This window comes from Bufo bufo, chromosome 3 (genome assembly GCF_905171765.1).
Source record: "Bufo bufo chromosome 3, aBufBuf1.1, whole genome shotgun sequence".
Classification (NCBI taxonomy): Eukaryota; Metazoa; Chordata; class Amphibia; order Anura; family Bufonidae; genus Bufo; species Bufo bufo.
In genome coordinates this window covers 300,303,830-300,538,442 of record NC_053391.1, presented here as the reverse complement: position 1 = coordinate 300,538,442, position 234,613 = coordinate 300,303,830, and the positions used below count along the sequence as shown (strand labels likewise).

At 44.7% G+C, this 234,613-nt stretch overlaps 1 protein-coding gene across 1 annotated transcript; it reads right to left on the bottom strand.

Moving 5' to 3' along the window:
* Positions 1-24,681: 24,681 nt before the first annotated feature.
* Positions 24,682-178,871, bottom strand: IPO9 (importin 9). The gene is made up of 24 exons (XM_040424209.1): positions 178,626-178,871; positions 178,487-178,548; positions 165,702-165,788; positions 165,403-165,604; positions 139,181-139,269; positions 138,725-138,811; positions 137,606-137,725; positions 121,985-122,085; positions 121,801-121,859; positions 118,986-119,134; positions 118,801-118,899; positions 118,614-118,720; positions 107,375-107,514; positions 99,657-99,816; positions 99,350-99,576; positions 98,139-98,287; positions 76,767-76,895; positions 73,688-73,963; positions 72,613-72,779; positions 71,930-72,063; positions 42,903-43,028; positions 33,435-33,527; positions 32,364-32,440; positions 24,682-25,872 (listed from the first exon to the last, which is right to left on the bottom strand). Exons 1-24 carry the CDS (start codon positions 178,774-178,776, stop codon positions 25,762-25,764), a joined length of 3,102 nt encoding a protein of 1,033 aa, XP_040280143.1. The 5' UTR covers positions 178,777-178,871; the 3' UTR covers positions 24,682-25,761.
* Positions 178,872-234,613: the final 55,742 nt, after the last annotated feature.

The following is a 234,613-nucleotide window of genomic DNA, read 5'->3' as shown; positions in this document are numbered from 1 at the left end:
TTGTGGAACAGAGGTACCCTTGGACAAAATCCCAAAAACCTCCATGTTTAGCAACTTGCTTTTATAATCCGCTCCCCTGGTTGGGGGGGGGGGGGTTAACCCTTTCCAGGCCTTGTACCTGGAAATCTGTTGTATTGCCCTGATGAACTGCAGCATAATGGAGACTAACTGCTGATACATTCCTGGTTCTGGTAAGGAGTATGTCTGACAGGTGTCTGCGGATTCTTATCTTCAGGCTGTTAGTTGTACAGCCAACATACTGTAGGTGGCAGATAGATAATAACAAATGCCATCTAAAGTTTTCTATTTTCAGTGATGTATCCACCATACCTTTTTTAGATTTCACCCTTACGGGAGACACTATTGCCAACACTGTGTCTTCCTCCACATATTGCAAGGATATTGCTCGTAATACAACCTTATTTGCAACCTCATGCCACCCTCCACATGTTATACATAAGGGTACTTTCACACTAGCATTTTTTCTTTTGCGGCATAGAGTTCCGTCACAGGGGCTCTATACCGGAAAAGAACTGATCAGGCATATCCCCATGCATTCTGAATGGAGAGTAATCCGTTCAGGATGTCTTCAGTTCAGTCGTTTTGACTGATTAGGCAAACTGTTTTATCGCTGGCAAAAAAAACTGAAGACTTGCCTGAATGCTGGATCCGGCATTTTTTCCCATAGGAATGTATTAGTGCCGGATCCGCACTCCAAAATGGTATCAATAAAAACTACCCGCAATAAAGTTTATCCCGCAATAAATGAGCCACCACACAGCTCAGTAGATATAACTATAAAAAAGTTATGGGGGTCAGAAAATGGTGATTTAAAAAAAAAAATGTATATAATAATTTTTTTTCAAAGTTAAAATGTATTTTTACACTATTTAGACCTATAAACCTATACATATGTGGTATCGTACTGACCCATGGAATGAAGGGCACAGGTTTGCTGCAAATGGAACGCCATGGGAACAAAATCCATAAAATGGTGCAGGAATTCCACCCCATTTGGAACTTTTTTCCTGCTTCCCACTATATTGTATGCCATATTAAATGGTACTTGTCCCGCAAAAAATAAGCCCTCACACAGCTATGTGAATGGAAAAATAAAGTTATGGCTTAAGGAAGATAGGGAAGAAAAATTAAAACGAAAAAAACTCTGGTATCCTAACGGTTAAAGGGGTTATCCCTTGATTAATGTGAACATTGAAAATCAGACATCCTATAGTACATGACAATATCTTTCTAACTAGGCTAGGACCAGCCTGGTACCTCACATGGATCCAGAGATCTCTCCATTCATTGCTCTGCAAGCTAATGAGTGTCGTTTCTGCGAAGGTTTCTCCCTATTAGCTCAGGGAGGCAGTTGAAGGACTGAGCATGTGCTCAAAAAAAATGTAATAAAAAAAGAACAAAGAGCAAATGGCGCTATACAGATACATTTTATTGAATAACTGTGGTTATACAATTTTTTTTAATTACATGCAATTACAAAAATACTCAGGATCCGGGTGCTGGCTTGAAAACTGTATATTTTTGTGGGACAACCCCCCTTTTAAAGGGTATCTAACTGACCTGTTGCATGTGCACTTGGCAGCTGAAGGCATCTGTGTTGGTCCCAGGTTCATACAGTAGGGGTGGAAACATCATACTTTGAGCATGCTCTTCTGCAAAGGGGACAGGACGACTGCACCGTATTGAAGGCCAACAACCTCAGTAAGAGCATTGAAGATGGGTTGTAACTGGATATTCCAGCATGACAATGACCTGAAACACACAGCCAGGGCAACTAAGGAGGGGCTCCGTAAGAAGCATTTCAAGGTCCTGCAGTGGCCTAGCCAGTCTCCAGACCTGAACCCAATCGAAAATCTTTATAGGGAGCTGAAACTCAATGCAGCCCAGCGACAGCCCCAAAACTTGAAAGATCTGGAGAAGATGTGTATGGAGGAGTGTGTGCAGTCTGACCTCTGTAATGGCAAACAAAGGTTTCTGTACTATTTAGTTCTGTTTTTCTACTGTATTAAATATCTAATGCAATAAAATGCTAATTTTTGAATTATTAAAATGTGATTTTCTGGATTCGTTTTTTTTAGATTCTGTCTCACAGCAGAAGTGTACCCATGATAAAAATTACAGACCTCTCCATTCTTTGTAGGTGGGAAAACTTGCAAAATCACCAGTGTATCAAACATGTATTTTTCCCATTGTATGTGCCAGCATTGCTGAGAAAAATGATGTTTTAATAAATGCTTATGAGCCTCTAGAAGCAATGGGGGAATTGACATTACACCTAGACACTCCACTCTCCTCTGCACTTTGATTGACAGGGCCAGATAGGCGTGATCACTTTTACACTGCCTGGCCCTGTCAATCAAAGTGCATAGGTCACAGCAGTTGCGCAGAGAGCTGAGACTCTAGGTGTAAGGGTAACGCCCCCGTTGCTCCTAGAAGCTCATATACGGTTTGGTCCATAAATATTGGGACATCGCCACAATTCTAACATTTTTGGCTCTATACACCACCAAAATGGATTTGAAATGAAACGAACAGGACTGTGGAGTCGGAGGCAATTTTGGGTACCTGGAGTCGGAAAAAAATGAACCGACTCAGACTAGATTTAAATTGGAATAAAAAAAGCAAGTTTAAATGTCCCAATTCACAAAAAAAAAAGTCATAATTAATTACCGTATTTTTCGCCCTATAAGACGCACCTAGGTTTTTGAGGAGGAAAATAAGAAAAAAAATTTTTTTTAACCAAAAGGTGTGCTTTTGAACTAATAGTGGTCTGTGGATGGCACTGTTATGGGGGCATCTGTGGATGGCACTGTTATGGGGGATCATTGTGGGGGCATCTGTGAATGACACATATATAGCATCTTATCTTATGTGTCATCCACAGATCCACTTGTATAAGTGAAGGGAATGGATAGTCAATAGCTCAAGACTGAAGCTGTAAACCATTTGAAAAACTGCTGTCATTCAGCTAAGGCTATAAAAACTTATAAACTCAGATTGTTAGCTTAAACTTTAAACATGACTATGGGATTCTACTAGGGAAATCATGTTTTAAAATAAATGCCCCTTCCTAGATCCTCCCACTGCCCTATCTTCAGCAGAAGATCAGCACACAAAGGAGAAGGCAGCAGCTTCCTAGCCAGTAGTTCTGTGGTAATGACATGTATGTTGCCTTTCTTTCCTTCAAAGGAATGTATAAAATACATTCGCATATTAAATACAGAGGAGTCATTATCCCAATTACAATGAGCAGATAAAAGGTCCAGAGTTAATTTCAAGTGTGCTATTTGCATTTGGAATCTGTTGCTGTCAACTCTCAAGATGAGATCCAAAGAGCTGTCACTATCAGTGAAGCAAGCCATCATTAGGCTGAAAAAACTAAACAAACCCATCAGAAAGATAGCAAAAACATTAGGCGTGGCGAAAACAACAGTTTGGAACATTCTTAAAAAAGAAGTAACGCACAGGTGAGCTCAGCAACACCAAAATACCCGGAAGACCACGGAAAACAACTGTGGTGGATGACCGAAGAATTCTTTCCCTGGTGAAGAAAACGCCCTTCACAACGGTTGGCCAGATCAAGAACACTCTCCAGGAGGTTGGTGTATGTGTGTCAAACAATCAAGAGAAGACTTCAGAGTGAATACAGAGGGTTCACCACAAGATGTAAACCATTGGTGAGCCTCAAAAACAGGAAGGCCAGATTAGAGTTTGCCAAACGACATCTAAAAAAGCCTTCACAGTTCTGGAACAACATCCTATGGACAGATGAGACCAAGATCAACTTGTACCAGAGTGATGGGAAGAGAAGAGTATGGAGAAGGAAAGGAACTGCTCATGATCCTAAGCATACCACCTCATCAGTGAAGCATGGTGGTGGTAGAGTCATGGTGTGGGCCTGTATGGCTACCAATGGAACTGGTTCTCTTGTATTTATTGATGATGTGACTGCTGACAAAAGCAGCAGGATGAATTCTGAAGTGTTTCGGGCAATATTATCTGCTCATATTCAGCCAAATGCTTCATAACTCATTGCATGGCAATTCACAGTGCAAATGGACAATGACCCAAAGCATACTGCAAAAGCAACCAAAGAGTTTAAGGGAAAGAAGTGAAATGCTATGCAATAGCCAAGTCAATCACTTGACCTGAATCAGATTGATGCATTTCACTTGCTGAAGACAAAATGCGCCAAGAACAAGCAGGAACTGAAGACAGTTGCAGTAGACGCCTGGCAGAGCATCACCAGGGATGAAACCCAGTGTCTGGTGATGTCTATGCGTTCCATACTTCAGGCTGTAATTGACTGCAAAGGATCTGCAACCAAGTATTTAACCACTTCAGCCCCCAGTGCTTAAACACCCTGAAAGACCAGGCCACTTTTTACACTTCTGACCTACACTACTTTCACCGTTTATTGCTCGGTCATGCAACTTACCACCCAAATGAATTTTACCTCCTTTTCTTCTCACTAATAGAGCTTTCATTTGGTGGTATTTCTTTGCTGCTGACATTTTTACTTTTTTTGTTATTAATCGAAATTTAACGATTTTTTTGCAAAAAAATGACATTTTTCACTTTCAGTTGTAAAATTTTGCAAAAAAAACGAGATCCATAGAGAAATTTTGCTCTAAATTTATAGTTCTACATGTCTTTGATAAAAAAAAAATGTTTGGGTAAAAAAAAAATGGTTTGGGTAAAAGTTATAGCGTTTACAAACTATGGTACAAAAATGTGAATTTCTGCTTTTTGCAGCAGCTCTGACTTTCTGAGCACCTGTCATGTTTCCTGAGGTTCTACAATGCCCAGACAGTACAAACACCCCACAAATGACCCCATTTCGGAAAGTACACACCCTAAGGTATTCGCTGATGGGCATAGTGAGTTCATAGAACTTTTTATTTTTTGTCACAAGTTAGCGGAAAATGATGATTTTTTTTTTTCTTTTCTTACAAAGTCTCATATTCCACTAACTTGTGACAAAAAATAAAAACTTCTATGAACTCACTATGCCCATCACGAAATACCTTGGGGTCTCTTCTTTCCAAAATGGGGTCACTTGTGGGGTAGTTATACTGCCCTGGCATTCTAGGGGCCCAAATGTGTGGTAAGGAGTTTGAAATCAAATTCTGTAAAAAATGACCTGTGAAATCCGAAAGGTGCTCTTTGGAATATGGGCCCCTTTGCCCACCTAGGCTGCAAAAAAGTGTCACACATCTGGTATCTCCGTACTCAGGAGAAGGTGGGGAATGTGTTTTGGGGTGTCTTTTTACATATACCCATGCTGGGTGAGATAAATATCTTGGTCAAATGCCAACTTTGTATAAAAAAATGGGAAAAGTTGTCTTTTGCCAAGATATTTCTCTCACCCAGCATGGGTATATGTAAAATGACACCCCAAAACACATTCCCCACCTTCTCCTGAGTACGGAGATACCAGATGTGTGACACTTTTTTGCAGCCTAGGTGGGCAAAGGGGCCCACATTCCAAAGAGCACCTTTCGGATTTCACAGGTCATTTTTTACAGAATTTGATTTCAAACTCCTTACCACACATTTGGGCCCCTAGAATGCCAGGGCAGTATAACTACCCCACAAATGACCCCATTTTGGAAAGAAGACACCCCAAGGTATTCGCTGATGGGCATAGTGAGTTCATGGAAGTTTTTATTTTTCCCCTCCCCCACGACAGCACCTTAGAGAGATGGCTCCGCCCCAGGACAGGAAACCTGCAGCATAAAAAGGTGGAGCCGCTCTCCCACCTCAGTGAGGTTTCCTGTCCTGGTACGGGAGCCTGCAGTTGTCGTCCTGACCTGGAAGTCCCGGTAGATGCCGGAGGGTTGGAGGCGGCTTGTTTACCTGTCCGATCATCCCCACAGGCGTCGGGGGCAGGATACCGGTGAGAAGATCCCGGGTCACAAGGGCAGAAGGTGCTGGTCCCTCAGACGAGGAGGACCGCACCAACGGATCTAGGGTGGCCAGAAGGCCCCAGTATTGCTGCAAACCAGCCAGGACGCCACCGGATGTAGACGCTGGTGGGTGGCGTCTGGACAGGAAGTGCCATGCGTTCCACGGCCGTGCGCTTCCGGTCAGGTGACCGGAAGTTCGGCTGCCCGGCAGTTTTAAAACCTACTACATACAGGTATGAGGGTGCTGGAGTTATTGGACGCCGTTGTCTGTTTTCGGTGTGCCTGAAGTGGACCAAGTTCCTGGGCTATCTTGGCGTGGAGAGGTTTGCAGTAACTATGTATCTCTCAGGTGAGAGGAATTCTTGGTGGCAGTAGATAACCTGGGCAATATTTTTGCAGGTTACCTTTCATTATGGATGAAGAAGGGAGATCTGAATGTGCAGATATTGAAATCTTGCCGCCGGTATTGTGAGTCCTATTCTCGCTCCTTTCAGGGTCTAGGCTGTTACTTAGATTGGGTATATTCCATTTTTCTTAGACGGTGCCTAAGAAGGTGGCGACAAAGAAAAAGAACAAGGAATGCCCTATCTGCAAGTGCTCGCTGTCTTCTACTTATGCTAAGAAGCTCTGTCAGCAGTGCATTGAGAAGACAGTGGCCGAGGAGACTCCGAGTCTTCTAAAAGACATTAAGTCTATTATGTCCGAAGTCAAAAATTCCTTGAAAGCCGGTAGGAAGAGAAGAAGAGAAGTGAGACAGGAGTCCGACGTGGAATCGGAAGATAGTGGCTCTCTCTCCGGGGATGAGGACTCTAATGATTCCTTCTCTTCGGAGGATGACACCAAAGAAGGAAAGTTCCTTTTTCCGGCAGAAGATACGGACAAATTGTTAAAGGTTATCCGATCTACCCTGGAATTGGAAGATACCAGAGAAAATAGATCTGTAGAGGATGTTGTGTTTGGGGGACTTAGGGAAAAGAAGCGTAGGTGTTTCCCTGTCCATAAATCGGTCGCAGCTGTGATAGAAAAAGAATGGAAAAAACCGGATAAAAAACCGTTTATTTCTAAAACCTTTAAGCGGAAGTACCCCTTTGAGGAAGAGGCATCTACATCTTGGGACAGGGCCCCGAAGCTGGATGTAGCCATTTCCAAAATTTCTAAAAAATCCTCTCTGCCCTTTGAGGACATGGGTTTCTTGAGGGATCCCTTAGATAAAAGAATAGATTCTGCCCTTAAGAATTCATGGGAATCTTCTGCGGCGGCTTTCAGGCCTAGTATAGCCGCCACAGTGGTTGCGAGATCTATGTCACTGTGGTTGGATAGGCTACAGGGGCAGATTAGGGATAAATGCCCTAGAGAGCAATTGTTGGCATCTATGCCCACTTTCCAGAAGGCCGCGGACTTCATTGCAGATGCCGCAGTGGACTCGGTGAGGCTGGAAGCGAGAGCCGCATCCCTTTCCAATTCCGCGCGACGTGCTTTGTGGCTTAAGAATTGGAAAGGGGGGGATATGCCGTCCAAGCTGAGATTGTGTAGCATTCCCTGTGATGGCCAGTTCCTTTTTGGGTCTGAACTTGACTCCTTACTCGAAAAAGCGGCAGATAGAAAGAAAAAGTTTCCCCAAGAATCTTTCACTCAATTTAAGCAATATAGACGGCCCTTTCGGAACCCGAGTGGATTTCAGAATAAAAAGCAGACGGGGGACAGAGAGCAGGGAGCAAGGCCTAGATCAGGAAGTAAGGGCTTTTTGTTTAGATCAGCCGCAGCTCGTGGGGGAAAACAAGGAAAGCAATGACGCCATGATCCCAGTAGGAGGAAGATTAAGATTCTTTCTTCCTGCTTGGGAAAAGATGGCGGGCAGATGGTTGATAGGTCTTCTGCGGGAAGGTCTAAGGTTAGAATTTTTGAGATACCCCGCAGAAAAATTTGTGATTTCAAAGTTTTCTATCATTATGCTGCAAGAAATAAAAAAACTAATAAACAAGAAAGTGTTACTTCCTGTCCCAGAGTCAGAGATAGGGAGAGGTTTTTATTCCACCCTGTTTCTAGTGAAGAAACCAGATGGGTCATACCGGACTATAATAAACCTCAAATACCTGAACAAATTCCTGAAAGCCAGGAAATTCAAGATGGAAACCATCAGGTCAGCAATATTTCTTTTATCTCCGGGTTGTCATATGGCGGTTCTGGATTTAAAAGATGCGTACCATCATATTCCGATTCATCCAGATCACCAGAGATTCCTCCGGGTGGCTGTAAGAACCGAAACTGGGCTTCTTCATTACCAGTTCCAGGCACTCCCCTTTGGCCTTTCCATGGCACCTCGAATCTTTACGAAGGTAGTGGCGGAGATGGCCTCCTTCATCAGGAAGGAGAACATCACATTTCTGCCTTACTTGGACGACTTTCTGGTGGTGGCCCAAACTCAAGCGGAGTGTGTCTGGGCTCTGAATCGGGTGATGGAGGTACTTCAGTCCCTGGGGTGGCTTTTGAATACCCAGAAGTCCAGGATGGAGCCATCATCAAGCCAGGTTTTCTTGGGTCTGGTTTTAAATTCCAGGCTGGAGAAAACTTTCCTCACAGAGGAGAAGGTAGCCAGGATTCAGGGAGTAGTTCGGCGGGTTCAGTCAGGAGGAACCCTGTCTATAAGGAAAGCTATGTCCCTGTTAGGAGTCTTAACATCCTGCATGCCAGCAGTCCAGTGGGCGCAGCGACACTCTCGCCAGTTACAGGGAGAGATTTTGGCTGCCGCAAGGCGAGCAGGGACGTCTCTGGAGTCAGTTATAAGTTTGTCCGACGTAACTCTTTCATCCCTAAATTGGTGGAAAGAAGAAGAGAATCTGACTCAGGGACTTCCCTGGTCCTTTCCGGAACCGGTAGTTGTGACTACGGACGCCAGCCCCTGGGGATGGGGGGCTCACGTGGAGGATCAGATCTTTCAGGGAGAGTGGTCCCAGGGTCAGAAGCTGTTCTCGTCAAATCGAAAGGAGCTGAGAGCTGTTTTGTTGGCCTTGAGGGCAGTTCTTCCTATGATACAGAACAGACATGTGAGGGTGATGTCCGACAATCGGACAGTGGTCTCATATCTCAATCGTCAGGGAGGAACCAGGTCAGATTCCTTACAGAAGGAGACAAGATGGATTTTCGAGGAAATAGAGGAGAAAGTGCTTCATCTCTCGGCCATTCATATTCGAGGGGTCGAGAATTTTCAGGCAGACTTCCTGAGTCGCCACAGGCTACGTCAGGGGGAGTGGTCACTAAGTCCAAAGATATTCTCCCAGATAGTAGATTTATGGGGTCTGCCTTCGGTAGACATGTTTGCCACAAGGGAGAACAGAAAGGTGCTGGAATTCTTCTCCCTCAGTCCAAAAGAGTGCCCATCTGGGGTGGACGCCTTCCTCCAGAGATGGGACTTCCCGCTAGGTTATGCCTTTCCCCCGCTACAAATGATTCCGTTAGTGATAAGGAAGGTCAGATACGAAAGGGCGAGAGTGATTCTGATAGCTCCCTTCTGGCCGAAAAGGGCGTGGTTTTCCCTGTTGAGGGCCATGTCGGTTTCGGATCCATGGATCCTGCCGGGAATTCCGGACCTATTGTCACAGGGTCCGGTATTCCACCCGGAGGTAGAGTCTCTGCATCTTTCGGCGTGGAATTTGAGAGGTCATTTTTAGCCAGTCAGGGATTCTCTAAGGAGGTCATTTCCACTCTGATGAAAAGTAGAAAGGAGGTGACGAATATTATTTATGCACGGGTATGGAGGAAGTTCCTATCCTTTATAGGCACAGAAAGTGTTTCCTGGCCATTAGAATTTTCAGTGGTTCAGGTGTTGGATTTTCTACAGAGGGGATTGTCCCTAGGGTTGGCAAAAAGTACATTAAAAGTGCAGGTGTCAGCTTTATCGGTCTTAGGGAGAAGGAGTTTAGCCATGGACCCTTGGATTGTTAGGTTTTTCAAGGCAGTAGATAGGATTACGCCAGTAGCAGGCCCTAGATTTCCTCCTTGGGACCTTAACTTGGTGTTAAATGCCCTAACTAAACATCCCTTTGAACCTCTAGTCTCTTGCTCAATTAAAGTGCTTTCCCTTAAACTAGTTTTGCTGGTAGCCTTAACGTCAGCCAGAAGGGTTGGGGAGATTCAGGCCCTCTCCATTAACCCCCCTTTCATGTCCATCAGAGAAGACAGGGTAGTTCTCAGACCAGATCCCGCCTTTATGCCGAAGGTTCCTTCTAGGACTAATAGGGCTCAGGAGGTAGCTCTTCCGGCTTTCTTTTCAGAACCAAAGGATGACAGAGAGAAGGAGATGCATTCCCTCGATGTCAGGAGGTGTATTTTGCAGTACCTGGAGGTGACTAAGGACTGGAGGAAGTCTTCTGCCTTATTTGTTCTGTTCGGCGGGGCTAGGAAAGGTAATACTGCCTCTAAGGCATCTATTGCCCGCTGGATCAGAGAAGCTATATCCTTGGCGTATTCAGTATCCGGTGTGTCTCCCCCTATTTCTGTGAGGGCTCACTCCACGAGGGCGGTGTCCACTTCTTGGGCTGAGAGGGCCAGCGTATCCATTGAACAGATCTGTCGGGCTGCCACCTGGTCTTCTCCGTCCACTTTCTATAAACACTATAGGCTTCAACTTGACTCTATTTCTGACCTTCTCTTTGGTACAAAAGTCTTGAGTACTGTTTCCCACCCTGAGGCTGATCTCTGAAATCTCTCTCTAAGGTGCTGTCGTGGGGGAGGGGAAAAATGATGATTACACTTACCGGTAATCGGATTTTCCTGACCCCACGACAGCACCTCTTTATTCCCTCCCTGTTGGTGTAAGTCTGTGTGTTCACGGGTGTTGCAAAAAAAAAAAAAAAAAGAAGAATGTTAAACTGAACTAACGTAAGGGGGAGTCCCTCTCATGCTCTGGAAACTCACTGAGGTGGGAGAGCGGCTCCACCTTTTTATGCTGCAGGTTTCCTGTCCTGGGGCGGAGCCATCTCTCTAAGGTGCTATCGTGGGGTCAGGAAAATCCGATTACCGGTAAGTGTAATCATCATTTTTTGTCACAAGTTAGTGGAATATGAGACTTTGTATGAAAAAAAAAAAAAAAAAAAAAAATCATCATTTTCCACTAACTTGTGACAAAAAATAAAAAATTCTAGGAACTTGCCATGCCCCTCACGGAATACCTTGGGGTGTCTTCTTTCCAAAATGGGGTCACTTGTGGGGTAGTTATACTGCCCTGGCATTTTCCAGGGGCCCTAATGTGTGGTAAGTAGGTAAATGACCTGTGAAATCCTAAAGGTGCTCTTTGGAATATGGGCCCCTTTGCCCACCTAGGCTGCAAAAAAGTGTCACACATGTGGTATCGCCGTATTCAGGAGAAGTTGGGGAATGTGTTTTGGGGTGTCATTTTACATATACCCTTGCTGGGTGAGAGAAATATCTTGGCAAAAGACAACTTTTCCCATTTTTTTATACAAAGTTGGCATTTGACCAAGATATTTCTCTCACCCAGCATGGGTATATGTAAAATGACACCCCAAAACACATTCCCCAACTTCTCCTGAGTACGGCGATACCAGATGTGTGACACTTTTTTGCAGCCTAGATGCGCAAAGGTGCCCAAATTCCTTTTAGGGGGCATTTTTAGACATTTGGATACCAGACTTCTTCTCACGCTTTGGGGCCCCTAGAATGCCAGGGCAGTATAAATACCCCACATGTGACCCCATTTTGGAAATAAGACACCCCAAGGTATTCAATGAGGGGCATGGCGAGTTCATAGAAATTTTTTTTTTTTGGCACAAGTTAGCGGAAATTGATATTTTTAATTTTTTTCTCACAAAGTCTCCCGTTCCGCTAACTTGGGACAAAAATTTCAATCTTTCATGGACTCAATATGCCCCTCACGGAATACCTGGGGGTGTCTTCTTTCCGAAATGGGGTCACATGTGGGGTATTTATACTGCCCTGGCATTCTAGGGGCCCTAAAGCGTGAGAAGAAGTCTGGAATATAAATGTCTAAAAAATTTTACGCATTTGGATTCCGTGAGGGGTATGGTGAGTTCATGTGAGATTTTATTTTTTGACACAAGTTAGTGGAATATGAGACTTTGTAAGAAAAAAAATAATAAATTCCGCTAACTTGGGCCAAAAAAATGTCTGAATGGAGCCTTACAGAGGGTGATCAATGACAGGGGAGTGATCAATGACAGGGGGGGTGATCAATGACAGGGGGAGCGATTAATGACAGGGGGGGTGATCAATGACAGGGGGGGTGATCAATGACAGGGGGGGGGGTGATCAATGACAGGGAGGGTGATCAATGACAGGGGGGGGTGATCAATGACAGGGGGGGTGATCAATGACAGGGGGGTGATCAGGGAGTCTATATGGGGTGATCACCACAGTCATTGATCATGCCCCTGTAAGGCTTCATTCAGACGTCCGGATGCGTTTTGCGGATCCGATCCATCTATCAGTGCATCCGTAAAAATCATGCGGACATCTGAATGGAGCTTTACAGGGGGGTGATCAGGGAGTCTATATGGGGTGATCACCACAGTCATTGATCATGCCCCTGTAAGGCTTCATTCAGACGTCCGGATGCGTTTTGCGGATCCGATCCATCTATCAGTGCATCCGTAAAAATCATGCGGACATCTGAATGGAGCTTTACAGGGGGGTAATCAATGACAGGGGGGTGATCACCACAGTCATTGATCATGCCCCTGTAAGGCTTCATTCAGACGTCCGGATGCGTTTTGCAGATCGGATCCATCTATCAGTGCATACGTAAAAATCATGCGGACATCTGAATGGAGCTTTACAGGGGGGTGATCAGGGAGTCTATATGGGGTGATCACCACAGTCATTGATCATGCCCCTGTAAGGCTTCATTCAGACGTCCGGATGCGTTTTGCGGATCGGATCCATCTATCAGTGCATACGTAAAAATCATGCGGACATCTGAATGGAGCTTTACAGGGGGGTGATCAGGGAGTCTATATGGGGTGATCACCACAGTCATTGATCATGCCCCTGTAAGGCTTCATTCAGACGTCCGGATGCGTTTTGCGGATCGGATCCATCTATCAGTGCATCCGTAAAAATCATGCGGACATCTGAATGAAGCTTTACAGGGGGGTAATCAATGACAGGGGGGTGATCAGGGAGTCTATATGGGGTGATCACCACAGTCATTGATCATGCGCCTGTAAGGCTTCATTCAGACGTCCGGTTGCATTTTGCGGATCCGATCCATCTATCAGTGGATCCGTAAAAATCATGCGGACGTCTGAATGGAGCTTTACAGGGGGTTGATCAATGACAGGGGGGGGTAATCAATGACAGGGGGGTGATCAGGGAGTCTATATGGGGTGATCAGGGGCTAATAAGGGGTTAATAAGTGACCGGGGGGAGGGGGGGGGGTGTAGTGTAGTGTAGTGGTGCTTGGTGCTACTTTACTGAGCTACCTGTGTCCTCTGGTGGTCGATCCAAACAAAGGGGACCACCAGAGGACCAGGTAGCAGGTATATTAGACGCTGTTATCAAAACAGCGTCTAATATACCTGTTAGGGGTTAAAAAAAACACATCTCCAGCCTGCCAGCGAACGATCGCCGCTGGCAGGCTGGAGATCAACTCTCTTACCTTCCGTTCCTGTGAGCCCGCGCGCCTGTGTGCGCGCGTTCACAGGAAATCTCGGCCATCGCGAGATGACGCATATATGCGTGACTCTGCGCAGGGCTGCCACCTCCGGAACGCGATCCTGCGTTAGGCGGTCCGGAGGTGGTTAAAAGGGAAAGTTTGATTTCTGATTATTATTCTGTCCCATTACTTTTGGTCCCTTAACAAGTGGGAGGCACATATGCAAACTGTTATAATTCCTACACTGTTCACCTGATTTGGATGTAAATACCCTCAAATTAAAGCTGACAGTCTGCAGTTAAAGCACATTTTGTTTGTTTCATTTCAAAACCATTGTGGTGGTGTTGGAGCAAAAAATGTTAGAATTGTGTTGATGTCCCAATATTTATGGACCAGACTGTACATATATTAAAACTTTTAATAAAAAAAAATTCTGCAATGCACCCACATATGAATATGGGACCAACACATCCCTTCAGCTGCCACGGCTCTCATGCAACAGATCAGAAAGTTTGATCTTCTCAGGTGACAGGTGGAGAGAGAAGCATCATTGTATGGCAGAAGGTGCCGTCATCCGGGCTTTACCTTGTGCAAGTAAAGCCTCATTCACACGTTCGTGCTCAAATCCGTGAGCAGGTAGTCAGTGATGCATCCATTAAGGAATCGTGTTGGGTCCGTGTGTCCGTTTTTTGCGGTCAGTGTTGCATCCGTGTTTCACTGACACTGAACAGCTGAAAAATTATTTTCAAAGAATCTCTTCTTAATGATTCGTAAAACACAGATGGAACACGGATGGCATCCGTGGTTTTCACCGACCCATAGACTATAATGGGCGTGATGGATCCGTAAAGATAGACAAAATAGAGCATGCATCCGTGCTAAAAACACATCCATGGACCATACTAAAACACTGATGTGTGAATATACACATTAAAATGAATGGGGACGTGTGGTATCCATGGAGAACACATACAGCACACATCCGTGAAACAGACATGTGAATGAGGTTTAAGTCTGTTTATGGAGCCTGCTCTAGTGGAGGTGTGGGAGTAACTTCAAGGCATTAGCGGAAACTGAACACTCAGGACATCCCTCCTGTCTGTTTGCCCGATCCCACTACCTGAGTGTCTTGACTTTGGCAAGCAATGTCAGCAGGTGTCCTAAGGTGGGGCAGCTCACGTGCTGCCTGTATTCTGTAGGCAAGGCCCCTCTGACATCTCAGGTACATTAAATGCAGTCGTGGAAATTCTGGGGCCAACTTCAAAGGTGAAAGTTGCCCCCTGGAAGCTAGCTGCAAGTAGGAAAGCTATGTCTTAATGGACTTTTTTCTGCACATGTTCTCTCTCTGGCTGATTTACAGTGACACGTCCAGCAGACCTAAACTGGCACAAAAGCTGCATACTATTAGATGTGGCATTCGTTGAGTTAAAGACCTGAAAAGTATGCTTCAAGGATTTGTAAAAAAGTGCATAGAGGAAGTTCCTTCTTTGAGAGAAGAAATGAAAGGTCTCGTTTGTTAAAAGATTCACGCGGCTGTGGTGGAATCTCTCATATGTTTGGTCTACTTCTAAACACAGAAAGAAGATCTACTCCCACCTCTTCCTCTGATTTCCAAGCATCTTTTTTGGAATCTGATGACTCATCGAATGAGGACTCGAAATATAAAAATATTTATTTTAGTCTGCGGATACTAAGGAATGGTTAAAAGCTGTACATGCCGCTATGGAGTGGCCTTGAAGGGTGAAAAGCATGTAATTTCACTGCATTCTTTAATTAGACATAAGCAGAGAACTCCTTATGGAAGCGAAGTGCTAGGCAGAACTTCTGCCTGCCCACTCCTCTCTAAAGCTTGGCACTCACATCGATGCTCCTGCCAGTATGGTGCTCACTGCAGCGCATACTGTAGAAGTCAGAATATATACACTGCATATACAGCTGTAGTGAAAAGCACTATAGAAAGGCTAGAACTTTGGGGGGCCTGTTTTGCTAGTAAAACAAAATCAATAAAAGTTACAAAATTATTTTTAGGACATTTGTAAGAGTTTTAAAAAACTTAATAAAAGTTTAGGAAGACTTTAAAAAAGTCTTAAAATTAGATGTCAGCAGCATATATGCTTTCACTTTATGTACATTGTTGTGGGCCACTTCCTGTTGACATTTTGCCCCGGCGCTCACCAGGCGTCTGTAAGCTCAGCTTGGCGCTACTCCTTCCCCTCCCTTCTGGTAGGTTTCAGGTGTCAGTCATCAGCAAGCCACACCCCCTTTCATTTCCAGTCTTCCCTGGGAGGAGCTGCAGTGATCCTCTGTCTCCATGCCTGTCCCCTACTGGAAAATGAATAAAGTGTCTGTGTTGTTTCAAGTGCATCTCTGAAACATCACAAGCATTGCCCTCTTCATCTCTCCACCTTTTATTCTATTACCTCTCATATTAGATAGAGAGATTATATATATATATATATATCTATATATCTATCAAAACACCCATATATTTTGATATTGTACTTCAGATATCTGGAATACATGTCTATGTATGCCAATATTTATACACAGTCACCTGTATCAATCTGTATGGAGGGTGAGCTAGAGATGTGTGGATGGACTGATTGACATTCATATATAGTTATATTTTTGAAGATTATGAGACTGCCGAAGGTTGCTGATCCCTGTTACAGACAATCAAAAATATTGGGACAAACAATATTGTAAAAACAAATCTTGTTTACCATTTAATCCTTAGGGAGTTCTTGTGTCTCACAAAGCCAAAAAGCCTGTTAATGTTTTGTTTTAGATTCCCACCTCTTACTAGCGGGTTAAAGGGGTTGTCTCATCTGAGACAATGGGGGCATACAGCAAGGATTGTCCGATAGATGCTGGGGGACACACCTACATCAAGAATGGAGCAGGCCAAAGTATTGGCTGGAGGACTCCGGTCCGGCCACCACCAAGCACTATCCCCAAACCACGCATGACCGGCCACCACTCCCATTCACTTCTATAGCCCCGACGGAGATAGCTGAGCCAGCGCTCAGCTATTTTTTGGCGGCCCCATAGAAATAGAGGGAAGCTGCGCATGTGCTCTCTGCCACTTTTAGGGCTCCATTTAGGGACCCGCACCTGTCAGACAATGGGGGCATATCCTAGCGATATGCCCCTATTGTCTGAGATGGGGAAAAAGAGATTTTTGTAAAACTTACCAGTAAAATCTCTCTCGCTCTTCATTGGGGGACACAGGGACCGTGGGTATAGCTATGTCCTCTAGGAGGCGTTGACACTATGTAGCAGCTGTTATCCCCTCCCCTGGCAGCTATACCCCCTCCAGCCTGAAGAGAGAGCTTCAGTTTGTGCACAAGCAGTAGGAGAAGCAAGCCAACCAACGAAAAAACGTGAAACACCAACCATGCCAAGGACCAAACAGGGTTCTAACCAGCAACCACCACAACTGTGGCCAAACAACAATACTGGGTGGGTGCTGTGTCTCCCAATGAAGAGCGAGAGAGATTTTACTGGAAAGTTTTACAAAAAAACTCATTTTCTCGCCCATGTTCATTGGGGGACACAGGAACTGTGGGACGTCCAAAAGCAGTCCACAGGGAGGGAAAAAACCACAGACCCATGGAAGCAAGCGTCCCTGCAGGCATCTAATAAACTGCCGCAGTTTCCGCCGATGTATAAGTATGCACCTGATAAAATTTTGTGAATGTGTGTAAGGAGGACCAAGTAGCCGCCCTACACAACTGCGCAGCCAAAGCAGGATTTCTCCGAGCCCATGAGCCGTGACACCTAAGGGCAGAACCTTGCTCGGGCGCGGTATGCAGCCCGAATCCAACATGCAATTGCCACCTTGGAGGCCGCCAATCCCTAGAGCGCTGAGAGGACTAAATTCAGATACCAAGGCGGTAAAGGATGGTACGGAGGAACCATATGTGCTACTCCCTGAAGGAAGGTTCTTACAGGCCCCAGAGGGCACTGGAAAAGGATAAAAAGCGCCGACACCTGACCCTTCAAAGAACTAAGGGCCAGACCAAAGTCCAACCCTGATTGTAGAAAGGACAGGACCGTGGGGAGAAAAAAAAAGTAAGTGGGGGAATGTTCCGGCTTTCACAGAAACCCACGAAGGACCTCCAGGTCCTGTAATAGATCCTGGACGATGCAGGCTTCCTGGCCTGAATCATAGTGCGGATGACATCTGCCGAAAACACTCTTCGCGTCAGAATGGCGGTTTCAATAGCCACACCATCAAACGAAGAGACCTTAAATGCTGATGGAAGACCGGTCCCTGTGAAAGAAGGTAGTCTCTCCTAGAAGGAGAACAAAGGTCGGCGTACCACGCACGACAGGGCCAATCCGGGGTGACTAGGATCGTCGTAATGCCCTCCATTCTGATTTTCCATAGAACCCTGGGTAGGAGGGGGAAACACAAAGGAGGTAGAACCACTGCCAATGGGAGATCAGGGCGTCCATGCCGCAAGCTTCCGGATCTCTTGCTCGAGAGAGGAAGGTGGGAAGTTTCCAATTGAGTCTTGAGGCCATCAAATCCACGACCGGGCAACACCAACGTAGACAGATCGCCTCGAACACCTCCGGGTACAGGGACCACTCGCCCGGATCAATTATCATCCTGCTGAGGAAGTCCGCAGTCCAGTTCTCCACACCTGGTAGGTGGATTGCTGAAATTGCTGGTACGTGGGCCTCGGCCCACCGTAAGATTGTGGCAGATTCCTGCATCACCGCGAAGCTGTGTGTTCCCCCCTCTGGTGGTTGATGTACGCCACTGCCATGGCGTTGTCCGACTGTACTCTGACCGGGCGACCCCTCAGGAGATGGGTCCAGTGCCGTAGGGATAGAAGAATAACCTGAGCTCCAGGACATTGATCGGAAGCTTGGACTCCGACCGAGACCATGTGCCTTGGACTGTTCTGGGAGGGAACACTCCTCCTGAACCTTGCAGACTGGCGTCGATGGTAACAACCGTCCAGGATATTGGAAGGAAGGACCTTCCCAGAACTGGAACTGGCAGCCACCAACAGAGAGACGACCTCACTTGAGGACAGAGGCAGATGGGATAGTCCAGACTCTCGGACGATATGTCCCAGGAGGACAGGGTCTCTCTCTGGAACGTGCGAGAGTGGAACTGGTCAAAGGGAATCGCCTCGAAACAGGCGACCATCTTCCCTAACGTCCTCATGCAGAGGCAAATGGACGGAAGCCTGCAGTTGAGAAGAACCCTCACCGAGCTGAGTAAGGCCAGTCGCTTGTCCGGAGGAAGGCGAACTTGTGCCGCTTCCGTGTCCAGAAGCATACCCAAAAGAGAAAAATCATGTGACCACATGGCGTCACCACCAAACGCACGCCCAGAATAAAAAAGACCAATCAGGAGCGAGATCCCACCCCCGCCCCAAAAATCATCATACAGAAGCCTGTCCAATGAAAGACAACACTAGGGACCATTACGTCATTGCAAGACCGGCCCACCGGCATCACTGATAGGCCGGGTTCTACCACATCACCTAGATCCCGCCCCACTGACGTCACCCCGATGCCGGACCAATCAGGGAAACCTCCGCCCAGGGTACGTCACCAGGAGGAGTAAAAAACAGAAGAATAGTACAGCCCACAAGGCGAAACGATTGGCCACCTGAACTCGAGGGGAGTGTCAGTATCCTAGCAACCATGCAAACTTTCACGCCCCCAACCTCCTCCCCACCCATGTGACTCGCACACATTGCGCTCAAACTGAGTGCATATAATAACTGGAAGTATCTTGTTTTAAATGTAATAATTTTTATTGTCCTGAAGAAGGGGGATGTTCTGCCCCCGAAACGCGTAGACCTTTAATAAAAGATTACCTTTAATGGTACCTTTTAGAGTAATGAGCTTTTTTCCTGCATCAGCGCCACCAAGAATGGTCTGAAATTTTTTCCACTTTCCTGTACAGAAGCATACCCAGAAAGACCAGTTGACTGGAGGGAGTCAGAGATGATTTCTGAAGATTGACCAGCCACACGAAACGTGCAAGGGCTTCCAGCATGATCTTTACGCTGCTCGACGCCTGAGCGAAAGAGGGAGCCTTGATGAGGATGTCGTCCAGATAAGGCATAAGGAAGATGCCTGTGGAACGGAGCAGGGCAAGAAGAGGAGCCAGAATTTTTGTAAAGACCCGAGGCACAGTCGCCAGCCCGAACGGAAGGGCGACAAACTGGTAATGATGGTCTCCAATTGCAAACCTCAGGAAGCAATGACGACTCCGCGCGATGGGGATGTGAAGGTATGCGTCCTGGATATCTACGGCCGAAATGAATTCCCCCGTTCTAGAGAAGCAATTACGGAACAAAGGGATTCCATCCGAAACCGCTGGAGACGGAGGAACCTGTTCAGCAGTTTGAGGTCCAGGATTGGACGCACAGAGCCCTCCTTTTTGGGGACCACAAAAAGGTTGGGAGTAGAGCCCCTTGAACCTCTCTGCTGGTGGAACAGTAGAGATGACTCCTCGGTCCAGGAGGGACTAAATGGTCTGGGAGAAGGCGGCTGCCCGCTCGGCGTCCTGTGGAGGACGGGATTGAAAAAACCTGTATGGGGGAGGGACGAGAACTTGATCACGTATCCTGAGGATACAATCTTGAGTGCTCAAGCGTCAGACGTGGGTCCGTCAGACATCCTGGAAGAGGCGGCACCCCACCCTGTTGGGTGGGGGCGCACCTAAAGGCTGAGGATTGCTTAGCCGCAGAAGGTCGAGCAGCCTGAGTCCTGGGACGCCAGGATGGCTGTGCCCGAAAGGACAGCTTTTTGCACGGATCCTGGGAAGTAAACCCGCCCCCACCCCTGCGGAAGAGCTCGCTGCAGGGCAGGAACTAGCGAATTGACGAAAGGGCCTACCACGTGAGGAACCTGACCTAGCGTGAGAGGCACGCTTTGCTCTAGGTTGTGGGAGATGGGTGATCTTACCTCCCGTGGCCAAGGAAATCATTTCGTCCAGCCGGGTTCCAAAGAGACATGCCCTGGCAAAGGGAAGTCCGGTTAGAGAACGCTTGCAAGTCGCGTCCGCTGCCCACACCTTCAGCCAGAGCTCGCGGCGTAAGGTGATTGCAAACACTGAAGAGCGCGCAATAAGGGCGCCTGCGTCCAAGGACGCTTCGCAGAGGAACTTCCCCACCTGGGTGATCAGCTGTGCCAAGGATCAGAGATCCTGAGCAGGGACCTCAGATGCCAGGTCCTGGTCCAGCTGGCTGCGCCACTCAGAGAATGCCTTTGCCACCCACGCGGAGGCGAACACGGGCCTAAGGGCTGACCCTGTAGCTGCAAAGAGGGACTTCGTCAAGGATTCCATCCGACGGTCTTCAGGGGTCTGAAGGGAGGATCCATCGGCTACAGGAATAGCCGTATTTTTGGCTAGCCGTGCCACTGGTGGGTCAACCTTAGGAGGGGATGCCCACATGGACACAATCCGTGGGAATGAATATAAAACATCCAGCTTTTTAGGGGTGGGGGGGGTGGGGGGGGGGGGGTCACCCGAGCAAGAAGCTCTGAAGGGTGCATCCGAGGAAGGTGCAGCCTGCGCTGGTGGCAGATTCTCAACCAAGCGACCCACTATAGATAGGTTTTCTACCGCCTGCGCCTGAGAGAGGGTTCTGGCCCAATCCAGCAAATCAGATGCCAGAGGAGAAGGCAGCAGTACGGGCTAAAGGCTGGCCTGCCTGGGCGCCATAAGTGCAGAGCGAATCTGGTTGCCTGCAAGGGAATTTTGCCTGACACATGGAGCAGGTATAATGGACAGCTATGGGCAGCTTAGGATGAGCACCCGCGGGATCAGACATGATGGTTACCCAGGGAAAAGACACACTGGAGGCTGGAGAGGGTACAGTGACCTGAGGAGAGGAGACAACAGTTCCTACCAGAACCAGGAGCGAGCGCTACCTAGTGTCAACGCCTACCAGAACCAGGAGCGAGCGCTACCTAGTGTCAACGCCTCCTAGAGGACATAGCTATACCCACGGTTCCTGTGTCCCCCAATGAATATGGGCGAGGAACCCCTTTAACTCTCACTACCGACACAAGTTAAACCAGAAATATTTCCTCCATGCTTCTCTGTAAAGTGAATAGCCTTAAGATGTCTGACAGGTGTCTACTATCCCTAACATTCAAGCTGCCTGTAGTGCAGCCTACATACATATCATATCCAGCACGATTTACACGAAATTAAATAAACATGACTGGTATTACAGATGATGTATCATTTTATTTGGTTCCATAACGTCACAATAGGTATGTATTTTGTAACCACATTTAAATGATCCCAGATGCCTGAGCCATGTAGCAGTGTGAACAGGAGTACTAGGAAAAAGACTAGGTGGCAAAGTAGTTAATATGGGTGCTTTTATTTAGAAACATATCTACATCCATGTTCTAACACCCTGGAATATTCAGCCTCCTGAATGGGAAAATATTAATGTATAATTTTGTTAATGCTAGTATATTCTAGGGAAAATGATACAGAAATAAGCATTAGTGTCCTTTCTAAATGTAAATGTCCTATATGCTACAAGTGGCAGAAAACAAAGGGCTGCCCCTTCTTGTGGCTTATAACTCAGTATAACTGGTCTCCCGGAACTTCCTGGGTCACGTGCCCTACATTGTGCATGTGATCCAGGCCTGGCTACAACCAATACCGGTTGCACCTGCGTTGCCAGGCATGGATCATGTGCACATGAACCAGGAAGTGCTGGGAGCTTAACTGCGATAGTTGTAAGCTAAATGAAGGGGAGACAAAAAAAATAAAATAAAAAATTATAAACCCCTTTAAGACCCAGTCATTATTAATAAAAGTTTTGTATAGCTGTAATCGTACTGATCCAGAGTATAGTTATCGTTATTAATGCCACAAAGTGAATGTCTCAATTTACAGCTTAAATTTTGTAACACAAAGTGGTGCCATTAAAAAACTGCAACCTGTCCTGCATAAAACAAGCCTTCATACAGTTACATAAAAAAACAAAAAACACAACAACAACAGGTATAGCTCTTGGAATGCAACAATTGTTTAGTTACCAAGACCCTACTACATGCATATAGGGGGAAGGGGTTAAGAGAATTCATTGTTCTGCTGCTTTTAAAAAGGTCATGTATATGAGCACTAGGGATGAGAGATTCCCATAAAACTTTGTTAGAATACTGTACAGAGCAAGCAGATTTTGTTGCATGGCCATCTGGTAATAAATGTCTTTTTTTTTATATATCGCAACGTTCCAATAGCCGTAACCTACAAATGTGTCTCAGTTAATATAACCATATGTAGCTTGCTTTGTGTGGGATGGGATGTAGTTTTCATTGGTACCATTTTGGGTTACATGGGACTAAGGCTACTTTCACACTAGTGGATCCATCATGGATCTGCAAAAACGCTTCAGTTACAATAATACAACCGCATGCATCAGTCATGAAAGAATCCGGTTATATCTTCTATAGCCATGACGGATCAGTCTTGAAGACCATTGAAAATCAATGGAGGATGGATCAGTTTTCTATTGTGCCAGATTGTGTCAGAAAACGGAGCCGTCCCCATTGACTTACATTGTGTGTCAGGACAGATCTGTTTGGCAACATTTCGTCAAGCGGACAGCAAAATGCTGCAGACAGCATTTTCGTGCCCGCCTCCAGAGTGAAATGGAGACTGAACTGATGCATTCTAAGCAGATCCTTTTCCATTCAGAATGCATTAGGGCAAAACTGATCCGTTTTGGACCGCTTGTGAGAGCCCATGACGGATCTCAGAAACGGAAAGCTAAAACGCCAATGTGAAAGTAGACTTACCGATTAACATTTATTTTTGTGCAGGGGAAATAGGAAAAAAATATAAATAAATTCAATTCAGTTGGTATTTTTTGGGCGTTTTTCAATGTTATCCAAGGGGCAGTTTAAATAACCTTATCTTTATATCTTTATTATACGGGTTGTAGCAAACAGCAATATGTTTTTGGGGTTTTTTTGTACCAATTTTACAAAATAAAAATACTTTTTATGGAAAAAAAACAGTTTTTATTCCCATTAGTGGACATAACTATTAAAATACAATGGAAAACTTTGTATACAAAGGGGCAAAGCATCAGTACCACGTGACTAAGTTTGTGAGGTAGGAGCGATAATGACAGAGGGAGCCCCTAACTTCTAACTGTCGCATTGCAAGTGGCATATACGTGTTTAAGGGGCCAGGATTAGCATCATCTCTGATCGTGGCCATCACAGCTGTTCCCTGGTTTCAGGAGCTGTAAGGTCATTAGTCCGTTAAGTCCCTGGCACCCGCCATTACAAAAAAAAAAAGTACAGAAATACATAGGGGATTTAGCAAGGACGTCTATGACTCCTGTACAAGTGTTATTGTGTGCCAAAAATTGAGCCAGTGCTCAGTAGTTGAAGAATGCACAAGAGAAGATAGTTTGCACTTACAGGAAAAAAAAAAAAAAAATCCTATATATAGGAATCCATTGAGAGAGCTGAAATGCCGCATTCATTGCTTTTGGGTGTAATAAATTCCACCTTATTTTCATCACAAGACCGGAGTGCTGCCCTCTTTTCATCATTTCTAGTTAACTGTTCCTGGTCCGGGAATTATTGCAGGATTTGCACCTGGCATACCTATAGAGTGCACATTATACACACACACACGGTATAAAGAAAACCTAGAGTTAAAATACAAAGCCTTTTTTTCCTGGAGAAAGGTCACGCTCAAGGAATGAGAAGGAAAAACCCATGCGTCTTATTTAAAGGACTCCTGCAAAAAATGTTATTCTCTGACCTGCTAAAAAGGCACATGATGTAATCTGTAGTGAATGTGGTCTTCTCACCAGTGACTGTATGTGTGTCATTTGACCAACTCCCTGATCTCCAACTGACACAGGACAGGAAGTCAGTTATGTCTCTATTCACTCCTATGAGACTGAGGCTCCCATAGGAATACATAGAGAAACTGACTTCCTCTCCACACACAGGATCCTGTGGTATTTGGAGTCTGATTGCTGGTCACATGACACAGCTGAGAAGCAGAAGGGAGAGGATAACTCACAAAGACAGTCACTGGTAAGAAGACCACATTCACTACAGATTACATCATGTACCAGATTACATCATGTAAACATAGCTACAGTGGAATGGAAATTAATCAATAATCAAAGTAGTTTACCTGTCACAGGCTGTTTATTTCATCAGCCTATGTAACACTGTTCCAAATATAAGTTTTGCTTGGCAAACACTTAGACATGTCTTTGTTAATAGTACAGAATATGTCTGAGACCTTACATGATATAAATTATTTATATATTTTATTTTTCTTGACGGACGTAGGAGAAAACACATCATATGTCTTCAGATGCACTGATTTGTTTGTAAACTGATATGCATATACCGGCACATGATTAAAGAGTACCTCCTTCATGAAGTGCCTTTGCTGTTTCTCGGTTGCTATTTAGCAAGTCCTTAAATTGGGGATGATTAGCATAACATATTTCACTGCTCAGACTGGTTTAAAAACCTTCAGAAATATGGATCCCTTTTTGCAAATATTTTAAGAAATCTATAACAAAGAAAACCAAAGGATCCAGCTAAATCCTCAGTGACCTGATTTTCTTACTGCGCTCTTACAGACAGTACATTATTCTATAGCAGCACAAAAAGACCTGGCTACTGTGGTTTGCTCCTTCCCCTTAACACACTTTCCAGCCTGAGAGCAGGTGACTAGACCCAAAGGGCAGAAGTTGACTTGCCACTCAGCAGCATTTCGCCCTTTAACATTAATAATACTATGCATTATAGTACAAGGCACCATGTACTTTTCAAATATTACTATGGTAGAAAAATGTATTACCGACGGGAGACGTACTAGAACCATAGTGCTAAATGTTGTGGACTGTGTTGCTGGTTACCATTGACCTCAGTTTAATGTCACACTGTACAATTCATGAGAGAGTTGAGACTACAGCTACTCACTGCCGGGCTTCTTACCACTCAGTTTGCCACATTAACCCTATTATCTGTTTTATGTTGATGGGAATATAGGAGTCTCTCCAAATCTGAAACAAAAATAAAAAATAGACGACATCTACAGGGTTCCACCCCTCGAAACAGAGGGGGTCAGTTTCTCAGCTTGTACAACCAGCAATCGGGCCTGGCAGTAAGTGCTTGATTGGGATTTCTCATTTGCTGAATGCTGATCTCTCATATACCAATGGACTGAAGGATTCGACGTTCATTGTCATTCAAAAGATTAGAGAAAGCAGAGTAACAAGGTTGCTGGGCAAACTGTTGCAGAAATTCTGTCAGGTATGTCTAAAAAGTAAGAGCAGGAAAAAAAAAAATGGAGACAATGATTAACATAGAAAACTATGCCCCTAGCAGTCATGGTGTAAATATCTAGTCTCAACGTTAATGCAAACCAGTCACCTTAAAAATGCAGTCTATTATTGGTAGCCTGCTAAAGAGCAGGAAGAGCTGAGCAGATTACATAGCTAGTACGGTTAAAAAATGATAGAAGTCTATCAAGTTCAACCAGGGAATGGGAGAGCATGCAAGTTAGGGTCCACTCACACGACTGCATGCGTTCTGCACACAGCAAATCATGGATCTACAAAATATGAACACCGGCTATGTATAATGCAGTGCAGATCCACTGACTTCCGTGGGATTCTGGGTTGGTGCAGCATCTTGCAGATCACGGATCCATTGAAGTCAATGGGTCCACACCACGATGCGCACAGGTGGTGTCTGTTTTGCAGATCTGTGGTTTGCAGTCCGCAAAATGGACATGGTCCATGAACGGACCTTAAAGGGAAGCAGAGTGAGGGACCAGAATTCTACCCTTTTTCCTAAGCATTGTTATTTAATTGTCAGATGCTGCTTCTTATTGAAATGAATGGGAGGCTGTTTTGAGGAGTTTTTGGAGCGGATTTGAAGCTGATTTTAGGGCAGAACGCATAAAATCAGCACCATATATTCAGTGTGAACTGCCCTAAGAATTCAACTAAGCCTTCCTTAACCCCTTAGTGACCACCAGTACACCTTTTTACGGTGGCCCAACTCTCACATGAGAGCCACGCTCCTGCTCTAACAGCCCAGACCAGCAGGAGTGCCGCTCCAGGCTTTTTTTTACCACTTTACATGTTGAAGGCAATGGCGCCCATCGCATGTAAGAGGTGTCAGAGGGAGTGGAATCCCTCTGTCTCCGATGTGTGTAAAGGCTGGGGCCTGGTATAGACCCAAAGCCTCCCTAGAGAGTTTTTCCAGCAGCACAGACATAAAAATGCAATTCTCTAAAGCAGGTGTACACAACTTCCGGCACTCGTTGTGAAACTACAACTCCCAGCATGCATAATTGCTCTGCTTTTATCAGAACTCCCATAGAAATGAATAGAGCATGCTGGGAATTGTAGTTTCACAACAGCTGGAGTGCCGAAGGTTGCTGACACCTGGTCTAAAGGAATAGTGCATTGAATTTTAAAAGCAATCTAAATATTGCCTGATAATAGTCCCCCTGGATTATTAAGTGGTTAAAAAATGCCCTACGGTTAAACAAATTCATTGTCTCCACCGAAAGAAATTTAACAAGTGATCAAAAAGCGTCATTTACCCCCAAATTATACTAATGAAAACTACAAGTAGTCCCACAAAAATCAAGCCCTCACACAACTCCCTAGAAAGGGAAGAGAAAAAAAAAAAGTTATGGGTCTTGGGAAGCAGCGATGCAAAAAAAAAAAAAAGGAGTTTTATTGCACAAAAGTAGTAAAACGTAAAAGAAACTATATGTGTTTGGTATCGCAGTAATCGTAATGACCCTAAGATTAAAGATAATCTGTTATTCATACAAAAAAAAAAAAAAAATTTTAATAGTTTGGACTTTTCGGACGTGGCGATATGTGATATTTTTATTTATTTGTTTATATATTTTATATGTAATTTATACTTAATATTTTGGTGTTTTTTTTTTTTCTTTTTATTTAATAACGATTTCCCCCCTTAGGGGCTAGAACCTGGGATTTTTTTCATCCCTTGTCCTATTCACCCTAATAGAGCTCTATCAGGGTGAATAGAACTTCACACTCTCCCTGCTGCCTGTGCATAGTACACAGCACCAGGGAGCTGACTATGGCAGCCAGGGCTTTAGAAGTGTCTGGGCTGCCATGGTAACTGATCGGAGCCCCAGGATTACACTGCTGGGGCTCCGATCAGAAGCTGCCACTGCACCACCAATGAAGAGGTGGTGAGCGGACCCTCTGGCCACTGCCACCAATGATTTTAATACTGAGGGGGGTTGAGGGGGGGACAGGCTGTTGCGCCACCAATGATTCTAATACTGGGGGGAGGGGGGGCGCACTCCACCACCAAAGATAATTAACCTTTAATACAGGAGGCAGGTACAGGCGTTAACTGCTGCTGATCGCAGCTCCCTGTCAGAGGCAGGGTGCCAGCTATGCGATTCTGCTGCCAGCACCCGCTTCCTGTATTAAAAGTTAAAGACGACCTTTTGTGGGTTGGACTTAGTTAAGTTAGCAGGACATGTAGAGCGGCGCCCAGGGATCTCCCTGCACCTACTATTATTCCTGGGAACTGCTCCGTTCGCCTGCTGTGCCCCAGTTACAGTCTCCTGCTCCGTATGCTAATTACTACTATCGGAGCGATGGGGAGGAGACATCAGCTTCTCTAGTGGGCGTTCGTTCTCTCTGAGCTGCGCTGCGATTGGACAGTGCTACAGCCAGGGAGAAGGAACGCCCACTAGAGAAGCCGATGTTTTCTCCCCATCGCTCCGATAGTAGTAATTAGCACATGGAGCAGGAGACTGTAACTGGGGCACAGCGGGCGAACGGAGCGGCACCCAGGAATAATAGTAGGTGCAGGGAGATCCCTGGGCACCGCTCTACATGCAGCGCAGGCCAGTATCGAAAAAAAATGGAAATGCCGGTATCGAATCGATACCGGGACAAAAGTATCGATTGGGTATCGAAATTTCGATACCCGCCGCAACAACCCTACCTCATACATCTTTGTCTATGGAAATTTTAAAAATCTATGGCTGTTAGAAAATGGAGATGCGAATAATAAAAAAAAAAAGGTTTATATTTATTTTTAAGTAGTAAAATAAAATGCTGTACAAGTTTGATATCGCCGTAATTGTATTAACCCGCAGAATAAGGATGTTAGTGCAACAGTGAAGGTCGTAATGTAAAAAAAAAAATAACAAAAAATAACTGTGGCGGAATTTTTTTTTCTCAATTTCTCATTTTTTTTTTTTTCTGTTTTCCAATGCAAGGCATGCTAAATGATGCCATTAAAACATACAACACAAAAAATAAGCCCTCATATGGCTATGTGAGCAGAAAGTTAAAAAGGTAATGGCTCTTAGGCCTCATGCACACGACCGTTGTTGTGTTCCGTGTCCGTTCAGTTTTTTGTGATTTTCTGCGGACCCATTGACTTTCAATGGGCCCGTTGAAAACTCGGCTAATGCACCGTTTGTCATCTGTGTCCGTGAGCCGTGGTTCCAGTCCGTCAAAAAAATCTAACTTGTCTATTTTTTTTTCACGGAAAACGGTTCGCGGACCCATTCAAGTCAATGGGACCCTGAAAAAACGCGGAGGCACACAAGATTGTCATCCGGGTCCACGTGTCCATTTTTTTTCCGATCATTTGCATGGCAAACTTGACTTAGACTTTTTTTTTTTTCTCTTCATGTCTGGTGATCCTCCAAAAATAAAGGAAGACACACGGAAACAAAAACGGAAATGGATCATGGAACAACGGAACCCCGTTTTGCGGAACGGAACACAACAACGGTCGTGTGCATGAGGCCTTAGATTGTGGGGAGTAAAAAGTGAAAATGATAATGGTCTTGAAGGTATTAATGATCAAGCGTGTTTTTTCCCTTACTTTCTTAAAGTCACCTTCTAAGAGCTATAGCTTTTATTTTTCAGTCTATGTAGACGTATGAGGACTTGTTTTTGCAGGACAAGTTGTAGTTTTAAGTGGTGCTATTTTGGGGTACACATAACTTACTGATTAACTTAACTCTTTCTAGGAGGGATATAGGGGGGAGAAAATAGAAAAAAATAAAAATAAAATCTGCAATACTGCCACTGAGTTTTTACATAAGTAGTTTTGCGGCTTTCATTTTTGGGCATAAATATAACTTTATTCTCTGGGTAAGTTCAATTCCAGAAATACCAAATACATAGGGGGTCATTTACAAATATGCCTATATTAGGGGTATTTCTGGCTTAGATTATGGCACAAAGGTCCGTTGCACCGCAATCTGCAACTTTTCCCCACTCATGCCAGGTCTAGAAAAGTAGGTGTGGAAGGGTATGGATCGACAGGCCCATCTCATTTACCATTTTCTACGCCTGGTTTAGGCATAGAAAATGGTCTAAATGTAAGACAGCTAGGAAGCGGTCTTACATTAAGGCCTCATGCACACGACCGTTGTGTGCACCCGTGGCCGTTGTTCCGTTTCCCGTGATTTTCTGCGGACCCATTGACTTTCAATGGGTCCGTTGAAAACTCTGAAAATGCACCGTTTATCATCCGCGGCCGTGATAGGTGTATCCTGTCCTATTTTTTTGACGAACAACGGTTCATGGACCCATTCAAGTCAATGGGTCCGTGAAAAAACACGGATGCACACAAGATTGGCATCCGTGTCCGTAGGCTACTTTCATACAGACGGATCCGAAGATCCGTCTGCATGAAAGCTTTTTCAGAGCTGAGTTTTCACTTCGTGAAAACTCAAATCCGACAGTATATTCTAACAGAGGCGTTCCCATAGTGATGAGGATGCTTCTAGTTAGAATATACTACGAACTGTGTACATGACTGCCCCCTGCTGCCTGGCAGCACCCGATCTCTTACAGGGGGCTGTGATCCGCACAATTAACCCCTCAGGTGCTGCACCTGAAGAGGTTAATTGTGCGTATCATAACCCCCTGTAAGAGATCAGGGGCTGCCAGGCAGCATGGGGCAGACCCCCCTCCCTCCCCAGTTTTAAATTCATTCGTGGCCAGTGCGGCCCCCCCCCCCCCCCCCCCTCTATTGTTTTATTATCATTGGTGGCCAGTGTGCGGCCTTCCCCCCTCCCCGATCATTGGTGGCAGCGGAGAGTTCCGATCGGAGTCCCAGTTTAATCGATGGGGCTCCGATCGGTAACCATGGCACACTGGCCACCAATGAAAATACAATAGAGGGAGGGAGGTGGGGCCGCACACTGGCCACCAATGATAATATAATAGAGGGAGGGAGGGGAGGGGCCGCACACTGGCCACCAATGATAATCCAATAGAGGGAGGGGGGGCCGCACACTGGCCACCAATGATATTCAAACTGGGGAGGGAGTTAGATATTCAAACAGGTGCGGCACCTGAGGGGTTAATTGTGCTGATCACAGCCCCCTGTAAGAGATCGGGTGCTGCCAGGCAGCAGTCATATACACAGTTCGTAGTATATTCTAACTTGAAGTGTCCCCATCACTATGGGAACGCCTCTGTGTTCGAATATACTGTCGGATACGAGTTTCACGATCTAACTCAAATCCGATGGTATATTCTAATATAGAGGCATTCCCATGGTGATGGGGACGCTTCAAGTTAAAATATACCATCGGATTGGAGAAAACTCTGATCCTATGGTATATTAACTCCTGACTTTACATTGAAAGTCAATGGGGGACGGATCAGTTTGCAATTGCACCATATTGTGTCAAGGTCAAACGGATCCGTCCCCATTGACTTGCATTGTAAGTCAGGATGGATCCGTTTGGCTCCGCACGGCCAGGCGGACACCAAAAATACATTTTTTTTCATGTCCGTGGATCCTCCAAAAATCAAGGAAGACCCACGGACGAAAAAACGGTCACGGATCACGGACCAACGGAACCCCGTTTTGCGGACCGTGAAAAAATACTGTCGTGTGCATGAGGCCTTAGAAGCGGGGCTGGATCCGCAGAAGTTATGTAGAAGTCAGCGCCTCTACATAACTTCAGCTATAGGGGATATTAAAACCAGAGTCAAAAACACCAATCTTAATAAATTACCTCAATATAATTTTAGTACATACATTTTACTACTTTTACATAGTTTTTAATACATATGTTTTACTACTTTTGCAGAAAAAAACTTTTTTTTTAGGAAAGTGTTTTTGCATCACCGCATCTCAAGACAAATTTTTTATTTTCCTTTCTATAGAACTGTTAGATTTTTTTTTTCCCATTGAAAAGCATGTTATCAGCGGAAAAGGATGCATTTCTTTACTTGGAAATTTTTTAATTCAGTCTTTTTTTTTTTTTTACTATATTTAATCGACCCAGAAGGGGACTAAAAAGGCAAACTTTTGATCGCACTACTATTCCTGTAGTGAAATGTATTTTATTGTAATCACAATACCGACATTTCCCAGCAGGCTGCGCCAGAGAGGTGCAGTTTGCTGGGAAACATTGGAGGCAGGACTTGGGCCAATCTCATTTGTGGGGTGCCAATGGCAGAGGAAGTTAGCTCCCTCTGTAACAGCTTACATGCTGCATAAGGTCTAAGGTCCCTTAAGTGACCGACGTAAAAAGGCGTATTGGTGGTGACTATGGGGATAACAAACTAAATAATGATTTTGTTGTGGTATCACATTATAACACACTTGTTTTGGAAAAAATAAAATAAAAAATTAAGTATAAAAGAAAAAGTTATCTTCAGAATGGGCATTCAAAAAGGTAAAAGTTTGCTGCGGATATTTACAAATTTGTAGGCCTCTATCGTGAAAAGGTTAGTAACTAACTGGACAACACTTACTTGCAGATCAATTTGGTATAGTGGGTCCTTCAGTACATCAGGATCGTCCTCTTCATCATCTTCATAATAATCTTCATCTGTCGAGCAATCGTAAATACAACATTAATTCAGCATATAACTGTTAAAAAGGCTCTTGGGATATCTATCAGGAAACACTGGATTGTGACTTTGCTACATTCAATATATTAAGAAAATAAACATTCAATAAGAAAAAATAAAATATCTGCCTACATTTCAGCATTACTGTGAAGACTGGGGTATAGTCAGCAGAACAATTTTATTTGTAGAGTGTGGAAGATTTAATCTACGATGACAACCCTATTGTACTATTAGGTTGGAATCACACATGCATTTTTGTAGCCAGACACAGGAGTTGACATGCCACACAAAGGGCCAGATTTATCATTACCCTGACAGCTCACTCCACTTTCACTTATGGCTAAAGTCAGTTTTAGCCAAGTCAGATTTATGATCGGCCCTTTAAGACTGTAATAAATGTGGTTTGACGGTAGCAGTTTATCCGTCAGTAAGCAGCTTTACAAAAGTCGCACGTCTTTACGAAAAAGTTGCATGTTCTATTAAAAAGTCGCATAAAATAAGCATGGTCCTCACTGGAGTGAAATTGCACATTTTTTTGCGACTTTTTAAATAGTCGCAATAGTAAATCTGTCTAGAGATTCATTTACATAAGAAAACACGCCCACTTTAAGAAAACTGGCGAGCATAGTGCAGAGCAGAAAAAAGTTGCAAATTTTTGCTCAGTTTTAGCGATTGCGCAAATATTTGTGACTTTTTCACTCCATTATTCTGACTTGAAGTAATGATAAATCTGGCTCAATGTTTCAAACTTTTTCAATACATTATATGGAACAATATGGTGCCATTAAAACATTTTATTTATACATCATCTTGTATTTATACAACCGTTTATTACCATCACTTCTCAATGCAGAAGATTGGCTTCCTGAGACCACAATGGGACACCGATCACATACTAATGGCATAGGATGCTATACTATCACTAATATGTATTCTTTTTGATCATAAATAACCAGTTAGAGAAATAGTTACCATATTTATTGCCAGAAATTATGTCGGATAAAAGCTGTCCAGCCAAACCTTCATCATCATCATCCTCATCTTCCCACATATCACTGGTATCATCTGAAGTGAAAAAAATACAAATACATAGTAAAGACATTATTAAAGAGGTTGGCCACAAAGAGGCGATTTGCCTGGCCTCCACCAGCAGCCATCTTATAGACAAGACTTCAGTGTGGACAGCACAAAAGACTTTGTAAACAAGGGGGAATAACAAGAAATACAGAAAATGGTGCAGAATTTTAACAAAGGCTATATTAGTAAGTGCCATATAATCATCTTACAAACCCATCGGTCAATAAAAGAGTCGTTAACACTTTCTGGTTAAGGAGACAAAATGGTTATAGGAGGAGGAAGACCGTATAATGCTAGCAATAAGTACTTGTGCTAGTAATCATGAACAATAAACTTCATTCTAGGAGTTGTGCATCTCAGGCTCTTCTTGGGTTGGACTTTTAGAAACCCAACCAGAATGTTTATTCATGTTTTTCAACATTATGGGGCAGATGTACTACCGTATTTTTCACTTTATAAGACGCACTTTCCTCCCCTAAAAGTCTTATAAAGTGAATACTAGTGAGCGCTTCAATTATGGCATTATAGAAGCGCTCACTAATATGCATTAAGTGGCGGGAGCGGGGACGAAGCGCTGCAAGCGCTTCCGATACTCACCCTCCCCGGTCTTCTTGCTAGGGCCCGCGCTCCACTGTCCTGACCCCGTACAGGGTCAGGACATAGTGCGCACACTATGACCTGACGCTGCACGCAGTCAGATGACAGTGCAGCGCGGGCTGGAGAAAACAGGAGAGCGTGACGTTGGACCCGGTGCAGAGCCACAGCACAGGAGATGTAAGAGAAGTTTTTTATTTGTCTGATTGGGGTCTGAAAGAAAAGGGCTGTTCTGAGGTCTGGTGGAAATATGACACGGAGGGCTGATATGGGGGTCTGATGTGATGTCCTGATAGTTATGGGGGTCTGATGAAAAATATTTTTTTCTTATTTTTCCTCCTCTAAAATCTGGGGTGTGTATTATCATCGGGTGCATGTTATAAAATGAAAAGTACGGTAATCTTATAAATAGCATAAACTTAGGCTGACTTCTATGCACCAAATGTATCAACACAGTCCCTGATGCGGGATGATAAATGTGGTGCAAGACTAGACACTACTGTCTGACTTGGAGATTATCTGGTAATATCTTCTGATATTGATGACCTATCCTGATCGGTGGGGGGTCCGACACCCCACCGATCAGCTGTTATGAGAGGCTGGGCACTAACTGAGCGCAGCAGCCTCTACCTAGGCCATGTGACTTCACAGAACATCATTCACATGACGTAGTTGCAGATTAGCCCCATTGAAGTAAATTGGCCTGTGCTGCTATACTATGTACAGCACTGTACTAAAAAGCTGAAAGGAGCTGACTGCACTCCCCAGAGCTCCGGGAAGCGTGGTGGCTCCCTGAAAAATCTGAAGACAGGTCATCATTAGAGATGAGGACTCCCCTGCATAACGGAAACGGGACGGATCCGTTATGCAGCCCATAGAATTCTATTATGACGGAATGAATAATGGAATGCCTTTAACCACCTCAGCCCCCAGTGCTTAAACACCCTGAAAGACCAGGCCACTTTTTACACTTCTGACCTACACTACTTTCACCGTTTATTGCTCGGTCATGCAACTTACCACCCAAATGAATTTTACCTCCTTTTCTTCTCACTAATAGAGCTTTCATTTGGTGGTATTTCATTGCTGCTGACATTTTTACTTTTTTTGTTATTAATCGAAATTTAACGATTTTTTTGCAAAAAAAATGACATTTTTCACTTTCAGTTGTAAAATTTTGCAAAAAAAAACGAGATCCATATAGAAATTTTGCTCTAAATTTATTGTTCTACATGTCTTTGATAAAAAAAAATGTTTGGGTAAAAAAAAAATGGTTTGGGTAAAAGTTATAGCGTTTACAAACTATGGTACAAAAATGTGAATTTCCGCTTTTTGAAGCAGCTCTGACTTTCTGAGCACCTGTCATGTTTCCTGAGGTTCTACAATGCCCAGACAGTACAAACACCCCACAAATGACCCCATTTCGGAAAGTACACACCCTAAGGTATTCGCTGATGGGCATAGTGAGTTCATAGAACTTTTTATTTTTTGTCACAAGTTAGCGGAAAATGATGATTTTTTTTTTTTTTTTCTTACAAAGTCTCATATTCCACTAACTTGTGACAAAAAATAAAAAGTTCTATGAACTCACTATGCCCATCAGCGAATACCTTGGGGTCTCTTCTTTCCAAAATGGGGTCACTTGTGGGGTAGTTATACTGCCCTGGCATTCTAGGGGCCCAAATGTGTGGTAAGGAGTTTGAAATCAAATTCTGTAATAAAATGACGAGTGAAATCCGAAAGGTGCTCTTTGGAATATGGGCCCCTTTGCCCACCTAGGCTGCAAAAAAGTGTCACACATCTGGTATCTCTGTATTCAGGAGAAGTTGAGCAATGTGTTTTGGGGTGTCTTTTTACATATACCCATGCTGGGTGAGATAAATATCTTGGTCAAATGCCAACTTTGTATAAAAAAAATGGGAAAAGTTGTCTTTTGCCAAGATATTTCTCTCACCCAGCATGGGTATATGTAAAATGACACCCCAAAACACATTCCCCAACTTCTCCTGAGTACGGAGATACAAGATGTGTGACACTTTTTTGCAGCCTAGGTGGGCAAAGGGGCCCATATTCCAAAGAGCACCTTTCGGATTTCACAGGTCATTTTTTACAGAATTTGATTTCAAACTCCTTACCACACATTTGGGCCCCTAGAATGCCAGGGCAGTATAACTACCCCACAAGTGACCCCATTTTGGAAAGAAGAGACCCCAAGGTATTCGCTGATGGGCATAGTGAGTTCATGGAAGTTTTTATTTTTTGTCACAAGTTAGTGGAATATGAGACTTTGTATGAAAAATAAAAAAAAATAAAAAAAATAAAAATCCGCATTTTCCACTAACTTGTGACAAAAAATAAAAAAATTCTAGGAACTCGCCATGCCCCTCACGGAATACCTTGGGGTGTCTTCTTTCCAAAATGGGGTCACTTGTGGGGTAGTTATACTGCCCTGGCATTTTCCAGGGGCCCAAATGTGTGGTAAGTAGGTAAATGACCTGTGAAATCCTAAAGGTGCTCTTTGGAATATGGGCCCCTTTGCCCACCTAGGCTGCAAAAAAGTGTCACACATGTGGTATCTCCGTACTCAGGAGAAGGTGGGGAATGTGTTTTGGAGTGTCATTTTACATATACCCTTGCTGCGTGAGAGAAATATCTTGGCAAAAGACAACTTTTCCCATTTTTTTATACAAAGTTGGCATTTGACCAAGATATTTATCTCACCCAGCATGGGTATATGTAAAATGACACCCCAAAACACATTCCCCAACTTCTCCTGAGTACGGCGATACCAGATGTGTGACACTTTTTTGCAGCCTAGATGCGCAAAGGTGCCCAAATTCCTTTTAGGAGGGCATTTTTAGACATTTGGATACCAGACTTCTTCTCACGCTTTGGGGCCCCTAGAATGCCAGGGCAGTATAAATACCCCACATGTGACCCCATTTTGGAAAGAAGACACCCCAAGGTATTCAATGAGGGGCATGGCGAGTTCATAGAAATTATTTTTTTTTGGCACAAGTTAGCGGAAATTGATATTTTTAATTTTTTTCTCACAAAGTCTCCCGTTCCGCTAACTTGGGACAAAAATTTCAATCTTTCATGGACTCAATATGCCCCTCATGGAATACCTGGGGGTGTCTTCTTTCCGAAATGGGGTCACATGTGGGGTATTTATACTGCCCTGGCATTCTAGGGGCCCTAAAGCGTGAGAAGAAGTCTGGAATATAAATGTCTAAAAAATTTTACGCATTTGGATTCCGTGAGGGGTATGGGGAGTTCATGTGAGATTTTATTTTTTGACACAAGTTAGTGGAATATGAGACTTTGTAAGAAAAAAAAAAAAAAAATTCTGCTAACTTGGGCCAAAAAAATGTCTGAATGGAGCCTTACAGAGGGGTGATCAATGACAGGGGGGGTGATCAATGACAGGGGGAGTGATCAATGACAGGGGGAGTGATCAATGACAGGGGGAGTGATCAGGGAGTCTATATGGGGTGATCACCACAGTCATTGATCACGCCCGTGTAAGGCTTCATTCAGACGTCCGGATGCGTTTTGCGGATCCGATCCATCTATCAGTGGATCCGTAAAAATCATGCGGACGTCTGAATGGAGCTTTACAGGGGGTTGATCAATGACAGGGGGGTAATCAATGACAGGGGGGGTGATCAGGGAGTCTATATGGGGTGATAACCACAGTCATTGATCATGCCCCTGTAAGGCTTCATTCAGACGTCCGGATGCGTTTTGCGGATCCGATCCATCTATCAGCTGATCCGTAAAAATCATGCGGACGTCTGAATGGAGCTTTACAGGGGGTTGATCAATGACAGGGGGGTAATCAATGACAGGGGGGTGATCAGGGAGTCTATATGGGGTGATCAGGGGCTAATAAGGGGTTAATAAGTGACCGGGGGGGGGGGGGGGGGTGTGTAGTGTAGTGTAGTGGTGCTACTTTACTGAGCTACCTGTGTCCTCTGGTGGTCGATCCAAACAAAGGGGACCACCAGGTAGCAGGTATATTAGACGCTGTTATCAAAACAGCGTCTAATATACCTGTTAGGAGTTAAAAAAAAACACATCTCCAGCCTGCCAGCGAACGATCGCCGCTGGCAGGCTGGAGATCAACTCTCTTACCTTCCGTTCCTGTTAGTGTGCGCGCGTTCACAGGAAATCTCGCGTCTCGCGAGAGGACGCGCCGGCGCGTCCACCCAGAAGAGCAGGGCCGCCGCAAAGACGCAATCCTGCGTACGGCGGTCCTGAGGAGGTTAAAGGAATACATGCAGAAGGAGAAAAATACTGAACCTTTTAGATGGCGCTGTCAGCAGGAATCAGATAGCAGGTAGGTATTGATAAATATATAGGTGAACAGGGCACTCAAGGATAGCTGCGACCGTGTATTTAAGGCAAAGATGAGCTTTATTGATAATATAAATATATTTGATGCATATAACAATCAAGAATGCAGTAGAATAAATAGGTTTTTAACAAATAAATATAATGAATATTCGACAGAGCAAAGGCTATTATTCGATTAATCAGCAAATATTCAATAGTCCAATATTGTAAATCTTGGATCCAATGATTGTGAACATCCAAAGACTTGTTTGCAATAAGTCTATTCGTTTTTTACTTTCATATTGAGACAACAGTCATATGCTTTGCAGTTATTCAAATAGTCGCGGCGGCGTCCCGCCAAAGCGACGTGAATGGCAGCAACTCACTGCTGAAAAGCTTGCAAGCGAATTAAGTCCATTACCTTTGTATCGACCAAGTGTTCGTCCGAAATAATCACAAGAGCCTTCAAGTGTACTTACTCCCAGGATCTGCCTTTAGATATTTGTAGCAGTATTCAATCAGGAGATTAAAGCCGGCTCTCTGTTCGGTTATGGTCGATTTAATGGTAAGGTAGGTTTTTCAGTACAAAGATGGGGTGTAGCACCAGACGCGTTTCGGGGTCCAACCCCTTCCTCAGTGGTAACACAGGCTGGGGAATTAACTTTACAGCCAAATACAATAGAAGCCAGATCGATTTTTTGGATATAATTATCTCCACCGGAAACAACAAATTGGTCACTAAAACATATTTCAAATCCATAGATACAAATAGCTACATCAATTTTTCAAGTTTCCATAACAAAAAATGGTTGGAAAACATCCCATACAGCCAATATAAACGGATTCGACGAAACTGCACCCTAGATAGCGATTTTAAAAATCAGGCAAAAATCCTGGAAAAAAGGTTTATCGAAAAAGGCTACCCGAGGAAGCTTATAAAAAATGCCTACGGTAGAACCACTACAGACACACAGGAAACCTGCCTACAGACCAAAATAAGACAAGGGATACAGACAGAAATGAATACAAATTTTGGCACACAGTTCAACACATCTAACAATAACATACGCACAATCCTTTCCAAATATTGGTATATTTTACTACAGGATCCATACCTCGCCAAACATTTACCCCCCAAACCTAGAATGATTTATAGGAGAGCCCCGACAATTAAGAACCTCCTCGCCCCTAGCAAGCCAAAACAACACAAAAAAGCCACTACAGTTGGTCCACCCCTACCCCTGAAAAAAATAGGTAGCTACAAATGTGGAAAAAGTCGGTGCCTATGTTGTAAGGTAATAACCAATAAATGTACACATTTCTCATCAAATAAAAATGGGACCACTTTTGCGATAAAGCATTACCTAACATGCCAATCCAGTTATGTAATCTATTTAATCGAGTGTAGCTGCGGCCTTCAATATGTAGGCCGCACCACTCAGGAGCTACACTGCAGGCTAAACCAGCATAGACACTATCCAAAAACTCTACCTAAAACATAGCCTCTCCAGACATTGTGCCTCTACATCAGAAGGAAAAAATCATCCAATCAAGATTACACCAATAGACTACATACCAGAAAACCCATACAATCGTTTTAGTACTCTGCAGCGACGAGAAGTCTACTGGATGTATCAATTAGATACCCTTGCGCCACAGGGATTAAATTAAATAAATGAGACCATCTTTTAGCTCAACCCCTTCCTTCCTTTTTTTTTTTCTTGTCTTGTCCTACTGCGCAAGTGCAAACACTACCTTTATGCAATATATACTGGCAGGTCAACAACACTGCTTAAATACCTTGTTATTTTACACACATGAAACTGTGTCCATGATAAAAATGGATACAGTCCCAAAAAAAGTAACAATACAATCATCACATGATATGGATACTCTTGATTCTTAGATCTCAGGAGGATATTTGTCTTGGTATTTCCTCTACCCGCATCCCCTATCAATATGAGAAACTAAATAAAATAAAACAACATTTACATATAAAATAATACAAAAGGAAAACAAAATAAACATCTGCAAACTCCCATTACACCCGTCATATTGGGGTACTCCAAAGATATGCAATAAGGCAAGGAATGCACCTAAAAAAAGACCACACAGTAATTTTTACACTGTATAACTGTATACACCCCTACCCCCTACCTTTTGGTCTTATTTATTATTATTATTATTATTATTATTATTAATTTTATCTTTATCCCTATTTTAGTATTTATTGTGATCATCAATCATCCCCTATATACTAGTTGCCAATCATCTAATACTTCTCCTGCCAACCTGCCGTACCATTCTGAATACAAAACAAAATAAACCACCATGCTTTACACTACCGCTGCCGGCTCCTGACAAAAAAGCAGGAGTATGAGATCCACTCACGAAAACATCCCACAACATGGTCATTCCGACCACTCCACCTCTGTCATTTCCCAATGTATACTAGAATATAACCACGTATTTGCTGTATAGGAAAAAGCTACATATTCTACTAGCAAATAGGTCTGTATAGAATTAAACTCTAGAAGACGGGTTCCTCATTGTCTAACACACACGCCCACCGCCCGCCCCATTCTCCACCTCTGTTGTCTCTTACGCGCCTTTTTTGTGTTTAAATAATCGCTACATGTGAATGCCTCTTTATGCTGTATATTGTCCTGATGAAGGGGGCTCTCCGCCCCTGAAACGCGTAGACTGAAAATAAAAAGCATTGTATTTATCAATACCTACCTGCTATCCGATTCCTGCTGACAGCACCATCTAAAAGGTTCAGTATTTTTCAACTTCTGCACGGATATCTCTACCCGACGAATGCTTTCACAAGCACGGGCTGGAACCCAGGCAATGAGGGGCATATTGAGTCCATGAAAGATTGAAATTTTTGTCCCAAGTTAGCAGAAAGGGAGACTTTGTGAGAAAAAAAAAAATAAAAAATCAATTTCCGCTAACTTGTGGCAAAAAAAAAAAAAAAATTCTATGAACTCGCCATGCCCCTCATTGAATACCTTGGGGTGTCTTCTTTCCAAAATGGGGTCACATGTGGGGTATTTATACTGCCCTGGCATTTTAGGGGCCCTAAAGCGTGAGAAGAAGTCTGGGATCCAAATGTCTAAAAATGCCCTCCTAAAAGGAAAGTGGGCCCTTTGCGCATCTAGGCTGCAAAAGAGTGTCACACATCTGGTATCGCCGTACTCAGGAGAAGTTGGGCAATGTGTTTTGGGGTGTCATTTTACATATACCCATGCTGGGTGAGAGAAATATCTCGGTCAAATGCAAACTTTGTATAAAATAATGGGAAAAGTTGTCTTTTGCCGAGATATTTATCTCACCCAGCATGGGTATATGTAAAATGACACCCCAAAACACATTGCCCAACTTCTCCTGAGTACGGCAATACCACATGTGTGACACTTTTTTGCAGCCTAGGTGGGCAAAGGGGCCCACATTCCAAAGAGCACCTTTCGGATTTCACCGGCCATTTTTTACAGATTTTGATTTCAAACTACTTCTCACACATTTGGGCCCCTAAAATGCCAGGGCAGTATAACTACTACACAAGTGACCCCATTTTGGAAAGAAGACACCCCAAGGTATTTCGTGATGGGCATAGTGAGTTCATGGAAGTTTTTATTTTTTGTCACAAGTTAGTGGAATATGAGACTTTGAGAAAAAAAAAAAAATAATAATCATTTTCCGCTAACTTGTGACAAAAAATAAAAAGTTCTATGAACTCACTATGCCCATCAGCGAATACCTTAGGGTGTCTACTTTCCGAAATGGGGTCATTTGTGGGGTGTTTGTACTGTCTGGGCATTGTAGAACCTCAGGAAACATGACAGGTGCTCAGAAAGTCAGAGCTGCTTCAAAAAGCGGAAATTCAAATTTTTGTACCATAGTTTGTAAACGCTATAACTTTTACCCAAACCATTTCTTTTTTATCAAAGACATGTAGAACAATAAATTTAGAGAAAAATTTATATATGGATGTCGTTTTTTTTTTTTGCAAAATTTGACAACTGAAAGTAAAAAATGTCATTTGTTTTGCAAAAAAAATCGTTAGATTTCGATTAATAACAAAAAAAGTAAAAATGTCAGCAGCAATGAAATACCACCAAATGAAAGCTCTATTAGTGAGAAGAAAAGGAGGTAAAATTCATTTGGGTGGTAAGTTGCATGACTGAGCAATAAATGGTGAAAGTAGTGTAGTGCAGAAGTGTAAAAAGTGGTCTGGTCATTAAGGGTGTTTAAGCTAGGGGAGCTGAGGTGGTTAATACACTAGACACTGGCTGTAGTTTGTCCTACTTTACTATAAATTCATTAAGAAAGTCATTAAGGACAATATTCAAGTCTCCCAAAAAAGTGGTGGTGGTACAATTTTTTTGCCTATTGTTTGGATATAAGAAGCAAAATGCTTTAACTTACCGTTACCTTGGGCCCATTCCTCTTCTACATTTCTGGTTGCATTGGCTTCAATTACACTTGACAATTCGTTAATTATCAATTTGTAAATCTTAATCAATAAAGGTATGGTTGTAAAGCGTTGAGGATCTTAAAGAAAAAAACAGTAAAAATAATTCAATAAAGATAAATAAAAATTAGATATTAATTGGGGTTTGATCATTAAAATGATTGCCACTTTAAATGGGTTCTGTAGCTTTATCTCACTGAGGATCATTTGGAAAGGTCATCAGCATCTGATCGGCTTTCTCGCTGCTTCCCACAGGCCAGTGACGGCATGAATTTTACTGGCCTGGGTGAATCTCAGCCCCATTCACTTCAATGGGGCTAAGCTGCACCCAAGCCACGTGACATAGTAGTGATGTCACTGGCCTGCGGGAAACCATGAGAAGGCCGCTGCACTACTGCAAGTGCCTTCTCAAACAGCTGATCGGCGGGGGTCCCAAGTGTCAAACCTCCGCCGATCAGATGCTGATGACCTATCCAAATGATAGATCATAATTAGAGATGAGCGAATTTCATATTTTGAAACTCGTTTGCGCTTCGTTTGGTGGTAAAAGCAGAATTGTGTTATGGATTCTGTTACCACAGACCATAACGCAATTATATGACTGAAAGTCTTTAGATGCATTCCGTTATTTATTCTGTCATAATGGAAGTCTATGGCCTGCATAAAGGATCTGTCCCGTTTCTGTTATGCAGGGGGAGTCCTCTCCTACATAACGGAAACAGGACGGATCCGTTATGCAGCCCATAGACTTCTATTATGATGGAATGAATAAAGGAATGCATTAAGTTAGGCATTCCATCATAGAATTGCGTTATGGTCCGTGGTAACGGAATCCATAACGCAATTCACCTTTTACCACCAAACAAAGCGTGAACGAATTTCATAACATGAAGTTGGTTTATCCCTAATCATAATCATAATAAACCAAAGAGGTTCTATATCTTTTTCTAACATTCTTCCACACAAAAACAGTACCTTTATAGCATCGAACACAGAATATATTAGACTTAATCATGAGCGCACTCTGTTCATCAGAGAAGCACTGCTACCCCACCCGTTTCACTAGTGACTGAAGGCTGCTATGTACATAATCTGATACACAGCAGCTAGTCAGTAACGGTAGCACTCCCCTCATGAATTGTGTTTGGTGATACTGACCAAATGCTGTTTGGCCTATTAGAACAGCAAGCAGGTCCAAACAATATACAGGGATTTTTTTTTTTATCCCCTTCAGGTTCTTGCCATTTTCTGTTTTTTTACTACCTGCCTTTAACTTATTTTTCCTTTGGGGGGGGGGGGTGGAGAGAATTCTGACAGTTTCATGGATTTCATTTTACAGCATTCCCCATGCGTTAAAACTGACTTGTTACTATCATACTACAAATCAGTAAGATTAGAGTGATGCCACATTTTTTGTTTTTCTTGCATTTAAAAATTGGGGGGGGGGGGGGAGAATTAATTTGGAAAAAGTATTTTTTTTCTTTGCATTGCCATATTCTGAACCCCATAGCTTTTTTTTATGGCTGTCTACAAAGCTGTAAGAGGGCTCATTTTTTGTGGGGTAATCTATAGTTTTTATTGATACAATTTTGTAGTGTGTATAACTTTGTGATCACTTTTTGTTCAATTTTTTTTTAGATGAAGCGACGTAAAATGGAGTCGATCGTATAGATTTTGTTTCTCGTTACAACTGAATGGAAATGATACATTTATATTATAACTAGCAGAAGTACCCGGCTTCACACGGGTATATTTTATCTATTTCATTTAATGTTTGTGTGTCGTTAAAGATATCGACAGCATCCCCCAAAACAATGACCTCTTCAGCACCCCTCCTCCTTAACAGTGAACTCCACAGTCCCCCACCCCTCAACACTGACAAACCCCCACCTTAAAATGGGACCTCCTCAGCAGCCCAGCCCTTTAAGGGCTCATTCACACGACCGTGGTTAGGTTCCGCATCAGAGCCGCATCTGTTTGCTGTCCGCATACGTTGCTCCGTTCCGTGGCCCCGCAAAAATCATGAGTCTGGTCCTATTCTTGTCAGTTTTGCGGACAAAAATAGGCATTTCTATAAAGGGCCGTCCGTTACGTTAGGCAAATTGAAGAAGGCACAGGTGCTGCATCTGTGTTTAGTGGATGCGCAATTTGCAGATCGCAAAACACAGCAAGGTCGTGTGAAGAAGCCCCAAGAGTGAATTTCACAGCACCCCAATCCCTTGAAAGTGACCTCCTCAGAGGCCAGTCCCCTTAACAGTGACCTCCACTGTTCCCTGCCCCCTTAACAGAAACCTCCACAGTACCCCGCTCCCTTAACAGTGACCTCCACAGTACCCCGCTCCCTTAACAGTGACCTCCACAGCGCCCTGCACCTTTAATGCTAGGGCAACAATGACATGTAATGCGCAACATTTTGTCTCTTCAATTGTTATAATGATAAACTATGGTGTCACACTGCGACACAACAGTCGCAAAAAAATCCATCCAAGATGGATTTTTCTGCGACTGTCACATCGCAGCATGTTGCAGTGCAACACCATAGACTATCATCAATGTCACGAGACACATGTAGCAGTATAGTTGTGCCCTGTGTGTCGTGCGACTTATTGTCGTCGTGTAGCCCTACCCTAAAGATGACCTACAGCAGTGAAGAAAAATAGCTGGGTTGTTATGGAAACCTGGAATAAAACTATGTGGAGACTAAGGGCCTGCGAGTTTCTATTAGCTGATAAGGGACATGTGAAAGTGTATATGGCAGTTGGGATATGAGTGAAAGACTTGCAGGCTTTATTGGCTAATGCAGGTCATTTTATGGGAATCTCTCAGGAATGGAACGTCCTAGAGAACAGAGACCTGGTCTAAAACCTTCCCGGGCACCTGATGTACCAAATTTGATAAAGATCGGTCCAGTTGTTTAGTCGCGCATAAAGAACAGACAGACGAACATATACACTCACCTAAAGAATTATTAGGAACACCATACTAATACGGTGTTGGACCCCCTTTTGCCTTCAGAACTGCCTTAATTCTACGTGGCATTGATTCAACAAGGTGCTGATAGCATTCTTTAGAAATGTTGGCCCATATTGATAGGATAGCATCTTGCAGTTGGAGATTTGAGGGATGCACATCCAGGGCACGAAGCTCCCGTTCCACCACATCCCAAAGATGCTCTATTGGGTTGAGATCTGGTGACTGTGGGGGCCATTTTAGTACAGTGAACTCATTGTCATGTTCAAAAAACCAATTTGAAATGATTCGAGCTTTGTGACATGGTGCATTATCCTGCTGGAAGTAGCCATCAGAGGATAGATACATATTCTCATTCTGTTTACGCCAAATTCGGACTCTACCATTTGAATGTCTCAACAGAAATCGAGACACATCAGACCAGGCAACATTTTTCTAGTCTTCAACAGTCCAATTTTGGTGAGCTCGTGCAAATTGTAGCCACTTTTTCCTATTTGTAATGGAGATGAGTGGTACCCGGTGGGGTCTTCTGCTGTTGTAGCCCATCTGCCTCAAGGTTGTGCGTGTTGTGGCTTCACAAATGCTTTGCTGCATACCTCGGTTGTAACGAGTGGTTATTTTAGTCAACGTTTCTCTTCTATCAGCTTGAATCAGTCGGCCCATTCTCCTCTGACCTCTAGCATCCACAAGCCATTTTCGCCCACAGGACTGCCGCATACTGGATGTTTTTCCCTTTTCACACCATTCTTTGTAAACCCTAGAAATGGTTGTGTGTGAAAATCCCAGTAACTGAGCAGATTGTGAAATACTCAGACCGGCCCGTCTGGCACCAACAACCATGCCACGCTCAAAATTGCTTAAATCACCTTTCTTTCCCATTCTGACATTCAGTTTGGAGTTCAGGAGATTGTCTTGACCAGGACCACACCCCTAAATGCATTGAAGCAACTGCCATGTGAATGGTTGACTAGATAATTGCATTAATGAGAAATAGAACAGGTGTTCCTAATAATTCTTTAGGTGAGTGTATATACACAGTTGCAAGAAAAAGTATGTGAACCCTTTAGAATGATAGGGATTTTTGCACAAATTGGTCATAAAATGTGATCTGATCTTTATCTAAGTCACAAAAATAGACAAATCACAGTCTGCTTAAACTAATAACACACAAAGAATTAAATGCTACCATATTTTTATTGCACACACCATGTAAACATTCACAGTGCAGATAGAAAAAGTATGTGAACCCCTAGACTAAAACTCTTCAAGAGCTAATTGGAGTGAGGTGTCAGCCAACTGGAGTCCAATCAATGAGATGAGAATGGAGGTGTTGGTTACAGCTGCCCTGCCCTATAAAAAAAAAACACACACCAGTTCTGGGTTTGCTTTCCACAAGAAGACCTACGATTAAGAATTGTTGACTTGCATAAAGCTGGAAAGGGTTATAAGAGCATTTCCAAAAGCCTTGCTGTTCATCAGTCCACGGTAAGATAAACGGTCTATAAATGGAGAAAGTTCAGCACTGCTGCTACTCATCCCTAGGAGTGGCTGTCCTGTAAAGATGACTGCAAGAGCACAGTGCAGACTGCTCAATGAGGTGAAGAATCCTAGAGTGTCAGCTAAAGACTTACAAAAGTCTCTGGCATATGCTAACATCCCTGTTAGCGAATCTACGATATGTAAAACACTAAACAAGAATAGATTTCATAGCAGGATACCACAGAGGAAGCCACTGCTGTCCAAAAAAAAAAAACATTGCTGCACGTCTACAGTTTGCACAAGAGCACCTGGATGTTCCACAGCAGTATTGGCAAAATATTCTGTGGACAGATGAAACCAAAGTTGAGTTGTTTGGAAGAAACACACAACACTATGTGTGGAGAAAAAGAGGCACAGCACACCAACATCAAAACATCATCCCAACTGTGAAGTATGGTGGTGGGAACATCATGGTTTGGGGCTGCTTTGCTGCGTCAGGGCCTGGACGGATTGCTATCAAAGGAAAAATAAATTCCCAAGTTTATCAAGACATTTTGCAGGAGAACTTAAGGCCATCTGTCCACCAGCTGAAGCTCAACAGAAGATGGGTGTTGCAACAGGACAACGACCCAAAGCATAGAAGTAAATCAACAACAGAATGGCTTAAACAGAAGAAAATACGCCTTCTGGAGTGGCCCAGTCAGAGTCCTGACCTCAACCCGATTGAGATGCTGTGGCATGACCTCAAGAAAGGGATTCAGACTAGACATCCCAAGAATATTGCTGAAAGAGGAATGGTCAAGAATTACTCCTGACTATTGTGCACGTCTGATCTGCTACTACAGGAAACGTTTGGTTGAAGTTATTGCTGCCAAAGAAGGTTCAATCAGTTATTAAAACCAAGGGTTCACATACTTTTTCCACCTGCACTGTGAATGTTTACATGGTGTGTTCAATAAAAACATGGTAACATTTAATTATGTGTGTGTGTTATTATTATTTTAAAGGATAACTGTCATTTTTTTTTTTTTTTGGAGTATTGGATTGTGGTGATTAATATCACCTTGGTGACCCGATTTCAACTTTTCACTGTGTATTCAATTACCCCTTAATTCCACATTTTTGTTCCCTGTACTGCCTACTTTTACCTGTGCTTAAAATAGGGTTGCTAGGCATGGTCCGTCTATTCATTGATAGACGGAGCACGCAGCGTGCAGGGTCACATTACTGACAGCCAGGGACTGTAAGTAAATAATTAAAGCCAGGTCCTCCCCAGCAGCTGATAACAGTGCCTGGGCTGTGTGCACTTCTACCTGTCCCTGCGCTTGGCAGACGCTCCCTCACTCAGCAGAGCTGGAGAATGCAGAGTTGAAGCAGCGCACAACAGGGAAGGGAGCTCTCATCTGCTCAGTGTATAAATGAAAGCAACATGTGGTAAGAGGACCCCTTTGTGCTGCAGGAGATTAACCCTTTAGGGGAAAGGGCTCTGGTTACTGACACTTTTGGGGGCTATTGTTACTGGCTAGTGAGGGCAGGCGGGTTTAGCCTCAGTGTGAGGGCAGTGGCGGTCATCTTAACTGAATAGTGAAATTGCAGTTTTATGCAGACTGGTTGCTAAGGGCTGAATCTTATTAAATACGGGGTAAGTCAGTCTAATAGTAACTGATTCTGGAATATCATGTTATTAGTAAAATTAGAGTCTAAGGCCTCTTTCACACGGGCGTTGCGGGAAAAGGTGCGGGTGCGTTGCGGAACATGCGCGATTTTTCCACGCGAGTGCAAAACATTGTAATGCGTTTTGCACTCCTGTGAAGAAGTTCGGGTTTGGGTACCAAACATGCCGATTTTTCTCACGTAAGTTCGGGATAGGTGCTGGGTAGATTGTATTATATTCCCTTATAACATGGTTATAAGGGAAAATAATAGCATTCTTAATACAGAATGCATAGTACAATAGCGCTGGAGGGGTTAAAAAAAAAATTAAACTCACCTTAATCCACTTGCTCGCGCAGCCCGGCTTCTCTTCTGTCTTCCTTTTTGCTGTGTGCAGGAAAAGAACCTGTGGTGACGTCACTCCGGTCATCACATGGGCCATCACATGATCCATCACCATGATAAAAGATCATGTGACGGACCATGTGATGACTGGAGTGACGTCACCACAGGGCCTTTTCCTGCACACAGCAAAAAAGACAGAACAGAAGCCGGGCTGCGCGAGCAAGTGGATTAAGGCGAGTTAAATTTTATCTTATTTTTTTAACCCCTCCAGCCCTATTTTACTATGCATTCTGCATTCAGAATGCTATTATTTTCCCTTATAACCATGTTATAAGGGGAAATAATGATCGGGTCCCCATCCCGATCGTCACCTAGCAACAGTGCATGAAAATCGCACTAGCTTGCGATTTTCACGCAACCCCATTCATTTCTATGGGGCCTGCGTTACGTGAAAAACGCACAAAGAGGAGCATGCTGCGATTTTCACGCAACGCACAAGTGATGTGTGAAAATCACCGCTCGTGTGCACAGCCCCATAGAAATGAATGGGTCAGGATCCAGTGCGGGTGCAATGTGTTCACCTCACGCATCGCATCCGCACGGAATACTCACCCATGTGAAAGGGGCCTAAAGATGACAGTTATCCTTTAAGCAGACTGTGATTGTCTGTTGTTGTGACTTAAATGAAGATTAAATTTTAGGACCAATTTGTGCAGAAATCCATCATTCCAAAGGGTTCACATACTTTTTCTTTCAACTGTGTAATATATATATATATATATAAAAGCAGAAGGACTCTGCTTTGCACGGGTATATTTCATCTATTTCATAGAGAGAGAGAGAGAGAGAGAGAGAGAGAGAGAGAGAGAGAGAGAGAGAGAGAGAGAGAGAGAGAGAGAGAGAGAGAGAGAGAGAGAGAGAGAGAGAATGAATGAGTGTGAGTGTGTGTGTGTGTGTGTGTGTGTCAGTAAAAGATACAGTATCCCTCATAACTAACCTCTACAGCACCCCACCCCTTTAACCGTGAACTCCAGTCCACCACCCCTTAACACTCCACCCCCACCCCCCAAGTTCCCCGCCACTTTAAAATGGGACCTCCACAGCAGCCCATCCCCTTAACCCCTTAAAGACTTAGGACGTATCGGTACGGCATGGATCCCGAGTCCTTAAGGACCCATGACGTACCGGTACGTCATAACTTGAAATCTGTATTCCGGCGCCCGAGGGGTTAATCGGAACGGGATTTCGGCTGAAATCATTCAGCCGGCATCCCGTAACAATGCAGGGGGGGGTCATTTGGACCCCCAACATCGGCGATCGCAGAAAACCGCAGGTCAATTCAGACCTGCGGTTTGCTGCGCTTTGTGCAGTTTCTGATCCCCGCGGGCCCTGACCGCGGGGATCAGAAGCTTTAGTGTCCCTAAAATATATATTTTACACCCCCCCCTGCACCCCTGCATGATTTTTTGCCGGCGGGTGGTGCAGGGGGGGGGAGTTGTGGGCGGTGGGGGCGGTGCGGGAGGCGGGCGGTGCGGCAGGCGGGATCGCGATCCCCCGCCCGCCTCCCCTTGTATAATCGTTTGTCTCTAGTGGGTATACCAGGGTGCCAGCACATTGCTGGCACCCTGGTATAAACGGCTGACATCGATGATGCGATGTCAGCCGTTTAACCCTTTCCATACAGCGGTCCGTACGGACCGCTGTATGGAAAAAGTTAACAGTAAGAGGGAGCTCCCTCCCTCTCCCATCGGGGGGCTGCTGTGCCTTTGCAGCCCCCCGATGGAGAGGGAGAGAGCCCCCAGACAGCCCCCCTCAGCCCTGTGCTTACCCTTCCCCGTCTGCGAAGTTCTGACAACTACTGAGCAGACGGGGAAGGTTCCCATGGCAACAGGACGCCTCTCAGGCGTCCTGCCGTCCATGGTGCTGAACAGATCTGTGCTAAAGGCAGAGATCTGTTCAGACAAAGTGTAAGTAAAATACAGTACTGTACAATATATATTGTTCTGTACTGTATTATACAGACATCAGACCCACTGGATCTTCAAGAACCAAGTGGGTCTGGGTCAAAAAAAAAGTGAAAAAAAAGTGAAAAAAAAAGTAAAAATCCAAAAACACATTTATCACTGATTAAAAATGAAAAAAAATAAAATTCCCTACACATGTTTGGTATCGCCGCGTCCGTAACGACCTGATCTATAAAACGATCATGTTACTTTCCCCGCACGGTGAACGCCATAAAAATAAAAAAATAAAAACTATTAGGAAATTGAAATTTTGCCCACCTTACTTCCCAAAAAAGGTAATAAAAGTGATCAAAAAAGTCGCATGTACGCCAAAATAGTACCAATCAAACAGTCATCTCATCCCGCAAAAATCATACCCTACCCAAGATAATCGCCCAAAAACTGAAAAAACTATGGCTCTTAGACTATGGAAACACTAAAACATGATTCTTTTGGTTTCAAAAATGAAATCATTGTGTAAAACTTAAATAAATAAATAGTATACATATTAGGTATTGCCGCGTCCGTATCGACCGGCTCTATAAAAATATCACATGACCTAACCCCTCAGGTGACCACCGTAAAAAAATAAAAATAAAAACGGTGTAAAAAAAGCCATTTTTTGTCATCTTACGTCACAAAAAGTGTAATAGCAAGTGATCAAAAAGTCATATGCACCCCAAAATAGTGCCACTCAAACCGTCATCTCATCCCGCAAAAAATGAGACCCTACTTAAGATAATCGCCCAAAAACTGAAAAAACTATGGCTCTTAGACTATGGAGACACTAAAACATTTTTTTTGTTTTAAAAATGAAATCATTGTGTAAAACTTACATAAATAAAAAAAATTTTATACATATTAGGTATCGCCGCGTCCGTGACAACCTGCTCTATAAAATTACCACATGATCTAACCTGTCAGATGAATGTTGTAAATAACAAAAAAAAAAAACGTGCCAAAAAATCTATTTCTTGTTACCTTGCCGCACAAAAAAGTGTAATATAGAGCAACCAAAAATCATATGTACCCTAAACTAGTACCAACAAAACTGCCACCCTATCCCGTAGTTTCTAAAATGGGGTCACTTTTTTGGAGTTTCTACTCTAGGGGTGCATCAGGGGGGCTTCAAATGGGACATGGTGTCAAAAAAACCAGTCCAGCAAAATCTGCCTTCCAAAAACTGTATGGCATTCCTTTCCTTCTGCGCCCTGCCGTGTGCCCGTACAGCGGTTTACGACCACATATGGGGTGTTTCTGTAAACTACAGAATCAGGGCCATAAATAATGAGTTTTGTTTGGCTGTTAACCCTTGCTTTGTAACTGGAAAAAAAATATTAAAATGGAAAATCTGCCAAAAAAGTGAAATTTTGAAATTGTATCTCTATTTTCCATTAAATCTTGTGCAACACCTAAAGGGTTAACAAAGTTTGTAAAATCTGTTTTGAATACCTTGAGGGGTGTAGTTTCTTAGATGGGGTCACTTTTATGGAGTTTCTACTCTAGGGGTGCATCAGGGGGGCTTCAAATGGGACATGGTGTCAAAAAAACAGTCCAGCAAAATCTGGCTTCCAAAAACCATACGGCGCACCTTTCACTCTGCGCCCCGCTGTGTGCCCGTACAGTAGTTTACAGTCACATATGGGGTGTTTCTGTAAACGGCAGAGTCAGGGCAATAAAGATACAGTCTTGTTTGGCTGTTAACCCTTGCTTTGTTAGTGGAAAAAATGGGTTAAAATGGAAAATTAGGCAAAAAAAAGAAATTCGCTAATTTCATCCCCATTTGCCAATAACTCTTGTGCAACACCTAAAGTGTTAACGAAGTTTGTAAAATCAGTTTTGAATACCTTGAGGGGTGTAGTTTATAGAATGGGGTCATTTTTGGGCGGTTTCTATTATGTAAGCCTCGCAAAGTGACTTCAGACCTGTAGTGGTCCCTAAAAATTGGGTTTTTTTACATTTCTGAAAAATTTCAAGATTTGCTTCTAAACTTCTAAGCCTTATAACATCCCCAAAAAATAAAATATCAATCCCAAAATGCTACAAACATGAAGTAGACATATGGGGAATGTAAAGTAATCACAATTTTTGGGGGTATTACTATGTATTACTGAAGTAGAGAAACTGAAAGTTTGAAATTTGCTAATTTTTCAAAATTTTTGGTAAATATGGTATTTTTTTATGCAAAAAAAATAACTTTTTTGACCCAATTTTAGCAGTGTCATGAAGTACAATATGTGACGAAAAAACAATCTCAGAACGGCCTGGATAAGTCAATGCGTTTTAAAGTTATGAGCACTTAAAGTGACACTGGTCAGATTTGCAAAAAATGGCCAAGTCCTTAAGGTGAAATAGGGCTGAGTCCTTAAGGGGTTAAAGGGAAACTGTCACCTGGATTTTGGGTATAGAGCTGAGGACATGGGTTGCTAGATGGCCACTAGCACATCCGCAATACAGAGTCCCCATTGATCTCGGTGCTTTTATTGTGTAAAAAAACGGATTTGATACATATGGAAATTAACATAAGAGTCACATCTTACTTGTGTGACCGGAGAAAAGTCATATTTTCAAGCTCTGACTCATCTCAGGTTAATTTGCATAAGTATCAAATCGTTTTTTATACACAATAAAAGCACACAGAGCTATGGGGACTGGTTATTGCGGATGTGCTAGCGGCGATCTAGCAACCCATGTACTCAGCTCTATACCCAAAATCTCGGTGACAGGTTCCCTTTAACTTTGACCTTCACAGCAGCCCGCCCATTTAACAGTGAGTTTTCACAGAACCCTACTCCCTTGACAGTGACCTCCTCAGGGGCCCGGCCCCTTAACAGTGATCTCCACAGCGCCCTGCCCCTTTAATGCTAGGGCTACACGACTACATGTGTCGCGTTACATGTTGCTGTGTGTATGGCAGTTGGGATTTGAAGAGAAGACTTGCAGGCTTGTATTGAGTAATGCAGGTCATTTTTTGGAAATATTTTAGGAACGGTACGTCCGAGAGCGCGGAGACCCGGTATAGAACCTTCGCGGACACCTGATGTACCTGTGTGCCAAATTTGGTTCAGTCGTTTTTTGCCGGTGGTAACGTGTTGCTGTTATGGTATGTGGTGGCAGTGTCACGGCCTTTCCTGTGTGAGGGCCAACTGAGAACGGAACGAGGGGACACACCAACACAAGCAACGATTCAACAACAATGGCAACACCTGTTACCCAGAAACGCGCCGTTAACAGTAATTCCCCTTTCACCCTACCTCCGGAGGATAAGCATGTGCACCAGAAAATGGCAGGCGACACATTCTGAGCCCTCTTTCGAAGGCAACAACAGACAGGGGAAAATATCAATCATCCATGCAGATCACAACATCAAACCGACCAGAGATGGAACACCAGACATGACATAAAAAGCTAAACACCAAAATAAACCACACCAAACATCATAAGAGGTGAGGTGAGGAGGGGAAAGGAGACTTGGGGTCCATTCACACATCCGTGTGCGTTTTGCTGATCCACAAAACACAGACACTAGCAATGTGCATTCCGCAATTTGCGGACCGCACATCGTCGACACTAAATAGAAAATGCCTAATCTTGTCCTCAATTGCGGACAAGAATAGGACATGTTCTATTTTTTTTCGGGAACGGAATTGCAGACCCGGAAGTGCGGGTCCGCATTTCCAGATCTGGGCAGCACATCATGAATGGGTTCGCAATTCTGTTCTGCAAAATGCAGAACAGAATTGCGGACGTGTGAATGGACCCCAAGGAAGACAAACGATGTCCAACTAGGATGCCCTCACACAGGAAGCTGGAACATCCAGACAAGGAGCATAACTCCAGCACACACCAAGGCTGGAGTACAACTGACTCCTGGCCAAAGGCCACAGGTATAAGAAGCACCTAGTGACCACACCCAATCAGGGGGTTAACCCTTACAGCACCAGACAGGGGAAGGCTACAACTTAAAGGTGAAATGCACACACCAGTCACCACGTTGCCACCGGCAACAGTATGCGTGGCAACCATGTCACGGCGCACACAGCCAAAGCCGAGACACTGCCACCACATGCCATAACAGCAACACGTTACCACCGGCAACCGCAAGCATGGCACAAGTGTCACGACGCACACAGCAAAGGCCGTGACAGTTTGTGTGTCGTTAAGATAAAATCGACAGTATCCCCCATAACAGTGACCTCTACAGCACCCAGCCCCACTGTCTGCTTAGCTGTGCATCTAATCCTGTGTGATACTATCTACTGAGCTGTGTATCCAATATCCTATCCTGTGTGATACCGCCTCCAGAGCTGTGTATCTAATCCTATCCCGTGTAATACGGTCTACTGAGCTGTGTATCTAATCCTATTCTGTATGATAATGTCTGCTGAGCTGTGTATCTAATATCCTATCCTGTGTGATACTTCCTGTTGAGCTGTGTATGTCGTCCTGTAGCCCTAGCCAAAAGCGGACCTACAGCAGTGAATTAAAATGGCTGGGTTGTTATGGAAACCGGGAGTAAAACTTGTGTATGTGAAGACTAAGGGCCTGCGAGCTTCTATTGGCTGATAAGGGACATGTGACTGTTTGCATGGCAGTTGGGGGCTTGTATTGGCTAATGCAGGTCATTTGTTGGGAATTTCTCAAACTGTACATCCTAGAGAGCTGAGACCCGGTCTAAAACCTTCCCGGACACCTGATGTACCTGTGTGCCAAATTTGATAACGAAAAGTCCAGTAGTTTGGTCGCGCATAAAGAACAGACAAACGTCCAGACAAACTCATTTTTTATATATCTATAAGAGATAGTACAGGCATTTTGTGCTGATGCTTAAGATTTTTGTTATTATTGTTTATTGGAAGAGAGGGGTTATTTAACCACCTCAGCCCCCCTAGCTTAAACACCCTTAATGACCAGGCCACTTTTTACACTTCTGACCTACAGTACTTTCACCGTTTATTGCTCGGTCATGCAACTTACCACCCAAATGAATTTTACCTCCTTTTCTTCTCACTAATAGAGCTTTCATTTGGTGGTATTTCATTGCTGCTGACATTTTTACTTTTTTTGTTATTAATCGAAATTTAACGATTTTTTTGCAAAAAAAATGACATTTTTCACATTCAGTTGTAAAATTTTGCAAAAAAAAACGACATCCATATATAAATTTTTCTCTAAATTTATTGTTCTACATGTCTTTGATAAAAAAAAAATGGTTTGGGTAAAAGTTATAGCGTTTACAAACTATGGTACAAAAATGTGAATTTCCGCTTTTTGAAGCAGCTCTGACTTTCTGAGCACCTGTCATGTTTCCTGAGGTTCTACAATGGCCAGACAGTACAAACACCCCACAAATGACCCCATTTCGGAAAGTAGACACCCTAAGGTATTCGCTGATGGGCATAGTGAGTTCAAAGAACTTTTTATTTTTTGTCACAAGTTAGCGGAAAATTATGATTTTTATTTTTTTCTTACAAAGTCTCATATTCCACTAACTTGTGACAAAAAATAAAAACTTCGATGAACTCACTTTGCCCATCAGCGAATACCTTGGGGTGTCTTCTTTCCAAAATGGGGTCACTTGTGGGGTAGTTATACTGCCCTGGCATTCTAGGGGCCCTAATGTGTGGTAAGTAGTTTGAAATCAAAATCTGTAAAAAATGGCCGGTGAAATCCGAAAGGTGCTCTTTGGAATAGTCAGGAGAAGTTGGGCAATGTGTTTTGGGGTGTCATTTTACATATACCCATGCTGGGTGAGACTTTGTGAGAAAAAAAAAAATAATAAAAAATCAATTTCCGCTAACTTGTGCCAAAAAAAAAAAAAAAAAAATTCTATGAACTCGCCATGCCCCTCATTGAATACCTTGGGGTGTCTTCTTTCCAAAATGGGGTCACATGTGGGGTATTTATACTGCCCTGGCATTTTAGGGGCCCTAAAGCGTGAGAAGAAGTCTGGGATCCAAATGTCTAAAAATGCCCTCCTAAAAGGAAAGTGGGCCCTTTGCGCATCTAGGCTGCAAAAGAGTGTCACACATCTGGTATCGCCGTACTCAGGAGAAGTTGGGCAATGTGTTTTGGGGTGTCATTTTACATATACCCATGCTGGGTGAGAGAAATATCTCGGTCAAATGCAAACTTTGTATAAAATAATGGGAAAAGTTGTCTTTTGCCGAGATATTTATCTCACCCAGCATGGGTATATGTAAAATGACACCCCAAAACACATTGCCCAACTTCTCCTGAGTACGGCAATACCACATGTGTGACACTTTTTTGCAGCCTAGGTGGGCAAAGGGGCCCACATTCCAAAGAGCACCTTTCGGATTTCACCGGCCATTTTTTACAGATTTTGATTTCAAACCACTTCTCACGCATTCGGGCCCCTAAAATGCCAGGGCAGTATAACTACCCAACAAGTGACCCCATTTTGGAAAGAAGACACCCCAAGGTATTTCGTGATGGGCATAGTGAGTTCATAGAAGTTTTTATTTTTTGTCACAAGTTAGTGGAATGAGACTTTGTAAGAAAAAAAAAAAAAAAATCATAATTTTCCGCTAACTTGTGACAAAAAATAAAAAATTCTAGGAACTCGCCATGCCCCTCACGGAATACCTTGGGGTGTCTTCTTTCCAAAATGGGGTCACTTGTGGGGTAGTTATACTGCCCTGGCATTCTAGGGGCCCTAATGTGTGGTAAGTAGGTAAATGACCTGTGAAATCCTAAAGGTGCTCTTTGGAATGTGGGCCCCTTTGCCCACCTAGGCTGCAAAAAAGTGTCACACATGTGGTATCGCCGTATTCAGGAGAAGTTGGGCAATGTGTTTTGGGGTGTCTTTTTACATATACTCATGCTGGGTGAGAGAAATATCTCGGCAAAAGACAACTTTTCCCATTTTTTATACAAAGTTGGCATTTGACCAAGATATTTATCTCACCCAGCATGGGTATATGTAAAATGACACCCCAAAACACATTGCCCAACTTCTCCTGAGTACGGCGATACCAGATGTGACACTTTTTTGCAGCCTAGATGCGCAAATGGGCCCACATTCCCTTTATGAGGGCATTTTTAGACATTTGGATCCCAGACTTCTTCTCACACTTTAGGGCCCCTAAAATGTCAGGGCAGTATAAATACCCCACATGTGACCCCATTTTGGAAAGAAGACACCCCAAGGTATTCAATGAGGGGCATGGAGAGTTCCTAGAATTTTTATTTTTTTGGCACAAGTTAGTGGAAATTGATTTTTTATTTTTTTTTCTCACAAAGTCTCCCTTTCCGCTAACTTGGGACAAAAATTTCAATCTTTCATGGACTCAATATGCCCCTCACAGAATACCTTCGGGTGTCTTCTTTCCGAAATGGGGTCACATGTGGGGTATTTATACTGCACTGGCATTCTAGGGGCCCTAAAGCGTGAGAAGAAGTCTGGAATATAAATGTCTAAAAATTTTTACGCATTTGGATCCTGTGAGGGGTATGGTGAGTTCATGTGAGATTTTATTTTTGACACAAGTTAGTGGAATATGAGACTTTGTAAGAAAAAAAAATAATAATAATTCCGCTAACTTGGGCCAAAAAAAAAATGTCTGAATGGAGCCTTACAGGGGGGTGATCAGGGAGTCTATATGGGGTGATCATTCCCCCCCCTATCATTGATCACCCCCCTATAAGGCTCCATTCAGATGTCCGTATGTGTTTTGCGGATCCGATCCATGTATCCTCCGTGGATCCGTAAAAAACATACGGACATCTGAATGGAGCCTTACAGGGGGGTGATCAATGACAGGGGGGTGATCAGGGAGTGTATATGGGGTGATCAGGGGTTAATAAGTGACCGGGGGGGGGGGGGGGGGGGTATAGTGTAGTGGTGTTTGGTGCTACATATTGCTGAGCTACCCGTGTCCTCTGGTGGTCGATCCAAGCAAAAGGGACCACCAGAGGACCAGGTAGCAGGTATATTAGACGCTGTTATCAAAACAGCGTCTAATATACCTGTTAGGGGTTAAAAAAAAAATCGCATCTCCAGCCTGCCAGCGAACGATCGCCGCTGGCAGGCTGGAGATCCACTCGCTTAGCTTTCGATCCTGTGAACGCGCGCGCCAGTGCGCGTTCACAGGAAATCTCGCGTCTCGCGAGATGACGCATAGATGCGTGACTGTACGCAGGGCTGCCGCCTCCGGAACGCGATCTTGCGTTAGGCGGTTAAATTTTATTTTTTTATTTTTTTACTTCTTTTACGCTTTTATAAAGTCTCCTGAGGGGACTACAACATGCCATCATTAGATCGCTTGTCCCACAGACTTCAATGATTTATCATTGCAGCCTATGGGAGTTGCAGTATGTTCCGATGGACCCCTGCCACCTGAAAACCCCCATAGAAACTAGGGCTGTAGTATCCTCTGATAATTCAGAGGGACAGAGGCTACTACAAGGAATAAACGGCTCCCCTGATCGCCACACGGGAAGCCTTCATTCATCTATGTAAATAGAAAAAAAAAAAAAAAGGCATAAACTGTGTTCAAAAAGGGCAATAAAAGTACAGGTACAGACCTGACCATGTTATTGGAGGTCTCCTATAACTAAAATATACCAGTATGTAACTTAAAAATGCTGTAGTTTTACTGAAATAATCTCTATATAGATATATACAGTAGCTCTCTCTCTCTCTCTCTATATATATATATATACTGTATATTTTTTTTATGCAAGTCACATGTGAAAAGAGTCCAAGAGTGCAAGTACTGCGTCTCTGTTTTTCCTGCTCATTGCCCTCTGCTGTTGTGAGCGAGTTCTCAGCGGCTCTGAGCCCAGGCTTGAGTGTTTAAGTACGCCACCAATATATTCACAGGAGTCTACGTCAAGCCTGCGTGAACTTAGCTAGCTTGCTTGCGCACTGAGCCGCTGAGAAATTGCTCACAGCGGCAGAGAACAATGAGCAGGCCAGGCATAATGCGGTACTTTTATTTGACATGATAGGAATTTGAACATCTATCAAACGCTTAGGGGTGAGAAGGGGGCGCAGCAAGCTTGACTTCAGGACAGAAAGCCACTGCCCCCTTGACTTCAAAAACCTGACGCAGGCAGGAGAATAAAAGTGTTTCTTGCCATTAGGTGCATCTGACACCAAGGACAAAACCAACTATGGAAAGAAGCTACAGACCTCTATAAGGTAATGCTGGCCATTTACTATGCGTTTTATATGCGACAGGTTCCCTTTAATATAGCACATACTAAATGATGGGTATAATATATACGATACTATAAAATAGAAAGTAGTAATGAAGCATTCCCCCCCCCCCCCCGCTCCCCCCACACACACACACACACACCAGAAAGCTCACATATCAACTAAAGCCTGTATAAGGCTCCACTCACACGTCCGCAATTCCGTTCCGCATTTTGTGGACCCATTCATTCTATCATTTCAGATCCGGAAATGTGGACCCGCATTTCAGGGTCCGCAATTCCGATCCCGAAAAAAATAGAACATGTCCTATTCTTGTTCGCAATTAGAGATAAGGAGGCTCGGCTCCTCAGCACTCCCTCAGTGCGCCTGCGCCAATGACGTCACCGAAAGAGAAGACGTCATCGGCGCAGGCGCACTGAGGGAGTGCTGAGGAGGCGAGCCTCCTTATTTCAGAGCGCCTGCGCCGAATCAACACAGTCGCGCAATTTTTAAAGTGCCGTCAGGGCTGGCCGGAGGAGGAGATCGCGGCTCGCCCTGTCAATCAACAAGAGGAGGGGGCGGTTTTCTGCGGCTGCTACCAGCAAGTAGACGCCCTACTTGCTGGTAGAAAGGTAATTAGCATATCATAAAAGTAAGTTTTTTGCAAAATCTACTGAACGAAAATTATTAACATAAGGTATAGCAATATTGCAGGATAGGGATTATAAGTACACAAAAAAAAATAAAAAATCTGTTTAGTGGGGTGACAGAAGCCCTTTAACCCCTTAAGGACCGGGCTCATTTTCACCTTAAGGACCAGGCCATTTTTTGGAAATCTGACCAGTGTCACTTTAAGTGCTAATAACTTTAAAATGCTTTGACTTATCCAGGCCATTCTGAGATTGTTTTTTCGTCACATATTGTACTTCATGACACTGGTAAAATGAAGTCAAAAAAATTATTTTTTTTGCACAAAAAAATACCTAATTTACCAAAAATTTGGAAAAATTTGCAAATTTCAAAGTTTCAGTTTCTCTACTTCTGTAATACATAGTAATACCCCAAAAAATTGTGATGACTTTACATTCCCCATATGTCTACTTCATGCTTGAATTGTTTTGGGAATGATATTTTATTTTTTGGGGATGTTATAAGGCTTAGAAGTTTAGAAGCAAATCTTGAAATTTTTCCGAAATTTACAAAAACTCAATTTTTAGGGAACAGTTCAGGTTTGAAGTCACTTTGCGAGGCTTACATAATAGAAACCACCCAAAAATGACCCCATCTAAGAAACTACACCCCTCAAGGTATTCAAAACTGATTTTGCATACATTGTTAACCCTTTAGGTGTTGCACAAGAGTTATTGGCAAATGGGGAGGAAATTTGAGAATTTGATTTTTTTTGTCTAATTTTTCATTTTAACCCATTTTTTCCACTAACAAAGCAAGGGTTAACAGCCAAACAAGACTGTATCTTTATTGCCCTGACTCTGCTGTTTACAGAAACACCCAATATGTGGCCGTAAACTACTGTACGGCCTCACAGCGGGGCGTAGAGTGAAAGGTGCGCCGTATGGTTTTTGGAGGGCTGATTTTTATGGACTGGTTTATTTACACCATGTCCCATTTGAAGCCCCCTGATGCACCCCTAGAGGAGAAACTCCCTAAAAGTGACCCCATCTAAGAAACTACACCCCTCAAGGTATTCAAAACTGATTTTACATACGTCGTTAACACTTTAGGTGTTGCACAACAGTTATTGGCAAATGGAGATGAAATTTGAGAATTTCATTTTTTTGCCTAATTTTCAATTTTAACCCATTTTTTTCACTAACAAAGCAAGGGTTAACAGCCAAACAAAACTGTATCTTTATTGCCCTGACTCTGCCGTTCACAGAAACACCCCAAATGTGGCTGTAAACTACTGTACGGCCACACAGCGGGGCGTAGAGTGAAAGGTGCGCCGACTGTTTTTTTGACACCATGTCCCATTTGAAGCCCCCCTGATGCACCCCTAGAGTAGAAACTCCAGAAAAGTGACCCCATTTTAGAAACTACGGGATAGGGTGGCAGTATTGTTGGTACTAGTTTAGGGTACATATGATTTTTGGTTGCTCTATATTACACTTTTTGTGCGGCAAGGTAACAAGAATTAGCTTTTTTGGCACCTTTTTTTTTTTTGTTATTTACAACATTCATCTGACAGGTTAGATCATGTGGTAATTTCATAGAGCAGGTTGTCACGGACGCGGCGATACCTAATATGTATTACATTTTTTTAATTTATGTAAGTTTTACCCAATGATTTCATTTTTAAAACAAAAAAAAGTTTTAGTGTCTCCATAGTCTAAGAGTCATAGTTTTTTCAGTTTTTGGGCGATTATCTTAAGTAGGGTCTCATTTTTTGCGGGAGGAGATGACGGTTTGATTGGCACTATTTTGGGGTGCATATGACTTTTTGATCGCTTGCTATTACACTTTTTGCGATGTAAGATGACAAAAAATTGCTTTTTTTACACAGTTTTTTTTTTTTTTTTTTTACGGTGGTCACCTGAGGGGTTAGGTCATGTGATATTTTTATAGAGTCGGTCGATACGGACGCGGCAATACCTAATATGTGTACTTTTTTTTTATTTATGTAAGTTTTACACAATGATTTCATTTTTGAAACAAAAAAAATTATGTTTTAGTGTCTCCATAGTCTAAGAGCCATAGTTTTTTCAGTTTTTGGGTGATTATCTTAAGTAGGGTCTCATTTTTTGCGGGATGAGATGACGGTTTGATTGCTACAATTTTGGCGTACATACGACTTTTTTGATCACTTTTATTACCTTTTTTTGGGAAGTAAGGTGAGCAAAATTTCAATTTCATCATAGTTTATTTTTTATTTTTATGGCGTTCACTGTTCGGGTAAAGTAACATGACCGTTTTATAGATCAGGTCGTTACGGACGCGGCGATACCAAACATGTGTAGGGAATGTTATTTTTTTAATTTTTAATCAGTGATAAATGTGTTTTTTACTTTTTTTTCACTTTTTTTCACTTTTTTTTTTACCCAGATCCACTTGGTTCTTGAAGATCCAGTGGGTCTGATGTCTGTATAATACAGTACAGTACAATATATATTGTTCTGTACTGTATTTTACTTACACTGAACAGATCTATGCTTTCAGCACAGATCTGTTCAGCACCATGGACAGCAGGACGCCTGAGAGGCGTCCTGTTGCCATGGGAACCTTCCCCGTCTGCTCAGAACTGCGCAGACGGGGAAGGGTAAGGATGGGATCTGGCGGGGGGCTCTCTGGGGGCTCTCTCCCTCCCCATCGGGGGGCTGCAAAGGCACAGCAGCCCCCCGATCGGAGAGGGAGGGAGCTCCCTCTTACTGTTAACTTTTTCCATACAGCGGTCCGTACGGACCGCTGTATGGAAAGGGTTAAACGGCTGACATCGCATCACCGATGTCAGCCGTTTATACCAGGGTGCCAGCAATGTGCTGGCACCCTGGTATACCCACTCTACACCAACGATTATTCAATGGGAGGCGGGCGGGGGATCGCGATCCCGCCTGCCGCACCGCCCGCCTCCCGCAACACCCCCCCTGCACCTCCCACCGGGCTAAAATCATTCAGAGGTGCAGGGGGGGGTGATAAAAATATATTTTCGGCACACTAAAGTTTCTGATCGCCGCGGTCAGGGACCGCAGCGATCAGAAACAGCAGAAAGCGCAACAAACCACAGGTCTGAATTGACCTGCGGTTTGTTGCGATCGCGGACATGGGGGGGTCACGGGACCCCCCCGCGCATTTAGCCGAGGTGCCTGCTCAATGATTTGAGCAGGCACCTTGTTCCGATCACAGCCGGCCGGGCGGCAGTGATCGGAACAACACATGACGTACCGGTACGTCATGTGTCCTTAAGGACTCGGGAAACATGCCGTACCCATACGTCATGTGTCCTTAAGGGGTTAAGTAGCATATGGGTTAGAGTCCTTGAAGCCTGGAAAGGCCATGGCTGCAAAATCACAGCATAGTATCCTATGAAGCAAACAAGAGGGTGCAGATAAAACATTAAGATGCTCTAAACCAGGGCTCGACAAATCCCAGGCGCCAGGTCGCCATGGCGATCAGGAATTTTGTCCTGGCGCCTGGGTATTTGCCCCTGCTTGAAAATAGGTCCAGCACACCAGCAGCCGGGCGCAGTAGCACTTTAGGTTTAGAGTAGACGTAGCGTTTTGGTGTCAGTCTGATGAAACTGAGCCAAATGGATCCTTCTTGGCACACAATGTAAGTCAATGGGGACGGATCTGTTTTCACTGACACAATCTGGCACAATAGAAAATCCAACAGTGTTCAAGACAGATCCGTCTTGGCTATGTTAAATATAATACAAACGGATCTGGTTGAATTATCTGAACGGATCCGTCCATGACGTATCCGCACAAAACGCTAGTGTAAAAGTAGCCTTAGAAAGGAGAGAGTTGGTGGACTTTGGAACACCTTGTACAGTCCTTAACCCTTTCATGACCAAGGGTCATTGATGCCCCAATGTCCAGGTCAAAATTTTCAAATCTGACATGCGTCACTTTATGTGGTAATAGCTTTGGAACACTTTTACTTATCCATGCCATTCTGAGATTGTTTTCTCGTAACACATTGTACTTCATGACAGTCATATATTTGAGTCAATATATTTCACCTTTATTTATGAAAAAATCCCAAATTTACCAAAAATTTGGAAAAATTCACAATTTTCCAAATTTCAATTTCTCTGCTTCTAAAACAGAAAGTCATACCTAATAAAATATTTATTACTTAACATTCCCCATATGTCTACTTTATGTTGGCATCATTTTGGAAATGTCATTTTATTATTTTAGGACGTTAGAAGGCTTAGAAGTTTAGAAGCAATTCTTACAATTTTTAAGAAAATTTCCAAAACCCACCTTTTAAGGACCAGTTCAGGTCTGAAGTCACTTTATGGTGCTTACATAGTGGAAACCCCCATAAATGACCCCATTGTAGAAACTACACCCCTCAAATTACTCAAAACTGATTTTAAAAACTTTGTTAACCCTTTAGGCGTTCCACAAGAATTAAAGGAAAATGGAGATGAAATTTAAAAATTTCACATTTTTGGCAGATTTTCCATTTTTATAATTTTTTTTTCTTTAACACATTGAGAGTTAACAGCCAAACAAAACTCATAATTTATTACCCTGATTCCGCGGTTTACAGAAACACCCCACATGTGGTCGTAAACTGCTGTACGGGCACACGGCAGGGCGCAGAAGGAAAGGAATGCCATACGGTTTTTGGAAGGCAGATTTTGCTGGATTGGTTTTCTGAACGCCATATGTTTTTTATTTTTGTGCCGATCGTCTTGTGCAGGGGCTCGTTTTTTGCAGAAAGTGTTGAGGTTTTTATTGGTACCATTTTTGGGTACATAGGATTTTTTGATCATTCATTATTACACTTTATGGGGCAAGGTGACCCAAAAATTGGCTGTTTTGGAACAGTTTTCATTTATTTATTTTTACAGTGTTCATCTGAAAAGTTAGGTCATGTGATAGTTTTATAGAGAAGATCGTTACGGACGTGGCAATACCTAATATGTATATTTTTTCTTATTTATTTAAGTTTTACACAATAATAGCATTTTTGAAACCCAAAAAATGATGTTTTAGTGTCTCTATAGTCTGAGAGCCATAGCTTTTTTTATTTTTTGGGCGATTGTCTTAAATAGGTTATCATTTTTTGCGGGACGAGGTGACTGTTTGATTGGTACTATTTTGGGGGTCATAAGCCTTTTTGATCGCTTGCTGTTGGACATTTTGTGATGTAAGGAGACAAAAATATCTTTTTTGGCACTGTTTTTTTTATTTTATTTTTATGGTGTTTATCTGACGGGGTCTATCATGTGATATATTTATAGAGATGGTCGTTACGGACGCGGCGACACCTAATATGTGTATTTTATTTATTTTTTTCATTTTTTTTATAGGAAAAGGCAATTTCTTTTTTCTAATTTACATTTTTATTTATTTATTTATTTTTACTTTTATTATTTTCACTATTTTTTTTATCAGTTCCCTCTTGGATCTTGAAGATCCAGTGGGGCTGATAGTTGTACTATACTTTGCAATGCTCTTGCATTCCAAAGTATAGTACTTCCAGATTGCCTGTAGGTGGCAGCACTGGACGCCTTTGCCATGGCAACCGGACGCTTTTGCAAAGCGTCCGGTTGCCATGGCAACCATCGGGTGCTGCAATCACAGCGCTGCAGCCCCGATGGTGGAGAGAGGGAGCTCCCTCCCTCTGTTAACCCCATGGATGCCGCAACCGCGGCATCTATAGGGGTTACAGGAGAGTGTCAGCATAGAGCTGACACTCTCTGCTGATGGCGGCGGCTCAGTAATTGAGCCGCCGCCATCGCACACAGCAGGGGGATGGGGGGGGGGCAGCGCTGGAAAGGGAGGGGGGGGGTCGGGAGGCTGCCCACAATATCGAGGATATCGAGGGAGGCTGGGGCAGGAGGGGCGGCTTGAAAATTAATGCAGGGGGCGGGGAGGGAGCGGACCGCATGCCATCCGAGCAGGAGAGGGGCACAGATCAGCAGAGCACAGATGGGGGGGCACAGATCGGCATTAAGGGCTTGGAGGGGCACAGATCGGGGGGCATGAGTTACACTATCTGCTTTCAGGCTTTGATCTGCAGAGCGCAGATCAGAGCCTGAAACCGGCACTTTAACACTGCCGCGATCCGATTGGTTAGTCTGCACAGACTAACCAATCGGATCGATTGCCGGCAAGGGGCCACTCTGATTGGCCCCTTGCCGGCATTACTAGACTGTATGCTGTCCGTGACAGCACCAGGGCAGGGGCAGAAGCTTAAATCCAAGCGCTTTGCAGCGCTTGGATTAAAGAGCTGCCAGAACGTTTATATACGTGGTAGCTGCACGGGGCATGTGCAGCTATCACGTATATATACAGATTGCAGACGTGAAGGGGTTAACATTAAATGCCTATTAGGTGATTTTAGCATTCTGCTTTTAACTTGGTTGTGGAGGTACCAGTGACATTCCGGCACTTTATTACTGTGGATGCAAATATCCAGTAAATATAATAAAAGGAAAAAACAAAACGAGCGGCACTCACCGTTGATAGGCAGGAAACTTTATTCCATGGCAGGAGGGGGGGTGCAAGGGTTGCAGATACAGCAGCAAGTAAGCGACAGCCGTTTCGCGCGTGTATGCGCTTCTTCTGGCTTTCCAACACTGAAGAGGTCACGGCACCTTCTTATAGTGCACAGGAAGCCGCATCATCGCAGTAATTTGCTTAATTACTAAGTAATCAACACCTGGCCTCTCAAGAGGGAGGGCAGGGATTTCAGTCAGGCGGGACCTCTTCAATGATGTAAGGTGCATATGTGAACATACATAAACCAATAAGAACAAATCAAAATACGAAAATACAATAAGAGTGGTTCATTACAAAAATACGCTCATATCTATTTTTTCATTTAGTCCCAGCGGACCCAATGCATCCGTGCGTAGGATCCATATAGTTTCTCTTCTCAGAAGCTCCCTTTCTCTGTCACCACCTCTTTCAGTGCGGTTAACTACTTCAAGGCCGGCAAAAGTCAGCACATTGGGATTTCCACTATGTGCCCTGTTCACATGATCTATTAACCGCGGAACACCCTTTCCTGTTTTTAAGGAGTTTAGGTGTTCTCCAGCTATCACCCAAGCACAGTAAAACAATCAGTGCCGTATGGCCAATTCAGAAGACTTGCGTGTATAAATACCACCTCAATGAGTTATGATAAACAGGCGCAGGATCTGCGCGCTAGGCTGAGACGTAGAGGGTATCCCCCAGACTTGTTGAATCAAGCTATGACAAAAGCGTACATCAGACAGAAGTAAGGGAGGGTAAACCCTCAATAAAAGGGCCCCCACCCTTCGCCTTTTCCTTTAAATTCAGTCCTATGGCCGATAAGATAAAACAGGTCATAAAGAAAAATTGGAGTATCCTAGTGAGGGACGATTCCCTAAAACAATTGAAAGATATGAAACCAGTGATAGCGTTTAGAAGATGCCATACTATACGCGATCAAGTGGTAACTAGCCATTTCAGAAAAAAACGTCTCACATGGCTGTCTGAACAGAGACCAAAAGGGAATAGGAGTTGCAGAAGCTGTTCCTTCTGCAGCTTCAATTGAGTGTATTTTTGTAATGAACCACTCTTATTGTATTTTCGTATTTTGATTTGTTCTTATTGGTTTATGTATGTTCACATATGCACCTTACATCATTGAAGAGGTCCCGCCTGACTGAAATCCCTGCCCTCCCTCTTGAGAGGCCAGGTGTTGATTACTTAGTAATTAGGCAAATTACTGCGATGATGCGGCTTCCTGTGCACTATAAGAAGGTGACGTTACCTCTTCAGTGTTGGAAAGCCAGAAGAAGCGCATACACGCGCGAAACAGCTGTCGCTTACTTGCTGCTGTATCTGCAACCCTTGCACCCCCCTCCTGCCATGGAATAAAGTTACCTGCCTATCAACGGTGAGTGCCGCTCGTTTTGTTCTCTTTTTCCTTTTATTATATATGCTCACTGCAGCTACAAGCTGAGCACCTCCGTGAGGCACCACTCCTCGGCAGTCGCATCCTGACAATTTTAGGTTTGGTGTAGTGCCACTGGTTATCTGCTCTACATTTTACACAAATATCCAGTAAGGCAGACATGTTGAGAAGGAACATCACAGCTTGCTCTCCAACTAAAAGCTCATCTGCCAGACCACATCTCCCCCTCTTCTTTCTGTATTACATCAGTTAGCAGGGGTTGGGTGGACCTATACTATCCATGTACAGATGAATGCTATGGAAAGCTGCAAAAACACAACATTTCAGCGAACTGTAGGTCCAAGTGAGTAAAACCTTCAAAAAGTAACAGTATACTAGAAAACACGGTTTCTGGTAAACAGGATCAAATGAGAACCATCACAACAGCTTACATATAACAACTTACTACAAACACAAACCACAGTGCCACTTACAGAGCTAAAGCAAGATAACAGTGCACTGTGACATACAGGCGGCACTCCAGGAGCAGAAGACATGTTCATGCAGCAGATACATAACCCTGTATATACATACAGTATAGGGTCCCACTGATGCTGTGAGCCAACTACGAGGTAAAAACCACTCTATACTGTGGTGCAGGACAGGGAAGATGCTGTCCTGCTTATCCTGCAGCTCAGGTGCTCCTGTCGGGGTATAAGAAGCAGATAGTAAAAACATATCTCCTTCCAGGGCATTGGAAGAAGCCGAAAGGGGAATCCCTAGTGGGCTGGAGACTGTGTGCCGAATGTCGTTTTTATGAATTATACAATTTGCATTGTTAAATCAATGAACAAGTCAATATAATAAAGCAATCTGTTAAAGGGGTTTTCTCATTGTCTTATAGGTGAGGGTCCCACACCTATATCGAGAACTGAGCCCCGAAAAGGAAGGAGAGTGCACTGCGCATGCGCAGCCCAACTCCATTCATTTCTATGGGGCCGCCAATAATAGCAGAGCACTGGCTCGGCTATTGCTGTCTGCCCCATAGAAATGAATGGGAGCATGGGCCGCGCATGCACGGCATGCTCCCATTCACTTCTATGGAAAAGGCGAGGATTAGCCCTTGGTGGTGCAAGTCACACAATTTCTAGTGCTGGTTCAGAATGTGGAGATGGACTCCATGTAGTGATGGTCCTCTGATCTGTGGATTGTGAAATATTAGACTGCATTGAGCGGTAAATCTCAAAATGCTTGTGTATGCTTATCTGTGTGCAGAACGTCCAGTGTATTGTATGAGATGCTGCTTCACGCTGCTCTCCCTCCAGAGTGCTTGTCTATACTTTGCGAGTGTGCAGAATATCCAGTGTAACCCATTAAAAGCAGCTTTATGCTGGTAAGAGCTAAAAGGTAGAAATCACATAGTTGGTGGACAGCAATTCTAGGTCTCCGATCTACTAACTGCTGCCCTTGGTATGAAGAAACTCATACCCTTCGTCTCTGCCATAGGCATGATGGGAAATGCAAGCAGGAACCAAGAGGGTGGCAGATATTTCACAAATGGAATAAAGACTAAAACAGGTGTTCACAAAGTATACACAAGAGCATCTACATTATTATTTTGTAGCTTATATAGGCAAACTTTATTTGCTGGAGTGTTTCTTTAACTGTAAAAATCCTATTCAGTCTTCAGACAGCCTGAAAGCTCATTTTTTCCCGTTGTCTATCCAGCTTCAAATAATCTTCACTCATGCTACCTTTTATAGGAACTGTGGGGGTCATTTATGAATAGATACAGGTGAAACTCAAAAAATTAGAATATCGTGCAAAGTCCATTTATTTCAGCAATGCAAATTAAAAGGAATTGCATTAATGCAGCTTAAAATTAGCATTTTGTGAAAATGTTCAATATTCTAGGCTCAAAGTGTCACACTGTAGTCAGCTAATTGCTCAGGGGGTATGGATTAAAGGGGACCTCAAAATTGTGACTTTGGGGTTTCATAAGCTATAATCATCCAAAGTATAACAAATAAAGGCTTGAAATATCTCGCTTTGCATGTAATGAGTCTATCTCATATGTTAGTTTCACCTTTTAAGTTGCATTACTGATATAAATCAGCTTTGCAAAATATTCAAATAAATTTTTCGAGTTTCACCTGTAAATGTCTCATTCCTGCCACTTATGCCAATTTTTTTAATTATTATTTTTAACTGGCGGTCTGGCCAGTCTTGTTTATCATTTTCTACACCTATTTTTGGTATAATTTTTTTTTTATCTAAACCTATGCCAGCAAGGGAGCTAGCGGGAATTTAGGCTGGCGATGGATGTGTCTCAGTTATGCAGAGGCCTCTACATAACTTAGGCGCCTGGACAGGGTTATTAAGATTGCCGTCTAAAATGTCCCCATTTATGTCTAACAGCAGGTCTGAAAGTTTACCAGGCACAGACAAACTCACAGAATGAGGCCTAATGCACATAAGCATATTTTTGGTCCACATACGATCTGCATTTTTTCAGGTTGAGATGTGGATTAATTTATATGGGACAGCAAAAATGTGGGCAGCACACAAATGTCAATAGTGTATTGTTTGCAAAACCAACACAAAAATGCAAATTATAGAGCATGTGGAATAAGCAATTCTACTATCGGACCCGTGAAAATTGCGGCACGTACATGGCCGGTATTCATATTTTGCAGATCTGCGGTTTGCAGAGTGCAAAATCCATACGGTCGTGTGCATGAGGTTTAAGAAAACCACCAAACTTCCAAACCAAATAATAAATATAAAAATATATAAATTAACTCACTTCTGGATGTCTTTGATCTAGTGCGGATACCTTCTTGCATATCAAATATTTCATCTCCTTTTACTTTGATATCTTGAAGTCTCTTGTCATCCATAGTAATACCATACTGAAGAATTTTGCAAAGAGCTACTGAGCTGTGGAGTAAGGTGAGCAAAAAAATAAGTTGAGAACAATTCAAGGACAAAACGATGGCTAAGCAAACTTTTAGGTTTGTTAAATTGACTTGTTTATTACATCTGAGGGGACTTGAAAATGAACCAGCTTTTGAAATTCTAGTTCCCTTTATTACAAATACTTCCACACTATTAGATGGGTAGCAGTACATGTGCATTTTCACACAGATTCCACCTTTTGCACTACAAAAGGTTGAAATCCAGAATAAAACCATAGAAACTGAGATAGAGCTAAAACCACACCAATATTCGGTTTTACCGAAGGAATACAAATTAGTTGCTGCACTGTTCAAAAGATTTTGCAGATAACTAGAAGCTATTACACTGCAAATTGTAAAATCTGTTACAAGCATTAATGTTTAGTTTTTTTGCGGGAATGAGGTTTTGAAAACCCCATTCACAACCAATGCAACAAGTGAGCCACATCTGAAGGAGGCCTTACAAGTTATGCCATATTCATAACAATTATGATCATTTACAATATTAAAGAACTATCGACTAACGCATTACCTGACTTTGCCTTCATACTGCCCATAGAACAAATGCTGTCGACTCATCCACTCTGACATGACAAACTCTAGAGCTGGTTTACCAGTAGGGCCAGGAAGACTGCAAAGGAATTCAAGCAATGGCTCCAACTGAGAGTTTGCAAGGTGTGCAAAAACCATGATCAAGGACTAAGGAAGTGAAAAAAAAAAGCAAAAAAGCGTCAGCATACTACTGGATGAAAACCTGAAATAGAACCTGCCATTATTAAAACGCAGTTTAATCTGCCAGCAGCATGGTATAGCACAGGAAGATCTGCACAGAGTGATGTATGGGAAATGATTCTGCAAGAACATAAAATGGTTTTATGGATATATATTATTTTTTTTTACTGATGACCTATCCTCTGGATAGGTCATCAGTATCTGATCGGTTGGGGTCCAACACCTGGGATGGCCCTGCCATCAGCTGTTTTGAGAAGGCAGCGGCGCTCATATGAGCGCCACTGCCTTCTCGCAGCTCACTAAGCACAGCACTGTACGTTGTATAATGGCTGTGCTTAGTATTGCAGTTCAGTCCCATTTACTTGAATGGGACTGAGCTGCTCCTAGGCCATGTGATCGATGAACGTGTTGTCACTGGCCTAGGAAAGCCAGACAGAAGACCACAGAGCTTACAGGAGCTCCACTGCCTTGTCAAACAGCTGATCGGTGGGAGTCCTGGGTCTCCCACCAATCAGATAATGGTGACCTATCCAGAGAACAGGTCATCAGTATAAAAATCTTGGAAAATCCCTTTAAGTTCCTGCTCATTCTAGGCTTTGAAGTCAAGGAGGCGGTCCTATCTGTGATTGAACGCTTCCCACCTCTGACTACCTATCGAGAGAGAGAGCTGTCAATCACTGACAGGACTGCTTCTTTCACTTCAAAGCCCAAAAGAAGCAGGAAGTTAATTACATGTTTGGTATAATCATTTCCTATAGACATGTATATCAATCTGCTCAGCTCCTCCTGCTCTATATTATGTTGCTGGCAGATCATACTGCATTTTCATGATGATAGGTTCACTTTAATTGATCTTTGTGTCTCTGTAGCAATACCTGCATGACACTGAGAGTCTCTGCTTGCTGCATCTTGCTGAGAATTGCTCTCAAAATCTGGTCCAAATTTTCACCCAACTCACGACCAGCCTTAGAAATAAGAGTAGATACAAGACGCCCCACAAATGTCGCTGTGAATTCAGACGTTCGAGGGTCCAGAAGCTGGCTAACTACTTGCATGACATACCAAAGACCACTGTGTCCTTGATCATCCTGCCACTGTGCAATTTGCTCCAGTGCAACCGAAACATAGGCACGAAGAGACTCGCCACCATTCTGGAAACAAAATACAAAACACAAAACGTTCAAGAGCCGACTATAAAAAGGATATGCACATTTCTTTCACTTTGTTAGAATGGACTATTTTTTAGAGCAAATTACACTGATTGAAACCTACGCTGTGTATTCATTTTGCTTGCCTGGGCCAAAGACATAGAAGACCTGTGCAGAGGTAAGTGTACAAGGAAAGAATAGATAAGATTTGGCAATCACCTATTTTGAATGATCGATCCGGTCTCATCTATACACAGAGATGATATCTCCTTATCATTACAGGCAGGATTACAATTTATAACTGCGGAAAAGTGATCTGTACAGACCAAGAAGTGGCCCGTGCGAAAACTGCAGGATTTTATGGTTTTGTTTAAATATAGACAGTGATGTGGAAAATTAAAAATAAATCAAAAATTCTTTAAAAATATGTTAAACATAAAAACATGATTTAAGTAATAGGTCATTTGCTGTTGACATATTCCCTTTAGTTTAAGCAATGCAACAAGACAATGAACCAAAGTAAATCAACTAAAGAATAGTGGAAAAGGAAGATTTGTGTTATGGAATGGCCAAGTAAGAGTCCTGAACTAAACCCTATCGAGAAGTTGTGGCAGACCTGAAGAAATCCAAGAAATATTCATGAAATGAAACATTTGCAAAGAGAAACAATCCAAAATTTCTTCAGTCTTGAGCAAATCTTATATACAGCTACAAGAAACCTTTGGTGGACCCGATTGCTGTTGAAAGGGTTGTACAAGTTATTAAAGTTAAAGGGTCACTTTTTTTCTAAGCACTGTGGACATTTACTCCAGATGCAAAATACATTAACCCCTTAATGACCAATGATGTACTGTGTACGTCATGATGAGGTGTTAGTTATCATATCATAACGTACACAGTACATCATGAGATCAAAGTGTCACCGCAAGTATAGTTGCGGTGACACCGGCAACTAAACGGGTGTCACCGACGGCTCACCTGTCCGAGCACCTGGCAGGGGACCAATCAGTGCTGTCCCTGCTTTTGGAGCGCTGACACTGGTCAGTCAAATCTGACTGACCAATTGCAGCATCGAGAAGCGCAGCTCCAATCTCCTCAGCGAGTTTTGAGGAGATTGGGGCCGCGCCGTCAGGGAGTCCATGTAGCCCCGATCCCCCAGCAGCAGCAGATGGTGGCCATTTAACCTCTTCCATGCTGTAGTCCAAGCATGTCAAACTCAAAGGCTAACATGGGCCAAAAAAAAATAAAATTAAAGTTTATGTGGGCCGCATCAAAAAAAAAAAAATTTTTTTACAATATAATGCAGACGGATCCGTTCTGAACGGATCCACCGTCTGCATTATATGAGCGGATCCGTCTCAGACGGATCCGCTCTGAACGCAAGTGTGAAAGTAGCCTTAGGGGCAAGAACCTGGGATCTTTCATCCCTTGTCCTATTCAGCTCTATTAGGGTGAATAGGACTTCACACTGTCCCTGCTGCTCTGTGCCTTGTGCACACAGCATCAGGGATGTTACCATGGCAACCAGGGCTTCTGTAGCGTCCTGGCTGCCATGGTAACTGATCGGAGCCCCAGGCTTACACAGCTGGGGCTCCGATCAGAAGCTGCCACTGCACCACCAATGAGGGGGAGGGGAGAGGTCCCTGTGGCCACTGCCACCAATGATTTTAATACTGGGGGGGGGTTGAGGGGCTGGCGCACTGTGCCACCAATGATTTTAATGGGATGGGGGGTTGAGGGGGGCACACTGCACCACCAATGATAAATTTCCCCTTTATACAGGAGGCTGGTACTGGCAGATCAGCAGTTAACCCCTCAGGTGCGGCACCTAAGGGGTTAACTGCCTCTGATCGCAGCTCCCTGTCAGCGGCAGGGTGCCGGCAATGCGATTCTGCTGCCGGCACCCGCCTCCTGTATTGTGTTAAAGACTGACTCTTACTATCAGGCCACACAGAGCGGCGCCCAGCGATGTCTCAGCACTCACCATTAGTTCTGTTCGCCGCTCCGTTCGCCTGCAGTGCTCCATTACTGTCTCCTCTCCTGCTCCACATGCTGCTGATTACTATCGGAGCGATGGGAGGAGACATCAGCTTCACTAGTGGGCGTTCCTTCTCCCTGCGCTGCGATTGGACAGCGCTACAGCCAGGAAGAAGGAACGCCCACTAGTGAAGCTGATGTCTCCTCCCATCGCTCCGATAGTAATCAGCAGCATGTGGAGCAGGAGAGGAGACAGTAATGGGGCACTGCGGGCGAACAGAGCGGCGCCCAGGACTAATGGTGAGTGCTGAGACATCGCTGGGCGCCGCTCTGTGTGGGAAATGGGAATAGTCCTATCATTGGTGGCTCAGTGCGCCCGCCCCTCCTCCCCCCCTCTCTTCTCATTGGTGGCAGCGGCAGCAGCACAGGGGGGAGGGAGGACCGCTTCCTTCTCCCCGTGCTGCTGAGAGAACATGAGCGCGCCGATAGCAGCGCTCATGTTCAGAGATACTAGACTGCCGGGCCGCAAAGATATTCATTGCGGGCCGCATGCGGCCCGCGGGCCGCATGTTTGACACCCATGCTGTAGTCCATAGGGAAGGAGTTAAACGGGGAGGGAGCTTCTGCCAGAGGCCATTAACCCTTTGTGAAAGAACTACTCAATATTTTTTAACAAAGGCCAATCGAAAAAAAATTAAACAAAAATGAGCAACATGCAAAAAAAAAATAATAACATTTGCACATACATGTACATAGCCTTTAAATTGTGTTTCTCTATAATTTACATAAAAGACAAAATCAAAACATGCCACTTAAACATTAAAAGTACCTGCATGATTGTATTGTCATCTGTACGCAGGGTACACTGAGCGACTGCAGGAAAAGCTTGACAGATAAGAAGTTCTGAAAGAGGTGGTTTTGTGTTCCTCACAACTGTGGTCAAAATATCAATTGAGGTCTGTAACAATAAATTGCAGATTGCAGTAAGCATGCTTAAACACCATGGTATAGTACTTAAAAAGGCACAAAACACTGCTTGACCAAAAATAAAAAAGAAATAAAAAAAACCTGTAGTTTACTGCCTCGGTGCTTAAAAGGACATCTGTCAGCAGATTTGTACCTATGAAACTGGCTGACCTGTTGTATGTGCGACTGGCAGCAGAAGGCATCTGTGTTGGTCCCATGTTCGTATGTGCCCGCATTACTGAGAAATATGTTTTACTATATGCAAATGAGCATCTAGGAGCAACAGGTACATTGCCGTTATTCCTAGGGGCTCAGCTCTCTGCAACTGCCGCACCCGCTGCACTTTGCTTGGCAGGGTCAGGCAGGCGTGATCATGTTTACATTGCCTGGCCCTGCGCAGAGGGAACTGAACCGCTAGATCAGGACCAACAGCACTGCCCCATTGATCTCCATTTGCATATATTAAAACTTATAAACATGGGACCAACACAGATGTCGTCAGCTGCCAAGTGCACACATGCAACAGCTCAGCGAGTTTCACAGGTACAAATCTTCTGACAGATGTCCTTTAAAAATCAGTTTACTCCTATAAGTATGCTATTCTGCGGCATCTCTCGAAGCTTCTGGGTTCCAAGTCAATCTGTGACAGTGCCTTGCTTGTCTGCTGTTGTCTTATATTATAGAGCGCCCTTTAAGTCTACTCCAGCACCAAGGCCCAGGTACAAATGGTACCTGGAATTACTGCTGAGAAACACTGGAATTAAGACAGCTCCCTATCCAGACCTTTAAAGAACAGTAAAGCAAAAGGAGAGGAGGAGCAGTGATTTTAGATCGAGTAGAATACAAAGGAGGTGGAATACTCATCGCTATGCCCCGGAAAGCAATGCGGCTCCCTCATCTAGAGTCCACTTTATAGCTAATTAGTCCTCCTGATCATCCAAGTCCCAGTGGATTTACGTAGGGAAATTTCGTTCAGATCCAACCAACGTGTAACATCTTCCGGCGAGTCGAATAAATGGACCGTTCCTCCGGCAAATTCTTCTTACACAGGCGTCTTAACATCCAGAAATTTTGCTCGGCGCCTCTGTACTTCCGTTGAGAAGTCAGGAAATATGGAGACCTTGTGACCATTAATAAGTAGATCCGAGTGATCTCTTGCTTTATGGCAGATAGTGTGCCTATCTTGAAAGTGCAGAATTCTGAGCAATGTCGGTCTGGACGGTGCCCCCCGCGGCAGATGGAATGGCACCCCGTGCGATCTTTCAATTGCAAATAGTGGAGATAGATAATCTTGTCCAAATTTAGCTTTAACCCTTCCTCGAAGAACTGAGCAGCGTTAACCCCTTCCACTTTTTCTAGCACTCCCAAACATAGGTTATTATCGTGCGATTTGTTCTCCAAATCTTCAGTTTTGTTTATGAGAACAGTAATGTTGTGTATTACTTTGGCCAGGTTGCGTTTAACAGGGGGTACTTGATCTTCCAAAAGGCTCACTCTTTCTTCTACTCCAGCAACCCTTTCATTTACTTTTCTTATGTCTTGTCTGTAGGGAACCCATAGATGTATTAAGGGTCATTAAGGCAGAGCTGCATTGTTGTACTGCCATGAATATATCTTTGGTGGTGGGCTCTGGTTCATGTGCCAGCTCAGGGGGAGGGACCTTCAATTGCAGTATAGATTGGGTAGCAGACACTTTAGGGACCCTCCCCTTCACCTGCTCCCACGTCTGCCATGCGGGATCCACCATCTTGCTTGGTGCCCTCCCGCCAGGTGTAATCAGTGGGAGAGCTCACCTCCCACCTGTTCGTCCTCCTCAGCGATTTCTTCACGTCCCCAGGGCCTTCCTCTGCAGGGGGAACACAGGCGAATTGCTCCAGGCGAGCCGCCACATCCGCCGCCCTGGACGAGGCGGCAGCCCCATTTTGTTTTTCCAGCGTTGCTCCCGGTCCCTCCCTCTCTTTCTTTCTTTGTTGTGCGGGTCATGCCCGAATGTGGACTCAGGAAGGCTGCCCGCACGTCTCCACTACCTCTCGGATGAGCAGGAGACAGCAGTCGCAGGATGGCAAAGCATTTCAGCAGGTACTGCTCAGGAATACGAGTCTCCCTACATTGCCGGCCAGGCCACACCCCTCAAATGAACAAAGTAATATCACCCAAAGTTAGAACCCACGGCCAGAGGCCAGGTCTGTCAGTCCCTCAAGTATATCACCATTAGTTGTAGCTTCCTCAGGGCCCCCCTATTCTCAAGTTAGAATAATGAGATTTTTGTGCACTCACCTGTAAAATCTCTATCTCGCTTGATTCATTGGGGGACACAGGACCGTGGGTATAGCTGGCTGCTGCCACTAGGAGGCGACACTAGGCTGAAAACGGTTAGCTCCTCCCCTGCAGGCTATACCCCCTCCAGCCTGGAGAGAGCATTTGAGTTTGTGCTCCAGCAGTAGGAGAGACCGAACCAAACACAAGGTCCCAACAGACAAAACAGGAACCCCACTTGCCTCACAACAATATGTGGGTGGGTGCTGTGTCCCCCAATGAATCAAGCGAGAGAGATTTTACAGGTGAGTTCACAAAAAACTAATTTTCTCGCTCATATCATTGGGGGACACAGGACCGTGGGACATCCTAAAGCAGTCCCCGGGGAGGGAAACAAAATTCTCCCAAACCAACTCTCTATGGAAGTCCCTGAACTGCGGCCTGCAGAACCCTGCGGCCGAGAGAAGCATCCGCCGAGGCCAATGAATGCACCCGGTAAAATTTAGTAAAGGTGTGTAGAGAGGACCAAGTCGCTGCTTTACACAACTGAGACTCAGAAGCGTGGTGGAGGTGTGCCCAAGAAGCCCCGACCGCTCTGGTAGAGTGAGCCGTAATCCCGGGTGGAGGAACCTTGTCCCTGGAACGATAGGCCTCGGCAATGGCCGAGCGAATCCACCGAGCAATAGTCACCTTTGAAGCTGCCAAACCTTTACGAGGGCCTTCCCTGATAACGAACAGAGCGTCAGTGCGTCTAAAGGGGGCCACCACCGACAGATAGATCTTCAAGGCCCGTACTACATCCAGACGATGGAGGGAGACCTCCCGCGGATGAGAAGGCTGAAGGCAAAACAAGGGCAAAACAATGTCCTCATTCACGTGAAAGGCAGAAACAACCTTTGGTAAAAAAGATGGCACTGGACGAAGAACCACCTTATCTTGGTAAAACACCAAAAAGGGTTCCTTGTAGAAGAGAGCTGCCAGTTCCGAAACCCGTCGAATAGAGGTAATGGCCACTAAAAAGGCCACTTTCCAGGAAAGTAGACGGAAGGAAACTTCACTCAGAGGTTCGAACGGCGCTGTCTAGAGTGCACCGAGAACCAGGTTCAGGTACCAAGAATGTAATGGGGGCCGATATGGGGGAACGGTATGAGCTACTCCTGGCAAGAAAGTCTTGACCGGACCTAGGACGGCTAGAGAACGTTGGAAAAAAATGGACAGGGCCAAGACCTGCCCTTTGAGGGAACTGAGAGCCATGCCAAGGTCCAATACCGACTGAAGGAACGCTAGAACCGTCGGAAGGGAAAAAAGCCTGGGAGGAAGAGCTCGTTCCTCGCAGAAACGCAAGAAGGATTTCCAGGTCCGGTAGTAAATCCTAGAAGAGGAAGGTTCCCTGGCCCTAATCATGGTTCGAATGACCGCATTAGAAAAACCTCTGCGTTTCAACAGAAAGGTTTCAGCCACACCGTTAAACGTAGCGTATCTAAACTCTGATGGAAGACTGGGCCCTGGGAGAGTAGATTGGTTCTGATTGGCAGAGGGCACGGAGCATCTCCTAGCAGAAGAATGAGTTCTGAGTACCAAGCTCGTCGAGGCCAGTCTGGGGCGATCAGGATCGTCTTGATGCCTTCCTTCCCGATTCTGCGTAGGATCCGAGTTAGAAGTGGTAACGGTGGGAACACGTAAAGAAACGTGAAGCTGTCCCAAGGCGCCACGAGAGCGTCCACGCCATGTGCTGCTGGATCCCTTGCGCGAGAGAGGAAGCACGGGAGCTTGTGATTGAACCTGGACGCCATCAAGACCACTTCTGGACGTCCCCACCTGAGACAGATAGCCCCGAACACCTCCGGATGGAGGGACCACTCCCCCGGGTCCACTGTTGTCCGGCTGAGAAAATCTGCCGTCCAGTTGTTCACTCCCGGGATGAAGACTGCCGAAATCATCGGAACATGGGACTCCGCCCACTGCAAAATCTTCGCAGACTCCTGCATCACCAGAAGGCTGCGAGTCCCTCCTTGGTGGTTGATGTAGGCCACAGCTGTGGCATTGTCCGACTGCACCCTGATCGGACAACCCTGCAGAAGTGGAGTCCAATGGACAAGGGAGAGATAAATGACCCGGAGTTCCAGTATGTTGATGGGAAGTTTGGACTCCGATGGAGACCAAACACCCTGGACCGTCCGTGTGGCGAGAACTCCGCCCCAACCGCGAAGGCTGGCGTCTGTTGTAATGATCGTCTATATCACTGGAAGGAAGGATTTCCCCGCCAACAGATGCGCAGACTCTGTCTACCAACCGAGGGCGGTACGCGTTTGGAGGGACAGCCGGATCCGGCGATCCAGAGAATCCGGGGATTTGTCCCAAGATGACAAAATGGCTCGTTGAAAGCATCACGTGTGAAATTGAGCGAAGGGAATGGCCTCGAAGGAGGCCACCATCATGCCCAGCACCCGCATGCAATTGCGGATAGAATTATTGCGGCATTGGAGTAAAATGCGTATAGATCTCTGAATGTCCACGCTCTTGTCCAATGGCAGGCGTACCACGGCTGCACCTGAGTCTAGTATCATCCCCAGAAACTTGATTTGTGTGGTGGGAGATCAGCAGGATTTCCGCCGATTGACTATCCACCCGAAGCGGGACAGGGTGCTCAAAGTGATCTGAAGACTCTCCTCGCATTGGGAGACTGTAGATGCTTTGATCAAGATATAGTCTAGATACTGGAGGAGAGTGATGCCCCTGGAGCGCAGGAGACCCAGGAGGGGGGCAAGCACCTTTGTGAACACTCTCGGAGCTGTCGCTAAGCCGAATGGCAGGGCGACAAACTGGTAGTGACATGAATGAATGGCAAAACGAAGAAAACGTTGATGAGCGGGTGCGATGGGAACGTGTAAGTAGGCGTCTTGGATGTCTATCGATACCATGAGTTCTCCCTGTACCAAAGAGGCAATCACGGAGCGGAGTGACTCCATCTTGAACCGTTGAATGCGGAGGAAGCGATTCACTATCTTGAGGTCCAGCACTGGGCGAACATCGCCTTCCTTTTTGGGTACTACGAAAAGGTTTGAATAGAAACTCGTAAACTTTTCGTGGAAGGGGACCGGAATTATCACGCCCCATATGAGAAGGGACTGGACTGCTTGGAAGAAAGCAGCCGCCCGACCTGGATCCTTGGGTGGCTGGGATAGATTTGAATTCTATCTTGTATCCTGATGTCACTACCTCTCGTGGCCAAGCGTCCGATATACGAGTTCGCCACATTTCCTGAAAAAGAAGGAGACGACCCCCCACCTGTAAGGGCGGGGCAGCACCTTCATGCTGAGGGCTGTTTCCTGGGAGCGGAACGAGGCTGTTGCGCTCGCAGACGCCATGCTGGCTGGGGTTTGAAGGATGGGCCTTTTCGCTGGTCCTGATTAGGTGGCCTAGATGCAGGTGAGGCCGCCGGACGTGTGCCCGCAAACCTACGAAAGGACCGATAACGGGAAGATGTGACCCTAGGATGAAAGGAACGTTTCGCCTTAGGTTGCGGTAAATGGGTGCTTTTTTCCCCCTGTTGCTTCCGAAATAATATCATCTAGCCGGGTACCAAAGAGTCGAGACCCGGCAAAGGGAAGTCTTGAAAGAGAACGTTTGGAGGATGAATCCGCTGACCAGACTAAGCCACAGTTCTCGGCGGATAGATACAGCGAGAGCCCAAGGAACGGGCGACCATCGTCCCCGCGTCCAGAGCCGCTTCGCAGAGGTACTTTCCTGCCTGCGAAATTTGTACCGCCAAGGCTGGGATTCCGCCGGAGGAAGATTGGTCACAAGGTTTTGGTTCAAACGGAGGGCCCACTCCGAAACCGCCTTGGCTACCCATGACGATGCGAAGATCGGGCATAAGGCTGAACCACTGGCTGCAAAGACCGACTTCGATAGCGAGTCAATGCGCCAATCTACTGGGTCCTGGAGAGAGGAGCCATCCGCCACCGGAATAGTCGTGTTCTTTGCGAGGCGAGCGACCGGTGGGTCTACCTTCGGAGGTGAGGCCCATTTTTCCACACAATCAGTTGGAAAAGGGTAGAGCAAGTCTAACCGCTTTGGGACAATGAAGCGCAAACCTGGCTGGTCCCAAGCCTTTGCGACTTAGGGGTCTGCTTTGTACGCAAAAACGACACTCCCTGGTGGCTAGTGGAGGGGAGTTCCTCCTAAAATTGGAAAGTGTCCCGGATAGCTGAAATCAGACTATCTACCATAGACGCAATCTGGGAAGACTGCTCTAGGTCCATCTCCGTATCTGAATCCGCAATCTCACCAGTGCGTCACCTAAAATGGAGGACGTCTGAGATCGGGAAACGGGAGGGGGAGGGGATGCAGAGGCATCAGAAGAGGAATGACGACCTGATCTGGGACGCTTGCCCAGTCAGGTTCTCCACAGCCAGAGGGGTCTTGAACGCCTGTGGGTTGTGACAATATGGATGGATGGCTCTGTGGGGCCGCCTGACATGCAGAGCATAGAGAGAGTGACTGGCCACGAGGGAATTTAACAGAACATGAAGTGCAGGCATAATAAGTGGTTCTGCAGGGTGCCTGGGGAGGGGTCTTGGCTGGGTCTGACATTGTGTGGCCTCTCTATGCTGGAGGGGGGTAGCGATCTCCTACCATTAGAAGTCCCAGGTCCTGTGTCCTTGTGGCAAGGGAGCGCTGGAGAGATCTTCCGGAGTGCCGCGGTGGGAAAATAGGCTCCGCCCCCACACGCAGGAAAATAGGGTCGTGTGAGGAAACGGCCGGGAAGAAGCCACGCCCCCGGTCGCATGCTAGGAGCCGCCATGAGACGGGAAGGGGTTAATATAGCGCCGAACATGTGTAGTAGCAGAGCTACTGCAGCCGCGATGCTGCCGACATTAACCCCAGCAGTGCCGTACCGCCGCCGCTAAGGATCTGAGGACACAGGAGGGAGATTGCTACACAGCAGACAGGGGTGAGGAGCTAAGGGAGGGAGAGAGGGGAGTAATACTCACCTGTCTTCTGTGGACTTCGCCCTTAGATGTCGTCCCAGCAGGGCGACCCAACGACCGCTGGCAGAAGGCATCAGGGGTCCGGGCAGTATAGGGCTGGTGAGTAGGTGGCCCTATTGCTGGTAGGAAGCAGGGGAGCGAGGCTGCCCTGGTCAACTTGTCTTCTTGGGGGGACAACAGACACCGGCTAGCCTTCCAGGGAGACAGACGCCATGCTAATCTGTGCCCCATGAACCTAATAAAATAAAAAATATAAATAAAATTCCCAAAAGAGCCACCCTGCTAAGCAGGGAGGTCTGCCTCCTACGACACTAAGCTAAAAACTGAAATGCTCTCTACAGGCTGGAGGGGGTATAGCCTGCAGCGGAGGAGCTAACCGTTTTCAACCTAGTGTCGCCTCCTAGTGGCAGCAGCAAGCTATACCCAAGGTCCTGTGTCCCCCAATGATATGAGCGAGAAATTATGTTTTAAGGTATGGCATTCATTTTAGTCAGAAGAACTAGGCTGACAGAGGACTCTAATTCCCGTTAAGTGATTATGTTAAAGGATTTTACTACTGATGGCCCATCTGCAGGATAGGACCATCATTGTCTGACAGGTGGGCGTCCGACACCCAGAATCCCACCGTCCAGAGCAGCTCAGACACCAGAACTACACAGCTTCATCCACTGTTTAGTGGAGGGAGCTAGTTTTGCTGCGCTGCTCCTATTCACGTAAATGGGAGCAAAGATGCATTAACCAGCTCCATACACTATACAATGGATGGACTTGTATAATTTCAATGCCAGAGCTACTATGGAACAGTGGAAAGGCAGGGTTGAAAGGTGTTGGCCTATCGTCAGGATCGGACATCAGTATCACATAGGCAAGGGTCCATCAGTTGTATTAGTAGTGTTTGGTATATTCCTATTTTTTTTATTTATTTAACATATGCAGCATTGAATGTAGACATATGTGGCATGTATGAACTCTTTACATATTTGTTTTTATTTATCTACTAGCAGAAGGACCCGCACGGGTATATTTCATCTATTTAATTTAATGTTTGTGTGTCGTTAAAAATAGACAGTATCGGCGTGGCCTGGACGTCTGCAGAGATGGCAGCGTGATCCCTGAGCTCCGCTGCTCTTGCCGCTAAAGCAGGCCGATTCAGCTAGCAGAGACGCGTCACATGGGGAAAAAGTTACCCCTAAAGAAGCCCACTACCCATCCGTCCTCCCGAGGGGAAGGAACACTGGACAAGTACCTTACTCGCGGCTCCCAGCTTCAGTCCTCCCAGGGCGGCCTTCTCCAGCGGTCAGCAGCAGGCGCCATTACAGTCCAGACGGCCCCTGAATCTTCGGCCACAACAGGTGAGCGCAACAGCAGGGAACTTTCCCTTTGCCCCCTGGCTGTGAAATTTATACCGGAGCGGCCCACAGACACCCCTGACCTAGGCCTGGGGCCCCCTAGCTGGCTACAGGGCTCCCAGGGCATATACGCTAACATGCCGCCTAAAATGGCGCCTAAACAAGCTAAACAGCCTGCGGCTACACCGGCACGCCGTCGTGAGTGGGGAGACAGCTCTGAAGTTGAAGCAGACACAGCTTCTACCACTTTACACCCCCCTGATGAAATAAATGTGTGGAGCCAACGTTCAGTGTCTGGGGATGAGAATGGGGATGAGCCCCCTTGTGCCTCCCAAGATATGAAGTCTTTACAGCAAGCAATACAGCAGATGCCCACAAAAGAAGACTTTAAAGTAATGGTAGCCGGGGTACATGATGCCTTTAAAGCTGAAATTTCCTGTTTGAGAGTGGACTTTCAACAAATGTCTGCCCGAGTGGATCAGATTGAAACGGAGCATGATGACACCAGAAGATACGTGTCTAAATTACAGTCTATCATAGCCACTCAATCCCAAGCTATTAAAGAAAATACTAATCATCTGGAAGATTTAGACAACAGAGGACGCCGTAATAATATACGGGTTAGGGGTCTGCTAGAATCGGAGTCTGATGAAGATTTGGACATTATATTGAACGAACTGTTTAATTTGATTTTAGCGCCTCAAACACCACTAACCATCAAACTGGATAGAGCCCACAGAGCGCTTAGGCCGAAAAATACTGCGTCACAGCCACGAGACGTGATTTGTTGTTTGCATGACTTCCGCCTGAAAGAATCCATCATGGCCAAGGCGCGTACCTTACGTACGATTTCTTTTAAAGGCTCAAGCGTTCACCTGTACCAGGACTTATCTTGGATGACCCTACAGAAAAGGAGAAGCCTTCAACCTCTATTAGCATGTTTGAAAGATCTCAAAATCCCATATCGTTGGGGCTTCCCCTTCGCTTTGATTGCTACGAAAAATGGCAAGACCTCTATATTACGCACACATGCGGACTTGTCCCGTTTTTGTTCCTCTTTGGGTCTTAGCACTCCGGCCCTTGATAATTGGGAGATTCCAGACCCTCCTTCAGCTCCAGCTCCACTATGGCACACAGTCCAGCGAAAAAGAAACCGACCTCCATCTCAACCGGGAGCATATGGATCTCCCCTACGTGACGCGCCTCCTTGAAAGCTTATATTTAAGGGATTGAATCCCTCTGAGGCCTTCAGTTAACTAATTTTTTGAGCAGCAGCTCTTACAATTGGTACAATTGTTTTCATTGCATTGTTTTTCTCTTTTATTTGATCTTTCTTATCTCAGATATTCTCTGAGTTACCATTCTGGCCTTGCCTGCTATGGTGTTCAGTCAGGTCCCTACCAACAGGACTCTATTTGTTGCCCTCTCTCTATCCCTCACTCTAGATTTTGAGGTGGGACAGACGTGGGCTTTACTGTTTGTTTTTGCTCACATTATATTGAGTCTTGACTGGGTGATTACACCCATTGTTCGGAATTGTATACCATGTTCTTTGTTATATATGTTGTCTTTTGTCTCCCCCTTTTCCCCAATGTTTCTTCCTTTCAGGTTCCTTATTGCTGGTATATTGAGACAGATTTCAGTATATGGAGATGGATGTTCGTTAGGGGACGCCACTCTGGTCATTGGCAAGTACTGTTACACCACATACACTCATGATTAAATGCATTTCCTTGAACGTTAAGGGACTCAACTCTAATGCAAAACGACGCCTAGCTCTCACTGAGTGTAAATCTCACAGAGCAGACGTTGTTTTCCTGCAGGAGACACATTTTGATAGAGAGGGCTCCTTTAAGTTTGCGGCTAGATCCTACCCACGAATATATTCAGCTAGTGCTGATACAAAAACTGCTGGAGTTGCTATCCTTTTATCTACTACATGTCCTGTACAAGTGGAATCTGCGCAGATTGATGATCATGGTAGATATGTAATACTCCAGGCCTCTCTCCATGGTGCTCCATTTATTTTATGCAATATTTATGCCCCAAATTCAAACCAGATTCCATTCCTGAAAAAGGTCTTCCGAGAATTGGAAAAATATCTACCGGCAGCGCTTGTTATAGGCGGAGATTTTAATGTCGCTTTTTCAGAGCATTGGGATAGACTGACACTCGGAGAGGCGACACCATCTAGAGCCCAGCGAAAATTATCTCGTTTTTTTAGAAAACTCATTAGACAATATGCCCTATATGATTTGTGGAGGGTCAATAATCCATCGGCTAGGACGTATTCGTTTTATTCTCACCCTCACAGAACTCATACTCGCATAGATTATTTCTTTGGGAATGCACCTGCCCTTAGGATGCTAACAGATGCGGAATTGGGAAATATCACGTGGTCAGACCACGCGCCAATCTCGGTCACGTTTAACCCAAAGAATGCTCGTACTAGGATATGCCACTGGCGACTTAATGAATCTTTATTAACTAAATTACCGACTAGACAGGAACTGGGAAGTTCCTTGGAGGAATATTTTGCTTTTAATCAACCCACGGCCCCGTCTGTAGCTATATTGTGGGAGGCGCATAAAGCCGTTTTCAGAGGCAAATGTATTAGTGTAAGCACTAGATTGAAAAGAGACTATAATCTCCGATATAATAACACCCTTGCCCAATTAAAACAGTTAGAAACCCGTTTGGGGACTCATCGCTCTTGTCACTTATTACGGCGTATAGTACTTCTCCGTGCTCGTCTGCGGGAAATGGCCTTTGAAAAAACTGGCAAACTCTTATTATATTCACGCCAACGGTTTTATATGTGGGGGAATAAATCACATACTATTTTAGCTCGCCAGCTGCGAGAGTCAACCACGACTAGTGCTCCAATGTCTCTGAGAATGAACAGTGGAGACATGATATATGACCCCAAAGCGATACTTGATCAATTTCAGCAATACTATGCTTCCTTATATTCTCTTACACCACAGGCACCCTCTGACCCAGTCGACCGCCAAGCACTATTTGACTCTTTTTTGGCTCAAAGTAATATACCCAAACTATCACCAGAGGCAGGGTCTGCACTTAATGCTCAGATCACAGCTGAGGAGATTCAGGGTGTGATTTCCAAATTACCTAATGGCAAGTCACCTGGACCAGATGGGTTGCCCTATTCTTATTATAAGACTTTCTCATCTCTCCTTACACCCCATCTATATACACTTTTTAACTCATTTCTACAAGGCTCAGCTATACCAGAGACCATGCTGCATTCCCATATAACGCTCATTCCAAAACCGGGAAGAGACCCTCTAGATTGCGCAAATTACCGCCCTATTGCTCTTCTAAACTCGGATTTAAAAATATTCACCAAGATATTGGCAGATAGGTTGGCATATTGGCTCCCGCGACTGATACACGCGGATCAAGTTGGCTTTGTGAGGGGCCGACAGGGTGGGGATAACACGAGAAGACTTATTAATCTGATAGATATTGTCAATAGGAAACATCAACAGGCTCTATTATTGAGTTTAGACGCTGAAAAAGCGTTTGATCGCTTAAGCTGGCCGTTTATGTTTTCCACCCTGCGGGCCTTTGGATTCTCTGGTCCCTTTATCTCAGCCCTCAACTCGTTATATAGTCATCCTACAGCGACAATTAAATTACCATATGCAAATTCAGCTCCTTTCCCGATAAAAAACGGCACCAGACAGGGATGCCCGCTCTCTCCTCTCCTGTTTGTGCTTTGCATTGAACCCTTAGCCGCAGCAATTAGGTCCCACCCAGATATTCATGGAATCATGGTTAACCAAGTAGAATATAAGATATCATTATTTGCGGACGATGTTTTGCTTACCTTATCAGACCCACATATTACTTTGCCCAACTTATTTAACATGTTGACACTGTATAGTCGACTCTCCGGATATAAGATCAATTCCTCGAAAACAGAAGCCCTTCCCCTAAACTTACCAGTAGATGTATTAGCTCCGTTAAGATCTAACTACCGCTTTCATTGGCAAGATGCTACCCTACGTTATCTAGGAGTGAATCTAGCAGCAACATATTCTTCCACATATTCCCATAATTTCCCTGCCCTTTTTCGAGAGCTTAAACGTTTGATGGCTAAATGGATGTCTCTCCCCATATCCATGTTTGGCCGCATAGCGGCAGTTAAAATGTCCATTTTGCCAAAATTACTCTATTTATTTGAGACCCTCCCGGTACATGTACCGAGGACGGAATTACGAGCATTACAGGCTGGTATATTTAAATTCATATGGAATGGGAAGAGACATAGGATAGCAAGTAGTACCCTTGTAACCCTGAAATCTCAAGGGGGGTTAGCAGTTCCAGACATTACCAAATACTACTGGGCCACACATCTTAGACGGATACCAGCATGGTCTAAACTTTATGCCTATTCCAGGTGGATGGAAATTGAAAAATTATGGATTGCCCCGATACATCCTAACTCTTTGTTATGGTCCCCAATATCACACACTCAATTACCAGAGCTATTAGGACCAATGCTGCATACATATAAAATATGGCAGCATTGTAAACACCGCTTCTCCTTGGTCTCTGGGAAGTCCTCCATGACATCTTTTCTGTTTACACCGCTTTTTGATGCGGGATCTCAAATCTCTTTTTTTAAACCTTGGTTTTCAAAGAAGATATTTAGGTTTGCGGATATGATCGACTATAGAACGTTACAATTACTTTCACTAGATGAGCTTAGAAGTTCTAGGTCACTTACGGAAGTCACTGAATATCAATACATGCAGATACAACATTTGTTCACTACACTGTTTCATTCAAAACAGGTATCTATCCCCACGTCTTTTGAGAAGACATGTAAACTTTCGGAGTCTACTGGAGGTCTTATATCTGAAATATATGTGCTCCTCTCCTCCCCGGCCCCTACAACGTCGGTGCGTCATCTATATATGTCTAAGTGGGAATTGCTCTTGCACCGTTCTATTTCAATAGAGGAATGGAGGATAATTTGGCAAAGAGCTGCGATGACATCAACGTGTGCTATACATAGAGAAAATACTTACAAAATAATGATGTTTTGGTACCACACCCCCCAGTTATTGCATAAGTTTAACCCTGATATTTCGGACCGCTGCTGGAGATGTAACGCGGAGGTGGGTTCACATATCCATATTTTTTGGGAATGCCAGATTTTAAATCCATTCTGGAGTATGGTACAAGAAATTCTACACAGTTTGTTTGAAATAAGATTTCCATTAGACCCTTACATATACTTATTAAATGTTCCACACATACCTTTGAAGAAGCATTTATTAAAGCTAATGTTATATGTCCTGACTGCGGCTAGACGTCTGTTGGCAAGATTCTGGAAAAGAGTAGATTGCCCGTCACGGGTTGAACTCATAAAAAGTATACTGGAAGTGAGACGTCTCGAACATATGTCGGCTACAATGCTTGCTTCGGTTGACAAATTTGACCGGATTTGGAAACAGTGGGACTTGGTGTTTGACGTCTCATGTTGATCTACTCCATACCTTACCTTACCCATCCTAACCCTAGTGTGTCGAGTCTTGTCATTCCCCTATGTGTGTCTGAATCCTTCATATAGTAAACTTTATATAGCTTTACATGATCAAACACCATGTATGTACTTCTTTAAAACTACTTAATGTGGAGATATGCATACACGAAAATAAGATGTATGCTAATTTTCTCTCTACTGTTCAAATGACTTCAATTGTATCTTTATATGAGAAATAATGTACACCAAAGTCATGTTTTCTTTTATGTATGTACATGTTTATTCTTGGAAAAATCGTCAATAAAAAGACAATTGATAAAAAAAAAATAGACAGTATCGGGGGCGGAGCCTAGCGGCGCATGGAGTAGGACGCACGCCGCACTAGCTCCGGCAAGAATCCTGACTAAAATACCTACAACGGTGGAGATATTCTTTAAAAACAGCCGTAGGAGCGGGGGACATAGCCAGCAAGCGGTCCGGTGCTAAGAAAAATCATTATGCCTGCAAAGAGAGGCAAAACGCCGAGCCGGCAGGACAGGGAGGCAAGATCCCAAGATGGCGCTGAGGAGGAAGAGTGGCCTGACCTGAGGGCGGCGGTGAGTCAGGGAGCGGCAGCGCGGCTAGAGCGCTTCGCTCACAAGTCACACCAGTCCCCCAGTCATGTATGGGGAGAAGGAGAGGGCACCATGGCACAAGTGGAGGAAGGCTTAGGAGAGCAAGATGGCCCCTGTAATGACGACCAGCAATCCCCAGTTCAGCATGAGGGGGGGGCGAGTGCTAGCCTGTGCAGCATTGAGAAGTGTCTGCCAGTGATCAATGCCCCTGAGCCCACCTTGAAAAAGATGTGATGGCAGCTATTGCTAGCTGCAACGCCACCCTCCAGAACATGAATATTATTATTGGAAGTCTAAAAGCGGACATGTCCATTATCCGTCATGACCTGCATAAAGTGGCTGAACGCACCTCAGAAGTAGAGAGGAGGGTCTCGGATCTGGAAGATGGGGCTGTTACCCTACAGAGAGAGAGCCGGGCTGCGTCAAAGGATATAGCGGCGCTCTATGCTAAAACCGACGACTTAGAAAACCGCTCTCGCCGCAATAATATAAGGCTGGTGGGCATTCCTGAGAAATCTGAGGGCCCAGAGGCTACTGATTTTATTGAAAAATGGCTTGCGGAAAAATTCCGTGATAGAGGACTCTCTGCACTTTACGCTGTGGAACGAGCACATAGGGTCCCCACCAGGCCTTTGCCGCCAGGACGTCCGCCACGTCCAATACTGGCTAAAATCCTGCACTATCGAGACAGAGACACTATACTGAGGGCTGCAAGATCTCATCCTGATTTAAAAATCAATGGTGTTCAGGTGTCTCTGTTCCCTGACTATTCGTCGGATGTACAGAAAAAAAGAGCTCGCTTTGTGGAGATTAAACGGAGGCTGAGAGATTTGCAAGTACAGTACTCCATGATGTTCCCGGCCAGGCTCAGGGTAGCGGCGTTTGGATCCGCGGTGTTCTTTGAGGACTCGGACGCTGCGGTCAAGTGGCTGGATCAAAATGAGCGTCGCCTTAGGATTCCATCAACAGACACCTGAGACTGTTGGACATTCCTGCTCCTGATTGAAGTTCTGATGTCCACTGGACCGTCCACCCACCGTTGTGGACATTTTCTTTTTTCTTTAGCCGGTTGCTAAAGAAATTTTGTGGGTAGAGCATACGCCCGAGGTTGCTCCCCACCTTCCTAATGTGCCTGCGTACGGTATCGTGCTGGATGCTGTGCTGCTTCAGGCGCTGTTGGGCCTGGTTCACAATGTTGGCCCCAAGTTCATTACTGAAGCTAATTATGCTGCATATGTTCATTGCCTGGGTAGGGATAGTTGGGTGGGGGGAGGGAGGGGGGATGGGATTAGCGGGGGTTATTATCGTCAAAGGTGCTAATGATGGCAATTCTAAAATGCTGAAACGTACAGTCCTGGTATATTTTGTCCGGGGGGGAAAAAAGGAAGAGATGGGAATCTGTAATCTGGTATTTAACATTGTTTTTCCCTGCGGCTGCTGGGAGGTGGAAAGTTGTAGATCTCAAATGTACTTTTATCTATGTATGCATTCTTATGGGACCTGCTACGAGAATACTTAGCTGGAATGTGAGGGGAATGGCGGATGCTACCAAGAGACACGGTCTGTTCCGTTACCTATCTAGATATCAGCCGGCAATAATATGCTTGCAAGAAACGCATATGACCAAACAATCTATACATGTCATGCAAAAGCCGTGGTTGGGTTATTCGGTGCACTCAGTCTTCTCCTCGCATTCCAGGGGGGTTAGTATCCTAGTTCATAAGAATATCATATTTGAATGCCTGAGGGTATGTGTGGATGAAGAGGGAAGGTTTAAAGGAATGCATTGTGTGGTCCAAGGGATGAGAATGGTGTTAGCGACAATTTATATACCCCCACCATTTTCCTCGGTACCTTTAAGGAAGCTTATAGAATTCATGGCAGAATTTTCTGAACTTCCAATGTTAATAGTGGGAGATTTTAATAATGTACTTGACAGTTCGCTTGATAGATGCCAGATCACACCTAGTGGTAGTAGTACGGGTGAAACCTCGTTTGCAAGAATACTGAGGGAAGTAGGTCTGATGGATGTATGGAGAGAGACCCACCCCCTGGACAGGAAGTACTCGTGTTTCTCCTCGACATATGGCTCCCTGTCGCGTATAGATCTGGGTCTGGAAAATGCTCATATGTTCCCGTTTGTACAGACCTCAGAGTATCTTTCTAGGACCCTATCTGACCATTCCTTATTTAGCATCACCCTTGATATATCTGTGACAGCCAGGCCGGGGGTTAGATACTGGCGACTAAATGCCTTTTGGTTAAAACTAATGGGTGATCCGTCCGATATGCTTCAATCCCTTAGGGAATATTTTTGTATAAATGAAGGGACTGCGTCTCCGTTAGTCGTCTGGGAAGCGATGAAGGCCTTCCTCAGAGGATCCTTTATTAAAACAGTCAGTCGGATTAAATCTAAATCTAGAGAGCTTGATCGGCAGAAACATGATAATATGAAGATAGCGGAGGAAGCTTTTGTGTTAAATCCTTCTATCATGACAAGTAATACCTTAAAGACTAGGCAGGAGGAGTTGAGGTGTCACCTTTTGGAGGTAGCAGAGAGGAAACGACTGTTTTACAAGCAGCAATTTTTTACTGAAGGTGAGAGTGTAGGCCATATGCTCTCTGTTATTGCAAAAGAGCAGCAAGGATCACAATGTATATCTGGCCTGTTAGATGCTGGCGGCGTCCTCAGGCGCGATACTGATAACATTTTGAATATACTGAATTATTTTTATTCCTCTCTGTATGCTTCCAAGGTGACATGCTCGGATGAAGAGATTGACACCTTTTTGGCCACATTAGATCTTCCTAAGCTTTCCAGGGAAGACAGTATGCGGTTAGAGGAGCCGATTGAATTAGAAGAATTGAGGGCGGCATTAGCTGCTATGGCTAATGACAAGGCTCCGGGTTTGGATGGGCTTCCGGCGGAAGTATATAAGTCCTTTGCGGAAGTGTTGCTCCCGGAACTTCTGAAGGTATTCAATTGTTCCAAGGAGAGGGGGGAGCTACCTCCGTCTATGCAGGAGGCGGTAATAGTAGTCATTCCTAAGCCGGACAAGGATCACTCTCTCCCTGACTCATATAGACCGATATCGTTACTCTCCACTGATGTTAAGTTGCTTGCAAAGGTCTTGGCCACGCGTCTGTCTAAGGTGATTTTGTCTATCATACACTCTGACCAGACTGGCTTCATGCCTCAGAAATCAACGTCAATTAATATTAGAAGTGTGTTTGCCAGTATTCAACTTCCAGCTGATAATGTTGGAGATAGAGCTATCCTTTCTTTGGATGCGGCCAAGGCCTTTGACAGCATTGAGTGGCGATTCTTGTGGAGAGTTATGGCGTATATGGGATTTGGAGATGAGTATATATCCTGGGTCCGGGTGCTATACTCTAAACCCGAAGCATGTATCAGGGCAAATGGAGGGGTGTCCCCCAAGTTCTGTCTGGGCCGGGGTACTAGACAGGGGTGCCCGTTGTCGCCTCTGCTATTTGCAGTTGCGATTGAGCCATTAGCCGCGGCAATTTGTAAATCAATGGACATCCGGGGATTCCAATATGGGACAGTTAATAATAAAGTGGCGATGTATGCAGATGACACCTTGCTTTTTCTGGGAGATACTGGTCCATCGTTGGAAGCGGCTATGAAAATCATTGATTGCTTCGGGGATCTGTCGGGTCTGACTATTAACTGGAGTAAGTCGGCGATTATGCTGCTTGACGGGCAAGTGCAATCATAGACAGTGCGAGACAGAAATATTCCATGTGTAGCGACCTTTAAGTATTTGGGTATCCATATATCTCCGAGAATCCGAGACTTTGGGCGCCTTAACTTTGACCCGTTGGTTATCAAATTTCGTAATAAGACTAAGGCATGGTGTAAACTATATCTGTCGGTGGCGGGAAGAGCTAATCTCATTAAAATGGTGTTGATGCCCCAGCTACTCTATGTTCTACATAACTCCCCGGGTCTGGCTGTCAAAATCCAAATTTGTTCCCATCAATGCTACTTTCAGGGAGCTCATATGGCGGAAGGGCCAACCGAGAATTAAGCTTGAAACGTTGCAATATCCTAAAATAGAAGGGGGCCTTGCAGTGCCAAACCCCTGGGTGTACTTCCTGGCTGCACAATGCCAACATTTTAAGGGGTGGATGGAACTAGAGTCGAGTGAGATGTCGTGTCAGTTGTTTAAACATTGCCTGTCCTCTAATGACCTACTGCTGATCCTTGAGACTAGGGGGGCTGGAAAGAATGGTCCGATGGGCGATCTGGGACACTTGATGCAGTCCGTATGGAATAAGGTCAAGCTCCTGAGGGGGGTTTTCGGCAATACGGAATACACTCCACTGTGGGGCAATCCTGTGCTGCCGGAATTCCTCTCCCTGTCTGAGTTTGGGGCATGGAAAAGGAAGGGTATTCTGAGGTTGGGACATCTTTTGGAGGAAAAGAAGTTCATGTCATTTGCCAGATTTCAAGAGAAGTATGAGCTGCCTAAAACGCACTTTTATAAGTACCTTCAGGTGAGACATGCATACAACTCCACATTTAAAGGTACGACTATGGTGGCTGGGAGAGATGCTGCATTGCACCAGATTCTGTCCAGGGGGGCGAGGAGAGGTATGATTTCCTGTATATACAAGCTGTTGCTTGATAAGTTTCTAATGTCACATCCGCTTACAGCTAAAAGTAAATGGGAGAATGATGTTGGCGAATTAACTGATGACCAATGGTCTGACATACTGGAGGCGATACCTCTCTCTTCCTTGAGTGAAGGACGTAAACTCTCACAGCTGTTTATTGTCCATAGGGTCTACAAAACACCGTTTTTTTTGTTCCGTATAGGGTTCAGACCTACGGATGAGTGTCCAAGATGCTCTGTGGTGTCTGCAGATTTGTTGCATATGATGTGGACGTGCGAGAGGTTAGGGAGATACTGGGAGTTGGTACGTCAGACAATACAGGAAGTTTACAAAGTACAAATACCCTCTGATCCGAAAGTGTGTGTGTTAGGATATGTCTCTGAATTGGCCACTGGGCAGGTGCATAAAATAGCTATAGGGAGAATGTTATATGTCGCCAGGAAGTTAACAGCCCTACATTGGATACAGACGGCTCCGCCAATCCTAGGCGAATTCCAAAGTGCGGTTGACAAAATGCCGAGTTATGAACGCATGGTGTACCAGAAGCGTGGATGCCCAGCGAAATTTGAAAAATTGTGGGATCCATGGCTGTCGTTTCGACGTCTGAATAGAAATGTTTAACAATGTGCCTTTGTATTTTGTAGGTTAGGGTGGGGTGGGATGGGGAGGTTGGATTGAAACTGGATTAATACACATAGTTTGGTGTCCTTTTTGTTATTAGTCCTATGGACAATATGTCTCTATGTCATCCTTGTATGTATTGTGAAAAAACGTGTATTTACACTGTAAAATGTTTAATAAAAAGGATCTGATTTAAAAAAAAAAAAAAAATAGACAGTATCCCCCATAACAGTGACCCCTACAGCATCCCACCCCCTTAACAGTGAACTCGACCCACACCCCTTAACACTGACCCCCCACAGTGCCCCGCTTCCTTAAAATTTGACTACCACAGCATCTCACCCCCCTTAACTTTAACCTTCACAGCAGCCCGCCCCTTTAAGAGTGACCTCCACAACATCCCACCTGCCCCCCCCCCCCCCAACAACAAAGACCTTCACAGCGGCCTACCCCATTAACCCCCTCACACCTCCCCGACCCTTTAACGGTGACTTCCACAGCACCCCATCCTCTTAACAGTGACCTCCGCAGTGCTCATCCCCTTAACAGTGACCTCCACAGCGCCAGCCCCTTTATTTGACTTACATCACCATCTACAACAACAACATTGGCTAAGCGTTGCAAATGAAATATTAACTCACACATAAGCTGTCTTATACTAAGAATGTCCTTTGTTGCCTGTAGCAACCAATCAGAGCTCATTAAGGACCTCCAGCAAAATAGAAGCGGAGCTGTGATTGGTTGCTATATGCAACCTGATGAATATCCAGGCTGCCACAACAGCCAACGGCTCCTGTAGTTTGGCGGTTAGGTAACTAAGTGTATTTTTCGGCAAATAATTGGAAAGCGCGGGGTGACCAAAATTTGGTGATTTCTAAATGAGACAGTGTGGATTCCTTTAGCGGGTGGACATACACTCAGCTTTATATATCAGATTTTACTTTCATAAGGACTCTAAGCGTCACATTTGAATTTTCATCCAATTTCTGCTTATAATCACCATTGCAAAGTTCCATGTGTTACAATGACAGGCTGCTCTGCTCATCTTAATTGGCAGCTTGGACCTGTCTACAGCTGCCTTCTCCCCAGCAGGTCCGCTCTGTCCCTCTTACTGTACCTGTACTTTTTCAAGAACTTAAATCATGGGGCATGAAGGAGTTGTCTGCTAGGTTTAGTGTTCATTATAAGATCAAAATCAAAAGCCACGTGCTTAAAAAAAAAAAAAAAAAAAAAAACACTTACGGCACAGAGACCACTTGGAATTTTCTCAGGAGGAGCCTGCATTATGCTAACAAGAGTTGGAATGAGTCGCATTTGCATGGCACTCTGGCAGCCCTCTATCTGAGCCAGTTCTTTAAAAATGTCTTGTGCCAAAGATGCAACAACAGGATCTATAATAAACAAACAAAAAAGCAATACCATAATATATTTCTCTTGCTTATGCAACAGCTACAAACTATCAGAAATCACTGTACCACTGTGATGAGATATATATATATGTTAAATAAGTCACCAATTTTCTAAGTAAATATATTTCTAAAGGTGCTATTGACATGAAATTCTCACAAGAGATCGGTAACAACCCAACCAATCCACACATGCAAAGAAATCAAACCATAGATGTCCATAAATTAAGTTATGTATAATAATGAGAAATTACTCAGGGAAAAAGTATTGAACGTGCTTACTGCAATTTATTTAATACTTCATACAAAGCCATTGCTGGTGATGACAGCTTCAAGACGCCTCCTGCATGGAGAAACTAGTCTCATGCAGTCAGGTGTGATTTTGGTCCATTCTCCCACACAAACACTGTTCAAATCCTGAAGGTTCTGTGGGCTCCTTCTGTGAACTCTGAGCTTTAGTTCCTTCCGTAGAAATTCTATTGGATTCAGGTCACGTGATTGGCTGGGCCATTCTAGCAGCTTTTTTTTCTTCCTCTGAAACCAATTTAGAATTTCCTTGGCTGTGTGCTTGGGATCATCATCATCATGCTGGTAGATGACAGCAGATTTTTATCAAGAATGTCTTGGTACATTTGACCAGTCATCCTTCCACCAATCATCACGAGATGCATCTTGGTAATGAGACACATTTTTATAGGCCATCAGTTGAACCAGCTGATAACACCAGCAGAAAGTGAAGTTATCACTTTCCATGGCTTTTTGCACCTCTCCAAGTGTTCAATACTCCTGCTCCCCCCGCTTCTCATTATTATACATAATTTATGGACGTCAATGATTTGATTTCTTTGCCTGTGTGGATTAGATGAATTGTTACAGACATCTGGTGAGAATTTCATGTCAATAGCACCTTTAGAAATATATACAGAACACTTAGAAAATTGGTGACATGCCCAATGCTTATTTCATCCGCTGTATTATAATATAATTATATTAAAAGTTCTATGTATAGATGTTAATTCATTTTCCCCCAAAAAGAGCAAGACTTACCATTGCTGTACTTGAGGAAGATGGCAATGGTAAAAGGACAGATCTTAGATTCCGAATTGGCAGTAAATACTGGATCCACACTGCAGACAATGCACAGAGTTTCCATGACTAAATTCAACACTTCTGAAGTGAACTGTGCTGCAAGGTGTATAAGTCCGTCAACCACACTGGGTAGAAAGGGTTGAAGAACATGGGTGCTTTCCGAGATCTTGAGCTGATCACAATACCTGACACAAACACACAAAACAAACATGAGTGGGAAAAAAACCTGGAGGGTTGGAAATGGTACAAGGAAAATGAAACGTACCCCCATATAGCTCTGACAGCAGAAATGCGCACGGATGGTGGCTGATTATCGTGAAGTCCACTCACTGTTGCCTGGAGAAACTGCTGTATCAATTCAGGAGACATAGCAGCTGTGAATCGACTTGCTGCCCAGAGAGAGCGGCCAAGTAGGAAGGGTGAAACTATTTGAGAAAGGATATTTAAAATGTCAGGTTCAAGCTCTACACAAACACCTAAGGCACCAATTCTTGCTGTGACATCAGGCTGCATCCCCTTAAAGGGCATCTGTCAGCAGATTTGCACCTATGACATTGGCTGACCTGTTGCATGTGCACTTGGCAGCTGAAGACATCTGTGCTGGTCCCATCTTCATATGTTCCCAGGTTACTAATAAAAATGAAAAGGAGTCTCTAGGAGCAATCAAAGTAGATTGGGCATGGCAGTTGCAGACAGAGCTAAGCCTCTAGGTGTAAGGCCTCTTTCACACTTGCGTTGTCCGGATCCGTCGTGCACTCCATTTGCCGGAAGTGCCCGCCGGATCCGTAACACCGCAAGTAAACAAAGCATTTGAAGACTGATCCGTCTTCAAAATGCGTTCAGTGTTACTATGGCACCCAGGACGCTATTAAAGTCCTGTTTGCCATAGTAGTAGTGGGGAGCAGTATACTTACAGTCCGTGCGGCTCCCGGGGCGCTCCAGAATGACGTCAGAGCGCCCCATGCGCATGGATGACGTGATCCATGCGATCGCGTCATCCATGCGCGTGGGGCGCCCTGAAGTCACTCTGAAGCGCCCGGGAGCCGCACGGACGGTAAGTATACTGCTTCCCCGCTCCCCACTACACTTTACCATGGCAAACAGGACTTTAGTGTCCTGGCAGCCATGGTAACCATTCAGAAAAAGCTAAACGTTGGATCCGGTAATGCGCCGAATCGACGTTTAGCTTAAGGCCGGATCCGGATTAATGTCTTTCAATGGGCATTAATTCCGGATCCGGCCTTGCGGCAAGTGTTCAGGATTTTTGACCGGAGCAAAAAGCGCAGCATGCTGTGGTATTTTCTCCGGCCAAAAAAACGTTCCATTCCGGAACTGAAGACATCCTGATGCATCCTGAACGGATTTCTCTCCATTCAGAATGCATGGGGATAATCCTGATCAGGATTCTTCCGGCATAGAGCCCCGACGACGGAACTCTATGCCGGAAGACAATAACGCAAGTGTGAAAGAGCCCTTACACAAACACCCTGTTGCTCTTAGAGGCTCCTGGTAGGCCTGGGAGCCTTCACAAGGTTTCAGGCTGACATAGCAACTGTTTGGAAGCCTCGAAATTTGCCGTGGAGAGTCCACGGGAGTCCCCTCCTTCTGTCTAACCACTCAGGTGATTCAGAGTTATCCCTGACCCTGTTCATTTGTGCATATGACTGATATCGGTCACATAGCATGAAGGGGTTGGCCACTATTACTAGCTGCACAACACTGTACTGTATCCTGACACATCGTCAGGTCATAGTGCACGTAAGGGCAATTTTAACTGTGCACCATCTGCTGTGCACTACATCCCTTAATACATTGAGGGCTACAGTTTACAAAATGGGGTCACTTCTCAGGTTCCATTTATTATTTCACCCCAGAGTCTCTTATCAACATAAGATGTATAAATGACAACATTGGGCGTCAAATGTACATGGTGCAGTTTTACTCCTGAGCCCTGTTGTATGTTCAAGCAAAATATCAGGGGTACATGTAGGGTGTTTCTAAAACCAGAAAGCACTGTATAATAAAAATGCTTTCTTTCTTTCTCAAACTGGCATATGCTGGACACAACATACTGGGCACTAAAATGGCATATCTGTAAAAATTGCAATTTTCACTTTGCACCATCTGCTGTTAATTCATTTTTACAGAACACCTCTAGGGTAAAAAAAATAAAAAAAATAGATTTTTTTGGTGCTTACCTGTAAAATCCTTTCATTGGGGGACACAGAAGACCATGGGTATAGCTGCTGCCACTAGGAGGTGACACAAAGCTAAATGTTAGTTCCTCAGCTCAGCTATACCCCTCCTGCAGACACTGAGCTAATCAGTTTGTATGAAGGCAGTAGGAGCAACCAGGAGAAGCCAACAAAGAAAAAGAGCCGATTATGGGTCAGAACCAGGAACAGGTTGGACCCATCAGTAAGAGCCAGCAATGTACTTACTAGGAGAGAGCTGTGTCCCCCAATGAACTCTGCAATTAAAGGATTTTACAGGTAAGCACAAAACAATTACTTAGCAGAAATTGGATTTCCCATAGCCTCCACAATGGAACAGGAGGAAGATTCCGCCTCCTGAGGACAGGAAACAAAGCGGAAGCCCCAATAAAAAGACACCTCCTCCTACCTGCTCCAGTTAATGACAGAAGACCAAGAATGCTTCAAACTATACATTTACATTATAATGAAAATCTTATAATATAAATCAAAGTACTTCTAGTCAGTCAAGTATAGTACAAAATAACAAATTCTGTCATGACATTTTAGGCCAGGGGTGTCCAAACTTTTTTCGAGGAGGGCCAGATTTGATAAAGTGAACATGTGCGAGGGCCGACCATTTTGCCCAACATTCTTTGAACCATTAAAATTACATGCAAATTAACTATTTTATGCAAATTTTATTCCGCCCATACTATACTAAAGGCAGAATAAAGTAGAGACAGGCGAGTTTATTTCAGCGATCTGTCATTTATAAGTTAAAAGGAAGTGGTTGCCGAGAACCAATATCACAATCATTGCAGACTGGGCCTGGAAAAGAGTCACGGCCACCTGAGAAGAGTCCTGGTTATTCATGAATTCCTTCTCTCCCGCCCACCTGCTGATGACTGACAGTGTTCTACCTAGTTTTCTCCCTTTCTCTCTAGGAGAGAACTGCCAAACATCAGCAGATGGGTGAGAGAGCAGGATATTATCAATAACCAGGACTCTTCTCAGTTGGATTTGACTCTTTTCAAGGCCTGGGCTGCAATGATTATGATGCTGGTTCTCAGCAACCACTTACTTTTAGCTCATGAGTGACACACCGCTGACATCAGCATTTCTGTCATAAATTTATGCTGCCCTGAGTGAGATTAGCATCAAGTTGATGACAGGTTCCCTTTAACTGAGATTTTACAATGTATTCATCTCAACTGAAAAAAATCTTGCCTGCACTAATGTGAAGGGTGAAACTGAGATCTGGACTGCAGCAGATAGGCTAGATCTGGTTCAAAGGCTGTGGTTTTGATGCGCAAAATATCACGCAAGTAAGAGTCACTTAGTCTTGTCCGCATGCGATTCTTGTTAAGGTTCATAACGGAGAATGTCTTCTCACACAAATATGTTGAGCCAAACAAGCTCAGCATTTTCTTTGCCAATGTTTGAATCTCTTTAAAACGGCTCTTATCCAGTTGGCTGTAAAATTTCACAAGAGAGCTGTTGGTGCCGACTGCGTAACTCACTGTCACAATGCAGGTCAATGAGCTCGAGCTGCAGCTGATCTGGAGCATTGTCGGGGGTCAGAGAATGGAGAGGAGAAAAGGCTGATCTCCTTTTCAATAGCTGCAAAATCTTGAAAGAGCCGTCTAAACTCCCCAGCAAGAGATACGATGTCTGCTGCATACCTGCTCGTTTGCACACTGATATCATCCTGTGGAAAACTGTTCATTATTTCCTGTAACGCTGAAAAATGAATGGTATTGGGCGATGTTTGTGACAAATGCTTTTGGAAAAGTTGCAGCTTTGTTCCAAAGGCTTTGAGGTGTGAATAAAGCTGGTTCACCGCTGCATCTTTGCCCTGAAGACTCGTGTTCAGTACATTCAGATGCTTTGTTATGTTGACTAGAAACCCTAAATCAGCCAGCCAAATAGGATGAGATAGTTCTCGCATCGGTTGTCCCTTTGTTTCCAAGAATTCTCCAATTTCTTTTCTGAGAGAGTAGAAACGCTGCAGTGCAGACCCTTGACTGAGCCATCTTACATCGTTATGATATAAAACATCTTCGTATTCAGCCTGGATATCCAGTAGAAACTGTTTAAACTGGCGGTGACACAGGGCTCTAGAGCGAATAAAATTAATGGTCTTTAACACCAGCCATGGCAGGTGCCCCATCAGTAATTATCCCAGTAACTTTGTTCCAAGGCAGTTTCATGTCATCTATGGCAGAACTAACAAACAAATAAATCTGTTCCTCTTGTTTGGTCCTTTAGGCTCTGGAGGTCAAGTAGCTCTTCAGTCACATTCATTTCATCATCCACCCCTCTCAGAAAAATCAGCAACTGAGCTGTGTCGGAGAGGTCCGTGCTTTCATCACAGGCTATTGAAAAGAAGTCAAAATCAACTCCTTTTGACGTTAACTGTCTCTTAATATCTGATGAAATTTCTTCTACTCTCCATGCTACAGTGTTACGAGCCAGGCAAATTTTGGAAAACTCTGATTTCTTCTCGGGACAGATATTCCGCACCATTTTCATAACGCATTCTTTAATAAAGTCACCCTCAGCAAAACATTTGCAATTTTTAGCAATTAACGTTGCTACCTCATAGCTAGCCCTTGTGGCATTTTCATTTGACTCACGGGCTCTTGTAAAAAAAAAAAAAAAAATCGCTGTTGTGACATTAAAACAGCTTGAAGTTGCTTCACCTTGTCACTGCGGTCGCGCCCTGTTAGCTTGACGTATGTGCTGTGTCTCGACTGGTAGTGTCTCTTGACATTAAATTCCTTATTAACAGCCACAGTCTCTTGGCATATTAGACAAACACAGTGATTCCGTATTTCAGTGAAAAAATATTCCACTTTCCACCTGTCCTGGAAGCGGCTGAAAACTTTTGGGAAGAAGCATGGATTGGAACATGGTAATATGCATCTTCCAAGTCCAAGTTTGCAATCCAGCAATCCTGGAAAAGGAGATTAAGAGTTGATTTTATCGTCTCCATACAAAGTTTTTTGTAGACCAGAGATTTGTTTTATTTTTTTAGATTTAAAATCACTCTAAATGTTCCATTGGGTTTCTTCAGCAAGAATAGAGAGGAATAAAATCCTTTGCCCCTCTCTGTTTTGGGAACCGGGCAAACTATCCCTTTGTCCAAGAGGGAGTAAACTAACTCCAAAGCATTTCTTCTTTCTGGATTTTTGGGACAAGCTGTCTGGGGAAAAAAAAAAATCTGATGGATGAGAAAGAAAATGGATTCCGTCTGGAATTCCTATCACACCTTAGATCCATTTGTTCGGAGAAATGAACCTCCAGAGATCTGGCATCATTCTTGTCCTGGGGCTTGAACAAAAAAAAAAAAAAAAAAAAAAAAGATCTTTTAGGAAATTTCTCCCCGTCTGTCACTCTGCCTACTCCTTTTTCTTTTAAAACTGGCCTGGTATTTACTAAAAAAGGAAGTTTTCTGAGGAACCGGGAAACCACTCTTCTTATCCGAGGCCCTCTCTAAGATGTCATCCAGCGAGGAACCAAACAACCTAGAACCCTCACACGGAAAAGAGGAAAGTCTAGACTTAGAACCCCGATTCCCCTTCCATGATTTAAGCCAGATAGCCCATCTAGCTGCGTTAGACATGGCAGCTGTTCTGGCAGAAAAACGGATCACATCAGTAGAGGCGTCCTCCAGGAAGTCTGCGGCTTTAGAAAAGGTAGGGAGGGAAGATAGTAATTCCTCTCTAGGTCTTTTGTCCTTAATATGCGACTCCAGCTGATCTAACCATAGCCTTAAGGACCTTAAGACCCAAGAGGTGGCAATGGCCGGCCTAAGACTTGAAGCAGACACCCAAGCACGTCTAAGATAGACGTCTGCTTTTTTATCGAACGGATCTCCTAAGCAGCCCAAGTCAACAAATATAAGATTATTATTTTTACAGAAATAGGAATGAAAAAATTTTCTAATCAGGATTTTTCCATTCTTTTTTGATAAGAGCTTTCATATTTTTATGAATGGGGAAAAATATGCCTTTTAGGGCCAAGACCCTCAAAAACCTGGTCAGCAATAGATTTAGGTAAAGTTTGGTATCTTCTGGTGGAAAAAGAGCCCTCCACGCTGAATCCTCATCTGAAGAGAAGAAATCATCTGATGAGGCCTGGCCGGATTCTCTATCCTCGTCCTCCCCAGAAAAATCTGAATCAGAGTCCTTATAATAGGTAGACCTTTCTGGAGATCTTGGGCGAATTCCGACCGAGTGATTTATTTAACTTCTGACCGTACCAAGGCCTTAATATTTCTGGATAAGCTGTGAGACTCTTCCATAACAAACTTATCTATACATGCTTGACATAGAGGTTTAATATAAGAGGCTGCTAAAGCTACTCTACATCATCCACAGTCTTTAGGTTTAGTCTTTCCGGGTGATTTCTTTGGTGTTTTTGCTACCTATAACAATAAAGCAAAAACACCCAAAATTAAGTAGTAGAGTCAAGCTTCCCCACTCCTCAGGACCAATACCAGGCTTGTGGGCCTCGAGGGCTCCAGGGGGTCAGTGCGTCCTGCATCACCTGGTTCCGACATGCTGGTGAAAACCCAGATCCTGCACAGCACTGTGTGCACACAAGGCTGGCTGAATTCTCCTGCGGACAATTTATAAAACGCGCTTTGGCTCCTTTTAACCCTAGGCCCAAAAACGCCTAATCCAAAGCAAGAGGATGCCCACACCTCTTCTGGCCCGGGGCCCGGAAATTACATCATTGAGCCAGAATGGGCCATCCCGGTGAGCATGCGCAGAACGCCAGAGAAACACGCGCTGCCATCTTGTAATGAACACGGTCACAGCGGCTCCCCATGAGGCTTGGGAGGAGGCAAAGCAGGCTCGTGCAGCGGCTCCCCCAAGAGACTGACGCTGCCAGGGATAGGTCCCTTTACGGTGTAGTAGAGCCGGAACTCCCCAGCCTCCCGAGGTGAGAACCAAGCAACGGTAGGAGCCAGTGCTCCTCAGGTACCTCTTATCCGGAGGTGTGGTGGGGGGTGTGAACCATTTTATCTCTTCAGTTTTCCTGTCCTTGATGGGAGGTCCTAGTCGCATGGGTGCAGTCATGGGTGAGGGGAAAAATGAAAAAAAGCTAGCAAAGGAGTCAATGTGGACAATCACAATACATTAGGCACAAATCTTTCCATGATTCTTTTTCTCTGTATGTTCCACTGGCTTATAAACACTGATGCAACACAGTATACTGTTCAAACACTGTGTGAAAGTATTGTGCATCTTTCGTCTGGATTATTGGTGGGGTGGAGCTACCTGCATTCATTTCCTGCTGACTTCCTTAGAAGGCCATTTTGGTGCCATTACACGAATAAAGATTGTGTCAGTTCAGGAAAAAAAAATGGGTTTTTCAGGCACATTGCAAAAAAAATATAAATATATAAATAAAATATAAAAAAATCACAGAAGAACACTCAACATCTCCTGCCAACAATCAGTGAAAAACACATTGCATCAGTATTCAGTTTTTCACACAAGCCGCATTCACTTCTAAGGGTCCAGGTCTGAGTGAAAAATGGAGCATATAGAACATGCTGTGATTTTTCCTGAGCGCAGAGATGGATGTGTGAAAGCTCATGTACACAGACCTATTAAAAAGAATGAGTCAGGATTCAGTCCGGATGCTATTCGTTCACAACATGCATCGCATCCAGACGGAAAATTTGCCCGTGTGAAATAGCCTTTACACTATCCTAAGAAAAGGTCATCAATAAGGAAGTCCTGGTAAACCCCTTTAATTTATCTGATAAACATACCTGAAAGGTTGAGATCTGAAAGAATAACTCCAGTCAAAAATCCAGGCATATCAAACTGGACTCTTCCACTCTGAACGCCCTCGGTAAGAATAGACTTCACTGAACCCAAGGCCAGCATACATGCTTCATGTATCTTCCACCTAAACAAACATAATAATGGATTACTTTCAGTCGGATTGAAAAGGGGCCTAAATATTAGATTTTTGTACTTACCGTAAAATCCATTTCTCGTTCAATGCATTGGAGGACACAGTACAATGGGTATATGCCCAGCTACCACTAGGAGGCACTAGACATTAAAAAGGTTGGCTCTGCCCAGGTGGACTATACCCTCTCCACAGCACTAGGTTATTCAGTTTGTACCAAAAGCAGTAGGAGAGAGAAACAAAAGGCGAAGAACCAACATGTCCTGGACCGGGAAATGAAAAGAGAACAGCCCGGTGACAGGGAGAGAAAGTAAAAACAGAGGGTGGGATCTGTGTCCCCCAATGCATTGAATGAGAAACTGATTTTACGGTAAGTACAAAAATCTAATTTTCTCGTTAATGGCATTGGGGGACACCGTACCATGGGACGTCCAAAAGTAGTCCTCGAGGGTGGGATTGAAATCTCATGCAAAAAGAAGGGTGCACAGATGCAGAAGAAACATGTGACCCTACAGAACTAGGAGAAACCCTAGTCAACTTCACCCAAGGTGGGAAAAAAAACGCTAGAGGATAAGGAGCAGGGTCAGATGTCCTGCACGAGAACCAAGAGTTGACCAAAAATGCACTAGAGAGAGCCTGAGGAAGGATCTAGAAGAACCAGGGCTACCCCTGAGGAAACAGGAGAGAAGCACAGCAACATCTGTTGGTAACGACCTAGCTCTCTGCATATGGAAGGACGCAAGTTGAAGCACTGGGGGCTAAACGCTTGAGAGAAACTAAACAAGACTCACAAGGGAAAGGAGCGAGCCTCCTTTTACAGCAAGGAAAGGGGGGGGGGGAGGAGGGAACCCCTTCCTGCCAGAGAAAAACAAGCAGTCAACCCCCGGGAGAGGGGGGTCCTAGGAAATAGTCAGGAGAAGGGAACGTAAAGACCTGCTTCACCTATATAGGAAGCGAGGAACAAGCCTCTGACAGACATAATATCGCTATGAAATGTAAGACCAGAGATATCCCTGGCCACATAAAGGCACGGGGAAAAAAGGAACCAGTCGCAGGTCTTGGAAATACAAGCGGAGACCCACTGGAATGAGAGATATTGGAGGAGAAGGAGAGGATTCCAAACAGCCTAATGAAAAACAGTTCTCCAAACGAGGGAAAGCTCCGTCCCAAAAGTGACCAATACAATGTAAACTGCAAACCATAGCACTAAACAACTAGGTACCAGGAACTAGACTTGGGGGGGATGGAGAGATGTTAGAATCTCAAGAGGGCAACAAGCCTATGAGGACCCAAAAGGCAAAAAGGCCAAACCGGGCCCAAAGAAACAGCTGTCAGACAGAACCTGTGCGGTCATAACATTGGCCATGGGTGACCAACCATTCCAAGTGTAGTTACCAGCCAACTGTATAACACTGTCCCAGAAAGGGCAAGTACTTCAGCCTGGGTTTGGTAAAAGAAACGCCCGACATCCATATGTCAGAGAGGATGCAGAAGTCTGCAGGGAAAGCCGGGAGAGACTACACTGACATGTAGAAACCAGCTACCAGCAGAGCACAGTGAAACCCCCAGGGAAAGGGGAAGGAACTGATAGGTGCATACAACGGCCAGGCCCAAAGGAACAACCCTTCTGTCATGTAGCACAACTAATCAGAAAATATAAGGGAGTACAAAGAACACCCGGACCAAGGCAGAACTACGGAACCAAGTCCGATACTAGAGTAAGCAGCGAAAAAGTTCACCCGCCGGCAGGAATGAGGCATTCACTAGTCCTGTCACAGTCATATCGGAGAGGACGTCCAGCGAAGGCATTTGTCTTTGACCACCTAGAGTCTGAACGGTAGAGGACATCCAGCGCTGACCCGAAACTGCAGTAGCGGCTGGTACTCACAACGCTGCCTCCAGTGGTGATCCCTGTACTGTGCCATGTAACTCTGTAATAACAACGCGAGTACTCCATCATGAAATAGGGTAACGCGGCTGTGCAGCATGCAGTAGTACTTTATAGGGTTGACAAAGAACAATCCTAGCATATCAGTCAACAACTTGTCTGGTGCATAACAGGACTGGGAAGTCTTGTTAAATAGTGCGTCAGGCAATGAGGAAAAATCATTCCTAGTACAAAGACAAAGAGAAGAATAGAGGTCCTGGTTCAGGAGGAACTGTACCTGGTGTCAGATCTGAACAGGCCAGCCATATACTGAAACTAACAAAGCAATTCTACTCCGCCCAGGAGAGGGGGGGGGGGGGGGGGGGAGACATGGATACCAGGGATGCCATGTAGGCTTGAAGCAGAAAAGAGCGATGAATACAGCATCAGGAGATGGAAACATCACTCCAGGTGAATGGGGGACCACATGATAGCCTATCAGAGCCTGGGAAGGGAGGGATACGCCCAGTAATGCAGTATCCGTATGGGCCGTAGATTGCAGTATCTGCAAGAGCTATGCCTTATTGGTACAAATACTCTGCCTATAATAGGAGTAATGTGGCTGCATGGCAAGAGTGGAACATAGCTACAACATTGGAAATGCTACAGTATTTGGAGACTGTGCAGGTACTCTACGATTAGGGGAGAATACGGCTGTGTGGTGCAGACTTAAAACCAGACAGGTGTAATGGGTACAGCATCTGGAGATGGCACAGGAACTCCACTAAAGAGGGGAGCGATGCCTGCGTAGTGCGCACTAGAACCAGAGAGGTGCAATGGCTACAGGAAATCTGGAGATGGTACAGATACTCTACCTCTAAAGGGAGCAATGTGGCTGCTTGGTGCCCCCAAACCCAGACATAAGTAATGGTAACAGCCCCTGGAGATGGAGCACCACAGGACCAGACAGGAGTACTGACTGCAGCATCTGGAGATGGTACAGGTACTCTACCTATGAAGGGAGCAATGTGACTGCTTGGTGCACACTAGAACAGATAGGTGCAAGAGCTACGGCAATTGAAGATGGCCTCTATACTCGCCTGGAGGGGGAGAATATGGCTGTATAGTGTACTGTAATGGCTACAGGCACTCACTCCGGAGAACCAGGGCTCCCTCTGTATATATGGTTGCGTGTCGCACGCTAGCACCAGAATGGCTGTTTTGGCTGCAGTGCCTGGCGGGAACACTCTCCAACTAGGAGGGTGTGTTGAACATAGCCCCTGGTACAGTGAAATAGGTGCAGTGCTGGGTACAGCATTTGGCAGTGGTACAAGTAACCCCCAGTTAAGGGGAAGGCGTACGTACCTGGGACATCACGTAGGTGTGATGGCATACTAAACACTTGGCGGGCTGACTTACCAGTGTGCAGCCAGGGGAGCATCATCCAAAAGTCCACTAGAGGGGATACCAACCCTGGAGAGGTTCATCAGTGGACATTTGTCTTTAACCACCCAGAGGAATTTGTATGGTGGAAGACCGCCTGATGCTCTGTTACCGAGCGAGAGAATCTGAGCAGAGGTGACCCCTGAGGCAGCAGATTGAATGGCAGGGAAGGATTTGTCACCAGCCACAGACCTGTCCTGGGAGGGACCCAAGGATGCAGAGGATAGATGTGACAACCCGAGGTCATCTGCAGGACCTAGTAGAGGGCAGAGGTGGCCGCAATTTTGGGCAGGCAATCTGTGCCGGGATTCTGCCATAGATTTGGAGAGTCGGACAGGATTCCCTATCGCTTAGGACAGGCCCAGTCAGGAGAGACCGACACAGAAGTTGGTCAGGGTGACATGAGAGGTCTGGGGAGCTACCACTCACAAACGGGGACAGGCAGACTGCGTAAGTGGTGTCTGTATGACCTGTGCACGGACGTCACTGCAGTCAACACCCAGAGCAGACATTACTAGAGGCTAGGTTACCTCATGGGGTTAATAATTATATGTATACAACATAAATACTGGACCTATTTTTTTTTTGTCCGAAGGGCCCCCCGGTCTGCCACGATAAGCCCCGCCCACCTCACTCCTTCCCGGCTCATAAATCGAGGCACCGGCTTCTGGGCCTGCTAGGCCGTGCTCGTCCCACCCCCTCCTAGGTTTCCCAGGCTTCCTCAATGGCCCCTCCTGGCTCCTGGGAGGGGCTATCCTCTCTACCTATCCTGGCCAAGCGCAGGCTTTCTGTTGTTGGGGCCCTCCCTCTGCCTTGAAGAAGAAGAAGATGCCTCTATCTTGTTGGCATCTCTCCTGCAACCTCCCTGGTCCCTTCTGCAGCTGCTGCAGCGCCTCTTCGGGAGACAACACCTGGGGTCTGGTAGGTCAGCCTCTGGAGATTTTTTTATTTTATTTATTTTTTTCCTTTTCCCAGCCTTCCTGAGTCCCCTCCAGTGATCGTGTTTCTATGGCAGTCGGACTGGTCTGAGGTGACCGGACTGGTCACCTCAGACCAGTCCGACTGCCAGAGAAACACGATGGAGGCTAGACTAAAACTGAATAACCTAGTGCTGTGGAGAGGGTATAGCCGACCTGGGCGGAGCCAACTTTTTTGATGTCTAGTGCCTCTTAGTGGTAGCTGGGCATATACCCATGGTACTGTGTCCCCCAATGCCATTAACGAGAAATTATATTTTCAATTAGTTTTCAACAGAAAGTTAAAGATATTTATGAATGATAAGTGCTCCTGTCTGTACTCGACACTCCCTACACATCTATATTGCTAAGGCCTCTTTCAGACTTGCGTTGTCCGGATCCGTCGTGAACTCCATTTGCCGGAAGTGCCCGCCGGATCCATAACACCGCAAGTGAACTGAAAGCATTTGAAGATGGATCCGTCTTCAAAATGCGTTCAGTGTTACTATGGCACCCAGGACGCTATTAAAGTCCTGGCTGCCATAGGAGTAGTGGGGAGCAGTATACTTACAGTCCGTGCGGCTCCCAGGGCGCTCCAGAATGACGTCAGAGCGCCCCATGCGCATGGATGACGTGATCCATGCGATCAAGTCATCCATGCGCGTGGGGTGCCCTGACGTCACTCTGAAGCGCCCCGGGAGCCGCACGGACTGTAAGTATACTGCTCCCCCGCTCCCCACTACACTTTACCATGGCAAACAGGACTTTAGTGTCCTGGCAGCCATGGTAACCATTCAGAAAAAGCTAAACGTCGGATCCGGTAATGCGCCGAAACGACGTTTAGCTTAAGGCCGGATCCGGATTAATGCCTTTCAATGGGCATTAATTCTGGATCCGGCCTTGCGGCAAGGGTTCAGGATTTTTGACCGGAGCAAAAAGCGCAGCATGCTGCAGTATTTTCTCCGGCCAAAAAACGTTCCGTTCCGGAACTGAAGACATCCTGAACGGATTTCTCTCCATTCAGAATGCATGGGGATAATCCTGATCAGGATTCTTCCGGCATAGAGCCCCGACGACGGAACTCTATGCCGGAACAGAACAACGCTAGTGTGAAAGAGCCCTTAAGATGACAAAATTAAGGGGCTGTCTTGGGCGAGTTCACATCACGTTTTATACCTCAGTTTGACGTATACGTTAGAAAAAAAAAATTTATAAAAAAAATAAAGCACAGCAAGTTCTTGTATCCTGCACAGTCCGGTACTTTTTTTATTTTATTTACAATGAAAAAAAAAAAAAAAAAAAAAAGGGTATACTTTTACAATGGAACTCTATGGTTAATGGATGCAGCTCTATGGCATCCGTTTAATGTATACATTAAAAGGATGGAAAAAACGTGATGCGAATTTACCCTTACAAGGACAATTCCTTTTCACATGACCCATTAGGCTACCTCACGCGAATATTTGTGTGTTTTCTCACCAAATCCGCCTCTGAATGGTCAGCACGAAATGCTAGGGCTACGTTGTGACATATAGTGGAACATGAAGATCACAATGTCGCACTGAGACATCGCATCTAATGATCGTTAATGGTGTTGTGATGTGAAGTGAGCAATACTGCAACAGTCACAAAAAATCTAACACAGGATTTTGCCATTATAGATAACAATGAAAGTCGCACACGACTGACTTGCATGGAACTTCTCTGCAATTTGGTTGTGTTTCTACAGCCAAATCACAGTTGTATAATCGCACAACAGCAAGTTGCACAAATGTTTGTGCGCTGTAAATTGCAATTCTCCAGATAAACGCGAAGGCCCAGATTTACTCCTTTTTGCTGAATCTTTTACCGTTCATAGTAAAGCTAGTTAGCGATGATCTGGAGGTGTACAAGTACTGCAGATTACCCAATGAATGAGCAAAACACTTGTTCATCGGGTAATTGGATCTTAAGTCAAGCACAAAAATCCTTGTTTCCTGACAGCAGATTGTACTGTGTAAACACGATGTGCTGCCGGGAAACTACGAGTCTATATGGGGAAGAGCGATGGTATTAGCGATCACTCCTCCCCATACTCTGGAGGAGATTGCTGCATTTACATGTACCAGTCTCCTCCGCTAGCGATCAGCTGATTGTTGGGCAGGAACGCTTCCTTCCTGGCAATCTGCTTGTACATCATCCGGTGCAAAGGGACCTTAAGGCTTGGTGGATTTTCTTTGTGCACTACTGCTTAGGTTCTAAACTGTTCTCCAATTAAAGGGCTTCTACCACCAGAAATACTGTTATGTAGCTGACTGATATTGGTGATGCGCTAATGTCAGCACTACATAACAGTGTTCTTTTTACATTACTCCCTGCAGCCGTTCTGATAAAATAAGCACTTTTATAATATGCTAATGAGCCTCTAGTTGCTATGTGGGCGTAGAATCAGCACCTAGAGGCTCCGTCTACTCCCCCTGTATCCCGACCAGGTCCCCTGTTCTGCCCGCCCCGCTCCTCTTGATTGATGTCACGGTTCGCAGCATCGCTCATGAAATCCCGCGGCTGCCCCGTTCACTTCTGTCTTCGGCGCAGTGAGTGAATTATGCGCTCCTGGTGCCGGATTCCTCACTGCGCCGACTACGTCACAGTGAGGAAGCCGGCATCAGGAGAGCGGCCTTCACTCACTGCGCCGAAGACAGAAGTGAACGGCGCAGCCGCGGAATTTCGTCAACGATGCGGTGGACCTTGGCATCAATCAAGAGGAGCTGGGCGGGCAGAACAGGGGACCTGGGCAGGATAAAGGGTGAGTAGACGGAGCCTCTAGGTGCTGATTTTACACCCACATAGCACCTAGAGGCTCATTAGCATATAATAAAAGTGCTTTTTTAACAAAAACGGCTGCAGGGGCTAATGTTAGAAACATACTGTTATGTAGTGCTGACAATGGCGCATCGCTAATGTCAGTCAGCTACATAACAGTATTTCTGGTGGTAGAAGCCCTTTAAAAAGGGAAAAAGTTAAAATTTGCGTTCCATGGACAATGATGCTAAGAATGAGTGTTCTGTGCAATGTTTGCATGCCTTGAACAGCCATTTGAGGGCAAATATATCCAAAAATGCTGAGCACTTGGAAGTTTAGGTTCATTGAGCAGACACTGGTTGTGGCCAATAAAAATGGAGGTGGGTGGAGAAGGGCAAGATCAGGACCCAAAAGTCAGTGGCTGGGTAATAGAAGAGGTAGATGAAAAATTAACAGGTAGGCTAGTTCTGAGGTAGCATACCCTAGTAAATCTCTTTGCATGGCTGAGCTATTTCACCTAGCAACCAGGAGGAGGACTGCTGAAGGAAGGATGGGAGGAGGAGTGCAGCAGGGGTCAAACAAATGGTGCTGGAGAAGATCTAGCAGCCATGATATACATTGGTACCAATGAAAGTCAGTAGTAGATTGAAGGGTCTTAAAAATTATTTTAGGAAACTAGGAGACAGGCTCAAGATCAAGACCTTCAAAGTGGTGTTTTCAGAAATACCTTAGGTACCTTGAGCATCATTAGAAAGACGGTGCTAGTTTACAGAGTTAACTAAGTCACTTAGACACTGTTGTAGGAAGGAAGGGATTGCCTTCACTGCCAGCTACAGGATCTACAGTAGGCATAGGCTGTACCACAATGGGAGGTGTGCAGCTGTGTTGGGGGAAAGAATAGTGAAATGGAAGGAGATGCTTTTAATCGAGGATCAGGGGAAAGGGAGGGTGGTCATACAAAAATAAAGGCAGATAGTGATATATACAGGAGGGTTTAGTGGGGATTTATAGGGGGCTGAGGCTAGCAAGGAAAGTAGGGAGGTGACTAGGATTACAAGTACACCCAAGAACAACACAGCTGTTAATTTGTGGAAATAAACCAGTGATTCCAATGAAATCTTACCCTTTTATAAATTCTTCATAAGGCCATATCATAAATGAGATTCAGTTTTGGGCTTCATACACTATAAAGGTTATACAAAGCTATAAATGGTTCAGAGATAAGCAACCAGATTATTAATTTATTATTATGAGACTTAAAATATTGAGCTTGTTGAGTTGTGGGGGCGGGGACACGGACAAAAAACCAAAATACATGTGAATATAATGATGATGTATGTAAGTGATAATATTAGAGCGAAAGGATACGTTTATTCGGAGGAAAACAATTGAAAGGAGGCTTTACTACCTGTTGGGCTTTCTCTAGCCTGGATACAGGATAGGATACGGAGAGACATGGAGGCAAAGGTTCTGTATGGTATTGTGCAGCACATTTGCCCACAGATGTGGCAGCTGGGCATGTAGATCCTGCACACTCGTAGGATGCTGAAGCTGGCCCATAATTGCTCAATTGGTGATAGATCTGGCAAACCAGCATTAAGGCTCACGCGCACGACCATATGTATTTTGAAAGCCATGACAGATGACACACAGATGACATCCGTAATGCATCCTTTTTTTTTGCGGATCCATTTTAACAATACCTGTTCTTGTCCGCAAAACGGACAAGAATAGGACATGTTGTATTTTTTTGCGGAACGGACATGTGGACATATGGAAACTGAATGCACACGGAGTCATTTACAATTTTTTTGCTGACACACTAAAGTGAATACTTCCGCATATGGTCCGCAAAAAAATAAATAAAAAATGAATTGACACAAAGAAAATACGTTTGTGTGCATGAGGCCTTATCCTGCTGAAAAATGCCAGCTGGAAGCTCTGCCATGAGAGATGTGTGGACACAGAATGTCCAGCACATATCGCTGAAGTGTTAGCATAAGGCAGGATTGAATTGTTCGACAAAATGCCTCCATACATGAACCCGACCGTCGTGAGATCCGATGATAGGGTTCCAGTCCGTAGTAATCCAGGTTTCTCGTTCACTCCACTGCAAACAAAGACAGCAGTGGCTGGCTGCCAATGGCAGTACATGAAATGGGCGCAGACACCAAATTTCCTTCTGCTAAGTGCCTGGAAATGGTAGAGACAGAGAAAGGGGTGTGTAATGAAGGTGCCACCTGTGTCTGGATGGTAGACCACAAAACTGTGGGAGCTGTGCGTGCTCGGCAGCAGATGAAAGATTCTGCTGGTCTGCCAGGGCCATCTGGAGCCTGTTAATGGTGTATGCATATCCCCACATAGCCTCTGTTCCTAACAACTCCTAACAGTAGGGTCAGAATGGCATAGATGGCAGGCAATTTATCGAAATAAACATTCTGCTTCCCTCAATGCAAGAATGCACCTCCTTCTGAAAGCCTGTCAACTGGGCAAAATGTCTTTAGTATGTTTTAGAGGCATGTCTAGCAGTCAACGATCTCTAACCAAGATGTACACTGCCCAAAAGAAGCCTCAGACCATTTTTTATAGGCAAGCAGGTGAAGTACTTTCACATCCTTTTGTGCTAAGACCCATTGTCTAAATAGATCAAATCTGTAATTATTTACAAATGTGCCTGAGACATAACTGCATTTTTTTGTCAATAGGTGTACATGTATGGTCAAAAAGAATTTGTTAAAAGGACTTCAAAAACGACCACACACATTCTTGTGTGTGTCATGAGGAAGGGAGAGTTAGTTATCAATACAGGACAGGATTATTTAGAGTCCATTCACATGTCCGCAAATGGGTCTGCAATATTGGGAACGGGTGTGGACCCATTCATTCTCAATGGAGCAGGAATGGATGCAGGAGAGCACAACATGTGCTCTCCGCATCCACATTTCCGGAGTGTGGACCCGCACTTCCGGGCCGCGGCTCCGCAAAAAAATAGAACATGTCTTATTCTTGTCCGCAATAGCTCTATGGGGGGTGCCAGCCCCCCATAAGTGTTGGATGCTCATCTAATCACAAATGACATTGAGGGTTTTAATTTAACAATTAACGCTGTATAATTAATCTATAAAAAGGTTGATCTTGATGGACCTGTCTTTTTTCAACCTAAGGGCTCATGTGCCGGCCATCTGTGGACGCGGAGCCACACTGCAAATAAGAAGTGCATGCTATCAGATTTTCAGCATTTTTTATTTACATTTGTTCTTCATGATATCTTTGGTTTGTGCTCAGGCATGTTGCCAACTATTCTAGGTCGTGGTTTTTCATTAGTTACGAAAACAGACAAGTACATTATCGTATCCACACGTGTCTTTTTTTTCATCTCCAACACTACAAGTTTTTATCTGTAAGTTGACATATATTACTAACCCACCAACAGTACTTTAGCAGGGTAATTTGTTACACCCTAACTCAGTTGCATTCATACATTTTGAACCTTTTCATTATTGGAATCTGGTCACATCTAACTCCTTGCACTCTGTCTCTCCCCTGTGACTGACTACATGTGAACTACAGGATGACATCACCTAGCAAATCCATCCTGGCAGCTCTTAGGCCCCTCCCCTCATCACACTCCTTTGTATATCTCTGTAATATGTTGAAGATATGCCTCCTATCTAAAAGGTCCAGGAGTGAAGATATAAAGTAGGTGAGTGTCTCCAGTCATGAGCTGTAGTTTTATAAACCTCTTGATTCACAATGGCTGTCAGTACTATCTGTGTGCGCTGACTCTCCAGTGTAGTTCTACTGAATGCAGCTTCACACTGGTGTCCTTGCCACTTGCATGTAAGAACTGACATGTGAGAGGGAAATGACAGGAAAGAGGGCAGACAGGCAGAAGCTGCAGAACACATTAAAATATATAATGGGAAATGTATCATGAGGAGTATATTTGAAGTCTGTTTTACTCGAGTCTGTGTTGGCATAATTTATGCCACATTTAACAAATTTTGCATGTTTACCACTCCTACAGTATTCTATAACCAGCTTACCAGTGCTCTACACCTTGATTCTTTATTTGTTCAGCCTCCTGGAAGTGACGAGTGGCAGCAGCAGCAAGTGCAACTGCACTTTCATTCTGGAACTCACTAGAAACTGCCTAGAGAAAAATAATAATGAGGATATGTAAATGGTGAAAGACGACTGTTCGAGAATTGCACGCCTGTGGTATTCACTCACCAGTAAAAGATCCTGAGCTGCTATCCGGACAGTGTAAGAAAAGGTGTCGTCGTCTTCATCCTCAACAAACTGCTGCGGATTAGCGGTCCACACCTTTATCTATTGGTAAAATAAATAGGTGGAAACACTGTAGTCATTTCATCTCAAGATATCCACACATTCATTTCATGTCTTAAGCCTCTTACCTGCTCTTCCGTGATCTGCATGTAAAGGATAATATAATAAATCAGTTCAGGCAGAGCTTTCTTCACAGTTCCTTTGAACTTGTTCTCCAGCAATGTGTGCACAAATTCAAATATACTAAATACCAGGTTCTCAAAACCTAAGACTTCACCTGTCAAAATGGGAGGCAGGAATTACTATTCAAAATACATGGTCAAAGGCAAAAGAGTAAGGCTAAATCTTCTTAAGTAAGGGTGGGAAGAAAATTTAGATTTTTTTTAAACAACATTTTTAAAGACAGGACAAACATATGCCTATACAGCAGAACTGAAAATTGCTAAATTCAATAGAAATACCTAAGGGAGCAACAGTGCCTGAGAAAAAACAAACAGCTGAAGCGCTGTCTGCCACGTCATACAAAGTCAAAACACAAACCAGGTATTCATTAGCAACATCCCAAAATTCTCAACGCTGCCTGACTTGCAAAGTTTAAAGAAGTTTCCAGCTTTTTAGAAAAATTGCCTTCCAGCAAATGTATGGATAAAGCAGGTCACTGCTCATCTGAATCTGACTAAGGGACTAATATATGGGGAACCAACCACACTGACAGTGGGGGAGAGCAGGCCTCACTGGTTTTAACTGACCGAGGGCTGCCCTCCCCTACCATTGTCCGCTATACATTGGTGCCCCATATAATATAATATTGGTCACTACCACAATAACAAAAATCAGAGCTCAAACCCATGCACCAATCACAGAAAGCTGGTTTCCCAACATAACAATCCCTAATTCCCCCCAGCAAAACCTGTTCAGGCTCACCATCGCCCAGCTGCCCCTCCCCTCCAAGAATCCCAGTCAGGCTTAGGCTACTTTCACACTAGCGTTCAGAGCGGATCCGTCTGGGGTCTGCCCAGACGGATCCGCTCATATAATGCAGACTTTGGATCCGTTCAGAACGGATCCGTCTGCATTATATTGTAGGAAAAATTCTAAGTGTGAAAATAGCTTTAGACGGATCCGTCCAGACTTTACATTGAAAGTCAATGGGGGACGGATCTGTTTGAAAATTGAGCCATATTGTGTCAAATTCAAACGGATCCGTCCCCATTGACTTACATTGTAAGTCTGAACGGATCCGATTGCCTCCGCACGGCCAGGCGGACAGCCGAACGCTGCAAGCAGCGTTCAGGTGTCCGCTTGCAGAGTGGAGGCTGAACGGTGCCAGACTGATGCATTCTGAGCGGATCCGCATCCACTCAGAATGCATTAGGGCAGTACGGATGCGTTAGGGGCCGCTTGGGAGCCCCTTCAAACGGAGCTCACAAGCGGAGCCCCGAACGCTAGTGTGAAAGTAGCCTAAGTAATCCGAAAGTTTGCTTCTCATTAATCCCGCCAGCAATTAAATCCAGACTCACTATCCCCCCTATCCCCAAAGTAGTCAGAAAGTTTGATCCTCATCCCACCCCCAATTACATGTAGGTTCACATCCACGTTCCCCTATTTCACCATCCTCCCCCCAACTAGTCACCATGTTCGTTCCCCCATTTTCCCAAGTTAATCAATCAATCATTCTCTCCCCACCCCTGAACTAGTCACATGCTCAATAGGATTTCAGCATGACCTTGTGTGGAGAGAGGAGGATGAGCAGCTAAATCAATTATGGGGTCTGGTCAGGTGTTCAAATTGATTTTTGGATCTGTCTGGGGCGTTAATTCAGTTTGGATTTGTGTTGGGGGTTATAATTGATTAAGGGAACTGCTCCAGGGTGTGAATTAATTTAGGGGACTTCGCCCACTTGCAAACTAGTCATAGTGCTCATTCCCCCATCCCAAAAAAACTAGTCACAGATCTCATTCCCCCATTTCACCATCCTCCCCAAACTACTTAGGCTACTTTGACACCTGCATTTGGTGCGGATCCGTCTGGTATCTGCACAGACGGATCCGCACCTATAATGCAAACGCTTGGATCCGTTCACATTACCATGAACAAAAAAAAAAAAAAAAAAAAGATTTTTTTTTTTTTTGTCCATGATAATGCAAACGGATCCGTTTTGACTTTACATTGAAAGTCAATGGGGGACGGATCCGTTTGAAAATTGAGCCATACTGTGTCAACTTCAAACGGATCCGTCCCCATTGACTTACATTGTAAGTCTGGACGGATCCGTTTGCCTCCGCACGGCCAGGCGGACACCCCAACGCTGCAAGCTGCGTTCAGGTGTCCCCCTGCTGAGCGGAGCAGAGGACAAACGGTGCCAGACTGATGCATTCTGAGCGGATCCGCATCCACTCAGAATGCATTGGGGCTGGACGGATCTGTTCGGGGCCGCTTGTGAGAGCCTTCAAACGGAACTCACAAGCGGAGCCCCGAACGCTAGTGTGAAAGTAGCCTTACCATGCTCGTTCCCCCATTTCAGCATCCTTCCCCCAGCTAGTCACAGTGCTCATTCCTCTACTTCCCCTTCCTGCCCTCACCCCAAAGTAGTCAAACAGCTTGTTTCCCTATATCCCCAAGCTCACCATGCTCTCCACATCCCCAGTCCATTCACGTACCTTTCTGTGGCAAGGTAGCAGAGTCCCTCACTCTGCTATCATTCCTCTGTGCAGGCCAGGGTGGGGAGCGGGCCTATCAGACACGTCCTGTGTGACGCGTCTGAAAGTTATATTTCATTAAGATACAGCATGTCGGCAGGGCAAGTAACAAATGGCGACAAGACTAAAAAGCCTTGCCGTCAATTGGTGACAGCTGCCACAGGTTGACAACCCCTGATCTAGCATTTCCTGCAAAAGTGGAGAAACTGCTCTGCAGCTTGTAGAATTTTATAAGAAAGCATACCATCTGAATCCACAGGATCCTCTATCTCTTCTGTATCATTTACTTCAGTCCGAACATAAGTGCACAGTTAATTAAGGAAATTACTCAAATGTAAGATAGATCAATAGACAGAGAACCTCATGGGTGAACTTCATATGCAGGTATGTAACTGACAGGTCAAGTTTTAGGAATAATCATAGGATATAAAGCTGCACTCTCAGTCAATGTATTCCATACAATAGGTAGAATCTGCTGCATTGAGGAAACCATGTGCTTAGGGAAGTTCTTAACCAGTGCAGTGACAGCCTGGAAACAATAAGAACAAAGCAACGTTAATTTACTGCAAAACAACATGACAAGAAATACAAAAAAATATATATTCATGTCTTTACCTAATGAAAACCTACACAGTAGATTCAAGATAACTAATTCTTTGTTCACATTGGCATTATTCACTTTCCATCAAGGGCTCCAGTATTTTTAATGAAAAGAATAGCTTAGGGTACTTTCACACTTGCGTTGAAGTTTTCCGGTATTGAGTGATGTCCTCGAGGCTCAATACCGGAAAAAAACTGATCAGTTTTATCCTGCATTGTGAATGGAAAGCAACCCGTTCAGTATGCATCAGTTCAGTCCCTCAAGTTTTTTTATGGCCGTAGAAAATACCGCAGCATGCTGCAGTTCTCTCTCCGGCCAAAAATCCTGATCACTTACAGGAATGCCGGATCCGGCATTAATTTCCATTGAAATGCATTAATGCCGGCACCAAGTGTTCTGGCAAAAGGGATCCGGTTTTGCTGTCTGTGCATGCGAAAAAAAGAAATACCGGATCCGTTTTTCAGGATGACAACCAGAAAGACTGATCTGTTATTGCAATGCATTTGCGAGGCGGATCCGAATCAGATCCGGCAGGCAGTTCCGGCGACTGAACTGCCTGCCGGAATCCTCTGCCGCAAGTGTAAAAGTACCCTTAGTCTGCAGCAATTCTCTTACAAATAAAAAATATATACTGAACACCACATGGGCCCTTCCATAAATCAACCTGGTACCTGGCAGAATGATCTACAAGCTATTTGAAAATGTCTGCCATGCTTCAATAATGAATAAAACCAATGTAGCAAGTGTGAATATAGTCTAATGCGTATTAATATAGTTGCAATATCCCATATTCCACTGGATAGGTGATCAGTATCTGATCAGCGGGGGTCTAACACCCAGGACCCCCGCTGATCAGCTGTTTGAGAAGGCAGCGGTGCTCACAGTAGCACCGTGGCCTTCTCACATCTTTTTCCAGGCCAGACAATACGTTCAGTGGTCACATGGACTAGGCACAGCTCAACCCCATAGTGAATGAGGCAGAGAGCGATACGAAGCACAGCTGCTATACAATGTGCTTTCCAAGCTGCGAGAAGTCTACGGCATTCACAGAAGCACTGGTGCATTCTCAAACAGCTGATTGACGGGGGTCCAGGACATCAGACCCCCACCAATCAGATACTAATGACCTAACCAGAGGATAAGATATCAGTATAAAAATATTGGAAAATCCTTTTAAAGGAGTTTTCTCACATCAGCAAATAGTGTTTACCACATGGATAAAGTTAATACAAGGCACTTACTCATGTACTGTAACTGTCCATATTGTCTCCTTTGCTGGCTTAACTCATTTTTCCATCACATTATACACTGCTCACATCCAGGGGTTACATACACTGCTGCAGCGCAGATATGAGGTGTCCAGGATGAGGGATGCTGCACATGCGTGCCTAAGCACGCTCCCACAGTCCAGGCAGGTGCTGTTTACTATAGTGTCTAAGCATGGCCACCACTGCAGGATTGTATTTCTAGTGTGGACAAAACCCCTGGATAAGAACAGTGTATAATGTGATGGAAAAATGTATCCAGCCAGCAAAGGAAATATAATCACATTACATTAGAATGTGCCTAACATTAAAAGGTGTTGCCCCACAAAAAAACATTCTGCAGTTTTCAAACCAGCACCTGGATCTGAACTTTTGTAATTACATGTAATTTAATATTTAGTCTAACCACCAAGTTAAGCAATAAAGAGTATCTGTATGAAGCCTCTGGATCCATGTGAGGTACAGGGTTGCTTCTAGCTGTTACAAAGAGATTGTCGTGTAATATATGATTTTTTTTTTACTTTGTAGGGGTTTTCCAATTAGATTATACTATCTGATTGGTGGGGGTCCAACACCCCCGCGGCCTTCGCACAGCTTCTCCTAGGCCATTGACAACACGTTCATCGATCATGTGGCCTAGGCGCAGCTCAGCCCCATTCAATTAAACGGGACTGAGCGTGATACCGAGCAAAGTGCCGTACATTGTAAAGCAGCTGTGCTTGGTATTATGCTCAGCCTCTTGGGAGCGCCAGTGCCTCCTCAAAACAGCTGATTGCGAGGGTCCCTGGTGTCGGACACCCACCAATCAGATAATGATAACCTATCCTGAGAATAGGTAATCCGTTAGAAAATCCTGAAGAAAAAAAAAAATAATAATTTTAATCATGGGTTAACAGCTTTAACTGATCCACATGATCAATACCGTTTGCCAAGTTAGTTTTTGCTATATATTACACCTGGTGCACAAATAGGAACCACAAACAAACCCAGGGAGGGAATAAGGAAGGGTGATGTCGTGGGGTCTGGAAAATCTGATTACTAGTAAGTGTAATCATCATATTTCTCTTCCCCCACAAAAGCACCACAGAGAGATTACAGAGAATACTCCTTCCTTATGAGGGGGCCACCATTTGCAGAACCTTAGTACCAAACAGAAGGTCAGAGGTAGAATTTAGCTGAAGTCGATAGTGCCTGTAGAAGGAGAGGACCACATGGCTGCCCTACAAATCTGTTCAATAGAGACATTCGATCTTTCCGCCCAAGAGATGGATATTGCTAGAGATAGAGATATTGCTAGAGATAGAGATAGAGATATTGCTAGAGAGAGAGATAGAGATAGAGATATTGCTAGAGAGAGAGATAGAGATATTGCTAGAGAGAGATAGAGATATTGCTAGAGAGAGAGAGAGAGATAGAGATATTGCTAGAGAGAGAGAGAGAGAGAGAGATATTGCTAGAGAGAGAGAGATAGAGATATTGCTAGAGAGAGAGATAGAGATATTGCTAGAGAGAGAGATAGAGATATTGCTAGAGAGAGAGATAGAGATATTGCTAGAGAGAGAGATAGAGATATTGCTAGAGAGAGAGATAGAGATATTGCTAGAGAGATAGAGAGATTGATAGAGAGATAGAGAGATATATATTTCAGAAGAGGTATAAGCCAGGGAGATGACTGCTCTAATCCACCTGGCCAGAGAACTCTTGGATGCCACCTTACCCCTATTTATGCCTGAAAAAAAAGGACAAATAGCGCAGAGGATCTCCTCCAATCCTTGCATCTAGATAATGCAATAGGCATCTCCTCACATCTAGGCAGTGAAAACCTCTTTTCCTGATCTTTCGGATCGTCAAAAAAGGTCGGGAGCATCATCTCCTGAAGTCTATTAGATCTTGAAGAAACTTTAAGTAAAAAGGCAAGAACTGAACAGAAAGTTAAAAGGGTCAAAAGGAGGTTTAGTCAGAGAATTAAGAACTAAATTCAAATCCCATGGAGCCACACTGCCTTAAAGAACCTAATTACCCAGGGATCACCTGCAAAATTTTTACCAAAAAGGGCAGAGATTGACAAAACCTGCACTTTAAGAGTGCTTTTAGCTAACCCCAAGGCCAACCCCTTTTGAAGGAATTCCAAGACCTGAAAGACTGATGTCTCTGCTGGTAAGGAATCTGACCTGATGCCTGAGAAATCAAGGAACTTTCTCCAAATTCTCGCATAAATTGACACAGTGACAAGCTTTCCTACTTTTTAGGCTGAATGCACAAGGCAGTGTTCCGCGGCTGAGAGCGAGGAGGAGGAGGATGATCCTGTCCCGAGGCAAGGCAAGAGCTACAGGAACCTGTGACCGATCGTGGCAAGCAGCAGACCTTACAGGACCCCAGTGGGGCCTGAGGAGCCGCCTTGGATGACTTTTGGGGGGGCCCCCGGGTTTTGGCATGATGGCGACAATCCCAGAACGGTCAGGGTCTACCACCGTTGCAGCAAGCAGACGGTTAACAAAAAACTGTCCTACCGCGACCTGTGAGGAGCAGCCACGAGTGGAGAAGCGCTGAGGCAAAGCGGAAGCGCCGGAGCTGAAGAAATAGGCTCCGCCCACCAGTCGCGTCACAAATCGCGCGAAACCAGCGCGCGCGGGAAGTATGAAAAAACTATTGCATCCGAAAATGTCCACCAGCGGGTCTGCAGGGGTTAACTGCCCGCCCGGTCCGAGCGGAGGAGAACTGAGCGGCGCAGGTAGCATTCCGCTGCGAGCGGAAGACGACGAAGTTGCCACTGCCTCAAGACAGGAATCCCTTCCCCTCTCAACAACGCTTACCCAGGCAGGCCCCAAGTGTCACACAGAGACAGAGGGAGGGAGGGAGGGAGGGAGGGGGGGGGGGGTCTGCAGGAGAGCCGCATATACTTATCTGCGTCCTGCAGTCTTGACCCTCTGCTCCACACCAGCGGGGTTCACCTCTTCAGTCAGCTGGCACAAGGACTGGCAGTGATCTGGATAGAGGGCTGGAGTAGGTGACCCTGGATCTGGTAGGCTGCCGGAGCTGCAGGTCGAGCCCGGTTCCACTTATCTTCTGGGGAGGGGGGGGGGGGGGGGGGGGGGGGGGGTTTGGAGGTAGCCGGGGACGTCATTTCGACCCCGGCGCTCGCTCCACTGAGAGACCAGGGCATTCCCATGCTGCCCTGCGTCCTCTGTTGAGAAAAAAAAAAAAAACAGGAGTAGAAAGTCTACAGGGACAACCCTGCAGGAGCAGAAATGTCACCTCTTATCCGACACTAAGCAAAAACAGAGGTCCTCCTGTTGGAGCCTGGGGGTATAGCCCGTGGAGGAGGAGCTTTCTTTATTTGCATAGTGTTTCCTCCTAGAAGTGGCCTAGGCTATACCCATGGTCTGTGTCCCCCAATGGAATGGGCGAGAAAGTTAGATTCTGTGAGCACTTTAGAATCTGTAATTTTGCCTGGACCCGAGAATTTTTTTTTATTCTGTCTCTTGACAACTTAATCTAAGAGGAGACCCAGAAACAGTGACGAAACTTCAGTATAACTTGATTTTTTCCAATTTATTATCCATCCTAAACTTCTAATTTCCATCACCTTCTGTACTGTCATCCCACATTTCTTCCGTGAGTATGCTATAATCAGAAAGTAGTCTAGATAAGGTAGGAACAGAAAGTCTTCTTTCCTTATAAATGAGGCTACTTCTGCCATCATCTCCATGAAAATCCGAGGAGCCATCGAAAGGCCGAACGGAAGGGCCTGAAACTGGAGGTGATGAATACAATCTCCGATGTTCACTGCGATCTTGAGAAACTGCTGATGTAGGGGGTGAATGGGGATGTGATAATAAGCATCTTTTAGGTCTAAGATTGCCATGAAACAGTTAGGGAATAGAAGATGGACCGCTGATTTTATAATTTCCATCTTGAACTTCCTTAAAAGGTGTTTGTTTAGTTGCTTTAAGTTTATAATCATGCAGAAAGAATTGTCTGGTTTCCTCACTAGGGAAGGAGGAGAGTAGAACCCCTTTTGTTCCTCTATTGGGACAGGGGTTAGAACCTGCTTTTTTTTTTTTTGCCTTTGTCACTACAAATCTCTAAGGAGGCTCTGCCTGAAATTCTAGCTGTAAGCCTTCTCCTACGATATTTTTCACCCTAATCCCTGCAATCTTTTCCTATGCGGGAAGGAAGAACTTTAGCCTCCCCCCACAGCACACCTGGCGTCATTGTTGGGACGGTTTTTTAGGATGGGAGGAGGACCCCCCAAACAAGAAGCTCCTACTTCCAACCCCCCTAGATGTGGAACCCTCGCTCTTGTCACTTCCTCTGCCTCTTCCTCGGAATCCAGACGATCTGGAAAAAGTGGTGGAGGGAAACCCCGCAAATTCCTTTTTCCTATCTACCGTTTTTTTCTAAAAGGGAGTCTATACCAGGACCAAATAAAAATTCTCCCTGTCAAGGGATGCTACATAACCTCTGTTTTGAGGACAACTCCCCTCCCTTCCAATTCGTTAACCAGAGATATCTCCGAGTGGAATTGGAAAGGGAGGATGCCTGCGCTAAAAGTTTGATAGAATCAACCAAAGCAGTGGTGCCCAAACATTTTTCGTCTGAGGGCCGCACTAGACTTGGTATAAATTACACGGGCCGGAACCAGGTAGCTTTGCCAGAAAGAAATGCAAATGCTGTGAGGGGGCACGTGTGAGCATTACTACTGTGAAGAGGGCACATATCTGGCATAACTACTGTGAGGGGGCTCATATCAGGGTATAACTACTGTGAGGAGGGCACATATCAGGGTATAACTACTGTGAGCTGTGAGGAGGGTACATATCAGGCCATAACTACTGTGAGGGGGCACGAGTGAGCATTACTACTGTGAGGAGGGCACATATCTGGGCATAACTACTGTGAGGGGGCATGTGTGAGCATTAAGTCTGTGAAGAGGGCACATATCTTGGCATTATTACTGTGAGGGGGCATGTGATGTATACGTGTGTGTAATGCAGTATGTGATGATCACACACTGCACTACATACATTACACACATGTATACATCACATACTGCGCTGTCACCTTCTTCTGCAGGTCTACCTTGATGTCTGGTCTTTAGGCTTCAGTCAGATCCTCCACCGCCATGCTTGCGCCGTGTGCCCGACACCACCAGGAGCTGGCCACTCCTCCTTTCAGCTCCCGCCGGCTTCTCCTACAGCAGGGCGCTCTATCGCTCCAGTGCCCGCCCAATCTTAACAATCAGGGGCGTAGCTAGAAATGACTGGGCCCCATAGCAAAAAAATAAAATAAATTATGGGCCCCCCCTCCCGGATCTCCCACCCCTTCCAGAGCTCCCACCCCAACATCCCCCTAAGTGTCGTCCACAGACCCGCCCCCCTCCTTCAGTGTCATCCACAGACCAGATCCCCCCTTCAGTGTCATCCACAGATCACCCCCCCTTCAGTGTCATTCACAGATCACCCCCCCTTCAGTGTCGTCCACAGATCACCCCCCCTTCAGTGTCGTCCACAGACCCGCCGCCCCCTCTTCAGTGTCGTCCACAGACCCGCCGCCCCCCCTTCAGTGTCGTCCACAGACCCGCCGCCCCCCCCTTCAGTGTCGTTCACAGACCCGCCGCCCCCCTTTCAGTGTCGTCCACAGATATCCCCCCCCCTTTCAGTGTCGTCCACAGATATCCCCCCCTTTCAGTGTCGTCCACAGATATCCCCCCCCCTTTCAGTGTCGTCCACAGATATCCCCCCCCTTTCAGTGTCGTCCACAGATATCCACCCCCTTTCAGTGTCGTCCACAGATATCCACCCCCTTTCAGTGTCGTCCACAGATATCCCCCCCCTTTCAGTGTCGTCCACAGATATCCCCCCTCCCTTTCAGTGTCGTCCACAGATATCCCTTCCCCAGTGTCATCCACAGATATCCCCCCTCGCCCCCCCCCCCACCCAGCGCCGCTGCCTAGATAATTTATTCACTGCACTTGCCTCTGTGAAATTGAAGAGAAGCGCCGTAATCTCGCACAGGCGCACTGGCAGAGGCCAGGACGACTGTGCATGCGCACTTCGATGCCTCTGCCAGTGCGCCTGTGCGAGATTACGGCGCAGGCACAGGCAGCATTGCTTTGCTGCCTCTGCCGTTCCCTGCACTGATAAAGTCCGGTCACTGCGCGGGCCGCATTTGGCCCGCGGGCCGTAGGTTGGGCATCACTGAACCAAAGCATCTGCTATAAAATCCACGGATTTCTAAATAGTAGGGAAGGAGGCTAGAATCTGCTCTCTAGGACACCTTTCTTTAATCTGACATTCTAACCATATAATCAAGGACCTAGCCGTAACCGTGGTTGCAATACAGGGCCTAAACGCGGAAGCAGCCACCTCCCATGTACCCTTCAGACAGAAATCAACTTTTTTGTCTAATGGGTCTCTTAAGACATCCCATGTCCCTAAAGGACAAGGAGGAATTTTTTTATATCTTAGAGATAGCAACATCAATTCTTTGCGCTTTATCCCATGAAGACGAAGGCTCTTCCTCGAACAGATATTTTCTTTTGAAACTATTAGGGTATAAGCTTTTTGTCTGGTTTCTTCCATTCTTTATTAATGAGGCTCAGTATATTTCTAGGTAAGGGAAAACATCTGTGTCTTCTTTCCTGAAGACTCTCAAACACAGAATCAACAATAGACTTATCTTTTGGATCTTCTAATTCTAGCGCAAAGCGAATCGCCTTTAACAATTTTTCCATATCTTCTACGGGAAATAAATTTCCCCTCACCCATGACGGCACCCCATGCGACCAGGGACCTCCCATCCGGGACAGGAAACCCGAGAAGATAAAAGGTTCACACCCCCACCAAGCACCAGTTAAGGTTTCCTGTCCTCCGGATGGGAAGTCTCTGGGAAGCTCACGTTGGATTTCACGTTGGTTCTCACCTACAGCCGGGGGGAGGCCCAGGTTCTTATCCGGTGGGTGGCCTCCCCCAGGTGGCGTCAGGCTCTCCGGGGCTGCTGCCTACAGTCTGGGCCTCTTCCCCCACATTCCGGCGCTGGCCTGAGGGAGCCGCTGTGGCCGTGTTCAGGCGGCTTCCCTCCTTGCTCCCGGGTTGCCTGTCTTCCTGTCGGCGTCGGAAGGGGCGTATGCGCATGCGCACGCCCCGACGCGGGGGGGCGGGGCTTGACCCGGAAGTTGGGTTAAGCGCCGATGTGTGCCCTGGTGCGTCTTTTAAAATATAAATGGGGCAGGGGGGGGGAACCCAGCCGGCTGATGTGGCACACAGTGTGGTGCTGAAGAAGCTCTTTGCGGTCAGCAAGATGTCAGAGCCTGCAGACGGACGCGCCGAACCCCTAGAACCCTCAAGGCCCGCGAGTCCGGTACCAGTCCTGAGGAGTGGGGGCTAAAGAAGGTGGTGAGATATATCCTTTTTTATTAATGGGGTGTTATCTGCTTGATTTGTGTAGGTGGCAAAGCCCCCCAAAAAAGCGGCCTCAAAGACGAAGCATAAGGAGTGTGCAGGATGTAAGGTCCCCCTAGCTTCCTCTTATTCTAAGCCGTTATGCTCCCCATGTATTGATAAGTTGGTGGCAGAGGAGTCACGGAGCCTTTCCAGGAATATGCGATCTTTAATAAGATCTGAAGTGAAAGCATCCCTAAAATCCTTAACTACGAATCGCACGCAGTCTCCAGGAAGATCTCCGGATATGAGGGATTCAGATATAGACCGTTCGGACGCGGAGGAAAGAGAAGCAGGCCAGTTACTCTCCGATGATAATACTTCGTCAGCAGAAGAAGAAACAGGGGGATCCCTTTTCTCGCCTGAAGATACCCAAAACCTCCTTAAAGCGGTCAGAGCGACGATGCAATTAGAAGAGGTGAAACAACCTAAATCAACAGCAGACGTTGCCTTTCAGGGGTTAGGTCCCAGAAAGCAGAGAGTTTTTTCCATTCATGAGAATGCGCAGGCATTAATTAAAAAGGAATGGAAGAATCCTGATAGGAAGTTTTTTATTCCAAGCTCTGTCAAAAGGAAATATCCCTTTGATGAAAAGGTAGCAGCCTGTTGGGACAAGGCCCCTATTGTTGATGCTCCGGTGGCAAAGATTGCCAAGAAGTCTGCTCTTCCGTTCGATGACCTGGGTAACCTATCTGATCCTCTGGATAAAAAAGCGGATTTTTATTTGAAGAAGGCCTGGGAATCATCCTCTACCTGCTTGAGGCCGGCGGTTGCAGCGTCATGGGTCTCTAGGTCACTACATATCTGGCTGGAACAGCTGGAACAGCATCTCAGTGAGAAGAAACCAAGAGAAGAAGTTTTGGCCTCTCTTCCCACCTTTTTTAAGGCTGTTGATTTTTTAGCCGATGCCTCCACAGATATAGTTAGGTTCTCAGCCAGATCATCCGCCTTATCCAATGCAGCTAGAAGAGCTATCTGGCTGAAGTCCTGGAAGGCGGATCAGGGTTCTAAGGCTAGGTTATGCGCTATCCCCTGTGAGGGTGACAGGCTCTTTGGGTCTCCCCTTGATGATATACTTGAAAAGGCCTCGGATAGGAAGAAGGGTTTTCCAGCTCCTCAACGCCCCCCCTTTTTTCGTAGATACCAAGGCAAAAGGCAAAGGGGTAGGCAGTATGATAAAAGGGAAAAGGATAGATTTCCTAAGAAATCCGGAGGTTTCCTCTTTAAACCCCAAGATCAAAGGCCCAAAGATAAGCAATGACGCCGAATCCCAGGTAGGGGGAAGGTTATCTCTCTTTCTCCCAGCCTGGAAAAACATAACCAAGAACGGCTGGATCCTGGGGGGGATTGGAGAGGGGTTCCGGCTGGAGCTTCTGACCCGTCCCCGGGACTCGTTCAGGCTAACAGATTACCCCAAGGATCTAGTCAAGAGACAGGCCTTAGAGTCAGAGGTCCTGCTGCTTCTGCAAAAAGGGGTGGTTGTCCCGGTTCCGCAGGCAGAGAGGGGCAGGGGTTTTTACTCTCCTCTTTTTTTAGTAAAAAAACCCAATGGATCTTTTCGGGTAATCCTGAACCTGAAGAAATTAAACAAATTCCTCAGCTACAAAAAATTCCGCATGTAGACCATAAGGTCGGCCATAGATCTACTATCAAAGAATTGCTGGATGGCGACTCTGGACTTAGAGGACGCGTACTACCACGTGCCAATACATGTGTCCTCCCAAAAATATTTGAGGACAGCAGTCTGGGTTCAGGGGGAATGTCTACACCTGCAATACAGAGCCCTCCCCTTTGGGGTTTCTCAAGCCCCCAGAATCTTCACAAAGGTGAATGCGGAAGTAGCCTCCTTCCTAAGATTGTCAGGGGTTCCGTTGCTGCCATACTTGGACGACTTCCTGTTTATTTCCCAGACCAAAGAGGGCTTGATTCAAAACATCGAGGTTTCCTGCGCCCTGTTAAAGAGCCTGGGCTGGAAAATAAATTGGAAGAAGTCTTGCCTAACTCCATCCCAGAGTTGTGTATTTTTAGGCATCCTTTTAGACTCCCGAGTAGAAAAGTCATTCCTCCCGTCCGCCAAGATATTCTCCATCAGAGAGCATGTTTTGGATCTTTTCAGATCCTACCTCTGCTCGTTCAGGAGGGCAATGGCAGTGCTGGGCCACCTGACAGCAACCTTTCCAGCGGTCCTATATGCACAGGCTCATACAAGGAAGCTACAGTCATGCATCCTGCGCCAATGGGACGGCTGCAAACAGTTGTTGGACCCGCTTTTCCACTTATCTGCAGAGGCGAGAGTGTCTCTTCTTTGGTGGACTGTGACAGAAAATCTCTCAGCAGGAGTACCATGGGCCTTTCGGGATCCCATTGTAATAACAACGGACGCCAGCCCGTGGGGCCCACTCGGAGAACAAGGGTTGGCAAGGGAGGTGGGATTTAAACACCAGGAAAGCCACCTCGAACCTCAAAGAACTGAAAGCAGTAGAGATGGCATTAAAAGCAATAGCTCCAGACATATCCTTCAGAAACATAGTTCTATACTCAGACAACTTGACTACAGTGGCATACATCAACCATCAAGGCGGAACAAGAGTACCTTCTCTGGCAATACTCTGTCACCAGATCTTTCAGCTGGCAGAGCAGAGACATCTATCTCTGTCGGCGGTCCACATAAAAGGGAAAGAAAACATAGTAGCCGATTTTCTGAGTCGCACCCAGCTAAAGCAGGGGGACTGGTGCCTAAACTCAGAAGTCTTCTCCCAGTTAACACAGAGGTTCGGCCTCCCTACGATCGACCTATTTGCCTCCAGAAAGAACAGGAAAGTGGAAAGGTTCTTCTCCATAAATCGTCTGGACGATCCAACAGCTTTAGACGGATTAGCACAGGACTGGACTCAGGAGGAGGGTTATGCCTTCCCTCCGTTTTCCCTGATCCCGCAGGTCCTGAAAAAAGTCCAGAGGGAGAAAGCACCGATTACCCTAGTGGCCCCAGTGTGGCCGAAAAGGTCCTGGTACTCCTGCCTCCTAGACCTAGCAATAACCCCCCCTTGGATTCTCCCCCCTCGGGAGGATCTATTATATCAAGGCCCGATCCTGCATCCCAGTCCAGGAATTCTGCATCTGGCAGCATGGAGGCTGAGAGGGAGATTTGGTTAGGTCGGGGTCTGTCCCAATCTGTAGTTTCCACCATTTTGGGAAGTAGGAAAGACACCACGGCCAGAAAATACAATAAGATCTGGGAAGTCTTTTCCTCCTTTTTAGGGATCAATCCTGACCCCTTTTCTCCTCCAGATGTCTCTAGGGTTCTAGATTTTTTACAAGCTGGCTTGGATAAGGGGCTTAGGGCTTCCACCCTAAGAGTACATGTGGCAGCCTTGAGTTACTTCTTCGATTCCCAGCTGGCCCTGCATCCTTGGGTTAAAAGGTTTCTGTCGGCAGCCTCCAGGATCCGCCCTTCGATAAGACCCTTGTCCCCTCCTTGGGACCTAAACACGATCTTGACGGCCCTGTCACAGAAACCTTTTGAGCCCCTGTCAGATTTGCCAATAGATATGCTCTCTTTTAAGATGTCCTTTTTACTGGCCATTACTTCAGCTAGGAGGATCTCAGAGATTCAGGCTTTCTCGGCTTTTCCTCCTTATACCCAGGTCTTGGATGACAAAGTTATCATTAGGCCTCTCCCGTCCTTCCAGCCAAAGGTGGTTTCGGACTTCCATAGAAGTCAGGATGTTGTCCTTCCATCTTTTTGCCCTAATCCCTCTAATAGTTTAGAAAGGGAGTATCATTGCCTGGACGTCAAAAGATGTCTACTTGCTTATTTAGAGTCTACCTCGGCCTGGAGGTTGGATGAAAACCTCCTTATTCAGTTTTGGGGTAGAAATAAGGGGCGGAAAGTGTCCACGGCGGTTATTGCTAGATGGGTTAAAAGGGCCATTTCCGAAGCCTATTTAGCGCAGGGTCTCTCGCCCCCTTCAGGGTTTGGAGCCCACTCCACTCGAGCGGTAGCTACGTTCTGGGCCGAGAAGGCGGATGCCTCCCTGGCCCAAATTTGTAGAGCAGCAACTTGGAGCTCTCAACATACCTTTTTAAAACATTACAGGCTCCAGCTTCACGCGGATTCCGCCTTTGGTAGGAAGGTGCTTCAGGCAGTTGTCCCCCCCCCTAATTTCTCATTAATAGTCTATCTCGCATGGGGTGCCGTCATGGGTGAGGGGAAAACAACATTGCTTACCGGTAATTGTTTTTCTCGATACCCATGACGGCACCCCCAAAATTTTCCCTTCCCTATAATAGAAGTATATTTAAAAAAAAAAAAAAAAAAAAAAGCCTTTAGTTGCTCCTTTATTAGGTTATATGCGGGGTAGCCCGCTACTTCCATATTGGTTTCTGAGAGTTTTCTCTCTTAATTATTGAAGAGATATAATGTACCGTATTGGATCTCTCTCTCTCTATTTTTCTTACGTGTATTCACCTCCGGAGTACTGTTTATTACTATCACTGGTGCTTGGTGGGGGTGTGAACCTTTTATCTTCTCAGGTTTCCTGTCCCGGATGAGAGGTCCCTGGTCGCATGGGGTGCCGTCATGGGTATCGAGAAAAACAATTACCGGTAAGCAATGTTTTTTCCCCTTCAGAAAAGGAGGATAAGGGAGATTCGTATGTCTCCAGCTGCGGTCCATCTAGTCTGCAAAATCTACTTCTGACAAGCAGTCAACCACTGATTTTTTCTGCCACTTACAAGACTTCAATGAACTTTTAACCACCGATTTAATGAGAGACCAGATATTCTTCAAAAAGCTAGGCGATTCCTCCGCCACTGTCTTTAAATGCACTGCTGGCAAAGCTATTTAGCATATAAAGAGGATAAGGGACACCCACATAATGCACATTCCTTATTCTTTCTCTTGGGCAAAAATTTTTTTAGGTCTTGCCTAAAATAAAGAAGCAGTCAAAATAGCAATTTAGTACCATAGTTGGGCACTTACTCACTCTTCCTCAATAAAATAATGGTACCGGCGCAAGGCTTTCCCCTTCTGCCGGATCAGGTCTCTTTGCTTCTTCCATCATATTTTAGATAATCTTTTAATAAAAAGATTGGCAATCAACATGTTTCCAGTATGGATGGAACATACCTTATATCTGACCCCACCAGGAAGACTGTATAACATACAGGGAAATGAGAAGGCAGGAATCCACAGGCAGGAGTAGCACGAGAGCACGCCAGCCCACCCTCTTTTACACCTTTCCCCCGGAAGGCCTTCGCCTGTGGAAAGCATGAATCGGCCCAAACCGGAAGGGAGTCACATGGAACGCACGGCCTTACCGGAAGTGACGTTCTCACTGCACGCCGCATCTCCTGTGCCACACGCTGGGAAAGGCCACTGGAATACAACTCCTTGATGCCGATCCGCGAGCGGTGGAATGAATCACCCCCCTGGGGCGACTTCCTCTTACTCCAGACACCGCGTGGCCTTACTCCCCTGGAGGGACCCAGGCACCTGCCGCAAGAACCAAGCAGAGGTTCCGGAGCTCCACTGGCTCCTAGGGTCCTGCCAGCCCAACCTATGGGCAATAGCCCCAGCAGGTATTTACCAACTAGTCCTCCAGAACCTTTCTGGGACTTCCAGACTAGAGGTACCTGAAAGAAAACTGCAGGTCTCCCACTCCAGGGACAGGAAACCACTGAGGTGGGAGAGAGGCTGCACCTTTTATTTTGTAGGTTTCCTGTCCCTGGGGGCAGATCCTCTCTCTCTCTCTCTCTCTCTCTTTCTGTGGTGCTGTCGTGGGCGAAGGGAAAAAATCCACAAGGTGAAAATAATCAATGCAATTTTGCCATAGTTTTGGGGGTGTTGTTTCTACAGCGTTCACTGCGTGCCAACACTAACATGTTACCTTAAATCTGCAGGTCAGAAGGGATACAAAGATAGCAAATTTATATAGGTTTTCTGTTGCTTTGTTACTTTCAACAAATTAATTTTATGAAGAAAATAATTTCCTTTGAGTAACCATTTTACAATGGCAGGCCTGAGAGCCTTTGTTAGGCCTAGGCAACTGATCAGCGCCTTGCAATTTTACAGCCGAAGCGCCAATCAAGGTCAGAAGGAGCCACTCCCTTTGACTAACTAATCAGATGTGGTGGACACTATTGGCTGCCACATCTTAGGGGTAAAGGACCATGATCACAGTCCACTGTGGATAAGTGTAGGACTCACAAGCCTGCCCCATACTCATTTGAGGTCATTATGCTGTAAACATACAGTATGTGTTGCCAGAGTCTGATTGCCTTAAAAAAAGAACTCCCGCAATTTTTTTTATCTTCTCTGACCTGCTAGACAGGTACACAATATAATCTGTAGTGAACGTAATCTTCTCGTCAGTGACTGCTATTGTGAGCTATCCTCTCCCTTCTAATTTTTAGCTGTCATGTGACCAACTCTGATCTCCAACTGACACAGGACAGTAAGTCAGTTACGTCTCTATTCACTCCTATGAGACTGAGGCTCCCATAGGAATACATAGAGAAACTGACTTCCTCTCCACACACAGGATCCTGTGTTATTTGGAGTCTGATTGCTGGTCACATGACACAGCTGAGAAGCAGAAGGGAGAGGATAACTCACAAAGACAGTCACTGGTAAGAAGATCACATTCACTACAGATTACATCATGTACCTTTCTAGCAGGTCAGAGAATAACTTTTTGTGGGAGATCTTAAGGAGAAATTAAGAAAGTTTCAAAACTGTACCTTTAACACCTCCATCTTTAAGCCACTATCAGAAGTGGGGCCATCAGGCATTTGTAGGGCCTGGACAAATGCCTCTGTGAATTGCTGTATCACTGGAAAGATGAGCGCATGTGCCACACCCTGTGGAATTGAACACAAGCAATGTTAGAAACTAAGAATAAATTCGCTCATTAAAAGGTTTATAGAAACATAGAAGGCTGACAGTGGAAAAAGACTACCTGGTCCATCTAGTCCGTCTTTATATATTATCATCTTAGAATAGATGTGTGATTATCCCAGACTTGCTTAAATTCACTTACTGTAGATTTCCCAACCAAATCTGTGGGAAGTTTGTTCCAAGCTTTACCCACTCTTTCAGTAAAATAGTACCCCAAGGGAAAAAAAACACTTAATACTGACTTTCTCCACACTGACTATATATGGCTCGTGTATAATTAGTCATCACTGTATTTGGATGAATAGGGGCCTTAGATTGACAGAACAGAAACACGCAACAAGCTATTCATTCCATACATTTCTACCCAACCTGACTCCAACTCCAGCATAGATACAAGATATGTGCCTGTGTGCGCTCCCATGGTTCCAGCCACCAGCATGGTTTACCGACTCCACAGACTTGTTAAAGTGGTTCTACAGTTTATTTTAACTGATGATCTAGCCTCTGGATAGATCATCAGCATCTGACCGACGGGGGTCCAACACCTGGGACCCCTGCCGATCAGCTGTTTGAGAAGGCAGCGCCGCTCAAGCACTGCCGCGGCCTTCTCACTGTTCACCGCTGGCCCAGTGATGTCATGACTAGTATCACTGGCCTGGGAGGGGCTAAGCTCCATTCAAGGGAAAAGAGCTTAGCCCCGTCCAGGCCAGTTGATAATAGTCGTGATGTCACTGGGCCAGCGGTAAACAGTGAGAAGGCCGCGGTGCTGCTGGAGCACCGCTGCCTTCTGAAACAGCTCATCGGTGGGGGTCCCGGGTGCCGGTCAGATGCTGATGATCTATCCAGAGGATGGATCAGTTAAAACAAACTGCAGAACCCCTTTAAGACCCATCCTTGCTGTAAAGTATATTATTTGACACTTCACATACGAAAGTATATCACAATAATGTAAGATATCCAACCTTTTCCAGCTCCTCCATCGTACAGATCATGTGCGCACATGTAGTAAAAATCTCCACAGCTCGAGAACGGGTACGAATTCCATATACCTGAAGAAACGGAAAGAGATGAAATCACCAGTGTCTTGGGTATGTGTAAAGCTTTCTTGACGTGTCAGTTTTAATAGTTGCATTCACCATAAAACATTTCTGGTACCACTTTTCATACCACACTACCAACTCTCTATTATTCCTCCTAGAAATATATATAAACTGATTACTAGGTGCAGAAGCGACAATTTTTTAACTGTTCCTTATTGATAATCTGGGAACTGAACTGTGATGGTGGAGACTATTTCTGCATTTTATCCGTACGGCAGATAAATAAAACTTTGCTTCATATAAGCAGCGATATGCCCCCCAATGTGAGATTGGAATGCCCCTTTAACAATGCAAAACTGGTAAATATATTTAACATACCGCGCTCATAGTAAAGATCTTGTACATCTCTGGGAGAATGACAGGAGCTACCAAAGGCATTTGTGTGTCAGACACCTCACGAGTGAACTCTGTAAGCAAAGGTAAGAATATTATTGCATGCATATGGTGTATTCAACAATTATTATACAGAACGTTAAAAGGGTTGTCAAAGTTATCTTAAAACCCTTGCAATGCCACCAAGTGTACTTTCACACTTGAGTTGTTTGATTCCGGCAGCCAGTTCCGTTGCCTGTAAAATAAATTAATCACCAGTCCGCAACAATGCTGTGCTGCAGGTCCGAAAAGTGTTGTCACGCTTTAAACAGGTAAAAATATAGAGTTCGGACCGCGCATATCATCAAGGCCAGTATGCAAAAATTTTTCTTTCTTCCTTCTCCCTTTTGAAAGAGAACCGAGGGCTGCAAATACCCTATATATGGATATCCTGCAACTAATAAAAGTTAAGATAGTGTAAGTCCGTATGGTTAGGTGACCTGCACTGCACAGATTATACTTGCACAGCACTATGTCAACCAAGCACCTGACGAAGCTCAAGGAGTGAAACCCGGGTCGGGCAAAAGTTTAAGACGTTGGGATTTTTAAATGCCAATTTTAAAGAGCGTGTTTGCAAGTATGTGCAAATAAATTTTTTAAACCAAACACCAACGGAGCTTCACTATTGCAGAAGCCACTTGTATTCACAGAAACCTCTAGGAAAATAAAAAAAACAGCAGATTCACCTGGGGTATATCTGAATTAAGTCCGTGCGTAGATCCTGCGGTATTGCATGAGAACGTGGATGTCCGTCAAAATAAGAACAACTAGTTACGGAGGGATTATATACACGCCTTGGTTGACATAGTGCTGTGCAAGTATAATCTGTGCAGTGCAGGTCACCTAACCATACGGACTTACACTATCTTAACTTTTATTAGTTGCAGGATATCCATATATAGGGTATTTGCAGCCCTCGGTTCTCTTTCAAAAGGGAGAAGGAAGAAAGAAAAATTTTTGCATACTGGCCTTGATGATATGCGCGGTCCGAACTCTATATTTTTACCAGTTCCGTTGCCTGAACTACCTGCCTGATCAGGAAAACTGTATGCAAACCCATGTCATTTTTTCTGACTGATCATGCATTTTTCAGACATAGGCTACCTTGACACTAGCGGCACGGACCTCCGGCAGGCTGTTCCGTCAGGTGAACAGCCTGTCGGATCCGTCCTGCCGCTTCGTCCCCATTGACCATAATGGCGGCGGAGTTCCGGTGGAGGTACGGCAGTGCACGGCGAGAGGCTGCCGGAATAAAACTATGACATGTCTGACATTTATTTATTGTCAACGGAGACAGAGCGGGAGTCCGGGGGCACACTGTCACTAGCAGCAGGACGGATCCGACAGGCTGTTCACCCGACGGAACAACCTGCCGGATGTTCGTGCCGCTAGTGTGAAAGTAGCCTCATCAGAATCCTGATCATTCTGAAAAATGCCTGATCAGTCAGAAAAATGCATTGCAACACCGGATCAGTTTTACCGGTGTCATCCGGCAAAACGGATCCGGTATTTTTTTTCTTCACATTTTGAAAGCTCTGCACATGCGCAGACCGGAATACCGGATCCGTCAAAGCGGCAACTTAAATGCCAGATCCGGCACTAATACATTCATATGGAGAAAAAAAAGTCGGATCCGGCATTTAGGCAAGTGTTCAGTTTTCTGGGCCAGAGATAAAACCGCAGCATGCTGCGGTATTATCTCCGTCCTGAAAAGTCAAAAAGACTGAACTGAAGACATCCTGAACAGATTGCTCTCTATTCCGAATGCATTATGATAAAACTGATCAGTTATTTTCCGGTATAGAGCCCCTAGGAGGAACTATGCTGGAAAAGAAAAACGCTAGTGTGAAAGTACCCCAAGTGCCTGAAAAAAATGCCTGCACATCCCTTGACCTGCCTTGTATATAAACATAGGGGGGGACGCAGCTGTGGCTCACAAAATGGAGGAGAAACATGTGAGAATATTTAGTATTTTATATTAAGGCATATACACCGCATTCCTAATGATTATACAAATTGTCTTTAACTCCTACACATTAAATCTCAGGCCGATTTTTGCTAATCTGATGTGTCACTTTATGTGGTAACTTTGGAACGCTTTTACTTATCCAAGCCGTTCTGATAATGTTCTCGTGACACATTCTTAATGAGCGTGGTAAATTTGAGTGAACATATTTCACCATTATTTATAAAAGAATCCAAAATTTACCTAACATTTTGAAAAATTCACAATTTTCAAAATTAGAATTTTGTCTACTTATAAGACAGATAATACCTCATAAAATAGCTATCACTGAACATTCGCCATATGCCTGCTTTATTAGATGTTAGAAGGCTTAGAATTTTAAAAGCAATGTTTCAAATTTTAAACAAAATTTCCAAAACCATTTTTTTAAGCACCAATGTAGTTAACCACCTCAGCCCCGAGTGCTTAAACACCCTGAAAGACCAGGCCACTTTTTACACTTCTGACCTACACTACTTTCACCGCTTATTGCTCGGTCATGCAACTTACCACCCAAATGAATTTTACCTCCTTTTCTTCTCACTAATAGAGCTTTCATTTGGTGGTATTTCATTGCTGCTGACATTTTTAATTTTTTTGTTATTAATCGAAATTTAACGATTTTTTTGCAAAAAAATGAAATTTTTCACTTTCAGTTGTAAAATTTTGAAAAAAAAACGAGATCCATATATAAATTTTGCTCTAAATTTATTGTTCTACATGTCTGATAAAAAAAAATGTTTAGGCAAAAAAAAAAAATTGTTTGGGTAAAAGTTATAGCGTTTACAAACTATGGTACAAAAATGTGAATTTCCGCTTTTTGAAGCAGCTGACTTTTTGAGCACCTGTCATGTTTCCTGAGGTTCTACAATGCCCAGACAGTACAAACACCCCACAAATGACCCCATTTCGGAAAGTACACAACCTAAGGTATTCGCTGATGGGCATAGTGAGTTCATAGAACTTTTTATTTTTTGTCACAAGTTAGTGGAAAATGATGATTTTTTTTTTTTTTTTTTTCTTACAAAGTCTCATATTCCACTAACTTGTGACAAAAAATAAAAACTTCTATGAACTCACTATGCCCATCACGAAATACCTTGGGGTGTCTTCTTTCCAAAATGGGGTCACTTGTGGGGTAGTTATACTGCCCTGGCATTCTAGGGGCCCAAATGTGTGGTAAGGAGTTTGAAATCAAATTCTGTAAAAAATGACCAGTGAAATCCGAAAGGTGCTCTTTGGAATGTGGGCCCCTTTGCCCACCTAGGCTGCAAAAAAGTGTCACACATCTGGTATCTCTGTATTCAGGAGAAGTTGAGGAATGTGTTTTGGGGTGTCTTTTTACATATACCCATGCTGGGTGAGATAAATATCTTGGCAAAAGACAACTTTTCCCATTTTATTATACAAAGTTGGCATTTGACCAAGATATTTATCTCACCCAGCATGGGTATATGTAAAAAGACACCCCAAAACACATTCCTCAACTTCTCCTGAATACAGAGATACCAGATGTGTGACACTTTTTTGCAGCCTAGGTGGGCAAAGGGGCCCATATTCCAAAGAGCACCTTTCGGATTTCACAGGTCATTTTTTACAGAATTTGATTTCAAACTCCTTACCACACATTTGGGCCCCTAGAATGCCAGGGCAGTATAACTACCCCACAAGTGACCCCATTTTGGAAAGAAGAGACACCAAGGTATTCGCTGATGGGCATAGTGAGTTCATGGAAGTTTTTATTTTTTGTCACAAGTTAGTGGAATATGAGACTTTGTATGAAAAAAAAAAAAAGAAAATCATTATTTTCCACTAACTTGTGACAAAAAATAAAAAATTCTAGGAACTTGCCATGCCCCTCACGGAATACCTTGGGGTGTCTTCTTTCCAAAATGGGGTCACTTGTGGGGTAGTTATACTGCCCTGGCATTTTCCAGGGGCCCTAATGTGTGGTAAGTAGGTAAATGACCTGTAAAAATCCTAAAGGTGCTCTTTGGAATATGGGCCCCTTTGCCCACCTAGGCTGCAAAAAAGTGTCACACATGTGGTATCGCCGTATTCAGGAGAAGTTGGGGAATGTGTTTTGGGGTGTCATTTTACATATACCCATGCTGGGTGAGAGAAATATCTTGGCAAAAGACAACTTTTCCCATTTTTTTATACAAAGTTGGCATTTGACCAAGATATTTCTCTCACCCAGCATGTGTATATGTAAAATGACACCCCAAAACACATTCCCCAACTTCTCCCGAGTACGGCGATACCAGATGTGTGACACTTTTTTGCAGCCTAGATGCGCAAAGGGGCCCAAATTCCTTTTAGGAGGACATTTTTAGACATTTGGATACCAGACTTCTCACGCTTTGGGGCCCCTAGAATGCCAGGGCAGTATAAATACCCCACATGTGACCCCATTTTGGAAAGAAGACACCCCAAGGTATTCAATGAGGGGCATGGCGAGTTCATAGAAATTTTTTTTTTTTGGCACAAGTTAGCGGAAATTGATATTTTTAATTTTTTTCTCACAAAGTCTCCCGTTCCGCTAACTTGGGACAAAAATTTCAATCTTTCATGGACTCAATATGCCCCTCACGGAATACCTGGGGGTGTCTTCTTTCCGAAATGGGGTCACATGTGGGGTATTTATACTGCCCTGGCATTCTAGGGGCCCTAAAGCGTGAGAAGAAGTCTGGAATATAAATGTCTAAAAAATTTTACGCATTTGGATTCCGTGAGGGGTATGGTGAGTTCATGTGAGATTTTATTTTTTGACACAAGTTAGTGGAATGAGACTTTGTAAGAAAAAAAAAAATAATAATTCCGCTAACTTGGGCCAAAAAAATGTCTGAATGGAGCCTTACAGAGGGTGATCAATGACAGGGGGGGGGGGGTGATCAATGACAGGGGGGGGTGATCAATGACAGGGGGGGGGGGTGATCAATGACAGGGGGGGGGGTGATCAATGACAGGGGGGGGTGATCAATGACAGGGGGGGGTGATCAATGACAGGGGGGGGTGATCAATGACAGGGGGGGGTGATCAATGACAGGGGGGGGTGATCAATGACAGGGGGGGGTGATCAATGACAGGGGGGGGGTGATCAATGACAGGGGGGGGGTGATCAATGACAGGGGGGGGGGTGATCAATGACAGGGGGGGGGTGATCAATGACAGGGGGGGGGTGATCAATGACAGGGGGGGGGTGATCAATGACAGGGGGGGGGTGATCAATGACAGGGGGGGGTGATCAATGACAGGGGGGGGTGATCAATGACAGGGGGGGGGTGATCAATGACAGGGGGGGGGTGATCAATGACAGGGGGGGGGGGTGATCAGAGAGTCTATATGGGGTGATCACCACAGTCATTGATCACGCCCCTGTAAGGCTCCATTCAGACGTCCGTATGCGTTTTGCGGATCCGATCCATCTATCAGTGGATCCGTAAAAATCATGCGGACATCTGAATGGAGCTTTACAGGGGGTTGATCAATGACAGGGGTGTAATCAATGACAGGGGGGTGATCAGGGAGTCTATATGGGGTGATCAGGGGCTAATAAGGGGTTAATAAGTGACGGGGGGGGGGGTGTAGTGTAGTGTAGTGGTGCTTGGTGGGACTTTACTGAGCTACCTGTGTCCTCTGGTGGTCGATCCAAACAAAGGGGACCACCAGAGGACCAGGTAGCAGGTATATTAGACGCTGTTATCAAAACAGCGTCTAATATACCTGTTAGGGGTTAAAAAAAAACACATCTCCAGCCTGCCAGCGAACGATCGCCGCTGGCAGACTGGAGATCAACTCTTACCTTCCGTTCCTGTGAGCGTGCGCGCCTGTGTGCGCGCGTTCACAGGAAATCCCGGCTCACGCGAGATGACGCGTATATGCGTCGCTGAGCGCAGGGCTGCCACCTCCGGAACGCGAATCTGCGTTAGGCGGTCCGGAGGTGGTTAAAGTGATTTTGAGCGGCTTTCGTAATGGAAACCACCCATAAATGACCCAATTTTAGAAACTACACCCCTCAAATTATTCAAAACTGATAATACAAACTTTGTTAACCCATGAGGTGTTTCACAAGAATTAAAGGAAAATAGGGGAGAAATTTCAAAATTTTCCTTTTTTTGGTAGATTTAGGTTAATCAATGTTTGTTTGCAATAAATCAAGGGTTAACAGCAAAATAAACCTCAATATACATAATCGATTCTGCAGTTTACCACCACGTATGGAGTATTCCTGTAAACTGCTCTATGTGCACGTAGCAGTAGTCAGAAGGGAAGGAGCGCCATATAGATTTTGGAGGCAGATTTTGCTAGAATGGATTTTAGGCACCATTTTGTATTTGAAGAGACCCCGACATACCCCTATAGTGGAAACCCTCAAAAAGTTACCCATTTTGAAAACTACACCCCTTAAAAGAATATATTAAAGGGGTGTACTGAGCACTTTGACCCCATAAGCGTTTTACGGAATTTGGAAACACTTGGCTGTGAAAATGAAGTTTCATTTCTTTCAATAAAAAGTTGCTCCAAAATTTTTTATTTTCACAAGGCGAAAAATGCATCCCATAATTTGTTAGCCATTTTCTCCCGAATACAGAAACACCCCATACGTAGTGGCAAACTGCACATGGTAGGATTCAGAACGGAAGGAGCACCATATGGCTTTTGAAGCAGATTTTGATGTTATGGTTTAGGGGTGCCATTGGTTTTTATTTTTTGACTGACTGCCCTATGTGGGAGTTATTTTTTTACGGGTTGAGATGTCGGTTTGATTGGTACCATTTTGGGGTACATTAGACTTTTTGATCAGTTGGTGTTACACTTTTTGTGAGGCAAGGTGACAAAAAATGGCCGTTTTGGCATGGGGGCAACTCATGATATTTTTATAGAGCAGGTTGTTACGGACACATTGAGTAAGTTTTATACAGTGAAAGCCCTTTTGAACAGCATAAAATCTTGTTTTTCTGTTGCCATATTTATTTTTGGGGTGATTGTCTCAGGTAGGGGCTCATTTTTTGCGGGATGAGATGACTGTTTGGTACCATTTTGGGATACATACACCTTTTTGATTGCTTGGTATTACACTTTTTGTGAGGCAATGTGACCATAAAATGATATTTTATTTTCTACGGCATTCACCTGACAGGGTGGATCATGTAATATTTCTATAGAGCCGATCGATACGGACGCAGCGATACCCAATTGGTCTAATTAATGAGTTTCATTTTGGGAAAGGATGACTTTTTTGTCCCACTCTGGGACTTCAACTTTTGGGGTCTGATCCCCTGTACAATGCATTACAATACATATGTATTGTAAAGCATTGGCTGTAAGTGTATTACACAGAGAGGGCTGGATCTCACAAGCTCACAGGAAGGCAGCCACGATGACCTCCACAGTGCCCTCCCCTTTAACAGTGACCTCCACAGTACCCTGTCTCCTTAACAGTGATTTACACAATAACTTGCCCCCTTTACAGTGACCGCCACAGAGCTCCCTTCCCTTAAAATGTGACCTCCACAACACCCTGCGCCCTTAACAGTGACCTCTACAGAACCCCACTCTAACACTTACCTCCATAGTGGACGGACCCCTTAACCGTGACCTCCACCGTTCCCTGCCCCCTTAAAGGGATTGTCCCGGACATACCCTTATTTTCACCCAGGCAGCCCCCCTGAGGCTAGCATCGGAGCATCTCATGCTCCGATGCGCTCCCTTCCCCTGCGCTAAATCACGCAGGGCAAAGTCTCTTGTTTTCCATAACACACTGCCGAGCGGAAACTTTGTTGTTGTGTTCGGTGACGTCACCGGCTCCGATGGGCGGGCTTTAGTGCTGCCCTAGCCGTTTTACTGGCTAGGGCAGAGCTAAATCCCTCCCATCAGTGCAGGATTTAGCACTGCCCCATCAGGTTCCTGGCAGCCCCATGGAGAGCCCCGGTACGTCACCGGATCTCCAAAAATTGCCTTTGCCCTGCACGATTTAGCTCAAGTCAGGGGGGCTGCAGCGGTGAAAATAGAGGTATGTCCGGGTTCAGCTCTGAACCCGGACAACCCCTTTAACAAAGACCTCCACAGCACCCGCCCCTTTAACAGTGACCTCCACAGTACCCCAACCCCTTAACAGTGGCCTCTGCCCCTTAACACTGACCTCCATAGCGGACTGTCCCCTTAATTGTGACCTCCACAGCAGCCTGCACTTAGGGTGGCCATAGGTCTGGTGTTAGGCAGAAAAGTCCAGCTTTCAGACTCAGTCCTCCGTCCGGCGCAGAGCCTGGACGGACACAGGGATGTCCTTTTGAACAGCTCACTCTCAGACAGCAGCACTGTGCTGTCTGAGCATGAGCTGCAGGGAGAAAGTCACCCTCCCTCCCACCCCTGCAGCTGACAGAAGTTGATTTTTACCTTCAGTTTTTAAATCCCCATCAGCTACAGAGTGGTAGTGGGGCTTGGCCTAGACAGGTCGGTGTGGCTTAGCGTGACCTGGGGGCAGAGTTTTTAACTCCATCTTTTGAGGGTGGCTGTTGAGGAACGGTTTAGACGTGTGCATATATATCCATGCATGCCTGCAAACACGTGCGGGCATGTATGGTATATATATGCATACATTAACCACCGCATCATGGGGTGATGCCCATGGTGATCCCCAGGGGCTCATGGTGGCCCCTGTGGGAAATATGTGGTCCCTGGAAGCTGTGCCCCCTTATAATCCCCCTTATATTAGTATATATATATGCCCCCTTATATATGTCCCCTGTATGCCCCAGATATATGCGAGGGTGTGTGTATATATAGATATGTGTGTATGTATTTGCACACGTGTCTATGTATATACACTTATGTCAGCATGACAGTATGTATGTGTGCTTATTTCTGCCCATTCATACCCCCGGTTTTGTATGTGTTTATAGATGAGCACCCAAGCATCTGTGGATATATATATGCATATATGCAATTCCAACTGTTATCAACAGAGTTGTTTAGCCTGTAGGATAACAGCTGATTAGCATCTAGTCCCCTTTTGTTCAGGCCCAAAGCAATCAGACGCTTTGGCACCATTTGTGAGGGGACCTTCTAATCAGAGAACCTGTTTTTCCACACCTCTGCCCCATGGCCATGCCCATTACTCCCAGCATTCTTGGGACTAGGAGGGGGGGGACTAAGGCACACTATGATGTCACATGCCTGAGGAAGGAGGAGGGGGTTGCTTTTGGGATATAAAACCCCGAACCGGCCAGAGGTGCGGTCTCTTGCAACCAGACTAGATTCAGAGACGCATAGGAGAGAGGAGCTCCATGATGACCTCCTGGATAAGGCCTAAGTATCACCCCTGGTCCTGTAACCCCTATATTTGTGTCCTTGATGTGCCCTGATTTACCCTTGCCGTGTTACACCCTGATCCCCCAAACCCTTGCCTTATTGTATCCCCTGTTGTACCCCTGATCCTGGGGCCCTATTAGTACCCCTGATTACCCCCACGCCCTGCTGTGTCCCTGATCCCTGCTGTACACCCCTGGTCTCCCCGTGTGCCTGCTCTCCCCTGGTTCACCCCCCATAGACCCCTGTACCCTGAATAACCCCTGTTTCCCTGCCTTGGTTCCTTTGTAGAGCATGCTTCTGCTCTGCAAACAAATCCTTATAACCCTTTGTCATACCCCGTAGGGACAGTGTACAGGACAGACGGGTGGGATTGTTATATACTTGTATGTGTGAATTGTCTAGTTAGTTTATGGGTGGAATATGGGAATGTGTTAGTGTAGTTAGTATTGTTACTTATATTGTTGTGTGCTGCTATAAATATATATATCTATTCCATTGATATAGATATATAATTATAAGCAAATATTAGACTGTGACATATAGTGGGTGAATAAATCCCTGCAGAACATTAACCTCTGCATTGCCTTGTCCCTGCAGAGTCCTGACCATTAACCTCTTCAATGCCTGATCCCTGCTACCACTGTCCTGATAACTCATAACCCTGTGTCCCTTGGCCTGCAGGTAATAACCCCTGCAGAGCCACCATTGTGTTTAACTCCTTGTACCCCTTAGGGACAGTGATTAGTCAGGCGGGTGGGTTGCTGATATTTGTTTGTATGCAAATGTATTATTGTATTATATAGATAGTGTGTGGGGTGGAATTTGGGATTGTGCTGTGTAGTGTAGTTTAGGATTGTATATTTAGTGCTGTATTGCTATATTTAGTGCGTAGTGTATTGTTAGTAATAAATACTGTGTTTGGTTTATAACTATCTGTGTGGCGTGTGGTTATTGGCGATAGTTAGTTTAGTAAGGCGCATGCAGCTAGCATAGCGATCAGTGTGAAGCATAGCGAAGGTATTGTTATTATATAAAGGCATAAATGGGCGGAGTTATCACTAGATGGCTCCTCCCATTTATGAATGTTAATTATCGATATTTGCATAAATATTGGTGATTAAGATTCCCCCTTTACAGTGGCCTAAATGGCCACCCTACCTGCCCCCTGAACTGTGACCACCACCACACTCCACTCCCTTAACAGTGTCATCCACCGCACCCTGCCCCTTTAAAGGAAATATGTCACCAGGATAATCGCTATTGAAGTAAAGCCATAGCCTAATAGCACTTAGTACCTTATTTCTAGATGTGCCTTTGTTTCAGCAACAGATGTTTTCTATCTTCTGAAAATCCAGTTAATTTGAAGTCAACCAGTAAGGTGCTCAGAGGGGCGTCACTCTTGCAGGAAGGAGCCAAGGCACGCCTCCTGCTAGTGCCCAAGCCCACCCTCATGCTGGGAGCAGGGAAAAGGGGGGCAGAGTTATGGCTTAAATGTGATGTAGGAGGGGTGGGTGGACACATTGTGACAGGAGGTGTGCCTGGGCTATATCTTGCAAGAAGGACGTCCCTCTGGGCACCTTAATAGGTCATTTGAAAACCAAATAAACTGGATATTCAGAAGATAGAAAACATCTATTGCTGAAACAAAGGCACATCTGGAAATAAAGTTCTAAGTGCTATTAGGCTATGGCTTTACTTCAATAGCAATTATCCTGGTAAAAGATTACCTTTAAAGGGAACCTGTCACCATGATTTTGCGCATAGAGCTGGGGACATGGGCTGCTAGATGGCCACTAGCACATCTGCAGTACCCAGGTCCCATAGCTCTCTGCGCTTTTATTATGTTAAAAAACCGTTTTGAGTGATATGCAAATTACCTGATATGAGTCCTGTAGCCGGAGATGAGTCAAGCGGAAAGGAGCCCGGCACCGCCCTGCGTCCTCCGAATCTCCTCCTTGCCGGCTGACGTCACAGAGCTGGAGCGCCGAAATCTCGCGATGCGCGAGCTAGCGCATGCGCAGTGTCGGCATCATGTTCATTCCCTGTGCTGGCATCAGCACAGGGAACGAACTACACATGCGCTAGCTCGCGCATCGCGAACACTTGCAAAAATCCTGAACACTTGCCGCAAGGCCGGATCCGGAATTAATGCCCATTGAAAGGCATTAATCCGGATCCGGCCTTAAGCTAAACGTCGTTTCGGCGCATTATCGGATCCGACGTTTAGCTTTTTCTGAATGGTTACCATGGCTGCCAAGACGCTAAAGTCCTGTTTGCCATGGTAAAGTGTAGTGGGGAGCGGGGGAGCAGTATACTTACCGTCCGTGCGGCTCCCGGGGCGCTTCATAGTGACGTCAGGGCGCCCCACGCGCATGGATGACTTGATCGCATGGATCACGTCATCCATGCGCATGCGGCGCCCTGACTTCATTCTGGAGCGCCCCGGGAGCCGCACGGACGGTAAGTATACTGCTCCCCCGCTCCCCACTACTACTATGGCAACCAGGACTTTAATAGCGTCCTGGGTGCCATAGTAACACTGAACGCATTTTGAAGACTGATCTGTCTTCAAATGCTTTCAGTTCACTTGCGGTGTTACGGATAAGGCGGGCACTTCCGGCAAATGGAGTACACGACGGATCCAAACAACGCAAGTGTGAAAGAGGCCTTACATTATATATATATATTTACATTTTTATTTATTAATATATACATATATATTATATATACTCATTTTACATAGCCAGGATGGGAATGATGTGGGTGTGGTCCTGGGCTCATGGTAAAATGGTTATCGGTAAGTAATCTTAAAGGGGTTCTGCACTTTGTTTAAACTGATGATCTATCCTCTGGATAGATCATCACCATCTGATCAACGGGTTCCAACACCCGGGACCCCCGCCGTTCAGCTGTTTGAGAAGGCAGCGGCGCTCCAGCAGCGCCACGGCCTTCTCACTGTTTACCGCAGGCCCAGTGACGTCACGACTAGTATCACTGGCCTGGGGGCGGCTAAGCTCCGTTCCCTTAAATGGAGCTTAGCCCCGCTCACGCCACTTGATCGTAACGTCACCGGGCCAGCGGTAAACCGCTGATCGGTGGGGGTACCGGGTGTCAGACCCCCGCCGATCAGATGCTGATGATCTATCCAGAAAACACTGTCTCTTTTCTCTCTCTTATTTTTCCAGATTCATCAGTGACCAAGCTCGGAAGAAGAATGATCCCAGCTTTGACTTCACAGAATCCACTCTACCTGCTTCATCCTCATGCTCAAGGTATGACAACAAAACAAGTAAACGTAGAGACTTAAGGGGAACAGTATCAGTTAGGAAAACAACGTCCCACTTATTACAACGTCCCACTTATTACAACCTCCACTACTAGGAAGGACACCCCGTCCTTAAAGAAAGGGACCCATCACATGTGCCCTATCCACAAAATACCTCACCCTTTAAAAGAAAGTCGTGGGCTCAGGGCAAAGACCTTGCAAGAACGCAGAGAGATACTCAAAGAGCTTGGAGTGTGTTACTGGGTGTTGTGCCCTCGTCAAATCATATGGCAAAAGCCTGTAAAGCCATCATCAGGTGTGCAGAATGCAGCAGTGATAAGCATGTTACAGCAATGCATCCTACTCTCCCTCCAGACAATGCACCATCTCAAGCCGCAACCAACGCCATCGCACTTCATGGCGGGGAGCCACCGGCTCAAGAACTAGCTACGACTGTCTCCTCTTCCTGTATGGAAATATGTGGCAAGGAGACTGGTTCCAAGTGCTGTGCAAAAGTGTGTTTGGTCAACGTCTACCCAGAAGGGCAATCTGAAAATGCTACCAGAATTTACACCATTATAGATGAACAAAGCAATAGGTCTCTGGCAAAACCTAAATTCTTTGAGATCTTTGGCATAACGGGAGAAACACCACCATACACCCTAAACACTTGTTCTGGTCGTGTAGAGACTTATGGCAGAAGAGCCACTGGATACCCTTTCTCCTCCATTAAAAAGGAACGGTCATATACCCTTGCCAACGTTAATTGAATGATACCTGATGAAAGATGAAATTCCTACTCCAGAAGCTGCATACCATCATTCCCACTTTAAACATCTAGCTAATGAGATTCCTCCTATGGACATGAATGCCGACATCCTACTCTTGCTGCTCGGGAGAGACATTGAGAGTCCACAAGGTGCAGCAACAATGCAATGGTCCTAACAACGCCCTATATGCACAGAGACTCGACTTAGGCTGGGTGATTGTGGGCGATGCATGTATAAATAAGAGCCAAAAAACATCGAGTGAAATCCTTCAAAACTTGTGTGTTCAAAAATGGTCGTACAAATCACTTTAAGCCATGTGTTCATCCTTACTGTTGTGCATTTTCATAAGTGTACAATGTATCTGATGATACCATATTCAATATGGATGATCATTGCCTTTAACAACATGTGATCAGCATGAACCTGAAAAAAACCAAGATGGGTTCATAGCAAGTTCAATGTGTTAAAAGTGAATATATAGAGAAGACTATACTTTTATTATTGTTTAGAGACATGGATTTATCTACACAGGTCTCTCTAAACTTGTCTGTCTGAGGAACAATGGGTGTTTCTTGGCTAAACCATGATCTGATAAGAGACGTCCATAAAACACATCTGGTGTGGAACAGATATCTATTCATATATAGATATATTCCTGTGTGCATTTATTTAGCGTTTGAACTTATTAATGATTCATATATACTATGCAATATTGATGTATTATAACCAAATATTATTAATGTATCTTTATATGTCTATATCTCACTGAGAGGGTATATTCTAGGGGATATAAAATGTGTTTAAGTGGAAATTTCTTAAATAGGGTTTATTTTAGAGGAGCTGATGTTATTTCAAACATCATTACTCAATAGCTGAAGACAGTTAAGGTACACAAACCAGAAAAACCATCATTACTCTGCCCCATAAATTCAGGGATTAGGGAAACTTCTGATACCGCCAGTCAGTCTGAGCAAAGTGTCAGAAAGAGCCCCTCCTAATTGATTTAAGCTGTGAAAGGGCAAAGTTTAAGTAGTAATAAAACAATCTGTATATATGTTAATTCTTAAAATATTCAAAATTGTTATATGATACAACAGTGCCATCAAGTGGTAGATGGGCAGAAGTTTCTGAGGAATGTCAGTTAAGTGACATCATCCCCATGTTTAACATACGTCACACCCACCTTATCTAATTGGTAATCCCTATTCCAAGAGGGGATGGGCATAGATAAGGATGGGGATATCTGATTCAGTTTTTGGGAGAGCAAAAACTTCTTCAAACACTTCACAAACTTCACAAAAGGAAAAACTTCACAAGGACTTCTTCACAACGGAACTCTTTACAAAGATTTATTCATCAGCATCACTTCACACGTCAGGAACATACCATAGGACGGGACATATCTGAACCTTGGAAATCTGGGTCCATTCTAAAAGTTCTTTATCCCAAAGCCAGGGGTAATGTATAATCTATTTCATTTGCAGTAATTATAAATCGCTCCAATTGGCACATAGTTGAGACCCCATTATTAGTGGGTCAGTAGTGTTAAAACAATAATTTTATGGGAAATTTTAATGAACGTGCACATCATTAGAATTCTTGTAATATTGCTATCAGAGTGGAATCTCTGATCGGATTTTATTATCCGTAGTTAGGCCAACGGGCGTATTTATAAGATGTCTCTTACTGCCATATTCTTTGATTGAGCATAAGGGATTTTCCACAGATTCATTTCTATTGTTTTGTTGTTATTGTTACATTATAATATTTTAATAATCGGTAATAGTTTGATAATAATTTGAATAACATTATATTGTACTTGGTGTACTAAATTAAGTGAGCCCAGCGTAAACGGCGGAGCATCATCTTGTGGTCAATTTTGATATTATCCTTGTATTCATTTGTATGCCATTTTTAATGCATGTATTTATTTGTAATAAATTATATTTTATATAATTAATTGCACCCTGTTTCATTATCTGCACAAATTAACTTTAGATCTCATCAATAAAAGAACTGGCGTTTATATGTCCGCCAATTAAATTTTTAATTTTTAATTTTTCATATTTCATAAAAATATGAAATCATAATTTTTATGATTTCATATCTTATATGAAATAAATAGCCGACATTACGAGGTAAAGGAAAAGCTTCCTAACCTCCTTAAGGCATCAGACATCATTCCTACACTTTATGACAACCTAGGAAGATCACCGTTTTGTACAACACTAGAGGACAACAGATTAGCCTTTTCCATAGATGACAAAGAGTTTATTAAAATAATGGACAATGGATTCTTCAAAGATGCATCTAACCACTGGGTTGCACCTTTACCTTTCCATGCCCTAAGAGCCAGACTTACTGACAACCGGGAACAGGCACTATCCAGATTCATCTCCTTACATCGTACGTTAAAAAACTAACAAAATTAAAAATCTTTTTGTGGCCTTAATGGAAAAGATTTCACAATGACCATGTAGAGCCAAGCTTCACCTTTGCAAGAGCAAGAAGAATGCTGGTACCTTCCCTCCTTTGGAGTAATATCACCCACGGAAACCAAACCAGATAAGAGTGGTATTCGACTCAAGTGCCAAACATAATGGCGTATTTCTGAACAACGTCCTTCTTACTGGTCCAAACCTGACCAATAATCTGGTAGGAGTACTTATAAGATTCAGAAAGGCACCAGTTGCCATTACTGCAGACATTGAACAAATGTTCCACTGCTTTAAACGTACGGCAAGACCACAGAAATTCTTAAGTTTCTTTGGCACAGAGACAATTACCCCAGCAAGGAAATGGTTGAATACCACATTAAGGTACACGTTTTCAGTAACAGTCCTTTACCTGATGTTGCTACATATGGCCTACTTAGGGCTGCCTCTGATGGAGAGTCAGAGTTTGTGAAAGACGCCCGAAACTTAGTTGAAAGACTTCTACGTGCACGACGCACTCAAATCCTTGCCGACAGCGGAGGAAACCATAGATCTGCTCAAAAGGACACAAGGTATGCTTTCAAAATCTTGTCTGAGGTTACATAAAATCTCCTCCAACTGTGCTGCTTTAATGAAAGCCTTCCAGCCCAGTGATCATGCCACAGAATTCAGAGACTTGAATCAAGGGATAGACAATCCACCAGTACAGAGAAGTCTGGGTTTGAGGTGGGACTTATCAAATGACTCCCTTGGGTTTGAAGTTAGCTGTGCAGATAAACCATTTACTAAACGGGGAGTTCTCGGGTGAACAGCCTATATGATCCCCTGGGATTTATAACACCTTTGACTGTACAAGGCAAATTCCTGTTAAGACAGTTTTCAGAGTCTATTTCGGACTGGAAAGCTCCACTGCCCTCTGACAAACAGCAAAAAGTGGGAGCTTTGGAAGGCATTCCTGCAAGCATTAGACAGGATTCACATACCACAATGCTACACTAACATCCCTTACAACAACTCAGAAGAAAGAAATCCACATATTCTCAGATGCATCTACTGAAGCTATCGCAGTTGTTGCTTATTTAAAAAGGTAATAGACTAGTGCAAATGAAGCTCATGTTGGATTTCTGTTTGGAAAGGCTAAATTAGCTCCGAACACCCCATTCCTAGGCTCGAACTTTGTGGGGCTGTACTAGCGTTGGAGATTGCAGACTTTATACAGCGTGAGCTAGATATTCATGTGGATGAAATTCAATTTTACACAGACAGTAAGGTTGTTCTGGGTTATATATACAACCAGTCAAACCACATCTACGTCAGTAAACACATTGAAAGGATTAGAAGTTCCTCTAAACCTGAACAGTGGCACTATGTTCCATCTCATCTCAATCCTGCAGATTGCGCCACCAGACCAGCATCTGGTAGAGTCTCTGCAAATTCTTCTTGGTTAACAGGTCTGGAGTTTTTGCTGAACCAGAGCAGAGAAACTCCTACTCAAGACTTCTTCAGTCTCCAAGACCCTCATGAAGATCCAGAGATTAGCCCTGAAGTTAGTACCCTTGTCACCAAGTCTGAAAGAAGGTCTGGCTTGGGCTGTCATCGCTTTGAACGCTTCTCCAGATGGTCAAGGCTCGTTCACACAATTGCAAGGTTAGTCCACATTGTACATTGCTTTCGCGCTGACAAACATAACACTGAATGTTACAGTTGGCACGTGTGCCATAAACCTCTCACTGCAGAAGATATTGTCCTAAGTGAGTTGCTTGTGATAAGTAATGTACAGCAGAGTGCCTTTCACATGGAACTAAAATATATACATGACAAGCAAGATATTCCAAAAAGCAGCCCCATTATCAACTTGAAACCAGTAATTGACGATCACGGCATGCTGAGGGTTGGTGGTCGCCTAAACAAGTCTAAGTTAGAGATTTCAGAAAGGAAACCACTCATTATTTCTGCCAATAACCATGTTACTACACTGCTGATACAGCATTATCATGAAAGAATCAAGCACCAAGGCAGACATTTCACCGAGGGTGCATTAAGAGCTGCAGGTTTTAGGATAGTGGGAGCAAAAAGACAGGTTGCTCATAGAATTCACTGTTGCATTAAATGTCGCAAGGCAAGGGGAAAACTGCAACAAAAACAAAATGTCCGATTTGCCAGTTGATAGGAAAACCACAGAACTACCGTTTACTTATGTTAGTCTGGATGTCTTCGGGCCATGGATCGATGGTTGATACGGAGACCACACTGCAAAACGTACCGATTGATAAGGCGAATGAGCGAATTCCCTTTGTGTCTACGTTTGGCAGCCATAGTGGTGATATAGCTCACATACTGAGGAAGAATGGCATATTTTAAATAGGGGCCTTCCAACGGTACGTGAATTTAAATAACCCTCCACTTATGGCATAAAAGAGGAATACCAATTTACATGATAAATTAGTCAAAACTGACACAGGGGGTACACGTAGGGATGGACAGTTATTTGGCACCAAGAAAAATGAGCAACTTTCCATGTTTGGGTTGCTGTAATTGTGGAAATATGATAAAGGGAGATACCTTTGTCCATCCCTACAGTGGCAAAATTTGCAGCATTATGAATTTTTATACATGTAGATCAAGATATGTTGTGTACATGATACAATGTCCATGCAGTCTAATTCATGTGGGTGAGACCACTATGGAAATCAGAGAAAGAACAAACGCAAGAGTACAATTAGGAAAAAAAAATGTTGGATAAACCGGTGGCCAAACATTTTGTGGAGTGTGGCCACTCTGTGAACCAGTTGAGATTCGGTGTGATAGACTCAGTGGGCATCTTGAGAAGAGGTGGTGATAGAGAACAAATCCTTAGGAAAAAGGAATTAAAGTAGATCTTTACCATGAAGGCGTTACAACTTATGGACTTAATATCGAGTTGTGTGAGTGGTATAGAGTAATTATATAGGTGATTGCATTGTATATATTATATATACTGTGTGTCTGATTCAGTATTGAGTTTCATTTTAATTTTATAATTGATTTTAACTTGTCACATTTTTATGTTCATTTTCTATAGGTGCATAGTGGTCCAATCGAAACACCTTGATTCTACTTTTAATTACATCTGCGGTAGAAGAACACATATCCCTTCGGCAGTAATTTATCCCCATCCCCTCTGTGAGTGTGTGTAATATTCCCATATTGGATGGATCTACATCATGTGGGTCTTTACATACGGGCATAGAGAATTCATTCTGTTTATATGAATGCGTCTCCATGGTGAGTAGGACGCTCTTCAGCTGATTATATCAGCGTGGATAGGCGGAAGTTTAATAGCAATCATGTGATTATTACATGATCGTATTACATGATTGTCATGTGATCGAGTTTGATGACGTGGTACTGCGCGACGCCTGGGACTTGGGCGCTGAGCGATGTGATTGCTGACATGCGCAGTTGAGATGTAGAGACGCGGATGTGGAACCCAGGTCTCTCAACATGTGCACCACTGAATAATACTGCCTCTGATAAGGTAAAGACGTGTTTTAATTATACACAACTGTGATTGATATGGTACTTTATGATGGTTTACTATGGATTGGTGATTTTTACAAAGTGGGGGTTGTGACACCCATTTGATTGGCTCCCCATCGAAAAGGAAGGGGCCATATATACTATATTATAGTTGTGAATATCACATAGCTTGATAAAGGCTACTATGTAGGCAAAACGTTGCTGTCTGGCTTTTTGTGTACACCTTCTTCGAACAATGATTAATTAAGAAAGAACTGAAGATGCTGCAGTTGCGTCTGGTTGCTTGCTGATCTGAGGACTGCTGGAGGATCTGCGGTCGTGGTTTGGCTGATGCATTCCTGTGTGGTCGGTGAAGTCCGTGAGTGCTGCTCTGCAATTTGTGTTTGATACTATTCGGGCCATGGACAATCATTGCATGTAGGACCAGAGGTGGTCATTCCGACAGTAAACGATGGGCGGTGTTATTTACATGCTTAAGTGTACGTGCTATACACTTTGAAGTAATAGATTCCATGAACGTTTCTAGTTTCATCAATGCTTTAAAACGATTTCTAGCCATCAGAGGACCAGTGAAGCAAATGAGATTTGACTGTGGAACCAACTTCATAGGTGCCTGCCAAGAACTGCAAATCAACTCTACTTGGCCAACAATGGTTGTACATTGATCTTTAACTCCCTTCATGCCTCTCATATGGGCGGTTCACGGGAAAGTGATAGGCATCACCCGCAGAATATTAGACTGTATGCTTATGAACTCAAACTTCAAGGATCAACCATGAGACTTTGAACACCTTCCTAGCAGAGGTATCTGCTATAGTCAATGCAAGACCTCTTGTACCTGCATCTATGGATCCAGAATCCCCTGCCATTCTCACTCAGAAGTTTGGATCCATTCCTAATCCACCTGAAGAGTCTTCTGGTAACCTATATCAGAAACAGTGGAAACATCTGGCCAACTGTTTCTAAAGCAGGTGGAAAAGGGAGTACTTGACCCTTATTCAAGGACGTAGGAAGTGGCAGAAAGTCAAACCAAATTTACAAATATGAGATCTTGTTCTCATGAAAGAACCAGAAGGTGGAAATAAATTCCTGGCCCACAGGTCTCAGCTCAAAAATCTTCGCCAGTGAAGATGGCATGGTCTGTAAGGTAGGAGTGACCAGCGCAAAACAAGGCGATCCAAAGTCCTTCATCGGGCCTGCATCTGAGATTGTTCTCCTCTTGCCCGTTGAGAAATGATTTCTTCTACCTTTAGGAACTTTTCATTCATTTAGTCGTCAATCTTCGGACTATTCTGAAAATTCCAGACATTGGACGGTTCCTGTCCACCCATTCTTTATTGCCTTTTGTCTTTCAGGTTCCAGTATTTTCATTGAACATCATATGGACATTCATGTTTGCATATAGTGTGAAATCCTAGGATTTCAGACAAGCAGTGTGCTGTCCCAGCATTGATGTCTTACATTTAGATAAATGGCCGTTTGTGTTATCAAATAATTACCATGTTATGTAATGCTGCCACCCTGTGGTCACTCTTGTTATAGGTTTCCTGAAATGTATGTAAATTCCATTGCCTTTGCTCTCTTTTCTACTCCTCCCTTTGTGACGACATATCCTGTGCTCTGTTCCTGTGTCTTCCTTACCTGCAGCAGACTCAGAGCTGATGAGAGCATTTCGTTTTGACCTCTAATTTCCTCTATGTGTTTTGCTCAAGGTAAACTCAAATTACCAAAGCATCTCCATTGTATTCTCCACACTGGATTTTCACATACAAAATGGTACCACGACCTAGGGATATTAGTGAGTTCAGCTATCTACCATTGCTTGTACAGAGACATTCACAACCAGTCAGAGACTTCTCTAACGTACAGCTGTGGCAGAATAGTACAAAAAAAAACCGTCATGAGCCCCTACATAAGAAAATCGCTCAAAAAAACTATAGCTCTCAGAACATGGGGACATTAAAACTTTTTTTTGCTTCAACACTATTATGGTGTTAAAGTGCTGTGTCTGTAACAACCTGCTCTATAAAAATATCACATGACCTAACCCATTTTTTTGTCACCTAACATTACATAAAGTGCAACACCAAGCGATCAAAAAGGCATATGCCCCCCAAAATAGTACTGATCAAACATCACCTCAGCCCGCAAAAAAAGACCCTACGTAAGACAGACAATCTGGCAAAAAAATAAGAGAACTATGGCTCTCAGACTATGGAGACACTAAAACATCTTTTTTTGGTTTCAAAAATGCTATTATTGTGTAAAACTTAAATAAGAAAAAGTATACATATAAAGGTATTGCCACGTCCGTAACGATCTGCTCTATACAAATATCACATGACCTAACCCCTCAGGTGAATGCTGTAAAAATGAAAAAAAACTGTGCCAAAACCACAATTTATTTTGGTCACCTTGCCCCATAAAGTCTAATAATGAATGATCAAAAAATCCTATGTATCCAAAAATGTTACCAATAAAAACGTCAACTCTTCCTGCAAAAAACAAACCCCTGAACAAAAGACGATCGGCAGAAAAATAAAAATAAATATGGTGTTCAGAAAATGGAGACAAATTTATTTTTCTTAAAAATGCTTTATTATGTAAAAAAACAAAACAAAGTAGACATATTTGATATTGTGTACGTAACAACCTGCTCTATAAAAATAGCACATGATCTACCCTCTCCGATGAATGTTGTAAAAAATAAAAACCATGCCAAAACAGCTATTTTTGGGTTACCTTGCCTCTCAAAAAACATTAGAGCAATTAAAAATCATATGTACCCCAAAACAGTACTAATAAAACTGGCACCTTATCCCCTAGTTTACAAAATGGGGTCACTTTTGGGGAGTTTCTACTGTAAGGGTGCATCGGGGGGGCTTCAAATGGGACATGGCATCTAAAAACCAGTCCAGCAAAATCTGCCTTCCAAAAACCATATGGCGTTCCTTTCCTTGTGCGCCCTGCCGTGTACCCTTACATCAGTTTACCACCACATCCGGGCGTTTCTGTAAACCGCAGAATCAGGGTAATAAATATTGAGTTTGGCTGTTAACCCTCGATGTGTTAAAGAAAAAAAAAAAAAATGGATAAAAAAAAAAGTGACATTTAGAAATTTCATCTCCATTTTCCTTTAATTCTTGTGAAACAACTAAAGCAGGGCTCCAGACAAAAAAAAATAAAAATAAAAAAAATACCTAGTAGCCATTGGCTCCTTTAGGAGCCAAAATAAATTGTCGCCAAATCGAATAAAAATTTTGGTATCTTGACAACGCTACACTTATCAGATCGGTGTAGGGTTGTTTCGATACCAAAATTTTGATTCGCTTTCGACACCATAAAAAAGTATTGCGATACTCAATACCACGCGGGAAAAAAAAACAAAAAATAAATAAACGAAAAGAGCATTTTATGAAACCTTCAGCCCATAATAGAACAGTCCTACTCTATTTTTTGGGGTGACAAGGTAAAATATGGCAAATCGCATGGTTTTTATTTGTTTATATATTTTATATGTAAAATTGGGAAAGCGGGGGATTTAAACGTAAAATTTTTTTTTTTTTTTTAAGCTTACTATTAGCCCCCTTAGGGGCTGGAACCCGTGTCCTATTCACCCTTATAGAGCTCTATCAGGGTGAATAGGACCTCACACTCTCACTGCTGCCCTGGGCTTTGTGCACACGGCAGCAGGGAGCTTACTATAGCAGCCAGGGCTTCAGGAGCGTCCTGGCTGCCATGGTAACCGATCGGAACTGGCACTGAATCACCAATGACTAATACTTATGGGGGGGGGCGCACTGCGCCACCAATGAAGATAACTGACCTGTTAATACAAATACAGGGGGCGGGTGCCGGAATCAAATAGGGGTTAACTGCAGCGGATCGCAGCTCCCTGTCATAGAGGTCACATGCCAGCTATTTGATACCGCCACCTGTATTTGTATTAACAGGTCAGTTATCTTCATTGGTGGCGCAGTGGCCACAGCCCCTCCCCTCCTCCTTTCTCTCCTCAGATCCCCCATAACTATGTCATACCCAGCCGCGTCAGCGGCTCATATGGGAAAATCCAAGCAAATAGACCTCTAGCACAATTCCCTTAAAATATCGCATCGCACATAGTTATCGCAATTTTTAGGGCCCTAATCGCAATCGCACAAAATTCCCATATCGTGCAGCTGTAGTGCTTACAAGCAGAAATTCTTGCAGTGGGCCCTGACATACATGAAGGCAAGGAAGTGGCGGAGTCATGTTTGGGCTGGATCATGGGAAGAAAGCTGATAGGTCCCTGAAGGTGTGAAAATGACATTGACAAGGTATACAGTTTCTGACTGACCACTTTCTTCCATGGTACAAAAAGAAAACTGGCTTGACAAAGCGCGACTGTTGCCTATTCTTCTGCAAATTGTGACCCACACCAGCTATGTTTTAACCCGAATAAAGCTACGAATTATGAAGATTCGGTGAGTGCCGCTTTGTTCTTCTACTTTTTATGAAAAGAAAAACGAATTCATCTTTATGCATGACGATGTGCCATCTCGTGCCACAAAGAATACTTCTGAATCATTGGCTGCTATGGGCATATAAGGAGAGAAGGTCATATGAGGATGGGAGGCTATTCTGAGATCCAGCAAAGACATTAAAGCAGAAACTCTAAAAACTCACAAGTTCAATGGATGCAAGTAGGGCTGCAGCTATCGACTTTTTGTAATCGAGTATTTTATTGATTAATCCAACGATTAATAGAGTACCCTAATAACAAAAAACTAATTAAAAGAACGTTTTTCTTTATAAAAACTCATCAGCCCCCCCTCCTATCCATGTCCCCAGTGCCAGCGAAATAAAATACTTCTCCTGTAGGGGCACAGCCCCTGGCGTCACACAGCGGCGGGTCATTCGATTCAATCGAGTAATTGTTTCAGCCCTAGATGCAAGAATGTGAAGGTGACATCAAAGAAGGGATCCTATGTTAACATGTAACTTTGCCTGTAAAGATGTTTTTTTATTGAAATAGCTTTTAATTTCGGTAAATGTGACCTCTTAATGCTGCAAATTCAACAACTGACCATTTTCAGTTCTTTATAACCTATAAAATGTTTTGAATCTGTTTATTCATAATTATTTGAAAAAATACTATAATTGGGAGGTTTGTTCAATAAAGTTTTATTTACACTAAAGGTTGATGACTTCAAAATTATACTTAGCAAAAAGAAAAATCTGATAGACACTGCTACGTTTCGGCTAGTAAAGCCTTTTTCTTGTTTGAAAATGGGGAAAAAAAATTATTTGTGGGGTGAAATTGAAATAGAAACGCAATTCCACCATAGTTTTTGGGGTTTGCCTTTACTGAGGTCAGTTAAGTTATACTATTTTTAAAATAGAAGTATTTCTTTGCATCGTCACGCATAACTTTTTATATAGAGCTGTTTTTGAGGGCATGTTTTTTGCTTGTTAAGCTGTAGTTTTTAATTGTAGCATTTTGTGCCACAATTTTTTTCAGCAGTTTTTATTGAATTATTTGGGGTGGGGGGTGCCAACAAGGTGACCAAAACAAAATCTCAGAAATTTTAATTGTACTTTAGCGTACGTTGAATTTTTAATAGTTCTTTTTCACATTAGCCCCCAAAGGGATCTTGAAAATGCGATACTCTAATTTCTTATATCACAGACTGCAACAATGTAGTAGTGCAGTCAACAGGATTTTTTTTTTTTACTGGCCATCTATTAAGGTCTGCTACAGGCAGAACTTAACCGGCAGTTTGGTATGGCAGCCCTGGGAACCTGCTGTCATAACCAAAAAGGAAACCTGCGATCTTTGCCACATGGTTCCAACTGGAGCAAAAAAGGTATGCCCCTCCCTCTGTCTAACCCTCCCAGATGATGTGGTTGCTACTGACCATGGCATCTGAGGGGTTAAATGGGCAGGATTGGAGTCCTCTCCAATCACAGCTTCTACGGGAGGGTGTCAGCTGTGTTACACAGCTGACACCTGCTCTGCGTGGAGAAGGCACAGGTTGAGAGCCCACTCCATGTACATCTCCCCCACCTTGGGCATACAGTTATGCACAAGTGCATTAAGAGATTAAACCACTTCATAAAAAAAGGACACTGTTCAATACTTTTCCAATACAACCTTTTCATTTGCATACAAGCCGAAAACGGCACACAGCCTGTCATGACTGTAAAGTCAACTGCTTAAAAACTGCAACAAAGGATCCTGTAATAAACTGAATCCCCCCCACTGATCAGCTGTTTGAGTAGGAGGAAGCACTCAATGTGAGTGGTGCTTCCAGTTCATTACACTATGGGGGTCATTTATTAAGACTGGCGTTTTAGGCGCCGGCTTCAATATAACTTCAGCAGATCCACCGCCGCTTCTAAATGTAAGACAGCTTCCTTGGCGTCTTACATTTAAGACCATTTACTACGCCTAAACCAGACGAAGAAAATGGTAAATGACATGGGCCTGCCAGCCCATCCTCTTCCCCGAACACTTTTATAGACGTGGTGTGAGCAGGGAAAAGTCACAGATTGCAGTGCAAAGGACCTTTGTGCAGCAATCTGCGCCAGAAAAACGCCTAATATAGGCGTATTTCTGGTTAGTAAATGACCACCTATGTGTCTCCCTTGTAGCGGCAGATAGTGTAATGGAGCGAGAACTTGTGTCTACACTGCACTTCCAAGACAATGGGCAGCATAAATAATAGAAAGCAGTGCTCACATGGAGCACCGCCTCCTCTGAAAACAGTTGATGGGTGGGGGTGCTAGGTTTCGGACCATCGCCGAACCAGAGGATGGGTCGTCAACACAAAACCCCTTTAACTATTAGCATCATGAAAACAATATCAAATCACTTGTACCTGTCAAGACTCTCATGGCACCATGGACAGCACTGACTTCACCGCTTACTAGCATCTCCATGAGCAAGTTAAAAAGCTGCGGCCAGGCTTCAGGCCAATCCCAATGTGCAATAGCAGACACTGCATATGCTACACTGGAACGTACTTTACTTATGGACTCTCTAAGTCCTCGAGGAAGCAGGTGACGAATTGCTGCTTTAGCCTAATAAAGAATAAGCAAATGTATTAACATAACTGTGTCCAACCTCCACACTCAGACATTTTTCAATTAATAGTACAAACGAGACAGAATAACTTACCCTTTCAGTAGTCTCAGGTAACCTGAATTTCTCAGATTGGGAACACCAATGATTTTCCACATACTGCTTCAAAACCACTGACGCCAGCTGAGGAGTAAGGAGTAACTGCATTAATAGTCAATACTAGAAGACTTGACACTGCATTGGCTGCTAATTGAGTCTATGGGTCAATCTCTATGAAATAAAACTTAATACAGTGGCAATACATATATCTGTTATTGTACTGACCCGGAGAATTAAAGAAACAGGTCAGTTTTCCCACATAATGACCACCACTAAAAACCCATAAAACTATGTAAGAATTGCATTTTTTTCCAGCTGACCACTACATCATGTGCAATATTAAATGGTTGCATTAAATGGGCAACCTGTTCCACAAAAAACAAGACCTCATACTGCTATGTGAGCTGAAAAATTAAGAAATTATAAAAAGTTATTGCTCAGGGAAGGCAGGGGGGGGGGGAAACAAAAGTGCAAAACATAAAATTGCCATGTCAGGAATGGGTTAAACAGCTGCCAAGATATCAGTGTTTTTATTAATATGAAAGTGAGCAAGTAGAAGCACCAGGCCGAATCCTTTGAGCACTGCTTTGTGATACCCTCTGTGCTCTGCACACTCCCCCTCTTCTTAATTGACAGGGCTAGACTTCAGCATGCAGAGGGCAGAGCCGTACCCTAACATCTACATATCATATACACTACTTACTATAGCCTAACCATATTGAGAATAGAGGTATTCTATTCTTAGAAAGCTAATACATATTATTGGTTCATTCACAGTACAATATATGATTATAATAAAACCAGTAATATAATGATCAACAGTATATGACTTAAATGAAGCCAACAAATAGGTGGTTTAAAGTGAGACATCTCTACAGATGTGCCAGAACTAGGGATCGACCGATTATCGGTTTTACCGATCTTATTGGCAGACATTCAGGATTTTGACAGTTATCGGTATCGGCATCTATTTTGCAGATATTCCGATAACGTATGGGGAACACAGATGGCGCTGCTCAGCGCTCTGTGTTCCCTCAGCAGCACAGGGGAGAAGGAAGCAGTGTCTCCCTCCCCCTGTGATGCTGCTGCCGCCAATGAGAGGAGAGAAGACAAGAGGAGGGGAGGGGCTGTGGCCACTGCGCCACCAATGATGTTGACTTACTCATTCATTCAAATCGAACAGGAGGCGGGAGCTGGCTGCAGAATCACATAGCCGGCTCCCGACCTCTATGAGCGGTAGCTGCGATCTGCGGTAGTTGACCCCTTAGGTGCCGCGGATTGCAGCTACCGCTCAGAGGTCGGGAGCCGGCTATGTGATTCTGCAGCCAGCTCCCGCCTCCTGTATATGAATAAATGAGAGATTTATGTTCATTGGTGGCGCAGTGCGCCCCCCACCCCCACGTTAAAAACATTGGTGGCGCAGTGCGCCCCCCACAAAAGCCCCCCCAGTTGTAATCATTGGTGGCAGTGGCCACAGGGTCCCCTCCTCCTCCGATCGGAGCCCCAGCAGTGTAAGCCTGGGGCTCCGATCGGTTACCATGGCAGCCAGGACGCTATTGAAGCCCTGGCTGCCATGGTAAGCTCCATGCTGCTGTGTGCACAAAGCACAGAGCAGCAGGGACAGTGAGAGATCCTATTCACCCTGATAGAGATCTATCAGGGTAAATAGGACAAGGGTTCTAGTCCCTAAGGCTACTTTCACACTAGCGTTCGGGTGTTCACTTGTGAGCTCCGTTTGCAGGGGCTCACAAGCGGCCCCGAACGCATCCGTACTGCCCTAATGCATTCTGAGTGGACGCGGATCCGCTCAGAATGCATCAGTCTGGCAGCGTTCAGCCTCCGCTCCGCAAGCGGACACCTGAACACTGCTTGCAGCGTTCGGGTGTCCGCCTGGCCGTGCGGAGGCAAGTGGATCCGTCCAGACTTACAATGTAAGTCAATGGGGACGGATCCGTTTGAAGATGACACAATATGGCTCAATCTTCAAACGGATCCGTCCTCCATTGACTTTCAATGTAAAGTCTGGACGGATCCGTTCAGGCTACTTTCACACTTAGAATTTTTTTTCAACTATAATGCAGACGGATCCGTTCTGAACGGATCCAAACGTCTGCATTGTTGGAGCGGATCCGTCTGAGCAGACATCAGATGGACCCGCTCTGAACGGTAGTGTGAAAGTAGCCTAAGGGGGTTAAAAGTTAGTAAAAAATAAACACCAAAATATTAAGTATAAATAAAAAAAAGATTTACAAAAAAAAAAAAATACACATTAACAATAAAAATTATTCATTTTCAGCAGGTGTGTAGGAATTATTTTTTTTCAAAAATGAAATTTCACAGAATATCGGTATAAATTATCGGCCCTAAAAAATCAATATCGGTCGATCCCTAGCCAGAACCAACATACATTATGTGCCAGTATGATAAATGTGCCACATTTCCTACTAAGGTTGCACTAAGGCCCCATGCGTACAACTATTTTTCATCAGTTTACAGTGGACAGCACACTGACCGGTTTATTTCTATGGAGCCATGCGCAAATCCATATTTTTTTGGCAGATCCCTGTGGCAATTACACAAATTATACAAAACTTTTCACAAACCTTTGAATACACGGTACAAATAATCATAAGAAACTTTGCAATATTCTTCCTGCAGATGCACGCTCAGCTTTGTGTGAGGCCGCTATGTTACTCCATCCAGAAGAGCTCAGAGCAGAGGAGTGCAGCTACAGGGAGGATCACACAGTGTCCCTGCACAATGCTTGCTCCCTGCAGCAGGGGCTCCACTGCCACCAATGAACGCCAGCAAGCAAATATAAGCAAAATCTTGCATTCTTAGAGGACAGCAGAGGTTGCACTCCGTTTTTTTGCAGAAGAGTAAAAATACTCCTCTGATCTGTAACATAGCCAAGACGGATCAGTCATGAACTCCACTGAAACTCAATGGGAGACGGATCCGTATTCTATTGTGCCGATCAGTCTCCATTCAGCTCTGGAGGCGGACACCAAAACACTGCCTGCAGCGTTTTGCTGTCAGCTTGACGAAACTGAGCCAAACGGATCAAAAGGTCAATAGGGGGTCAATGTCAGTCAATGGGGACGGATCCCTTTGGCTCGGTTTAGTCAAGCGGACAGCAAAATGCTGCAGGCATCCGCCTCCAGAGCGGAATAGAGACTCAACAGAGGCAAACTGATGCATTCTGAGCGGATCCTTATTCATTCAGAATGCATTAGGGCAAAACTGACAAGCGTTTTGGACCGCTTGTTAGAGCCCTGAATTGATCTCACAAATGGAAAGCCAAAACCCAAGTGTGAAAGTAGTCTAAGGGGTATTGGTACGCCTTAGAACTTTTTTCAGGGACTAAAATGGCCTCAACAGGCATCTAGGACGCTTGTACAGGCATTATTGCGAACTCTGGCGGACAGCATGATTTGCTTAAACACACTGCCACTAATGATTTACAGTAAATGATATTGGTGGCACAGCAGCAAGAGAAGACATGGATATAGCCATGACAATCAATGGGGAGGGGGATTAACTGAGCACCGAGGGGAGTAGTAGTAGTGGTGCTCCAAGAGCTACGCCCACCTGCTGATTCTATAACTGCCTAATTTGCATACAAACAAAAGCACACACTTCTCAGGAGCTGTTTAACCCTTAGGATATCGGAGGTTTTTTGTTTTTGCGCTTTCATTTTAATTCCCTATTTTCCTTGAGCCATAACTTTTTTATAGTTCTGTACACATAGCTGTATGAGGGCTTATTTTTTGTAGGACAAGTTGTACTTGTACTCTAATGCTACCATTAATTATGGCATACAATGTAGTGGGAAGCAGGGTGGATTTGATTTAAATCATAGTTTTCTACATAAAGACTCATTCTTGCTGGTATAACTTATAATATGCAAGTAGATGAAGATTTTTAGAATAAAAACTTTTCATATTAGTTTGATTAGGTTGATTCTGTATTCATAGGTTTGTAGAAGTTAGGATTAAGGTATTTTTCTCAACTCTGTTCATGTTATAACATTTTTGCTGTGAAGAAGAGGCATGTGATCTCTGCTGAGTCAAATTCAGTTTTGAGAACTGCAAAAGTTAACCAAGCATCTGTGATAATATCTTGTAGGCAGAGAAACTGCCCAATAATCTTACAAAAACCTCTGGAAGAGCATGACATTGTGAATGGATTAATAGAATTTATTTACCCAAAAAATTAAACATACAGCCTTATTCTACATAATTAAAAAACTAATCTTTATTTTATGATGGAATAACCTTTGGATGGTAATATATTTTCCTCAAAAAGCATTTTATATAAAAATAAAAAATAAAATGATTTTTAAATAAATTTAAAAAAAAGTTTTTTTTTAATTTTTTTTAATCATTGATTTTTATCCACCCTGGTGGGAAGCGGTAAAAAAAATTACAAATTGGATGGAATTGAAAAATAAACGCAATTCCTCCACCATTTTACAGGTTTTGTTCACACAGCGTTCCATTTGCGGCAAAACTAACCCATGCCCTTCATTCTCTGGGTCAGTACGATTACAACGATACCACATATGTATAGTTTTTTTTTATGTCTAAATACTGTAAAAATAAATTCAAACTTTGAAAAAAATGTTTCTATTATTTTACTCAGCATGATCAACCCTACCAGGCAATATGTCTTTTTAATGTGGTTTATCATGCTGACAAATGCTCTTTAAATGACATTTGGATCACAGATCCGAACTTCATTCGTTTAAATGTTTTGATTTTAATGCTGTATCCATACAGCATTAAAATGTATTGGCTCTGTGTAGTAGGGATCGACCAATTATCAGATAATGCGAATACTAGTGAGCGCTTCCATTATGGAAGCGTGCACTAGTATGCATCGGGAGCAGGGAAGAAGCGCAGCAAGCGCTTCAGATACTCACCCTCCCTGGTCTTATTTGATGGGGCCCGAGCTGCACTGTCCTGACCCTGTACAGAGTCAGGAAGTAGTGCGCACACTATGACCTGACGCTGCCAGGTGACAGTGCAGCGCGGGTCAGAAAACACAGGGGAGCGAGACGCCGGACCCGGAGATGAAGAGGAGTTTTTTATTTTACTCATCTGAGGCCCCATAGGGGTTAATAATTGTCTCATCTGAGGCCCCATAGGGGTTAATAATGGTCTCATCTGAGGCCCCATAGGGGTTAATAATGGTCTCATCTGAGGCCCCATAGGGGTTAATAATGGTCTCATCTGAGGCCCCATAGGGGTTAATAATGGTCTCATCTGAGGCCCCATAGGGGTTAATAATGGTCTCATCTGAGGCCCCATAGGGGTTAATAATGGTCTCATCTGAGGCCCCATAGGGGTTAATAATGGTCTCATCTGAGGCCCGATTGCCATTGACTCTTGTGGAACACTTAAAGGGTTAACAAAGTTTGCAAAATCAGTTTTGAATACCTTGAGGGGTGTAGTTTCTTAAATGGGGTCACTTTTTGGAGTTTCTACTATAGGGGATGTATCAGGGGGGCTTCAAATGGGACATGGTGTCAAAAAACAAGTCCAGCAAAAACTGCCTTCCAAAATCCATATGGCATTCCTTTCCTTCTGCGCCCTGCTGTGTGCCCGTACAGAGGTTTACGACCACATATGGGGTGTTTCTGTAAACTAAAGAATCAGGGCAATAAATATTGAGTTTTGTTTGGCTGTTAACCCTTGCTTTGTTAAGGGAAAAAGTTGATTAAAATTTGCCAAAAAATACCTGTTTAATGTTGATAAGCGCAAATTTTATGTTGATAAGTGCAAGATAATGCACCTGGGACGTAAAAACCCAAGAGATAATGCACCTGGCACCGTTTTTATTTTTTTATTATTTACAACGTTCATCTGACAGATTAGATCATGTACTATTTTTATAGAGAAGGTTGTTACGGACGCAGGGATACCTAATATGTTTACTTTTTTAAATTTAAGTTTTACACAATAATATTTTTGAAAAAAAAATCATTTTAGTGTCTCCGTAGTCTGAGAGCCATATTTTTTTTTTTTTTTTTTGGGCGATTGTCTTAGTTAGGGTCTCATTTTTTGCAGGATGAGATGACTGTTTTAATAGTATGATTTTGGCGCACATACGACTTTTTTGATCACTTTTATTACCTTTTTTTGGGAAGTAAGGTGAGCAAAATTTCAATTTCATCATAGTTTTTATTTTTTATGGCGTTCACCGTGCGGGGAATGTAACATGACCGTTTTATAGATCGGGTCGTTACGGACGCGGTGATATATAACATGTATAGGGAATTTTTTTTTTTTTTTAAATCAGGGATAAATGTGTTTTTTTTATTTTTACTTTTTTTCACTAACTTTTTTTTACCCAGACCCACTTGGTTCTTGAAAATCCAGTGGGTCTGATGTCTGTATAATACAGTACACTATATAGTGTACTGCACTGTATTTCACTCACACTTTGTCTGAACAGATCTCTGCCTTTAGCACAGATCTGTTCAGCACCATGGACAGCAGGATGCCTGAGAAGGCATCCTGTTGCCATGGGAGCCTTCCCCGTCTGCCACAACTGAGCAGACGGGGAAGGGGAGGGGGGGGGCTCCCTCCCTCTGTCACCCCATCCTGTCCGGGGGCTGCAAAGGCACAGCAGCCCCCCTACGGACCGCGGCATGGAAGGGGTTAAAACGGCAGACATCTTCACAGATTTCAGCCGTTTGAATCAGCCCCCCACACCGTCTGAAATCCTCCTCCCCGCTGCACAAATACAGAGGGCTGCGGGGAGGGGGGGGGGGGGTTTTGAGTGTTAACTCAAAACCCCGCAGGGAACAGAAACTTGCATAAGCGCTAAAAACTGCAGGTCTGAATTGACCTGCGGTTTGTAGAGATCGGCAATGAATTGCCTGCTGAATGATTTCAACAGGCACCCTGTTCAGATCACTGCCGGCCGTGCGGCAGTGATCAAAACTACGCAGGACGTACCGGTACGTCCTGAGTCCTTAAGGTCTCGGGAAATAGGGCATACCGGTACGTCCTAAGTCCTTAAGGGGTTAAAGGAAAATGGAGATTACATTTCAAAATTTCACTTTTTTAAACACATTTTCCATTTTAATCCATTTTTTTCTTTAACACATCGAGGGTTAACAGCCAAACAAAGCTCAATATTTATTACCTTGATTCTGCGGTTTACAGAAACATCCCACATGTGCTTGTAAAACTGATGTAAAGGAACACGGCAGGGCGCAGAATAAAAAGGAGCGCCGTATGATTTTTGGAAGGCAGATTTACCTGACCTGGTTTTTAGATGCCATGTCCCATTTGAAACCCCCCTGATGCACCCTTACAGTAGAAACTCCCAAAAAGTGAGCCCATTTTGGAAACTAGGGGATAAGGTGCCAGTTTTATTGGTACTATTGTGTGGTACATATAAATTTTTAATTGCTCTATATTACATTTTTTGTGAGGCAAGGTAACCAAAAAAATGGCTGTTTTGGCACTGTATTTTTTACAACATTCATCTGACATGGTAGATCATGTGCTATTTTTATAGACCAAGTAGTTACGGACACAATGATATCAAATAGGTCTACTTTCCTTGTTTGTTTCAGTTTTACACAGGGTGGAGAAAAATCTATGATTTTAAAAAAAAAAAAAAACTTTTTTTTATTTAAAATCTGTTTTTTTTTTATTTAAATCTGATTTTTTTTATATAAAATGCTTTTTGGAGGAAAATATATTACCATCCAAAGGTTATTCCATCATGAAATAAAGATTAGTTTTTTAATTATGTAGAATAAGGCTGTACGTAGACTCCCATATTGTTGAATGGATTAGGCAGTGGCTGAGGGACAGACAACAGAGGGTTGTAGTCAATGGAGTATATTCAGACCAAGGTCTTGTTACCAGTGGGGTACCTCAGGGATCTGTTCTGGGACCCATATTGTTTAATATCTTTATCAGCGAAATTGCAGAAGGCCTCGATGGTAAGGTGTGTCTTTTTGCTGATGACACAAAGATTTGTAACAGGGTTGATGTTCCTGGAGGGATACACCAAATGGAAAAGGATTTAGGAAAACTAGAGGAATGGTCAAAAATCTGGCAACTAAAATTTAATGTTGATAAGTGCAAGATAATGCACCTGGGACGTAAAAACCCAAGAGCAGAATATAAAATCAGTGATACAGTCCTAACCTCAGTATCTGAGGAAAGAGATTTAGGGGTCATTATTTCAGAAGACTTAAAGGTAGGCAGACAATGTCACAGAGCAGCAGGAAATGCTAGCAGAATGCTTGGGTGTATAGGGAGAGGCATTACCAGTAGAAAGAGGGAGGTGCTCATCCCGCTCTACAGAGCACTAGTGAGATCTCATTTGGAGTATTATGCGCAGTACTGGAGACCATATCTCCAGAAGTATATTGATACTTTGGAGAGAGTTCAGAGAAGAGCTACTAAACTGGTACATGAATTGCAGGATAAAACTTACCAGGAAAGATTAAAGGACCTTAACATGTATAGCTTGGAAGAAAGACGAGACAGAGGGGATATGATAGAAACTTTAAAATACATAAAGGGAATCAACAAGGTAAAAGAGGAGAGAATATTTAAAAGAAGAAAAACTGCTACAAGAGGACATAGTTTTAAATTAGAGGGGCAAAGGTTTAAAAGTAATAATCAGGAAGTATTACTTTACTGAGAGAGTAGTGGATGCATGGAATAGCCTTCCTGCAGAAGTGGCAGCTGCAAATACAGTGAAGGTGTTTAAGCATGCATGGGATAGGCATAAGGCCATCCTTCATATAAGATAGGGCCAGGGGCTATCCATAGTATTCAGTATATTGGGCAGACTAGATGGGCCAAATGGTTCTTATCTGCCGACACATTCTATGTTTCTATATGTGTCATTTTTTTGGTAAATAAATTTGATTAATCCATTCACAATGTCAAGCTCTTCCAGAGGTTTTTGTAAGATTATTGGGCAGTTTCTCTGCCTACAAGATATTATCACAGATGCTTGGTTTACTATTGCAGTTCTCAAAACTGAATTTGACTCAGCAGAGATCACATGCCTCTTCACAGCAAAAATGTTATAACATGAACAGAGTTGAGAAAAATACCTTAATCCTAACTTCTACAAACCTATGAATACAGAATCAACCTAATCAAACTAATATGAAAAGTTGTTTAAATCTTCATCTACTTGCGTATTATAAGTTATACCAGCAAGAATTAGTCTTTATGTAGAAAACTATGATTTAAATCAAGCCTTACTGACTAGTGATTTAAATCATTTTGATTTAAATCAAATCCACCCTGGTTTTACATAATAAAGCTTTTTTTTTTGGGGGGGGGGGGGGGGTATGTTTTTGTGTCTCCATTTTCTGAATGCCTTTTTTTGTTTTGTTTTGCCGATCGTCTAGTGCAGGGGCTTGTTTTTTGCAGGAAGAGTTCACGTTTTTATTAGTACCATTTTTGGGCACAATATTTTGATCATACATTATTTCACTTTATGGGGTAAGGTGACCAAAAATTGGTTCTTTTAGCACAGTTTTTATTTATTTTTACAGTGTTCATCTGAGGGGTTAGGTCATGTGACATTTTTATAGAGCAGATCGCTACGGACGTGGCAATACCTAATATGTATACTTTTTCATTTAAGTTTTACACAATAATAGCATTTTTGAAACAAAAACAATTATGTTTTAGTACTTGTCTCCATAGTCTGAGCGCCATAGCTTTTTTATTTTTTTGACCGATTGTCTTAGTTAGGATCTGATTTTTTGTGTGATGAGGTGACAGTTTGGTACTATTTTGGGGGACATACACCTTTTTAATCAATTGGTGTTGCACTTTATGTGATGTTAGGTGACAAAAAAATGTTTTTTTTTTATGGTGTTCACCTGAGGAGGTTAGGTCATGTGATATTTTTACAGAGCTGGTTTTTACGAATGCGACGATACCTAATATGTATACTTTTTTTTATTATTTCACTTTAACACAATAGCATTTTTGAAACAAAAAAAATGATGTTTTAATGTCTCCATGCTCTGAGAGCTTTAGTTTTTTTGAGCGATTTTCTTATGTAGGGGCTCATTTTTTTTGGGGGGGGGGGGGGGGTGAGGTGACTTATTGGTACCATTTTGTGGGACATACACCTTTTTGATCACTTGTAGTTGCACTTTTTGTGATCTAAGGTGACAAAAATAGCTTTTTTTGACAGTTTTTTTAATGGTGTTTATCGGACGGGGTGGATCATGTGATATATTTATAGAACCGGACGTTACAGACACGGCAATACCAAATAGGTTTATTTTATTTTTTTCTATTTTTTCTATATTTTTTTTATAATTACTTCATTGGGGAATTTTTTTTTTTTTATTTACATAGTAGCACCAATTACAGTGGAAATATACCCCCAGAGAGGCAGTACAGCCCCAGTGCAGGGCTGTGTATACAGCGATCTAGAAGGCAGGGACACCTTGGAACTGTCCCTGCCTTCTCTCTGGGATGGCCTACTGTCACTGATAGCAGGTTCCCCTGCTTGGCACCTGCACGATTAGCGGACAGCTGCCATCTCTGAATGGACATTCCAGATCGTCCATTCAGAGAAAAACATCCACCCATAGGACGTTTATAGTCTATGGGCGGATGTAAAGTGGTTAAGGCCTCTTTCACACTTGCGTTGTTGGGATCCGGCATGCACTTCCGTTGCCGGAGGTGCCTGCCGGATCCGTAACAACGCAAGTGTACTGAAAGCATTTGAAGACGGAACCGTCTTCCAAATGCTTTCAGTGTTACTATGGCACCCAGGACGCTATTAAAGTCCTGGTTGCCATAGTAGGAGCGGGGGAGCGGTATACTTACAGTCCGTGCGGCTCCCCGGGCGCTCCAGAATGACGTCAGAGCGCCCCATGCGCATGGATGACGTGATCCATGTGATCACGTGATCCATGCGCTTGGGGCGCCCTGACGTCACTCTGGAGCGCCCGGGGAGCCGCACGGACGGTAAGTATGCTGCTCCCCTGCTCCCCGCTACACTTACCATGGCTGTCAGGACTTTAGCGTCCCGGCAGCCATGGTAACTATTCAGAAAAAGCTAAACGTCGGGTCCGGCAATGCGCCGAAACGACGTTTAGCTTAAGGCCGGATCCGGATCAATGCCTTTCAATGGGCATTGATCCCGGATCCGGCCTTGCGGCAAGTCTTCAGGATTTTTGGCCGGAGCAAAAAGCGCAGCATGCTGCGGTATTTTCTCCGGCCAAAAAACGTTCCGTACCGGAACTGAAGACATCCTGAACGGATTACTCTCCATTCAGAATGCATTAGGATAATCCTGATCAGTATTCTTCCGGCATAGAGTCCCGACGACGGAACTCTATGCCGGAAGACAATAACGCAAGTGTGAAAGAGCCCTAATACAGTCAATTTGCTATTACTAAGCATTACACAGGGGCCAGTTGTTTAGGCATCACAGCCGGAATCACATTGTGAAAAAACAAGACCAGAGTTCACATCACCATTTTGTTTTTCATCCTTCTGATCTACCAGAAACACAGGGGAAAAAACTAAAAACAGATCCTTTATTTGGAGTATCAGTTATGCTTAATTAGCATCATAGCATCAGTTTGCACTAAAATAACTAATGCGTTACTTTGAGCATCAGTTGTGATCAATTTGCGTCACTTCCGTCAGAGATCAGTTATTTTTGACAGGAGAAAAAAGTTTGTTGCGTTGCTGGATTCCGGCAGGCAGTTCCGTCGCCGGAACTGCCTGCCGTATACGGCAATCTGTATGCAAACGGGTACCATTTGTAGACGGATCCGGCTCACAAATGCATCGAAATACCGGATCCATCTCTCCGGTGTCATCCAGTAAAAACGGATCTGGTATTTTTTTTTTTTACATGTTTAAAGGTCTGCGAATGCGCAGACCAGATCCGGCACTAATACATTCCAATGGAAAAAAATGCTGGCATTCCGGCAAGTGTTCAGGATTTTTGGCCGTAGAGAAAAATGCAGCATGCTGCGGTTTCTTTCTTAGTCCAAATACCGTAAAAAGACTGAACTGAAGACATCCTGAATGGATTGTTCTCCATTCAGAATGCATTAGGATAAAACTGATTAGTTTTTTTCCGGTATTGAGCCTCTAGGACGGAACTAAATACCGGAAAACTTTGACGCAAGTGTGAAAGTACCCTAACTGATCCTTTTTGTTATTTTGCAGTTCTTATGACAGATCAGAACGGAAAGCTAAACAGTGATGTGAACCGATGTCTTACTCCAGCGCATACATCTGAGGCTTCTCCCCGGCAATATTGATGGACACGTGACTCCAGCTGTAGCAGTGCCGACAAGATACTACTACTACAGCAGCCGCATGGTTGTGTCAGGATGTCCCCAGTAGGACGTGAATTTAAGGGGTTGTCCAGGTTCAGAGCTGAGGGACGCAACCGAACGGAAGGCATTCTGGAGCTTTCCGTTTCTTTCACTTCAGTTTTGTACCCATTGACAATGAACGGGGACAAACTGAAGCATTGTCCTCCTATGACGGATCTCAATAGCGGAAAGGGAAAGCGCAGACATGAAAGTCCTTGGCAAGACCAGGATGACCAGGACACAACTTCATAATAATTCAATGACACCAGGCGCCACAATCTAGTTACTTCAGGACATTCAAAGGGTTTTTTTCAGACCGGACAAGCCCTTTAATATAAAGGGCAGACAGGCCAGGCTGTAGTGTCTCTGTAGTCAGCGATCCCGCTACATGATGGGCAATAGGAGGATGCTGCAGCCCAGGACTTACCTGCCTGATAGCCAGGGCACCTTGTGGATCCACCGTCAGCTCAGCCAGGTGCACGCCGAATTCTAAAGACAAGAGCACAGGATTAATAGACGGACGTTACCGGGCATCAGGCTGCGAGCTCCCGCTATTCCGCCCTCACCCTCCGTCACTTCCAGCACTTTCAGCTGCTCCTCCGCCGCCGCCCGCACCTCGTGTCCCGGAGACAGGATGCCACTCAAGGTTTCCAACAAGGCCTCCCGCAGCCCTGCCTGCACAGTGGGGAAACCGGCTGGCATGCCCTGCGCCATCATGCTATGCCAAGCACCGGCCAGGAAAACTTCAATGCCTTACAGTACAGCGCGCCAAACGCCGCCCGCCAAGCCCCGCACGCAAGGAGAGGGGGCGGGATCACGCAGGGGGCGGGGCCACGCGGGTTCAAGGGTAAGGTCATAGGTGACGCGCTGGACGCTCTGGAGAAGTTGTCGCCGCTGCTGTGTTCGGGCCGTCTTTTCTAGCAGGCGCCTCTTTCTTCCAAAAATCCAGAGTTTTTGTTAGCGGTGCATGTCGTCTATTGGTTAGCTTGTATTACCATACCACCAGGCTGCAGCGGTGCAGCCAGCTCTTACCTATGCCACAGGGGCCAGGTGAAGCTATTACAGTGCCTTCATTTGCCCAGGTTTTACAGGAACTCCCTTTAAGCTTGGGAAAGATCAGCATTACTGCTATTGTTTTGGGGGGTGTATTTCTACACCAGCATGAATAATATGTACGTTTTATCCTGCAGGCTGTACAATACCATATACAAACCGGATTCCAAAAAAGTTGGGACACTAAACAAATTGTGAATAAAAACTGAATGTAATGATGTGGAGATGGCAAATGTCAATATTTTATTTGTAATAGAACGTAGATGACAGATCAAACGTTTAATCCGAGTAAATGTATCAATTTAAAGGAAAAATACGTTGATTCCAATTTTCACGGTGTCAACAAATCCCCAAAAAGTTGGGACAAGTAGCAATAAGAGGCTGGAAAAAGTAAATTTGAGCAAAACGAAGAGCTGGAAGACCAATTAACACTAATTAGGTCAATTGGCAACATGATTGGGTATAAAAAGAGCTTCTCAGAGTGGCAGTGTCTCTCAGAAGCCAAGATGGGTAGAGGATCACCAATTCCCACAATGTTGCGCAGAAAGATAGTGGAGCAATATCAGAAAGGTGTTACCCAGCGAAAAATTGCAAAGACTTTGCATCTATCATCATCAACTGTGCATAACATCATCCGAAGATTCAGAGAATCTGGAACAATCTCTGTGCGTAAGGGTCAAGGCCATAAAACCATACTGGATGCCCGTGATCTCCGGGCCCTTAAACACCACTGCACCACAAACATGAATGCTACTGTAAAGGAAATCACAGAATGGGCTCAGGAATACTTCCAGAAACCATTGTCAGTGAACACAATCCACCGTGCCATCCGCCGTTGCCAGCTGAAACTCTACAGTGCAAAGAAGAAGCCATTTCTAAGCAAGATCCACAAGCTCAGGAGTTTTCACTGGGCCAGGGATCATTTAAAATGGAGTGTGGCAAAATGGAAGACTGTTCTGTGGTCAGACGAGTCACGATTCAAAGTTCTTTTTGGAAATCTGGGACGCCATGTCATCCGGACCAAAGAGGACAAGGACAACCCAAGTTGTTATCAACGCTCAGTTCAGAAGCCTGCATCCTCTGATGGTATGGGGTTGCATGAGTGCGTGTGGCATGGGCAGCTTGCATGTCTGGAAAGGCACCATCAATGCAGAAAAATATATTCAGGTTCTAGAACAACATATGCTCCCATAGTTCTTGATGAGACTCTGACAGGAGTGCTGGCCGTACCTACTAAAATAATGGTAAAACGGTATGAGCCAAAATATATATATATTTTCCGTACGCCTCCCACAACGGCACTTCAGCAGGAGGGTACCCCGCCCCCAGGGACAGGAAACGACGTAGAAAGCAGAAGTTTAAATGCCTCCTCCCCATTACCTTCTCCAGTCGTTTCCTGTCCCTTGGGATGAGTGGAAAGCGGGCAGGCTGGGGGCGAGATACGGCTCCCACTGCATGCTTATGGCGTAAGTCCTGACTTCAGGCAGCCCCGGACGGTGCACCGGCTCAGGAAGAAGCCACTTGCAGGGCCAGAAGGCGCGCGGGATCTCTGGGCCGAGATCTCGCGAGATCCGGTCACGTGACCTCGGCTGGGCCATGTGACGCGCCGGCAGGTCATGTGACCAGGAAGTAATTCAAATTGGTGGCGGGAAGCTGAAAAACGCTGCACTGTGTCTCCAGCAGAGCAGCAGTGGATCCCTCAGCATGTCTCTGCAGCAGGAGAAGCCTTCTGATGCCCCTAAGGCCCCCAGTCCGGTAAGCTTCCTCCTCTGGAGTAGTTTTATTTTACGCTATCACCTGTGGGATTTTTGTCTCTTTTAATCCTGGTGACTGTTACCCCACTCCTTCCCCTACACTAAAAAGGAGCCCCTGCTCTTTTTTTTTTTTTTTGTACTTTCAGAGTAGAGAAACCGGAAGCGGTGGGGAATCTGCACAGAAGAAAAAATGTGCTATTTGCAAAAAGCATCTGGCAGCACATAGGTTTTTTGCTATCTGCCAAAGATGTACGGACAAAATAATGGCTGAAGATTCCCCTTCTCTAGTGGAAAATTTACGATCCATTATAAGAGAAGAAGTGAGTTCAGCAGTGGAAGCTAAAATGGCGTCCTTTTCCCAAAAACCTTCCAATTCTAAAATGGTCACGGAGCCCCAGATAGAATGGGATATGGAGGACGACGATTTTAATGATTCGTATAATATAGGTAAACAGGGCACTCAAAGAAACCGCGACCATGTATTTAAAGCAAACCTGAGCTTTTATTGTTACTAAAACAGATAAATACAACAATGGATTTATACTATAGTCTAGAACTATAATGGGTAACAGATGTCTAATAGCAATATAGTATACAATTGACTATCAGATATGGAGTAATGTTAGTATAGAATAATCGGTAATGTTGGAAGCAAATGATCGATATTCGGATCTAACACCATATATTCAGTCCAATGGTTATGTTGGAAGCAAATGATCGATATTCCGATCTAACACCATATATTCGGTCCAATGATTATGAACAACCCGAGAAAGTCACTGAATGTCGATAAAGCTTGCCACTTGTTATCGAGACCAAGACCAGATGTCCCACAATTGATTACAGCGGCGTCCCGCCGAAGCAGCGTGGGTAGCGGCGTCCCGCTACTAAATAACTTGCAAGTTAGAATATTTCTTTACCTTTATAATCGGCCGAATTTTCATGCAAAATTTTCATCAAAACCTTGAGGTGTTCTCACTCCCCGGATATGCCTTTGGTAATACAGCACTCTTTAGTCGGGAGATTGAAGACGGCTCTGCAAATAGATTTGATGACACTGCCTGGGCCAATGGATCCCGGCCCTCTGATGAAAACTCTGCAGTGGTATAATACCAGAGACTTTCGTCGATCAAGATCCCACCTCTAGTCGGTTGATGGTCGATTTATTGGTATATTAGGTCTTTCGGTACAAAGATGGGGTGTAGCACCAGACGCGTTTCGGGGTCCAACCCCTTCCTCAGTGGTATGCTTCACCCCTTTCAAAACCCCTCTTTTATACTGAATATTCCATGATTTCATTGGTTACAATTCGAACGTCGGATCCTGTTCGTCGGTTTACTCAGGTGCTCTTCATTGTTACTCAATCACAGACATAGTGTCATAGTAAAGAAACTAGAGAAGTGCTTTTCCAACCTTTAGCAATTCATCATGTTTCTACAATTTCATCAAATTATATATTATAAGCTTGTGCATTTCTTAAAGCAAAAAACGCATCTATGCACTCTGCGTTTTTTAATGCGGCATCTGTGCGTTTTCTGCTTTCTCCGCTAAACAAGGGCAAAAAATACTTGCCCAACATCCTACTGATAAATATTATGATTAAGACAATTAAGATCAACAATAAAAGACTTTCTTATGACATTCAAAAGGGATATTATAAATATATATATGACAGAAAAGGATTAAAACCAAATGATCACAATTTTATGCTTTTGAGAAAACCATCTTTCCTCTGAAGGGGAAATGCGTTTATGTGGCGGTCATTATTACTGCCATACATGTGCATTTGCAGAAGTAATAACACAATAAAATCAATAAGTAATAAATATTGATTTGGCAAAATTGGTTTAAAAGGCACAAATCAATTTATAACCTAACTAAATCAGATTAAGATTTTTGCGTTTGTATATGTATTTCGCCATAGCGATGTGCACCTGCATACAGGGTTGTGCTGACTGAATCCCCCACATTTTTTCTTTGTAGTATATATTGGAGGCGTGGCGATATCCATGCAGTCATGCACACCTGACCAGTTAGTCTGCCCTGGAGGCTGGTTTTAAAGTCAGTATAAAACTGAGTCTACTTCTACAGCACCTACCAGTAGCCATTTGGCTCCAGGAGAAGTATATAGTGGGCTCAGCATGCATGTTGGTACTTGCATCCCTGGATCCGATGAAAGCTGTCACGGCACCGGACGGGGTTAAAAGCAGAGTGTGCCTGGCATGCATGCTGTGCCTGCACTCCCTGGACTTTGTGTGGCTGTCATGGCCCATAAACAGGTAGGAACTAGTGTTAGGGACCACTCATAGAGGCGACCTTGACGTGGTGAGTGGCTTATTACGCTTTGGCCAAAATGTACACAAATGCCTCATTCAACATCCAGCATAGAGGCAGAGCAGAATGCTGGTTGCAGAGTGCTATTGCAATTGTGTATTTTTCTTTGTATATGTATTTCGCCATAGCGATGTGCACCTGCATATAGGGTTGTGCTGATTGAATCCCCCACATTTTTTCTTTGTAGTATATATTGGAGGCGTGGTGATCTCCATGCAGTCATGCACACCTGACCAGTTAGTCTGCCCTGGAGGCTGGTTTTAAAGTCAGTATAAAACTGAGTCTACTTCTACAGCACCTACCAGTAGCCATTTGGCTCCAGGAGAAGTATATAGTGGGCTCAGCATGCATGTTGGTACTTGCATCCCTGGATCCGATGAAAGCTGTCACGGCACCGGACGGGGTTAAAAGCAGAGTGTGCCTGGCATGCATGCTTTGCCTGCGCTCCCTGGACTTTGTATGGCTATCATGGCCCATAAACAGGTAGGAACTAGTGTTAGGGACCACTCATAGAGGCGACCTTGACGTGGTGAGTGGCTTATTACGCTTTGGCCAAAATGTACATCAATGCCTCATTCAACATCCAGAATGGAGGCAGGACAGAGTGCTGGTTGCAGAGTGCTATTGCAATTGTGTATTTTTCTTTGTATATGTATTTCGCCATAGCGATGTGCACCTGCATATAGGGTTGTGCTGATTGAATCCCCCACATTTTTTCTTTGTAGTATATATTGGAGGCGTGGTGATCTCCATGCAGTCATGCACACCTGACCAGTTAGTCTGCCCTGGAGGCTGGTTTTAAAGTCAGTATAAAACTGAGTCTACTTCTACAGCACCTACCAGTAGCCATTTGGCTCCAGGAGAAGTATATAGTGGGCTCAGCATGCATGTTGGTACTTGCATCCCTGGATCCGATGAAAGCTGTCACGGCACCGGACGGGGTTAAAAGCAGAGTGTGCCTGGCATGCATGCTGTGCCTGCGATCCCTGGACTTTGTGTGGCTATCATGGCCCATAAACAGGTAGGAACTAGTGTTAGGGACCACTCATAGAGGCGACCTTGACGTGGTGAGTGGCTTATTACGCTTTGGCCAAAATGTACATCAATGCCTCATTCAACATCCAGCATGGAGGCAGGACAGAGTGCTGGTTGCAGAGTGCTATTGCATTTGTTTTTGCGTTTGTATATGTATTTTGCCATAGCGATGTGCACCTGCATACAGGGTTGTGCTGACTGAATCCCCCACATTTTTTCTTTGTAGTATATATTGGAGGCGTGGCGATCTCCATGCAGTCATGCACACCTGACCAGTTAGTCTGCCCTGGAGGCTGGTTTTAAAGTCAGTATAAAACTGAGTCTACTTCTACAGCACGTACCAGTAGCCATTTGGCTCCAGGAGAAGTATATAGTGGGCTCAGCATGCATGTTGGTACTTGCATCCCTGGATCCGATGAAAGCTGTCACGGCACCGGACGGGGTTAAAAGCAGAGTGTGCCTGGCATGCATGCTGTGCCTGCGCTCCCTGGACTTTGTGTGGCTATCATGGCCCATAAACAGGTAGGAACTAGTGTTAGGGACCACTCATAGAGGCGACCTTGACGTGGTAAGTGGCTTATTACGCTTTGGCCAAAATGTACACCAATGCCTCATTCAACATCCAGAATGGAGGCAGGACAGAGTGCTGGTTGCAGAGTGCTATTGCATTTGTTTTTGCGTTTGTATATGTATTTCGCCATAGCGATGTGCACCTGCATACAGGGTTGTGCTGACTGAATCCCCCACAAATGTTCTACATCTGGTGGTCCTGTCCACTGGTGCGAACGTTTTGGAGCAAAATAAGCAACTTATTGTCATCAGTCCTGGGATGTACCTATCCTACGTCCCCCTCTTTATGTCTTCTAGGGACAAACCCCCTTGGTTAACCTATGCTAGATTTAAACTATCGCAATACATACTCCTAGCAGCTAGACTCATTCAAGTGGCGATCAAATTCACTTAGCTATCAAGCAGTACTGGACAGAATTATTAGAATTCTCTTATATTAGAGACTTTCAGCGATCCGTCTGGACTTATATGACATTTTTTAGAGATTCTGAGAGCCCTGGTTGTCCTCCTCCTACTCTATAGACCTCCGTATGATCACCCAGTATTGTTGTAACGTTTTTTTATTTTATTTAATATCCATATTTTTTTCTTTTTTACCATCACTTCTTCTTATATCTTGTGCTACTGCAATTTAGGACTGTATAACCCCAATAAATGAACCTTTGTAACTAAAAATGTGAAAAAGATAAATACCAGATCCGTTTTTCTGGATGACAACTGGAGAGACGGATCCGGTATTGCAATGCATTTGTGAGACGGATCCGCATCCTACAAAAGGTATCCATTTGCATACAGATTGGGTAAGGGTACTTTCACACTAGTGTTGTTGGATTCTGGCAGGCAGTTCCGTTGCCGGAAATGCCTTCCGGATCCATCAAAACCGCATGCAAACGGATAGTTTTTCCCCCCCAGATTCGTTAGTCCGTTGCCGGAAATACCTGCTGAATCCGGTGAGAAAACTGATCCGTCGCATCCGTTATCATCCAGTTTCAGACAGAATAACGGATCCCGTGTTTACATTTTCAAACATCAAAAGAACCAATTTCACATGCAAATTGTACAGTGGCTATAAAAGACAAACAAAGGTCACATACCCCTCAGATGCTGCCTCAGAAGATAAAGATTATGCTGGACCTCATTCGGTTTGGATTTCAGGCTCTAATCCTTGTTTCCCGCTGGAGAAGACGTCTTCGAGCCAGACCGCGCTGTCGCTATTGGGTGCATCCGATTACTTCTGCCAGAATGAGAAGGAGAGCATTTGAAGTTCTGTTTCCCGAACTGCGGAATTATCCGGACAAGTTTCATAACTACTTATGGATGAGCGTCAACAGTTTTGACGATCTGCTACAAAGGGTGTCTCATCGCATCGAAAGACAGGACACCACTTTCCGTCGAAGTGTTTCTGTCACCGCCAGTTCTGTGAGAGGGTCTGACAGAAGTTCTTCTCTACCTCTTGTATGACGTTCTTTGTTTTGGTTTCACTTTGTCATCTCCTTTCCTTCTGCCAGGTGTCACTTATTTAGACTAATTGTCTTCATTTATATTCCCTCCCATACTGCCTCACTTTGCGGTTTATACTACTTCCTGGATGAAGTGTTCACTGCTGGAGGCTGCTGCTGCTGTTTGCTCAGATAAGTCTTTTCCTTTATTGTGTTTCCTTGCTGGCTTGAATCTAGGTGACCCTGACTCCGTCCGTATTAAGCGCAGGGAGCCGGTGGTCGTGTCCCCTCACTATTATAGGGTTTTTAGGTGTCACACAGTCTTAGGTACGTGGGGATGCAATCGTCTACCATTGAGACCCTTGCATGTGCTTAGCAGTCAGGGAGAGCTTTTAGGGTTTTAAAGGGCTCACCTATATGCTCCTTAGTTTGGGATCAAGCCAGTCGGTCATTTATTTATAAGTTACAGCTATCTGCAATTTCACCCGTGACATTATAAACCGCCAAAACCGTCTTAAGCATGGATCCGGTTTCAGCCTTGATTGACCGCATGCAAGGTCTTTCGCTGGAGGTAGCAGATCTCCGTAAAACTGTGTCTCAGTTTCAGGTGACCGGTTCTGCTGGCGTTCATGGAGTTTGTTCCGAGCCTAAGATCTCCCTTCCGGATACGTTCTCCGGGGGTAGTGAGAATTTTGTTCGCTTTAGAGAGGCTTGCAAACTCAATTTTCGCCTACTTCCCCATTCCTCTGGTGATGAGGAGCAGAGGGTGGGGATCATCATCTCGCTGCTCAGGGATAACGCTCAGTCTTAGGCCTTTTCGCTGCCGGTGGGGGCACGGCCCCTCCGATCGGTGGATTAATTTTTTGTAGCCCTGGGGCAGATATAGGATGACCCGGATCGTATTGCTCTGGCTGAATCTAAACTGCATCTATTATGCCAGGGTAAACAGTCCACAGAGATATATTGTTCTGAATTTCGGAGATGGGCAGCTGATACTGCTTGGAATGATGCTGCACTCCAAAGTTGATTTTGCCATGGTCTTTCGGAAAAGATGCATTTGCTTTTCATGAGAGACCAGCGACGTTAGAGTCGGCCATGTCTCTAGCTGTTCGTATTGACAGGCGTCTTAGAGAGAGAGAAGAGACTACTCTTTCCTGTCATATTCAGCCCAAGGACAGTGGGGCTGTCTCATTCAGTGCGCAGGGGTCTTAGTCTGTCTCAATCCCCTCTGAGGAGGAGGCCATGCAGCTGGGTTTGCTTGCCTCTGATAGTAGAGGACTCAGCTCTCAGAGGAGGGTTTGTTTCTGTTGTGGGGGTATAAATCATTTGGCTAATGTTTGCCCCTGTAAAAGATTCATGGAGTTTTCTGAGGGTAAAAGAAAAGAAAAGAAACCCTCTAAAAACTTTCCATTTGCTACTATTGCCAAGGTTGATGCGGAAATTGAAGGTTTTCCGTTTGCTTGTAGTTCCCGTTTTGTCCTACCTGCCAGGGTGGCGCTAGACAGCAAGAACATTGTTTGTGAGATTTTTGTAGATAGTGGAGCAGCTGTCAATCTCATTGATAATCAATTTGCAACAACGCATGGTTTCCAGGTGTGCACTTTGGAAAAAGGTATACCTGTTTTTGCTATCGATTCCGCTCCACTTTCTCAAAGATCGTTAAAGGGCATAGTTCACAATATCCGTTTGACTGTGGGTGACGCTCATGTTGAGGATATGTCATGTTTCGTCTTAAGCAGATTACCTACTCCTCTAGTGTTGGGGCTACCCTGGCTCACTAAACATAACCCCACCATTGATTGGCAAGCAAGGCAAATAAATGGTTGGAGTTCGTTTTGCAGAGAGAATTGCCTCATGGCGTCTCTTTCAGAGGTTTCTCTGAATTTTCTGATGTGTTTTCCGAGAGAGGTGTCCAGGAGTTGCCCCCTCACCGGGAGTACGATTGCCCTATTAATCTCATCCCAGGCGCCAAGCTGCCAAAATCACGATTATACAATCTCTCCCAACCTGAAAGAGTCGCTATGCATACTTATATCTCTGAGAGCCTGAGAAAGGGACACATCCGACCCTCGAAGTCACCTGTTGCCGCTGTTTTTTTTTTTTTTGTTAATAAAAAAGATTCTTCTTTAAGACCTTGTCTGGATTTCAGGGAGCTTAACCGTATCACAATTCGTGACCCATATCCGCTTCCTCTGATCCCGGACCTGTTTAACCACCTCCGGACCGCCTAACGCAGGATCGCGTTCCGGAGGTGGCAGCGCTGCGCACAGTCACGCATATACGCGTCATCTCGCGAGACGCGAGACTTCCTGTGAACGCGCGCACACAGGCGCGCGCGCTCACAGGAACGGAAGGTAAGAGAGTTGATCTCCAGCCTGCCAGCGGCGATTGTTCGCTGGCAGGCTGGAGATGTGTTTTTTTTAACCCCTAACAGGTATATTAGACGCTGTTTTGATAACAGCGTCTAATATACCTGCTACCTGGTCCTCTGGTGGTCCCCTTTGTTTGGATCGACCACCAGGGGACACAGGTAGCTCAGTAAAGTAGCACCAAGCACCACTACACTACACTACACCCCCCCCCCCCCGTCACTTATTAACCCCTTATTAGCCCCTGATCACCCCTGATCACCCCATATAGACTCCCTGATCACCCCCCTGTCATTGATTACCCCCCTGTCATTGATCAACCCCCTGTAAAGCTCCATTCAGACGTCCGCATGATTTTTACGGATCCACTGATAGATGGATCGGATCCGCAAAACGCATCCGGACGTCTGAATGAAGCCTTACAGGGGCGTGATCAATGACTGTGGTGATCACCCCATATAGACTCCCTGATCACCCCCCTGTCATTGATTACCCCCCTGTCATTGATTACCCCCCTGTAAAGCTCCATTCAGACGTCCGCATGATTTTTACGGATCCACTGATAGATGGATCGGATCCGCAAAACGCATCCGGACGTCTGAATGAAGCCTTACAGGGGCATGATCAATGACTGTGGTTATCACCCCATATAGACTCCCTGATCACCCCCCTGTAAAGCTCCATTCAGATGTCCGCATGATTTTTACGGATGCACTGATACATGGATCGGATCCGCAAAACGCATCCGGTCGTCTGAATGAAGCCTTACAGGGGCATGATCAATGACTGTGGTGATCACCCCCCTGTCATTGATTACCCCCCTGTAAAGCTCCATTCAGATGTCCGCATGATTTTTACGGATGCACTGATAGATGGATCGGATCCGCAAAACGCATCCGGACGTCTGAATGAAGCCTTACAGGGGCATGATCAATGACTGTGGTGATCACCCCATATAGACTCCCTGATCACCCCCCTGTCATTGATTACCCCCCTGTCATTGATTACCCCCCTGTAAAGCTCCATTCAGACGTCCGCATGATTTTTACGGATGCACTGATAGATGGATCGGATCCGCAAAACGCATCCGGACGTCTGAATGAAGCCTTACAGGGGCATGATCAATGACTGTGGTGATCACCCCATATAGACTCCCTGATCACCCCCCTGTCATTGATTACCCCCCTGTCATTGATTACCCCCCTGTAAAGCTCCATTCAGATGTCCGCATGATTTTTACGGATGCACTGATAGATGGATCGGATCCGCAAAACGCATCCGGACGTCTGAATGAAGCCTTACACGGGCGTGATCAATGACTGTGGTTATCACCCCATATAGACTCCCTGATCACCCCCCTGTCATTGATCACCCCCCCTGTCATTGATCACCCCCCTGTCATTGATCACCCCCCTGTCATTGATCACCCCCCTGTCATTGATCACCCCTCTGTAAGGCTCCATTCAGATATTTTTTTGGCCCAAGTTAGCGGAATTTTTATTTTTTTTTCTTACAAAGTCTCATATTCCACTAACTTGTGTCAAAAAATAAAATCTCACATGAACTCACCATACCCCTCACGGAATCCAAATGCGTAAAATTTTTTAGACATTTATATTCCAGACTTCTTCTCACGCTTTAGGGCCCCTAGAATGCCAGGGCAGTATAAATACCCCACATGTAACCCCATTTCGGAAAGAAGACACCCCCAGGTATTCCGTGAGGGGCATATTGAGTCCATGAAAGATTGAAATTTTTGTCCCAAGTTAGCGGAACGGGAGACTTTGTGAGAAAAAAATAAAAAATATCAATTTCCGCTAACTTGTGCCAAAAAAAAAAAATTTCTATGAACTCGCCATGCCCCTCATTGAATACCTTGGGGTGTCTTCTTTCCAAAATGGGGTCACATGTGGGGTATTTATACTGCCCTGGCATTCTAGGGGCCCCAAAGCGTGAGAAGAAGTCTGGTATCCAAATGTCTAAAAATGCCCTCCTAAAAGGAATTTGGGCACCTTTGCGCATCTAGGCTGCAAAAAAGTGTCACACATCTGGTATCGCCGTACTCAGGAGAAGTTGGGGAATGTGTTTTGGGGTGTCATTTTACATATACCCATGCTGGGTGAGAGAAATATCTTGGTCAAATGCCAACTTTGTATAAAAAAATGGGAAAAGTTGTCTTTTGCCAAGATATTTCTCTCACCCAGCATGGGTATATGTAAAATGACACCCCAAAACACATTCCCCAACGTCTCCTGAATACGGCGATACCACATGTGTGACACTTTTTTGCAGCCTAGGTGGGCAAAGGGGCCCATATTCCAAAGAGCACCTTTAGGATTTCACAGGTCATTTACCTACTTACCACACATTAGGGCCCCTGGAAAATGCCAGGGCAGTATAACTACCCCACAAGTGACCCCATTTTGGAAAGAAGACACCCCAAGGTATTCCGTGAGGGGCATGGCGAGTTCCTAGAATTTTTTATTTTTTGTCACAAGTTAGTGGAAAATGCTTATTTTTTTTTTTTTTTTTTTTTTCATACAAAGTCTCATATTCCACTAACTTGTGACAAAAAATAAAAAGTTCCATGAACTCACTATGCCCATCAGCGAATACCTTGGGGTCTCTTCTTTCCAAAATGGGGTCACTTGTGGGGTAGTTATACTGCCCTGGCATTCTAGGGGCCCAAATGTGTGGTAAGGAGTTTGAAATCAAATTCTGTAAAAAATGACCTGTGAAATCCGAAAGGTGCTCTTTGGAATATGGGCCCCTTTGCCCACCTAGGCTGCAAAAAAGTGTCACACATCTGGTATCTCCGTAATCGGGAGAAGTTGGGGAATGTGTTTTGGGGTGTCATTTTACATATACCCATGCTGGGTGAGAGAAATATCTTGGCAAAAGACAACTTTTCCCATTTTTTTATACAAAGTTGGCATTCGACCAAGATATTTATCTCACCCAGCATGGGTATATGTAAAAAGACACCCCAAAACACATTCCTCAACTTCTCCTGAGTACGGAGATACCAGATGTGTGACACTTTTTTGCAGCCTAGGTGGGCAAAGGGGCCCACATTCCAAAGAGCACCTTTCGGATTTCACAGGTCATTTACCTACTTACCACACATTTGGGCCCCTAGAATGCCAGGGCAGTATAACTACCCCACAAGTGACCCCATTTTGGAAAGAAGAGACCCCAAGGTATTCGCTGATGGGCATAGTGAGTTCATAGAACTTTTTATTTTTTGTCACAAGTTTGTGGAATATGAGACTTTGTATGAAAAAAATAAAAAAATAAAAAAATCATCATTTTCCACTAACTTGTGACAAAAAATAAAAAATTCTAGGAACTCGCCATGCCCCTCACGGAATACCTTGGGGTGTCTTCTTTCCAAAATGGGGTCACTTGTGGGGTAGTTATACTGCCCTGGTATTCTAGGGGCCCAAATGTGTGGTAAGGAGTTTGAAATCAAATTCAGGAAAAAATGAGGAGTGAAATCCGAAAGGTGCTCTTTGGAATATGGCCCCTTTGCCCACCTAGGCTGCAAAAAAGTGTCACACATCTGGTATCCCCGTACTCAGGAGAAGTTGAGGAATGTGTTTTGGGGTGTCTTTTTACATATACCCATGCTGGGTGAGATAAATATCTTGGTCAAATGACAACTTTGTATAAAAAAATGGGAAAAGTTGTCTTTTGCCAAGATATTTCTCTCACCCAGCATGGGTATATATAAAATGACACCCCAAAACACATTCCCCACCTTCTCCTGAGTACGGAGATACCAGATGTGTGACACTTTTTTGCAGCCTAGGTGGGCAAAGGGGCCCATATTCCAAAGAGCACCTTTCGGATTTCACTGGTCATTTTTTACTGAATTTGATTTCAAACTCCTTACCACACATTTGGGCCCCTAGAATGCCAGGGCAGTATAACTACCCCACAAGTGACCCCATTTTGGAAAGAAGAGACCCCAAGGTATTCGCTGATGGGCATAGTGAGTTCATAGAACTTTTTATTTTTTGTCACAAGTTAGTGGAATATGAGACTTTGTAAGAAAAAAAAATAAAAATAAAAAAAATCATCATTTTCCGCTAACTTGTGACAAAAAATAAAAAGTTCTATGAACTCACTATGCCCATCAGCGAATACCTTAGGGTGTGTACTTTCAGAAATGGGGTCATTTGTGGGGTGTTTGTACTGTCTGGGCATTGTAGAACCTCAGGAAACATGACAGGTGCTCAGAAAGTCAGAGCGGCTTCAAAAAGCGGAAATTCACATTTTTGTACCATAGTTTGTAAACGCTATAACTTTTACCCAAACCATTTTTTTTTTACCCAAACATTTTTTTTTTATCAAAGACATGTAGAACTATAAATTTAGAGCAAAATTTCTATATGGATCTCGTTTTTTTTGCAAAATCTTACAACTGAAAGTGAAAAATGTCATTTTTTTGCAAAAAAATCGTTAAATTTCGATTAATAACAAAAAAAGTAAAAATGTCAGCAGCAATGAAATACCACCAAATGAAAGCTCTATTAGTGAGAAGAAAAGGAGGTAAAATTCATTTGGGTGGTAAGTTGCATGACCGAGCAATAAACGGTGAAAGTAGTGTAGGTCAGAAGTGTAAAAAGTGGCCTGGTCTTTCAGGGTGTTTAAGCACTGGGGGCTGAGGTGGTTAACCAGATTGTTGGGGCTAAAGTTTTTTCTAAGTTGGATTTAAGAGGGGCATACAACCTAGTCAGGGTCAGTGAAGGGGACGAATGGAAGATGGCCTTCAATACCCCTGAGGGTTATTTCGAGAATTTGGTTATGCCCTTTGGTTTGATGAATGCTCCGGCCGTCTTCCAACATTTTGTGAACAGCATTTTTTATCATTTAATGGGGAAATTTGTACTGGTGTATCTAGATGACATTTTGATTTTTTTCTCCTGATTTCAAGACTCATCGGGACCACCTATGTCAGGTCTTGCTGATTCTGCAGGAGAATAAATTGTACGCTAAACTGGAAAAATGGGTGTTTGCGGTTCCGGAGATTCAATTTCTTGGTTTTCTTCTCTCTGCTTCTGGTTTTCGGATGGACCCTGAGAAGGTCCGCACTGTGCCTTATTGGGAGCTTCCTGAGAATCAGAAGGCGCTGATGCGGTTTTTTGGGTTTTGCCAATTATTACAGAAAGTTCATTTTGAATTATTCCTCTGTTGTTAAGACACTCACTGATATGACTAAAAAAGGGGGTGGATTTTTCCTCGTGGTCGGTAGATGCGCTTAAAGCCTTTTCTAGTATTAAAGAGTGTTTTGCTTCCACTCCCATTTTTGTACAACCTGATGTCTCTCTACCTTTTATTGTTGAGGTGGATGCTTCTGAGGTGGGTGTGGGTGCGGTCTTATCTCAGGGTCCCTCTCCTGCCAAATGGCGACCGTGTGCCTTTTTCTCAAGGAAACTCTCCTCTGCAGAGAGAAATTACGATGTGGGAGATAGGGAGTTGTTGTCCAATCAAATTAGCTTTTGAGGAATGGCGCCATTGGTTACAGGGAGCCAGACACCCTATTACCGTGTTTACCGACCATAAGAATCTGGCCTACTTGGAATCGGCCAAGCGTCTGAACCCGAGCCAGGCAGATGGTCTTTGTTCTTTTCTAGGTTTAATTTTGTTGTTACGTTCTGCCCTGGGGTTAAAAATGTGAAGGTGGATGCCCTGTCACGTTGTTTTCCGGGAGGGGGAACTTTGAAGTCCCGGGTCCCATTTTGGCTGATGGGGTGGTCGTCTCTGCTCTTTATCCTGATTTGGAGGCAGAGGTTCAGGCAGCCCAGGCAGAGGCGCCTGATCTTTGTCCACCTGGGAGGTTGTTTATGCCTCTCGCTTTATGACACAAGGTTTTTAAGGAGCACCACGATACTGTCCTTGCTGGGCACCCGGGGAGTAGAGCCACAGTGGATCTCATTGCTCGAAGATTCTGGTGGCCGGCTCTTCGTAAGATGGTTGAGGGTTTTGTGGCAGCCTGCCTTCCTTCCCGTCCTTGGACGGATCTGTGCATGGACTTCATTACGGACCTGCCTCGTTCCTCAGGGAAAACTGTAATTCTGGTAGTAGTGGACCGTTTTAGCAAAATGGCGCATTTCATTCCCTTTCCTGGGTTACCCAATGCTAAAACGCTGACGCAAGCGTTTGTTGGTCACAATGTTAAATTGCATGGCATTCTTTCAGACATCGTTTCTGATAGGGGCACGCAATTTGTTTCCAGATTCTGGAAGGCCTTCTGTTCTCGCTTGGGGGTTCGGTTGTTGTTCTCTTCTGCTTTTCACCCGCAGTCGAATGGTCAGACCGAACGCGTCAATCAGAATCTGGAGACATATCTGCGCTGTTTTGTGGCGGAGAATCAGGAGGATTGGTATTCTTTTTTGTCCCTTGCTGAGTTTGCTTTAAATAACCGTCGCCAGGAGTCCTCTGATAAGTCACAATTTTTTGGTGCATATGGGTTTTATCCGCAGTTTGGGACATTCTCTGGAGAGGGGTCTTCTGGTTTACCTGATGAGGAGAGATTTTCCTCGTCTTTTTCATTTATTTGGAAAAAGATTCAAGGGTAATCTGAAGAGGATGAGTGAGAGATATAAGCGTGTGGCAGATAAGAGACGTGTGCCTGGTCCGGACCTGAATGTGGGTGATCTGGTGTGGTTGTCTACAAAGAATATCAAACGGAAGGTTCCCTCCTGGAAGTTGGGTCCTAAGTTTATTGGGCCTTACAAGATCTTGTCCGTCATCAATCCCATTGCCTTCCGCCTTGATCTTTCTCAGACTTAAAAGATCCATAATGTTTTTCACAGGTCCCTATTAAAACCTTATGTCCAACCCACTGTACCCTCCTCTTTGCCTCCTCCTCCAATTTTTGTTGATGGTAATCTTGAATTTCAGGTCTCTAGGATTGTGGATTCTCGCATTATCCGCGGTTCTCTTCAGTACCTCGTTCATTGGGAGAGTTATGGTCCTGAGGAGAGGATGTGGGTCCCAGTGGTGGACATTAAGGCCACTCGTCTCATCAGGGCTTTCCATAGGTCTCACCCTGAGAGGGTGGGCTCTGAGTGTCCGGAGTCCACCCGTAGAGGGAGGGGTACTGTCACCACCAGTTCTGTGAGAAGGTCTGACAGACGTTCTTCTCTACCTCTTGTATGACGTTCTTTGTTTTGGTTTCACTTTGTCATCTCCTTTCCTTCTGCCAGGTGTCACTTATTTAGACTAATTGTCTTCCTTTATATTCCCTCCCATACTGCCTCACTTTGCGGTTTATAATACTTCCTGGATGAAGTGTTCACTGTTGGAGGCTGCTGCTGCTGTTGCTGCTCAGATAAGTCTTTTCCTTTATTGTGTTTCCTTGCTGGCTTGATTCTAGGTGACCCTGACTCCATCCGTATTAAGTGCAGGGAGCCGGTGGTCGTGTCCCCTCACTATTATAGGGTTTTTAGGTGTCACACAGTCTTGGGTACGTGGGCATGCAATCGTCTACCATTGAGACCCTTGCATGTGCTTAGCAGTCAGGGAGAGCTCTTAGGGTTTTAAAGGGCTCACATATATGCTCCTTAGTTTGGGATCAAGCCAGTCGGTCGTTTATTTATAAGTTCCAGCTATCTGCAACTTCACCCGTGACGGTTTCACCTGCAGAACGCTTAATGCGTACCATAAGGTAATTTATTTATTTTTATATTTTGCTATTAACTGTTTTTTTTTGTATAATTTTTAAACGTAGCTTTTCCGGGTTCAAAGCTGAAACCTGACATATTTCCCTACCCCATGGTACGAAAATTTTCTTTATTTGATACTGTACTCTACCTAGCGCAGCTCTTGATTGCGCAGGCCAAGGGCTTTGGAGGATCTGCATTAGTATTGTTCATTGTGACTTCACCGGCTCCTATGGTCAGGATTTACGCCTATCTCCACCATTAGAGACGTTGATAGCACTGTGAGCAATGCTAGCCAGAACCATACGGCTATCGCTGTTCCATCACTGGATTTCCAAAAAATGTCCTTTGCCCTGTGAAAATGACCACAAAATAAAGGAAAGCATTTGAGCATTTAACAGTGGTATGTCCAGTTTAAAGTCCCAAACAAGGGCATCCAAATAATATAGCTTTTGTATTCTTTTTGGTTTTTTTGCATTTTTTTTACACAATTGCTCATCTTTATTTCCACTCTTTTTTTATTTATTTTTTCTTCAGATAGATTTCTGGCAACAGGAGAAAGTTTGACGTCCCTCCATTATCAGTTTCGTCTCGGAATATCCACAGTTTCCTTGATTGTTAAGGATCCGTGCTGTGCTTTGTGGGAGCAGTTGCATGTGGAATTTATCTTACATCCAAATATGCAACAGTAGATCGAAATTTCAGAAAAATTTTGGGAGGTGTGCCAGTTTCCAAACTGTCTTAGGGCAGTGGACGGGAAACATATACCGTATTTTTCGCTTTATAAGACGCACCTGATTATAAGACGCACCTAGGTTTTTGAGGAGGAAAATAAGAAAAATAATATTTTGAACTAAAAGGTGTGCTTTTGGTGGATTTTGAACTAATGGTCTGGGGATGACACTGTTATGGGGGATCTGTGGATGACGCACCATTATGGGGGATCTGTGGATGACACACTGTTATGGGTGGGATCTATGGATGATGCACTATTATAGAGGATGTGTGCTGTGACACATAGGGCCATGAGGGGGGCCAGGATAAGATGCTATATGTGTGGATGACACACATATAGCATCTTATGCTGGCCCCCCTCATGGCCCTATGTTTCACAGCATTACAGTACTTTATTCTTTGTATGTAAAATCTTTCTTTAAAGGGCTTCTGTCACCCCATTAAACCGTTTTTTGTTTTTTTCTTTACTAATAATCCCTATAGTGCGATCTCAGCATACATAAGCTAATTAATGATTTTCGTTCAGTAGAATTTGCTAAAAATCGATTTTTGAAATATGCTAATTACCTTGCTACCAGCAAGTAGGGCGGCTACTTGCTGGTAGCAGCCGCATCCTCCGATCGTAATGACGCCCCCTCTGCATTCTGATTGACAGGGCCAGGGAAGGGAATCGTTCTCTGCTGGCGCTGTTAGAATTTGAAATCTCGCGCCTGCGCCGTACCTGTCTTCAATCGGCGCAGGCGCACTGAGAGGCGGCCGCTCGCTCGACCGCTCCATCCTCAATGCGCCTGCGTCGATGACGTCATCGCATACACCCGGAAGAGAAGACGCCGGCATCGCTGGAAGGAGGCGGAGAGTCTGGATGACGTCGCTGGATGCTCGAATCAGGTAAGTATGTATGTAATAAGCATGCTGCCACAAAAACCACCAACGAAATGGGAATAAAAAACAATAAATGATTTTTATCAAAAGTACAATTATTAACACTATACCACCAACGAATATGAATAATAAGCCCTACTCAATAAATATACAGATGCTTATATATGACACATATATAAATATCTGTATATATCTGTCAAATAGTGTATATATATATATATATATATATATATATATATATGCTATTTATATATATATATATATACACACATATATTTTAGTGTAAGTGATGTATCGCCGGCCACGCTATGCAGCATAGTGTATGTTTCTTTGTGTATATATTACTATATATATATATATATATATAAATATATGTTCACGGACTGGCATATATATACACATAGAAACAGATATAGAGATACACATAAATATATATTTTTTTATATATATATATATATATATATATATATATATAGTAGGGATGTCCCGATACCAGTATCGGGACCGATACCGGGCATTTGCACGAGTACATGTACTCGTGCAAATGTCCTCGATACCACTGCCGATACCTGTGCACCGCTTCTATGTGTCCGTCCGCGGCCCCTGCATCTCCCACAGCTAACAGCTTCACAGGCAGCAGCAGGCAGTGTAATTGGAGCCTAGAGTGGAAGCTAGCTCCTCCCCGCCCTCCAACCAATCAGAGGCAACCAGCACTGACTCACAGTGCAGGGACTCAGAGAATCGTCTGACAGTTTATTAGTTAAAAGAATCTAATGAGTCACAGACCTGTCATCGAGTCCCTGCCAGGCTTCCTGCTCTGCGGCTCCCTGTAAGTCCGTCCGGGGGTAAGGGGGGGCATTATTAGCATAGCATGTAGTGGAGCTGTGTGTGTACAGGGTGCATGTAGCAGAGCAGGAAGTCTGGAGTGACAGTCTCTGACTCATTCGATTCGTTTTAACTAAAAAAACTCTCAGACGATTCTCTGAGTCCCTGCAATAACTATAATTACATCACAGTCTGCCCCACTGCATTCACTGCAGCAGAGCTGTGTTTGCCAGGAGCGAGTCCCTCTAAAAGTGATAGTGTATGTCTTCTATGGCCCTGGTCCTTCCCTTCCTGCCTGCAAGCTGCACATTGATCTCTAAAAGCAGGCATTAGGGCAAGAAGAAATATACATTACTGTATGATGGCCACAAGACTATTATACTGAGGAGGGGGGGCTTCAAAAATTGTTGTCCTGACTCCTTACAGTAGCGTCTCCTTGTGGCCGTCCCATACAGTATAATGTCTCCTTGTGGCCCCCATACAGTATAACGTCTCCTTGTGGCCGCCCCCATACAGTATAATGTCTCCTTGTGGCTGCCCCCATACAGTGTAACGTCTCCTTGTGGCCGCCCCCATACAGTATAACGTCTCCTTGTGGCTGCCCCCATACAGTATAATGTCTCCTTGTGGCTGCCCCATACAGTGTAACGCCTCCTTGTGGCCGCCCCCATACAGTATAACATCTCCTTGTGGCCGCCCCCATACAGTATAACGTCTCCTTGTGGCCGCCCCCATACAGTGTAACGTCTCCTTGTGGCCGCCCCCATACAGTATAACGTCTCCTTGTGGCCGCCCCCATACAGTATAACGTCTCTTTGTGGCTGCCCCCATACAGTAGCGTCTCCTTGTGGCTGCCCCCATACAGTGTAACGTCTCCTTGTGGCTGCCCCCATACAGTGTAACGTCTCCTTGTGGCTGCCCCCATACAGTGTAACGTCTCCTTGTGGCTGCCCCCATACAGTATAATGTCTCCTTGTGGCTGCCCCCATACAGTGTAACGTCTCCTTGTGGCTTCCCCCATACAGTGTAACGTCTCCTTGTGGCTGCCCCCATACAGTGTAACGTCTCCTTGTGGCTGCCCCACACAGTATAACGTCTCCTTGTGGCTGCCCCCATACAGTATAACGTCTCCTTGTGGCTGCCCCCATACAGTATAATGTCTCCTTGTGGCTGCCCCCATACAGTATAACGTCTCCTTGTGGCTGCCCCCATACAGTATAATGTCTCCTTGTGGCTGCCCCCATACAGTATAACGTCTCCTTGTGGCTGCCCCCATACAGTATAACGTCTCCTTGTGGCTGCCCCCATACAGTATAACGTCTCCTTGTGGCTGCCCCCCCATACAGTATAACATCTCCTTGTGGCTGCCCCATACAGTATAACGTCTCCTTGTGGCTGCCCCCATACAGTATAACGTCTCCTTGTGGCTGCCCCCATACAGTGTAACGTCTCCTTGTGGCTGCCCCCATACAGTATAATGTCTCCTTGGAATGTTATAGTTCTGTTTTTGGGCCTTTTGGTTGGTCAGTGGTCAGAAAATACATGTGTGTGTATTTTATTGTTAAAATTAGTATCGGTAATTGGTATCGGTGAGTACTTAAATAAAAGTATCGGTACTCGTACTCAGTCTTAAAAAAATGGTATCGGGACATCCCTAATAAATAGACATAGAGTAATTCCGATATATTATCATAAAGATATATATAGAAAGAGTCGTGATAGACAGGCACAGATAGACAGGCAGACATGGACAGGCAGAGAGGGACAGGCAGACATGGACAGGCAGACATGGACAGGCAGACATAGACACGCAGAGATGGAGACGCAGACATGGACACGCAGACATGGATACGCAGAGATGGACACGCAGACATGGACAGGCAGACATGGACACGCAGAGAGGGACAGGCAGACATGGACAGGCAGACATTCTCTGCCTATGTATCGCTGCCTGTCCATTTCTGCCTGTCCATGTCTGGGTGTCCATCTCTGCGTGTCCATCTCTCCGTGTCAATGTCTGCCTGTCCATCTCTGCGTGTCCATCTCTCCGTGTCCATGTCTGCCTGTCCATCTCTGCGTCTCCATCTCTGCCTGTCCATGTCTGCGTGTCCATCTCTGCCTGTCCATGTCTGCGTGTCCATGTCTGCGTATCCATCTCTCCGTGTCCATGTCTGCCTGTCCATCTCTGCGTCTCCATCTCTGCCTGTCCATGTCTGCGTGTCCATCTCTGCGTATCCATGTCTGCGTATCCATCTCCCCGTGTCCATGTCTGCCTGTCCATCTCTGCCGGTCCCTCTCTGCCTGTCCCTCTCTGCCTGTCCATCTCTGCCTGTCCATGTCTGCGTGTCCATCTCTGCCTGTCCATGTCTGCGTGTCCATGTATGCGTGTCCATCTCCCCGTGTCCATGTCTGCCTGTCCATCTCTGCGTCTCCATCTCTGCGTGTCCATGTCTGCCTGTCCATCTCTGCCTGTCCATCTCTGCCTGTCCATCTCTGCCTGTCCATCTCTGCGTGTCCATGTCTGCCTGTCCATCTCTGCCTGTCCATCTCTGCCTGTCCATCTCTGCCTGTCCATGTCTGCCTGTCCATGTCTGCGTGTCAATGTCTGCGTCTCCATCTCCCCGTGTCCATGTCTGCCTGTCCATCTCTGCGTCTCCATCTCTGCCTGTCCATCCCTGCCTGTCCCTCTCTGCCTGTCCCTCTCTGCCTGTCCCTCTCTGCCTGTCCATGTCTGCCTGTCCCTCTCTGCCTGTCCATCTGTGCCTGTCTATCACGACTCTTTCTATATATATCTTTATGATAATATATAGTAATATATACACAAAGAAACATATATAATGATATATATCACTTACACTAAAATATATGTGTGTATATATATATATGTATATATATATATATATATATACACTATTTAACAGATATATACAGATATTTATATATGTGTCATATATAAGCATCTGTATATTTATTGAGTAGGGCTTATTATTCATATTCGTTGGTGGTATAGTGTTAATAATTGTACTTTTGATAAAAATCATTTATTGTTTTTTATTCCCATTTCGTTGGTGGTTTTTGTGGCAGCATGCTTATTACATACATACTTACCTGATTCGAGCATCCAGCGACGTCATCCAGACTCTCCGCCTCCTTCCAGCGATGCCGGCGTCTTCTCTTCCGGGTGTATGCGATGACGTCATCGACGCAGGCGCATTGAGGATGGAGCGGTCGAGCGAGCGGCCGCCTCTCAGTGCGCCTGCGCCGATTGAAGACAGGTACGGCGCAGGCGCGAGATTTCAAATTCTAACAGCGCCAGCAGAGAACGATTCCCTTCCCTGGCCCTGTCAATCAGAATGCAGAGGGGGCGTCATTACGATCGGAGGATGCGGCTGCTACCAGCAAGTAGCCGCCCTACTTGCTGGTAGCAAGGTAATTAGCATATTTCAAAAATCGATTTTTAGCAAATTCTACTGAACGAAAATCATTAATTAGCTTATGTATGCTGAGATCGCACTATAGGGATTATTAGTAAAGAAAAAAAAAAAAACGGTTTAATGGGGTGACAGAAGCCCTTTAATCCTGAATCAATCGCTCTCCTTTTGATAAACTAGCTGACACTGATATATCGCCGGCCGCTATGCTGCACAGCGTGGCCGGCGATACATCAGTTACAGTGCGGGGAGGGAGGAGGGGCTGGAGGCAACTCACAGCGGGGCCCGGTGCAGTCACTGTATTACACCGGGCCCCACGCACAGAAGTCTCTTTGTATGTAAAATCTTTCATTATTCCTGAATCAATCGCTCTCCTATTGATAAACTAGCCTAATCGCCTGCATCAGTACTCACTATGAATGCAGCGTGCGGTCCGGCCGGCGTGTGACTGACGTCACTCAGTCAGTCACGCTCCTCCCACTTTATTAATGAAGCAGGAGCAGGATGAAGTCATGCGCCGGAGGGACCGCACGCTACATTCATAGTGAGTACTGATGCAGGCGATTAGGCTAGTTTATCAATAAGAGAGCGATTGATTCAGGAATAATGAAAGATTTTACATACAAAGAGACTTCTGTGCGCGGGGCCCGGTGTAAGACAGTGAATGCACCGGGCCCCGCTGTGAGTTGCCTCCAGCCCCTCCTCCCTTCCCGCACTGTAACTGATGTTTCGCCGGCCACGCTGTGCAGCATAGCGGCCAGCGATATATCAGTGTCAGCCCTGTAAAAAAAAAAGTCAACCATCGTTTTATAAGACGCACTGTCATTTCCCCACCCTCTTTTGGGGGAAAAAAGAGCGTCTTATAAAGCAAAAAATACGGTATATTTTTTCCATAATTTATCCACATTTTTCCTATAAACGGTCCCTGCAGTGAATTGTCACATCTGTGCTGCAATAGAGTGTGTGTGTGTGTGTGTGTCAGGCCCAGATAATGGGAAAAATATTAGCGAAAACAATTATATTTTTTCAATAATCTATCCACATTTTTCCTATAAACGGTCCCTGCAGTGAATTGTCACATCTGTGCTGCAATAGCGTGTGAGTGTCAGGCCCAGATATTGGGAAAAATATTAGCCAACCTTGGCCAACTGAGGAGGGGAGACAAGGGTAACACACAGCAGTTCCAACAGAGGCAGGGCAACACTCTCCAAAGCCTGGGACAGTTTCATGACACCCCGCCAGCACCCTCACCCTAATGTGCGGCCTACTGCCACAAGGAGAAATTTTTTTTAGAAGATGGTGAAGGAGTACATAGCAGACCGTGTCAGCATCCTCAATGATCCCTCAGTGCCTTACAACTACTGGGTGTCCAGGCTGGACACGTGACACAAACTGGCGCTTTACGCTTTGGAGGTGCTGGCCTGCCCTGCCCTGCTGCCAGCGTTTTGTCTGAGCGTGTATTTAGTGCTGCTGGTGGCATTATAACAGATAAGCGTATCCGCCTGTCAACTGAAAATGCTGACAGGTTGACTCATATAAAAATAAGGCCTGGATTGACCGTGACTTCTCGACTCCACCAGAGGAATGCTGATGAACATAAAGGCACTTTACATGTGTTGTTTGCAATGTAGTTAATAGACTGTATTCCCATGCACCCCTTCCACCACAAACAAGGGTATATGGTGGAATCTTCCTTTTCTCATCCTCCTCTTCCGTCATATGAACATGCATTGCTTATTTGTCACATATAATGCCCTCGCATATTGTCACGGATGATGTTGCAGATAGCTGGAAGTTATGGATAAACATCCGACTGGCTTGATCCCAAACTAAGGAGCATAAAGGTGACCCCTATAAAACCCTAAGAGCTCACCCTGACTGCTAAGCACATAGTACAACATAGTAAAACACAATACTAGGCAGGGCCCTGGTGTTAATTCACACCGCAGGAATCCTCGTGTTAATTCACACAGCAAAAGTCCACAAAACTCAAAGAAACATGTCAACTGGCAGTCCACAGCAGGCTTTAGGGCGCCTGGCTTCCAGCTGGCAGCTCTCAGCCTTGTAGTATATGGTAGAACTCCTCATCTCCCAAAACACAGAGCTCCACTATCACCTGGAGGTTCATTCCACACCCAGCTAAGCTGCTGGCTGGGTTTTTAAACTCAGCCCAAAACCTGGCTTGGACGTGGGGAACAGCCACCCACCCTGCTCTTTGGCTGCTCCCAATAAGAATCGGCCCGGATTGGCAAACAGCCACACTAAGTAAAACAGTGTCAGCGAGCAATAGCTGCCGCTGACACACAAAATTACCGCTTCTTATCTCACAGAGGCCATGAACCTCGGTGACACGTACCTTCCGTCAACGACGGACCCCTGCGCCTTTCTACAACACATAATTACCAGCAACCCACCCAACCCGGCTACACACTCTGTCCCTACGGGGTAAACACAATAGTGGCACTGCAAGGGTTAATACTTGCAGACCAGGGATATAGACAGGGATGTGGCCGTGGGTTACAGGTTAGTGTAATACAGTGACTGCTGCAGAGATATCCAGGGAAGGATTAGGGGTATAGCAGGGGTTAACTACAATCCCAAGAGTGGGATCAGGGCAGCAAGTGTTAATGCTGGGGTACAGAGATAGGAGGCAGGGCAAATAATGATACTTAGTCAGCCCACATGTCCTTGCCTGCAGGAGTGCGTGCTCACGCCTACAGCGCGGGAAAACGAGCGCCACAGGGTTTAAATACCACAGCGGCACTGCGCTCAAGGAGATTTTCTACCCCCGCACCCCCTGCAAGAAGGTGAGCGCAGGCAGTGATTTGCTGCAATGCGCTCTGAAGACCAGAGTGGAAGACCGGCCCCTCCCACTAAGAGGAGAGAGCGCAGGCAGCGCTCAGAAGGAAGACACTGCGCTTACCCCACACAGCCCTGCACATACCCGACCAGCCCAGATTGGAGGAAGAGGCTGGCAGCGCTTAGAAGAGAGGTGGAGGGGGCTGAGTCCAGAGGAGTTAAACCCAGAGCATTACCCCTACAGCCCCAGCTTTCCCCATTAACCCCTGCCCTGACTGAACTGCCCCTTCCTTGTACCCCTACAGCAGTGTGTTAACCCCTTCACTGCTGCTCTATACCTTCTGTACACCTGTACCCGCCCAGTGGAATCCCAGAACCCTGGGTTAACCCTTGCATCCCTGTAATCCCCTCAGGTGTTAACCCTTTCTACCCCTGCATTAGTGACCCCTTTACTGCTGCACTGTTGATTGTGTTTTACCCTTTGTACCCCTTAGGGACAGTGAGTAGCCAGGCAGGTGGGTTGCTGTTATTTATATATGTGTGAGTGTAATGTATAGGTAGATTTGTGGGGGGAATTGTGTATTATATTGTACTGTGTGTAGTGTAGCTAGGTGTTTATTGTAGTGCTATTACTGTACTGTGGTGTGTGCGTCTATATGTATATATAACCATTGATATATAAATTAAAGTCAAAGTAAAAACAGGCACTCAACAGCTGGCAGGTCTATAAGTAGTATCTTTATATAATAAAATAACACATAAAATTGCACATAAAATTACACATAAAATATCATATAAAATACACTGGGAACACTAAGTTGGCACATACGGATCTGTTCCAATATACAGGGTGGGCCATTTATATGGATACACCTTAATAAAATCGGAATGGTTGGTGATATTAACTTCCTGTTTGTGGCACATTAGTATATGTGAGGGGGGAAACTTTTCAAGACGGGTGGTGACCATGGCGGCCATTTTGAAGTCAGCCATTTTGAATCCAACTTTTGTATTTTCAATAGGAAGAGGGTCATGTGACACATCAAACTTATTGGGAATTTCATAAGAAAAACAATGGTGTGCTTGGTTTTAACATAACTTTATTCTTTCATGAGTTATTTACAAGTTTCTGACCACTTATAAAATGTGCTGCCCATTGTGTTGGATTGTCAATGCAACCCTCTTCTCCCACTCTTCACACACTGATAGCAACACCGCAAGAGAAATGCTAGCACAGGCTTCCAGTATCCGTAGTTTCAGGTGCTGCACATCTTGTATCTTCACAGATAGTGAAGATACAAAGATAGTGGGGCCATTCTTCATCAATGGAAACCTCAAGGCAACTGGATATGCGAAATTGCTACATGATGATGTGTTTCCCTCTTTATGCACTGAAGCTGGCACGTTCCCTGAGTTTTTCCAGCAAGATGGTGCACCACCACATTATGGGTGTCAGGTCCGAGCATTCCTAGATGAACAGTTTCCTGGAAAGTGGATTGGTCGTCGTGGGCCAGTTGAATGGCCCCCAAGGTCTCCCGATCTGACCCCCTTAGACTTTTATCTTTGGGGTCATCTGAAGGCAATTGTCTATGCTGTGAAGATACAAGATGTGCAGCACCTGAAACTACGGATACTGGAAGCCTGTGCTAGCATTTCTCCTGCGGTGTTGCTATCAGTGTGTGAAGAGTGGGAGAAGAGGGTTGCATTGACAATCCAACACAATGGGCAGCACATTGAACACATTTTATAAGTGGTCAGAAACTTGTAAATAACTCATGAAAGAATAAAGTTACGTTAAAACCAAGCACACCATTGTTTTTCCTGTGAAATTCCCAATAAGTTTGATGTGTCACATGACCCTCTGCCTATTGAAAAAACTAAAGTTGGATTCAAAATGGCCGACTTCAAAATGGCCGCCATGGACACCACCCATCTTGAAAAGTTTCCCCCCTCACATATACTAATGTGCCACAAATAGGAAGTTAATATTACCAACCATTCCCATTTTATTAAGGTGTATCCATATAAATGGCCCACCCTGTACTAAATACAATCGCTATCTGGATGGATATAGTACTCTTTATCAATATATAGGTTGTATGGATATATATCCTGAAAAAACAATTGGTGCTCAAATGTGCATATAAATCACTTGTGATGCAAATAAAGTCCAGTAACCTGTAGATAAAAATCTAAATCCAAAATCTTCCAATAACAAAATAAGTGTCCTGTAAGAAAAATATATAAGTGTCCTGTAAGCAAAATATATATATAAGTGTCCTGTGCTTACACTTATATATATATATATTTTTCTTACAGGACACTTATTTTGTTATTGGAAGATTTTGGATTTAGATTTTTATCTACAGGTTACTGGACTTTATTTGCATCACAAGTGATTTATATGCACATTTGAGCACCAATTGTTTTTTCAGGATATATATCCATACAACCTATATATTGATAAAGAGTACTATATCCATCCAGATAGCGATTGTATTTAGTATATTGGAACAGATCCGTATGTGCCAACTTAGTGTTCCCAGTGTATTTTATATTATATTTTATGTGTAATTTTATGTGCAATTTTATGTGTTATTTTATTATATAAAGATACTACTTATAGACCTGCCAGCTGATGAGTGCCTGTTTTTACTTTTACTTTATACTATACTTTCTATATAGGATGAATAGGTGAATCATCCAAAAAACAGAGCACCTTAACCATAGTAACAGATACGGGTGAGCTACGATATATATATATCACATTGATATATAAATACAGTCCTGATCAAAAGTTTAAGACCACTTAAAAAATGGCAAAAAATCATATTTTACATTGTTGGATCTTAACAAGGTTCCAAGTAGAGCTTCAACATGCAACAAGAAGAAATGAGAGTGAGACAAAACATTTTTTGAGCATTCAATTAATTGAAAGTAACGATTAAACTGAAACAGGCTGTTTTTCAGCTGATCCAAATTTTACGACCACATGCCTTTAAAAGGCAAAATCTGTGCAAAGATGTGGATTCATTGTCATTTTCTGTCAGGTAGTCACACGTTGTGATGGCAAAGGCAAAAAAACTCTCCCTTTTTGAACGTGGTCGGGTTGTTGAACTGCATAAGCAGGGTCTCTCACAGCGCGCCATCGCTGCTGAGGTGGGACGCAGTAAGACAGTCATTTGAAATTTTTTAAATGATCCTGAGGGTTATGGAATAAAAAGTCAAGTGGAAGACCCAAAAAAATCAGCACTGAGCCGGAGGACACAATTGGCTGTCCGTCAAGACACTGGATGATCCTCGACTCAAATTAAGGCCCTTACTGGTGCTGACTGCAGCCCCATAACCATCCGACGGCATCTGAGACTGAAGGGCTTCAAAAACAAAAAACGTCTTCAAAGACCTCGTCTCCCTGAACGCCACAGAACTGCTCGTTTGGACTTTGCAAGAGAGCACCAAACATGGGACATTCAAAGGTGGAAGAAAGTTTTATTCTCTGATGAGAAAAAATTTAACCTTGATGGTCCTGATGGTTTCCAACGTTACTGGGATGACAAGCAGATCCCACCTGAGATGTCTTCTACGCGCCAAAGTTGAGGGGGCGCCATAATGGTCTGGGGTGCTTTTTCCTTCATTGGAACAATGGAGCTTCAGGAAGTGCAGGGGCGTCAAACGGCCGCTGGCTATGTCCAGATGTTGCAGAAAGCATTCCTCATGACTGAGGGCCCTCGTCTGTGTGGTAACGACTGGGTTTTTCAACAGGACAACGCTACAGTACACAATGCCCGCAGGACAAGGGACTTCTTCCAGGAGAATAACATCACTCTTTTGGCCCATCCTGCATGTTCCCCTGATCTAAATCCAATTGAGAACCTTTGGGGATGGATGGCAAGGGAAGTTTACAAAAATGGACAACAGTTCCAGACAGTAGATGGCCTTTGTGCGGCCGTCTTCACCACTTGGAGAAATGTTCCCACTCACCTCATGGAAACGCTTGCATCAAGCATGCAGAAACAAATTTTTGAAGTGATAAACAATAACGACGGAGCCACTCATTACTGAGTTCATGTTTGGAAGTTGGATTTCTGTTTTGGGGGGTTTTTTTTGTTTTTTTTTGGAGGTGTGGTCCTAAAATTTTGATCAGCTGAAAAACAGCCTGTTTCAGTTTATTCGTTGTTTTCATTAAATTGAATGCTCAAAAAATGTTTTGTCTCACTCCCATTTCTTCTTGTTGCATGTTGAAGCTCTACTTGAAACTTTGTTAAGATCCAGCCATGCTAAATATGATTTTTTAGCCATTTTTCAAGTGGTCTTAAACTTTTGATCAGGACTGTATGTATAGATATAGCGTAATAGACTGTATTTGTATTGTGTAATAAATATTTCTCTATTCTTAAAGGGAATCTGTCACCTGCTTTTACCATTTTAAGCTGGCACCATCGCTATGTTGACTAAAGTACCTTATTTCCAGCAGTCTTCTTTTTACTTCATTTCGTTTTGTAGTTTTGATATAAAAGCACTTTTTATGTTATGCTAATTAGGGTCCAAGGTGCCCAGAGGGGCGTTTTTTTCACTCTCCGGAGCCCAGTGACGCTCTCCTGCAGTGCCCAGCCCGCCTTAATTTGAATTCCAAGGACGCCTCCTGATCATCAAATAACCTCCCACAGCCCCGGCAAACGGTTCCGCCCCCTCCCCACGTCATAGTCTACCTTATAGAAATGCCCCATCCTTCTTCCTGTCTGCGGCCAGAAAACTTGTGCAGGCGCAGTACTGCCAGCGGCCTGCGCCTGCGCGATCATCAACCTCCTGAGGGCAACAGCCTCAAAAGTCTCACTGGGCATGCGCCGAGCCCAGTGATGTGACCTGAGCGCTGTTGCCCTCAGGACGTTGATGATCGCGCAGGCCGCTGGCAGTACTGCGCCTGCGCGGGTTTTCTGGCCGCAGACAGGAAGAAGGACGGGCATTTCTATAAGGTAGACTATGACGTAGGGAGGGGGCGGAACCGTTTGCCGGGGCTGTGGGAGGTTATTTGATGATCAGGAGGCGTCCTTGGAATTCAAATTAAGGCGGACTGGGCACTGCAGGGGGGCGTCACTGGGCTCCGGAGAGTGAAAAAAACGCCCCTCTGGGCTCCTTGGACCCTAATTAGCATAACATAAAAAGCGCTTTTATATCAAAACTACAAAACGAAATAAAGCAAAAAGAAGACTGCTGGAAATAAGGTACTTTAGTCAACATAGCGATGGTGCCAGCTTAAAATGGTAAAAGCAGGTGACAGATTCCCTTTAACATACAGTGTATAGTCTTTTGTTGTAGCCGCCGTAGTAGGATTAAGTTGGATGTAGTTTAGTTCAGTAAATAGGTAAGTCAACAGAGCTAGTTCATTTATAGTATAAATAGGCGGAGTCATCTCTAGACAACTATTTATGAATATTAAAGGGATTCTGTCACCTCGTTTTCGGGTTATAGAGCTGCGGACATGCACGACTAGATCGCCGCTAACATGTCCGCAATATACCGGTCCTATAGGGCTGTGTGCTTTTATTTTGTTTAAAAAATGATTAGAGAGATATGTAAATGAGCCTTGTAAGGTGCCCAAGGGGCTGTACGAACCTTCCTGGGAAGGAACTGCACATGCGCATCGCGAGATTACGGCAATCTAACTGTGATGAAAGGAGGAGATTCGGAGGACATAGGCGGTGCTGGGCTCTTTCAAAGGCGGGCGTCGCTTGGCACCTTACAAGGCTCATTTACATATCTCTAAAATAATTTTTTAAACAAAATAAAAGTACACAGCCCTATAGAACCGGTATATTGCGGACATGCAAGCGACGATCTAGCCGTGCATGTCCGCAGCTCTATAACCGAAAACGAGGTGACAGAATCCCTTTAATTATTGAGATTAGGGGGGCGGAGCTAACCAATGGCCGGGTAAGACGTGCTTTACCTCGGCTCCCGACCGACTCCAACTTTACAGCCTGACAGGACACCATCCGCTTCGCTGACCACATGACAGGTCGCAGGAGGAGACCCACATCGACGCCCGCTCCGACACGCCGCAAAACGGGAGCGATTTCCCGCTTCTTCGTCCCTTCCAGCCAGACAGACGCTCACCGAGGGGAAGACAATTCTCCCAAGATGGCGGCTAGACAGGTTAGAGCGGCGTCCCCCACGCACCATGAAGACTCAGGCCCACAAGCCCCAGAGTCACCACAGCAGCTGAGGGGTACACCTACCGGTTCGCCGGCATCCTATGCTGCGGCAGCAAGCTCCGGCTCGTCGGCGGCTTCATCTCCGCCATATACAGGGTCGTCCTCAGCAGCACCTCAGGGACATTCTTCTAGAGGTCGCTGCTCCCAGACCTCGATCTTGGAGTCAGGGGCACCCATAACCCCACAGAGAGAGGATGAGGACTGGGATTGGAAGGTTCACCTCAAATCCCTCCCCACCAGGCATGAAATAGATGCCTTATTTTCCAGGCTGGAAACTTCTCATAAAAGAGATATGGAGGCCTTGCAGCATGACTTGAAGCAGGTGGGTCAGAGGGTGGAGGAGGCAGAATCCATGCAAGAGCAAGTACTGGGGGTCCTGGAGTCACACCAACAAGTCATCCAGACACACTCTGCTCAGATCCAAGATATCATCACACATCTGGACGATATTGAAAATAGAAATAGGAGGAATAACCTACGCATTAGGGGCCTTCCTGAAGATATTTTACCACAAGATCTTGAGAAATGGGCCACTTCCTTCTTCAATACATTGATGTCCAGAGAACCAGGACAATCTCTTGAAATAGATCGTATCCACAGAGCCCTTGGTCCTAAACTAAGCGATCCTAATCGCCCCAGAGATGTCATATGCCGTATACATTTCTTTAAAGATAAAAAGAGGCCATCTTGAAAGCTGCCAGATCTGCAAGCAAAATCATGCATGCTGACAAAGAAGTCATCATTCTACAGGATCTAGCCAGGCGTACCTTGCAGCTACGCAAAGCACTGAAACCGTTACTGACAGCACTCAAAGCCAAGGACATTCCTTACAGATGGGGATATCCATTTCAATTGTCCGCTACTAAAGAAGGGAGGTCAGCTGTATTCAGATCCCGTGATGACCTCGCCAACCTCTGTGCAGTGTTTGATATCCCGCTTTTGGAGTTGCCGGATTGGCCTAGTCCGAAGCAACCCATTCCCATCCCACAGAGGGAAAGATGGCAGACGACCTCACCTAAGCAGAAGAGGATCTCTAGACGTGAGCCTAACCCTAACGATTGACTGTTGGGATATTCTCGCTCACCCACCTGAGGGGACCTACACCCTCCTGTTGCCTTTATTGTTCTATACTGTTATAGAAATTATGTGCATACCATTTTCTTATGTATAGGTCTCCTAGACCTATACACACACCTGTCCTGTTATATATTCAGCAAATGTTATTCCTGCGTTATTATAAGTTGGAGTCCAGTAAGGAGACGGCTGGTCCTTGCTTTCTCCCCACCCCACTTAGGGACCGCAGCACACACCGCTGCGAAAGACCTCAGTCGTCACCTAGCACCCTTGGAACCGACGATGTTGGTTCTTCCAAATAAGATTTATATGCTTTATATGTGCACTGCTCTGTGTTTAATTGTTCCCCTTGTTGTCTTCCCTCCCTTATGTGTCTTTCCCCATACCCCTACTACATTTCTGATAGTATTGACAGAATCTGGGAGATTATGCTTCCCTCTCACTAATATTCCTCAAAATGGCACCCATATCGTTTTGCACTTTTAATGTCAGGGGTTTCAATAAACCCGAGAAGCGAAGTCAGATTTTATACAACCTCCATAAGAAGAGAGTTATGATTGCTATGATTCAGGAGACTCACTTTAAAGCAGGCGCCGTTCCCAAATATGCCAACCGTTATTATCAGAATTGGTTTCATGGTCCTAATCCCACTAGCAGATCAGGGGGAGTCTCTATAGGACTCCACAAATCATTTAGCCATACAGTTTTATCCTCTGAGATAGACCTAAAGGGCAGGTTTGTTTTCATTAAGCTCTCTGTGGATCATTCTGTTATAACTGTAGCTAATGTCTATTTTCCTAACCAGGGACAAACAACTTTTGGATGCAAGATCCTGAAAAAACTATCCAAATTTGCAGATGGTTCCCCGATCATACTTGGAGGCGATTTCAACCTTGTGATGGACCCACTGCTGGACTCCTCATCTGGTAAGTCCTCGATCTCCCCGAGTTCTCTGCGCAGTTTTAAATCCGAGCTCATGGCACTTCGCCTGGTGGATTTATGGCGCATTTTGCATCCAGGTGTCAGGGATTATAGCTTCCACTCTCCAATCCATAATAGTTATGGTAGACTCGATCACATCTTTATATCTCAACAACTGCTGGACTCTGGGCCTAAATGCTCTATTGACTCTCGCCTGTGGTCTGATCATGCACCGGTGTGTGGCATTATTTCTTCCCAACCTTCTTACCCCCGGCCCTTCTCATGGAGACTGAATGATAACCTGCTATCAGATGTAGCCTGCCTAGCAGACATCCGGAAAGCTATTACCAACTTTACTAATGATCATCTAACGGATATGACCGCCCCCCCTATTAAATGGGAGGCCCTCAAATGCGTGCTTAGAGGGGTGTTTATTTCACATGGCTCCAGGTTGAAGAAGGAACGCTCCCATAAATTGAAATCTCTTCTATCTGACCTTGCCATAAAAGAAAACCTAAACAAAAATTCCCCTACTGACCCCTTAAAATCAGACATTTCTTTAGTTCAACATCAAATATTGCAGATCCTAGACCAAAAATCATTATGTTTTAGAGATAAAATTAGACACGGGTTCTTTGAATATGGTAATAAATGTGGAAGCTGGCTAGCTAGGGCCTTACACCCCCGAACTGCTTTGACTCACGTGCCATCAATTAATACAGGTACTGGAAGCTCTGTACACAACCCAGTAGATATCACAGCGGAATTCCAATCCTATTATGCATCCTTATATAATTTACCAGCATCCGCTCTCTCACGAGAATCCCTTAGTGATGAAACTCGTGAATACATAACCCAATTTGGCCCTACACCTATATCTGACGAGGATACAGCCACGTTGGAGGATGATTTCACCCTCCCTGAACTAGAATCAGTGATCAAAGAGCACAAACTGTCCCTGTTCGCAGATGACCTGCTTATTTACTTAACTTCTCCCAGGATTGGCCTGCCCTCGATTCTTCGTGAATTTGATCTTTTTGGGCGCCTTAGTAACTTTAAAGTCAATGTGCAGAAATCAGAGATTTTAAACATAAACATACCCCAACGGGAAGCAGATTCCTTAAGGGACTCTTTCTCCTTTAAGTGGACCTCCCAACATATTAAATATTTAGGAGTACATATCCCAGCCAACTTGACACATGTTTTTAAACTTAACTATCTACCTTTGCTCAGAGCTATTGAATCCAGTTTCCATAAATGGACTTCACTCCAGATTTCTTGGTTTGGGAGGATTAATGTGGTGAAAATGGACATTTTACCGCGTCTTCTATATTTGTTTCAGACGATCCCATGTAAAATCCCTTTAACCTATTTTGCTAAGATCAGGAGAATGGTATCGGTTTTTGTATGGAAAGCACCCAGAGCTAGACTAAGTTATAGCTTAATATCCCGTTCTAAAGCTCTGGGGGGTACGGGACTACCAAATTTTAGCTCATATTATAAAGCGACAATCATGAATTGTGTGCTTGATCTATGTCACAACCGCTCTACTAAACTATGGGTAGAAATTGAGCATGAAATGGCTCCACATTTAGCCACTGGAATCTTTTGGTTGTCCCCTACCTCCTTGAATTCATTATCTAATTCGCAATCCCCGATGCTTCTATATTCCTTGGCTAGGTCCTGGGCTAAATTTGCGGTTAAACTTGGCCTTATACATTCTCCTGGTCCTCTCACGACACTCACGGGTCATACAGATCTCCCCACAGGCTTGAGTCAACTCCCAGCTTTAGGAGACCAGAATAGACAACCAATCAAATTAATAGACATTTATAAACAGAATGGTTTACTCCCTTTGGAGGATCTTTCCCACATTATTCCTGCAGGCCCTGGGCGTTGGCTCCTCTACTTTCAGTTGCGAAGCTTCATTAAATCCCTGATACCTGGATCGCGGTCATGTCCCCCCTTAACTGAATTTGAAAAGATGTGCACAGCGAGGTCAGCTCCTGATCATGCTATATCTCATTTATATGCCATGTTGAACTCTGGGGAGAAAGAGGACTCTTCCACAGGCACCCAGGGAACTAAACTCAAATTCATGTCTGATTGGGAATCGGAACTGGGATCCACCTTCTCTGTAGACCAATGGTCTAGATCTCTCCTCTTCACTCACAAATTAACTGTGTCTTGTAATTTACAGGAACTCAACTATAAAATCCTTAGCAGATGGTATAGGACCCCAGTGCGATTACACCAATTTTATCCTCAGGTTTCTGATGCATGTTGGAGATGTCTTAGTGCAAGGGGATCCATGACTCATATTTGGTGGGACTGCCCGGGTGTAGCCCCACTGTGGCGGGAGATCTTTGACTTATATAATTTCTTATACAAAGCTACTATTACACCCTCACCTGCGTTAGCTCTTCTATCCATGTTCTCAGGGCGGATCTCACAGATTAAGAAGGGCGCCCTCCGATTGTTTATCCTAGCTATGAGACAGATAATTCCCCGTCAATGGAGGTCTACAGAGAGTCTTTTGAGAGTGACCTGGTCTAACGCCCTAGATTCACTAGTTCATATGGAAGAATTAGGCGCTAGGGATTCAGGATCTGCTACAGCCTTTTGGGGGACTTGGGACCCATGGAATCAATTTCGTACCTCCACATCTTTCCATGATTGGTTGGTATTGTCCCCGGTAATAGCTCCTAAATACTACACTAAGCAGAATCTCCTATCCTATCCTATACACCCTCCCCCCCCCCCTTCCTTTTGTGTATGTCTTGTTTTGGTCTGTCACGTCTTGTGATGTCTTCCTGGTCTTATGTGGTTACTAGTCTGGAAGTTAGAAAATAAATGCCGTGTATGCTCTTAGATTCATCTCTGGAAGCCCCAACGGTACTAATGCTTGAAATTTTGTTCCGTAAGACTAATTATTGAATGTAATACTACCTCAGACTTATTGGTATGTCCAGTTCTCGACCTTGTACTTTACTGTTTTGTATACTCATTGGATATATTTATACATTATTCAATTATACGATTTAATAAAATAATGATTGAACCGTAATTATTGAGATTAACACAAAATATCAATAATTAATATTTCCCTTAACACATAGCTACCTTAGGTAGCTGTATATAGTCTGTCTACAATCTCTCAAATGGGTAAAATGGCCTTGGAGTGTGCTTGCTTGGAGTCTTCACCACTTGACCAGGATTATTCAATACACAAATCATGCACCCTTGTACAAACCGAGCTGCTACTGTGAAAAACCCTGGTGCAATCCAACCAGCATTTACAACACTTACCATAGCACCTTTATACAGATGGGTATGCCCTTCATGGGCCTCCTGTGCCTTAGCAGGATACATTGGACGAGGTAAACAAGTCCTTTCTTTGTTTCTCCAGATTCCTTGTTCATCAACATTGGCCCTGTGCTTTGCCCAAAGTTATTTTTTCTTAGGAGGGGCTTGATCAGTAATTTTCTGGAGCATACTTACAGACATGGCTTCAGGATTTTTACCGGGGTGGGGACAGTCTTTACGGGCTGTAGTGCTGCTTGTTTGGCCGCTTTGTCAGCTGGATCGTTACCTTTTGCCTCCACTGTGGTGTACCTGGTGTGTTCCTTGACCTTGATGATGGCAATTTCCTCTGGTAACAACAGAGAGTTCATAAGTTCTAGTACAGAGTCTTTATTCCCTGGCCCGCCAAATAGGTCCATAGTCATATGCAATACCAAAAGCATACCTTGAGTCTGTGTAGATGTTCACCTTCTTCCCCTTGGCCATTTTACATGCCTCAATGAGTGCCTTCAATTGTGCTGATATGAGTTGGGAGTGGTTCAGCTGTACCTACCTCGTGCTGTGTGACCACTGCATATCCAGTATGGAACCGGCCATCCTCTCCCATGAACCTGCTTCCATCTACAAAATGCTCAAAGTCAGGATTAGAAAGAGGTTTTTCATGAACGTGTTCAAAACCAGACGTTTCCTGCTGCCTTAATTGTACGCAATCATGAGGGTCATGTTTAACATGATCAGTTAAAAGTTCTGATACACCTCCCTCCTCCATTTCTGAATCTGTAATCGGTAACAGAGTAGCAGGATTCAGAGAAGTACAACGTTTGAATGAGATGTTTGCAGGCATGAGGAGTGCACATTGTAGTCTCAGTTGTCTGGCCATGGAGATATGTTTTGGTTGCACTTAAGTCAGGGCAGGAGCAGCAGTGCAAGGCATGATTGTAAAAGCTTCTGAAATTGTTCTGGACTACCCTGTAACTGTTCAAACTCTTCAGAACATTTAAGGCATTCTCACTCAAGTGCAACCAAAACATATCTCCATGGCCGGACAACTGAGACTACAGTGTGCACTCCTCATGCCTGCAAACATCTCATTCAAACGTTGTACTACTCTGAATCCTGCTACTCTGTTACCGATTACAGATTCAGAAATGGAGGAGGGAGGTGTATCAGAACTTTTAACTGATCATGTTAAACATGACCCTCATGATTGCGTACAATTAATGCAGCAGGAAACGTCTGGTTTTGAACACGTTCATGAAAAACCTCTTTCTAATCCTGACTTTGAGTATTTTGTAGATGGAAGCAGGTTCATGGGAGAGGATGGCCGGTTCCATACTGGATATGCAGTGGTCACACAGCATGAGGTAGGTACAGCTGAACCACTCCCAACTCATATCAGCACAAGAGGCGGAGTTGAAGGCACTCATTGAGGCATGTAAAATGGCCAAGGGGAAGAAGGTGAACATCTACACAGACTCAAGGTATGCTTTTGGTATTGCATATGACTATGGACCTATTTGGCTGGCCAGGGAATAAAGACTATGTACTAGAACTTATGAACTCTCTGGGGCGCCTCTGGCAACAGGATTGAGGCAAACAGAAAAGTAGGCAACGGGGAGTTGACAATCTCCGTGTTTCTGAGTCAGTACAGCAGTGCTATGCCCCTGCATTTCAAAACAAAACAGAAAGGTTAGTCATATTTTGGAATGCCCAGAGCGGGGGCAGACAGTATGCACAGTTTCAAAGTATGAAAGTTATTAGCAGCTTCTTCTGTAAGATGAAAGTGATCAGAAGACAAACAGTCATAGAGGGGCTGCATTAACATAGATGCGTGCCGTATCCAGGGGCGGCAGTATGAGACAAGACCCAAAAATACTCTCAAGTTCTGTGCTCCTTTGGGCACCTGTATCTTTTCCACTGCCTCTTTTTATTCGGGGGTGAGGTGCCGGGCACCATGCAAAAGGCAGTATCCAAGAAATATCACCTTGTCTTTACAAAATTGTAGAAGCTTTTCACCCATTTTCTTGGAGACAAATTAGGAGTGACAGAGTGGCAGCTTGACAGCTGGTCTCCGTTTCAGCACACAAAAGTAAGTCATCGACATATTGCAATAAGACCACAGTTCCAGGAGGGGACCAGTTGGCTAGGAAAGACTGTAGGGCCTGAATGTACATGGTGGGCGAGTTCTGGGCCCCCTGGGGTAAAACAGTCCATGTATACTGGTTCCCCTTGAAAGTGAAAGCAAAAAGATAATGACAATCTGGATGCAGAGGTACACTGAAAAATGCATTTGCCAGGTCAATCACAGTGAAACAGGTAGCTGTGGATGGAACTTGGGACAGCAGAGTGTGCGGATTGGGCACTATTGGGGTTTGTAGGGCTGTGACTTTGTTGACCTCTCGATATGTGACTGGCTGACCCTTAATGGCCTTCTCCTTCACTGGAAATAGGGGAGTGTTTGCCGGGGACACAGTCTTGATGAGAACACCTGCTCGGAGAAAATCATCTATTTGGCTGTACACTTCTATTGCCAGAGCATGACTCAATCTGTACTGTTTAACTTGCGGGGGATGACACCCGGGCTTTAGAGACACCATCACAGGGAACATAGGTAATTTGCCTATGTCCGTCTTTGAGGTGGCCTAAAGGCTCTCGGGGACCTGGCTGAGCAGACTCTTTTCAGATTCTGTCCAATCAGGAAGATTTAATTCAGCCACCATTATAGAAACCATCATTAGGCAGAGAACTTCTTCTGGGACTCCAAAGTCTATGTGACTAGTCCCATCTGGGTGTAGATGGATACTGGCCCCGAGCGCTTGGAGTACATCAGTTTCAAGAATAGGTTCAGGGAGATCATCCTTTACCAAAATTTGAGTGATAACAGTACTGTCTTTGATTTTTAGTTTGACTGGTTCAGACTCATGGACAAACACGGTTTTCCCAGTGAAACCCATGGATGGAACATGGTATTGACTGAATTGATAGGGTTTTAAAAAGTTCTGGTCAACAACTGTTTTGTCTGCACCCGTGTCGACCAGGAATGGTACTGCCTTTTTATTTCCTAGGGATACCGGGATATGTATTTGGGGGCCCACGGACTATACCTTTACAGGCAGAACAGTCACGGGGATACCGGTATCCTAGTCTGAAGACGGTAGTGATTGTGGACTAAGTTGGCCACCGTTGTCTCTAGGTTTCCTGGGAGCCCTGCAATCTCTCTTCATGTGAACTGGTTTTCCGCAATTGTAACATTTAAAGTCACGTTTGGGTTTGGGACGGGTGCCATGCCCCATGTATTTAACCGGAGTAGGGTTTTTCTTCATGTCTAGTTCTAACCCTTTGGCTGCAGCAATTAATTGGGTTAAAGGGGTCACATGCCATTCAGGTTTACAAACTTTCAGCTTATCCTGGAGGGTGGTTCGAAGCCCCTCCATGAATGCACATGTCAACAGTTTTTCTCCCATGTTTCCAGCTTGATCCCAACCCATGTAGGTCCAGATAGTCCTTAGTCCTGCAGCATAAGTCTCTACAGTCTCCTGAGGACCCTGTATTAAATTTTTGAGACTTCGGGAACTTTCTTCCTCCCTTGTACGTGCCCATTCTGTAAAAACCCTGACAAATTCAGTCCCAGACTGTAAAGTCTTGACCCAGTCTCTAGTCATAATATCCATGGGGACATTTCTGTGTTCGTTCATATAGTCATTCACCATTTGATGTTGTGACTCGCCCATCTTCAGCAACATCAGATCCTTCAAGTCAGTCCACGTAGCCCCATAAGTCATAGTAACATAGTAACATAGTACATAAGGCCGAAAAAAGACATTTGTCCATCCAGTTCGGCCTGTTATCCTGCAAGTTGATCCAGAGGAAGGCAAAAAAACCCTGTGAGGTAGAAGCCAATTTTCTCCACTTTAGGGGAATAAAAAATTCCTTCCCGACTCCAATCATGCAATCAGAATAACTCCCTGGATCAACGACCCCTCTCTAGTAGCTATAGCCTGTAATATTATTAAGCTCCAGAAATACGTCCAGGCCCCTCTTGAATTTACCTGTATATGTTGTCACCTGTATATGTTGTCACCTGTGTATACAGTCACCTGTATATGTTGAAGAGTCCTAGAAGTAGGCATAGGTCTCGTCAGAGGGTCAGGCAGTTGGGTCAAAAGTCTGAGTTGGTCTTTTGGACTCCAGGGGTGGTAGTCGGTCACACTGGTGTGAAGAAATTCAGGGTCCTGATTCTGGCTGGTCGCTCCAATGACCTGTCCGGGTGGTCCTGAGGTTGTATCAGGTCCTCCTCCCATCGCCCCCTGTTGTGGGTCTGGGTAGGAGTCTTGTCTTAGTCAGAACAGCGTAGATTCCTAGAGATCTGTGGGGTCGGGGGGCACCACAGGCTCGGCATGCATTGGCTCAGTCTGAATTCTGATTGCCCCCTCTGACTACTTCCCTAGGTATTAACTACTTCTTCACATCCATGATCCTTTATCCAAACACAATGTGTCCTTATGAATATTTCCCAAGTATCCACATTCAAATTTCCATCCTTTATTCCTACCTTCTTCAACACCCTGCCAATATTTTTCAAACCTTCTTTTCCTTCCCTCTCTTCGACTAAAGTCTTAGCTGTTTTGTAACCTTCTGGTATACTGAAATTGTTCCCCATTTGGTATGTCAATCTTTTCCCACAGAAAGTTAAACAATTATTCAGACGTCGATTTTCCCTCAGTTTCCTCAGAATTTCCCCACTATATTTACCTAGTGTATTCTGTTACTGAGTTTCTTAACCAATCAAAACCTCACAAACCGGACATTGGAGTCCAAGGACTTTTATTACCCTTCCTGTAATTCTCCAAGATTTTCCACATACAATAAAGAACATATAAGGCATATACCAAAACTTCCCAATTGAAACTGTCCATCTCTTAGGTCTCAAAATCTAACAATCATAGTCATTTTCAGGTTCTTACCAAAAATAGGCTCAACTATAAAAGGACTTATACGTACATTCAATCACTAGATCCTCGAACCGGACAAACCACTCAGGGAGACACAGATATAGTGTAAGATAAAGTATCTTACCTTTTAGCGCTATTTCTTATATCTGGAAATCTCGGACCGGAAAGTCCAATTTGTCGGAGACCAGATAAAGTGTCCTTTAGTTGAGCCCCACGTTGGACGCCAAGATTTTGTTAGGGAAATATCTCTTCACCTATAATTGTTGGAATCCAAATTAAAAGGGATTCGAGCGCTCGGGAAACTGACACAAACTTTGGATGCATATGGATCAGATTTCTGTTTATTTCAAAGAAAAGTTAATAGTGTTGCTCGAGCACCGTAGTGCTCGGGCCGAAAACGCATTGTGATATTCGGGTGCTCAACCGAGCACCCGAGTATAATGGAAGTCAATGGAAGAACCCAAGCATTAAACCAGGTACCCCCTGCTCTGAAGAAGGGAGGGTGCCTGGTTCATAAGAAAATATCAGAAATTGTTGGTAACACCACCAAAATGGTTCTGTAACAGCATGGGGAGGATGTATGGATGCATCTTGGACTCGCTGGTTGCTGCTGGGAACTATGCTGTCCGAATAGTACACCATTTTTACATAATGACAATAATACGCACAAAATCAAGGGAAAAAAATCGCTTTTAGAGGAAAAATTGATAGAAAACATTCTTTCCTGAATATTTACTTATATATAAAGTGCAAGTGCTGCCAAAAATTACAAAGAAGAGGCACTCCGATACACATAAAGGAGGGCATCATACACACCCTTTAAAAATTATGATTGATGGCCTTCTGGTGACCCTCAAAAACATTAGGAGCAAGGGCCTGCTGATCTGACCATCTAAAACATTATGGGCGGTGGCCTGCTGCCGCTTTGGTGACTCTAGTTAACCTGGGGCTGATGGCACGTCCCCATGACGGCGACGATCCATTCGGATGTCTGGCCTATCAACTTTTGATGTAATTGTCAGCTCAAAACCATTGTAAACTACGGGTAACGGGGAATCAGTGTTTGATTCTGGAGAGGGAGCCTGAGAAACGGCTACCACATCCAAGGAAGGCAAGCGGGTGGCGCGCAAATCACACATTCCCAACTCGTGGAAGTAGTGACGATAAATAACAATACAGGACTCTTAATATGCCCTGTTATTGGAATGAGTAATAAAATATTACAGGTAAAGTCACTGCGGTATTTTGGATCAGGAAACGTTGTACAGGAGATGCCCTGCTGCCGCTTTGTTCACTCTAGGGATAACTTCTGCCTGATCTCACTTCCGCGTGACGTCCACGATCCATTTTGATATCTTCCCTATCAACTTTCGATGTTCTTTTATGCGCCTAACATGGTGACCACCGGTAACGGGGAATCATTGTTCGATTTCGAGAGGGAGCCTGATAAACAGCTACAACTACTACTTCAAAGCAACACAGCATGAGTTGCGGGCCTGTAGGTGAGCTGACCCTGTAAAGGATTTGAGTTGTGGGCCTGCAGGTGAGCTGATCCTGTAAAAGATTTGAGTTGCGGGCCTGCAGGTGAGCTGACCCAGTAAAAATTTTTAGGTGCGGGCCTGCATGTGAGCTGACCCAGTAAAAGATTTGAGTTGCGGGCCTGCAGGTGAGCTGACCCTGTAAAAGATTTTAGGTTTGGGCCTGCAACTGAGCTGACCCTGTAAAAGATTTGAGTTGCGGGCCTGCAGGTGAGCAGACCTTCTAAAAAATTATATGTGAGGGCCTGCTGGTGAGCGGACCCTCTAAAAAATTATATTCGAAGGCCATATATGTGTTACCGCCAGCTTCTGAGAAGGTCTGGCAGACGTTCTTCTGTACCTCTTGCATGATGTTCTTTGTTTTGGTTTCACTTTGTCATCTCCTTTCCTCCTCCCAGCTGTCACCTATTTACACGAATTGCCTCCCTTTATATTCCCTCCCATACTGCCTCACTTTGCGGTTTATACTACTTCCTGGATAGAAGTGGTCACTGCTGGAGTCTTCTGCTGCTGTGTCACGGCGGACGTGCACAGTATAACAGATAACACACCAACCAGGCTCTGGACGAGAGACAGGGGAAGGGTCACCTCCTAGTTAATCCCTGACCTCTTTCCCTGCACTGCTCAGCCCACAGACAGACCTTAAAGGTAGGTTTGCTGTGTCTTCCAGCCTGTACTGACAGAACCCTGAACTCCCTGAGATGGTGAAGTGGGGAGAAAGGAGCAGCCTGCTCGCACAGAACCTGGATGGGATAGATGACATAAACAACCAAACAAGAAATGACACTTATCTGCTGAGAGCAGGAACTGACAGCCAACCTTCCCTCCAAACTTCCCAGACCAAAATGAACAGTATAATCCGCTCAGAGCACTTAGCTGGAGACCATTTAAACTAATGACTCCACCCAGTGCACCTGATGCGAGGCGGATCCAGCACGGCAACAAAACAAAAACTAAACTCGTGCTGCAATCCTGGCTGACCTCCGCACATCGTCAGAGTGGGGCATGACAGTACCCCCCCTTCTACGGGTGGCCTCCGGACACCCTGGACCAACCTTATCCGGATGGGACCTATGAAAGGCCCTCACCAGTCGGCTGGCGTTGACATCTGACGCCGGAACCCATATCCTCTCCTCAGGACCGTATCCCCTCCAGTGCACCAGGTACTGGAGGGAACCCCGCAGAACTCTCTAGTAGAGAATCCTGGAGATCTCGAACTCCAAGTTTCCCTCGACTAGAACAGGAGGAGGAGGCAATGGGGATGGTACCACCGGTTTAACATTTTTTTTTAGTAAAGACTTGTGGAAGACATCATGGATCCTCCAAGTCTGCGGCAGATCCAGTCGAAACGCCACAGGATTGATCACCACAGAAATTTTATACGGACCAACAAATCTTGGACCCAGTTTCCAAGATGGCACTCTCAACTTGATATTCCTAGTGGACAACCACACCAGATCACCCACACACAGGTCCGGACCAGTCACACGTCTCCTGTCAGCCATTCGTTTATACCTCTCTCACCCATCCTCTCCAAATTCCCTTGAATCCTCCGCCAGATAGAGGATAAGGCAGAAGAGAATCTCTCCTCCTCTGGCATCCCGGAGGAACCAGACCCAGAAAAGGTACCAAACTGAGGATGGAAACCGTATGCGCCAAAAAATGGCGACTTACCCGTGGACTCCTGCCTACGGTTATTCGATGCAAATTCTGCTAAGGACAAGAATGAGGACCAGTCCTCCTGATTCTCAGCCACAAAGCACCTCAAGTAGGTCTCCAGGTTTTGATTGGTACGCTCCGTCTGACCAACTGTGGATGAAAAGCCGACGAGAAAGAAAGTTGAATGCCAAGTCGAGAGCAGAACGCCCTCCAAAACCTGGAGACAAACTGCATGCTTCTATCAGAGACCACATCCGAAGGAATACCGTGCAATTTCACAATATTATCCACAAACATCTGCGCAAAAGTCTTAGCGTTAGGCAGACTTGTTAGTGGTATAAAGTGAGCCATTTTACTGAAACGATCGACTACCACCAAAATCACTGTTCTCCCGGAGGAACTCGGTAGGTCCGTAATAAAGTCCATTGACAAATGCGTCCAAGGACGAGATGGAATAGACAATGGAAGAAGTGAACCAGGCGGCCGAGTATGAGCAAACTTAGACCGAGCGCAGGTTTCACAAGCTGTCACAAAATTCTCAATCCTCTTTCGCAACCCTGGCCACCAGAACCTCCGGGACACCAGATCACAGGTGAACTTACCACCAGGATGTCCAGCGAGAACAGTATCGTGATGTTCCTTGAACACCTTGTATCGTAGGCCCTCAGGAACAAACAACCTCCCTGGGGACACGAACCAGGAGCCCCCTCCTGAGCTCCCAACACCTCCATCTCCAATTCAGGGTACAGAGCGGAGACCACCACTCCATCCGCCAAAATCGGCGCTGGATCTTCTGAATCACCTCCCCCAGGGAAGCTGCGAGACAAGGCATCTGCCTTGACGTTCTTGACCCCTGGGTGAAAGGTAACGACGAAATTGAACCTGGTAAAAAACAATGACCATCTGGCCTGTCTAGGGTTCAGACGCTTGACAGATTGCAGGTAAGCCAAATTCTTATGGTCTGTATACACAGTAACGGGGTGAGAAGCCCCCTCTAACCAGTGATGCCATTCTTCAAAGGCCAACTTGATCGCCAACAACTCCCTATCTCCAACATCATAATTCCTCTCGGTGACCGAGAGCTTCCTGGAGAAGAAGGCACACGGGACCCACTTGCCAGGAGAAGGACCCTGCGAAAGCACCGCCCTAACCCCCACCTCTGATGCATCAACCTCGACCACGAATGGCTGAGATACATCCGGCTGCACCAGAATGGGAGCAGACGCAAAACGCTCCTTAATAGCCGAAAAGGCCTGCAATGCCTCATTCGACCAGACAGAGACATCAGTGCCCTTCTTGGTCATATCAGTAAGAGGTTTGACTAGCGTGGAATAATTCGAAATAAATTTTCTATAATAATTCGTAAACCCCAAAAATCGCATCAAAGCTTTCTGATTCTCCGGTCGGTCCCACTCCAGAACCGCCCGGACCTTTTCGGGGTCCATATGAAAACCAGAATCAGAAAGCATGTATCCCAAGAATGGAAGCTCTTGCACCGCAAACAAACATTTCTCCAATTTGGCGTATAACTTATTCTCCTGAAGGATCGTCAAAACCTGTCTCACATGATCCTGATGGGTCTTCAGATCAGGAGAATAAATTAAAATGTCATCTAGGTAGACTACTACGAACCTCCCCACCAAATGATGAAAAATATCATTGACGAATCGCTGAAATACCGCTGGCGCATTCGTCAACCCAAAAGGCATTACCAGGTTCTTAAAATGACCCTCGTGCGTATTGAAGGCCGTTTTCCACTCATCCCCCTCCTTGATCCTGATCAGATTGTATGCTCCTCTCAAATCCAACTTGGAGAACACCTTGGCTCCAACAATCTGATCAAAAAGATCAGAGATCAAAGGCAGGGGATATGGATCCCGGACTGTAATACGGTTCAGCTCCCGGAAATCCAAACACGGTCTCAGTAATCCATCTTTCTTCTTCACGAAGAACAAACCTACAGCCACTGGAGACTTAGATGGTCTAATATGACCCTTTGCCAAACTCTCGGCGACATACTTTCGCATGACCTCACTCTCGGGTTGAGAGAGGTTGTACAGCCGAGACTTAGGCAACTTAGCCCCCGGAATGAGATTCACAGGACAATCATAGTCATGATGAGGGGGCAATTCCTGAGCCCCACCCTCCGAAAAAACGTCCGAAAAATCTGAGAGATACTGAGGCAAGGCCGTAACGGACACTTCAGAAATAGATGTGACAAGACAATTATCCGAACAAAACTTGCTCCAACCAATGATTTGTCTCGCTTGCCAGTCTATAATTGGGTTATGTCTAGACAACCATGGCAACCCCAAAACTATTGGAGCTGGCAAATCCTTCATGACGAAACAGGAAATAATCTCAGCATGTGAATCACCCACCCTTAAATGAATACCATGAACAACGTGAGTAAGGCTCCCTTGAGAAAGAGGGGAAGAATCAATAGCAAAAACACGAAATCTCGTTCTCTAACGTGCAAATACTTAGTCCCAAACCCTCAAGAAACCGAAAGTCAATTAAATTTACCCCAGCACCACAATCAAGAAAAACATCAACAAACACATTTCTAGACTCTATCGCCACCATAGCTGAAAGGAGAAAACGGAAACTGCAGGGAACTTGCATACCAGTCTGCTCCACCACACCATTCATACTACCAAGTGTGAGGGGAGGTTTTTTTTCTTTTTTCTTTATCACTTCCCCCTGTGGTTCAAAATACGGACAAGAAAAAACAAAATGACCCCTCTTCCCATAATAGAAACATAAATTGTGCACTTTTCGAAAGTCTCTACTATCCGAATGGAAATATATTGTCACGGCTGAGGATGGGGGAAATCCTCAGCCGTGCGTTGCCATGTGCTGTAGGCCTACTCGGCCAGGAGAACAGGATAGGGAGCAGGTCACCTCCTACCTCGGATCTCTAACTCACCCTCCGTCCGGTCCCTGTGCTAGGAGTCAGGGTAAGACGACCTACTCCTCCTAGGCACGGAGGAGCAGGAGTCTCAGTGGCCAAGCTGTTGGGAAAAGGGGAACTCATACAGCCTTACGGGAATGACAGGCGAACTATTAGTTCCACCAACCTGTCACAGCCTTGCTGACTGGATCCCTGTGCAAACAGGAATCCAGAACCGTAAGCTGCACCAAACACATAGAAAGGTCCCAACAGAACATAACATACAACATCAACACACAGCAGACATAAACATAAGGACAATATCTTTATGACCACAGGGGTGGCTCTCACTGGCAGATAGTAACACAGGAGGCTGCTCCAGCAAGCATGGCTGAAACAACCCCCAGAGCCATGCTAACAGTGAGGCTTTATAGGCCAAGAAGCCACACCCCACAGTCGGACACACCCAGTGACACACACACACACACTGGGAAGGGAGTTAACCTTTCCAGCACCACAGAAGGGAAAAACACCACTTAAAAGAGAAGTGCACACAATACATACAACGTGCATAACATACACACACACACCTAACATAAAGGTTGCTAGGTGTGACCGCATGCCAAAGCAGCAAGCTGCCTAGCACTGCTCAGGCTGCTTAGCTGACAATGCTGAACACAACTAGTTGCCCGCGGCAACCACAAGTGAGGCCACACACAGCGACCCTCACCTGTGGTTGAACACACAAACTAAAACCGCAGGCAACCCCATGCGGTAAGGAGTCACGGACATAGCCATGGCCGTGACAGATATCTGACCTAACTAACTGCATGGGTTCCTCCCCTACCCCAGAGTAACAAGCAATATCACCCTGGGCAGCTGGGGAAACAAAACCACACGCGGGAGGAATCCCCTGCACAGAGGGACCCTTACACCTCTCTCTGATACGTCTATCCAAACGTATCGCCAAAGACATTGCGTTTTCCAAAGTATCTGGGTATTCATGAAAAGCCAGAGCATCTTTCAACCTTTTAGATAACCCCTGACAAAACTGGCTATGTAACGCGGGGTCGTTCCACCCCGACTCAGTAGCCCACCTCCTAAACTCTGTGCAGTAAACCTCAGCAGTATGTTTACCCTGTAGTAAGTTACGTAATTTTGACTCTGCCATCGAAACTCGATCTGGGTCATTGTAAATCAATCCCAGGGCTTTAAAAAATTCCTCCACCGACCGGAGATCCAGAGAACCGGGCGCAGGGAAAAAGCCCAGGATTGCGCTTCCCCTTTCAGCAAAGACATGATGATTCCCACCCTCTGATCCTCATTACCTGATGAAAATGGGCACAATCGAAAGTACAAATTACATGACTCTTTGAAACTGAAAAAATCATCAGTACCCCCTGCAAATTTCTCAGGAAGAGCGACTTTAGGCTCACCAACAATTTGACCTGTACCTGAAGCCAACACCCTCTGACACTGTGTGACCGTACTACGCAGATCCGCAACCTCCAGGGACAAACCCTGCATGCGGTCCACCAGTGCATCAATTGACACCATCACATAAATGCTGAGCAATGGCAGTCACAGTATGGCGGATTATAATGTCACGGCGGACGTGCACAGTATAACAGATAACACACCAACCAGGCTCTGGACGAGAGACAGGGGAAGGGTCACCTCCTAGTTAATCCCTGACCTCTTTCCCTGCACTGCTCAGCCCACAGACAGACCTTAAAGGTAGGTTTGCTGTGTCCTCCAGCCTGTACTGACAGAACCCTGAACTCCCTGAGATGGTGAAGTGGGGAGAAAGGAGCAGCCTGCTCGCACAGAACCTGGATGGGATAGATGACATAAACAACTAAACAAGAAATGACACTTATCTGCTGAGAGCAGGAACTGACAGCCAACCTTCCCTCCAAACTTCCCAGACCAAAATGAACAGTATAATCCGCTCAGAGCACTTAGCTGGAGACCATTTAAACTTATGACTCCACCCAGTGCACCTGATGCGAGGTGGAACCAGCACGGCATCAAAACAAAAACTAAACTCGTTATCACGGTCGGCGTGACTATCACATACGTGACACAGAGGGAGGGAACAAGGAAGGCCCTGCCCAAGTGAGAGGGAAGGTGGTGACCCCTGACTCACCTAGCGGCTGGCATCTGGCTGCCCTGACGTCCCTAGACGGGTTCCTCACCCGTACGCCGATCACGTGCCTAAAGCCCTGGCTTTCCCTAAGCTGAGCCCTAGATAGTGAACAGGGCGGTGGGAACACTAGTCTGCACCACTAGCTCTAAAGGAAAACACAAAGGGAAGGACAGACAATACAAACTCAACATATAATCCCAGGTGGGCGACAACAGGAGACAACAAGAAGCCCAACAGGGATCTGGAGGGAAGCACTCTGGAACGACAACCAGGATTCACAACTCCAGTGGGTCAGTATAGATGTCCAGGCAGGAAGCTCTATAACTGGCAACTAGAGAAGAGTGAGGGGAGAATATAAGGAGGTTGGGAGTGGCAGACAAGAAACAGCTGAGGAGGAGAAGCTACGGATCCCTGATTGAGACAAAAAGGATAGCAAGGCAAACACAGAAAACAATCACTAAGAAACAACGTGATCTTTAGATATAGAGCGCGCAGCCACCCGCTGCGACCTCCTGACCCCGGGTATAACGGAGTCAGACGCGGCTCTTGATACCCTCGTGACAGTACCCCCCCTTTCACGAGGGGCCTCCGGACACTCAGGACCAGGTCTCTCCGGATGAGAGGCATGGAAAGCCTGAATTAACCTGTTGGCGTTTACCTCTGACGCTGGAACCCACATTCTTTCCTCGGGACCGTAACCCCTCCAATGCACCAGATACTGAAGAGAGCGGCGGACCCGACGAGAATCAACAATTCTGGCTATTTGAAACTCCAGATTACCATCCACAATAACAGGAGGAGGTGGCAACGGTGATGGTTCTAGAGGTGGAACATACTTCTTGAGTAACGATTTATGGAAGACGTTATGGATCTTAAAAGTCTGAGGTAGCTCCAGGCGAAAAGCCACAGGGTTAATGACGGCTACTTTTTTATAAGGACCAATGAACCTAGGGCCCAGTTTCCAAGAGGGAACCTTCAACTTAATATTCCTAGTAGACAACCACACATAGTCATTCACCCCTAGGTCCGGACCTGGCGACCGTTTCTTATCGGCCATGCATTTATATTTACCACTCATCTTTTTCAAGTTAACTTGCACCTTCTGCCATACCGAAGAAAGCGATGAAGAAAACCTTTCCTCTTCGGGAACCCCAGAAGACCCCCCCTCTTTGAAAGTACAAAATTGGGGATGAAAACCGTATGCACCAAGGAATGGTGACTTGCCAGTGGACTCCTGATAATGATTATTTATGGCAAACTCAGCTAACGGTAAATATGATGACCACAACTCTTGGTTTTCAGACACAAAACACCTTAAATATGTTTCTAGGTTTTGGTTGGTACGCTCAGTCTGTCCATTCGACTGAGGATGGAAAGCTGAGGAAAAGGACAAGTGTACCCCCAAACGGGAACAAAAAGCTTTCCAAAACTTAGAAATAAACTGGGTTCCCATATCCGAAACCACATCGGAAGGGACCCCGTGAAGCTTCACGATTTCACTGATAAACACCTGAGCAAGAGTTTTAGCATTAGGAAGTGCGGGTAGCGCAATAAAGTGTACCATTTTGCTAAACCTGTCTACTACTACCAAAATAACTGTTTTACCCGCAGACAACGGTAAGTCAGTGATGAAATCCATTGACAGATGTGTCCATGGCCTATTGGGGATAAAAAGAGGCAATAAAGACCCTGCTGGACGTGTATGAGAGACTTTCGCGCGTGCACAAGTAGAGCAAGTAGACACGAAATCCATTACATCCTGACGCAACCTTGGCCACCAAAAACGACGAGATAATAGCTCCAAGGTTGCTTTACTACCCGGGTGCCCAGCAAGTGCCGAATTATGATGTTCTTTTAATAATTAGACGCAGGTTTAACGGTACAAACAATTTCTCTGAGGGGCAAGAGGCCGGGGCGTCCCCCTGGGTCTCTAACACCTTTCCCTCTAGAACAGAGTGTACAGCAGAGACAACCACTCCTCTTTGTAAAATAGGTACCGGATCACTAGCATTACCCCCTCCAGGGAAACTACGAGATAACGCGTCTGCCTTGGTATTTTTTGCCCCAGGACGATAGGTGATTACAAAGTTAAATCTGGTAAAGAATAGCGACCACCTAGCTTGTCTAGGGGTGAGACGCTTAGCCGATTCTAGGTACAGAAGGTTTTTGTGATCCGTAATCACCGTGACGGGGTGGATTGCTCCCTCTAAGAAGTGACGCCACTCTTCAAGCGCCAGCTTAATCGCCAACAGTTCCCTATTTCCAACATCATAGTTCTTCTCTGCAGAAGATAATTTTTTGGAAAAGAAAGCGCAAGGGCGCCATTTGCCAGGAGACGGACCCTGAGACAATACAGCCCCCACTCCCACCTCTGACGCATCTACCTCAACAATAAAAGGCTGGGAGACATCAGGTTGAATTAGAACAGGTGCCGAGGTAAACCTCTCTTTTAGAGAGGAAAATGCATTTTTAGCGGCGTCAGACCATTTAGAAAAATCAGTCCCCTTCCTAGTCATGTCGGTAAGGGGTTTAACGATCACTGAATAATTTTTAATGAACTTTCTATAGAAATTTGCAAAACCCAAAAACTGTTGTAGGGCTTTAAGGTTCTCAGGAAGATCCCAATCTAAAATTGCCTGGACCTTCCCAGGATCCATACGGAAACCTGAAGCAGATAATAGATATCCCAGGAACTGTATTTCCTGAACGGCGAAGACACATTTTTCAATTTTCGCATATAATTTATTCGTCCGTAGGACCTGCAGTACTTGCCTGACATGCACCTCATGTGTTTTCAGATCAGCCAAATAAATTAAGATATCATCTAGGTATATGACTACAAACCTGCCGATGAGATGACTAAAAATATCATTAACGAAATGTTGGAAGACAGCGGGGGCATTGGTCAGACCGAAAGGCATAACTAGATTTTCATAATGCCCCTCAGGGGTGTTAAAAGCTGTCTTCCACTCATCCCCTTCCCTGATACGAATCAGATTGTAGGCCCCCCTAAGATCAAGTTTGGAGAACCACCTAGCACCCGCAATCTGATTAAAAAGGTCAGGAATGAGAGGAAGAGGGTATGGGTCTCGGATGGTTATCTGGTTTAGCTCGCGGAAATCTAGGCAAGGACGCAGGCCCCCATCTTTCTTTTTAACAAAGAAAAACCCTGCAGCCACGGGTGAAGAAGAGGGTCTGATGTGTCCCTTAGCCAGACTCTCGGAGATATAATCTTTCATGGCTTGTCTCTCGGGACCCGAAAGATTATACAACCTGGACTTGGGTAATTTTGCACCGGGAATCAGGTTAACCGGGCAATCATAAGGACGATGAGGTGGTAGCTTCTGACAACCCTTTTCAGAAAAAACGTCCTCAAAGTCCGAAATAAATGTAGGTAGGGAAGCTATGGAGGCGATTAAGCAATTGTTATTTAAGCAATTCTCTCTGCAATGCTCACTCCACTCCAATATCTCCCTGGCCTGCCAATCCACCACTGGATTGTGCGCTACCAACCAGGGAAGACCCAATACCACAGGAGAGGGAAGGCCCTCCAGAACGTAACATGAAAGACACTCATTATGGTGGTCCCCTACCCGAAGGTGTAAATTATGAACAATGTGGGTGAGGTTTCTCTGAGACAGAGGAGCCGAATCTATAGCGAATACAGGAATAGGTCTCTGCAGCGTACAGAGAGACAAACCCATAGTGCGGGCAAAATGGGCATCTATCAAATTTACCCCTGCTCCACTGTCTAGAAAAAAAGAAATAGACTCCGTCTTAACACCAAAAACAATAACCGCTGGTAACACAAATTGAGATGTTCGTATGGAGGAAACGTATACCCCCCGGCTGACATCCTCCGCACAGCCTGGGGTTAGTAGTTTTCCGACGGTCTTTTGTTTTTGAGAAAGGAGGGACAGACATTAATGAAATGACCCTTCCCCCCACAGAAAAAAACAAGCCCCCCCCCTACGGCGAACCTCAGGACGACGGACCTGACGAGAAGTTCCGCCTAGCTGCATAGGCTCATCTAAGTCAGTACAGACTAATTGTTGCTTGGGAGAGGTAACCAATTGCTCAGGAATTTTCGATCTCTCCCTAAGACGCCTATCTATTCTGATAGAGAGGGACATAACAGCATCAAGGGAAAGGGGGGTCTCATACAGCGCCAGTGCATCCTTAACCCTTTCAGATAACCCAGAGCAGAACTGACTCCTGAGAGCCGGGTCGTTCCACTGAGTATCCGTAGCCCACCTACGGAACTCTGAGCAATATTCCTCTGCTGACCGCTCTCCCAGTAGGAGTCTCCGTAACTTCGACTCAGCCAGGGCGACTCGGTCAGGGTCATCATATATGAGACCCAAAGCCCCAAAAAATCCCTCCACTGACCGGAGAGCCTGGGAACCAGGGGGTAACGAGAACGCCCAGGATTGTGGGTCCCCCTGAAGCAGGGAAATGACAATCCCAACCCGCTGTTCTTCATTACCTGAGGAGTAAGGGCGCAACTTAAATTATAATTTGCAGGCCTCACGGAACGTCGCAAATTTGTCCCTTCCCCCAGAAAATCTGTCAGGAAGAACAACCTTGGGTTCTGTAACAACCTGGTTACCCATAGCAACCGCTGGGGGTGCGGTCTGCTGCATTTGCTGCTGTTGTTGGAGGACAGACGCCTTCAATCCTGCCACCTCCAAAGACAGGCCTTGAAGCTGTTTTGCCAAGGCAGCAATAGGATCCATATTGGATTCTAAGTAGAGAAAAAAAAACAACAAAAAGAAAAAAATTTTTTTTTTTTTTCTCAAAAAGTAAAGGCCAGTTATAATATCACGGTCAGCGTGACTATCACATACGTGACACAGAAGGAAGGGAACAAGGAAGGCCCTGCCCAAGTGAGAGGGAAGGTGGTGACCCCTGACTCACCTAGCGGCTGGCACCTGGCTGCCCTGACGTACCTAGACGG

Excerpts from the sequence above, each read along its gene's own strand:
- IPO9 (XM_040424209.1), bottom strand. The coding sequence starts at position 178,776 with ATGATGGCGCAGGGCATGCCAGCCGGTTTCCCCACTGTGCAGGCAGGG. Across the intron at positions 137,726-138,724 it reads CGATGGAGGAGCTGGAAAAG|GGTGTGGCACATGCGCTCAT; the intron begins GTTGGATATCTT and ends TCAATTCCACAG. Across the intron at positions 122,086-137,605 it reads TAAAGATGGAGGTGTTAAAG|GCTGTCACTGCACTGGTTAA; the intron begins GTACAGTTTTGA and ends TATTGTTTCCAG.